The sequence below is a fragment of the Tiliqua scincoides genome, chromosome 1 (assembly GCF_035046505.1).
Source record: "Tiliqua scincoides isolate rTilSci1 chromosome 1, rTilSci1.hap2, whole genome shotgun sequence".
NCBI lineage: Eukaryota > Metazoa > Chordata > Lepidosauria > Squamata > Scincidae > Tiliqua > Tiliqua scincoides.
The window spans coordinates 295,160,597-295,396,407 of NC_089821.1; the positions used below are offsets into that span (position 1 = coordinate 295,160,597).

At 44.2% G+C, this 235,811-nt stretch overlaps 1 protein-coding gene and 1 pseudogene across 3 annotated transcripts; one reads left to right on the forward strand and one right to left on the reverse strand.

Annotated features, from left to right (window-relative positions):
* The first annotated feature begins 48,320 nt into the window (after window positions 1-48,320).
* On the forward strand, window positions 48,321-197,363 carry UNC79 (unc-79 homolog, NALCN channel complex subunit). Of its 3 annotated transcripts, XM_066612201.1 has the most exons (51): window positions 48,321-48,433; window positions 56,165-56,469; window positions 59,721-59,891; window positions 65,869-65,961; window positions 69,570-69,625; window positions 71,218-71,347; window positions 73,105-73,169; window positions 76,129-76,217; window positions 77,925-77,965; window positions 83,835-83,863; window positions 84,937-85,166; window positions 86,706-86,877; window positions 87,728-87,958; window positions 88,209-88,399; window positions 91,209-91,332; window positions 93,059-93,199; window positions 94,913-95,140; window positions 97,491-97,718; window positions 98,365-98,506; window positions 99,485-99,564; window positions 99,868-100,016; window positions 103,977-104,134; window positions 105,601-105,782; window positions 107,179-107,380; window positions 114,439-114,618; window positions 115,769-115,834; window positions 117,408-117,694; window positions 120,804-120,986; window positions 124,193-124,355; window positions 127,433-127,582; window positions 129,117-130,352; window positions 135,274-135,381; window positions 137,208-137,324; window positions 146,752-146,835; window positions 148,417-148,519; window positions 150,876-151,016; window positions 154,358-154,396; window positions 155,954-156,066; window positions 156,162-156,247; window positions 157,967-158,140; window positions 162,199-162,267; window positions 163,716-163,826; window positions 169,618-169,722; window positions 177,535-177,612; window positions 181,072-181,161; window positions 184,753-184,928; window positions 186,147-186,333; window positions 188,531-188,728; window positions 190,986-191,063; window positions 193,998-194,039; window positions 197,163-197,363. In XM_066612201.1, the coding sequence occupies exons 2-51, from the start codon at window positions 56,223-56,225 to the stop codon at window positions 197,361-197,363; spliced, it is 7,944 nt and encodes a 2,647-aa protein (XP_066468298.1). In that variant the 5' UTR covers window positions 48,321-48,433; window positions 56,165-56,222. The 3 variants fall into 3 exon arrangements, with proteins under 3 accessions (XP_066468298.1, XP_066468299.1, XP_066468300.1); XM_066612202.1 differs by lacking the exon at window positions 115,769-115,834; XM_066612203.1 differs by lacking the exons at window positions 48,321-48,433; window positions 56,165-56,469; window positions 115,769-115,834; window positions 127,433-127,582 and having other exon boundaries at window positions 59,804-59,891.
* On the reverse strand, window positions 90,745-90,864 carry LOC136638306 (5S ribosomal RNA; annotated as a pseudogene).
* Window positions 197,364-235,811: the final 38,448 nt, after the last annotated feature.

A 235,811-nucleotide genomic window follows, 5' to 3' on the forward strand; every position in this document is an offset into this window, starting at 1 on the left:
AGAGACCTGCATCCTGGTGCCCTCCCTTGCATCTGGCATTCTCACATACCCCATTTCTAAAATCAGGAGGTTGCACATACACATCATGGCTTGTAACCCATAATGGATTTTTCCTCCAGAAACTTGTCCAATCCCCTTTTAAAGGCATCCAGGCCAGATGCCGTCACCACATCCTGCGGCAAGGAGTTCCACAGACTGACCACACGCTGAGTAAAGAAATATTTTCTTTTGTCTGTCCTAACCCTCCCAACACTCAATTTTAGTGGATGTCTCCTGGTTCTGGTGTTATGTGAGAGTGTAAAGAGCATCTCTCTATCCACTTTATCCTTCCCGTGCATACTTTTGTATGTCTCAATCATGTCCCTCCTCAGGTGTCTCTTTTCTAGGCTGAAGAGGCCCAAACGCCATAGCCTTTCCTCATAAGGAAGGTGCCCCAGTCTTAGTCGCTCTCTTTTGCACCTTTTCCATTTCCACTATGTCTTTTTTGAGATGCGGCGACCAGAACTGGACACAATACTCCAGGTGTGGCCTTACCATCGATTTGTACAATGACATTATAATATTAGCTGTTTAGTTCTCAATACCTTTTCTAATGATCCCAGGCATAGAATTGGCCTTCTTTACTGCAACTGTCTGATTTTTCAGTTGTGGATTTTGGCTTTGTTTGGCTGCTTTTAATTATTATTCTGTTTTGTTTTCTGCTTTATTTTATTGTAAGCTGCCTTGGGCTGCCTCATGGCAGGAAAAGTGGAGAAGCAACATTTTAATACAAACAAGTTACACATATTGGGTCAGCAATCCTAAACCTACTACAAGGAGCAAGCTCCCTTGAACATTGAACAATGAGCAAGCTCCCTTGAACAAAATGAGATTTACTTCTGACTAAACATGCATAAAATTGTGCTGTTATGCTTACAGCTCAGTCCTACTTTCTTGTACCAATGCAACCTTAAGGTAAGGGAACAAAGATTCCTCTACCTTGAGGAGGCCTCTGAGACTGTCCCCTGTACTGCAGGATGCAGTACACCTTATTGGTATGGCTGCATCAGCACTGGAAAGTTAGGGCCCAATCCTATCTAACTTTCCAGCACAGGTGCAGCTGCAATGCAGTCCTGAGATAAGGGTACAAATGTTCCCATACCTTGAGGAGGACTCTGTGACTGCCTTCTTACCATAGGATGCAGTGCATGCCCCATTGGCACAGCTGCACTGGCACTGGAAAATTGTATAGGATTTGGCCTTTAGTTAGGATTGGGTTGTTAGTTACAGTGCTAGCTGTAGCACTATAGCTGCAATCCATCCACACTTACCTGGGAGTTAGCCCGACTGACATCAGTGAGGCTTACTTCTGAGTAGAGATATATAGGATCCTACCAAAGATATATAGGAAGAGCTAGGCTTTGAAGGAAGTGAGAGAGGTGGCATCAGACAGGTACTGGGGGGGGGGAAGTTCTGGTTGACAGGAACAGCAAGAGTGGAGTCGCTTGAGGAAGCAGGAGGCCTTCAAATGATTGAAATGGTGGTTCTGGAGAGTGGAGGTCACAGGCAGGGATTTGTTGGGATATAAGAGTAGACAGATAGAGAGTTTTGATGATAAGAACAAGAAACTTGGACTGGATGGGGAAGCTGACATAAAACCTATCTTCTTCCCTAGGTTCAGATTTGAATCACTGCCTCGTTAGAGGTCAACTAAGCTTACTCAGCAGGTGATTTAGCTGTGGAACTCCTTGCCACAGGATATGGTGATGACATCTGGCTTGTATGCCTTTAAAAGGGGATTAGACAGATTTCTGGAGGAAAAGTCCATTGCAACTCACAAGCTATGACCACTATATGCAACCTCCTGATTTCAGAAGTAGGCTGCCTCTGACTGCCAGATGTAAGAGAGTGGCAACAGGATGCAGGTCTCTTGTTGTCTTGTGGGCCCCCGGAGGCATCTTTTGGGCCACTGTGAGATGCAGGAAGCTGAACTACATGAAGTGTCTCTTCAAACTGGGAAAGGCCATGTTGCACAGCCTGTCTCTAAGCAGGATGCTCAGAGGCCAGGGTTTCCCACTTGTTGAGGTCCACTCCTAAGGTCTTCAGATCCCTCTTGCAGATGTCCTTGTATCGCACTAAAGTACAGTAAAATAAAATTACCCGTTTTACTCTCTGAAATACTGGAGGGTGTGCACGTTTTGACTAGAGCTTAAGCAGGACCTTACTTTGTAGGCTCAGAAAAGCATTTTGAGGATGTGCAGAAATTGTTTCCATGTCCAGAAGTACTTTATAGGTTTGAGCCCATTCCTCAGACACATTTTAGCAGCTTATTTAAGGGACTTCCATTCCATCTTTCCATTTGCAAACTCCACAAAATGATTTAAAGCAGACAATAGATTATAAACAGCAAAAGTTGCATTGGTACTTCCTAAATCAAGAGACCTAGGAAGCAAAAAGGGAAATTATCTAATGGAAGTGCTGCCATTTGGAACTAAGAACTACCAAACTAAACCAGTGATGTGATCTTATCCCTGTTTACTCAGAAATAAATCTGAGTAAACAGATTTTTGCTCTTGCTGTGTTCAGTGGAGCTTCTCCTAGGTTGATATGCATAGAATTGCAACTTAAGGCTGCAATCCTATGCATACTTACTTGGGAATCAACTTCATTGAAGTGGAACTGTTGTGGTCTGGTGAGGATACCATGGCCCATGTGCAGGAACAGTGGAGTTACTTAGGGCGCAATCCTAACCCCTTATGTCAGTGCTTTCCAGCACTGACATAGTGGTGCCAATGGGACATGTGCTGCATCCTGCAGTTGGGTGTCACTCACGGAGGCCTCCTCAAATTAAGGGAATGTTTGTTCCCTTACCTCAGATCTGCATTGTCCTTATGACAGTGCTGGAAATGTAGTGCAGGATTGTACCCTTAGTTGCAGTTCCATTGTTTACCTCCAGCATCTGCAATGCACAGTTAACTCAGTAAAGACTGCAGCTTCTCAGTCCAGCCACCCTTTTCATGGGGTTTTGGAAGCTCAAGAGTCATTGGCTAATCCAACAGCAGGAAACCCCAGCTGAGCCTCCTGTCAGGTTGATGTTCCCTTCAACCATGATCAGGTGGGTAGATTTGACCAATTGACAATTTTCTTCTTTTTCCTCTCCAGATGGATAGAGTGGATAGAGAGATGCTCTTTTCCTTCTCACATAACACCAAAATCAGGGGACAGTCACTAAAATTAAGTGTTGGAAGAATTAGGACAAACACAAGAAAATATTTCTTTACCCAGCATGTGATTAGTCTGTGGAACTCCTTGCCACAGAAAGTGGTGATGGCATCTCACCTAGATGCCTTTAAGGGGGGATTGGACAAATTTCTGGAGGAAAAGTTCATCAAGGGTTACAAGCCATGATAGGTATGTGCAAGTTCCTGATTTTAGAAGTAGGCCACCTCAGAATGCCAGATGCTGGGGAGGGCAGCAGGACACAGGCTGTGGCTTGTTGTCTTGTGTGCTCCCTGAAGGCCACTGTGAGATACAAGAAGCTGGACTAGATGGGCCTGTGGCCTGATCCAGTGGGGCTCTTCCCAAGTTCTTATGTTCAGAGTAGTACATTTTCCTCTTAGCCCATTGTTCTGTTAGGGCTAGGTGTCAGTCAGTGTGACACACTGACAACACACATCCTAGGGCTGCAAGCCTATGTACACTTACCTGGGAGTAAGTCCCACTGAACTCAATAGAACATACTTGTGAGTAGACATTATAATGTAAGTTGAGCTTTTCTGGTGGATACACATTTGGCAGAGGTCATGATGAAGGGGCTGTATAAGATAATTAAACAAAGCCAGCACCATCCTACATATAAGTAATGGCTTCCCATTAGGATAAAAGGGGACCCATTTGTTGGAGGGAAGGAAGCAGAGTCGCAGCAACTGTTACCTTGCACATGCCTGATCTCATCTGATCTCGGAAGCTAAGCAGGGTCAGGCCTGGTTAGGACTTGGATGGGAGACCACCAGGGAATACCGGGTGCTGTAGGCTTATACCATAGTCTTTCAAGACTGAAGGTTGCCAACCGGAAGCTGAGTCATCTGCAAAAGCACTACCTTCCTATGGTAAAATATCCCAGCACTTATAATAATAATAATAATACAGGTATTTCTATACCGCCTTTCTTGGTCCTCAGATTTCTCCTTAGACTTTATTCAAGGCGGTTTACATAGGCAGGCAAATTAAATCCCCGTAGGGATTTTTACAATTTGAAAGAAGGTTTCTATCTTTCAAGAAACCACAACATTCAGATGTTTCTTTCTTGATCTGGTCGCACATTCTGGCCTCCATCCTCCCATGCTCTGAGCAGATGGAATAGCTCGGCTCAGCTTGTCAGCTGCTTCAAGGTTGCACGGTGCTGGTGGCCTCGAACTGGCGACCTTTGGATGTTATCTTCAGGCAAATGGAGGCTCAACCCTCTAGACCAGGGGTGCTCAAACTTTCAACTTTAGGGATGCTGGACCTTTAACAAGTGTATAGAAGCGAGAATTTCAGCAGGTGCAGCTTGTCATCTGTGGGATGACAAGTTGCACCTGCTGCAATTCTCTCTTCTATACACTTGTTAAAGGTCCAGCATCCCTAAAGTTGAAAGTTTGAGCACCCCTGCTCTAGACCAGACCTCCTGCCACTTGGGCTAGTTGTGTATCAAGGATACACAGAAGCAGAGGCTTGGTTAAGGTTTCATAAGAAATACTTTACTCACAGTTCATAGCTGTCTACATAAATCTTCTGATTGTGATCAGAGACCCTACTATTTTGGAGCAGAGAACCCTAAACTAGTTCCCTTTGTGTGGCAGTCTGGTGAGGATGGCCTGGCAGGCATGGAACCTGGCAGAGCACAACCTTCTCCTTGCAATGGTCTGAATGCAAGAAGAGATGTGAGAAGGAGGGGAGGAAGGGAATAGTGTTAAGGACCACACCTCCTGCAAGAACCATAGAGGGGCAGGTGAAGAGGTCTCAGGTGACTGGACATTACACTGCCATTGCATCCAATTCCAACACCATAGAACTGGACTGCACAGCCACTGACATTAGTTTTAGCATTCACAGGCAAAAAAAATCCCCAACCCTGAGGGTATTGGTAGCAGTTTATTAACTGGAAGGACCTTGTGATCTAAATGCATCATTTTGTTTTATATGCCATTGCTTCAAAGAGCACCTGTAGTTCACAGTTGGAAAATTTTATCACTATGCAATACCTGCAGTTTGGACTCAAGGTTAGGTTCCTCTGGCCTGGAAGCTGCGTCTCTGCCTCTCTGCCTCTGCCTCTGTCTCTGTCTCTGTCTCTCTCTCTCACACACACACACACACACAAACACAAAAACACACTTGTGCTTCTTTTTAGACAGTGAGCCCTTTTTGGAAAGATAATTTTTGGAACTGAGAATTTTTTTTTTGCTTTTTCTTTTTTTCTGGAGAAAAGCAGTATATAAATTTGTAAATACGGTGCGCCCTGCTTATCTGGGCTTGGCACAGTTGAGTGCCTACCATAGGGTGAGATGGGGCAAAAGCCCCCCGGCCGCTAGGACCCCATGGAAACCTCTCTAAGTCTCCTGACGGAGGCGGAAACTGTGCTTCTGGTTTGCAGAAAGCACAGTTTATAGCTCCAGGGAACCTCACAGAGGTTTCTCCTGCATGGACTGCAGTTGTGCGAGACTCTATGAGCCTCTGGTGGGGGGGTGGTTATCTGCGCGGGGGCACAGGGCTGCGGAGGTTTGTGGCTGGCTTGGCACCCATGGATTTGAGCATCTGCAGATGCTGAGCCCTTGGAGGGCCTCCCAGATGTGTCTGGAAGCCACTTTTTATTTGCACCTATGATTTCTGGTTGTGTCCAGAGGAGTTCTGAGGCATAGGGAGGTTGTGCGCTGCCTCCTTGTGCTTCAGAATGCCTTCCAGACAAAACTGGAAATCGCTGGCATGAGCCAGAAGTGACTTCTGTGCATTTCCAGGAGGCCTTCTGAGGAGGTTGGGAGGCCGGTGTGATCTCCAGTGTTGGGCATGGCCTCCAGGTGTGCAATTGTAGCACCATGCCAGTCCCCTTGTGAATTCCAGTGGCTGTGGATTTTGGAATTCGCAGTGGGATTCCCCACAGATACTGAGGGCCCACTGTAGTAAGGATAAAATAGACATCCCATGCTCCTAAGAAGCATGTAATCTATGGTCTTGATTCAATATACAATGCAAGCCCTATTCAGTTTCTCTCATGGAGAATTAATGTGGGAGGGGCTTCCCATGGATGTGCTGTGCTAGCCCTGCCCCCACCTATGCCATGAATATGCAAACCTGCCCAGATTGCATTTCCAGGGAGAAACTCTCCCCACCTTCAGTGTTTGTCACTGTGGACAAACACTGTACACCTGGAGGGTGGGGTAGAAACAGGGCTAGCACAACATATTCATGGGAAGCCCTTCTCACATTCACTCTCCATGGAACAGCATCCTTCAGTCTCGGAAGACTATGGTGTCACGCTCTGAATGGTGATTCTGGAACAGAGTGTCCTCTCCAGTGCGCGAAGCCTGGGTAAAGTAGGTATGGAGGATAGGCTGTTACCCATGCAGCAAATCCCCCCTCTCCACGTCACTGAAATGGTCCAATGGAAAGGCAGAGGCCAATACGGTTGGTTCCAGCGGCGTCGCAGGAGTTACCAGAACGTGACTGTATTCAGCCATGAACTGCCTCAGGGACTCCGGCTCTGGATTTTGCCTCGAGGTTGACTCCTGAAGCCTTTTCCATAACTGGATGTAGCCACAAGGCAGTGGAGGTTTGGGATCAGAGTTTTCCTTCTCTCAGATGAGCTGCCTTCCCATGCTGACGAGTCCCATCTACCCGGTGGCTGTTTAGTCGCCTCTTACGACAAGTACCTGAAGAAGCCTACAGTGTAATCATCAGTGCAGAATCCAAGAGTGTAGTTGCATCCATTCTGAAAAATAAAACTGACTGCTTGGAGTCTCTGGCCTTAATGCCACAATCATTCACAGAGCTGTCCTTTAATCCAGTCCTCTCAGATCAGCTCTGTTTTTTCTCAGATGCTTAAGCTATACATTATTGTGCAATAGATCAAAGACTGTTAGTGCAGTATAATTCAGTACTTTTTTTTATCTGGCTAGTCAACAGTTCACTTTTCAACATCACAGGGTAATATATCTAAGAAAGCAAAGTCCCTACAGTACAGTATATTCACTAGGTATTGGGCAGAAAAGAAGGCACTGTAGTGAAACATAGAGATTGAGTTTTACTGATTGAACCATACATGATTAGTGAGGAGAATGACTCATGTCCACCACTGGCAACTTTTCCGCCCCCTTGCTCCCAGTTCCTTACCAGTGGGAATCCCTGTGCTGCTGTGAGTCTGGGCAGGTGGTTCTGCCATTCCATGTGTGGCACATGGCAAATTGGGTGGGAGACTTTGACTTCCAAGCTGAGTTCCGCACAGCCACTTCCAGGAGCTCAGTCACCCGGAAGTTCAGCAATGACATGCTGATGCCATTGCCAAACCTCCAGCCCCCTTTCCTGAAAAGGTTGCTGACCCCTGACCTAGACTGAGTATTGACAAAATCACTCTCTGAGGACATACAACTTTAGGTGGAGAAATGCATTTTTAGGCCCCTGCTAGAGCAGGCTTCTGGGCAGGAGAGGAGAAGGTACTTGTCATTATGGAGGCACCTTTCAGCAAACTCAGCATCAAAACAGGAATCCTATTTTAGGCTTCCTAATTTACTACTGTAAATTCTAAACCAGGTTGGCATCAGTAATTGGCTCCATTACACACACACTTGCAGAAAGTCGTCAAATTCCAGTGCGGTCAAATACAAGGAGCAGCATTAGCAGAAGCAACGACTGAACTCATCCGCTCTCATTCATTATGACAGCTGGAAAGAGCTTATTTTGTCTTGTGCTGCCTCTCCCAGTTGGAAGCTGTATTTGACCACTGAATGATTGATGGATCAGTGGATCAAGTTAGGCATCAAGATAGCTTGGACTCCCAGTCCTGGAGAATGATTCAATTTATAGTCGCAAGGAATTTGCAGATAGGCAGGCATACCTTTTGTATTGCTTGCAATTAGGACAATCTAATTGTTTTCTTCTCCCAACGCCCCCCCCTTCTTCCTTTTCTCCCTCTTTATGTAACATGCTTTAAAAACTGTAATTTACAAGAAGAATGCCAGTGCATGTTTTATGTTTTTTGCCACCTAGTGGCCAAAAATCAGATTATTTTGTTAGCAGATGAACAGTGTAGTCCTATCCATGCAGAAGAAAATTCAGTTGAATTGAATTCAGTGGGACTTACTCTCAGGTAATTGCATATAGGACTAATGGCGCAATCTTAACCAAATTTCCTGCACAGGCATAGCTGTGCCAGTGGGGCATGTGTTGCATCCTGCAGTTGGGGAGAAGTCATGGAGGCTTCCTGAAGGTAAGGCAATGTTTATTCCCTTACCTTGGAGTTGCATTGCCCTTATCTTGGTGCTGGAAAGTTGGTTAAGACTGCGCCCTAAGACTCCAGTCTAAACATATGGTGGAAGACTTTTTTTCAACATAAATGCCAGGTTGAAGCCTGTGTGAGTTTAGAACACACACACACACACACACACACACACACACACACACACACACACACACTGGAATTCACTTGGAATTACACTCTGCACATCCTCAGAGAAACTTTCTTTTATGATTGCTTCCTATAGATTAATAGCCTTAAGAACCCATTCTAAGAAAAGATTTCAAGACAAAACTCCAGTGAATCCTAGTACAAATTACAGCTTTGTTACAAGGGAATACTTAATTACAAGTTTATATGAATTTTATACCACTTAGGCTGTCTTTCTCCCAATCCTATGGGCACATTATGCTGTTTCTGTTGGTGATCCTGTCATAGCATACCCATTTTAATCATTTTATTTAGCTGTATTATTTACTGTAGTTGTTTATGTATATATAAGCTATAAGTTTAGTTTAGTTGAACTGATGTTGAAACATTCCTCTAAAACATCCCCTGAGAACACTGAAAACCTCACTTTCTCACTTCTCAAAAGAAACACTGGGCAAAAGAGATAAGAGCCCTAGAGCTATAGGTGTGCATAACTCAGGGGAAAAGCCCTCCCCTCAGGAATCCATGAGGAGGTTTTCAGACAATGAGGGAGAGACTCTGTTACTTGATTCCATGTCTTTGAATATGCATGGTTTACCCTATTGAATATGTATATGTAGCCCTCTTTACACAGGGAATCAGACTATTGTTTTTTGTTCCAATTGGACCAAGTCTAAAGCTTTACCTTTTTTGTCAGAAAGCCAGATCTTTGTCCTGAATGCACATGTATTACATTAGGTGTGAATCAGGTATATATGCTTTAAAGCCCTCTGTTCCGGCAGTGGCTTTACTCTACACCCCTAGCTTGGAGCACGGTCCTGTGCGTGTATATTCAGAAGTAGGTCCCACTGTAGTCAGTGGGGCTTGCTCCTGTGTAGGTGTGGATAGGGTTGTCGCATTGGTCAGAGGTGCTGAGTTGCCAACGACAAAACAACTGTTTTTAATAAAATAAAAACTTCTGAAATAGATGTTGTCCAGCCTTGAGAGTCTTCACTCAGCTGAAAAAGAATCTTGAGGAAAATTTTTTACCTTCTGTCACATGCGCACAGGGGGGTGACACTACTACTGGTCAAAATTTTTAACATCTTGGTATTTTCAAATAATACCATCATGTTATATATCAATTGATGCATAATTTCATGCAGAATGCAATGAAACAAATTTCAACAAATGTTGAAATATCTCAATTTTATCAAATGGTTGGTTGGCAACCTTCAGTCTCGAAAGACTATGTTATAGCCCCAAATCAGTGGGGGCAATGATATATCACCGCACCCACTGCCCTGGTCTTTGCCCTACCCACTACATAGGAGAAGATTGGGGTAATAGGGGTAATGCACTGGCCTCCCGCACTGGGTGACACAAACCCGAATGACACCACTGCTGTTTCCTAAAATATAGTTGGGGCATTAGGGAAGGGCCTTGCATATATGCCTTGCATACAAAATATATACATACAGTATTTTGTATAAAAGGTATAAATATAGACATATAAAATTTATACATACGTGCTACATGCCTTGCATGCAAAAGGTTCTAGGTTTAATCTTTGACATCTTCAGGTAGAGCAGGGAAAGAGACCCTAGAGAGTCAGTCAGGGTAGGCAACTCTAAGCAATATAGACGGATGGTCTGACTCAGTATAGCACGTTTCTATTGGCAAGTCTAGGTTAGACATTCTTAAAGGAGGAACCACATTTCCAGCTATTCATCTCAGTCATATTTAGCAGATGAACACACAGCTTAACCTCTCTACATTTCATACTTTGCTGGGATGTAATTACAATATTTGTACTTAACCGGGTTTCTCTTGCTTAGTCATAAGATCTCTAACTTTTTATAGGACAAGATCAAAACACTTTTCCCTTCTCCTTCCCTTTTTCCTTCCTTTCTGGTCAGTTGGTAAAGGTGATTTTGTGTTGAACAGTATATAAAAATTCAGCACCATCTGCTGTCAGGATGTGGAAAATGGGTGTGATGCCCAGCTACTAATGGAAAAGCAACCTAAACAGAAGTTCCATTTTAAAAGAACACTGAAAAGAAGAATGGATGATCAGCAGGGGAATCCTGTGCTGAAATTGCACTGATGTTGCAACATCCATCATAACCTAAGCCTATCCAGCACAAAGGGATGGGTGCACTCCTCCCTGGGCAGCCCAGGGAACTCTACACTCCCCCCAGTAATGCCATGAGTGTAAATGGAAATTCTGAACACAGACCAGCAATCATGGAGTGGCAGCCTGAGATCAGCACAATGTTGGCCCGAAGTCAGCATGATGTCAGGTCAACATCAGTCTGACACACAAGGAGCCAATCACCACACCTACCCATCCCAGTGCAGGTCCAATGAGCAATCTCTAGGAATGAGGACAATGAATGCATTAAGTTGGCATCCATAGCACATCCTTCAGTGTAACTGAGAGTACGACTGCAGGGCTGTCATTGCGTCAGCATCCGAGGTCATATGCCTCAACCTATGCTACCCAGGCTGGTGTTCCTTAAGCACAGGACTGCACCCTAACATAGTGTTGCAGATTTCTCAAGGAGTTTCATGAAGTTTCCTGTTGTTTAATAAGCATCACCCTTTTAAATCCCTGTTTCAACAAGGATGAGTATACTCCTGCTTTAGCAGAATTTCTCTTTAATTTTGCTGGTTTGGGTGCTTTTGATTGAGCTAGACTGGTTGCATACTAAGGAAATGGGGAAACTGTTCTATTGTCTGTTTTGCATTCAGTCATTTCTTTTGAGGCATGAATTTCATGATCTGTTGCTATTGTCTCAAGGCCGGATTTCTCTTTACTTCCATTGAGGTGGATATCACAAAGAGTTGCTTGAGCGGTTCTTAGCTACCATTATGCAGGCACTGTCTCTGGAGGACACTTTACATGGAATGAAAACGAGGGTAGGCCCCCCCCAATTTCATTGCTGTCCCCAGTTCTCTGCCCTTTAAACTCAGATTGGTACACGCTTGGCTCAGCTCATGCCAGAATTTATCAAAGCTCAGCCTTAGCATCTGTTTTCAGAAGAGTTGAAGTAGAAAAGTGGATAGTGCCCCTGAGCAGGTGCAGAGGGCATGTTCCTCCTCACCATGGAGTAACCACAGAGAATTCATGCACATCAGGGACTGGCAGTTTCTAGATTAACAACATTTTGTGCACCAGGAACACTCTCCTTTTCTAGTGAGTTGTGAGTGAGAGTTCTAGGAAGATGTTTGCAGTGTTCTACTGTTCTCCCATTTCCCACAGTAAGTTCCTCAGGGCAGAGAACTAACTTTCTTTAGTTTGTTGCTCTGTAAAGCACTATGCATTAATAAAATAACACAAACAAATAAAAATAAGAAAATGGAATCCAGCCTGGGGATATGCAGACAGGAATCAATGTGATTATTAAGTGCTCACAGATGCCCCCACAAGCAGTCTCATGGCAGAGAGTCTCCCCCCCCCCCAAGCTCTTGCTTGACAGGTTATGTGTGAATCTCTCTTTTTAGAGCAGTGCTGCATTCAAGTGATTACCTAGCACAGGGCTGTTTCAATCTCAGCAATGTGCCCTTAATCTTGTATGGTGAGCCATCAGGATGCAAAGGTCCTTGACAAAGAAATAATTCGGATTATTCAGATTGCTCTATCCACTGCTTAAGCAGGAATATTCAACCTTTCTGCATGTACTTTCAAATGTGCTTTGGAATGATCAGTGACTGTATAGGAGGTTGAATGAGAGTTTGTTACAAATCCTTTTTCACTCGTGGTCTTCAGCCTTACAATGGGAGACTGCCCATGATCTCGACAAGGTAGTGCACAGTATGGATAATGCCAATAGGAAGCTAAGGCCACCCACAGCCAGGAATTGATTGAAATTAATTTGGGCCTGGAGGGCTTGATGAATCACACCCCAGGATATAGAAGCTGCTAGCTGGGTAAAATCTTGGCACAGCTGTAGTGTTGCTGAAAATCAGTGGACATCAAGAGAGGTTTTAGATGGAAAGAGGTGAGCAAAATTCTGATAGTGATGGTTTCGGAAGAGTGGAAGGTAAACTTTAAGGAGATGAGTCAGGTAACTTAATATCAGTATATGGGAAATTGTTAGAATAATTGATTTGTAATCACCTAGTTAAAGAAAGGATGTCTGTTCAAATTCTTCTCTGTGCAAACTCTCCCTCCCAGCTCTACAGCAGGGAGAAAGAATCTGTCCAAGCTCCTTATATTCTATACTAAGTCTCCATTTGCAAGAAGCTCTTACTTAAGGGAGCAGTCAGAAGTGTCTTGAGGCAGGACTTGGTGATGTCAGAAGACTGCCACCCCTTGAAAAATGGAGAAGGGGAGAAAGCTGATAAAGAGGTGGAGCCCCGTGACAGTCCCAAATGACCAGAGATTAACCTTTGCCACCTAAGAAGAAAATGAAAAAAGTTAGGAGAAAAAGGATTATTTTGGATAAATTGACAACTCTTGAGCAGTTGTCCTTTCTTTCTTTCTCCATTCCCCGTCCCCAAATTTTGGAAGCCTAAGGGCGCAATCCTAACCAACTTTCCAGCACTGACATAACTGTTCCAATAAGGCATCCACTGCATCCTGCAGTGGGGAGACAGTCAAGGGAGCCTCCTCAAGGTAAGGGCATGTTTGTTACCTTACCGTGGGGCTGCATAGCAGCTAGGCCAGTGCTGGAAAGTTGGTTAGGATTGCGCCCTAAGAAAACAGACAGGGAGGGGAGAATGGGGTGGGGAATGGGGCAGGGATGGGGTTGGCTATCAGTGGTAGCATTTCTGCCAGTATATCCTATCCCCCTTCCTGGCCTTGATCCACTTACCTGGGTCTACACGGACATGCAGCAACAATTGCAGGTGTAGGCCTGAACAATAAATGTTCCCTTACCTTGAAGAGCCCTCCAGGACTTCAAACTTCCCCGCAGAATGCAGCACACATCCCATTGGTGCAACTGCATCAGTAGCAGGGAAGTTACGTTAGAGTGGGCTGTAGATATAATGTAACCTATTTTCTTTCTAGTTGAAGAAATCCCAATAAATGAATCTTCACTTAGAAATAAAACACTAGTGAATTAAAATGGTTCACGGTACTTACAGCTCATTTGCCCTTTGAATGTTTCTTGCAATTATGTAGCTTGTAGTTTCTAATTTCTCCCCCATTTTCACTTGTATATAAATGAGGATTAGGGTCATAAAATGTCTTTAAAGCAGAATAATTCCATGTCTTTAAAAAGTCCATGTCTTTAAAATGTCTTTAAAGCAGAAGTTCCATAAGCGGGCATCCTCAGGGTTCACCAGATGGCGCTGTTTGCAATGCAAGGATATAGTTGACGGTATCTGCATTCTGAGGGTGAATGAAGCTGGAGATGTATAAGGTTGCCAACTTTTTGACTGGCCACAGCAGCTGTGCCTTTAACAGCAGGCTGATGTGCTGACATGAGCAAAGTTTACCTCCATGCTGTGAAAAGTTTAGCTGCTGGTTTCTGCAAATCAAACTATTGGCAAAAGCCAAGGTCAATTTTTTTTTTCTGTACAGTCTCCAACATAAGAGTAAGAAAATATTTTCTCTGTGAGTTGAAGATGATTTGAAAGAATGATTATTGCTTGTGAAATGTACATTCAACCCATGTTGTATAATAGTGTTACTTATGAGGCATTTACTTGTGAGACAATGTCAATCCATCCCACCCCCTTGACCTAGATGGACAGGTTTAGCTGCCCAATTGCTAAGCACATGCCAACTTGGGGGGGTGGGGTAGCCAATCCAGACAGGAAGAGAAGCTGAATCCATAAACAACAATGTTTGGGGAATAATGAAGTTTTCAAACAAAGCTCAAAGGTTGTTTAGAAAAGATGCCCTGTAGCTTTTTAGGTTGCTGAGCTTCTGGGGAGCTTCTGGGGAATTAAAAGTGTCCAAAAACAGAGAAAAATTGGCAAAAGGGGAAGAAACTGGGAATTCATTGCAAATAATTCATTAAATACATTTTCCACTGAAGAATAAACCTGATACAAAGAAACATTTCACTGAAGGTTTTTACTACAGAAATTTCCAAAGCAGATCTTTGATATCAGATCTGGGTAAAGAGCAGGACTATATGTATATGTCCTGCTAACTGGTTAAGAGGTGCTTTTTCAAGTGGGTGCTCCTCTTTTATTTAGCAGGGGGAGAGTAACTGGCCCACCTCAACCCAACAGTATCTTTTCTAGTAGCTGTCTGCTGGTGTTGCATCTTTTTAGATTGTGAGCCCTTTTGGGACAGGGAGCCATTAGATATTTGATTTTCTCTGTAACTGCTTTGTGAACTTTTTGTTGAAAAGCGGTATATAAATACTGTTGTTGTTGTTACCAAAACTGGGATCTCAGGATATAATTCCCAATGGGTAGCATTTCCAAGCGAGGGCATCTCTCTATCAAAACTTCAGCTATGGCTTGCTGGAAAATATTTCAAGGAAAGATCACTTAGTTATTGGTTGCAGAATATCATCAGGATTCCCATTGCTCAGGGACTGCAGAACCAAAGGGACCACCCTTTGGCCTTTGCCACTGGATAGGGGATTAAGTACTGCTGAGTTTAATTCATTCAGCCATTTTTACCCTTTCTTTCTGCCTCCAAAGGGACCTTAAGCCATTTCTGCCCATATATGCAACAGGGTTCAACTGTGTACACATGTGGACTGGGCAGAAATGGGTTAAAGGCAGATTACATCAAGACTAGAAAACATTGGATATAATAATTAATAAAACATCAAAAAAGAAATACAAACATTAATAATGAAAAAAGAAGGTATATCTATGCACAAATATAGAGAAGAAAAAAATTAAGCAGTGGGTTCATGGCTATGAAATCTATGAAGCTTAAATCTTATGAAATCTTATGAAATGGATGATAGTCCACAAACCACTATACTAAAATAAATGTTAGTTTTTGAAAAGCATAATCTTATGCATGTTTGACGTTCAATATTATGCATATTCAGTATTATTCAGAAGTCGGCCCCATTGAGTCCAGGGCTTACTCCCAGATAAGTGTGTATATAGGATTGCAGCCCTAGCAAATGCATTGATATCTCTTTAGCTCCTCAGATAATTATAACCACAACTATAACAGCTTTGGCATTTGTCAAATATAATTCATATGCAATTCACAACATGGAAGTTGTTTACACACTACTTGCTTCAGTCTTCAATATGATTACAAGCTCAAAGGGTTAATCCAAGAATAAAGTGAGATAAAAAGAAGGTGAGGGTAGGGAGGAAGCCTGAATAATGGTGACTGTTTGATGTACTTGTATAATAGCATGACAACAGCCCAGCTGCTGTGATGACCTTGCTTAATGTTGTTTGGGTTTGTGTACAGAGGGATTTACAAGCTGAGCATGAACAAACTGGGATCCATGGAAGATTTTTTAACAATGGAGCAAAGTGTTCCAGCACTAATGCACCATCTGGCTGAGATATTCTGTGCCAACTGAAGACTGAAATGTGGTGAATGTTGATACTTGCACCTGAATGTTGGTTGGTTGGCAACCTTCAGTCTCGAAAGACTATGGTATAAGCCTACAGCACCCGGTATTTCCAGGCAGTCTCCCATCCAAGTACTAACCAGGCCTGACCCTGCTTAGCTTCCGAGATCAGACGAGATTGGGCAGTTGACATGACATACAAGCATGGATCTGACTACCTAATCCTAACCTGACCTTGACCAGAGAGTCTGGCCTGCCCCATATCCAGAGCAGGGTCGGGGCTGAAAGCAGCTCAGCCCGGGGCAAGGGGAATCACTTCCTCTTACCCCAATGGGGCTACTTGGATCTGCCCCACCTAGAGGTGGGGCAGATCAGAGCAGCCTGGAGCTGCCTCAGGCTGTCTAGGACTGGGATTAGGATCTGGCAGAAGTGCCGGATCCTGGCCCTGCCCCCTACTCACCCACCAACCGCCCAAAGGCCCACCCACCGCCTGTCCCTCCTCCGCCCCAAAGCACCTCCTCCCTACCCAACCCCCAGACTTCTACACCGGCCTGACTCTGCCAATGCAGGCTTACCTTTCTGCTGGCCCAGTGGGACTTTACGGTACTTTTGTGACACTCTTTGGCCAGCGGAAGGGGCTTGCGCCAATTGAGGGCACCCTCAGAATTGCACCCTTAGTGTCCAAAAAGTAATGGGAACTCAAATAAACAAGCAGTTCCTAGGTGCACATATATATGTGCTCACCCCAACACAGAGTGAACCTGATTTTGTTGAGACAGGGAAGTTCTGTCTCTTCTTAATGCTACTGTTTTGAAGCTTCGTGTCAGTATGCATCAAAGGCAAGAATGCTGAGCTCTGAGAATAGGTTTCTCAAGTCTCAGTTATGCTAAGAGGTCACCATTTCCCAAATTTCTCATAATAACAGTGGGAGGAAATTGTGCACAAAGCTCCTGTGGGATGTTGGTAATTCAGCCAGGGCTTATATAAACTCGTCCTTTCCTTTGGAGTGCGCTGTACAAATGAACTGAGAGTACATCTGGGGATTCAAAGCTCCAGGCACTGGAAGGCCACAAGTCATGAATGACACATATTTTCACTAAACAGACAAATCGAGCCAGGTTGGAGGATGGGGCTGCTGGGTTACAATGCAACAGAGTATAAACAATTGCTTGACTGGGTAGGCACAGAAGGCAGGAGTGTGATTGCCATCATCCATGCTCTGGTAAGTCTCATTTGGGCTACTGAATGTATAGAATGTGGCACTACCCTTGAAGGTGGTTTAAAGACTCACTTGGTACAAAATTAGGCAGCAAGGTTACGAACAAGGGCTGGGCATAGAAAACACAACTGGCTGTTTTCGAAACAGCACTGCTGGATCCTGGTCTGTTTCTGGGCTTGCTCAAGATGCTGATGTACAACCCAATCCTATTCTTTGGCTGCACCAATGGAATGCATGTTCAGCTGGTGCTCAGTGGTGCAAAATCATTGTAAAGTGCTTCGCAACAGTGCTACTAACCGGCATGCTGGTGGGAAGGCCAGAGCCTTCCCATCTCTGTCAAAGGAATGAAGAATGCCTGATGGACAAGGTAAACCCAGTGCATGGGCAGAGGAAGGGTGGGAGGAGATGGGGCAGGGTAGATGGACTGGGCCTGGGAGGGGAGCAGGATCGGCAGTGCTGGTGCACACCGTCACCTGCACCCCTTCCTGGGCCCGATCTGATGGTGTGTGTCCCCATCATTTGAGCATTCTCATCAGGGAGGCTCACTTTTCCTCACCTCTGCTTTCTTTTTGGCACTAGGTGAAGAACTCTGTCTGGCTTTTGTTTTTGGCTGTTGCTTGTTTACTTTAAATCTTTGCTATATATGACCACTTTGCAGGAATTTTTAAACCTGAAACATGATATAAAAGTAAACTAAAGACACTGAGGGGGAACTTTTGTTTTCCTATTTGCTTTATTTAAGATCTCTGAGGAAACAACCACTCTGGTTGCTATAAGGGTCAGCCCTTAAAAGGGGCTTAAAACACCTTTAAAAGGGGATTGGACAAGTTTCTGGAGAAAAAATCCATTATGGGTTACAAGCATGATGTGTATGTGCAACCTCCTGATTTTAGAAATGGGTTATGTCAGAATGCCAGATGCAAGGGAGGGCACCAGGATGAGGTCTCGTTATCTGGTGTGCTCCCTGGGGCATTTGGTGGGCCGCTGTGAGATACAGGAAGCTGGACTAGATGGGCCTATGGCCTGATCCAGTGGGGCTGTTCTTGTGTTCTTATGTAGCCCATCCATGGGGTAAACTGAGGCAGGGTCCAATCTTATCCAATTTTCCAGTGCCAGTGCAGCCATACCAGTGGGGTGTGTGCTGCATCCTATGGTGGAGGGATAATCACAGGGGCCTCCTCAAAGTAAGGGAACATTTGTCCCTTTCCCTCAGGGTTGCATTGTGGCTACATTGGCACTGAAAAGTGGGATAGGATTGGGCCCACAGTTGCCTCAGGCAGCAGATTGGCGAAGTACCTAGCTCCACTGCCCACTTACCTCTATAGCTCCTTCTTCCATTCCTTGGCTTGGAAGGGGAAGAGGGAGGCGAGGTTGCTCCAACATTTTAGCCTACTGCTCTCCTCTTGTTCCTTTTCTGCTCCATCTCCTCCGTTTTTCAGTTTAGGGAGTCGGAGGAGCAGAGGCTGGCACACTGGCAAGTAGTTGGGGGAAGGGAACACCTGGCATGCTGACTCAGGTGCCAAAAAAGTATAGGGTCAGCCCTGCTTGTTACAAATGGTTCAGTGCTTATACTGTATTGCATCAAGGAGAGAGAAACTAAGTTAGAACAGCCAAACTTTTTTTTTTTTAGCACAATTGTTGTGTTTCCCAAATGATAGGAATTGCTTGGTCTCTGGATCAAATGTGAATTTGTGGTTTGCTGGGGCTAATGATGTTGGGAAGGAGGCCAGGGATTGGGGCAGTGCCTTGCGACATTACAGTGTATCAGATTTGTGAATCAGGTTCATTATTTTTTGGAAATGAAAATGTGTGCAGAGGGACAATTAGTTTATGAGTGGATGGGTGAGTTTATTGTGCTGTCTAGTCTACAGTCTCCCTCATTAGCAGGGACTGACTCCTCCTATCCCTTGGCCGCAGCAGCTTATGTGATTAAGTAAGCCTGTGTGGGAGGTGACTGATCCAGTGGTCCCTCTTCCCTTCAAACAGACAGACAGACAGACATCACACATGCAAACGCATAGAGCCTCAGGTCAGGAGCCTTGATCTCCCTAACTATTAATGTTTTACATAGACGTCGTGCATGCATATTTTTTGAACTCAGAAGAATTTCATGCACATCTTGCTTGCACAGGACAAAACAGCCAGCTAAAGAGCATCCTATTTGGCCTCACAGGAGCTGCAGACTGCACAGGGGCTGCCAATCAAACTCTTCTTGCTTACCTGAGTGATGGCCTTAGTTGCACGCCAAGGGCTCCAGCTCTGTTCTCTGCCGCTTTTCTTCCGGGCTCAGGCTGTAAATAGAAATGGTCGTCTCATCCATAGCAAGCCAGCCAAAGGCAAAGTGGGACCGCTGGTGAGTTTCTCCCTTTTGAAAAATCTTCTCCTTACCTTCATTGTCTCATTGATTTATTGGGAAAACCAAGTCACTTCCTGGGACTGCATTATCTTACTTCTTTCACTTCCTACTGTGGATATGCTTTTTTTTTTTTTTTAAACTAGACAGCAGCCAGAAGTGCCCATGAGAAGGGGGTGCAAGGGGTAAATTGTACCTGAACCCAGATTCAAAAAAAAGGCCCAGAGGCCAAAGGAGGGAGCCCAGAAATTTTCTGGGATCTCAGCTTGTCTCATGAAGAGCAAAAGATGCAGGTAGGGTTGACCAGGAGGCCAGGTCTAAGTGGTAGGTAGACCTGGGCTCTGGAGATTTACTGGCTGTCACCCCTGTCCTCTCCCCATTTTGCCCCACCCTGCCCCCATTTCACCTGCCCCCACAGCCATATTGTGATCCCCTCAGATCATGGCTATAGTGTGGTGGAGGAGGCTTTAAAGTTTCATCTCTGCCACATCCCCATCTAGATTCCTCCATCCCACTGCACACAGCTGCTATTTGCCTCAGAAGGGAAGCTCCCACTGGGAGCCAAGGGGTGTTTTTCTTCCCTGTCCAACAGCAGTGATATAGATCAGGAATGCGGTGGGAGCAAAAGATTAAATCCCTCTTCCCCCAAGTAGTTCCAAGCTGGATTGGAATTCCCACTATTTGTGCTAGTTGACAAAGAAAAAAACAACAAGTACACATCTGCATAGCCTGCGCTTGAAGTAACATGTAGTTTGGCCCTCAGTCTCTCTGCCTGCCCAAGGCCAGGTCTAGAACCAGTTCAGGTTAATATTGCAGCTTCATGACATTTCGAAGCAATTTTAAGGCAAACGGTATTTATTTGTTCTACACTGAGTTCTTAATATACACAAGAACATAACAGCCCCACTGGATCAGGCCATAGGCCCATCTAGTCCAGCTTCCTGTATCTCACAGCGGCCCACCAAATGCCCCAGGGAGCACACCAGATAACAAGAGACCTCATCCTGGTGCCCTCCCTTGCATCTGGCATTCTGACATAACCCTGACATTCTTCCTTCAAGGATCTTGGTGCTGTTTCAGTACAGCTCTCCTGTCTCGGCACTGTTTGGGTCGATACCTCACTCCCAGCTCCCATATACCTTCAGGCCACTCTCTGGTTTAAAGCAGAGAGTTTTTTCCCAACTGAGTCTTTCCCAGCGGTGAGAACACTCCCAAGTGTAAAATGGGTTGTGCATATGGGATTGCCTCTCCATTGAAGTGAATGGGGAAGGTTTTTTAGCCTGGTTCTCTGCCTAAGATTTATTACCGGACAGGAAAAGATGTCAACAAAAGAGTACGTTCCTATGTAAGCTTAACATGCTGTATACTGTATATGGGAACAGCTGCAGTAGTATGCAGTGTACACAGTACAGCCGTTAAGACCTTATGAAGCTTTTAAAGTTCTTTTCCTGCTTTCAGCCTGTAATGACCTCCATCTGCAAATTGCACTTTTGTATTTCAGTGAATGTGAACAACTTCAGCTAGTGAATGACTGTTGCCCAGATTTGCATGACAATCTTTTCTTGCTCCAGGCTTGAACATCTATCACATTACTGGGATTATGGCTTTAAACATTCAGCCGCACTGTATGCTTCTGTAGACACAAAGCTGCTTCTCTGGCAGCCTTCCAATTTTAATTTGCCTTGTTTGACCTCCTTTTCCTTGATTTAGGAAACCGTCATTGGTTTGACTGTGTTTTCATTGGCTATTCTCGGACCAGCCGGATGGGTCCTGTCCCATATTCCAAGCTACAAAATGAGGTAGAAGACATTCTTTCACGTTCAGCATGTGTGGAGCATCAGATTCTGATCAGCTATCAACAGCCCAGGAAAAAAGTCTCCTTGAAGTCCTATCAGCGAAAAGCAGAATGAGGAATTCTAAGTTTTGCATCGCTTACCTTGTTCTGCATGAAGAAAATGTAGCTATTGTCTAAGGATCAATATTAGTCATTAGTTTGAGCAGGCAATTGGGGATAGAAGGCTTGTTTTCTATTCAGTAAATAGCAGCCAGATTACACATGCCCTGTAGATGCAGGCTATAGCATGGGGGGGGGGGGGAAGGGGGGTTTAGCCCTCAGTTTCCATGGTCCAAATCTGTATCTGGTCCTCTTTGTCTGCTATTCGCCTCTCGTCAGCCTAATCTAGATTGAAACTCTTGAAGGAACAGAGGATTAGCCCCCACATGCCATGATCCTAAACTGCAGAGAATCCCCCTTGCCCAATCTGGCAAATAAACCAATATTTATGGAGGGGGGGGGAGAGTATGCTAGCCCCAGTCATGTCTTCAGAGCAATGCCTTGTTTGATCTTAAGGAAAAATGTAACATTTTAAATTCATGCATTCTGGACCTGCACCCTGCTTATCTAAAGAGATTATGATCTGGTTCAGGCATCTCAGAGAAAGTCTATTGGCAGCCAATTGTACTTGCACACATTGGCTCAAAACTACTGCTATGATTTGTTTCCTTGGTAGCTTCTGTTTTTCATCTTAAGTATGAATTTTCATTTCAAGATCAACAGAGGTGAGGACACAGTCTTCATTCATAGTCATAGGAGGAAATAGTCATAGTCATAGTCAAGGAGGAAATAGCTAGCTAGCTTGTGACCACCAGGACGGGCCTCAGGAGCTTCAGGGCTCAATGCAAAACATTTTCATGGGAGGGGCCAACCCTACAGGTGTCCCTACTAACCAGGATGAGCAGCATCACCACCAATTACTTCAGAAGGGGCATTTCAAGGGAGGGCACCATGATGTAGGTCTCTTGTCTTGTTTGCTCCCAAAGGCATTTGGTGGATCTCTGTGAGACACAGAAAGCTGGACCAGATTGGCCTATGGCCTGATCCAGTAAGGCTCTTCTTATGTCCTTATGTTCAAGCCAATCCGACATAGGGGCTGGTGGGAGAGAGGACCATCCAGCAGCAATGCTCCACTCACTCATCATGCTCTCCTCATGACTACAGCAAGATTCCATGCCGGAGTATCAACTACAGCACCAATTGTCAACCACTGTGCTGCAGCATACTGGTGTGCCAAAAATAGTTTGCAATGGTGCCATGGGAGTTCTAGGGAAGGTCATATATTAGTAGAGCTGCTAGGGGATGTGAGCCCCTGGTTGGCAGTGCTGTACGCCTTGTCAATTGTCAAAAAACTGATAATTTGCCTTGACAATTTTAGCACCTGCTCATGAAATGAAAAAAGGTTGAAAAGGTTGCTGGCTACAGAGTGAGGTGCTGGCTGTAGGTGCTCCACTCATTGCCCCAGTACAGGGCCCCTCCATGTGCAGGCCCCAATTTGGCCAAATTAGTCAATTGTTGGCTTGGTGACCACTTCTGGCAATGTCTGAATGATGTATTTACTGAAATTTAAACATTTAGTTCATCATCATTCAGTGCCAATAGCAAGGCTTACATTCAAAGTCATTGGTGGTAGCGAACCAGGTGTCATGTCAAGCTTTTCAGGGGACATGATGTTTTTATGTTTAACAGAAAGCCAATACAATGTAGCTCTCTTGCTGCAAGACACTTTTTAGATTCATGGAATGATCCCTAAAGATTTTCATTGTTTTTAAACCAAAGCATGAACTCCTAAATACCAAGCTAGCATTCATCAGACAAAACTCAAGAGATGTTGATAGGACATAGCAGAAAGACAATACAAAGCTGTAAACTTCCCAGCATATTCATGCAAGTATTGAGACATGTGAATCATTATCCCTTGAAGTCAGAGACAATTCATGCGCTTGAAGTTAATAAACATTTCTGATGATTGAGATGATCAGTGCTTCAGGTATATATTTTTCTTAGTTTTAATCCCTAATGTACAAGAAATCATTTGAAAAGATGCCCCCTATATTTAATGAGGAACAATGCTGTCTATTGCTTAGTAAACAAAGTATGCAAACTAGAACAGTGGTGATGAACATTTGGTAGAAATAAATGTTTCTAAATGTTTAATATAAGGAACAATATTTATTTAACATTGTTTAATATAAGGAACAGTATAGGGATGCTTATCTTGAACTGGGAATTTTGTTGGATGTTGGAGCACATGCTGATGATATGTCTGAAATTTAAGCAGAAATAAAATAATCTGATATGTATTTTTGTCAGTATAGCAGTGATGTTATGAGGTATTTATATCTCATGGGCATGGGAAAGGGAACTCTATTGGTTATCATTAGTGATGTCACAGGGCTGACTTCTGATTTCATAGACTCCAAGGCAAAAAGTTTGCACTAGGACCCCTAGACAAGATACCCAAAATTGTTGCCTCTGCCTTTGACAAGGGACTTTTTCCTCCCTTTGCAAGAGTACTCCATTTACTTCAATTAGCCTTAGTCCACCTTTTCCACTGGTCTCCCAAGCAGTGGAAAAGCAACCCAGATTGAATTAGAGACTGAGATGAGATGGGGATAGGTTTGGTATGACAATTGGTCATCCATAGGTCCCTTCCAGCAGCTGTCCACCCTTGCTTGTCCAACCTTGCCATACAGGAACGATTCCCTAAGTATCTGTAACATGTAGATATCCTTGGAGCATGCATATTCCAAATGGACCTGTTAACTCACTGCATTTTCTAAGAAACATGGTGGCTGGAGTGCTGGAAATGATATCTTGCAAAGCAGCAAGTTCATGGGGACAAGAGCCTGGATTCTTTGCCACCAATAAATAGTAGCAACTATAAATAGTAATAATAAGTAACTAACAACTTATTTGTTAATAATAAAAAACTTAACAATTTAAGTAACTAGCAACTATAATAAGTAACTAGCAACTGTACTTTTCCTGTACCAGAGAGAGAGAGAGAGAGAGAGAGAGAGAGAGAATGATTGCTTGGGGGGGGAAACATATCAATCTGTATTATATGGCTGGCACAGTAAAGCTGCTTGCAACAGTCTCTACAAAGTACAGGTGTGTGCCGCTCAACAATGGACTGCATAACAGACCACATATATGGCAGTGGTCAAAGCACAACAAAGAGGTTCCTAATGAGGCAACCAGGTCTCCCACAGCCTGCAGCAGAGTGTCTGTTTACAGAATAAAGAGGCTCTTAATGCAGAAGCAATGCATCTCTAGTAGCCTGAGCAGCCAGCAAGTGTCTGGCAGGGAGTGTCTGTTTATACAACAAAGGCACGAGATTGGGATGAATGTTTGCTTAATGACCTAATTGCATAACAACAAGGAAACGTAATCAGAGAACATATCTCCATAGTTAAGGGTTGCATGCTTGTAACTACTTTATGTGATAACCCTAACATGTAGTTCAGACCTCAGACAGCAAGAAGGTATGACTATGAAGGTCTGAAGTATGTCATTCCCCCTTTCAGTGTTATAGACTTCCTTGTAGCATCTAAAACTGTTCACTGGCACAAAAAGTCTACTGAGTTAGAAAGACATTAGACTTATCACATAAACTTGCTTTGACACCTTGACAAAAACTAAGTGTCAACCAATGTGACTGTACAATTTTCTAATACGCTTGCTATTGTTCTGGGTGCATAATGTATGCTTAAATACAATTTTAAACAAACACATCTGTACCATATTTTTAAAGATATAATTTATCCTTACCATTTGATAATCTGCAGAGGGATATTTCTTTCAACCCTGAAAAGTCAGTTTGCGAAAACATAATTTTTCCCAAATTAAAAGCCTGCAGTAATCTCATTAGATACCATGGGAGCTAATACTTTAATTTGTTGTCATAGAGATAGATAGAATTATGAGGTATTCTGTGCCAATAATTAGAACAAATCTAATGAACACAATCTTGGTCTGTTGGAAATCACAGCTCTGCGTTGTAAATTGTAAGAAACATAAGCGCCCTGATCCATCAAGGAGCTGTACATGGCTGGAAGCAGTCTTCCATGTGCATATCGCCAGCTGGAGGTGGAGCACTCCCTTGACTACAACATTTATATCCTGCAGGCACCCACAAGGCTGCTCTTAGGAACAAGGAACTGGAACAGAACGAAACGAGAAAACATTCATATCAAGCAATAACAAGAAAACTAATAAATAACATATCAGTGAAGCCCGAGTGCAGCAGAGCAAAAAGCAAGCATGTACATCCAAGGTAGCAACTAATCAATTTAACCCAAAAATTCTCTGAAATTCTCAAAAATTCTCTGAAATGAAATTACATTAATTTACAATCTGATTCCTAATAACAAGGGAAACAGATGAACTTCCTTTGGAAGGAAGTTCTAGAGCTTTAGTTCCACCACTGTCTGCCTTCATTTGGAATATTAAACCCCCCTAGTCTTCAGTCAATGATTTAGAAATGACATCAATTACTCTGTAAAAAAGTGGGTGAACCAGGGATGGTAATCCCAGAGAAAAGGACTTATGTGGAATTATCTTAAATTTCAACAATGGGGAAGACAACAGCAAGAAGATGCAAAGTTAATGGGGTGAATAGACCAAATACTCATATGAACATAAGAACATAAGAAGAGCCCTGCTGCCCATCTAGGCCCAGGGCCTATCTAGTCCAGCTTCCTGTATCTCACAGTGGCCCACCAGATGCCTCAGGGAGCACATACAAGACCACACAATATTTGCATCTCACTGCTTCCTCCCTGCATCTATTAGGGCACAATCCTAACCCCTTATGCCAGTGCTTTCCAGCACTGACATAAGGACAATGCAGCTCCGAGATAAGGGAACAAGCATTCCCTTACTTTGAGGAGGCCTCCGTGAGTGACACCCAACTGCAGGATGCAGCACATGTCCCATTGGCTGGAAAGCACATGTCCCATTGGCTGGAAAGCACTGACATAAGGGGTTAGGACTGCGCTCTTATTAACATTAACAGTATTTATATACCGCTTTTCAACTAAAGTTCACAACGTGGTTTACAGAGAAAAATCAAATAACGGCTCCAGAACTAAAGAAATAACTAAAGAATCTAGCGTTCTATTCATGCTCACAATCCCAGTGAAGGCACAAGATTCCAATTGGATTGAACTTGTGCTGCTTTGGGCACAATCCTAAGCAGGTCTACTCAGAAGTAAGTCCTATTCTGTTCAATGGGACTTACCCCCAGGAAAGTGAGGTTAGAATTGCAGCCTTTATTAAACACAGTGACCAATTTTTAATGCATGAAACCTACTGCATATACCTTCTCTCCCTTGCCAGTCTGGGGCAGGCAAAAAAAAAGTACTTGTACATGTACTTCACCTTCATTGCCAGTGGAGAAGTTTTCACATCTTCAGATTTTCACCCTAATCGAGCATTCAAACAGCGGTATAGGAAGGTCCCTTCTGTATATGCTCTGGAAAATACTGCTGCCTCACTTTCCAAGAGACTGACCCAGATCAGGGTATTAAAGGATTTTGGCTTGGGCTTTTTTTCCTCTTTCAAATAAAGAAATCAAAAGTCACCATGGCCCAGCTAACTCTAAAGCTTCTTCGACCCTCATCGAAACCTGATAGAAAGATGGGAAAATTCAACCTGCTTCCGTCTCTTGAGCCAAGGGAGTGGAAAATTAAGCTGGTAGCACATTTTCTTCCCCGAGGCAGAATGTTCTTACAGATCTGCTAGATACGCTTTGCCAATCCGGAAAGTTTCCCTTATCATTTCAGGCAAGCATGAATCACGGTTTGTTATTTTCCATTTTTTAATGAGCTGTCACAAGCATTTCTTAAAAACATCATATAGGACCAAATTAAGGAAGAGCTTCTTTAATCTCTGCTGCATTTGTAGTCTACAGACTTCAGTAACTTGTTCTTTATTTTGTTGCATATGCGTTCTTTGAATATGCAAGGATTTTGTATAGGCTGCTAGATAAAAGTGCATGTTTAATGGGCTTTGACGGCAACTCCATCCATCACTGACATACCCAACCGGCACAGGTGGTGGCAGAATGAAAAAGAAAAAAATGGCATTGAATTGTACATAGTAGCAAATGAAAGACCACATTTTTGCAGCAATAAAACCCCAATATTTTTGTATTAATTGCTCAGGAGCCTTTTACTCAAATAAAGATTTTGTTCCGTGTTTTATTTGATTGTCTATGGAATGGGAAGATACAGTAAATTTCCAGATGGATTATAAAAGAACTTTAGAAGTTCATTGGAGATTTAATTAAACAAAATGACTGGGGAAGGGACTGGAAAACAATGACCTATAAAACCACATCATTTTTGCATTCATTGCTCAAGATCTTCTACTCAATTAAAGATCTGTTTTCTGCACTACTTGCTTGTCTACAGAAGGGAAAGATACAGTAATTTCCAGATGGATTATAAAGCTGGGGAAGAAACTGGAAAACAGTGACCTCTCCTCAGCTTGGAGGAGAATTAAGAAATCTAATTCCCAGGACTTGGTGTTCCTGTATCTGCTGCATGTTGATGTTAGAACACCCTGGGGAATCTGAGTAACCTGTTTTTTGTTGCTGACATTTCACAAAATGTTATTGCAGCTTTGTGACCTACCTCAGAGTCCTAGTTCTGTCTGCGTGTATGTTCTAAGTGCCGCTGTTTTATTCCCCTTGTGACGCAGTAGCATAGTTACAGGAGGGCACAGCACTAGGTTTGCAATTGGATTGAACTTGTGCTGCTTTGGGCACTAGGCTGACACCATGTCAGCTGCCTCTCTCCCCATGTCAGAGCCATTCCCAGTAGCAAGAGAAAAATCCACTTTGCTGTCAATGCTGGGAACGGCTTCAATGGTGAGGAGCGGTAGTTGACACGGCGCTTTGATGTTCCTTGCAAAACTTAGTGCTGTGCCCCTCTGTAGCTATGCTACTGTTCGGACGTTCCCAAGAACTGCTCTCATATTGCCTTTCCAGTGGGCAAGAATGGAGACTGCAATTGACAGCCCAGTCCTCACAAACATCCCACACTGCAATCCAGCAGGGCCAGTGCAGCCTCTGCCTCATCGAGTGCGGGAGACAAGGCTGCTGGAGGTTGCCTCAGGGTAAGGGGATATTTGTTCCTTTGCCCTGGCAAAAGCCCCAACAGCCACCATGGGGCTACTCATGGGTGGTGCAAATCCAAGTGGCCTCATGTCAGTGGATTGGGGCTGGAGGGGGGATAGGATCCAGCAGAACCTTGGCCAACATCCCTGCCTCTTCTTGGGCCCAATCTGCCCACCCCCCATTGCCACCCTCCCCAGCAGTGAACTGGGTGGGAGGTGGGCAGAATGGGGTGGCAATGGGGGTGGGGGTAGATTGGGCCTAGGAAGGGGGCGGGTTTGTCAGCAGTGCTGTTTATCGAATACTGATTTCCCCGGCCTGATCCTCCTTCATGGGTCAATGCAAACGGGTGCCAATGATCTAGCTGGTGCAGGTCCAAGTTGACCCACTGGGCTTTCAGGGGCTTACCCTGGAACAAAGGAACAAATGTTCCCTTTTTCCAAAGAGGCCACCCAAGGCCCAACCTCTCTTGTGCACTGACATACCTAGGGAAGGGATCAAGGGGGACAAGTGTCCCGGGCAGCAGGCTTGTGAGGGTGCCATCACCATCCACCATCCTGCTGACCGTTTTTCTTCAAAGCAAAAGAAGCCCGAGGTGCTACTGGCTTCTTTTGCAAAAAATAAAAAATAAAAATCCTGCTTTGAGGGCTGCCCCCTTCTTCCCCTCTTTTTTTAAAGGGGAAGAAGGGAGCAGCCCTCAGATCAGTGTGGAATTGTGCCAGTAGTGGCTGTGAGCTTGCCCATCAGTGTCGCTGCATTGCACAGGCTGAATCGCATTGGGCTATGAGGCATGGAAATACTCAACTATATTCTTAAAGCTGCCTCTAAGAGGCTAGTTAGGGTAGGAACACCTGTTTTTTGGGCATAGACAGTTGTTTGCTGTCTCCTCGAAGCCTCTGACTTAAGTGTTTAAGGACATAAGAACATAAGAAGAGCACCACTGGATTAGGCCAAAGCTGTGTCTAGTCCAGCTTCCTGTATCTCACAGTGGCCCAATAAATGCTTCAGGCAGCACACACGACAACAAGACACAGCCTTCTTCCTGGTGCCCTCCCCTGCATCTGGCATTCAGAGGTAGCCTACTTCTAAAATCAGGAGCTTGCACATACGTATCATGACTTGTAACCCATGATGGACTTTTCCTCCAGAAATTTGTCCAATCCATTCTTAAAGGCATCTAGGCAAGATGCCATCACCACTTCCTGTGACAAGGAGTTTCACAGACTAATTACATGCTGGGTAAGGAAATATTTTCTTGTGTTTGTCCTAATTCTTCCAACACTTAATTTAAGGGCTAACATTTTATTTATTTCTCCTAAAATGTTCTGAGGAACAAAAGGATCCACTACTCGCAGTACTGCTTCAGTAACTCAGAAGGGAACGGAGGGTTTGGATGTACTCTACACCAGTGGTTCTCATATATTTGGCACTAGGACCCACTTTTTAGAATGAGAATCTGTCAGGACCCACTGGAAGTGATGTCATGACTGGAAGTGACATCATCAAGCAGGAAATTTTTTAACAATTCAAAGCTTCAATCCTACCCACACTTACCCAGGAGTAAGTTCCATTGACTATCATTGTTAAAAAGAATATACATAGCAGCTTGTTAAAAGTACAGGTCTGTCACATTTCCCCAAATACAGTCACATACCTGGTAGGATCAAGTTTAACCTATTAAAAATAAAAGAATGGGGACCCACCTGAAATTGGCTTGTGACCCACCTAGTGGGTCCCGACCCACTAGTTTGAGAAACACTGCTCTGCACCTTCAAGGCAATTAGCAGCATGGGGTTTTCTCCACTCAAGAGCTCAAACAATGTTCTGTAAGTCTCTGAGGTTGGCTCTGCACACTGGGGGGGGGTGGCGGTTTATTGGGGTGAACGGGCAATTCCTTGGTAGTAAGCCTTATTCAATTCTGTGGGACTCACTTTTGGACTCACATGAAGAAGTGAGTTGCATTTATCAGGTTTCAATGGAGCTTTAACAACATTCTACAAGTTATGCAGAATGAGGTGGCAGAAGAAAATAGACCATGGGTTGTACCAATGGTGGACCAAAGGTGGGGGGACTACATTTTTGAATGCTCACTCACATAGACTGTGTATATTCCTGGCATTTAAAACTAGTATAACAAGGAAAGGGCTCATTTCTGACATGCAGGATGCAACCAACTTTCCAGCACTGAGGTAAGGTCAACAAACACTGCCTTACCTTTCCTTACCTTCACGATAGCCCCTTAACTGCAGGATGCAGCACATGCCCCACTGGCACAACTATACCAGTGCTGGATGAGACGGTGTGTGTGGGTTTTAAACATGAGGGACATTAAAAATATAAGCTTTCCACACCAGCTCTGCTGACATGGTACAACCTCCCATTCTAGGCTACTACTTCATTCAGCACAATGTGTTGAATATCTATAAAGCCTACAGAAATTCATTTAGATGTGCATTTTACCTCCTTGCTGGTTCATAGTCCTTCTCCCTTCTAACCACTACACCCATTGCTGCACTTTCTCTTTTCATTTCCCTAGCTCATTTCATATTCACTTTCATCACTGAATTTTTAATAAGTTTTATTTTAATTTTTTAAAAAATAAATTGTTATCAGAAAGACAAAAAAAATTAGAAATACAAGGCTGCCTCTGCTCTGTGTTGCATGTAAGAATTAAACTAGAATGAGGGCGACCTGAGCAAAGTCTTCATGCAGCCATGAAACTCCCTGGGTGGAGGTGGGTCAGTTACCATCTCTCCATCTAACTTACTTCACTGGGTTGTTGTGAGAGTAAACTGACTTGAGAGGAAGAACCATATCTTGTGCACCGAGCCCTTAGAAGAAGGGCAGAAAAAAATATAATTAATTACAATCTAAGTTGTATTAGAACTTGGAATGCTATAGAACTATTTTTAATTGTACCTATGTGAGCATTTTAATTGTTAGCTGTTTGGGAAGCTAATATTAGCTGAGAAGTAATGTGTGTGTGTGTGTGTGTGTGTGTGTGTGAGAGAGAGATATCTATACATAAGGGGTGTAGTCTAGGGTGGGTATCAGAGGAATTCAGTGCTGGGAGTGGTGATGTCATTAATGGGAGTACTCAGGTGCTGCCTTTGAAACAGCAAAAGATCTGATTTTCCAAAGGATCTGAGTTGAACAGAAGCATCAGGTTCAGAAGGAAGCAAACTAAGAAATTTGCCTAGGGCAGTGGTTCTCAAACACCACTGTTTTGGTTCTCAGTGGCTCTCAAACACCACTAGCACCAGGACCCACTTTTTAGAATGAGAATCTGTCAGGACCCACCAGAAGTGATGTCATGACCAGAAGTGACATCATTGAGCAGGAAAATTTTTAAGAATCCTAGGCTGCAATCCTACCACGATTACCATTTACTATCATTGTTAAAAGCATATATATAGTAGCTTGTTAAAAGTACAGATCTGTAACATTTCCCCAGTGCAGTCACGTGCCATGATAACATCAAGTCTAATATATTTTGAATTTTTTTTGAAATTAATGGGGACCCACCTGAAATTGGCTCGCAACCCACCTAGTGGGTTCTGAACCACAGTTTGAGAAACATTGGCCTAGGGGACATGAATGCTGATGGATGGTGGATAAGGAGGTGCAGAGATGAGTAGAAGGATGGAAGGAGGGGGTAAAATAAGCCTGGCTCAAGTCCTCCAGAAAGGAACATATGGGCTTGTTTATTTCATGTCATTGGGCCAGGTGCCCCAAGAGACATAGGCTCTGGAAGTAAGTGAAACTCATTTCTGAGTATAGATGCACATGACTGCAGTTGAATATATATATATTTTTTGTATTTATTTGAGAAGTTTTTAATTTCATCTCTCAATATTTATACACTTATTTTAAACTATTGCAACCCACTCCATAAGTTTGTGGGGTGGGGCAATGAGATACATCTCTAAATGAAACACAGTACAATAAATTTCAAAGGAGAAATAAGTGGGAGGAGAAGAAAATATGAAGAAATTTACAGTTGATATGTTTTGTTGTATAGTCTTAATGGGGGTATGGTTATGGGTGTGTGCGTGCGCTCTGGTGAGCCCCCAAAGTCACCACTATGCAACTGCATATGCATGCAAACACATCTAATAAAATGACATGAACATAGGACCTAGATCTAGAGATCAATCAGAGAATTCTACCACCATTTGCTGGAGTTAATTTATTTCTGTCTCAGTGCGAAGGAAAACAGACAGCCCAATCCTATCCACACTTTCCTGGGAGTAAGCCCCATTGACTCTAATGGAAATTACTTCTGAGTAGACATGCATACGATTGGGCTGTAAGACTGCAATCCTGAACACACTTACCTGAGAGTAAGCCCCACTGAACACAGTGGAACAGAGTGGAGTTTTAGAGATGTATGTTTCTGGTGAGTAAGATAGAATTACAGCTTAAGTCTTACTGAACACAATGGGCTTACTTCTGAGTACAAACAATAACAGTTTTCAAACACCTCTCTCTATAGCAGTACTTGTGGGTCAGTCCCAAGCCAATTTCAGGTGGATAGTGTAGCACCTAGCCCAGCTGCCATTGAAAATACAGAGTTGAAAATACAGAGTACAGAGCTGCAGTGCTCCTGATGGGAGAGAGGTATGGTACTTTGACCTGAATAGATGGAAAGATGGGGCACTGGAAAGAGGGGAGGGCTGTGAAGTTGGAGAAGGATCCAAGTCTGTGTTCTGCTTTGACTTCTGTTTTAATTCCAAGTTATGCAAAATAACAGCATGAGCACACTGTATAAGGGGGAACTTTGGCTAATCATGGCTTAGTTTTGAAGCATAAATTGATGATGTCACTTCTAGCCATGACATCACTTCCAGGTTAATGACATCACTTCTGGCGGGTCCTGACAGATTCTCATTCTAAAAAGTGGGTTTCAATGCTAAAAAGTTTGAGAACCATTGATCTATAGGATTGCACCATATACAGTTGTTCCCAAATGGTGGACCGGGACCCACTGGTACATTGGGGGGCAGGAGGTCTGGTCTAGAGGGTAGAGCCTCCGTTTGCCTGAAGATAACATCCGAGGGTTGCCAGTTCGAGGCCACTGGCACCGTGAATGGCGAGACCTTGAAGCAGCTGACAAGCCAAGCCGAATTATTCCACCTGCTCTTTGGCTGCCCTTTAAGTGAGGTATGAAGGAGCTGCTTGTCAGCCTGCGTTGGAGGAAACTGGAGGCCAGAATGTGATACCAGATCATAAAAGATCCATCTGAAATGTTGTGGTTCTTGAAAGACAGAACCTTCTTCAATTGTAAAAATCCCTACAGGGATTTAATACAGCCTGCCTATGTAAACCGCCTTGAATTAAAGTCTGAGGAGAAATCTGATGACCAAGAAAGGTGGTATATAAATACCTGTACTATTATTATTATTATTATTATTATTATTATTATTATTATTATTATTATTATTATTATTATTATTATTATTATTCCAACTTGATTTTTGGTGGGTCACCAAAGGATGATGGAAAGATCAGATAAGTAATTGCCTCAAGCCCTGAGGCTATTCAAAAATCAGCTCCTGCTGTTTGCAAACAAGTGTAAATATACAAAGATAAATATTTGAGGGTCTTTTTTTCTGGTTATTATTACATATACATAATTATTATTGCTTTCTAGATATCTCTCTCTTTTTTTAAAGTCTGGTAAACCTAGGTGGGTCCAACAGAGTGCCGTTCTAAAAAGTGGGTCGTGGTGCTAAAATGTTTGGGAACCTCTGATCTATAGGATTGTATGATAAGAATGGACAGCAGAGGAACTGTAGAGTATGCTGCCACCCAGGCCCTAGGAGAGGGGGGGTAAAGGGGGTGATTTGTACTTGGGCCCAGTGTCAGAAAGGGGGCCCAGGAGCCAAAGGATGGGGCCCAGAAATTTCCTGGGATCTTCCATTTTCCAATATCACCCAGACTCACTGTCCACCCAGGATGCTGGGGGCATTACCATGGGTTCATGGTGGCAACTACTACCACAAGCCATACACAGGAATGCATGCATTACTTGTCACATCTGGGAGGAAACTGACCTGCTACAGTAGCTATTTGGCTTGTGGATCTGCTTACCATGAAGGAGTGTAGAGGAGCTCAGCGACACAGCTGTGGGACTCCAGCAGCCGCAGAAGTCAGTTTTGGTGTACACAGGACACTTTCCATTCTAGTGTGAGCCTAAATACAATGATACCAATCTCCTGCAATGATTTTCTATGTTTGAAAGACTTTAGAGAGACTTAGGAATGTGTTTGGTTTTCTGTATTACTGTATCCAGCTACCAAAGCTTGGCGGGCAGGTAGACCTGGGCTCTGTATTGAGAAGACTGGTAGACCTGGTCTCCAGAGATGATTCCAACTGTTACCACTTTCCCCCTGCCAGTTGTGCCCCCATTCTGTCCACCTTCATTGCCACCCCCCAATCTGTTTCACCCCCTCCAACTTTGGGAAGGGGCCCAAAAGAAACTTTGTACCCCCTGATAAAAGCCTTCTCAGAGGCCCTGCTGCCAGCCCAATCTTGGGCATGCTTGCTCAGAAGTCCCTCTGAACTCGGTGGGATTTAAGAGCCCAATCCTAGGCATGTCTCCTCAGAAATGAATCCCATTGTGCTCAGTGGGGCTTACTCCCTGGAAAGTGTGGACGGCTGTAGCCTTACCCCGAGGGAAGCTTGTAGGAGGCTGGCAGCCTGAGCTGGCCACCCCAGTCCTCTTCAGACCCAGAGGCAGATTCTCTGCAAGCACCTTTCAGTTCGGCTTCCCCTTTAAAAGGCTGGCCGCTCCCAGACGCCCATCTTCATGAATGGAGCAGCCTGCCTCTCTCCCCCCCCCCACCTTCCTCTCGGATCTGGTTGAGCTCATCTGCTGCCCCTCCGCGGGGCCCGACGTGTGGTCCCCCCTGCATCGCCCAAGGCCAGCAGAGGCAGCCCGGGCTCTGGACATCAGCGCGCGCCTGCCTCGCCCCCAGCCACCCTTGGCTTGCCTTGCCTTGTCCCCCCCCCCTCGCAGCGCTGGCTTTGCAGGTGCAGCCATGGTAGAGGCAGCGAAGGGGGAGGGCTGCAGCTCGGGCAGGGGGCTCTCTTCTGCGCTGCAGCCACAGGAGGTCGCCGCTCATCGCTAGCCCAGCAGGAGAGCCCCAACGACGACGCCAACATTGGGACCCCACATTTCTCCCCGGATCCCACCATGTCCACCAAAGCGGAGCAGTGTAAGTAGCCAGCGGGGGACAAGGGGGCAGGAGCGCCTGCTGGCCGAGCAAGGGCTGGAGAAGAAGCCACGGGCTGTGTGTGTGGGGGGAAGCTGGCAAGGGAAGGCGCTGGCACTGTCCATGGTGCTGGATGCTGCAGAGATGAGTCCCTTGGCTACCATCCAGGGGAATTGAAGAGGAGTGGAGAGAGATCTCCCTCCCCCCCCGGGGGGGGGGATCTCTCTGAACACTGCAGTTGTAAGGGCTTGATCCCAGGACTTCCCTTGGGCATCCTCGACCATTTCTTTGCAGGGCCAACTGCAGTCTTTATTTTCTACCCAACGTTGCATATACGCAACAGGGACCTGTGGGCTGGGCAAGAATGGGTTAAATTAAAAAGGAGCACTGGCTAGCTATGAAAAAGCCCAGTCACTGTGAGGATTATATAGCCTTCGGATCTCTCTGTTTATTGGTGGAGAGAGAGATGCTGTTGTATCTCCGTGCATGGAGCAATAAAGAGATACAGAGGAAATGGAGGCCTTCGGCTTGATTTTGTGAAAGGGCCTGGCTTCATAGGTTTGATTCTGTTGCTCAGTCATGGAAATCTTCATGCTGGATTAAATTGGTCTCTTGTATTATGCAGGATCTCTCCCCCCCCCTTCCTTCCTTTGGAGGAAGCTTCTTTCTATGGAGGAGGTGGAGGTCTTCCTTCCTCCGGAGGAAGGAAAGCATAGTACACACAGGGCTGAAGCTAGAGGGAGGCCAGGATGTGCATTGCCCACCCTGAGTCAGTAGTTTGCCTACCCTTGTATTTATGGGTTCTTGATGCTTATCCATGCTTAGCCTTTAATTTTGCACACCAGTTTATATACCCAAAGTAATTGCTCACTTGAAAATAATAGTCGCCTGCCCACCTCTAGAATCCTGACTAGGGGCTTCAGTACACAGTGCAGTATATTCAGGAACCTTTTATAACAGCAACCTCTTGCCTCTTGCTCACACCCACTCTGTTGTTGTTGCTTTTTTAGACCACCTTCCCCCCCTATGGCCTTGCAAGTTGCCAGGGAGATAATATTTACATGCTTGGATAAATGGAGATGTGATTGGAGGAGGAAGAGAGGGATTGGCCGAATCAAAGAATACACAAGCCAGCTGCTCATAAGGCAGGCACACTGTCAAGGAGCTAAGTAGCTACTGAACAGAGTGAGCTGAACATTTCTGTAGTTTGACAGAGATTGAATGAGATGGTGTAAAGAAATCATGGCAACACCCAGCTGGATACATTGCTCAAAGGGACAATATCTTGTATCTCAAATACCCATAACTAGTGCCTGCCTGTCTTGCTCTTGAAACCTTCCAAGGAAGGAGACTGCATAGCCCCTCTTGACAGAATATGGTAGATCCCAAGTAAATGAATCACCTTCAAATGCTGAAGTGTTTCATCATTCTAGACTGACCTTCCTAATGTTTTCCATCTTCCTGCAGTATGAAACCAAGTGATCTTGTTTTGGAATGAATATTTTCCCTCCCCCAGTTTCCTGCCCTAATTCATTTAAAGAAAGATGGAATCTCTTATGTTTGATTGAACAGTATAGGAAGCAATGGTATCACAGGACACAGAACTGTGGAATCATAAACTGGGGAGGGGGCTTTATGGCTATTCCAGTATGCAGCCAAAATCAAAGAAAAGATGGCATGCACCAGAAGTTTCTAACAGACACCTGTCTAGTCTTTTCTCAAAATTATAAGAAACAAGATACACAACATCTCCAGGAAGGGTGTGGTAGAGCCGACATAACCAAATCTATTGATCAGATGAAGAATTCCATTGGAAATATGCATTACTAATTGAATTATGGTAGTGAGTTCTATTTACAGGTGACCTACCAAAAATCACAGGAACTGTACTAATGTTCTTGGCTTCCTCTTTAATCCACCTGTCCTTAAAGGAAAGAAAGGAGTTTACTTTCTTGTTTCACCCTAATTGTGCTATCGTTCTCCAGAAACGTTTCCCAGCCTTTCTATGCCAGTAGAACTCAACCGAATGGACATCAGGTAGAGGATCAGTGACATCAATTACTGCATTTATGTGAATTATAAATGTGAATTCATTTATTCAAATTCATTTATGTGAATAAATGATTTGCAACAGCTTCAGGCCACTTCAGTCGAAGATTCTTGTCGTAGGTGGGTGCAGAGAGGGTTGGAGAAGGACAGGGAACCACACAGGAAGCTTTCCACTCCGAACTATGATATAGGAAGAGTGCCAGTTGCATCACATATCAGAGGCTGCTGGTGGAATGGATTGTAGCAGGCCTGAATTATGGTGAGGTCTTTGATAGGACCACTAGTGCCCCAGTTAGCTCAGAAGTACCACCTAAGGAAAATGTAGTAAAGTGGGTAGCCTGGGATAGAAAACTTCTCTTGGATACAGATGCCTCAAAAGCACATAAGAAGAGCCCCACTGGATCAGGCCAAAGGCCCATCTAGTCCAGCTTCCTGTATCTCAGTGGCCTCAATTCCTATTTTGTCATTTTAATGAGAAGAAGCTGATTCCCAAAACTATTTGGCACCTGGTGACTCCCACAGATGTGGGTGGTCAGCACTTCTGAAAATCAGGTCATGACTCAAAATTCACATGACTCTGATTCTGCATTGAAATGGTAGGTGTGTGGCATCCAGTACTTTTAAGTGTGTCGGGGGTGGGTGGGTGGGGGAGATCTCAGTAGCTGGTTCAGCAATATGGTAAGGTGGTAATTAGATACTGCATTGACCCTGAATGCCTGGAATGGAGTTGCTGAGCCTGCAACCACAGCACTGGACTTGGATGCAACCTTGATGTTTTTCTTAGGCCAGGCAGCAAGATTTATAAAAACCATCTATAATGTAGTATTTTTAGATTTGAAGTATTAAATAGGCATGCAACTAAAAGAAACTCTTATTTAGCTTTGACAACTGATCTCATACATCTCTTTCAGAAGATGTTCAGGCCTTGGCTTTGGGTCAATCTCTGAAAGAGTAGAATTCCAAACTTGGGGAAGGGATGTCTGAAAATGTTTTTTGGGGAATCATAATCTAATAACTATATTTATCTTCCTTCATTTTTCTTGGAAAGCAATGTTATTTTAAAAAATTATTCTGCTAAAGCAGAATTTCTAGTAGTTTCCTCATTTCCTGCAGATGAATCTACATTACACTTGGACAGATTTAGAAATCATTCTTTCTTCAGGAAATCCTGGGAATTGTAGTTTTGTCTGTGAGGCTAATGAACAATTGTCAATGCCTTCACCAAATAGCAATTCCCAGAATTCTTTAGGGGAAATAATAACAATTAAATTAGTAGAAAACAGGTATGCATTTATAGTCCATTGTAGATTATGTGCTGTGAAGGATGTTGGCTCTAAAATATGACATGGTTCACCTCAACTCTTTCTCTCTCGAAAGAACTATAACTCCCCCAAATAATGTTCATGTCTGAAACCTGCTTTGTGATTTTCTTATACAATTTTTCAGTCATTTCCATCATTCTGACTATACAACCATGTAATAAATAATACTTGCATGTTTTTTTCTAGTGGGCAGCATCCAGCATTATGCTTTTGCAACTTGTCCAAGCAAAAACCATCTTTTTCATCCCACTTCTCCCTACTGACACTCATATCAGAAGTTCCAATCTTTGGCAGACACCCATCACACCTCAGAAGAAAGGGTTATCCAGATACTGGCCTGCATTGAAGATCTTAATAAGTGGTCAGGCTTGTATGGGAGGAAGAGGTCCTTCAAATACCATGTTCTTAGGCTGTTTAAGTCTTTAAAGGTTTTGTATGGCAAAGTGTGGTGACAGCATTATACAATTCAATCACAAGAGAAACCAAGCAGTGCTTTAGACAAGTGTGTGCGCATATAATGATATACATACAAAATGTATACAATGGAAAAAGCAGCCAAACAGCATGGTAGATGAAATCTATGCCTGTTCTCTGATGTGTTGTGCTGTCCTGTCCTCTAGGGGGTATCCACACACCAGAAGCCCAGAGCGACCAAGAAATGGGAGGGTGATGGATTTATGAGCACAGAGAATTGACTCCTTTTCCGTAATTTACAGACTGTTGCAAAGCCTGGTGTCAGCCCTAATCATTGCACCATAAGAACCAGAACTAACCAGCCCTGTACCTCCCTCATTTTGCACTGGTAGCCTAAAGATCTGTGAGCATTCCCAGTAGACATGCCATAATGGCAGAGACATTGCTACTTAATTTGGGTTTGATAGACTCGTGCAACAGTGCAGTAACAAAGCAGTGTCAAGTGAAAAGGTGTGTTCAAGATCACAAAGTAGGGCATTGTCCATCTCTTGTAATGATCAAGTCACAATCCAGATCACTATTTGCTCTTTTTAATTGTGGTATGCTTCATGATCATATTCTCTTTAAAATCCAAGCTGCACAAGCTAAGATTTCTCAGCAATAAACAACTCATTGGTTCTTATGGAAGAAAGCAGAAGCAGATGAACTGCTTCTGAGTCACCATCTACTTTGCCACTTGCTGGCAGGTGGAAACCGGGAAGACTCTGCAAAAAGAGTGGCTTTCTTCAGAAACTGCCTGTAAACATATTTGACCAAGGAAAGCACCATTTTCTTTACACCGATTCTTGCTTAGACTCCATCCTTGGACTTATTGTTTAAATATCAAGCATTACAATTTTATTTATCTAACAGCCCAATCCTGCTGAACAAGAGTGCTGGTGCTGTGGCTGCAGCACCAGAGATGGGTGTCATAAAAGCACTGTAAAGCACTTTCCAACACCCTGTGAGTAAGTGGTGCTGGTGAGCAGGCTTCTGCCATCCTGCAGGTACTGCATTCCACCTAGGGGTGTTCCTAGGGGGGAGAGGGGGACAAATGACCCAAGGTGCCATGCCTCTGGGGGTGGTGCTACCTTTCTCGCCTTCCCTGCTGCTGCTGCTGCCACCCCCATCCCCGTCCAGGAACCTTTGGAGAGCTGGGGAGGCTATGCGCTGCCTTTCCAACCCTCCAAAGACCTTCTGAGGCTTCTGAAAGGCCAAAAATTGCTACTTCCAGTTTTGGGGGGAGGGCAGGGAGGGTGCAATTCAGGCCCAGGAGGGGGGCAGGGATGGCGGAGCACGCCTCTGTCACATCCTGTCCCTGGGCCTGCTGGCATTACACAGGGCTACTTGGTTCTGCATCAGCTAAATAGCAGGGTGGGGTAGTACACGGGGTAAGGGAACGAATATTCAATTACCCCAAGGAGACCTCCCACGAGTCGACTCTAATCCAATGCTGGGTACAGCTTTGGCCCAGGGGCCCCACTGTGCCAACATTTGATAGGATGGTCTATAAATCTTTTATCCCACTTTTCATGCTAAAATCCCAAAGTGACTTACCAGCTTGGTAACTTAAAAATGAACAAATAAAAATGCAATCACAGTAGCAGCTAAAAACAGCAGTAAAACTGTCAAGAGTCTATTATGAGTCCAGAAAACAGTCTTTGCCGTTACGTTTGGTAACAGGAAAACAGAAAAAAGGGAATGTGTACTATGAATGAGATGCCACTATGAATAAGCCCCAGTCTCTGGTAGTCACTTCTTCCACCTCAGAAGAAAGGGACACCCAGAATTGGGTTCCCTTAACAAGTGGTCAGGTTAGTATGGGAGCAGGTAGTCCTTCAAATATTGTGTCCTAGGCTGTTTAAGGGCCTGATCCTTTTGGGCCACTGGCGGCCCTCCAGCAGCGCTGAGTGTAGCAAACATGCTGGAAGGCACACCTGTGACACTCACTGCTGGGCTGGCTTAGCACAAGCCTGCACTGAGCTAGTGCCAAGTGGAGACTGGTTACAAGCCACCCAGGTCTTCTGGCAAGTGCAGGTTTGTGGAGCAGTAAGTCGGGGTAGGCACTACATGGGATAAGGGAACATAACTTCCCTTACCCCGAGGTGACCTAATGCTGCTTCCCTGCCCCATTGGATGCAGCAGTCACCATTTCAGTGCAGCCCTGAGTGCTAGGAAGCATAGGACTGGGCTCTAAAGCTCTAAAGCAGTGGTTCCCAAACTGGTGAGTCACAACCCACCAGCCAGGGAAAGCCCTCTGGCCCCTTAAGGGATGGGGAGGAGTAAAGGCAGCAACACAACTGCCAGGATTGAGCTGCTGCTGCTGCTGCTGGGGAAGAAAGTTTTTTATTTTTAACTTACTCTCTGCAGTGGTGAGCTCCCCAAGACTCAGAATGCCGAAAAATAGAGATCGCAACCCACTTCCTGGTTGCAATCTCTATTTTTAGGCATTCTGAGGCTCAGGGAGCCCAGCTCTGTGGAGAGTAAGTTTTTAAAAGTTTTTATATTGGATTTTATAATTCCCATTCTCAGACAGAAAAATGCAAGGAGGGAGAAATGTTTGTCTCCTGTAGGTATGTGAATTTCTCATTGCAGGGAAACATTTTGGGAGAACCTCTTCTAAACTATAGGACAAGAGAGCCCTTTTAGCACCGTCCTCACCCCTGGAGAAACACAAGCAAACTTTACACGATGAGGAAGAACTTGCAGAAATAAAGCATGGCACTGCCATAGAAAATATAAGGCAGGAGTGCTCCACAGATGGGCACGTGCCAAGGACTCACACTTGTGCTCGGCCAGCTCCTGAGACAGTGAGGCACTGCTTCTGCCTCTGACCCACAGTAATCCTTACTGAGCAATTGTGGGGCTGCAGTGGCCATCTTTTTCCCCCAATGGCATTTTACAATTCCTGGATGTCCTATTCTCTGACATGGTGTCAGGTTTGGAGGTATCTGGAAACTGGAAAGGGCACCAAGGGAAAAAAGGAGGATGTGCTGCTGTGCCAACCCTTGGTAAGCCTACCCGGAAGACTTACTGGGATGCAGTGAGGAGGAAGAGGAACAGCAGCAACAAACCATCCTCTTCGGGCACAAATCCTCCTGCTGCTTCTTCTCAGTATCTGGTAAGGCAGTCATGTGTTCAGGGCCCAATGGGGAGTCTTACTAGGAAGCAGAGAGGAGCTGGTACTAGCAACGGACGAGAATCCTCCTTCCCACCACCCCCTAACTATAGTGGCAGCAGTAAAGCAGGCCTGTTGCCTGTCCATTCCTGGACATCATGGAGGTGGTAGCTGGTGCACATGCACACATACTTAGAATGTAAGAAAAGCCCTGCTGGATCAGGCCAAAGGTCCATTTAGTCCTGCTGTGTCGTATCCTATCCTCCATTTCAGGCTGCAAAGCCCAACACAGAGGCTCTCAAGTCTGTGCTGGCAAAATAGCTGGTGCAGGCTTGAGAGGCCCTATTGTGGGGTCTGGGGCTTTCCCTGGGGCAAAGGACAAAAGTTCCTCTCCCCCCCCCCCAGAAGACCACCAGCGGCGCTGCTGGATACAACAGTAGACTTTTTGGCATCGCTGCACCCATCTGCCTCTGGGGATAGGACTGGACTGCCATCCCACTGGATGCAATGGGGCTTACTTTTGAATAGACCAGCATAGGACTGAACTCAGTCATCCTCCTTGAGCATATCCACATGTTAAAAAGCACTGGTCCCAAGACAGCTTCTGGAGAGACCCCATTTCTTATTTCCCTCCGCTGTGAAAATTGCCCATTTCTCCCTTTACTCTTTTCTTCCTGTTCTTTAACCATTTTCTCAAGCTATAGAAAGATCTGTCCTCTTATCCTGTGACTGCTTACAGCCTCACTGAAAGTTCCTGAGTAAGCAGTTCAAATATATGCCACCTGAACTGCCTAGATCCACATGCAGGTGACACTGTTAAAAAAAGTTAGGGCACAATCCTAACCCCTTAAGTCAGTGCTTTCCAGCACTGGCATAGCGGTACCAATGGGACATGTGCTGCCACTCAGTTGGGTGTCGCTCACAGAGGCCTCCTCTAAGTAAGGGAATTTTTATTCCCTTACCTTGGAGCTTCATTGCCCTTATGTCAGTGCTGGAAAGCACCGACATCCTTATGGATGTCCTAACCCCTTGGTTAGGATTGCGCCCTTAGTGAGGCAAGACTTAACTTTACAAAAACCATGCTGACTCACCTTCAGCAAGGCCCATTCTTCTGTATGCTTAATAATTTTATCTTTAATTATGCTTTCCCCCTGTTTACTTGGAAAAGACATTAAGCTTCCCTGTAATTTCCCAGATTCCATGGGATACTTTGGTCAAAATAACAGCAATTTCACATTTGAGCTCTTTAAATGGGGTGGATGACATCCAGGCCCAATGATTTGTTGATTCTTAATTTGTCAACACAGGACAGAACCTTATCCCTTGTCACACCTGTTTGACTCAGTTCTGCAGACTGTCTCCCTGGGAAGGTCAGTTCAATCCCAGGTATCTGTCTGCATTACCTACATCTTTTGTAGTAAAGACAGATGCAAAGAATTCATTCAGCTTCTCTGCAATCCCCACATCCTCTTCAAGCTTTCCCTCTTATTATCTCATTATCTGACAGTTCAACTGCCTCCCCTGCAGGCTTCCTGCTTCTGATGTATTTAAAGCTGTTTTTATTGTTTGCGTTAATGTTTTTTAGCCATTCTTTCCCCCCTTCCTTAGCTTGCATTTCTTTTGTCAGAGTTTGTGCTCCTTTTCTGTTCTCCTTATTTGGGCAAGAATCTGCTTTTCTGGAGGAAGGCTTTCCAAGTTTCCCTGCCTCCTTTTGGAGCACTCCACTCCTCAGCCATGCTGGCATCCTCCTAGACTGCTGGTGTCTTGGACCCTCCAAACTGTCTGTTTCACCCCCTCTTTTGAAGTCATGCTTCTAAAGCATTGGGGGAGCACCCACTGTGGGACCCTCACAGGGCTTTTGACTCAGGACCCCTCAAATGCTGGAGATGACACCGACTGAGGGCCCAATTCTATCCAATTTTCCAAGGCTGGTGCAGCCATGTCAATGGGACGTGTGCTGCATCCTTTGGTGGGGAGGCAGTCACAGATGCCTCCTCAATGTTAGGGAACATTTCTTCCCTTACCTCCAGGCTGCAATGCAGCTGCACCGGTGCTGGAAAGTTGGATAGGATTGGGCCCTGAGGTGTCACCCAACACTGAGGGGATGTAAAGAAAAGGGCAGGTATTGTCTGCCTTTTCAACCCGGAGTCTTTCCTCTCCAAGGAGCCCTATAAAAAACTACTGGTTAAGGGCCCAATCCTATCCAATTTTCCAGTGCCGTTTTAAAAACCCTTTCTTCCCCTCCTGGGGATTGCATTGCTGCATTTACTCCTCCCTCACAACTACTTACATGGTTCCCAACTTCCCTGTAGAAGTTTGGGAACCACTTACATCTTGAATTGTGCCCAGAAGCAAGCTGATAGCCAATGGAGTTCTTTAGGCACTGGACATATAGACTATGACTCAATTAGCAGCCTAGGTGAATGATACACAACCCCTGTGGAAGGCTCTGTTCCTTAGGTTCATCCCACAGTGCTGCTGTAACATTTAAAGGCCCACAACCAGTAGCACTTAGAGAGTACCTTACAGTATTTAGAGTATTACAGTATTTAGAAAGGTCAAGCATCCTGACATGATCACGGACACTGAAACTCATTGAAATCAATGGGCTTAAGGACAGCTAGCCCTTTATTGAATTAATACCTTTGCCTCTGGAGGATAAAGTTAATGATAATAATAATATTGCAAGTCTGAAGTGTGCTTGTATTCCCCACCTGCCAAAAAGTATTAGTAAGTCCCCACCTGCCAAAAAGGATTAGTCTGCTTCAAGCTGGGAATAGCAGTTGACTTTGTAGAAGCACTATGTGGATGTCCTAGCTATGCTTCTAACAAGGTTTATTTGTTTGTTACATATATATCCTCCTACATAATGAAAGTCGAGGTAGTATGCATGAAATTCTCAAGGATCTCCCATCCAGGCACCGACTAGCCCCAGAATTGTTTAGCTGCAGCAAAGTTGCTGAATCATGTACTTTCAAACCATTCTCTGGGTTTGTAGTTTGTAGCAGTGGTTCCCAAACTGTGAGCTGTGGCTCGACAGGGAGCCACGGAAACCACCGTGGAGAGGTATGGAATCCTCATGAAAAACCCACTGCCCTGTACAATGTATAGGATTGTAGTCTTAATGGGAAGCTGCGGCCAGTGGCCCAATAGGTCAAGAAAGCCGGTAGTTAAAAATGTTTGGGAAGCACTGCTGTATAGTGTCCATTGTTGGAAGGTGGGTAAATACCACTGGGGGGGGGCAGTCTATTGTCCATGAGGCAGATGACTAAGAAGCTACCTATCTCTGGTCTTTCCTCTTGTTCTCTATGACCTGTGGAGATGTGTCCCTATCTTGCTTCCTTTCTCTCTCTCTCTCCCTCCAATTTTCCAACATGCAAGAGCTCCCTGCATGAGCTCTGCCAGTTGCATTGAGTCCACCATGCCATGAGGCCTCACGCACACGCACAATGGGACTAGCTCTAGGATTCCCTGTTCCAAAGTCTAGGGCCTGTACCACTAATAGAGAAATACATGCATTTAAACCATAAGTAAAGTGTTTTTCTTTGAAACATTTTTACTGACTCTGCTCCTGCTTTACTGGTAATAGCTAACTAGAGGGGTTGATGGGGAACAATCAGAAAAAGCATCTCCCCCACCCCCCACATGACTGCTTAATTTACACCCACAACCCTCTTTTTCCAATGTCCATGACGTCTCTTTCTCCTCTCCAATGACTCACTTCAGTGCATGTTTTCATCATAGATGGCTCACTATCTGCTATTAGCAATTTCTGTGTGTTCTACAGCAGGGGTGTCCAAAGTTTTTGGCAGGAGGGCCACATCATCTCTCTGACACTGTGTCAGGGGCCGGGGTGGTGGTGGAAAGAATTAATTTACATTTAAAATTTGAATAAATTTACATACGTTTACATAAATTAATATACTAGAGGTGGAACTTATAGGAATGAATGAAGGTCTTGCAACAGCTCAAGGCCTATAAAAAGCCTTGCACAAAGCAAGGCTGGCCTTTCCTTTGCTACTGCTACTGCATCACAGATGTGAAACAGCAAGCAGTAGAGGGAGCCCTCATCCCACAGCTAACGCGAGAGGTCAAACAGTGGCCCTTACGCTGAGAACAGTTGCGTTGGGCCAATGTGGGCCCAGCAAGTTTCCAGAGGGCCAGAGGCTCATTGGAGACTGGGGTGTCCCTGAGGGCCGCATTGGGAGTCCTCAAGGGCCGCAAGTGGTCCCAGGGCTGGGGTTTGGGCACCCCTGTTCTACGGTATTTAACTTCTGTAACTGACAAGAGTGTTTCAGACTGGAATATGGCTGTTAGTCAGCAAGTTTAATCCAGACTGGATGCTTAGTTCAGGTACTCGAAGCAAGTTTTGTGCACCAGATTCTCTCTTTCAGCGACTCCGTAAGGTACATTGTTTAGTCACAGACAGCTTCCCAGAATGTTCTGCACATCAAGGATTTTCTGCATAGCTCAAGCAGTCACTGGGGACTGGTAGCATTACTGAAAGTGGAAATCACACAAGAATATGATTTCAGGTTATGCTTACAAAGTTTGCCTTCTTTAAACCTTTTCTTCAAGGCCTATAAACCTGATGTAGCATTGTGGGTCGTCACTACCATTAATTGATTAGGTGGCCGTAGGCAAACTGCCCTCTCCCAATTTCAACCGTCCCATTGGTAATATGTGGATAACAACACTGTCTACTCTATAGGGTTGCTGTCAGGATTGCAAGAAAATGATGTATGTGGAAGCTATGGACTCACTGAAGTGCAATGCGCAGTGCAGGCCTCTATATGTTTACTCGGCAGTACATTCTACACTGTGCTGAATGGAACTTATACCCAAGAGAGTGGGCATACAATGACAGCTTTGAACACTAAGTACCATCAAGCAAGTCTCAAAGATCATTGCATCAGCGCTCTGTCATTTTATTTGGCATTGTGCAAACATTCTTGGAAGAAAATATGGCATCAATAAAATTGTTTCAGATTGGCAATAATCAAAGCAAATCCAGTTGACAAATGCCCTCGTGTTTGTTTTTTTTTTGGTCAGTTATGGTTTCCAACCAGCATAGGGTTACACATATTTATGCCCATTTATTTTAGTGGTCTTAAACCATTTCTGCCCAATGTTGCGTATATGCAACAGGGATCAAATGTGTAGACCTGTGAGCCGGGCAAAAATGGGTTGTTTAATTGAGGATGCAACAAGATAATAGGGGTGCTACCCTATACATATTGGGAAGTAAGTCCCATTGAACTCAGTGGGAGTAAGGCTTGCACAGGATTGTGTTGAAGGAGACCTGTGATCAGAGCAATTCTAATCAGGAAAATGGTGCATGGGGAAATGGTTAATTTCTCCCCCCCCCACTCCATGGTTTCAATCCACTCCTGCTGCTGATCACTTTTTTTAAAAAGGAACTACCTGATCACATGCTTCCTGCAAAATTTTTACTTTGATCCTGTCTTTCTTTGTGGCCATCATGTAGAAAACCTGTATGACTTTTAATACCTTGCATTGAGCTAAAGGATTCTTTTTTTTCCCCCTTCTCTTCCTCAACACAAAATCCAGTTGCTTCCAAGATCCGGTACTTGCAAGAATACCATAACCGTGTTCTTCACAACATTTACCCTGTACCCTCGGGAACTGACATTGCAAACACTCTGAAATATTTTTCTCAGACATTGTTAAGGTAAGCTTTAAATTATGCTCTCAAAGAAAAAAAATTGATAAAATGATGTATATGAATAGCTTATTGAAAAAGAGAACTGTGTTCTGCCAGGAGGGTCAACACTCAATGAAATATAAAATCTGGAATTAATTCTAACTTCAGTCACTGTTACCTGGCTGGGCTTACACATGCAGCAGAATTCGGTGGTTGAATGCCCAAGTGGTCAAATGAACTGAACTGTTTCAGACTACACGTGAGGCACAAGCCTTTTCAACTTTTCCCAGCCTAAACTACTAGTCAATAGAAAGCTAGCACAACAGAGGAAAGGTTCTAACCTAGTGCTTACTGTGCTGGTTTTCTGTTTGCAGTGGCTTAATCTGGACAGCTTTCAGAACTGTCATCACTCACCTGTGGTGTGAAGTGGTCAGTCCACTTTATCACTTAGTTCTGCTGCAGGCATAGACCAGGCCTTAGTTTGATTACCTGAGCTGCTGAGTGATGAGTGGCCATTTATAAAACAAATTTGGCTGGTTGTGCTTGCCCTGAAAATCAGTTAAGAAAAATTTGTTAAGGTTTTAGCTGAAACCACCTGTGCGCCATACTCAAGATTACCTACTGTAAGGCCAACTCAGAATGTCCAACTTAGAATCAAGACTATCCAAATATCTGGTTGGTCTTCAGATCTGATTTTCTGTTGGATCCATTATGCCAATAGAGAATAAGAAATAGTTCTGATAACATAGGAGCAGTCTCTTTGAATTTATGAATTTTGAGGGGCAAAGCTAAAATTTGGACTCCATCTCTGGTCTATTCTAGTCAGGATTTGATTTTGACCCATTTGTAGTATAATATGCAAATAAATAAGCAGTGTTTGATTTCTGAAGATCTATCAGTAAGACTGTCAAGTAAGTATTTGGCTATGAGCACCAAATAACTCTAACCAGCAGATTAGAAGACAATCTAATCTGACAATCTCAAGCACCTATTAATGCAAGAGCAAGTCAGGAAATGCAATGCCTAAATGAGGTCTACAAATAGATATCTAAGCATGTACTATGCTTGTGAAGATAATTTTAGTATAGTACCATTGAGTCTTTCTGAATATGAAGATGAATTGATACAGTATCTTCAGTTGAGGAAGAATCTACTGTCTCAATTGATAATTATCAGGAAATGGAGAGTAGGTGATCAATGAGGGTTGCCAACCAACCAGCAAAACATAACCTTTGAAAGCAGCTTGAAAGAAAGGCTAATTCTTTAGCAATTTAACTCCCCAAGCTAAGAGAAGAACTTCTTCCCCTAGTTCCTTCAGTAAAGCCACACCCAACATTTTCTTAAAACCTCTAAGGAAGGAGAATCCACAGTCTTCCCAGAGACCATTTCACCAAATTCATGCAGTTACCCCTAATTAGGATAACTAGATACAAAGGGGAATAGAGTGCCTATACCTTTAAGAGGTATAGAAGAGGGAAATATAGAAGAGGGAAATTTGGCAGGTGCAGCTCTTTAAACCCTTCCATGTTGAGTGGCACCTGTCAAGATTCCCTCTTCTATGCAATGGTTCCACTGTGTTACCCCTACCCCTAATGTGTAACTAAACCCATAATTTAAACCCATTGCAGTTGTGCATCTGCTCTCCAGAAATGGTTTGATCAACATGATCCCAACATTGCCTCAGAAAAGGTACACTAACTAGAAGTAAATTAGTTTTGTGGAAGTGCAGGCACTAAGTAATACATAAAAATAGCTCCTTTCTCATATTATATTGGTGGAATGCCAGTAAGGCTCTTTCCCAAACTGCCAAGGTTATGTGGGAAGCTTTGAGCTATATGGGAAGAGGTACCACTATGGCTTCTTCCTACTCCAGAATCACCATCCATAATCTGAGGGACTCATGTGTCTGAAGCATCCCACATTACCCCAGCAGCGTGTAAAGGAAATGCTCTTTAGGAGCTCCTATTCCCCCAGCATAATATGAAAAAGGGGGTATCATGTATTTTGATACCTTGTGTTGATGTGCCATTGCTGCTGATAAGCTAGAAATGAGCCTAAATCAAAATCCTGGTTCTCATCATTATCTAGAGATGGAGGTCATGCTCCAGACCTGTACTCAACATTATCTGAAATGAACTAACAGAAATCCTGAATCTGAACATCCTGGAAATTAAGGAGGGTTATGAAACACAGGCTGCAATCCTAATCACACTTTCCTCAGAGTAAGCCCTATTGAACAAAATAGGACTTACTTCTGAGTAGACCTGGTTAGGATTGTGCCCTCAGTGGCTAAGCTCCAGGTCTAGAGTGCAAAAGCAGCCCATTGATGTTGATTCCATATAAGTCCCATTCAGGTGAATAAAGGTAGTACAGCAACCCTACATTGCCATGTTAGTCTAAAGCAGGGGTGTCCAAAGTTTTTGGCTGGAGGGTCACATCATCTCTCTGACACTGTGTCAGGGGCCAGGGGGGAAAAGAATTAATTTACATTTAAAATTTGAATAAATTTGCATAAGTTTACATAAATGAATATATAAAGATGAACTTATATGAATAAATGAAGGTTTTGCAATAGCTCAAGGCCTATAAAAGGCCTTGCACAAAGCAAGGCTGGCCTTTCCTTTGCTGCCTCTGCTGCATCACAGACATGAAACAGCAAGCAGTGGAGGGAGCCCTCATCCCACAGCTCACGCGAGTGGTCAAACAGTTGCCCTCATGCTGAGAGCAGTTGTGTCAGGCCAGTGCGGACTCCAACAAATCTCCAGAGGGTCAGAGGTTCATTGGAGACTGGGGGCTCCCTGAGGGCCGCATTGAGAAACCTCGAGGGCCGCATGCGGCCCCAGGGCTGGGGTTTGGGCACCCCTGGTCTAAAGTGAAGTTGCCAGTGTGTGGGGTTTGGCCCTTCATTTGCAATGAGAACTTGTGCAGGAGATGTGCTCTCTGGACTGCATTTGTACCTAAACCTGGATCTAGACTGGAATGGTTTTCACTCTTACTGAACAGAGACTCCATTAATTTTGGGCAATTTGAATTCTTAACCTTTTCATGGACCTATTCCAAGACTGAAACAGGATAGATTGATGTACAGGAACCTTCAGCCCTACAAACTAAATTGTTCTTACTGGTAACTCAAATGGGCATGACTTCAATTAGCTCCAGATGGTCCACGGCCTGTTGAAATGATATTTCTGAACCATTTGCTGATCTTTCTCTTTCTTCCCTATGCCCTTATTCAACTGTTAGTGCTTCCACATCATCAGCATGGTAACCCCTAGAGATGTGCAGCACAATCCTATGCATATTTACTAGGAAGTGCCCCACTGAGTTTCATGTGGTTTACTCCCTAGTAGGTATACTTAGGATTGAATCCTAGGCAAGGGCTAAGAGAATAGTGATGTTCTGCCTCATTGAAAAGATCATCACTAACGTACAAAATTGGCTCAGACTATCAAACAGCATGATCTTATGTATGTTTACTTGGAAGTAAGTACCCATGAATTTCTGGAGCCTTACTTCCAAATCAGTGTGCACAGGATTGCAGCCTTAGACATTCTAGAGTTGATTAACTTATTTTTTTTAAAAGGCCTGGATTCTCTTTGAAGTTAAGACATTGATAGTAAAATTATTGTGCAGGCACAGTGACACGTTGAATCACAGGATTGGTTAGATGGAGCCCACCCAACTAGTTCTCAAATAATTGAATGGAAATTTGAAACATATTAACACATGGGGGGATGCACTTTTTAGAGTTATAAAAGTAGCTTGATTTGGTTGGCATTTATATTTACACCTCAATTGGCTTCCTGTTAGTCACATCAGGGTTGAAAATGACGCTATGGTTTGCAGACATCTTGAGGGTGTCACAAATTTGGGGATGGGAATTGGGCTGAAGTGGCTTTAGTTGGGGAGAAAATGTAAAGACTTTGCATTTATTTTTTGACAAACAAAACATCACATAAAAATCACCATAAACAGCGCATAACACATTGATTCATTGAGCTCCTCCTTAAGTTGATCTTTGGGCAAAAGCATTTCTTTGCATTAAGCATGAATTTAATTTTCATGCATTGCTCATTTCCAGCTTTCTACCCTTAACTTGAAAAATAATCACAAACATAACCTGTGCCCCAGAATGACTTTATTTTCTTCCTAGAGAAAATGAGATATGTCTTGCTTAGCTGCTGCTCAGGATATAAGCCAGGCTCCAAAGAGTTCTCTAAATGTTTCTTCATGTGCAGTGGAGTTACCCAGTGATTTTTTTCAATGCACTGCATCAATCAAGGGTACTGGAACTTCTGGAGATGCCTTTCAGGTGAGGCAGGGAACTGTGATAGGAAGATGGAGCTCATATAGAGCTCCTCATAATCAGTGGTCTTCATGGTGATCAGATATGGCAGATAGAAGAGGAAATTCTGGCAGGTGCAACTTGTCAAGGGGCTGAATTGATTCAGTTTAAGGCACAAGTATCATTAAAGGTACAGGAGTCCTGTCCTTTTTCCATTTTGTCACCCTTGTGGTGATTGCAGAGGCTTTTTAAATGGGCATGCATCTAGATGGGAAGCCAGACTCCATACTGTCTTCCCTTGAGGCTGTACTTGCAGAGACGAGCACTGGGAGAGTATTGGCAATGCACAATAAGTTTGTATACAGCAGTGGTTCCCAACCTTTAGCAGCCTGCGGACCACTGAGGCAAACACTGGAATTGTCATGGACCACATGGAACCCCCTCCATCCCCACCACACATAAAAAAATACAATTCAATTTGGTAGTCCATGAGGGAGTGCTTGGTGAGACACTGGAAATGTCAGCGGTAGGGGGTCCATTCTGTGCACTCTCTGGTGGTCCATGGGGAAGCATCTCACCAAATGACCACTCCTCCACAGACTACCAGAAAGGGTGGAGAATGGACCTTCATACAGGTGGCACTTCAGCAAGCGCTGGACCACCAGCGGGGGCAGATAATTGACTACCAACAGCCACAGCTTCAGACACTTCAGTGGTCTGTGGGGGAGCACTCAGTTGGTGAGACACTGAAAGTGATCAGAGGTTATCATCTTTTTTCCCTGAGACCTTGTGAACCATTTCTTAGGGTCTCAAGGACCACAGGTTGGGAAGCACTGCTTTAGAGATTTTGATAATGAGTTTATTGCTCTTGCTCAGGGGTCTTGAAACTTTTCGACCCCAGGGCCGCATCATATATCTTAACATAGTTTTGAGGGCCAGATGTGGCCCCCAGGCCAGGGTTTCGAGACCCTTTCTCTTCCTGGAAAGCAGACTAGGTGATAAATGGAACATTACATGCTGGGATGTGTAGTCCTGTGGGCTTTAGTGCCCTATTGAAAAGGACGAGGCCCACAAATCGGCCTTGAGTACCCCACACTTTCTGAAAGCATCAGCTGATTGACATTATACACTGCTGAGGGATGTAATGAAGATGAATAGCAAAGGAAGCTGAAAAGGGAAGAGGGGAGTCAATCAAATAAAAAAGTCAATCAGTACTCTGAACACCTACAATCACAGTCCTGATTTTTGTAGGACCGTAATTGTACACTAACAATTACAGTACTGATTTAGATGAGCATCGTTAGGATTTCTTAGATGTTATCATGGGAATTGCTACTGTTTGATTGAGCAGAATTGAAAGAAACTAAAAAGGAGTTAGAAACTTATAGAAGGCACAATAAACCAAGCAGTCGGCATTTCAAAATTTTTTTGTGTGGAATAATGGATGCAGACCCCCTGGGCACTACTGCTTGCAGCTTCTGTTCCACTGAGAGATTCACTGTGTTGACAGCACCCATTAGGAAAACAACATGAGCAGCACTAATAAGTACTGCCTATACCATCTCTGCTTAGATCTAGGGGTACTATATACAAAGTGGGACAAAGTACCTATGCCTTTAACCATTGCATAGAAGAGGAAATTTTGGCAGGTGCAGCTCAACCTGGAAGGATTTAAAAAGCTGCATCTGCCAAAATTTCCTCTTCTATACAATGGTTAAAGTTATGTCTCCCTTTGAATCTGGCAACCCTACTTAGATCTGCAATTGCTAATTGGGGCACAGTAGTGAACCTTGTCCTGCAACTGTTTAATTCAGTCTGCAATTTTCCCAACATCAACAGCCCCCCTGAATGTCTCTGGGCACATTCCTATAAGTTGTTGTGCTTTTGCTTATTCATTTGCAATGCAGATCACAACATGGTATATGTAAAGAGAACAGATTTTAAATGTTATGTTGATGTGGGCCAATATTCTTCCTAATGAAGTAAATAGGATGCTAATTCCTGCCTTTGGTAGAAGAGTATCAGGAGAAAAGAACAGAGTTGGATTAGAAGTTCAAACTCCATGCAAAACACACACAGAGAAAAATGGGTATATGGTTTGATGCAATGTCAATATATTTCTATAGCCAACTCTCTAGAAAATAATTGTGTGATAAATTAGGAAAAAAGTTATGAACCCAATCCCACCAAAATGTGTTTTCTTTTGATAAAAGTGGAGTTATGCACCTTCTTAAGGATGCAATCTTATGCAGACTTACCTGGGAGTAAGCCTCACTGAATACAGTGGGACTTCTAAGTAAATGTGTGTAGGTCTTTGCTGCACTTTCCCCATTGAAATCAATGGGCCCTGAAAGCACTTAATTACAGCCCTATAATTTTGCTCCAGCAGTAATTTTTAAATCATTGCTTCAGAAAATTGGACTAACTTGCTTGTAAGGATATTCAGAAGGCATAGCAATCTGGTGTACATGTTGCCTTCCTTTTGACTCCCTCTAAACATTTTAATTATTTTAAATTATTTCTCCTTTAGTTTGTAGTGAGTTTGTTCACTAAATAACGTAAGTAGCTTTAGCAATGTGGAATAAGACCCGAACTGATATGCAGTGGTTATCCTGGGTAATGCTTGCTTAGCCCTTAGATTTCCAAAGTAACCACTTTACAAAGTGTTTGTATTCCTAAATTAAAATGTTACCTTCCCCTCCCCCCAATTAAAAAGCACACACAAACTACCATTCTCATTAGCTCACAAACATATGCTGCAGCCCATCCACTATATATTATTTTAAAGCTTTTCTAAACGTAGTTTAGCTAACATTTTAGAAATATTATATTATTTCTAAATCCATGTGCCTGTTAAAATCTCATTATCTCCGATGATACTGACGGAATGTCATGAAACAGTATCATGAAATACATACAGACATTATTTTGATGCAATAAACATGTGATTTTTAAGGCTCTCTTAACAAACGCACATGTTTATTCTTTGCTAAAACATGTTTCTGCAAGTGCCACACCTATTTTTTGCAAGTATTTTCTCCTTGGTTCCCAGTGATGATGTCCAAAATGCTTTCTCAAGATTGTTTTGAAAGAACAAAATTTCAGACATAATTTGATGCTGTTGTGGTCTTTTCTTCCCCTCCTTCCATAGCAAATTACTTCCAATTTTGATGAACTGTGAAACATGGGTGTGCCACTGAAACATGCATTTTTATATTTTTGCTCCTTATGAACCAGATAACACATGAGATGCAATGGAAATTTCCCCACAAGTAGCAATTTTGACTTGTATCTTTCCCAAGCATGGAAGTGAATGGTTGCTAGATTTTGCAAGATGAACTAGGATTGGTAGAGATTGCATCTCATGTGGGATGTATCTGGAGTTTTATTATTTGTTTTATAGTGTCATTTCAATGTAATGTGCTGTTCTTTGTGTCTTTGTTGTCTCTTTTTTTTCTTTGTCCCCCCAACAGCATTTTGTCCCGCACAGGGAAGAAGGAGAATCAAGATGCCTCCAATTTGACAGTGCCCATGACCATGTGTCTTTTTCCTGTGCCATTCCCACTCACCCCATCTCTAAGACCACAGGTCAGTTCCATCAACCCTACTGTTACTCGCTCCCTCCTTTACAGCGTCCTGCGAGATGCTCCCACTGAACGCGGCCAACAAAGTCGTGATGCTCAGTTATCAGACTACCCATCATTGGACTATCAAGGACTATACGTGACATTGGTGACTCTGCTGGATCTAGTTCCTTTGCTACAACATGGTCAACATGGTAAGTGAATTTATGATTGCTTACAGTCAATTCATTACTTGGGGCATTGTATCTATAGCAGCCTGCATGAATGTGAAAATTATCAGCCTACATTGGCATGGATCTAAAATTTGTGTCATGTGTAGATCCACTCCAATTGTAGGAATGTAGATGTTTATATAAACTATAGATTCATTTAAATAAAAATGAAAAACTTAAACATGACTTCAATTGACATGGATATAAATTTTGTGTATTCTGCAAATTTGGGTGATTCAGGTCACAATGTAAATATCCTATAAATTTATTTGAAAATATGTATGTCTGAATGCATATCTACAATTTTTTTGAAGTGTGTAGGAGTGAAACCCTATCAAATGTCTCCCAGATACAATCCACAACAGCTATACTCTGGTGTAAGGGCCTTCCCTGTCACCCCAGAGCACCTTCCTCATCCTCCCATTCTGCTGGGAAGCATTACCTTTTGAAGCTGGTTTACACATGCACAGATATCAACTGATTTTTCTGCACTTAGTGACTGGCTGCTGAATGTGTAAGGGTGCAATCCTAACCCACTTTCCAGCACTGACATAAGGGCAATGCAGCTCCTAGGTAAGGGAACAAACATTCCCTTATTTTGAGGAGGTTGGCACAGCTATGCCAGTGCTGGAAAGTTGGTTAGGATTTGGGCCTAAGAGTTACTGAGGGTGACATGATTGAAAATTTTCTCTGGGATACTTGTTTTACTAAGGCTTACATATGCAAGACATTGATTAGGTGATCAACCTGCCTGTTCTAGCCTTGCATTACAGGGGTGCACTCCAGGGTTATCCCATTTTATCCTCGCAGTATGTTAGGCTGAGAGATAGTGACTTGCTTGACACAGCCCAGTGTTTGACACAACCCTTCTGTCTGAGCTGGGATATGAACCCAGGGCCCAAAGTATAATCAATCCAAATACCTTTGACTGTCATTGCATGACACATGAAAAGGGAAAACAATTGAGTTTTAGATATGCCACTTTTGATAAATAAATGTCTGCGGCATGACACTGCAATGTGAATATCTAAACAGTGAGTAGCTGTTAGTTTTCTGTAAAAATATCAATAACTAAAATGTTTTAAATATAGTGAAATATCCTTTAATAGCTGTGTTGCACCAGTTCACTGTGCTCAAGAGTCACCTTGTTCCCCACGGAAATGTTGTACACTGTGGTTATACTTACCAAAATTTCAGGTCTATGATTTTATACTAAAGGCATCAATAGCTAGCAAAATCACAGTAATAATCAATAAAACTGCTAATATACTTCTGCATTCTGGCCACAATCCTTTGCACACTTACCTTGAAGTAGTGTTATTTAAATCAGTGGGATGTACTTCCAAGTAGATATGCCTAGGTATGTGCTTGGTAAGACAGCCTTTGGGATTGCCAGGATCACCATTTGTTCCTCTTTCAGAAACATAAAAAGGGTTCATAAAGAATGAATGGCGAATCAATTTTCCTGTAAAGTTTGAGTATTATTTACTCCAAGATAAACAATTGTGAGTCCTTCAGTTTTCTTTAGTTAGGTTAGCTACCCCATTAATATCAATGGGATATAGATGCTCTTCATTGAACTTTGGTTGAATTGTGTCTATCTGCAGTGCAAGCATTCAATTTTCCAGCAACAAATAGCATCTAAAATTTTGGACTGGCAACTGGCACTTGCTTGGGTTGCTGAAGAAGGCAGGAAGCTCATTCTCCTCTGCCCACATGAGTAGGACCAGGCTGCTACCACTTCTCACTCTTGTAATTCTTACTCTTTTCCTTTCTCAGCTCAGGGCCCAAACCTATCTAACTTCCCAACTCTGATGCAGCCAAGCCAATGCAGCATGCACTGCAATCCTGTAGAGGTGGTGGGACATCAGAGGTCTCCTCAAGGTGAGGGAACATTTTGTTCCCTTACCTCAGGGCTGTATCACAATGCAGCTGATGAAGCCTGGGCCCTCAGTTAGCTTCCTCCACTGCATCTTCAGTGCAGTTTGGCTTAAAGCACTGAGGTGGAGATGGACTGGGAGTAGTAGAAGGAGACACTTGCCCATCACCTCCCTCCCCACATTCCCCTCTTAACTTTTCCAAGCCCAGCTGGATCCCATCAGGAGCAGGTGCTAGAGATGACCCAGGCAGTGACAGTTGGGTGATGACAGCTTCTGGAGTGACTCTGGTCAGCTGGGAATAGGGTATAGTTCAGCCACAGACTGACTGAATAGTAGGGGCATTATCGTGAAAGCGTTTTTTGTAATATGCTGTGATTTCTGGTTCCCCTCACCTCCTCTTTCATTTCTATCCTCAGACAAGCAAAACAAAACCTCCCCCCAAATTCTTTGGCCATCACTAGTGTAGATGTAGTTTCTTTATTTACTCCATGTCTACTCTGTCTTTATACCTAGGCATTTAAAGTGGTTTACAGTTAATTATACTAAAGCAGAAAGAGCAGAATTACAAAAGGATAAAACAGGGCTGCACTCTTTAGATGCTGGCCTCAGCATCTCTTTCTCTGCCAACCCCTCAGGGCCTACAGGGAGATGTTGGGGGACTGTTCCAACAGAATTATCTCAGGCTAGTCTTTCCAACAGCTGATGCGATGAGCTCTTTGGCCTGCGCAGGGGACATCCACTAAAGTTTAGTATTGGGAGAGTTAGGGCAGACAAAAGACAATATTTATTTACTCAGCGTGTGGTTGGTCTGTGGAACTCCTTGCCACATGATGTGGTGATGGCATCAGACCTAGATGCATTTAAAAGAGGATTAGACAAATTTCTGGAGGAAAAATCCATCACAGGTTATAAGCCATTATGTGTATGTGCAACCTCCTGATTTTAGAAATGGGCTATGTCAGAATGACAGATGCAAGGGAGGCACCGGGATGCAGGTCTCTTGTTGACTTGTGTGTTCCCTGGGGCATTTGGTGGGCCACTGTGAGATACAGGAAGCTGGACTAGATGGGCCTATGGCTTGATCCAGCAGGGCTGTTGTTATGTTCTTATGGGCCTCTAATTTTCAGCTTTCCCGCTCAGGACATGGTTTTTTCTAGTAGCCCTTGGGAAGGTGGGGAAGGAACTTCCCCAACAGTTCTCTTAGTCCATTGCTATTCTCTTCCTATTCTCTTGAGTTCCTTGACCTGGGTTTGAAACTGCATCTACCTCACAAAAATATGAAACGTGAGATGAGCTGTTCGTGTTTTGATTGTAACCAAGCATTCATATTGCTTGTTTTTGTGCCTTTGACAGATCTTGGGCAGTCAATTTTTTACACAACCACGTGTTTGCTACCTTTTCTCAACGATGACATCTTGAGTACTTTGCCATATACAATGATCTCTACACTAGCCACGTTCCCACCATTTCTACATAAAGATATCATAGAGTATCTCAGCACTTCTTTCTTGCCCATGGCTATATGTAAGTAAATTCCCTGTTATGCATTTCCAAAAGAGAAGTGCAGGTTCTCCTGCTTTGTTGAGGTAATTAAAGGTTTTCCTTAATTAAGGGTATGTGTGCATAAATGCATAATGTTAATGAAAAAAACAACGAGAGATTTCTTGTTGTTCTTATCTACATAAGATACAAAGTCCAGATTTTATAGCTATAATATTTCCACAGAATACTTAACTGTGCTTTACTATACTAATGCTAAATTTTGCTGTTTAGTAATACAGTGGGGTTTCCCGAGGCCTTGGAATCTGTGGATTTTAGTATCCACAAATGCTGAACCCATGGCTGGAGGGGCTCAGAAGACCTTCCAGATGTGGCAGGAAGGCACTTGTGGTTTGCACCAGAGACTTCCAGTCACATGTGGAGGCCTTCTGAGGTGTGGGGAGGCTGCATATGGCCTCCCCGTGCATCAGAACACAATCAGATGCGGCCAGAAGGTCCTCTGAGGCCCAACCGTGGATTTAATTACCAGTGGAATTCGGTATCCATGGGGGGTCCTGGAATGGATTCCCCTTGGATCCCAAGGGCCCACTGTTCAAAATAATACTATGATGCTTAAGTAATAGAACACTAAACTTACAGCACAATTCTATATATGTTTACTCAGAAGTAAGTTCCATTAACCTCAATGGGATTTACTCCCAGGGAACTATGTATAAGATTGCTGCCTTATGACCCAATCCCACCTACTCTGCCTGTTTTGGCAGCACCTCTTCCGCTGACTACCGCCAAGCAGTAAGCGCCAGTTGTAAAAGGTGCTCTAACGGCACGCTGTTTAGTGCTTTGCTGGGGATGTTAGCGGTGAAGCTGGAGCCCTTCCTGTGCCAGCGGATCTGGAGCCATCTGCCACCAAAGTGGCAGGGGAGGTGGGAGAGGGTAGAATAGGGTCTGGGGAGGGTGAAATGACTCAGCAATGGGGTTGGGGGAGGGTGGAACGATGTGTCGAAGGGCAGGGTAGGGGTGGATCAGGTCTGGGAAGGGGGTGAGTCCAGTGGCAAGGGTGGTCACCGAATCCTAACCTCCTCCTTGTAAGGGAACAATTGTTTCCTTTCTCAGAGGAGACCTCTGCAACTGGCTCTGCACCCCTCCCTGCCCCTGGGATGCAGTGGTAGCCATTTTGGGTGGGGGGAAATATAGGATTGGGCTTTTAATGACTCACGCGTGCACGCAAGCAGTTACCACTCCTATCCATATTTAGATTGTGAATTCCTTGGGCCTATCCTTTGTTTTAAAATGTATTCTAACCTGTGAAGTGTTATGCATGTTAATGTCGTTGTACATTCTTTTTTTTATGTACAACAAGTATGCATTATTATTCATGAATGTAATAGTGAAGGAGAATGGTAAACACAGTTCATGCTCTGAATAGTCTGATAACTTAAGGCAAACTATCTGGTCTCTGATGATGTAGTTTAGGGGTGGGCAAACTTTCAATATTAGGGATTCTGAACCTTTAACAATTATGTAGAATTTCAGCAGGTGCTGCTTGTCACCTGTGAGATGACAAGCTGCACCTACTGAAATTCCCTCTTCTATACATTTATTAAAAGGTCCAGGATCCCTAAAGTTGAAATTTGCCCATCCCTGATGTAGTTGATGAATGTTCCAGAAATCTTCTTTGCTATGTAGGTATAGAGGTCCTTTGGAGATATTGTCTTGACTTTTTAGCATCTTCAAAGGATAGCATGAATACAAAGTTCTGCTGTCCTAACTACCCATGTTTATATCTTTCATTGGGACAAGAGGGGTCACCACTTTTTGAACCAGAGGTGGTCAACCTTTGAACTTTAGGGCTCCTGGATCTTTAACAATTATGTAGAAGAGGGAATTTCAGCAGGTGCCGCTTGTCTTCTCACAGGTGATGAGCTGCACCTGCTGAAATTCCCTCTACTACACAATTGTTAAGGGTCCAGGAGCCCTGAAGTTGAGAGGTTGGCTAAACTCTGGTCAAAGTAACACCATTTTAACATCAGCTCACTGACTCTGCCTCTGGTCTTAAATGAGTGTTAGCAAAAAGCTGTGTGCCACCCCTCACCCAGTGCCTTTGTTATAGCGGTAACGCAGCCTAAGGAGTCAGCTTACAATCCTTTTGCCTTCCTGCCTTCACTCAGTGCTTTTAGTCCCAGTTCCTTGGTTCTTGAAAACCAGACAGAGCCATGCTGCATTATCTTGCAAGAGCAGCAACCAACAGAGGGAGTAAAGGGAGAGCCAGAGTGAGGCAGAGATGGAAATTTACTGAATTTTTACCTGTTGAACATATCGCTTTGAACTGGGTATAAAAGGCTGGCTGCACCCAGCTGAATTTTGTTCAGGATCTTAGGCAGTTGGTCCCTGTACTGCTTTGCTTTGGTACCAGCAATACACAAGCTGTTTTCTGTTAAACCTTCCCTCGGTGTGTTCAACTGGGGGATCAGGCACGCCGGGCAACAAACTTCGCACTGTCTTTGTGGGTTCAAGGGCAACACTGCTTTGAACCCTTCTCTTGCCCCTGCAGTAGCCATGTTCAGAAGAGAAGTTTCATAACATTTCTTAATTTAGGGAGGCTCTGACTCAGATTCCATGAGAGCGTGGTGGTCATGTTATAAAATCCATTGTTATGAGGAACTGTTCTCAGATAGCAAGGTTTCCAAACAGGCAATTATGGCACTCTCCTATTTGGTTTCATCCCTAGATCTTTTAATAAAATCATTCAGGGCTTTCTGGTGAACAAGCTGACCATGATTTGTCTTAGGGGCACAGAGCTGGTTAGAGCAATGCATTTACTTTGATAAATGCAGGCTTCATAAGTCAGCCCAAGCTGACAGGCGCTTCCCTTACGGTCAGGGATGTATTGAGACCATTGTCCACTCTCTTCTTTACTGATCTTTCTACACTGAGATGTCAAAGACATCTGGACCCCATCTTGAGAACAAGAGGAGAATTTACTGATGTGGCAAAAATACTTTATCTTTAAACAGACTCTTCTACTGAAATAACTGTTGCGGTGGCCACCTTCCTGTATTGGTTTCCAAGCTGTGCAACTGAGAAGTTGAATTGCTTTCTGGCTGACCTAATGTATATAGTTTGCAGATTTGCTTGTTATATATGCCAATAAAAGATTCTGTAACAATAATAATAATAAATGCAGGCTGCAATCTCATACACACTTACCTTGGAGAAAGTCTCATTGAACACAATGCAGTTTGCTTCTGAGTAGATGTTTATAGGCTTGCACTAGCAATCTCCCAGCCTCTTCTAGTATTTTTAATAACCACTGTTACTCCCTTTGATAGGTTTTGATATGTATTGAGTTTGTACGTGTTGCTAGAGTTTACCTGTTAGTTGGACTGATCTGTTGACAATAATACTGTGCATTTTACTTGGGAAAATGAATAAGCATTACATTGACACTGTGAATTTCAAAATGCTGATATTGTTAGTATTTTAGGAGAGAGATTTCTTGCAACCACAAAAATATGTACATTGAACAGCTAAATGTAAAATTTGCCTCTGAGATCTTTGAATAATATACATTTTGAAGACGCATGTATTTCATTAATTTTGATGTGCTTGTTCACTGCTAGTGTATGGATCTTTCATTGTCTTGATTCAAAAACAAGCGTACCTATATTCCTGTGTCCAAAGTTGAGAAAAGTGAACTGAATGGACCTCTTCATGAGATTCTAATTACGTAGTATAAAATATAGTTGCTGCAAAATAGTTGCCTTCCCACTTGGAAGAGACTGGCAGTTTTTAGATCTCTTTTCATCACACTAAAAACATTTTTGAACCTCTCTTGAGAGATGTGTGCACATACGTAAATGTTAAGAATTGCCTTGTTGAATCAAATCATCTAGTTCAACACTGTCTTTCCAAAGGTGGTCAGCAAAATGTCTAGGGAAGCTTACATGGAGGGCTTCATGTCTAATGATGGAGGCTCCATTTGGCTTGTCATAGTTATCTATTGATAGATCTGTCTTGTGGGCTTTTGCTTCAATCACAAAGTTAATATCAAGAATGCTGCCACCAACACCTTATAAGACCACGGCCAAGTTTGTCCTTCTGCATAAATTATATTATTTTCCGTTGCCTTTATCACAATCTCTTTTGACTCCTACTGAATTTTGACTCCTACTCCTCTTTTGACTCTTACTGACTCCTACAGTTGTCAAGAAAAAGCGTGTGCAATATAGTGGCTCAAGTCATTTTGTAAAAACTTGGTTAAAAGTCTGTATAGCCACTGATGACTAGGCTAGAACGTTGCTTCAATTTCATTGCCTCTTGTGTTTTTTTCCTATGTGGGGGCAGTTGCTGCTTCTTCACAGCAAATTGCTGAGTGTATACCAGGGGTGTCAAACATAAGGCTTGCAGGCTGGATATAGCCAGAAGTTCTTTATCTGGCCCCTGTGATAATTGGGCTCTCCCAGCAGCACCACTGGCTCTCAACTGCTGAGCTGGTGGTGGTGCCCTGGCAAAAGAGGCACTGCTGAAAGGGAGATGCTGGGAGAGTCCAGTTATAATGAGGGTCACTTTTTCAGCAGTGCCGCTTCTGCCAAGGTGAGACTGAAGAAGACAAATAATAGTAAGGAATAAGCAGCAGACCAAGAAGGATAAGAAAGGGAGAAACTGCCAAGGTAATGGGAGTGCCCAACTCTTTTAATAGCTCTGTTTCTGCTGATGCATCACTTTGCAGAGCACCTCTCAGCTGCTGAGTTTTGAAATGATGCCTTGGCAGAAGTGCTGCTGAAAGGGCGGCCTGCGTGATAATTGGGATCTTCCATATCTTGGAAATTTGATCAAGGTTTGCATATTTTCTCTCTATCATTTGCAGGAATGAGTCCTTAAGTCAGGAAAACTTGCTTATTTCCAATCGCCTACTTCAGGGATGTCAAACATAAGGCCCAGGGGCCGGTTGTGGCCCCTGGAAGCTTTTTATCTGGCCCTCAGGCTCTCAGCTGCTGAGCAGTGCTGAGGTGTTACCACTGAAACAGCAGCCCACATGAAAATTGGGCTTTCCAGTATCTTGAAATATGATCAAATTTGCATATTTTCTCTTCTGTCATTTGCAGTTAATGAGAAAAAAGTGCTGATTTCTGGCCATCAGCTGCTTAATGATGTCACTTACTGCTTAATGACATCACTTCCAGCCCTCAGCAGGCGCCCTGAATGCTAACTTCGGCCCTCTGTATAAAATGAGTTTGATACCCCTAACCTACTTAATTGTGTCAATTCCTGCTTAATGATATCTGTTTTGGTCCTCAGCATGTGGGACATCAGTTTCAGCCCTTAGTGAATGAATGCTATTCGACCTGTCATATGAAATGAGTTTGACACTCCCGGTGTAAAATGTGGTTTGGTTATATTTACACTTCACTTTGCAGAAGACCTTTTACTGTTATATCTGTGAACATGATAAATCAATAACAAGGATGGGCAGCATGTAGAACAGAGTACAGAAAAGTGGAGAAGGCACATCAGTTAAGTTCTGATGCTTCTCTTGTCAACCAGCTATGACCTGCCTTGTTGCTTCAGGGCATCAGTAGGCAGATTGCACAGCATGCATCAGAGATACATATTTGGCTGCCATTCAGGACAGAATTGGCATTTTGCTTGACAGGGTTTGCCATGGTATGATGGCAAATGAAATGCAGAAAAATTTAGACTTCTGTAGTATTGAAGGGAGATAGCATGGGATGAGCTTCAGGAAGGTGCCATGCAATTCTGGTGTGTGTTGATCAAGGTTGCAATCCTGTACACAGTTTTCTGTGAGTAAGTCCTATTGAAGTCATTGGGGCTTACTTCTGAGTAGACATGCATAGGATTGTACTGTAAGAGTCTTCCAGGAGTGTAGTGCCAGTTTGGCTGCATGGTTATACATTCTATACAGTATTTGAACAAGTTTTTTATGCTGATAGTGGGAAAGCTTATATTGCAAGCTGCTAATTTTTGTTTGTTGTTTTTCAAGTGGGCTCCTCCAGAAGAGAAGGAGTACCTGCTCATGTTAATCTGTCTGCATCTTCAATGCTAATGATTGCAATGCAGTATACATCGAATCCTGGTATGTACCTGCATTTCTTTCTGTTTGTTCATCTGTCATAGGTGTTACTTCTGTTGCTCAAATTATTTATTTGGAGAATTATTTAAAGAGTACAGGTAGTCTTCCAGTGCATTCAGGTAGCTAAGCCTTCTCCAGTCTTAAACTTCCTTATTGGAGCAATCATCATTTGGGCTAGATGCAAAAACCAGCATCAGTAAGAATGAGTTCAAGAAAGATGGAAGCATCTTCAAATTCTGAAGGATTTATTTAGTGAATAGTGGGGAAAAGATACAAGAAAAACAGTTAACCAACCTTAACCAGAGTGTGTTAATGTACCTGCTTCATGGTAGATGGAAATGTACGTGGTATATTTTTTATACTGGAGAAATAGAAAAGACACCAATTCCCAGGGAAGAATTTTAGGGAAGCAGTGTTCTTTTATCCTGCTCCCTAGGCTACAATACAAGAAGGAGAAGGTCAGATAGAGGGAAGGGAAGCCTTGGAAACTTTGGCTTCACCCAACACACATAGGGTTGTTGCAACAGGTAGAGTGACAAATTTGCTCCAATATTTAAGGGGTTGTGGGAAGCTGCCCCCATGGAGCTCTGGGAGCTGGCAGCCCAATCACTAGAGACTTTGAAAGGATCCCAGAGACTTTTGTATTGGTTTATAAAACAGTGACCTGGTGGGTGAATAGGATCTAGGTGGGTGCCAGTGTGACCCATCTTGGCATACAATTAAAATTTTTCTAAGTGAGGAAAACCATAATGCGATTCAGGCATGCCCACTTATCTGCGGGGGTTCCATTCCAGAACCCCCTGTGGATTGCTGAAACTGCAGATATGGGTGAATGCCCATCCCCACAGTCTGGGGACTGCCCCCCCAGGAGAGCTCTGCTCCCCCCGCCTCCAGAGAGACTTCTGAGCCCAGCAGATGCCAAGGAGTTTCCCTGGCCTCTCAATGCCTTATAATGCATTAAAAACATCACTTCTGGTTTCACAAAGAAACCAGAAGTCGTGTGTTCTGAGTTCTGCAGCTCAGTCTGGCAGAGGCTGGGGATGTAAAATAAATAGCTTCCTTGATCTCTGTTGGGCTCAGAAGCTCCTTTGGAGGTGAGGGACGTGCTTGGGGAAGTGTACACTGTTGAGGCCTGGCCTGGCCTGGCCCCAATCCGCGGATAAGTGAATCGGTGAATACAGGATCCACGGGTATGGTCCCCCCCTGTACAAAGATTGTACAAATCCCTTGTGGATTGATCCAAAACGTCTCAGTGGAAACAGCCAAAATGTGGCACCAAAATGAAAATGCACGAGGCACATTTTTCAATGGATACAGGGACACAGGCCAGATACAGGGATAACAAACAGGAGATACTTTGAAAGACTGCATTCAGCGGAGACGCCCAAAATGAAAATGTAAACAGGAGGTTGCATAATGACATTTATTCAATGGAAGCAGGAAGTACATTGAAAGGTTCCATGATACACTGGAATGGGATAATATATTTCCTTCCCCTTCCAAGAGTCATGGCATGTTGTTCACAAATGGAGTTTGAAGCTCAACCTCAAGTTCTGCAGTGCTCATGGTTCATACTGTCCCTTTGAGATATATGGGTTCACAGCAAAATATCCATCATGTAAGGTGGGCGTCAGCTGTAATGTGGGCTGATATGAGCAGGCAGAGTTGGCTTGAATGATGCTGTTTGGCATCGGTGTATATACTGTCCATGATTAAATATGAGGGCACAATACAGTAGGAAGCAAAAGAAAATAATGCAAGATAAACATTCCATATAACCGTGTTTCAGGAAATGTTGCTTAAAAGCAGGTTACGAAATTATTTTTTTATCAGAGCTGTACGAAAACTGACACTGCATGAAACACTTCTCAATGAATTCATTTCCTTCTTACCATGTTCTTATTATGAAAAGGATTTTAAAATAGCCATATTGTAATTTCTGAGTCTGGTGGCTGAAGCAGCTGTTTTGGTGATAATGGATTTCACAGTGTCACAAAGGTACAGACTTTGAACCAGTTCTAGAAATGTTGTTTTAACGCTCAGAAAATGGATCAGTCATTTTTTTTATCACCATTGCTTTAGTGATAATTAACAGGCATGGAAGTTTGTATTTAAATTTAGGTTAGAATGTGTTGATTGCCTCATAACCTGCGGTTCTTTAGGTTCTTAATTAGGCCTCTGTATTACAGAACAAAGTATGCCCTCTACTGTATCATAAGTTATTTGCAATTAGCTAGGTGGGAACTGTCATGCTATACCTGATGAATAGATGTCTGCTCAATTACTATGTGCAGAACAGAAGGGGGAAATGGCTCTTGGATTTCTGCAGCTACCCAAGTGCCTATCATCAGGGGCCTCTTGTGTCCCTGGAATTTTATTGTACTGCCACTTTTTTCAATAGACAAAAGCTCCTTGCTTTCAACAGTTCTCTAACTAGCAAAGTTCAGTGGTGACACTTTCTCCCATGTGACATCACTGTGCTGGTAAAAATGTCACCAGATGATTTCTGCCTGTTATGCAGCTGGCACAGTGGCATCAGTGGCATCACTAGAGGGGTGCAGGCCACCCCAGGTAACGCGCATGGGGGCGGTGACACTACTACTCACCAAACTTTTTGAAGTCTTGGTATTTTCAAATAACACCATAATGTTATATAACAATCAATGCGTACTTTCATGCAGAATGCAATGAAACAAACCACATTGAAATATCTCTATTCTATAAAAAGATATATCCATAAAACCAGCAGGAGTGGGGCAATGGTATATCACCGCCCCTACCACCCAGGGTGTTGACCCACCCACTGCACGGGAGGAGGTTCATCATGGGGGTGATGCGCTGGGCTACTACACAGGGTGACATAAACCGTAGTGATGCCACTGGGTATAATACCTTATTCATTTATTTAGTAGATTTCTATATTGTATTTCTAAATACAATTTACAGAGTGGTCCAAAAATGGCACAAAAATTTGTACAGTGTAACAGGGCAGGAAGGCAGCAACAGGGTGGATTGGGCCCTGGAGGGGGGTGGGATTTGTGATGCTGGCCCGCGCTGTATCCTCTCCTCCTTCCTGGGCAAAATCTGCCAACATGGGTCAACTTGAACTTGCACCATCAAATTAGCAGGCGCAGGTCTGAGCAGACCCATCGCCACGGCTGGGACTTTCTCTGGGGCAAAGGGACCAATGTCCCCTTACCCAAAGAGATCTCCAGGCTGCAGGTTTCCTCCGCAGGATGCAGGACAAGCTATGGTAGCACAGCTGCATCAGTGCAAGGGAATTTCCTTAGGCTTGGGCTATCCATCAGTAAGAAAGAGACACACCAGATAGATTCTGGAAGGTTGGGAAGAGGTCTTCTTAAAGACATACGCACATTTATCACAACTTTGTTTGGTTTTCCTGGATGCCTTAAATGGATGCTGACATAAAGCTTCTTGACTCCACATGGGGGACATTGAGCATCCTAACCAACTTTTAAAAAATATGACTACCTATTTGCCATGTATATTTTGTACTACCAAGTATATATTAATATTTCTGGTGCAAAGCTTTTATTCCCCTTGATTGTGCATTTCAAATATCCTGCTTCCATTTGTCTTTTCTCTCTCAGTGTACCACTGTCAGTTACTGGAATGTCTTATGAAGTACAAACAAGAAGTATGGAAAGTAAGTTTGGGACCTAACTTTTTTGTCATAAAAGTAGAACAACTTGTGAAATTTGTGATCATTTCAAAGCAACTGGAACTATTTGCATCCCTTTCCTGAACTCTGAGAATTGTATATACATGCAGTGTTGTTGTTTTTTAGGCTGTTCACTCTGACTCTAGTTGCTGGAGTGGCTCAGGTTAGAGCAGCGATTTTCAACCTTTTTCATTTCACGGCACAATGAAAAATCTCAAGGCACACCATCCGATTTTTGACAATTGATAAGGCACACCATGCTGCCAGTGAGGGGCTCACATCCCCCATTGGCCCTACTAATAAATTACCTTCCCCCAAATTCCTGTGGCACACCTGTGGACCACTCACGGCACACTAGTGTGCCATGGCACAGTGGTTGAAAATGTCTGGGTTAGAGGAAAAAAACATTGCATCTTTAAAAAAAATCTCACGCATGAGCACATGCATGCAGTATGAAAAATAACAAGGGGATAGACAATGACAGGACTTGGGAATCAGTAAGATTTTTTAGGAAAAAGGGCGAAATGGCTCTTGGACTTCTGCAGCTACCCAAGTGCCTATCATCAGGGGCCTCTTGTGTCCATGGAATTTTATTGTACTGCACTATATAGATTTCTATAATAAAGTTGGAACTTGGCCACAGTCCATGTATTTACAAATAGTTCAGCCCCATTTGGTAACCCCTTTCCCCAAAGCCAGCCACATCCCCTGACTGCAGCAAGATTCCACCCCATTCTCTTACCCAGATTCCACTCCATTCTCTCACCCAATTGCACCATGCATGTGTTTCTATGGCAGCTAGAGCCATTCTTCCCTTTTCGGTCTGTTACGCTCCCTAAACATCTCTCTTTCCAGTGAGCACAGAGCCTGTCTCACTGTAATTGAGAGTTTGAAGAGGACTTTAAAAATTTTTTTCCATATCAAGTCTTTTCCCTTTTTAAAAATCTTAGGAGTTATTCATAACTGTATTTTTATCCCTCCCACTCTCCAAGGAGGAGCTCAAGCCTGTATTTATGGTCATTCTTCTCATTATATCCTCATAGTAGGGGTGGTTCCAAGGGAGGGTCATGGGAACATGCCCCCCCCCCAACTGCCTCTACTTGCCCAGCAAAACTCAGCCATGGAGCCCAGAAATTCAACCGGGAGCTCAGGTCTACCCAGCAGGAGCCCAGATCTACCCACCCAGCATACCTTGGCCACAGTGGCCTTAAGTTCAAACAAGAGCCCGTCTACCCACTTGGTTGACCTGGGCTCTGGAGTTAGATAGTGTTCATGGCCTCTCCCCCCCCCTCCCCAAACACAAACACTGGATCCACTGCTGCCTCATAGCAATGCCAGTGAGGGAATTTGGACTGAGAGACAGTGACTGGCCTAAAGTCAACCGATGAACTTCATAGCTAGCTGGGATTTGAACTCAGGTCTTCCTGATCTAAGCCCAGTGCAGTGCCATATTAGTTCACACTGGTGAGCAAAGGAAATGTTAATCATTTTCTATGGTCTGTGCTATATGTCTTGCTGGTCTTGAGAATGCTGACACCTTCTAAAATTAAAACCTGCTGTCTCTATCTGCCTCTTAGGATTTACTGTATGTTATAGCATATGGCCCTTCTCAAGTAAAACCACCGGCAGTACAAATGCTTTTCCACTACTGGCCCAATTTAAAACCACCTGGGGCAATAAGTGAATACCGAGGATTGCAATATACAGGTAAGTGAGGCAGTCAAGCACTCTGGTAATGCTTCCATACAAATGCCTTATTGCAAATGCTGCATAAATGGATGATTTTATGAGAAATTGTGTGTTCAAACTATTGGGGACAATGTATGCACAGCACAACATAATATGTGCTTATGAGTAATGGTGTGGTTTGCAGCTGATGTGTCCAAATAATTGGAACTCCTTGCCACAGGAAGTGGTGATGGCATTTTCCCTAGTTGCCTTTAACAGGGGATTGGACAAATTTCTGGAGGAAAAGCCCATCACGGGTTAAAAGTCATGTTAGGTATGTGCAAGCTCCTGATTTTATGTCTGAGCCACAAATGTGGTGACAATTTATAAACTATTGAAGGAGCTCAGTGCTGGAAAAGGCAGTCAAGAAAAGGTGTGGAATTTCCTCCTTTGATGTTGGTCTAGTATTTGTTTGAGATGTTTTAGGCACAGGAGTTCTGCTCCGAGGGCAGAGGGTTGGACGAGGTGATCCGTTGGGCGCCTTCTAATTCTATGATTCTATAATGAAACTGCTGAGTTCGGCAGTAGGTCCATCACAGAACTTATCAATCTGCCTCTGTGCTAATTCTTCTCTAATATATGCATACTTAGGGGAAAACATTTTTGCTTTCACTAGCCAAGCGTAAGAGGGGTGTCTTTCTTTTGTTCTCTGTACCATTCCCTCTTTGCTTTCATTTGGGGCTGGTATGCACATGCATATAGAACTTTCAGTTTCTTTTGTTGTGTGATTCTTCCACATTGGATGACCCCTAGCTGAACATGTAAGCTGACATAATTGAAAAGCATTGTATTTGAGGGGATGTAAAGTGGTACAGGAGATCTATAGGTAGCTTTGATCTGTTGGTAAAGATATAACTTTTTCAGAGCAATGGGACAGATTTGGAATTGCCCCTGCTGCATTAAATATAAATGTACCTTTCTTCTCTAGCTTTAAGCTCAGAAAAAAAGGGTTCTGCAAGTTTGCAGCAGAAGTGGACTATGGATGATTGGCTAGTGCAGATATTGTCGTCTGATAACTTCCCTCCAGCCCCTGGAGAAGCTTTCCATTTAAAAAACTTTTCTGTTTTTTTAATCAATAGTGAATAAATGGATAAACATGCAGGTACAGCTTTAATTGGTGGACAGCCTACTCTAAGTATGGGGAGAGAGGAAAAGACTGAACCAGTTTTCAGTTTGCTAGTGTATATGCCTGTTATTCAAATTCTGACGATGTTAGATTCGCATGGTGGTTGAAACACCTGCTGTGAGACCTATTTTTATGTTATGTCTGCATTTTACACTCCAGTTCTTTTTCTTTTTACTCATGAATGTTCATGTGTGAATATACTTACACTGCATTTTAAAATTTATGCAGAATTTTACCACTGGGTAATCAAGACATTCTGTATTTGGAATATAAAGAGATGTTTTAAATTGATACTCTGTCTAACTGATAATATTTAATGACTCTCTAGGTTCCCAGGCAGAATTCTTTCTCAGGTTGTCTGAAATCCTTTAAATAATAATACTGGGCACTGAAACTGGATTCATAATGTACGGAAGGCATATACTTCCTCTGATTGCAGCTCCATCAGAACTAGAGATTAAAACAATTCTGAATTTGGCAGATGTTCTAGAGCAGAACCTGATACCAAATTAACCCAGATAATTGATTCTGCTGGTCATAGTACTATACTAAATCCATATTTAGCTACTCATTTACGTGTGTGTTTATTAGTGGTGGTTTTGTTTTTCAGCATGGAATCCCATACACTGCCAGCACATTGAATGCCATAATGCCATTAACAAGCCAGCAGTGAAGGTAATGGATATGTTTGCACCTCTTAGACTGTGCCCACTGAAGAAGCATTCTGATTATGTTCCAGTTATGGGACTGTCCCTCCTTCAGAGTTGGACACTGAAGAGGAGACCCAGAAACCCTGAGCCTATCACTTGAACCATGACATTGCCACATGTAACAAAATCCATAGTAATCTCTAGTAACCCCATTCCATTCCTGAACTTTGTTAGAAAACTTTCTATAGATTGTCCATGGTACAAGAAATTCTAAGTCCACTCCCTGATCCTGAAAGCTAACGAAGGATCCTATCCTATGCAAATTCCTAGCACTGATGCAGCCTTGCCAACAGGGCATGAGCTACATGCTGCAGTGAGGGGTGGACACAGAGGCCTCCTCAAGATTTTCAACCTATTTCACAGCACACCAACAAGGTGCTCAAATTGTCAAGGAACACCATCAGTTTTTTGGCAACTAACAAGACACACCGTGGTACCTGGTGGGGTACTCACTTCCCCCAATGACCCTCCCCAAAATTCCCGTGGCACACCTGTGGATGATTTGTGGCACACCACACAGTGGTTGAAAATGGCTGATCTAGAGGACCATAGGTCTACCCGAGACACCAAGCATAGCCATGAGATGGAGGTGTTAGATTGGTCTTTGCATGGGATTTTACTTTACACCTGTTCTCAGCGCCAGTGCACATGAATGTGATGGAAAATGCTACCTGTCCTTCAGTGAAAGGATTGTATTACTAGTCGATTGCAAATCTAATTAATACATTACTTTGTAGGTAGAATTCATAAGCCTCCCCATGAGAAGTAAAATGAATTTTTCTGACTTTGGTTTGTGGCGAACACTTTTAGAACTCAGCTCAGAATTATGTGTCAGGTGTCACTGAATGAGCATGTCGAGCTAATATGACCAAGGGCACAATCCTAACAGTATGTTATTCCAGTGCAAGGCCCTTACGCCAACCTCCATGTGTCACAAAAGTGCCATAAAGTACTTCTGCTCCCCTGGGACAGTTGGCTGGCCAGTGCACGGAGGCTGAATCTAGTCTCCGCATCCTGGTCCAAGGTAAGCTTGTGCCAGCGGTAGCCCGCTGGCGTGGGGTTCAGGGGAGGGCATTTCAGGGGTGTTCCAGAGCATGGAGGCAGCAGGCAGTAGGTAGTGGTGGGCTAGGATCTGGCACTTAGGCAGGTTCCTAACCCCCTCTTGAGCGACCTGACCTCATACCGGGCTGCTTGAATCTGTGCCACAGATTTAGGTGGCGCAGATCTGAGTAGCCCCATGGGGGCAACTACTACGTGACATGGGGTAAGGGGAATGAATTCCCTTTACTCCAAGTTGTGCTGCGACCCTGCTCTGAATGCAACGCAGGCCAGTCGGCCTGCCTGCTGCAGGTGAGGTTAAGATTGGGCTGTAAGACATATTACAAATATGCAGGACTGCCATGAGAAATGGCATTCTTGTATCAGTCCCTCTCCTGCATATGAAGCGGACATCTACTGAGTCAGACCTTTGGCTCACCTTCATCAGCATTGTCATCATTGGCTGGAAGTGGCACTCCAGTGTTTCAGATGAGTCTTTCCTATCTTTATCTGGAGATGTTTGGGACTGAACTGGAGGCCTTCTGTATGCAAGGCATATGCTGTACCACTGACCTATGATGCTCTCTGAAAAGTGTAGTAAGACTTACTACTTTATCTTGATATTATGCATCATTTCCTCATCCCTGCTGATACTGAGTGGGCTAGTGAAACCTATAGTGTGATGATGCTATGCCACTAGGGCTGCAATCCTGTACGCACTTTCCAGGGAGTAACCCCGCTGAACACAGCGGAATTTACTTCTATAGGAACATGCATAGGATTGCACTATAGGTAACAGATCTTACAGAATTTGGAAGAGAGAGAACAACTTGATGTAGGTATGCCATTCCGATGTTTCCTATAACGTGGAGTTCAACCTTGAAAATCATTTGTCAGGAATAAGCCTGAATAAACCCTATCTAAATGCTTCTTTTCCACTCAGTCTGTTGTTTCCACAGTTCAGTCACAAGCAGATAATGTTTTCTTTTGATGTATAACTAGGAACATTTTCCATTGCTTGGTTCTGACCTTCCAACTGTTCTGTTTAGAACCCTGTAAAGTTCAATATGTTCTTGCCAGCCACAGCTGATTCATTAGACATTATTATGTTACTTCTTTCCTTGTGATCAGTGCAGTGCCATCAGCTATATTCTAAATCAGGGGTGTCAAACATAAGGCCCACAGGTCGGATACGGCCCCCAAAGGTTTTTATCTGGCCCATGTGATAATTGGCTCTCCCAGCACCACCCTTTCAGCAATGTGCTTCTGCTTGGGTTCTTGGAGGGAGAGTCAGAAGGAGGCCTCACAAGCCAAGAAATGCCATGGAGGAATGGGCAGGCCTAGAGGGCTGAAATGCTGCCAAAGCGCTAAGACAGCTGCTCTTAGTTGCTGAGCTGCAAAGTGATGCCTTGGCAGAAGTGGCCCATGTGATAATTGAGATCTTCATATCCATATCAAAATACGATTCCGATTTGCATATCTTTTCTTCTGACATTTGCAACTGAATTCCTGTTTGAGAACAAAGTGCTTATTTCTGTCCACCATCTGCTCAATGGCATCACTTCCTGCTTAATGAAGTGACATCATTATACTTCCAACCCTCAGCAGGTGTCATGGATACTATTCGGCTTGCTGTGTGTTGATGACCCTCCCCTAAACAAACTTTCAGCTCTTCTCTGTCACTTTGATTGATTACCCTTTCCAATATCCAAATACAAACAAGTAAAAACACCTGGGTAAGGCCAAGGCCCATGAAAGTAAATTCAATTCTATCAGTGGAGGGGATCAGTTGCTAATGAAGTTTTGAGTTTTCAGGTGTAGGGGATTCATTGACCAAGCACTCTTTTGGAGAAAGAAACTGATTCTGTCCTTCCTGTGTGTTTCAGATGTGCATAGATGCTTCCTTGTCTGTGGCTTTGGGTGATAAACCACCCCCTCTCTACCTTTGTGAAGAATGCAGCCAGAGGATTGCAGGGTGGGTAGACTAAGAGAGGCAAAACAAATAATATATAACAGTGAAAAACCTAAGAATTATCTAGATGTTATGAATAGCCATGTCACTAATTAAGTAAAAACAATTCTTTTAAAACTTAGCTGGACAGTTAAATTCAAAGACCCAAGGGGCTCAGATCTAATTATCCTGCTATATCCTCACAACAACTCTATGAGATAAGTCAGGTTGAGAGAAAATGATGTGTCCAAGGCCACGGGATGTGTTTCATGTCTGTGGAGATTTCACACTTGACACTTTAGCCACCACACAACACCGGCTCTATAAAATTAGACTAGAAATGGTGGCTTTGTCACAAAACAATGTTTTTGCACATATCATCAACTGTTAAAGGCAAGAAATGAGTTCTTATATCATGGTGACACCCTGTTTTACCCCCCCCCCCGGCTCAAGATATTTAGGTCATTTTTAATGTGTGATGCCAGGCAGCCTGGCTTTGAATGAAATCTGGCCCATGTTTGCTATTCAAGAAATCATTATATTCTAAAATGCAACTTCAGTTTTTCAATTGCTTTGTCTTAATTTACTTCTGGAATCCAGCAATTGTCAATAGCATTCCCATGGAGGGCAATGAATGCAAATTCACTGAAATGTAGGCAAGAAGGGGCAGAATTTACAGGCCAAACATCTGTGGTTGGCATTGTTGGGCAACTAGCAAGGGCCCAGCGGCTTCGGAAGGGCCCACTGTCAATACCTGGAATCATCTTTGTGCCAGTAGCCTTTGTGTGGCATCAACTGGCATGTGACTACCTCCCCTGAGAGAGACTGCCTCCTCTCTCCCTTCCCATTTTCTAGTGGGAGCTTTCTCCAGAGACCCTTAGGAAGGGGAAAGGCTCCATTTATGTATGGGGTCATGCCTGACATTGTTGCCTCTTCTCTCTAAACTCAAATGCCAAGCTAACCCCACTACAAACTCAAGGAGCCAAGAAGCCAGGAGTCTGTCAAGGGCAACTTGCCAAGGGCCCTCTCAAACCTGGGGCTGGGTTCCTACTTATAACTACCTCCCTCAGCATCACAGTGACACCATTTGCGGGGGGGAAGCTATTTAATTTTGTAGAAATCACGTTGATGTGGAAATCATTTTCAGTATAAACCTGAAGCGAAGAGAATTAAATTGTTAATTCAATTAAAATTAAGCCAGAGTCCTGGCTTTTTAAACAAGTCCAGTGTGTTTGGTATTGGGGCTGTTCATTCCCTTTTTATGTTTGGCGCTCCTGCATTGCCACCTGAGGATTGTCAGGATCCTCTGGACTACCTCAGAATGCCAGATGCAGGGGAGGGCACCAGGATGCAGGTTGTATCTTGCTGTCTTGTATGCTCCCTGAGGCATTTGATGGGCCACTGTGAGATACAGGAAGCTGGACTAGATGTGCCTATGGCCTGATCCAGTGGGGCTCTTATGTTCTCTGTAGTTTTCCCTCTTCTACTAAACTCTTCAGTGTAGGCTGCCAAAGGGTAGGATGTGGCAGACTTAGCATCAGCTGAGTGGCCATTTGCAATAAGTACAAGTTGACAAAAGGAGGCTAATTCGAACAATCCAGGTTTTAAAACTATTATATTAAAGCATAATCATAATGAAAAGTCCCACCTGTAAACTTAGAGCATGGTTGTTTCATTTGGGGAAAAAATAAGCCATCACAAACTACTCTGATTCTTTTCTTTCCTTTTAAGGGATCACAGTGAATGGTTGATTGATGTTCTTTTGCCACAAGGTAAGACTTAATTTAAAGTTGGATAACAAATAATGTGCACAGGGGTTTATAGAATCATAGAATTGTGTGAGATTATAATGGTGCTCAAAGGTCATTCAACCCAACTGCCTACATCAGTAATTCCCAAACTGTTTTTTCATGAGAGTGCTGCAAGCAGATATCGGGAGTGTGCCATGAACAATAAATTAATTTTAAAAATCGAAGTCGGTGAAGTAGGCCTTTGGGGCACTTGCCCCCTGTCGCTTTCCCTGATCTCAAGGAGTTGGCAACTTTAAAGCTGCCTGAGACAGTTGTCTTCTCTCCCCTTCCCCTCCTTCCTTCTTAAGAAAAAAACCAAAAACTTTTTAACACTTAATGTCATGCATTATTGCAGAGCTTTCAGGTTGCCAAGCTCCATGCTGACCAGAGCTAGGCTCAGACCTGAGCGGCTATGCAGTCTTGCAGCTTACAGGGAAAATTGGTTGGGAGGGCTGGACAGGCTATTTCAGAGGGAAAAAGGCAATCGCCACTATTCTTCTTTCTGGTCTCTAACCCCTTAGACCCTCTGGTGGTGACCTTAGCAACAGTCTTTCTAGCTTGAAACTGTTGCTGCCTAACACCAAATTGGTGAATAACAAAATCAGCTTGGTTCAGGATTTCATCCTGGATGGACACTGTTCTGGTATGTACAATGGAGACATGGTTGGATGAGACTGGAGGGGTTGGTCTTTCCTCCATCCTCCATCCTCCAGTTTATAAGGAGGTAGCCAAAGCTCTAGAGGTGGGAGAGCAGATTTGTGATAGTTTATTTCAACCTTCTATCCAGGTCCCTGTCTAGCAGTTCTCAGGGTTCGAGTGTCTACACCCACAGGTGTAGCTGAGGATTTTCCCACCCTGGGTCACACCCCCAGATGCCACCCCCTCACCCAGCTGCCCCGGAAGTAATTGCAGTGACATGATGACATCACCAAAAGTCCGGTCATATACTGCTGCTGGCTGTTCAATGCTCATCTGACAGCATCACTCACCCAACAGCAGCTGCATGGGGCAGAGCTCCACCCAGCGCAGCTGTGTCAGAGCAACTGGCTGAGTGACACTCTGGGTGACCACCCTGAGCTTCACTAAGCTGACAGGGACTGTGGGAGGCAAAGCACTGCCCCACACAGCCACTGTTGGAACTGCTGGCTGAGCGACAGTCTGGAGCGACGCTCTGGACACCCAGAACTTCACTCAGCCAACAGTGGCTGCGAGGGGGGGGGCACTTTGCTGCTGCCCCCCCCCCCACAGGGAGCCACCGAGTGCTGCCCAGTACTGTGTGGTATTGGTGATCCCCTCTTAGCCACACCACTGTCTCCACCTAGTGTTGAAATTGAGGACTGAGATTCTCAATCAGAGAATCAAGATTGCCCTGCTGCTCAGCAGCCTGCCTGCCTGAACTGAGGTGATTTTGGGTGAGGTGATTTTGGCTGAGGTGATTTTGGGTGCAGTATTGGGAGTGTGCCAGACTATTAGTGCTGGGAGACTTCAATGTACAGGCGTCCATCCGGTATCCATGGTTTCACCTGTCCGCAGATTGGTGGGGACATTACCTTCATTTTCCATTAGAAGCGTGAAGCATGGATGGAAACATTCATGTGAAGTATGGATGTGTCCTGGTTAGCTGAAGAACGTGATGTGCGGGCAACCAGCCTGGATGCTAACGGGACCAACCGAATGTTAACAGGGACTGTCCTGTTAATGTTCAGAAAGTCTTCTCTCGGTAGTGTGCAGGTGGCTTGCTTGCACGTTGTGTTCTTTAGTTAACCAATAAACACCTGTGCTTCAATTGCTTCTAATAGAAAATGAAGGTAATGGGGGGGGGGAGGGAGCTGCTATTTATATAGGGTTCTCCCTTATTTGTGGTTTTTGTATTTGCAGGGGTGTGTGTGTATACACCGAGGCCTCTGACTCAGGAGTGGTTTAGGATTTATGGTTGCTGTAAGACTCATAGGCCTGTCTCAAAGGATTACTTCCCTTGATGAATGTCTGGCCATATGTTGAACCTTGAATTCAGTGTTGGGCAAATGGATAGTGAGCTGGATGTGAAGGAGATTAATTTAGCTCCTTTGTCATGCAGACCTATTTGAGTGGTCTGCCCTTGGAGGTTTACAGATCTAGTAGGCTCTGGGGATTTGCTTGCTGCCAGGGCCAGTAATTCAGTTGGTTCTGGTGGACCTCTGGCATGAGGAAGTTGCCTGGGCTGTTCAACAGAATAGTTCCTGAGACTCCTGGACCTTGTTATAGATGTAGAACAAAGGTGACTTCTTGGCTTTTCAAGGAGCTGCATGTAATGAAACACCCAGGTAAATGTCTTGAGTGATGATGCGAGAAGACTTGTGTTGAATGCACCTGTGCACAGGTGAGAGTCAATTTTAGGACATACTCTGTGTCAGTGTTGGTGGCATACTTCTCTGCCACCATTGAATATGTGGAAGGTTGTCCAGTGCAGCTCTTTCACCTTGTTCAGGCCTTTTGCATCTCGGTTCCCAGGGTGGAGTCAAAGACAGCTCAATGGCCTACTATGAATCATTTGCGTTTTGCAGATAAAGTGGCTGGTGTCCATCATGATTTGGACCCTGCCTTGCAAATTTGCATCTGTTTGCCCTGTTGCTATAGCTTATTTTCATCTTGTAAAGCCTGAGGGTGTGGAAATGATCCTCTGGAGCATGAGGCCTTCTGCATGCTGGCTTGCCCCTTGCCCTGCATGGCAGATAATAACTGCCTGGGGGGAGTAAATGGCTGAATGGACAGGTAGAGTTATAAAGAAATATTTTAGTGCCAGGATGGTGCCAACTTGTTTAAGGCTAACAGTGGTACTCCCCCTCCTAAATAATCCCTCCCTGAACTCTGCCATGCTGGAAAATAGGGATCCAAGTTTTAAATAGGGATCCAAGTTTTATTGTTTGTTTTTAAATGTCGAAGGCTGCAATCCTAACCAGCTTTCCAGCACTGACATATGGGCAATGCAACTCCAAGGTTAGAGAACGAACATTGCCTTACCTTGAGGAGGCCTCCATGACTGTCTCCCAACTGCAGGATGCAACACATGCCCCACTGGCACAGCTATGCCAGTGCTGGAAAGTTGGTTAGGATTGTGCCCTTATTTGTGTGTGTGTGTGTGTGTGTGTGTGTGTGTGTGTGTGTACAAAAAGTGCCTTTTGGAGGTTTCCAGAAGGACTTTTGAGACCTAGGGAGCACTGGGTACCTTCTGAGCCCTTGGTACCGCACCTTGAGGGGGTGCCTTAGAGGCCTCCAAAAGGCACTTCTAGTTTTTGTTGATCAGGTCCAAGAGGGGGACAGGATTGTTGGTGCCGGCCCATGCATATCTTATCCCCCTTCCTGGGCCTGTTCAGTCAACACAGATCAATGCAATCGTGCACAAGCTATATAGCTGGCTCAGGTCCAAGTTGACCTGTTGCACTGGCTGGGGCTTACCACAGGGCAGGGGGAGAAATGTAAGGGGCTGAACCTTCAGCTTGCAGAATTCCCTTGTGAGATGCAGCAGAAGCCACTCTGGCACCACTGCATTGGTGTGGGGGAACTTACCAGTATGTAGGATTGGGCTGTTAGAAGAAAATTGAATGCCTGTCAGCTCAATCATATGCATGTCTACTCAGAAGTAAGTCCCATTGTGTTCAATGGGTCTTACTCTCAGTGAAGTGTATTTAGGATTGCAACCTGCCTGTATTTATTACGAAAGGTTGTCTAGCAAGCTCTGGTCATTAATGTTGTTCCAATGTATGCAAACTGTCAAAACTAATATAGGCACTGTGTGTGTGTGTTGCTGACCCTAGCTTGTGTGCACAAACATTGTCTTCTGTGAAAGACTATGCTGTTCAACATTGACTTTTAAGAAATTCATAAGATAGCTTTGGCTATGTTACCAGTTTGTTGTTTTTTTTAAGTTCCAGAGGTATAATTCTGCTATGTTTCAGGATAAGCACATATGCAAAAATAAATTTTGTTAGTCTTTAAGGTGCCATGGGACCCTTTGTGCTTTTTATTTTCATGATGTATGTGCTACTAAATGCGCTGTTCATGTGTTATTTATTGGATTTGTTTGCTATATTTATAAAAGTGCATTGCAGCAAGTGCTTTCAAGATAATTCACAGTTGTTTATTTTTTAAAGCTTATGACGATTTGAGAGGGAGAGTGGGAAGTATACAGATTCACGTTTCATGGCCACTACATGGAACAGTGGTTATTATTAAAAAACTTTATTAGTTGCCTTTCACATGCTCAAGTTGGCTAATGTATACAGAGATAGTCATGGAGAGGCCAAATGGCATGATCCCAGTGAAGCCAGCAGAGAAACCTCATGATCTTGCTCTTCTAATGCAGTCAAATGGAGCATCTGCTGTCAGAGATAGTTCGGGGGGGGGGGATAGCTATTGATTCCAGCCAGTTCATTGGAGCAGGCTTCATTTTCTCACCTTTCCCTTGGCAGCATTATTATTCTTTCCCTGAAGGCTTTTTAAGTTTTAGAATCAGTATTTTTAAATTCAGCTAGTATTCCTTTTGCATGTTTTTTTGATGAAACACAGCTTGAATTTATGAATGCCACATCAGGTGGACTTCCACCAAAGGTGGGCTGCCAGTTTATAGCCAGATTCAACCTAGAAACTGTGTTTGCTGGCACTTTTCCTGAAGCTCTTTGCTCTCTTGCACGTCTTCCAACATTGCATGCCTGTCTACGTCTCCTAGATATATTGTACTCCATATTCCTCTGATGACTTCTCTGACTTCAGCCTCTGTACGTGGATAGATAATAGGCCCATGCTTTCCCTTGTGTTGAACTGACCATCTTCATTTACCATTTGCATACAAATGAGAAATGGAGAACATTCAGCATTTTTTTTTCCACTCTAGGAGGAAGTAACTCAGAACTGTACAGGTTGAGTCCCAGAACCCATGTGGATGCCAAAAATCGCATTAAAGAAATCCATTAAAAAAACAATGTCCCATTGCTCAGCAATTTAAAAACAGCCTTGCTTACCTTTGTAATACAGGGCAGAGGCATCAATCAATCAATCAGTCTCACTGATTATCACCTCCTAGAGTGAGACTGATTGATTGTCTGCCTGATGTCTCTGTCCTGAATTACAAAGGTAAGCAAGGCTAGTCTCACTCTAGATGCTTGGAAAGACTCACTCTCCCTTCCTCTCCCTTCATCAGGAGTGCAGTGTGGGAGAATAATGCAAGGAGGAGGTGATAATCACTTCCACTTGGCATCCTTTCACAGTGCTCAGGGGGAAGGGAAGGGGTCACATGCTTCAGATTGAAACTGTTCTAAGTTCCTGGAGAGAGAATGATTGATTGCCTGCCTGCTGCCTTCTCCCACATTAATGAGGCTATTGTTAAACAATGGTTGGCAACCTTCCATCTCTATGGTATGACTATGGTATAAGCCTACAGCACCCGGTATTCCCAGGGGGTCTCCCATCCAAGTACTAACCAGGCCTGACCCTGCTTAGCTTCCTTTTTCATTTTATTTAAAGGGCCTTTCTCATCATGTTGAGATAAAACCGTGGGTGAAAAATCCATGGATAATTAGGTTATACCTGTTGTACACAGAAAAGATGTCCCTCTCAGGTGCTGGAACCTACTTAGCTTCAAAGATGGAATTACAACACACGCCTTGTTTTCCAATAGCTGTAGTTCTATTTTTAGCATAGGACTGCTATAACTGCTAGCATGTTATGCTGAATAGACAAATACAACCGAGTAGTCAGACACTATCACCACCCTAGTACATATTCTCTAGCTCTTTTAAAAAAAATCCCAGATCATCCAATCCAGTAGAGGAGTGATCTTAACAGTTTTGCTATTCCATTTACCTTCCCCTTACAGCTGAAATTTCTGCTATATGTCAAAAGAAGGTAAGACGCCTCCATCTGTATGGTGGGGCAGCACTCTGCATTTTTGTCTGTAATGTCATCTCATCGTCATGTGCTCTGCAAAATTTTCCATCTGTGTCTCCGTCACTACATTTGTAAAGAAATTGAGTTCTTTAGCAGCAGAACTTGCTGAATGTTGCTGAAACATGTGGACATTGTGGCTTCTGGTTGTTGGGTGTTGATATTCTACACGTTCTTTTGTTGCTACTAATTTCACCTTGTATAATTCAGTGTCAGGTCAATCCATGAAGAATTACTTCTGTGCAAGTCCTGTTGAAATGAATGGATATTACAAGGATAAATTAAGACCCAGCAAAGCATCATCACCTGGAAAAGACATGCATACTGTTTTCCTAATAGCTAGTCCTTCTGAAGAAGAGCAATTGGCTTGAATTTGTGTAAACTGAAATTACTTCATCAAATTTTAGTTAATTTCTAATTTACATTTTTATATTGCACTTTTTGGGCCACTGTGAGATACAGGAAGCTGGACTAAATGGGCCTTTGGCTTGATCCAAAGGGGCTCTTATGTTCTTGCCTTCCTCGGAGTTGCTCAGTGCAACACACATGGCTGTCCCCCTGTATATTTTATCTTCACCACAACCCTGTGACATAATGACATTTAGAGATAGTGACTATTCTGCTATGATATTTGCCTACTTGTTAAGCAACAAACAAAGCAGAGTTGAAATAAAGGTATTTGAGGGAAGGAATAGGGGCAGAATTAGATGGTGGTAGACTTAGATCGAAAGATTGAAAGTATGCCAAGATGAAGCAAGATCCATCTTTTTTTTGCAGTCCCTTCTTATTGTGTAGGGTTGCTGAACATAAGAAAGAGGACACATTGACAAGTATAAATATATAATCTTGAACTGGGGGATAACGACTCAGGATCCTGTAGGTCCAGATCTGAGCTGCGCTTCCATCCCAGCCTCTGCTCCTTCTAGCATCTTCATTCCAAATGAATGAAATAATTGTTACTTATTTAAATGGTAGCTTTTGGAGTCTTGCTTTCAGGCACCGCCAGTGGCTGAAATTACATTTTTTGTTTCCAGAATTGTAGCTCACATGTTAGGAGGGCCGTTGTCACATGTTTCTCTGCTGGCTGCTGTGGTCGTCATGGGAACAGGCCAGTGCGGTACTGCAAACGATGCCATTCGAACCATCATAGCAGTGAAGTTGGGGCAACAGCAGAGACTCATCTCTATCAGACTTCACCTCCCCCTATTAATACGCGGGAATGTGGGGCTGAGGAACTTGTTTGTACGGTGGAAGCTGTCATCAGGTAAACTATCTCAGATGTTTTAAACCTCTGAACCAAATTCTGTTCACTGCACTATCCCATGCATCGGCGGTTTTCAAACACTCAGGAGGGTTTGAGCCACTCTAAGTTCTTCCAGGGGCAGGGGGGAGGCAGCGAAGGCAGAGGGAAGGCAGCTGCATGATCCCCAGGATCGTGCCGCTCAAGGGGGCTGCAGGGGCTTGGGTACACTCACCCCAGTCTCCTGCAGCCTCCCAGGGGTGCGGGGAGCCCTGCGCGGCCCTCTGCAGGACTCCCCGCAGCTTCAGAAGTGAAAGTGGAGTGATTGCGTTCCATTTCCGCTTTAGCTGAGGTGGGGCGCAATTGCTCCGCTTTCGCTTTCAAAGCTGTGGGGAGCCCTGCAGAAGGTCGCAGGCAGCTGCAGTATATACAAACCATAGTTAGTATAGTTAGTATATACATAGTCAGTATATACAAACCATAGTTCGGTATCACAGTCCCTCCAACATAACACATGCTAAAAAGAAACAACTCTTCAACTCAGCTGAAACATTCCAGATCTTTCTGACTGACCCACTGACTAGATAATGCTAATGTAGGTATTGCATTGAAAACAACATTGCACTGCCTTCCTTTGACCTCTCTGCAGGAGGCTTGGGTAAGTGTACCCAAGCCCCTGCAGCCCCCCTGTTCTCCTCACTGCCTCCAGGCTGCCCCCGCCCCTTAAGGTGAAAGTGGTTGGGGCCATAGGCTAGGGCATCACAACACCCCAGTTTGAAAAGTCCTGCTATACATGCATGGAAATTGTAATGACTTAATGGTTGTTTTAATTGATATTATTATTATGAATAATAGTAGCATTAACAGCTTTGTAAACCATTATGGTTGAATGTTTTCAATAAATTAATAAAATGTTCCACCCCTGCTCTAGGACCTGAGAGCTAGTCTAGCAATGACATGAGGTGGTACAAAGAAAACCGACTTGTTCTGAGTCAGTCCATTGGTCCGCCTAGCTCAAATCTCTCAGTGCTGGCTTGCAGTAGTTCTTTAGGGTTTCTGGCTCAAGGGTTTTTCCAGCCCAACCTTGAGTTGATAGGATTGAACCTGGGACCTTCAGCATGCAAAGCATGTGCTCTGCTTTGGACTTCTCATGAGCAGACCTCAAGACTTCATAGATAGCCATTTACGGGTTTATAAACAAAAACAGTGCTTTGAACTGGTCCTAAAATGAAACTAATAACCAGTTCAGGAGATACAATCTAGGTATGATATGCTTCAAGGGCAGTGCCACCCTTGGCTTTGATAGTAGGAGTAAGCAACAGGACATGTAAAGAGCCACCTGGATATAGCATTATCTAGAAGAGTTTAATATAATTATTATATTTTTATAATGAAGTACCTGTCTCATGGATACTCGTGGATAATAACACAAGTGGGTTCCTACAGTTTTCATTCAGATACAAATGGCAGAGGCAAGGAATAGAAATACGAATTGTTGTTCTTGTGGGTGTTGTTATACAAGAGCACAAATTCATAGGCTGTGCTGGTTTTTTGTTTGCTTAGTTTGTTGAAAGAGGCTGAATTCCATGCTGAGCAGAGAGAGTACGAACTCAACCGGAGAAGGCAGCTGGGCCTCTCCTCTTCGCATCACTCTTTGGATAACACGGATTTTGATAACAAAGATGATGACAAGCATGATCAGCGCCTTCTGAGCCAGTTTGGAATCTGGTTCTTGGTGAGTCTGTTGTGCTCTTTTGGTTTTGTTCAGCTTTTATTTAAAACAAAAAAAACTAGTCTTCCTGTTATAGCAGAAATGGGACAATGTCTGTAAGCAACTCCAGTGTTCATTTAGGGCCCAATACAACTTTTCAGCTCCAATGCAGCCACACCAACAGGGCATGCACTACATCCTGCAGTGTGTGTGTGTGTGGGGGGGGGGAACAGTCATGGAGACCTCCTCAAAGTAAGGGGACATTTGTTATTTTACCTCAGGGCTGCATTGCGACTGCATCAGTGCTTTGAAAAGTGCATAGGATAGGGAACTTTTTAAATGGTATGTTCTTATCTTACAATGGCATTGCTGCCAAGATCTGTTTCACTTATCCCTGCCTCCTCCTCCTCCTCCTCCTCCTCCTCCTCCTCTTTCTTCTTCTTCTTCTTCTTCTTCTTCTTCTTCTTCTTCTTATTATTATTATTATTATTATTATTATTATTAACAGTATCTATATACCACTTTTCAACTAAAAGTTCACAAAGCGGTTTACAGAGAAAAATCAAACAACTAATGGCTCCCTGTCCCAAAAGGTCTCACAATCTAAAAAGATGCAAAAAGAACACCAGCAGACAGCCACTAGAAAAGACACTGCTGGGGTGAGGTGGGCCAGTTACTCTCCCCCTGCTCAATAAAAGAGGAGCACCCACTTGAAAAAGTGCCTCTTGCCCAATTAGCAGGAGACCTTATGGTCTCCACTCATGATAATTTCCAAGGTAATTTCAACATAGGTATCGTAACATGCTCCTTTCATCCTATTACTACAATGCAGCTTTCAAAAAAGAAAAAAAAATGTACAAAATGTGTTTTCCAGGTGAGCCTTTGCACTCCTAGTGAGAACACCCCTACAGAGAGCTTGGCCCGGCTTGTCAGCATGGTCTTTCAGTGGTTCCATTCCACAGCATACATGATGGATGATGAAGTTGGCAGCCTGGTGGAGAAACTCAAACCCCAGTTTGTCACCAAGTGGTTGAAGACAGTGTGTGATGTTCGGTTTGATGTCATGGTGATGTGCCTCCTTCCTAAACCGATGGAATTTGCAAGGGTAAGAAAATGCTCAATGTATGTTTCCTCTGGCATTACCCTATGTCCTGATATTATTTTTAAAAAAATTGGACACAGCTTAGTTGAACACTACCAGCTAAGTATAGATTCCAGGATTTAATGTTTTAGTTGTCCTTGAAATATGAGAGAAGAAAATGTTCTGTTGACTGTTATTCAGTACCTTATAATTGCAAGGTGCCAAGTAGGGTTGTATTGAAAGAATGAGTCATTAATTAAGCCTTTCCCCACAGGTGGGTGGATACTGGGACAAGTCCTGTAGTACGGTAACACAATTAAAGGAAGGTCTGAATCGAATCCTGTGCTTGATTCCTTACAATGTCATAAACCAACCTGTGTGGGATTGTATTATGCCAGAGTGGCTGGAAGCCATCAGAACTGAAGTACCAGACAATCAGCTGAAGGAGTTCAGGGAAGTATTAAGGTAATGTACGTGGACACTTTCCAATGTTGCTGAACTTTTGTTAGAGGTTGTTAGATTTCAAGGAGAAACCAGCAGTTGGTATCTGTGCCCCAGCAATAAAAGACAGCTTTCATAATGGAACATTCAAGATTGAATACTGTATATTTCAAAATGACCTGTTCTGAAATTTGGAGAAGTTAATCATTTATCAAACATTGCTGAAGAAATGAGGATGAACTTTACTGAGGAACATAATTGAGGGGAGGGGCTGGAGAGGGGGGAATAGTGGCAATCAAATTCTATCCCCTGCTAGCCCAGACCATGCAGTGCCGCACATGGAGAGGCAACCAGATAGCCCCGGAGAGGTAAGTAAAAATCTTTTTACTTACCTCCCCATAGGCCATCTGATCTCCAATAGGTCTCCTTGGACCTATGCCAGCTATTTAACTGCTGGTAGTCCAAAGAGACTCAAGGGCAGTTCAGGTGGGAAAAGAAGGATATGATCTCAGAGTATGCAGCTGCCATAAAGATCCCCCCCCCCCAGAGCCACCCAGCTGCAGTGCCATCGCTAGCAAGCTACAGAATGGCAGCAAGCCAGGGTGATAAATGTATTGCACTCATAGGGTTGGCTTAACCTGACTTTGCAAGAAGAGCAGAATCCAGGAAAAATAATCCCAAAATGTATGGATGATGGCAGTTAGTTATTTGGAGGAATGAAGGTGATAAACACAAGAAGAGTCCTGCTGGATCAGGCCCAGGGCCCATCAGATACAGTCCAGCTTCCTGTATCTCACAGTGGCCCACTGAATGCTTCCTGGAGCACACAAGACCACAAGATAGTAGCTTCTTGCTGCCACTCCCCTGCACCTGGCATTCTATTTACCCTCACACCCCCAATGAAGACACCACAGTGACCAATTTTTAATGCATGAAACTAACTGAACATACCATCCTTCCCTCGCCAGTCTGGGATAGGCAAAAAAACTGCCATCCATGGCAAATTCAGAGGACAGAAAAATATTCCTACCCAACCCTCATAATGAGCAACCAACTGATCTCGGACTGTACATACCCATCATGGCTTGTAACCTGTGATGGAGTTTTCCTCCAACAATCTGTCCAATCCCCTTTTAAAGGCATCTAGGCCAGATGCAATCACCATATCCTGTGGCAAGGAGTTCCACAGACTAATTACACGCTGGGTAAAGAAATATTTTCTTTAGTCTGTTCTAACTCTCCTGACACTCAATTTTTGTGGATGTTCCCTAGCTTGGATGTTGTGTGAGAGGGAAAAGGGCATCCCTCTATCCATTCTAACCACCCCCTGCATAATTTTGTATGTCTCAATCATGTCCCCCCTGAGGCGCCTCTTTTCTAAACTGATCAGCCTCAAATTTAGCCTTTCCTCATAACGGAGGTGCCCAGTAATCATTTTGGTCACTCTCTTCTGCACCTTTTCTAGTTCCACTATGCCCTTTTTAAGATGTGGTGACCAGAACTGAACACAATACTCCACGTGTTTGCAGATGGCTTGCAGTCCACACGCTTAGATCAACACCACACAGAATGAGGTGGTAGGCTGAGATGACAGAAATCCAAGTTGTTCCACTCCCAGTCCAGGCTGTTCCACTCCCTCCTCTTGCAACCTGAAGGGAATTATCTTTTTTGAATGTGCCTCCATGTGAAAAGAAAGTTCTGGATCTAATAAATGAACTTGCCAGAGAGGGACTTTTGACATAACCCTGCCCATGACAATGCCAGCTTACTACTTGCTAGAGGAGCATTCTCCAGGATGACTCCCCATTTGCATTTAGGAGTGGTATGGTCCAGAATTAATATTTAATTTCTAACTGTTTTATTACCAAGAGCTCAGAATGGTTTAAATCAAATACAGGATCAAGATAACATAAGATCCAATTAAAAAACACTTTGGTGTATAAAGAATATAATTCCTACTGAATTGTAACCCATCGTGTTAACTTGTGGAAAGACAAGCAAAAGAGTGATGTGGCATTAGAAAGACTGTCCAATTCATGGTGGCATGTAGTTTTATAGGCAAGATGTATGTGACGAACATCTCATCGTCTTCAGTGTCTACTTCTTGCATTTGATGAAATCTCATGCCATGATATATTTATTAATCTTTAAGGTGCCACAGAGCTCTGTGTTGTTTTTGCTACAATGTATACAGCTACACTTCTAGACTTTGTCCCTAGGGAAGTAGCTGAATTTAGCCATATGAAGAAGAGATCCATTGGCCCCTTTTGTACATCCAGGGTCCCCACTGTCAGCTTCATACATACAGTGAAGTAAGGTCTTATTTACTTTGTGGTTGGCAACCTTCAGTCTCGAAAGACTATGGTATAAGCCTACAGCACCCGGTATTCCCAGGCGGTCTCCCATCCAAGTACTAACCAGGCCTGACCCTGCTTAGCTTCCGAGATCAGACGAGATCGGGCATGTGCAGGGTAACAGTTGCTGTCAAATGTCATATAACCAAAAATGTAATTAAAATAGAAAATGTGGAAAAAAACACAAATACAATATCATATGAAGAAAAAAGGACATGTGTTTGCTTAACAGCCCAATCCTACTGAAATTCCTTGTGCCAATGCAGCAGGGCCACTGTGAATGTAGAAGCTGCACACAGAGAGTGGTCCCAACCAGAAATCGATTTCTTTTTCTCTTCAACTTTATAAAGAAACAACTTTGAACAAAATGAATTTAAGTGAGGATGTGCTGTGTTGCTGTGACAGACTTTCCGATGGGTGGGTTGTGCACAATGTTCTGTCTTCTGTGTTGGTCAAATTTCTGTATTTGTTCATTGTAGCAAAATGTTTGATATTGAGCTGTGTCCGCTGCCGTTTTCCATGGAAGAGATGTTTGGCTTTATAAGTTGTCGGTTCACAGGGTATCCTTCTTCTGTACAAGAGCAAGCTTTACTCTGGCTTCACGTGAGTGTACTGTTATATCTATGGCACATTCCAATAGAAAGTGAAGTGTTTTAAGCAGTATCTAGGCAGTATCATCTGCATCCACAGGAGGAGAACATTTTCCTAATCCTGCTAATTAACATTTATTCACACCAGTGCAGTTTTTTAAGTATCAATGCTGATTGGTATTTAGGCCCACCTTCATAGGGGTGCAATCCTATCTTGCGCTAGAACAGGTAAGCCAAGAGGCTTGCACTGTATCCAGAGCAGGATAGGTACCCAAAGTGGCTCAGCCAGAGGTAAGGGGAAACTCTTCCCCTTACCTCCAGGTATGCCACTGCTGCCAAATATGGGTCTCCTCAGACCTGCGCCACCTCCTGAGACTTGAAGCTGCTCTGCGCTGCTCAGGAATGGGGTTGGGATCTGGCATAACAGCTGGATCCTAGCCCCACCTGCACCCGGGTCCGCCCTCTGCTTGCCCTCTCCCCACCCCAGAACGCCTCCCCCCCCCCCCCGATCCCTGCATTGGCCGAGCTTGGCTGACCCAACTTACCTGGGGGAAGCTACCATGGATTCAGCCTCCATGTTCCAGCGCACCTCCGTGCACTGGTGCAGCTTCCTCCTGAGGAGGCACAAATGTGCTTTTTGGTACATTTGCGACCCTCCTAGGCTGGCGCAAGGGACTTACGCCAGCCTAACATGCAGTTAGGATTGCGCTGCACTTTGCTTTGTAAATCTGTCAGTGTTCATTTAGGCTTGAGAGATTGTCTAAACAAGCGAACTGTGCAGCAGGAAGACCGTTGATTTCACCTTAGCCATGAATTTTCCAGGCGGTCTTGGTCAAGCATTCTGGTTCCCTTACCCTCAGCCAATCAGTTCTGCAGGGAAAATACAGACTAAGAACATAGCCCGAGGGGGACATGATATAGCAATTTAGTGGTAAGCAGGTCTGGCTCTGCTCTGTTCCTGGATGGATTATCACTTGGAACCCTATGTAGACCGCCTTAAGTTTCTTCATGGAAGAAAGGCAGGATGTAAATGGAATAAATAAATAAGATGGCCTATTTTGTAGAACTGTTGTAAAGGTTACTGAGATAAGCTTGCCAATTATCTTGTACTTAGTCCCTTGCTAACTAGCTAAAGAGGCATGTTTTTAAGTGGTGGTTCTCTTATACTTATATTCATCTTAGTATAGCCTCTCTTCCAGTGGTTTGCTGGCCCATCCATGAAGACAACTGAAGTGGTCGCTTCAGGCAGGAGATTAGTAGGGGGGTCACTCATCTTTGTCCGCCTACTTGCTTCTAGTGTTCCTCCTTCTCCTTCCATTCCCTGGACTGGAAACGAGGGAGGAAGGGAGAGAGGAAGTAAGTGTGGGGGAGAGTTGGAGAATGGGAGGAGCAGAGACTGGCGCATCATTGGATAAGAGGGGGAGAGCATTGCCAAGTTCTGTGTTTTGCTTTGATGGCATACCTAACCAAACCACAGAGTCAGGCTGTTAGTTTTTTGTACTGCACAATTTATTCTGAGATACGTCACCCATTCCAAAAATAAAATAAGTTAAAAATGTGTACTTTACCAACACTAATATAATTAAGTAAAATACATTTGTACACACCGGCTGCACGTTAACTGAGAGTAAGACCCATTGAACTGAATGGAGCTTACTTCTGAGTAGATATGCATAGGATTGTGCTGACAGTATTTTTTAATCTGAATTGAGAACTTATTTTTTTCCGTCTCTTCTCAGGTGTTATCTGAATTAGACATTGTAGTTCCACTTCAGTTGCTAATCAGTATGTTTTCTGATGGTGTCAATTCCGTGAAAGAGCTGACAAATCAGAGGAAATCTAGAGTCAGTGAACTAACTGGGAATCTTGCAGCTCGAAGGGTAATTCCTTATCAGTTACCTTTGTAGGCAAAGAGAAAGAACACCTCCTTTGACAATGTCAGCAGGTGCAATCTATTGAAAAAATGGTGTTCTTAAGCATTGAAATTAGTTCCGTAAAGAATTTAAAACTGTGATACTTAGTTGCCAATCAGATCCCTTTGAATACAAAAAAGACTGGAGTCCTATTCAGATGACAACCCAGGGTAAAAGAATGTGTGATTAGGGTGGGAGGGATAGCACCTGGTGGCTCAATGTACAACCTGCTCTTCTTTCGGTATCTGTTATCCTGAAGAAGTACAGACTGCATAGACAGAACCTGTGCACATGCAGTTTGTAGATCTAGAGGGGAGGGGTTTGTAGATCTGGAGGAGGGGTCAAGCAGGTGTGATCCCAGCCTTCTTGCTTCTATGTGTTCCTGGATTGGCATCGGAAAATGACCTTACTTGTCACAGGTGTTTAGTATTAGTCTTTCTTATTTTGATGAAGTTGAGGTGTACTTAACTTCCTTTGCATTGACATCACAAACTGTTCCGTTTCTTTGAATTTTTTTTTAATCAGAAGTGACTTAGGAGTTTCTAAAGTATTTACTTAGAAATGATGGCTGGGAAACTTCTGTGAAATAGCGTTGCCAATTTTTACTGGTCCTTGCTTGCTTGGCTTAACCCATTTTTGCCCAGCCCACAGGTGTACACATTTGGTATATATATGCAACATTGGGCAGAAATGGCTTATTAATTACAATTTGATCTGTAATTGTGTGCAGATCAATTGTGTGCAGGCACACCTGCGTTGGCATCTGGACACATCTAGAAGCCTCTGCCTTGTTCTCGTTAAGTAGAAGCCGCAGACTCCTGACTCATTGCTTAGTATTGTAAACAAGATAAGAGAATGGAAAACCCCAGCCTGTTGTGCATTGTTTGAGAGGGAATAAAAGCCAGAGAAGGCTGAATCCCAGCAGCCGGCCTTCCTTCTGCATCTCGCTTCTATACATGTCTGTCGTTTTATTCTTTGCTAGGAAGCTAGCCGGGAGGACGGACTTCTCTCTCAATCTCATACCGTCCTACTTCCGGCTCAGCTCTCCCTGCATCAACCCTCTGAATGTCTGCTTGTCTCATTCTTTGCTCTGACTCCTTGCTGCTCGAGTTCTAACTTTCAAACCCTCAGAGTGCTTCTGCTTTTAGCACTCTCCCATCAGGCACCAAGGTTCTAAGCCCTGGGTGCTTCCCAAGTAGCATTGCACTGCTACATTGATCAATAGAAGGGGACAAATTGAACGTGAACTGTGATCAGAGCTCAGTGCATCAGTGGGGGTGTGTGCAGAGGGGGCTGCAACCCTCCAGTACTCACCAGGAGGCTTTGCAACCACCTCAGTTATGTTTAAATGCTCCTGCATCCCCACGGCGCCATGATTGCTGTGGCGCTTTTGGGGTACCCACTTCTATTCTCCTGGTGGGTCACCGCTAGGAACCACTGCTCTGGGAGTTCTGAGGCAAGCAACTTCCTCTTAGCCCCAGATGCAATATGTGGATAACAGCACTTTCCAGGTTCTTGTACAGATTCTGTCAAGATCAGAATCTATGAAGGGCTTCAACACACAAAGGCACTAAAAAAGTCTAAACATGGTTATTTTTCATTGATTTTATAATACTCAGCCTGTAAGGACCGAGACCTGATTTTGTGTGATTTTTTTTTTAATGGTTTATGCTTCTTTAGGCGAGCATTGCCTCTGACCCTGGGCGCAGAGTTCAGCATAATACGCTGAGTCCTTTCCCAAGTCCTTTCCAAAGTCCGTTCCGCAGCCCTGTGCGTAGCCCCTTCCGTAGCCCTTTCAAGAATTTTGGACATCCTGGAGGAGGGGGAAGAGCTATTGACTTTGAATGCGACGAGGAGGAAATGAATTTGAATTGTTTCATTCTGATGTTTGACCTCATCTTGAAGCAGGTGAGAGAGAACAATTCTGATATTTAAACTGGAGCAAAAATACCATGTGTAAAGATCAGTGTATATGGGTTGGACCTTGGCATCCACTGATTTGACTCACCAGTGATACCGGGGTCCACCTTCAAATGTCTTGTAACAAGGATAGAAGCACCAATATCCCATTTCCTACTTTAGGCTGATAAACCACACTTGTTGCAAATTTCTTGGGGCTTAAAGATAGCTTTAAAGATTCACTTCTGGGTTTCTTGCTCCTCCATTATTGCCCCATTATTGCTTCATTGTGATTGCTCCATTATTGGTGTAGATGCTTGTGATCTCCATGGCTGGGGCCTGATCCTCCTCCCCAAGGGGCAGGGCTTCCTCTCACACTTACTGCGCTGAGGAAGAAGATGTCGAGTCTGGAAGAGGGGCTGCGATAGGTGGTTTAATGCAGTCAATGATTTTACATTCATGAGGGTGCCTTGTTACGTCACAAGGACTGCCCCCTCACAGTCTTTACGTAGTCCAATTGCAATGTCGTGGCCGAGGGGTGATGCCTTGCCCCAGAGTGGTCTGCCTACAGCCCCACAGCTGGGAGACCTCAGTGGTTGGCCTGGTGCTGAGAGCAGCCTCTTGGCCCTACTGGAGTTAGGGGCCAGGTGCCCCTGGTTGAGGCTTCTCCAACCTCTTCAGGTCTGAGTAAGGGCAGCAGGACAGGCCAGGGACTGCTTTCGCCTCCCTGAGCCCAAGGAGGAGCAACCTATGCCTGCCAGGCTCCTTATGAAGCCAGCAGCTGGCCTAGCCAGCCCCACCCTTTCCGGTCATGTGACTGGCCTGAGATCTCAGGCCCTACTCCCTGGGAGACCTATTGCCTAGGGGTCAGATCCAGGCCATACTTGTTCCATCCCCCTACTCCTGAAGAGCCCCTTGCTCTCTTTACTCCTGAGGAGGCCCATGTTGCTGAGGCCGGGGCTGGGCCCAGGCGACAGTGCTACACCACAGTGGTTCTCAAACTCTTCAGGAGTCTGAGAATCTGGACTAAGTGCTTGTGGGGGCAAGGACTGGACTGGGGGGGAAGTCCTGACGGCGCCTCAGCAATATTGAAATATTGAAAGGCACATTTAAATATACCTGGGAATGGGACTGTGCAGCCTCCCAGAAGGTCCCGGAGGCTCGCAGTCCCTTCCATAAGCCTGCAGTTGGACCCCACTTCCATTTTCGGAAACTCCGCGCTCCGGAGTTCTAATCACAAACCGAAAGTGGGCAGCAGATCAGAGCCCACTGCAGTGGAGGGAAGGCTTGCAGAGGGGGCTGCGAGCCTCCAGGACCCTCCGGAAAACTGCACAGCCCCCCCCAGGTATGTTTAAATGTGCCTGGGTGCCCTGGCGCCACAATCACTGCGGCACCATCAGGACACCCATTTATGGGCCACTCCCCTTAAGCGAAAGTGACCTGTTTATGTTCCAATGGTAGGTTGCAACCCACCACTTTGAGAACCACTGCTATACCGCATTCAGCTTTGATGGGGTGAATAATGGAATCTAATGGTACTATTCACCTCATCTAGTGGCTGAATGTGGTATAGTGTCTGTACCTTGTTACAAGGCATTTAAAGGTGGACCCCGGTATCCTCTGATTTCAGCATCCACTGAAGGTTCTGGACTGGAACCCCAGTGGATGCTGAGGTCCAATTTGTACTGTGAACATTTTATTAAAGCCCTATCCTAATTCCTCAAATTGCAATGCATCAGCACCAGCATGGCTCCAAGGGAATACAGCGAAGAAGTTTTGACCTCCAGAGGCCTCCTTGGGATAAGTGAACATTTGTTCGTTTGCCCTGGAGTGAGCCTGTGCTGGGCCACTGAATGTACTTGGACCTGCACCAGCTCTAGAGCTGGCACAAGTTTGTGTTGACTTAGGCCAGGGTATTTAAGCCGGAAAGGGGGTTAGGATTTGGCGGACACTGCTGCGGCTGAACCAACCTCTTCCCAGTCCCAGTCTTCCCCCTCCCTGCCAACCCCCAATCTGTTCTGCCCCCACCCTCTCCCATCCCTTAGGCACACTTACTGGTATGCTTCCTTGCTTCCTGATAGTGCACTGGATGCTACCCTACCACCAGTACTGAAGTTGGTGCCAGGCCAACTGGGTGGGCCCTCCAATGGGTATGGATCTTTAGCCAGTGTCTGATCTGTCTGACCCCTGGTGCCACTCCTGGGTGGGTGGGGAATGAAGAAGCAGCACCATAAACTGTGAAATATGCATGGATGGTGCCCGGCAATGAATGCTATACTCAGAGTACCAATGTAAGCAATTTTCCTATGTGTTTGTGTATCACATAATTATCCTATTTAAATTTTTTTTTTTTTTTCAGATGGAATTGCAGGATGATGGCATTACTTTGGGCTTAGAAAACAGCATCTCCAAAGATATCATTTCCATCATAAACAATGTGTTTCAGGCCCCTTGGGGTGGCTCTCATACTTGCCAGAAAGATGAAAAGGCAATTGAATGTAATCTGTGTCAGTCTAGTATCCTGTGCTATCAGTTGGCTTGTGAGCTGCTGGAAAGACTAGCTCCAAAAGAAGAAATCAGGCTAGTGGTAAGCAAGTAAAGAAATGGAAGGGTGTCACTCAGCCCGGAATGTCATGACTTTAGAAACTTTATTTCTTGACTATACTGTAAACTCAGGGCAGTTTTATACATTGCTATTTTGCACTGAAAATGCATTGAAAATTTGCATTAAAATGCAAAATATCCAATTGAAAATATGTGTTTTGCAAATGGATATTACACAACTTTCATGCAACAGGGAATCAGAATTAGCAGTGGCACCTTGTCATGTGTACACGCAGTAGCAAGCATGTAATATACTGGTAGCTTTTGGGCACAATCCTAACCCACGTTCCAGCACCGGCATAAGGGCAATGCAACTCCGAGGTAAAGGCACAAACAGTTCCTTACTTTGAGGAGGCCTCCATGAATGCCACCAACTGCAGGATGCAGCACACGTCCCATTACAGTGCTGGAAAGTTGGTTAGGATTTGGGCCTTTGATTTACATGCTCTTCATATGCACATTTTTGGACTTGAAAGCTTCTGTTGAACTTTGTTTAAATTGTTAATTGCTTTTATTGGCATTTTAGTGCTATGTAATAGGCTGCCTTATGTTGAAAGTTGGTATTAAAAAAGGTGTTTTAATTACATAAATTGTAAATGATTCACTTCACTCCTTTCTGTGTTCTAAAGGAACCTACAGACAATCTTGAGGATGGTCTTCTTTATTCTAGACCTGAATTCATTATAGGACCTGAAGGGGAAGAGGAGAACAAGTCAGCACCAAAGCATGGAGAAAACCCAGGAAATCACACCGAGACAACAGAGAATACAGGTAGGTTCATTCTGGAGGCATTTGTGTTTACATCCACCTAGATTTAATGGTGTTTATTAAAGCAAGTGTGTGTTGAGTATTTTCAGAGAAGGGTATTTCACTCTTAATTTACCTACCTACTTATATATATACACACACCTTCCTTCCTTCCTGCCTGCTTGTCTAAATATATTAATATATATATATGAACTCCATTACTAGTTAGCACATGTCTTTGTGAATTGGGGTTCATCTTCCTGTCTGGAATAGCTACCCCTCCTCCAAGACTGGCAAGGATCTACAAATTGAGTAGCAAACCTGTCTGCCTAGCAGTGGCGTAGCTAAGAGGGGGCAGGGTATCACGCCTTAAGGGGTTGCCAGCCTGCATCCCGGACGGTGGACCTGAAGCAAAAAGAAACAAACTTTCTGAACCTACCTAGAGTCACTGCTGTCTGGTGGTAGGGTGATTTCTCTGATAAAATGGTATTAAAAGTAGATCTCAAACAAACATGGAATTTTGTTGGCTTTTGCTATACAACTGATTCCCACAACCATTCTTGTTTTTACCAGTCTCTTGTTGTTGTGTTGGATTGCATTTTTATATGCATTTTAGTTATACCTAAGCTGCCTTGTGACCTGTCTTGTGAGGTGGGCTATGAAAAGAAATGGATGCACAAATAAGTAATTTTCCTTGTACAGGGTCTTTTGCCACCTTCATGCATACAATGAAAATACTGTTGCATGAAAGTCAAAAAGTTTCAGGTGACCAACTGCAATCCTACGCATGTCTACTGAGAAGTAAGGCTCATTGTGTCCAGTTGGGCTTACTCCCAGGAAAGTGTGCATAGTACTGCAGCCTAAGTTGTAACGGGGTAATTGCAGTTGTCATGACAGTGATGAGATGGTCCACACTGGCCCAGAATGTTTACATTTGAAAGCCACGAGTTTATAGCTTTGCTGCTGTCTAACAAAATGTTTGTAATCCTTTGTTTTCAGCAGCAATCAAAAATGATACTGAGAGGAAATTCTGCTACCAGCAGCTCCCAGTGACACTGAAACTCATATATACTATATTGCAGGTAACGTTTAATCTTTAATCTACTGAGGTCTTTGACTGTGTGGTATAGTGAACACTCAAGAAGGCTGCTGCCTTCAGTTATGGATGGCCTATTTGCTGAGACTTGTGGGACTGATTATATAAAGTGTACGGCACAATTTGTTCAATATTCTTAATTTGCCTTTGAACCTCTTGCAAAATTGTGTTTCATCAATGAAATTTTCCTGAGACTTGTAGTATGAAAGTGTCTTTATACACTTACTGCCACCTTGTGGCATATTGGAGGAACAGCAAGAATTTTCTTTTGTTTCTAAACTTGGCGCAGGAAATGGCACGTTTCGAAGAGCCGGACATTCTTTTTAATATGCTGAACTGCTTGAAGATCCTCTGCCTTCACGGAGAGTGCTTATACATCGCAAGAAAGGACCATCCACAGTTCTTAGGCCACATCCAGGATCACATGCTGATTGCCAGGTATACCCTTTGACCCAGCAGAAGGTTCAATGCCTTATAGAGTTGGTGCCAGCTTATAGGCTACATTCAAGCAATCACTGGTGATAACTAACAATTGAAGACTTCTGTAATGGCCCAGTCCTAACTTCCCTCTGTGCTGGCGGAGTGTGTGATCCCCTGGCACAGGCTGTCACAAGCAGTTTTGCTGGCCATTTAGCAGGTGCAGAGTCTAGTTGCCCCATTGCACTGTCTGGGGCTTACCCAGTGGCATCTCTAGGGTTTATGTCACCCAGTGCAGGAGGCCAGCGTGTCGCCCCAATGATGGACCTCCTCCCATGCAATGGGTGGGACAACACCCTGGGCAGTGGGTGTAGTGATGCACCATCACCCTGACCCTGCTAGTTTTTTTGGCTATAACTTTTGGTAGAATAGAGATATTTCGACGTGGTTTGTTTCATTGCATTCTGTATGAAATTATGCATTGAATGATATATAACATGATGGTATTATTCTCGCTTTGTTCAGTGATGATGCTTGTTCCTAGCAAGGGAAAGGGCAGCAGCATCATGAGCACGTCTACTCAGAAGTAAGTCTGACAGAGATCACTGAGCCTTACTCCCAGATCAGTAAGTGTGTCTAGGATGGCAGCCTCAGACACGAAGGCTGCCATCCTACGCTACACACTCAGCTACTGGGAGTCATGCAACAGAATGGAACTGACTTCTGAGGAGGCTTGCAGGGCACTGTGTTCCTGAGCCCTCAGCCCCTCACTGAAGTGACCCCCATTCTCTGGAGGGAGAGCCTCCCACTGGAAGGCATGGGGACACACACACACAAACCCCTCCCTGTACTCCAGGAGGGTGAGCAGTGTGCCCTGCAGTCCTGCCTGTGACTGCAATTCTATCCACACTTACCTAAGAGTAAGCCCCACTGCCTAGAATGGGGCTTACTTCAGAGTAGACATTCACAGAATTGGACTGTATGTTGCCCAGAGCCACACAGACAGACCCCCTCGCATCCTCCCTCCTCCTCTCCAGCCCCAAACCCTGAGTCTGTCAGGAAGCTACAGCTTCCTCCAGGGAGAGAGGCTGGTGTTACCTGCCTGCCTGCTGCATTGGCGGGGGGATGGGTGTGCGGCTGGTCTGGGGTGGCCTGGCCAGAGATCCCTGGGTGTGCTTGCTCAGACCGGGGAATGTGGCAGGCCAGCATCTGGTTCCAGCCGGAGCGGAGCGGAGTGGAGTGTCCTGTCCTCCCAAAGACTGAAGGTCTGGGATGGGGGCTCCTGCCTCGCTGCTGCCTCGCTGGTCCTTCCCTCCCTCCAGGAGGAAAAATCAGCCCTTTTTCTGACCGAGTGAGGGGTGAGTGGTGGGGTTGGGGGAAGAGGGAGGAAGGGGCTTCCATGTGAAGGAGCAGTGCACCTAAGCATGTGGCAGGCAGGCACTGTGTCACCCCCTCCTAGAGTGGGGCGCGTGTGACGTGCTGTCCGCCCTCCTGCCTGCATAGAAAGCGTGCAACGCTGCAGGAGCCTCCTGCCAAGTTCGGAGGCTCCTGCTCATCCTTACAAAGGGCCAGGGGTTCCTGTGGCGTTGCGCGTGTGCATGAGGGTCGCGCGTGGCGCCTAGAGTTTCCTCCAGCCCTTCATTCAGAAGAGCAGGAGCCTCCAAACTCAACTGGAGGCTCCTGCTCTTCCTTTTGTGTGCTTCCTAAGCAGGCGGGCAGGGGGTTTCTTCCCCCCCTCCCAGGGCTGGCACGCTGCCCGCCCTCGTGCCTGCTTAGGAAGCACACATAAGGAAGGGCAGGAGCCTCCAAACTTGGCTGAAGGCTCCTGTGGAAACATGTGCTTCCTAAGCACACAACAGGTGGAAGGGCGAGTGGCCGGCACATCACCCCCTCCCAGTGTGTTCACCTGGTGGGCCTGCGCCACCTGCCCCACTGTAGCCACGCCACTGGGCTTACTCTAGGGCAAGGAGGCGAATGTCCCTTTATCCTAAGGAGGTCACCAGCATTGCAAAAACCACCATAGATGCAGCATGAGCTATGAGCTGCAATGCTTCTGCATTGGCATGGGAGGGGGGTTCCGATTAGGCTTCCCATCTGTGTCATTCTAACAGCCCAATCCTATAGTAGATTGGGCTGCCCTAGAGAGCCCATTATGACAGCAGAAGTGACCACCACTATCATATAATAGTTGTTGATGGCACACGCTGTGAGCTGTTGGTGTCCATTTTGGTGCCCTGCTGCAAGACGCAGCAACACAACAGCTCCACTGTTGGACCCTGCCACACCTGCTGGACCAGGTAAGGCAGCAGTGGGGGCAGGCGGTGAGCAGGAAGGGGGCAAACTGGGGACAAAACTGGGCAGGGAGGGAGGGGCAGGAGTGGGGTGGGGAGGGAGCAGAAGGGGATAGATCCTCTCCATTGCTCAGCTCCCCACTCCTTTCCTCTCCTCTGATATACAGTACCAAACAATCTGGCATATGTTTGAGGAGACTCATAGTCAGCCCCAGGGCTTTCTGGGAGGCAGTTACTGACTTAGGTTGCCCTGTGACATTCATGGTTGAGTGAAAATTTGAGTTACAACCTCTGCAGTCCCAGTTTGGCATTGTAACCCACCACCCACACTGACTTTGGGTAGAGACAGAAGTTATTGCTTGTTTGTGCGGAGCCCCAGGAGGTTGTGAGGAGCTCCAGAGGGATCTCTCCAAACTGGCAGAATGGCCAGCAAAATGGCAGGTGCGTTTTAGTGTAAGTAAGTGTAAAGTCATGCACATTGGGGCAAAAAATCAAAACTTCACATATAGGTTAACGGGTTCTGAGCTGTCTGTGACAGATCAGGAGAGGGATCTTGAGTGGTGATGGACAGCTCAATGAGAGTTGCGGTGGTGGTGAAGAAGGCTAATTCTATGCTTGGGATCATTAGAAAAGGTATTGAGAATAAAATGGCTAATATTATAGTGCCATTGTACAAATCAATGGTAAGGTCACACCTGGAGTGTTGCGTCCGGTTCTGGTCACCGCATCTCAAAAAGGATATTGTGGAAATGGAAAAGGTGCAGAAGAGAGTAACCAAAATGATTACTGGCCTGGGGTACCTCACATGAGGAAAGGCTATAGCGTTAGGGGCTCTTTAACCTAGAAAAAAGGTACCTTGGGGGGCATGACTGAGACATACAAAATTATGCAGGGAATGGATAGAGTGGATAGAGAGATCCTCCTTTCCCTCTTACACACCACCAGAACCAGGGGAAAGCCACTCAAATTGAGTGTTGGGAGAGCTAAGACAGACAAAAGAAAATATTTATTTACCCAGAGTATGGTTAGTCTGTGGAACCCCTTGCCACAGGATGTGGTGATGGCATCTGGCCTAGATGACTTTAAAAGGGGGTTGGACAAATTTTTGGAGCAAAAATCCATCACCAGTTACAAGCCATGATGGGTATATGCAACCTCCTGATTTTAGAAGTAGGCTACCCCAGAATCCCAGATGCTAGAGAGGGCACCAGGTTGCAAGTCTCTAGTTGTCTTGCGTGCTTCCTGGGATATTTGGTGGGCCACTGTGAGCTACAGGAAGCTGAACTAGATGGGCCTATTGCATGATCTAGTGGGGCTCTCCTTATGCTCATGTTGATCTCAGCCAAAAAAACTGAACTGAGGGCAATGGAGTTAATTGTGGTCCACAGGCAATGGGGTAACTGTGGGGAAAACTGTGTGTTATTTGTCCCCTAAGCCATTGCCTGTTTGCTAAAGAGAATATGTCATGAAGTTGAATATGTACCTATGCCAAAATGGTTGAGCTTCAACTGAGAGCAAGAAGCACTGATCACATTGTACTGGGAACCGGTCTTCATTCCTTCCAGGGAGGAGTTAAAACTGCCTGGAGTTATTGGTTCCATTTATATGACCAGCTTATAACCCTTTTGTAAACCATTTGTGAATCTGGAAGGGAATGTGAGCAGATTTGCTTTTGTTGTCTCTCCCTCAGCGTATGGCGAGTTGTAAAATCTGAGTTCTCCCAACTTTCGTCCCTGGCTGTGCCCCTCCTCCTTCATGCCTTGTCTCTTCCACATGGAGCTGATATTTTCTGGACAATCATCAATAGTAACTTCAACAGCAAAGACTGGAAGATAAGATTTGAAGCAGGTACGTCATCAACATGTGGGTTTTGTTCTGACACATTCCACAGGGGCCGTTTTTAGGGGTCTGGCTGATGCCTGATCATCGTAGCGCACTATAATATGCATCTGTCTGTGCTGGTCCTGTAGTCTCCCTGCCTGTGAATGGAAGCCTGAGATAAGCAGAAAGTGTAGCACATGTGACTGCATTGTGCAGACAACTGTGCAGCTGAGTGTAATCCACTGCTATAAATAAGTGTAGGAGAAAAAGAGGACTTCCCCGCCTTTTAGCTACACGTGAAAGGCACAACAACAACATTTGTGTTGCTATAGCTAGTCTGTATTTATTGTCCACTTGCATGCAGGTAGGTTATGGATATAGAGAAACATGATTTTGATTTTGAGGAGAGTGTTAATACAATTCTCACCCTCTTGTCTTTGATTAAACACTTGTCATTTTGGCTTTGATTCACCTTAAGGCCTTCCTAGAAAAAAAAAATATGTCTAGGAATCACTAGCTAGCAAAACGAGTTTTTTTGCTATCCCATATCTTACTGGGATTCCACAATGTTATGGAGTCAGGAGTAGTAGTGTAGCTGGAGGGGGTACAAAGCCCAAGTTTTGCAGGGCACATCCCATGGCGTACATCCCATGGCGTGCAAGTGGCCCCTTCCTCTCCAGAGACGCCTCTGTTTTACTGTAGCGGCTCAGAGTGGCTCTGAGGGGAGAGGCCACTTGCATGTTGTGGTGAAACACCATGCAAAACTTACAGCCCAATCCTAACTTGCACTGGAACAGACAGGCCAGCAAGCCTGCGCTGTATGCAGCACAAGTTTGGGGCCGAAAGCAGCACACCTCAAGGCAAGGGGAATCCCCTTACTCCATGCTGTGCTGCAGCAGCCCCAATGGGTCTACTTGGATCTGAGCCACTCAGGAGGTGGTGCAGATTCAAGCAGAATGAAGCAGCCAGAGGCTGCTCTGTCCAGCCCGGAAATGGGGGTCAGGATCTGGCATAATTGCTGGGTCCTGGCCCTGCCTCCTCCTCCCTGCCCACCCTGGGAACGTTAGCTCTCCCCCCGCCTCAGAATGCCTTCTTCCCATCTTTCTGCCCTCTCCACACCCACCAGACCCCTGCATCAGCCGAGCTCGGCCGGTGTAACTCACCCATCCTCCAGGGCCCGTGGTGGCGCGGGGAGGCCGGTGCATGTCTGCGCTGATCTAACTCCCTTCTGAGTGGCACAGAAGTATTTTAAGACAGTTTTGTGACACTCTTGGGCTGGCACAGAGGACTTGCGCTGGCCCAAGTCGTGTTAGGATTGCGCCCTTAGTCCTTTGCACCCCCCCTAGCTATGCTACTGGTCAGGAGGAGGAGGTTAACTATTTTTTTTTAGGATTTAAGATTTTTTTCCCCCCTGTAAGTAGTTGCTCACAAAAATCTGAATAGGTGCCCAATTAATGTGCTGCTTTTCTTTTTCTCTTATGACTTTGGAGCAGTGGAGAAAGTAGCTGTTTTGTGTAGGTTTCTAGACATTCACTCAGTGACCAAAAACCACTTGCTGAAATATTCCTTGGCCCATGCCTTTTGCTGTTTCTTGACTTCGGTGGAGGATGTCAACCCAGCTGTGGCCACCAGAGCTGGACTCCTGCTAGATACAATAAAAAGGCCAGCTTTGCAGGTAGGTTGTTGGTGGAAAATGAGAAAAATGTGGCCCAAACTTGACATAGGCCTGATGGGAAGGAGACAGCTGAGACCCAGAATGCCTTTAGCTAGCTTAGGCTGGTACACCAGTGTCATCTTTTCTTGGTTTAGTCAGTCTTGGTTATGTTTACTCATACACTGGTGACATAGAAATCGGACTACCAGTTACACTGTACTTTGGACTGCCTATGAAGGCCATTCAAAAGCTGCAATTTGCAGAGAATGTTGCTGCCAGGCTGCTGAGTGGAGCTAGGGTTGTGACCATGTCACACACCTGGTATGTAATTTCCATTGGCTGCCTGTATGTTTCTGGGCTCAATTCTAGATGCTGGTGATGATCTACAAAGCCCCTAATGGTTTAGGTTCTTTTAAAAGACTGTCCCAGTCTGAATCTGCCAGTCCCATGAAGTCATTAAGGGAGACAGTTGTAGATGCCACCTCTGTTGGAGATATAATTGGAGGTGACTTGTGACAGGGCCTTCTCAGTAGTTGCCCTTTGGAATTCAGTGCCTATTGGGTATAGGACTGTCTTCTCTGTGCTGGCATTTGAAAGGGAGCACTGGGCCTTTTCTGCCAGGGGTTTTGGTTGATTTGGTTTTACCCTTTTAATTTGATGTTGTGAATCATCTTGGGCTTACCTGTTGGGTTGGAAAGGTGGGAAGATAAATAAAATTGTGCCAAAGTTGGTTCTCTAGTTTCGCACCAGCAATATCCTCATCAACATTACTTTTGCCAGCAATAAAAGCAATATCTATATGATTATTTTTCCCCTGGGGGCTGGGGATAAGAATAGGCCCTCAGTTTGGCTGTACTTGTCGTAAGAGGCGACTAAACAGCCACCAGGTCGATGGGACTCGTCAGCCTGGGAAGGTAGCTCATCTGAGAAAAGGAAAACTCTGACCCCAAACCTCCATTGCCTTGTGGCTACATCCAGTTATGGAAAAGGCTTCAGGAGTCAACCTCGAGGCAAAATCAGGAGCCGGAGTCCCTGAGGCAGTTCATGGCTGAACACGGTCACGTTCTGGCAACTCCTGCGACGCTGCTGGAACCAACCGTATTGGCCTCTGCCTTTCCATTGGACCATTCCAGCGACATGGAGAGGGGGGATTTGCTGCATGGGTAACAGCCTATCCTCCATACCTACTTTACCCAGGCTTCGCGCACTGGAGAGGACACTCTGTTCCAGAACCACCATTCAGAGCGCGACACCATAGTCTTCCGAGACTGAAGGATGCCAACAACATATGATTATTTGTCAGTGGTCCTTAGAATTTCTGTTTGATCACTTAGCTTAACCCCTAAAATGCTTGGTGATTTTGTTTTATTAAAAGTAATTCCAACTGTCCTCTCTGTGTGTTCTTCTTTCTTTGTAGGGCCTATGCCTTTGCCTCGATTTCCAGTTTGATACAGTCGTCAAGGACAGGCCCACAATTCTTAGCAAGCTTTTACTACTTCATTTTCTCAGGCAGGACATTCCGGCTTTAAGTTGGGAATTCTTTGTGAATCGGTTTGAGACGCTCTCACTGGAGGCTCAGCTTCACCTGGACTGCAACAAAGAGTTTCCCTTCCCAACAAGTAAGCATCATTTGGTAGCATTTTTTCGATATTGCAAGTTACGTGACTGAAGCAAGATGTTAAAATAAGAAAAAACTTCCTATATTTGGCCAGAGTCATATCTAGTGCAGCTACCTGCTTCCTGCCTGTGGGAAAGCCCACAAGCAGAAGAGAAAGGCCTACTTCTCTCCCACTGTTGCTCCCTTACAACTGATATTCAAAGGCTTAAGGCTGCTGAACCTGGTGGTGTATATCCATCATGACTAGTAGCCACTGAAAGACCCGTCCTCCATGAGTTCTGACAATCCCCTTTTCAAGTCTTTCAAACTAGTGGCCAGTACCATGTCTTTGGCAACAATTTTGCAGACTAGTTGTGTGCAATGTGAAGAAATGCCTCCTTTTGTTCTGTCCTATGTCTCCTGCCAGTCGCAGCCCAATCCTCACCAGCTTTCCAGTGCCAATGCAGCTTCGAGGCAAAGGATCAAATGTGCTCTTATCTTGAGGAGGCCTCCATGACTGTCCTCCCCCACCGTAGAATGCAGTGTGTGCCTCATAGGCATGGTCGCATCAGTGCTGGAAAGTTGGTTAGGACTGGGCTGTCAGTTTCATTAGATGACACCTGGTCATAGTAATGTGAGAAAGGGAGAAAAGCTCTCTCACTCTCTCTCTCTCTCTCTCTCTCTCTCTCTCTCTCTCTCTCTTCTTTCCACACCATGTGTAGTTTTATAAGTTTCAGACTGCAATCCTATATGCACTTTCCTGGGAACACACTTATCCACTGAACACAATGGACTTATTTCTGAGTACACATGCATAGGATTGTGCACTCAAACATGTTCCCCTTTAATCAACTATTTTCGAAGCTAGCAAAAAATCCCAAGTGTTATAGCCGTACTTCATATGGAAGTTATCCAAACTGCTAATCGTCTTGGTCAACCTCTTTTGTGCCTTTTCCAGCTCTGTAACATTCTTTTTTGAGATGTGTGACCAGAATTGTTCATAGTATTCCAAATTTGGTCACATCACAGATTTGAAAAAGGGTGTTGTAACATTAGCAGTTTTATTCTCAGTCCCTTTCCTAATGGTCCCTGATGTGAAATTTGTTGTCTTGTTCTTGCGTTTGCCATGAACAAAATCCTTATGTTTGTAGTCCGAAGATGAAGGCCTGCTAAATCACATGCCTCATTAACAGCGACCAACTCCAGTGGTATTTGTACAAAACTGGTCAACTTACCGGTTTCTTCAGTATCATAGATCCATCCTTGTGAAAACTTCACAGACGAAGGGCGCAATCCTAACCCCTTATCCTAACCCCTAACACTAATCCTAACCCCTGCGTCACTGACCACTCCCTGGTGTGCAGCAGAGTGAAACTGCTAACTAAGTGACTGTATCACACAAAAAAGGAAGGAAGACCTCACAATGACAGCAGCAAGACCCAGGACCAGGGAAAAGTGAACATAAGAACATAAGAACAGCCCCACTGGATCAGGCATAGGCCCATCTAGTGCAGCTTCCTGTATCTCACAGCGGCCCACCAAATGCCCCAGGGAGCACACCAGATAACAAGAGACCTCATCCTGGTGCCCTCCCTTGCATCTGGCATTCTGACATAGCCCATTTCTAAAATCAGGAAGTTGCGCATACACATCATGGCTTGTACCCCATAATGGATTTTTCCTCCAGAAACTTGTCCAATCCCCTTTTAAAGGCGTCCAGGCCAGACGCCAGCACCACATCCTGTGGCAAGGAGTTCCACAGACCGACCACACGCTGAGTAAAGAAATATTTTCTTTTGTCTGTCCTAACCCGCCCAACACTCAATTTTAGTGGATGTCCCCTGGTTCTGGTATTATGTGAGAGTGTAAAGAGCATCTCTCTATCCACTTTATCCTTCCCCTGCATAATTTTGTATGTCTCAATCATGTCCCCCCTCAGGCGTCTCTTTTCTAGGCTGAAGAGGCCCAAACGCCTTAGCCTTTCCTCAAGGAAGGTACCCCAGCCCCGTAATCATCTTAGTCGCTCTCTTTTGCACTTTTTCCATTTCCACTATGTCTTTCTTGAGATGCGGCGACCAGAACTGGACACAATACTCCAGGTGTGGCCTTACCATAGATTTGTACAATGGTATTATAATACTAGCCGTTTTGTTCTCAATACCCTTCCTAATGATCCCAAGCATAGAATTGGCCTTCTTCACTGCCGCCGCACATTGGGTCGACACTTTCATCGACCTGTCCACCACCACCCCAAGATCTCTCTCCTGATCTGTCACAGACAGCTCAGAACCCATCAGCCTATATGTGAAGTTTTGATTTTTTGCCCCAATGTGCATGACTTTACACTTACTGACATTGAAGCGCATCTGCCATTTTGCTGCCCATTCTGCCAGTCTGGAGAGATCCTTCTGGAGCTCCTCACAATCACTTCTGGTCTTCACCACTCGGAAAAGTTTGGTGTCGTCTGCAAACTTAGCCACTTCACTGCTCAACCGTGTCTCCAGGTCATTTATGAAGAGGTTGAAAAGCACCGGTCCCAGGACAGATATTTGGGGCACACCGCTTTTCACCTCTCTCCATTGTGAAAATTGCCCATTGACACCCACTCTCTGCTTCCTGGCCTCCAACCAGTTCTCAATCCATGAGAGGACCTGTCCTCTAATTCCCTGACTGTGGTGTTTTTTTAGTATTCTTTGGTGAGGGACCGTGTCAAACGCCTTCTGAAAGTCCAGATATATAATGTCCACGGGTTCTCCCACATCCACATGCCTGTTGACCTTTTCAAAGAATTCTATAAGGTTCGTGAGGCAAGACTTACCCTTACAGAAGCCATGCTGACTCTCCCTCAGCAGGACCTGTTCGTCTATGTGTTTTGAGATCCTATCTTTGATGAGGCATTCCACCATCTTATCCGGTATGGATGTTAGGCTGACCGGCCTATAGTTTCCCGGGTCCCCCCTCTTTCCCTTTTTAAAAATAGGCGTGACATTTGCTGTCCTCCAGTCCTCTGGCACTGTGGCCGTTTTGAGGGACAAGTTGCATATTTTAGTCAAGAGATCTGCAACTTCATTCAATTCCTTAATAACTCTTGGGTGGATGCCATCAGGGCCCGGTGACTTATTGATCTTTAATTTATCAATGAGGTCTGAAACATCTTCTCTTTTAACCTCTATCTGACTTAACTCCTCGGTCAGGAGGGGCCGTTCAGGCAGCGGTATCTGCCCGAGGTCTTCTGCCGTGAAGACAGATGCAAAGAACTCATTTAATTTCTCTGCCATCTCTAAGTCTCCTTTTATCTCCCCTTTCCCTCCCTCACCATCCAGAGGGCCAACCGCTTCTCTGGTGGGTTTCCTGCTTCTAACATATTTGAAGAAGCTTTTATTATTCCCCTTAATGTTGCTGGCCATGCGTTCCTCATAGTCTCGCTTGGCCTCCCGTATCACCTTCTTACATTTCTTTTGCCACAGTTTATGTTCCTTTTTATTCTCCTCATTAGGGCAAGACTTCCATTTACGGAAGGAAGCTTCCTTGCCCTTCACAGCCTCTCTAACTTGGCTGGTTAGCCATGCGGGCACCCTCCTGGATTTAGTGGAACCCTTCTTTCTTTGCGGTATACACCTCTGCTGGGCCTCTATTACTGTTGTTTTAAGCAGCCTCCATGCACTCTGGAGGAGAAGGAATTTGCATGAGCGCTTAAAGAATCTCTTCCAGGCCCGGCAGATACAGATGCAGCCAACAGATGGGAACATTTAAAAAATGCCGTTTACAACACCGCCTTGTCCATATTCGGCAAGAAGACCAACAAGACGGCAGACTGGTTTGAAGCACACTCTGAGGAGTTGACACCAGTTATTGAGGAAAAGAGGAGAGCTCAAGCAGCATACAAGGTCTGTCCCAGTGAGCGCAACCTGCAGGTCCTCCGAGCTGCTCGCAGCAAAGTCCAGTAGACTGCCAGGAGATGTGCTAACGACTACTGGCTCCAGCTCTGTTCCCAGATACAGATAGCAGCTGACACTGGCAACATCAAGGGGATGTATGATGGTATCAAGCTGGCCCTAGGTCCAACACAGAAGAAAACTGCCCCTCTGAAGTCTGCCGCAGGCGAGGTCATCCAGGACCGGGCGCAGCAGATGGGATGCTGGGTACAGCACTACTCTGAGCTATATTCCAGAGAAAATGTAGTCAGCGAAGAAGCGCTGAACAACATTGAGTGCCTGCCTGTGCTGGAGGAGCTTGACATTGAACCAGCCCTAGCAGAACTTCACGTGGCCCTGGACTCCCTCGCCTCTGGCAAGGCACCTGGGAAAGACAGCATCCCTGCTGAAGTCCTAAAGTGCTGCAAAGAGATCATCACCACCGAGCTGCATGAAATCATCTGCTTCTGCTGGAGAGAAGGTGGAGTACCACAGGACATGAGGGATGCAAACATCGTCATGCTGTACAAGAACAAAGGTGACAGGGGTGACTGCAATAACTACCATGACATCTCTCTCCTTAGCGTTGTAGGAAAGTTGTTTGCCCGAGTTGCACTGAAGAGGCTCCAGGTACTTGCAGAGAGTGTCTATCCAGAATCTTAGTGTGGATTCTGAGCCAACAGGTCCACCACCGATATGGTATTCTACCTTAGACAGCTGCAGGAGAAATGCAGGGAACAATGACAGCCACTCTTTATAGCCTTCATAGATCTCACGAAGGCTTTCGACCTGGTTAGCAGGGACGGCCTCTTCAAGATTTTCCCCAAGATGGATGTCCACCCAGGCTCCTCAGCATCATCAGGTCTTTCCATGAGGACATGAAGGGCACTGTAGTCTTTGATGGCTCCACATCAGACCCTTTTGACATCTGAAGCGGAGTGAAGCAGGGCTGTGTTCTCGCGCTGACCTTGTTTGGGATTTTATTATTATTATTATACAGGTATTTATATACCGCCTTTCTTGGGATTTTCTTCACTGTCCTGCTGAAGCAGGCCTTTGGAACTGCAACAGAAGGCATCTATCTGCAGACCAGATCAGACGGAAAGCTCTTCAACCTCTCCAGACTGAGAGCAAAGACCAAAGTCCAGCTGAAATGCAGCTGTCACTGCCCACTCTGCCAAAGATCTCCAGCAGCTCATGAACTGTTTTAGCAAAGCCTGCCAAGACTTTGGACTGACAATCAGCCTGAAGAAAACACAGGTCATGGTTCAGGATGTGGACTCACCTCCCTGCATTGCAATCTCTGTGCATGAGCTGGAGGTTGTTCATGACTTCGTGTACCTTGGCTCAGTGATCTCGGACATGCTTTCTTTGGATACCCAGCTAAACAAAACACATCAGTAAAGCAGCTACCACATTTTCCAGACTCACAAAGAGAGTCTGGTCCAACAAGAAGCTGATGGAACACACCAAGATCCAGGTCTACAGAGCTTGCATCTTGAGTACATTTCTGTACTGCAGCGAGTCATGGACTCTTTGCTCACAACAGGAGAAGAAGCTGAACGATTTCCACATGCGCTGCCTCTGACTCATCCTTGGTATCACCTGGCAGGACAAAGTTCCAAACAACACAGTCCTGGAACAAGCTGGAATTCCCAGCGTGTGTACACTGCTGAAACAGAGATGCCTGCGTTGGCTTGGTCATGTCGTGAGAATGGATGATGACCGGATCCCAAAGGATCTCCTCTATGGAGAACTCTTGCAGGGAAAGCGCCCTATGGGTAGACCACAGCTACACTACAAGGATATCTGCAAGAGGGATCTGAAAGTCTTAGGAATGAGCCTCAACAGATGGGAAGCCTTGGCCTTTGAGTGTTCTGCTTGGAGGCAGGCTATGCAGCATGGCCTTTCCTAGTTTGAAGAGACACTTTGCCAACAGACTGAGGCAAAGAAGGAAGGCCCATAGCCAGGGAGACAGACCAGGGACACACTATACTTGCTCCCTTTGTGGAAGGGATTGTCACTCCCGAATGGCCTTTTCAGCCACACTAGATGCTGTGCCAGAACCACTATTCAGAGCGTGATACCACAGTCTTTTGAGACTGAAGGTCGCCAACAACATGACAGTGCTTTCCAGCTCTGGCATAGCGGTGCCAATGGAACATGTGCTGCATCCTGCAGTTGGGTGACACTCACGGAGGCCTCCTCAAAATAAGGGAATGTTTGTTTCCTTACCTCAGAGCTGCATTGCCCTTATGTCAGTGCTGGAAAGCACTGACATAAGGGGTTAGGATTGCGCCCGAAGTAGCATTTCCTGCCTTAAAAGATCTTGAACTCAAAAATACATTTTTTGAAAAATGAAAATTGAATAAGCTTGTTACCAGATTGAGGGCCAAAGCCTGTTGAGCCCAGTGCCGGCGGTACACTTGTACCATTGGGTGTTGTAAAAGTGCTGTAAGGCTCTTTACTACCAACACTATAGACACAACGCTGGTGCTGAGGCGGTGCGAGTTGGCACTGAGCCTCAACACCAATAAGACATGCTTCAGGAGCAGCCGACAGTAAGTATCTCTGCTGGGTGGTGGAGCAGCTTTCCTGGGGAGAGAGTGGGCAGGGGAAAGGTGGGGAGAGGGCAGAACTGGGCAGGGGAGGGCGACCCAAGGGGAGGTTCAGGTCCGGGAGTGGGGTGAGGATGGCATCAGATTCTGTGGCCATATCCTATGCCCCCTCCCAATCCTTGGTTCTGTGCCAGCAAAATAGCTTTATCTGTGGAAAAGAGCCATTGGAGTTTTCCCTGTGGTAATGGAGACTCCAGCAGCTGCCCCAGGCCCACAGGATACAGTGGTAGCCATTTCAGCGCCACAGCTCCTCTGGAGACCAGGGCAGCATAGGACTGAGTTGTAAATGATTTGTGCTGAGGTTGTATGCGGCATACTTAGGGCTCCAGATCTGTCTGTTCTTATCTAACGTAGAACTGGGGCTATCAATTTGAATTCCATGTTTTGCAATTAATTCCGTGTTTTGCCCATGGGAGTAGAGTAGCATGTGTTTGAAATGGCACTTAACTGTGCTGTTAGGTGTGGGTTCCCCTTGTGAGTGACAAGCTGGTAGGGTTTGGTTTGAAACATGCTATGCACTGAAGCCTGTCTTAATCCTCTTTGAAAAGCTATCACAGCTGTCCGGACAAATGTTGCCAACTTAAGCGATACAGCAATGTGGAAGATCAAGAGGGCTCGTTTTGCCCGGAACCGACAGAAGAGTGTGCGCTCTTTGAGGGACAGTGTGAAGGGTCCAGTGGAGTCCAAGAGGGCGCTTTCTCTTCCAGAAACATTAACAACCAAAATCCGTTGAGTAGTTTTTGTTTTATTTTTTTTAATTTGTACTCTGTTTTACAACTGCTTTAAGAGTGTAGATTATTCACCTCTTAAATATACAGTATTTGAATAGGTTTTAGTTTTTTAACACTGGTACAAATATTAACCCAGACTGATTTAAGACACTGATTTTCTCCCAAGCAAAGTAGTGATAGATTAATTCTATATACTTGTTTTAATGTTAGATCAACATGCTCTGCAGCATTTTTCTAACTGTTTTATAGCAACCTATGCATATTGTAGTAAACATAATTGTAGCTTATGTACAATATATTCTTATTACACTATATTTTGTTTACACTATATACATTTATTACACTATATACATTTTGTTACTTTATGTTCCTGTAGTCCTGGAGGTTATCTGAGAGTGCATTACTCCTCCCACTTGGCTTGGAGGAGGGGCTATGTTAATGACTTTGCGCTTGGTCCCTTTCAATGGAACTTCTGCCAGTCCAGTTCTTCCTGCTTAAAACAGCTTAAAACTCTCTTTTTTGCTCTGCTGGCAGCAGGAATCAGCATCAGTCTACCTGACAGTTTATCTGAGTGTGATGAACTATTATTTATTTATTTATTTGTTACATTTATATGCTGCCCTTCTCAATAGACTTATGTATTCTACGCTTCAATTTGCTAGCATAATTTGATTCTCTGCCATAATTACTAGACAACCGCAAATGATGGATCAATAAGCTACAACCATATGTGTATTGAACTGCTCAGGCTTTCCTCATAATAATAAGACAATAATTAAAACTCTTGAGGCAGTGGAGGCTGATGAATCCCAAAAGTGAGGGTGCTTCAAGTCTCCTGACGTGATGCTAAGCTCCCACCAGAACTTCTCTCAGCACCATCTACCCAAAGTTTCTCCTACCAGCTCCATCCTAAGCCCCTCCTATCCAACATGAGAGCTATGTTCAGAGGCAGTGTGCATCTAAATAGCAGGTGCTGTGGACAAAGAACAGGAGAGCTCTTTATTTATTGATTTGGTCTGTATTCTGCCTTTCTTCACAAAGAGCACTCAAGGCGGCTTACAATAACATTACAAAATATACAATTGGACACTAGTATCTGCAGTTCGGCATCCACGGATTTACATTAACAGGCCTTTTCATTTTCTAGCTGCAAGACTGACCAGGCAGGAACAGTCTGCTCCATCACTTGGTGGAACACCAGAACAAATGCAAGGTAATTTATGCGGTGAGATGCCGGTTGCAAGACATGATGGAAAGATTTTTGCAAGTATTCAGGCATTAAGAGTGTGAGAAGAAAGTTCCCTTGATTCCTTATAACAGCAGGACTTAAGTTACAATGTTTTAGTGTACAAAATACCTTTTGTTACTTAAGCATAGAACCCTTTCTGTTCTATGCCCCCATGGGAAACATAGTTCCCAGCATGTATAGATGCTTCTGGGAGTGTGTGTGGTAGTCCTCTGGAATACTGGGAATCAAGGGAACACATTTCCCATGGTTTCTAATGCATGAACTAGCAGAGGCCCTACTAGGATGACTATGGTAAGTCCACCATATGGTAAGTCAACTGCTGCCACATCCAGATAAATTTGGGAAAGTGAGGAGTGGGAGCTTGGAACTCCTAAAACAGTTCTGTTTTGGGTCACATCCCTTCTTCTGTTGTCTCTTTTCTGAAGTAAATTCCAAATTTTCTAATTTTCTAAAGTAAAATCTAAATTCCTAATACTCCCTAGCATGGAATTTGTCTTTTTTAAGAGCTACAAAGGGAGTACAGAGCAGAGCATAACAGAACAGGCACCCGGGGCTTTTGAGGAAGGCATTTTCAGAATACTGCACAGCGCAGCGATTGTTCAACCTTTTCCATCATGTGGCACACTGACTAGGCACTGAAATTGTGAAGACACACCATCAGTTTTTTGACAATTGACAAGGCACACCATGCTGTTGGTAGGGGGCTCACATCCTCCAATGGCTCTCCTAATAAATGACCCTCCCCCAAACTCCCATAGAAGACCTTTTTAAGACCATTTGCAGCACACCAGTGTGCCATGGCACAGTAGTTGGCATAGTGGCAAATGAATGTAATAAAAATTTGGTTTTAAGCGACCTTCCCATATGCTTATGTTGATTGTTATGCTATGGCTTTTAGATAAAAGGATTATGGGAATAATCATTGTGTGAATCAGTTCAGGAATTACCATTCATGATACTCCTGTTTGATATAGTGATCCACAAGAGCCTCTGATGGTTGGACTTTAATTATGCAGCAAATCATTCCATTAATATTTACACATAACACAATGGCATTATAATCTTTGCAGGCACATATTTCACACATCCCTCATCAGCACCAAATCTTATTTATAGAGGTAACAGCTAGATTTTGTTTTACTGAAACAAACGTGTAGTCCAAATAAAGAAACAGATGGATCAGCTTATAAAACAAGAGTGCATGATCAGATTTTCAGCTTTTAAGAGTTTATACAACCTCGCTGGATGAAAACTCCTTTTTATGCTGCTTTGGTTGTCCTGCAAGTATGTTAAATGAGAGTTCAAGGTTTGGCTATCTGTATTTGGAGAGAATCAAGTACTGCTGGGCTTGGTCTCATAAGATGTGTGTATCTGTCCACTGTGAATATAAGCTGTCTTTGCATTTCTGTGCAGCTGCTTTGGATATAAACATCTTGGGAAACTGGCCAAGCCTTTAAAAAGGATCCATGCGCCTTCCTCTTGGCTGTCCCATTTGTCACCTGTGGATTACGCAATCAGTTCTTTTCTGTGCCTCTAGGACAACCTTCACCGGAGAATGATAACACTATAAAGGACCTCCTTCCAGAGGATGCTGGCATTGATCACCAGACTGTCCACCAACTTATTACCGTGCTGATGAAGTTTATGGCAAAGGATGAGAGTAGTGCGGAGTCAGACATCAGCAGCGCGAAAGCTTTCAACACAGTCAAGCGCCACTTATATGTCTTGCTGGGTTATGATCAGCAGGAAGGATGTTTCATGATTGCTCCTCAAAAGATGCGTATTTCAACATGTTTTAATGCCTTTATTGCAGGAATTGCCCAAGTAAGTTGGCTTCATATTCTCTTGAATCCAATGCTGTCTCTGTTTGGTGCATGCTCTCCAATTATCCAGCCTAGCAATATAGGAAGCCTCTCTTTTCTATGAGGAAAATCATTACTAAGTGCATTCAGTGTTTTTGCAGATGGTAATATCCTCAATTCAAGCAACAAGGATAGAAATTCTTATAGAGTGCTATCTGTTGTCTATTCATTTCACTGCAAATCCCATTGAAATGAATTGAAGCCATGCAGTGCTAGCGCTTGGTTGGTTGTATGCCTAACCTCAGGGGCCATCTAGATGAGACTGCAGGAGATATGAGGTCAGGGCTACAATCCTATTCATACTTTCCTGGGAGTAAGCCCCATTGAACACAATGGGACTTACTTTTGTGAAGACTCACTTAGGATTGGGCTGTGAATTTCCAAACCTCATTTCTCGGCATGGGTCCATGTGAAGCTGCACCAGCAATTCTGCTCACGCAGGTCTGAGTTGACCCATCTGTGCTATGGAGGGATGTTCCCAAATAAGGGAACATTTTTTCTGCCTCCCCCCTCCCAGGTGCAGCATGAGCCATTTGGGCACAGTTGCATGGGTGGGAGGGGGAAACCATAAGATTAGGCTGTAAGAGTATTCATGTGGAAATACTCCATATTAGAGTAGGGGTGGGGAATCTGAGTGGGCACATATTGCTGAGTCAGTGGGTGGTAAATAGCTGGGAATGGTATGTAAGCTGTTTTGAAGTCAGACATTCAGGTATGATATTAGACTTCTCTACATTTGAGATCACGTTACCCTGGGGAACTACTAGGTAAATGTGTGAACTGACTCCCTTGAAAAGCATTATATTTAAGAGGAAGTGACTGTCTGACTTGTATTTTAATGGGCAGTTCACATACACAAGTCATCACGTGTCCTTGCAGTCATCAAGCAATATACAGTAGTTGCATATGTGGGCCACCAAAAGCTGTTGGCCGAAGAGCAGAGTAGAAAAGAAATATTTACTTTCCTTTGGCAGAGTTAGCCAGGATTGCTGCAATATCTACAGAAAGTTAGCCCTGGCTCATTTCCACCAAAATTAATGGCGCAATTTAGTTACAACTAACCTGTTTCATGGACTTCAGTGATGCTTAGTTGTGGCAACTTTCTTCGGCTACAACCCACACGCTTTCAACTTTTCATGGTTGATGTTGTTACATTTATTTTTAGTTTAATTCTTAATATTTTATTAATAACATTTTAACTTTAAATTTAAGGTGAAATGCTGGGGGGTGGGAGTCACTTGATTGTGCCTGTCATAAGGTGGATGACAATTTCCTAAAAGCACTGCTCTCTGGGTGCCAGAGAGCTGCCAAGAGGGGAGGTCAGAGAGTGGCAGAGAGGGTGCCTACATGCAAAGCAGAACATGCGGGAGAGGGGCCAGAGACTGGATCAGTCTCTTAGTGTTCAATTGGCATTTCTTCAGGAAACTCTAGTTTCTGAAAGAAGTCCCTTTTGCATGTCAATTTTCCTACTGCATTTGCAAGGACATTTCCTAGCAGCAAAAACTGGAATACTGTGTATGTTGAATATCCTTGGGATGCTAGCCCACCAGAGGGTGGTATTGGACAGCTCTGCTTGAAAGAGACTGAAACCGTGATTTGCTTAGATAGCGTTTGACACACTGTACTGTGTTAGACTCTACCAAAACGGATTAACCATTAGGCTGTGTAAATCCATCGGGGAGCAGCTTAATCTGTCAGCTTGTTTCCTAAAAGAGTCTCCCATCTTGTCCCAGGCACTGGTTTCCTTTTAAATTTTCTTCTCTGATTAAGGTGGTGGTACTTCTTTAAAAATTAGGGAGCAGAAGCTTTGTTCCAAGCAACATACCAATAGTATGGTATTCTAGTTTAAGAATACTAATAGCTGGACTATCATGCAGGAGCATATATTTGTGTGTACCAGTGGTGGGCAAATGTTTTGGCAGGAGGGCCACATCATCTCCCTGACACTGTTTCGGGGGCAGGAAAAAAGAATTAATTCACATTTCAAATTTGAATAAATTTACATAAATGAATACATGAGAGATGAAAATTATACGAATGAATGATTTTTACTGAACTTATTTATAATTCACAAGAGAACTATAATACAGGCATGTAGAACAACATGAGAACTACGAACTGTTTGCCTCACATCTCTTGCACAATGAAAAAATACAGACCAAGCCAGACCAAGTCAGAAGCACATGGAGGCATAAGTTTAAGTTGTTCAGAGGCAGTGGGGGAGGGGAAAGGTTAAAATAATGCCCAGGGAAAAGCAGAAAACACATGGAGACTATAAAAGGCCTTGCTCTAACTTGGCCTGCAGCTCGTGTCTGACGGTTGTGACTGGCAGTCATGGGCCAGTGTGGGCTCCAACAGTCTCCAATGGGCCAGAGGCTCATTGGAGACTGGGGGCTCCCTGCATGGTGAATTGGAGGACCCTGAGGGCTGCAAATGGCCCCTGGGCTGCGGTTTGCCCACCCCTGGTGTGTACTATGGAAGAATGCAAACATTTGATGGAGTGGAGAGAGCTAAGAAAACAGGTTTCGCATGGATTTGATTACATTTGTGCGCAGATGCTGAGATGGGGTAGAAGACCATGTGATTTTCTAAACTTTCTGGTACCAGCATTTAGGATATCTTATTTAAAGTGGACTGGGCTTATACATTTAAGCTGTGATGTGCACATTGTTCTTGAGATTGGAGCAATGGGTCCCTTAGGTTGGAGCATTTCCATCCATCCATCCATCCATCCATCCATTCATTCATTCATTCATTCACTTACTTACTTACTACATTTGTATCCCGCCTTTCTCCCAGAAGGGACCCAAGGCAGCTTACAACAATAAATAAAAGAATACAAAAAAATAAACACAATTAAAACAAGTTAAAAACACTTCATCAAAAATGTTACATGTTTCCTTTGTGTTCTGCATCCTCTGGGTTTGCCTCTTTTGCTCTGTTCCTTTGTGATTTCCAAGATGTCCTGTCATTAGCAAATCGATGTGTTATATCTCATGAAATATAAATGCTAAAAGACCCAATTTTTTTTTTTGCAAGTGTTCTAAATCCCAGTGTAATGTTCATTTCAGGTGATGGACTATAATATTAACCTGGGGAAACACCTCCTTCCTTTAGTGGTCCAAGTGCTGAAGTACTGCACATGCCCTCAGCTCAGGCACTACTTCCAGCAGCCTCCCCGCTGCTCTCTCTGGTCCTTGAAGCCTCATATTCGACAGATGTGGCTGAAAGCCTTGCTTGTCATCCTTTATAAGGTAAGTATAAGGCCTTGCTCATGTGAGCCTTTCCCACAGCAACTGGCATTAATTCAAGAGAGTACGGTGGAAAACAACCACCGCAGAGTAATCCAGAGTACAGTTGATGTCACATGATTGCAGTCCAGAGCAATTTTTCCTTGGGTTGTCAAATCGTTGAAGGATTTTGGCCTATTCATGAGCTCCCTCTATCATCAGAACCTCAATATAGGTACTTTTCAGTGATAGATTATCACTTAACATACACAAGATACCAGTTATTATTAAAAGGAACATGTTCTCTATTCCAGTAGCTTAACACATTTAAAATGCCCTCAACCATGGCTATATTAACCCATTGTCGGGCCCCTAGGCTTTCAGGTGTTTCAGGCCCCTTCTGGCACTTCAGTCTTTCTCCCCACTACAGCTAACAGCTTTACCCTGCTACAGTAGGTTCTAGACCACAATACATAGCCCTATATCCATTTTGAGGGTCTCCTGATGAATTCTGTTCATAATTTTTAAAAAAATATATACACATATTACTACGGTGCAAAGTGCCTTTAACCACTGGAACCCTAGAGTGCAGGTAACAGTGCCTCAGCAATTAAAAAAAAATGATGGGCCCCTACAGGGAACCCTAGGCTTCAGCCTAGTCAGCTTTATGAATAATACAGCCCTGCCCTGAACTAATGACACAAATCCCCGTAACAGTCTACCCCACTGATAATGTAGCAGTTTGAACCAATTCATGCCTGTAACTCTAGCACAGGAGTGGGTAAACTTTCAATTTTAGGGATCCTGGACCTTTAACAATTGTGTAGGAGAGAGAATTTCAGCAGCCTGTCACCTGTGAGATGACAAACTGCAGCTGCTGAAATTCCCTCTTCTGTACAATTGTTAAAGGTCCAGGAACCCTAAAGTTGAAAGTTTGCCCACCTCCGCTCTAGCACATCATCTTTCCTCAGCTCCTAATGCATTCCACCCATGGGCAAGCCTAGGATTCAGTAGAACTACAGGCATGTGTCACTTAACAACGGACCACATATACAATAATAATAATATCCATGTTGGCAACCTTCAGTCTCAAAAGACTATGGTATCGCGCTCTGAAAGGTGGTTCTGGAACAGCGTCTAGTGTGGCTGAAAAGGCCAATTCGGGAGTGACAATCCCTTCCACACTGGGAGCAAGTGCAGTCTGTCCCTGATCTGTCTCCCTGGCTATGGGCCTTCCTTCTTTGCCTCTTAGCCTCAGACTGTTGGCCAAGTGTCTCTTCAAACTGGGAAAGGCCATGCTGCACAGCCTGCCTCCAAGCGGGCCGCTCAGAGGCCAGGGTTTCCCACCTGTTGAGGTCCACTCCTAAGGCCTACAGATCCCTCTTGCAGATGTCCTTGTATCGCAGCTGTGGTCTACCTGTAGGGCGCTTTCCTTGCACGAGTTCTCCATAGAGGAGATCCTTTGGGATCCGGCCATCATCCATTCTCACGACATGACTGAGCCAACGCAGGAGTCTCTGTTTCAGCTGCATGCTACATGCTACTTGTTTCAGCAAGTGCATACATGCTAGGGATTCCAGCTCATTCCAGGACTGTGTTGTTTGGAACTTTGTCCTGCCAGGTGATGCCGAGAATGCGTCGGAGACAGCGAATAATAATAATAATAATAATAATAATAATAATAATAATAATAATGGTATTTATATACCACCTTTCTAGTCATCAGATTACTCCTCTGACTTTATTCAAGGCAGTTCACATAGGCAGGCTATCTCTAAACCCCCGAAGGGATTTTTACAGCAACAGAAAGGTTCTATCTTTCAAGAACCGCACAACATTTCAGATGGATCTTTCATAGACTGGTATCACTTCTGGTCTCCAGTTGCCTCCCACGCTGGCTGACAAGCAGCTCCTTCATGTCTCACTTGAAGGGCAATCAAGACACTTCTTCGCTCACACCAAAGAGCAGATGGAATAACTCAGCTCAGCTTGTCAGCTGATTCAAGGTCTCGCCATTCAAGGAGCTGCCTCAAACTGGCAACCTTCAGATGATCTTCAGGCTGATGGAGGCTCTACCCCCTAGACCATACATCCTGCCCCATATACAATGGTGGTCAAAGCACAACAAAGAGGCTCTTAATGAGGCAGTCAGGTTTCTCGTAGCCTACAGCAGAGTGTCTGTTCACACACTAAAGGGCGCAATCCTAACCAACTTTCTAGTGTTGATAGCTGTCTCAATGTGGCATGCACTGCAAGCTGCAGTGGGGAGGCAGTCAAGGGGGCCTCTTCAAGGTAAGGGCATGTTTGTTACTTTATTGTATTGCAGCTGTATTGCGGCTAGGTCAGTGCTGAAAATTTGGTTAGGATTGCACCCAAAGAGGCAATCAGTCTCCAGTAGCCTGTGCAGTCAGCGAGAGTCTGGCAGGGAGTGTCTGTTTACACAACAAAGGCACTAGATTTGGCTGAATGTTTGCTTAATGACCTGATCGCATAACAACAGGGATAGGAGAAAGTTAAGTGACGCATACCTGTATTTATTTATTACTGTATTTATATACCACCATTCTCATGCCGCCTTTCACATAGATTCAAGGCGGTTTACAAAGGCAGGCTGTCATAAACCCCATTTTTCATTGGGATTTTTTACAAGTATTGTTCCATGAGAGAGACTCATAGAACCTTCCATTTCTCCTAGAACCCTTCATTTTTTGTCCTCTACAACTGGCTGGTGCATGCTAAAGCCTCAGAAATTCCTGTGCTGGGCCCCAGGGTGGAGAGGGAAAGCTGGGATTTACGGCATAAATGTACCTTCCACTGAAGTAATGACTTGTACATTTTCGTCATGTGTAGCTGAGGAGGGAGGAAAGAGCGCTGCACTGTTGGATCTCTTCCATACCTATACCATACCATGCACTGTTGGATCTCTTCCATACCATACCATACCATGCAGGTATGGTGCATACCTGCAGAAGGATAAATTGTGCCTTAAGTTTTTAATTAACAGTATTTAGAACTGCTTTTAGTTGATAAACTCCTGGGAACATCTTCATTTATTACTGTTAACATCAGGCACAAAAATGAATAAGGGAGCAGGAATAAGGAATGTAGGTCTACTTGTGAATATAAGTCTTAAGGGAATACAGCCATAAAGTACAAAAAATAGAATGAAATGGTTCAGGTCTGTTCTGGATTTTTAAAATATGAACTCTCTTTCCTTTTTCTTTTGACAGTATCCTTATAGAGACTGTGATACCAGCAAAGTCATGTTGCATCTCATTCATATTACAGTCAATACACTAAATGCACAGTATCACAGCTGCAAGCCTCATGCCTCGGCTGGCCCGTTATACAGCGACAACAGCAACATAAGCAGATACAGTGAAAAAGAAAAAGGTACTAGATGTGAACACAAACTTGTTGAGACACTGTGGATGGCATTGATTAGGAAAGAATGCATTCTGGAATGTTTGATCTGATTTGGAGTGACCACCTGGTATCTCCTGGGTTAATTCACTGAGCAATTCTCTCCTGACCCCCAACATCTCTATCAAATTTTAATCGGAGCGTGATGAAAGATTTTGCCCATAGCTTCGTTTGCAAGGAGAATGAACTTTGTTTTCAGAAGTTTTCAAAGGTAGAGAGATTCCGCACTGTAATGTTGTAATTTTTATTACAACATTTTTATACATCTTTTAGTTTTTTACAAGCTTGATTCCTTGGTGACTTGCTCTTTTATTCTGTCTTTTAATCTGACTACTGTTTTTATGGCCTCTGTAATGTGTTTTTAAATGTTTTTATCTGCTATGTATTAATGTTTTTAAAATCTGTTTTTTTTAATATGTTGTTAGCCGCCCTGGGTCCCGTTAGGGAGAAGGGCGGGATAAAAATAAAGTTTTTTTATTATTATTATTATTATTATTATTATTATTATTATTATTATTATTATTATTATTATTATAGGTGGGGAATAATAATAATAATAATAATAATAATAATAATAATAATAATAATAATAATAATAATAATCCTCTTTTGATTTTGCGTGGAATACTTTGGCCTGACCATTTGTGATGGAGCCATGTTATAACTTACCCTTCTGCTGCCCTCTCTTCCCACCTGAGAGAATGGAGTCTAGGATGGCCACTGAGAATAAAGAAGTTGGAGTGGCTTCTTGGCATAGAACAAAGTTTTTTTGTCATTCTGAAAAATTTTTGTATGGAGCAGAAACTGCTTATCCGTGCTGCTAAAGAGCTATTCTTTCTTCAGTGTGAAACCAGTGTAGTTAAGTCCAGAGGAAAGACTCGTTTTGGAGACCTCAAGTGTTTTGCAGTCATTTTTGTTTTTTACAGTAATGCATCTGCAAGATCCAGAAACGTCTCCCTTTCAGGTGAGAAAACAGCCTGCAGGGCAAGTTTTAAATGCTGCTTCCTCCATCATTTTTGAGATCTCTGTGGCTGCGTTAAGGAAAAAAACCCAATAAATTTCAGAAGACATTCCACATGCCTCCTGTATCACATTCATATCTGTCAAATGTTGGAGGGTATGGTTTTCTTGGAAAGGATTTGCCCTCTTCTGCAGTTGCTCAGAGAACACTATTTTCAAACAGCCAGAATGTTTTATGTCCTGTGATTTCTTAGAACGAATGGATGATTAACAAGGTCATGACTATAGTCATGGCATTGCATACTACAACTTCTTGGATGAAGGCCATGGTGGAACTCCCTGTGGTATATTAGGCTTCATTTCCATACTTTCTCAGGAGTAGGCCCCATTGAACGCAATAGAGCTTATTTATGCATAGGATTGAGCTATTAAAGTATTGGCTCCCTTTTCACATTAGCATTTGACTTTTTCATTATTCATTTATATTCAGAGGTCACTTTCTTCCAATTTTTTTTCCAGTTAACTTGTGGGATAGTGGAACAGAATAGTTTTCCAAAACAGGAAATGGGGCCATGAGAACTGGATGAAACAGAAGGTTTATTTTATTTTATGTGGAAGTGACCTCTAAATAAGACATTATGTGGGGGTGGCCACCTGTTAGGGAAGTTGTATTAGTTGCCTGCCTAGGGAACATAAGAGCATAAGAACAGCCCCACTGGATCAGGCCATAGGCCCATCTAGTTCCGCTTCCTGTATCTCACAGTGGACCACCAAGGAGCAGGCACTAAATAATCTTTAATGTTCCTTTTAATCCAAGCACACTATGATTTTACTACCTTAAGTCAAGAGACATAAAACAAAAATGTTTTCAGTTGTTCATTAAGGCTGCAATCCTAACCACATTTTCCTGAGAGTAAGCCCCATTGGACAAAATAGGACTTACTTCTGAGTAGACCTGGTTAGGATTGTGCCTTAAATGTATAAATGTTTACTGCCAATGAGAAGCTGAACTATTTTTGATGCTCCGAGTCATTACCCGTATTGTATTTTTATTGGGAGGTTTGCTCTATATTTTTAATAAACCACCTGAGATGTTCATTAGAATGTCTGAAAGGGCTAAAGAAACAAATAAATGCCATTGGGCTTTGTGTTAAAAAAGAAAATTGTCTTATACAGCCATTTTATGTATTAAGAACATAAGAAAATAAGAAAAGCCCTGATGGATCTGGTCAAAGACCCATCTTGTCCAGTATCCATGAAAATTTCAGTGATGAGAATGGGGACAATAGGTCCATATGGTTTTTGAGTGCTTAATAAGCATGAGTTTAAAGCAAGATAAATAACAAATAAGTCTTAGTATTTTATTGTATAAAGTTGAATTTGACCATTGTTTCACTCTTCACCCTACAAACTGAAGTGAATTTAATTCATCATTAGTTCACAATATTTTCTGAAGAGTTTTGGAGACTTGCCTTTTACAGAATACCTCAAGCTGGTCTGGTGTCACTTTTAATCAAATCTACAGAAGACTTGCCTGAGAGGCTGTCCTAGGAGGATGAAGAAGAAAATGAGTAAAAATAGGTTCAGCTTTTTTTCTTGTCTCATCTGTCTTTTGCCTGCATTGATACCTTTTCTGCTTTGCTGCTTTTGTGATGGCCTTGAAGAAAAGTAGAATAAAAGATGGACAGTCACCAGCTGAATTCCTGCATCCTAGACAAATCATTTTTAGATGATTTTTAGAACTGGGTTTTCAGATATCAAGTGTCCCCTACCCTGAGGAGACCTCCAGCAGCCAAAACACCCCTGCGGGATGTAACGAAAGCCATGCTAGCACTATTGCATCACCAAGTGGGGAGTAGGATAGGATTGGGCCATATGAAAAAGACATTATTTCTTATACTTCAGCATACTGATCTGGGAGACATATTTTTGTGTATTACTCCTCAGATACAGGTTTTGCCAACCTTGTGTGAATATTTGACATTTATGAAAAAATTGAAGATGAATACTTTTGGGCTTAGAATTGTGGATCAATCTGTGTATTGCATTTGCTGAGTAATAACACTGAAATTTTCTCTTTTAAGCAGAGGAAGACAGTGTCTTTGATGAATCTGATATTCACGATACACCCACTGGAACAGGCAATAAAGAATCTCAGACCTTTTTTGCAAGGCTGAAAAGAATTGGGGGCAGCAAAATAGTGAAATACCAGCCAGTTGAGATGAATGCTCAGAGAAGTAAGACATTTTAAAATCGGAGAATTCTTAAATGTGCTCAGATGTTTTTATGCTAGATAATCCCCCCCTTTGGTTACAATGAAAACATTTAATGAACCAGATTTGTATGTCAAGTACTGCATCATACCTGCAGGACATTGTTACTTTGATCCAAGGAACTACACACCTGGCACAATGAGGGCTGCAGCATATTCCAGTGTTGTTTGGATGTGGTTGTGTACATTTGAATTTTTGGATAATTTCTCATTTTGAGAAAATGGCCTCAGTGGGGCTGACTTTTAGGCTGGCCTTGTGACAGTAATTAAGTAAACAGGTCCCAGGGCATGGTCTGAAGGCATATGATGCAGCCGTCTTGCTGAATCTATGTGGGACAAGAGCAGTGGTTCTCAGACATTTCTGCCCCATGACCCACCTTCAGCATGGAACTTGGCAACCTGGATGTTTTGGTGAGGATGTAATAACACAAAGAGCCTACCACCAGAGTTTCTGCATGGTGGTCTTTGGTTCATTCCCGGTCTTGACTCATTGTGTTCTCACTGACAAGTGTGTTTTCAACAGTAAGAACATGACACAACAAGGCCTGGAGCAAACCAAAGATCACCACACACAGGCTATAAATGTAATAAAGAAATCCAGTAAATATAAACTTGATGAACCAGACTCACTGAGGGCCCAATCCTGAACAGTGCGCGCTCGCTTACTGTTGCAAACGTACCATAAGGCATGTTTGTGGGCCCTACTGCCGGGCGAACTCCAGTGGTAGCCCAGCGCTGACTGGCACTGGGCTACCACTGGGTGGCCGCTGGAGCTCTGCTGCTTATCAGTTGTGCGGACTGCTGAGCAGCGGAGAGGTAAGTGGAGGTGTGGGGAGAGGAGGGGGAGGCTGGCGGAGGGTGGGGAGAGGGCGCGGAGGAGGCATTCCGGGGAGGGGGGAGGCGGGGAAAGGGTGGGGAGGAGACATGCCTGGGGAGGGAGTGGGGAGGGAGCAGGCGGGACCAGTAGAGCTTTGTTTTGCTTCACCAGGTCCAGAGCCTCCATGTTGGGCTCACTGTTCGACACAAAGGTTCTTGATTCACCGCCGAGCTTTGGGTTGGCAGTGAATCGAGTAGCCCCATTGCGGGGCTACCCTCTTTACCCGGGGAAGGGGACAAAACTCCCCTTCTCCTGAGGAGCCGGTGGCGGCTGCCTGGAGTGTGCAGGATGTGGCTGCAGCCATTTTCGGCACCGCTGCAGCCCCTGGCAGCTCAGAATTGGGCTGTAAGCCACGAACTTAGTTGCCTTGTTGTTCTTAGTTTCATCACTTCATATACAGTATCATGAAATTGACCCAAAGATGTTTTTTGTCGGGCCATTTGAGACATTTTTGTGTCACGCAGTGCTACCATATTCTTTCAATGTAACGATGAAATTAAAAGCAGTATTATTTATGTCTAAAATGCAAGTAGTTTTTTTTGGTGACAATGCAAAAACTATTATTATGCAAGAAATTATGTACAGATTGAAATGGTACTAGCTTTTTTTTTGCTTCAACCAGGTGAAATAGAACTGGCTGAATATAGAGAAACGGGCATATTGCAAGACAGCATCCTGCACTGTGTGAGAGAAGAAAGCATTCGGAAAAAGAAACTGCGCTCTCTAAAACAAAAGTCTCTTGACATAGGAAATGCAGACTCCCTGTTGTTTACATTAGATGAGCACCGTCGGAAGTCGTGCATAGACCGCTGCGACTTAGAGAAGCCTCCCGCCACTTCTGCTTACGCGACACCAAGGCAGAATGATTATGGACGCCCTAGACAAAATTCTTCTACCAGGACTGAAGATGCAGACACAGGGGGAAAGGAGAATCCATCTGCCATCCCAGAAAAAATCCCAACAAGAAGGAAACCTGTTATCCCCGAAGTCAGGTTAAATTGCATGGAGCCGTTTGAACTAAAAGTGGATTCCCCAGTTAAATGTTCCCCTCCAAAGGAAGACTTAGATCTTATTGACCTGTCCTCAGATTCAACATCAGGGCCTGAAAAGCAGTCAGTTGTTTCCAATTCAGATAGCGACTCATTGGTTTTTGAGCCTCTCCCTCCTCTCAGGATAGTGGAAAGCGATGAAGAGGAAACCTACATCACGAGCCAGCTGAATGATAGTGTCTCTGGCAAGATGGCTCCCTCATCTCCTTCAAGTCCCACCAGTGTTTCTATGATCAGCCTCAGCATAACTCCTCTTGTGCAGTTCAGCATTGAAGATTGCTCCAAAGACTTAACCCCTTCTGAAGCAAGCCATATTGTATCATTTGCACAAGAGGACACTGTTTTGGTGGCTCCCAAAGGTAAAAAAGATACTGATGAGTTGGCGAAGCCAAAAGAAGTTCAAGAAGTCTCCTGTGGCAGCCCACTGACACTCAAGCAAAAGCGAGATCTGCTACAGAAATCATTTGCTCTTCTGGAGATGTCCATTGATGATAACTCTGAGTTATGCATAGAGGAAATTAAGCCTGTTGGGCCCCTTCCCAGTTCAAGTGGGAAAACCGTTCTCATTAAGGTCCCTGAAGACTCTGAGAACCTGTCTGAAAGTGAGAAGCCTGACGCAAGCGCAGAATCTGACACGGAACAAAGTTTGGAGCAAAAACTGGAAGAAGAAGCTGAAGAGTCAGAATTTAAGATCCAAATTGTCCCTAGGCAGAGAAAGCAGAGAAAGATTGCTGTGAGTGCCATCCAGAGGGAATACCTTGATATTTCCTTCAACATCTTAGACAAGTTGGGAGAGCAGAAGGAAACAGGTGAGCTTCTGAGGCCAAAATCTTAACCAACTTCCCAGCACTGACATAGCTGTGCCAATGGGGCATGTGTTGCATTCTGCAGTTGAGAGGCAGTCATGGAGCCCTCTTCAAGGTAAGGGAATGTTTGTTCCCTTACCTCAGAGCTGCATTACCCTTACCTCTGTGCTGGATAGATGGCTAGGATTGCACCATGAAAGTGATGGTCTGTGTGGTGTGTTTTCTGTGCATCTGTGTGGTGGTTTTAGCAGAATTTCTTACATTGTTTTCCTACTTGTTGTCTTAAATTGTTCTCCCAAGTTTAAATGGTGATTGGGGCAAACTTGCAGTTGGAGGGGTTTGAAATATGAATGTTGCTGGTTCAAAAAACTTTATCCCATTTTGGGCCAGACCCATGTCCCTTTGAACTTAGGTCTGGCTCAAATTGGGTTTTGCTTCTGTTATTATAGTGGTGTCTTCCTCTTCCACCACGTGGGGTAACTCCTTGTCCAAAGGGATGATGTAAACCATCTCTCTCTCCCATAAGAGCCAGGGGCACTGGGCTTGAGCTACTATAGTTTGTTTATTTAACAATTTATTTAACCTAAAGAAGGTAGGAACAAGGGCAGGTAAATATGATTAAATGGAAATAGTGGGCTTTCTTTTTTCATCCTCTGTTATGGTCCAGGGTCTCTCTGATCTTTCACACTCTTGGTTCATTGGTAAAACACACACAGTGAGTCAGAAATGCATGTTCCCAGTTTATTCTTTTGTATCCTACTATCTCAAGGGTCTTCAGGCTCCAGGAGAGAGCAGGGTACAGTTGCTTGGTAAAACAGCCAAATGTTTGAGTACAAGTTCTTGCACATGTTCACCTGACTGGCCAAACACACCAAGCAAATGAGTCCCTAAGGCAAACTTCCCTCCAGTAGGTGTCATCACCCCTTCTAACAGCCAGTCCTCCAGCCAAAGGAAAGTTGAAATCCTTTGGGCTAACTCCCCAGCCCTTGCAATCCACATAGACATCCTGATGGGGTTACTGGCAATTGAAACAGGCAATTGCAAGCTCTGAGCTTCCCCCAAACTCCAGGGACTCAGGCCTCAAGGCACTGGTTTGCTTCACAACAGTAGATGGCCTAGGCTGAACTTAAATGAATCAGTTTTGTTGTACTCACACAGACACAGATCTGTAATAATAGGTTTATTAAAGAATAGAATTAAGGTTACCTATTACTGTGAGAAGCATTTAGGAATTTAAGAGAATAAATACAAAACACGTGTAATGCTAACACAATAAAGCTAAACTCCTAAGCTTACTTATCCCTAACGATCACCTCCTGAGCATAAGCAAAGGGTAGTTCTTCTACCTGTTGTACCATGGCTGACACAAACGGATGTCCATGATGGAATGGCAAAGAGCAACTCACTCCTCCCAACTGAAGATTCACAGCTACAAAGCATTCCCAATTAACAAGAGCTTGATGGCCAGTCTGTTATCATACCTCTCACCTGGCTCACCTCCAAGATAAGGTTCAAGATAAGGCCTTTTAGGCCTTCTAACTAGCTCTGTTCCCACCGCTGCTGCAAAATGGCTGTCATCTACAAGACTTAAGCCAGTGATTTTAACTTGTTCTTCACACTCATGTTCCTTCACCTCTAAGATGGGACCTGGGAATTACATCCCTTGCCTGTTGCAATTGCCAGTAATCCCATCAGGATCTCTATGTGGATGCCCTCTGGCCTACCTTTGGAAGTGGGCGGTGGGGTACTACAGTACCAGCCCACCTGGCAACTCAACAGGAAACCTGAATGGCTGAAACCAGATCCTCCCCAAAATTGACTTTTGAGGTAATCTGAGAGAAGTTTGCCCATCACTATGTTTAATAAATGGAATATAAATGTCATTTCTTGTCATAACCAAGACCTGATCATAACCGAGTGGTTTCTTTACTCAGTGTGTGGTTGGTCTGTGGAACTCCTTGCCACAGGATGTGGTGATGGCGTCTAGCCTGGACGCCATTAAAAGGGGATTGGACAAGTTTCTGGAGGAAAAATCCATTACGGGGTACAAGCCATGATGTACCTCCTGATTTTAGAAATTGGTTATGTCAGAATGCCAGATGCCAGGGAGGGCACCAGGATGAGGTCTCTTGTTATCTGGTGTGCTCCCTGGGGCATTTGGTGGGCCGCTGTGAGATACAGGAAGCTGGACTAGATGGGCCTATGGCCTGATCCAGTGGGGCTGTTCTTATGTTCTTATGAGTAATAACAGAGACCTGTCCTCTTGCTCTGGAAAACTCCCATCATGACTCTGTAGCCTGCTCTAGTTTTCCCTTGCTACAGACATATTTTACCTGTACTGTTACAGAAATATCTATGTCAGAAGTTGAACTGTCTTCTTTAGTGCCTATTACTGTGATGAGTAATAGAGAGTGGACAGAGAAATGCTCTTTTCCCTCTCACACAACACTAGAACCAGGGGGCATCCACTAAAATTGAGTTTTGGGAGAGTTAGGACACACAAAAGAAAATATTTTTTCACTCAGCATGTAGTTAATCTATGGAACTCCTTGCCACATGATGTGGTGATGACATCTGACCTAGATGCCTTTAAAAGGGGATTGGAGGAAATTTCTGGAGGAAAAATTCATTACGGGTTACAAGCCATGATGTGTATGTGCAACCTCCTGATTTTAGAAATGGCCTATGTCAGATGCAAGGGAGGGCACCAGGGTGCAGATCACTTGTTATCTGGTGTGCTCCCTGGGGCATTTGGTGGGCTGCTGTGAGATACAGGAAGCTGGACTAGATGGACTATGACCTGATCCAGTGGGGCTGTTCTTATGTTCTTAGTAATAGAGTTCCCACTGTAATACCCTCTCAGATGGCAAGTTGGGTTACCTACAGTGCCAGTACAAGAGTTTTAGAAATCACATTCAGGATTCTCATTTGCCTTTCTAGGGTTTAGACCCACCATAATCTTGGCCCACATCTCAGCATATCTCCTTAGCATCTTATCCCCCCCCCCCCATCTAGTGCATGGGGTTGTTCCATTATACAGGCTATGCTTTGTCTCATTCTCAACCTTCCATGATCAACTCTCTTCCAGCCAACTCTCACTCATCCAATCAACTGTCTCAACACTGGCCTAATCTGTAGGATCTTTGGGGTTCCCCTTCTGGCACCAGAAGAGGGTTCTGTTTTGCAGAGTACCGGCCAGCTTTTAATACTTTGACTTCTGCTGCCTGTTGTTGCATCATAAAACTCTCTCCTCCCTGAACTGCCCTGAAAACTTAGTTCTGTGTCAGCAGCAGGTAGAGAGAGAAAAGCAGAATCACGCCCTTGAGAACTAAGCAGTTTGTTGACTCCAAAGCAAAACGCATTAAACCCTCAGTGCAGAAAACCCATTTCCTTGGTTGAAAGGTGCCTGCTAGGTAGAGTGTGTGCTGAAGAAGTTGCCTTAATATACACTTTGCAAGTGTTTGTGTGTGTGTGAGAGGAAGGGGACACCCTTGGTGGGCAAAGCCTAGCTTGCCCCATGTCCTCTTTGACTAACCATTGAGAATCAAGGCTGCCCCTCACTGAATAGCCCCACCTCTGTATCTGCATGCACCCATTGGTTGCACTGAAATGTGAGAATATGTATATAGAGTACGATGGAAGGTTGGGAACTGACATATATAGAGTAGGTTCCCATGTTACGATGGGCTCACAACGTGATCAAATCACTTTACGATGGACTCTCCATGGCAAAACAAGCCTCACTGTACAATAGGTGATTCGCTGTATGATGAGCTTATGAATGCCTTCAGCAGAACTTCATGGGTGATAGATAAGCCAGCCAGCGACCACAAGCATTTTGTAGCGTGTCAGCCAATACCAGCGTGTCTGACATCATGGTTCTGTGTGGTTTGAGGAGAGGACTCAAAGAGAAATGCAAATATAGGAGCATTTCAGCTCTTGTGTGTGTTGAGGGAAGGATCAAAAGGGAGGGAAATGGAAACCTTTTAAGCAGCTCCTGCATGTTTAGCATGCAAGTTCAGCATCATGGCTCTGTGTGTTCGAGGGAGAGAGAAAGGTGAAGTAGCATTTTGGCTCCAGTACGAACATTTTTAAAACATAATAATGGCCCTTAAGGAGCACGGTAGATTCCTTAGCAGCATCTTGGCTCTGTGTGTATTAAGGGAAGGGTTTAGCTGAAGTGAAAGTCTTCGAGCTCTCAGTTTGTAGGACTGTTTTTAACATAACAGTGGCTCTCTAAGGAGCACAGAAGGCATCTTTTAAATCACTTTTTAGAAAGGGACATAGCTTTGTTCTGTGGCAGGCATTGAAGCCTTGGAGCAAATTGGAGCAAATTACCCCAAAACAATGCACTGTTGAATTCATATTATAATATTTTTGCAATACAATAGTGTTCCTGCAACAGATTACCATTATAAAGTGAGGGTCCACTGTATCAACATTGTAACAGATGATATCTGTGGAGGGAGGTTTTATATATTATCAGGGATTCCTGAGCAGGTGCATTATGCATCCCTTGCAACCCTTATGGGCTAAGAAAGGGATCAAGTAAATGGGTGCAGGCAGGTTTTGCACACAACACTGTGGCTTCTCTACGGGTGGTATTTTTGTTTTGTTTTCCTGGGAGTAGATGGCAATCATTCACTTTTATGGAAGGGAGTTGGAGGGGCACTCCTGAAGATTTTCCAGCAGGTGCATCCACAAATCTAATTTCAAAGTGATCTCAAAAATGCTTTTCTTCTCATGTGATCTTGCAAAGTGCTTCATTTTTTTCAGTACTGTCAATTGTGGCACCAGATGGCTAAGTGGCATATTGGGGAGAAAGGTTGAAAATATTAGAGAAAGAGAAAGGCTCATTGATTAACAGTTGTTTTCTGATTTCTGAAATAGAGAGCTTGAGTTAAAACATGGTTTCTCTTTGCAGATGCTTCAACAAAAGTACTTTCAACTCTGGAAATGCCAAGAGAATCATCTTCTGCTCCAACCCTTGAAGCAGGTGTACCAGAGACAAGTAGTCACTCTTCCATATCTGGTAAGTTTCCTCTAACTTGGAGAAGGGGAACTTGGCTACTGCATTTGTGCTTCATAGTAAGTTATTCACCAAAAAGCTAAGTGTGGAAGCACCAAAAACACATACTTCTTGTATCTTGCCATTTGACTCTAAGTTTTGGGGTTTATATACATTCACCTGGCACTATGGCCACGTTTAGGTATAGCACTTGACCCTAGTTCGGGTCAGCTAGAACTGGAAGTCTAAAAACAGAGAAGCTGAAACGATTGAAGTTTTCATAGCCACCAAAAACAATGTCTCATTGGAAACAAAGTTATTGACTAATTTTAAAAGTCATTGATGGAGGAAAAAAAAAAGAACATATTTAATCAGAAACATATGTGCAGTTCACATTTGAACTGGGCCTCGAATACTAGAGATTCCTTTCAACAAACCCCATAAAAACTCCAATATTTAAAATCAAAGTTGTCCTTGAGAAATCAGATACATAAATCTCAAGACCAAAACCAGTGCTGTGAGAAGGAGCAATAACCCTGAGGGAGGCTTCAATTTCCATTACAAAAGCCAACAAAGGAGTTCAAACCAGCCTATTTCCTGTATTTTGACAGTCATCGACACCCCAAGCAATATTGTCTGTTCTGAAATTTTAATTGCCTTTCTTTCATAGGGAAATTGTGTGTCTGATAAACTGATAAGACCTGCATTTTAAACTGTTGTACTGGAGAAAATGGAAATTATGTTCTTTCCTCATCCCAATTTGATGTGAAAGGCTGCCTCCATACAATACTTTTAAAAAGAACAGACAAGGACCCTACATCAAATGGAGCTGGAATTTGCATCTATTCCAGCAGCTCAGTCAAGCTGGATAATTGTGTTGTCAATGGATCAAACTAGCATTCTAAAAGTGCTCTGGAGTTTTGAAAGAAGAGATATGTCTTCTGTGCAGCAGAGGGCAACACTTTGTATTAAAACATCTGAAAATTGCTTCAGTGCGACATTCACCAACTGATAAAATTAAAAACATTGAACTGGTACTCCCACTTGCGTTGCTGAAATGCTCTCTCTTTCACTCAGGGAACAAACTCTTCCTAACTTAGGGAGCATTTTATATCTCTGCACTGTAATTTGGACCATGCTGCAGCAGGGAATAAATGCAGAGGGTTTTCAAAACCTGCAGTTGTTCTGAAGAATATTTAAATTCGACTTTGCACTCTAGAGAATCTTCTCAAGAACTTCACTTCCACCTTTTAATTATTTTGACAAATTTGATGGTCTCCTCACCAATACTTTGAAAAGTGGATCAATCAACATTGGTTCTTCATTTGGAAATTTAGGGCATATCAACATGGAAGCCCCTGTCCTTCCAAAAGTAGTATTAAATTAGTAATCCTATTGAGCTTCATGGCTGAGTAGGTGGAACCATGGCTAAACCAACTCTTCCCAGTCTTGACCTAACACTTCAGCCACTACATTGCGATGGCTGTCTTGTAGACCAAAGGCTTGGTAGTAGACCTTCTCTTACAGGTTGACTGTGCCTTATATGGCATCAGACCTTGTAGCCCAATATTGTCAATCCTGACTGGTGACATCTCTCCACCTTCCACTGTGGTTCTTTTGCTGGAAATACTTATGTTCTTATATACCATGGACTGATCTTAAGGACTTGCATATGCAGAGCATTCATTGCTAAGCTGCAGTCCAACCTCATGAATAGAGTCAGTTATGTTGATTAAAAAGTTGTGGGCTAGTAGCTAGTCTTTAATATGAGAAACGGTTGATGCCTGGACATTACAATATTATACGATCGCATGATTGTCTGAAGTTTCTCTTTAATTTCTAACTTACAGCTCAGTTCCGGCAGATGAAAAGGGGCTCTCTGGGTGCTTTGACCATGAACCAGCTAATGAAGAGGCAACTGGAACACCAATCTAGCGCTCCCCATAATATCAGCACTTGGGACACTGGTAAATACCTATATTTTACTCTTCTGTAGTTCTTATCCCATAGAGTCTTCAGTGGCTGGGTGCTGTGTTGTACTGGTGTTGTAAAATCTTCCACTGGAGTGGCTTCATAGGAGTTGGCATCCTTCAGTCTCGGAAGACTATGGTGTCATGCTCTGAATGGTGGTTCTGGAACAGAGTGTCCTCTCCAGTGCGCGAAGCCTGGGTAAAGTAGGTATGGAGGATAGGCTGTTACCCTTGCAGCAAATCCCCCCTCTCCACGTTGCTGAAATGGTCCAATGGAAAGGCAGAGGCCAATACGGTTGGTTCCAGCGGCGTCGCAGGAGTTGCCAGAACGTGACTGTGTTCAGCCATGAACTGCCTCAGGGACTCCAGCTCCGGATTTTGCCTCGAGGTTGACTCCTGAAGCCTTTTCCATAACTGGATGTAGCCACAAGGCAGTGGAGGTTTGGGGTCAGAGTTTTCCTTCTCTCAGATGAGCTGCCTTCCCAGGCTGACGAGTCCCATCGACCCGGTGGCTGTTTAGTCGCCTCTTACGACAAGTACAGCCAAACTGAGGGCCTATTCTTATCCCCAGCCCCCAGGGGAAAGTGGCTTCATACTAGTAGTGAAAAGATAATAATTTTGGTAAAAGCAGCCATTTTTGTTTTTAGTGGATGGCTTGGTTACATGTATCATTTACTTCAGATAGGAGTGCCATAGATGTCTTTGTGGCATGTAGCTTTCAACAGATGATGAACACGCTGTTGTAGCTTGGCAGAAGCATGATTCTCTAAAGTGGGGCCCTCTATGTGCATTCTTTGACTTAATGTCAAATGAAGCACTTGACGTGATGAATGAGATTGGCGAATAAGCTCTCCTTCGGGTTGCACAAAAACGGAATCACAACCATGCGTGGGAGGATTGATTCAGATCAGAGGAGGTTTTCTTTTTTCTTGCTTTTAAATATTTTCCCCTCATGCTGTTTCCCCAATGAAGATCAAAGGCAAGAGCAAAAGCTATGAGTACGCATGGAGAAAACATCAGCTTCTAAGGATCTTTGTAAGAAAAATGACACAGGGAAAGTACAAAATTTGCATTACCAGGTACAGTGGTCCTGATGCAAATTACCCCCTCTGCAACTCAATTTTTTTAAAAAACTTGCAAGAGATTTGTGGAGGTCCTGTGTCACATCTAGTTTGCCTTGTAGAACTTTGTCCTTGGAACTCAGCTAGGTGTGTCTGAAGGATTTTATTTTTCCAATTGTTACTATCTTGGAGAGGAAATTATTTTCACACCTCCTTCCTCATCTGGTTAAGCTTTATCATTGCCTTTAACTCCCCCCCCCCCCAACAGCAGAGGGTTACAAGCTGGGGAGGTTTGAGTAGAACTTGACACAATACAGCAGTGATTCCCAAACTTAACTCGGTCAGCCTCTTCTTCCCGGCTCAGCCAGGCACCGCCATTTTTAATCTCATGAGATCCAAGATGGTGGTGCTCAAATCTTGTGAGGTTTGGGCATTGCCATCTTGGATCTCACAAGATTTAATGAGATCCAAACTAGTTATGCCTGGGGGACCAGGTAGGAGGGTCCACTGGAAACAGTCCATGGCACCCCTGAGAATGTGCCACAATGCCCTCAGGCAGGGGTGTCCAAACATTTTGGCAGGAGGGCCACATCATCTCTCTGACATTGTGTTGGAGCCAGGAAAAGAAAGAATTAGTTTACATTTAAAATTTGAATAAATTTACATAAATGAATATATTCGAGATGGAACTTATATGAATGAATGAGGGTTTTGCAGTAGTTCAAGGCCTTTAAAAGGTTCACAGACGTGAAACAGCAAGTAGTGGAGGGAGCCCTCGTCCCACAGCTCAGGTGAGAAGTCAAACAGTCGTCCTCACACTGAGAGCAGTTGCATTGGGCCAGCATGGGCTCCGGCAAGTCTCTGAAGGGCCAGAGGCTCATTGGAGACTGGGGGCTTCCTGCAGGCCAGATTGGGAGCCCCCGAGGGCCACAAGTGGCTCCCGGGCTGGGGCTTGGGCACCCCTGCCCTAAGGCATTGAGATGCAAACTTTGGGAACCCCTGCTCTACAGAATGGGGCAGGATAGTTTGCTAGCTTAGGAAGAAGCTGTACACGTTTTTCAAGCCCTTCATCCTTGGCATTGCCTTGCCTCTGTAAAAAACAAAACATTCTGATATACAGTTTTTCAAGCAAATGAATAACAAATGTAGTGTGCCTCTGCTAACCAGTGCTTAAATGCCTGGCTCTGTGTGTCATTTCCCCTCCTCCCCTCTTGTGTAAAATTGTCAAGTATGTCGCACTCTGCTGATGATTCTACACTATAATAGATTCTGGCACATTACAGACACCAGATGTTTCATTGCAGTTATCTTCCAAAATCATGCATTATGGGGTTTCAGCAATGAAGCAGGAAGCGGTAGGAGAATTTCAGAGATGGGAAGCAAGGAGAAATTTCGTTCATCCGATTAGTTGATACACAAGGCTCAGAAATAGGTGTTTAATAAATCAGAAGCAGTTTGGTTTACTGTTGCTCTTGGCCACCCATGAATTTAAGGTCTGCATTGTTTTGCATAACTCCTCTTTAGGGATATGCAAGCCTTGGCAGCTCCCATTTGCAAATAATTCAGGTTTCCTGGGTTGTATTTTTTTCAAGTTCCTGCTGGTTACCTGGTTTGTTATGCTAGAGTCAAATACTTTTCTGCCACACCCTGATGCAAGCCGATTATGTCAACGGCATGTGCTAGGTTTCTACACTTGCTTCGCTTCCCAGTTTGGACCCTCAATATTTTTCCCTACAAACTCTACAGTTATTCTGGCATAATGGGCACTATAATAGATGAGCGCGTGGGGACATGGGAAAGGCGCAGTGCTCCCATGCATGCTGCAGGAGGTACATAGGTCTCATGGCCCTAGTGCACCTAAATGACCTCAATGGAGCATGGCAAATCAATCCTCTGTGCAGGCATGGTAAGCATAACAAAACGGGAAGGACAACAACATTCCCGTGTTGTCAGAATGCAATGGTGGACGAAGCAGGTGGCTGGGGGAGGGGCTTGGGCCCCAGGTGCCAGGCTGCAAGGTGTGTGTGCAAGAGGCAGGGAGCATATGGGGGGGGGACTGGAGTGGTTCCCCCCCTCTGCAATGCTCTAGGTATTTCCCAGGATCATTTCTGGGGGGGGGGTAGCTCTAATTGTTTAGAGGCTCTTTGGACTTGCACAAGATAAATAGTTGCCTTAGATCAAGGAGACCCATTTGTGGCTTATGGGAAGGTAAATAAAAAAGATTTGCTTACTCCCAGGCCAACTGGTCACCCCCCCCCCCCCCCACAGTTCAGTGATGGGGGAAAGGATTGGGGCATCAGCAGAATAACATTGAAACCTTTTTCTTCAGGTGGCTTTGCAGTTTCTGTTGCTGAATTTATTGTTAGAACCAGTTTGGACCAACTGTTGGAGTTGGTGCAACTCTGTCTGCTGTCCAGAGGGGGCAGGATGCTGTCCAGAAGGGGTCAAGCTATGGCCCAGTGACTCTGACCTTTCTACCTGCTCTCTCTGTGATCCTTGTGGGGTGTGGCTCTAACCCTTCATCCTTCCCTTCTCCTCTGAGCACTTCCTCTTGTCCTCTGACCACCGACCTGTTAAGATGTGCACCCCAGGGGTCTGATGCCCAGGCCATCTTGAGCACAAGGCATGCAGGGCGAGGCAGCTCTAGGGCCTTGCTATCTCTAAGTAATAGCTGAACCTCTGATCCTAATCAGATGCAGTAAATATACACTCAATGGAACTGTAAGTAAATAACTTTTTTTTTTTTGCAACTTTAACAAGCCATTGCTTCTTTGTCTTTTTTATTGAATAGCAGTCAACCGGGTGAGGGAGATTCCCTGGAGTGATACCCAAAGGTGGGGGTCTGCTGCTTAAGCTACTCTGCTTCCCCCCAAAGAGGAAACTATTTTTAATTTCCTCCAATAGGTTATGGGCCCAGGGACCATGCACTAAGAAACCCAGGGACTATGTACTAAGAAGTCCAGATACCTTGAAAGAATTTTTATTTTTTGCTTTTTGATTTTTGGGATCTCTCCCCACTCACTTTTGTAAGGCTGAACTTGCTTGCTAAGTAAAAGATGGCAGAAGGATCCGATGTGGAAGCCTTAGCCATCCAACCAATGTTCAGGCTGAACCCCAAAACTTTCCACAACTAGTATTGTAGAATAAAGGCAGAAATACTAATGTATGGAGGCTTACCTGCTCTAAACAAAGAGCGCCCAACTAATGAAGAGGCTGTAATTGAAAATTGGGATCCTGCAGATGGGAAGGCTAAGTGCCTCATTCTCAGATCACTAACTGAGCTTCTGTTGCCTTTTGTGCTAATACAGCAAAAGAAATAATAAAAATCCTAACTGAAACCTATTCAAAAACAGGAATGAAAGACCAGTTCAGTTTGATTAATGATTTGTGTTGCCTCAGATTGGAAAGGAAAGAGGACTGTGATAAGTACTGTAGCTAGATGATCCAGCTTTTCCATGATCTTGCACTCACTGGCATGGTTCTTTCAGAGGATCAACGTGTGGCATATCTTGTTGGATGCCTCAGTGAATCAGTTTTTTGGAGTTTTAAGTCAGCGATAAGTGGAAGAGAGAAAAAGGTGTATAAAGACATATTGGCAGAGCTGAGGACAGAATGCACACCCTATATGCAAAGAGACCTTGCTTTGAGTGGATCAAATTACAGGGCAGAGAGTAAGCTAAACAAAGAACCCCTGAAATGCTACCAATGTGGTAAACAAGGCCATTTAGCTTTCTATTGTTGTTCAAAACAGCCAGGTGTAAAGGAGCACCTAGGCTCAGCCCAAGGCAGAGGAAAGAGTCAGAGAGAGAATCAGAAGAAGGGGGTTGGCAAACCCACTCACAGCTTTACAAGCAACAGCTCAAACCAAAGACAGAAACATGGTTGTTGCATGAAGGAGCAAAAATTAGAGAAACAAGCATGGATTGTTGAATCAAGATGCTCCTCCCACACATGTTCAAGCCAGAGTTTTTGTCCAAGAATTGGACACCAGCATAGGAAGTCAGATTACTATAGCTGATGGAAAGAAAATTGAAATTCATGGAAAAGTAAAAGTAAAGCTGAATTGTGTGGCAAATGATCTGATAAATGAAGTCACAGCACATGAAGTTATATATACTCCTGATATAAGTGGCAACATGCTTAGTGTATCAACATTAACCAAACGTGGATACACAGTTAACTTCATGCAGGACAGCTGTACCATAACAAGAAAGAGTGATGGTTCTTTAATGGCTCAAGGCTTTGAGCAAGATGGAGTTTATTTTCTAGATTTGCACCAGGAAGAACAGCTGATGTATGCCAATCAAACTTGTACCAATGATTGTCTGAACTTGTGGCACTGCAGGCTGGGACACAGGGACACAACCGCAGTCCTAGACTTGCAAAACAAGGACCTTGCAAAGGGAATAAAGGTAAAACACTGTGAAAACCATCCAGACAGATGTGTATGCTGCATCAAAGCCAAGGCAGTTCAGTCCATCCAAAGAGGACTGAACAGCACAGCGCCAACGTTTTGGAAATTATATACAGTGATTTAATTAGTCCAATGCCCAGTCCCTCACTAGGGAACTATAGATATGTGCTAACATTTGTGGATGATTTTTGGAGATTTACAGTGCTTTATCTACTAAGAAAGAAGAGTGAAGTTCCTGAGATGCTCAGAAAATACCTAGCTATGGTGAAGATCCTGGCGCATTACAATGGTGGTGAGTACACCTCACAGCACACAAAGTCACTTTTAGAAAGCCAAGGAATCAAACATAAATTGACTGTCCCATACACTCCACAACAAAATGACATTGCAGAACGCAAAAACAGAAGCCTCTTGGAAATGGCTAGATGCATGCTAACTGATACAGAGCCACCCACAAATTTTTGGAGTGAAGCAACAGTCACAGCCAACTATTTGCAGAACAGACTACCCACCAAAGGTGTTTTAGACAGCAAAACTCCTTTTGAGCTATGGCATGGCAGAGCACCAGACATGAAGCATCTTTGTGTGTTCGGCTGCAAAGTCTATACTTATGTTCCAAAGGAGAAAAGGTCCAAGCTAGACCTCAGAGCTGAAGAAGGGCTCTTCATAGGATATGCTCCAGGCACAAAAGGTTACAAAGTTATGGACATGCACACCGGAAAGGTGACCACTAGGCATGGTCTATACTTTGCTGAGAATGAGAGAGATGACAAAGGTAAAAGGTTCATTGATGGTCTATCATGGACAGATGGGGAACTCATGTATGTACCAGTTTACTGTAACAGCATACTAGGACCACCATCGCCAGAGTCTGAGACCAGTGCAGCAGCAGAAGGGGAGACTGATGGGGAAGAGGAATTATCGGAGCCAGAAGTTGCCACAGGAGCAGACTAGGTTCCAGCAGAACCCAGACATTCATCCCAGCAGAACAAAGGCATACCACCTTCACAATTTGAACTGACCTACCTCGCAAGGTTGTTGCCAGAACTTGAACCAGAATCCTGGGAAGAAGTGGAAGCAATGTCTGCAGATGAATCAAGTAAGTGGAAAAGAGCGGCACAAGAAGAGATAGATGCACTACACAAAAACAAAACATGGAAATTAACCAGTTACCACCAAGTAAAAAAGCAATAGAATGCAAATGGGTCTTTAAGGCCAAAACAAATGCATAAGGGCAAATGGAGCGCTGAGCATAGCTGCTTCAAGGAAAACGTGTGCACACCATTTGGATGTTAAAACTGCATTTCTCCATGGAGAAATTAAAAAGGAGCTTTATATGAAACAACCACCAGTTTTCACAGACAGCAAGAAAGCTCACCTAGTATGCAAGCTTCAGAAGGGGCTGTATGGCTTAAGGCAATCACCCAAAGCTTGGAATGAAAAACTGGACCAGATGTTAATACAACAACGCAGCAGACCAGTGTCTGTACACAAAACAAAAGGACAGAAAATGGACATATCTTTTGGTTTATGTAGATCTTGTGTTTTTATAAGAGAGAAGAAGACTAGAGAGACATAGTAAATCACCTGAACAAAGAGGTGGAAATTAAGGAGCTAGGAGATGTCACTTATTACTTGGGCATGCAAGTGGACAGAGAGGAAGATGGAAGTTTTCTTCTCAGCCAGAAAACAAGGATTTGGACTTGTTGGAGTCACTAGGACTCAAAGATGCACACCCAACAACTACATCAATGGAGACCAACTTTCTTAAACAAAAAGATGAAAGTGAACCACTCCCAAACTATACACAATACAGAGAAGCAGTAGGCCGGTTATTTTACCTGTCCAACACAACCAGGCCAGACATTGCTACTGCTGTAGGGATTTTGAGTAGGAAAACTAATTCTCCCACAAAATGGGACTGGCTTGGAGTTAAAAGGGTTGCAAGATACCTGAAAGGCACCCAAGACTTCAGACTGAAGTTGCCAGCCAGTGAAAAGCCTCAATTAGTAGTCTACACTGACTCAGACTGGGGAGAAGACAGAGCAGACCGAAAGTCAACCAGTGGACATTTGGCTCTGTATGGGGGTGGAGCAATAAGATGGGCAAGCAGGAAACAAACCTCTGTTGCTCTTTCTGCCACAGAGGCTGAGTATATATCTGCATTAGGAACATGCAGAGAAGTAATGTGGCTTTTTCAGTTAGGTGATTTGGGCATAGATGAACAAAAGCCAATCCAAGTGTTTGAAGACAACCAGATTTGTATCAGATTGGCACAGTCAGAAAGCCAAAATGCATGCACTAAGCACATAGATATCAGAAATCACTTTGTGCGTGACATGATTAAGAAAGGACTTGTCAGGATGGACTACTGTCCAACCCAAGAAATGATAGCAGACATCCTGACTAAGCCACTAGCAAGAGATAAATTCCAGAGTCTACGAGAAAATATGAATCTGCTAGACTTGTGCATCCAGAGTTGAGAAGGGGTGTTGGAGTTGGTGCAACTCTGTCTGCTGTCCAGAGGGGGCAGGATGCTGTCCAGAAGGGGTCAAGCTATGGCCCAGTGACTCTGACCTTTCTACCTGTTCTCTCTGTGATCCTTGTGGGGTGTGGCCCTAACCCTTTATCCTTCCCTTCTCCTCTGACCACTTCCTCTTGTCCTCTGACCACCGACCTGTTAAGATGTGCACCCCAGGGGTCTGATGCCCAGGCCATCTTGAGCACAAGGCATGCAGGGCGAGGCAGCTCTAGGGCCTTGCTATTTCTAAACCTCTGATCCTAATCAGATGCAGTAAATATACACTCAATGGAACTGTAAGTAAATAACTTTTTTTTTTTTGCAACTCTTTGCCATTGCTTCTTGTCTTTTCTATTGAATAGCAGTCAACCGGGTGAGGGAGGTTCCCTGGAGTGATACCCAAAGGCGGGGGGTCTACTGCTTAAGCTACTCTGCTTCCCCCAAAGAGGAAACTATTTTTAATTTCCTCAAACAGAAGCAATGGGTGGAACACTGACCTTGAATGTGAATACTACCATTCATGCCTACTCAGACGTGAACTCACTGGGTAGGGCTGGAAAAATAATTATTCTTCAGGCTGTGTTCCCCATCTGGAAAATGGGTATAAAAGCACCTTACCTCACAAGGAGTGAGGTGAAGATAAGCTTGATAAGAGTAAAACATTCAAAACCGATATATAGAAATGTAAAAAGTAACTTTCTTCTTATCTAACCTACCTATCTCTGGAGAAACCTGTTCTTTTGTTCACTGTATCTTTGTGGTGCTGTCATCTTGCTTTCATCTTTGCTATGTCCATCACCTTTTTTTTTCTAACTGACCTAACTTCAGTTAAATTGTGACATTGTGTTGAAATGATTTAGAAGCACCAGGCCTTCCTTTTCTCATCTCAGACTGTTTACTCTTGAACTCTTTTTCTGCAAATTCATTGTGTATGTATCAATATCCTGCCATTGTGGTGAGCATCTTAGCTCTTTTTTTATTGTGTGCTTGACATTGCCTCCTACCACAGCTCTTTACATTTTCCATCTTTTGATCCGTAATTCCCTAAACATCAAATTTGATATGCATTTTTAAAAAAAAATATAATCTGTTGTCCATTTCAGCTCTTCTAGAGTTTGGTGTGAACACCATGCTACCAAAACCTAGGTATAAGAAGTTTTAGATCCAAGATAATTGCAGGTCCTTATGTTTGACCAGAATTGTTGATATTTCAGACCTGCCTCCATCTTTTAAAGATATATAGAAGAATATACTAGTAAGAAAGTGGACTCATCTTACAAACTTCTTTTTCTAGCTGCTTTGTATTTATTATCTGTATGTTTTTGGCTCTTATGTACGTGTGTGGTGTCTTTTGAGTTGAACCTATGATACTGACGGCAAACTCTCCGTGGACATTGGAAGAGACTGAAGTTCTCTGTTTATTCACAGAACACATACAGCATGGGAAGAGGCCTTGCAATGTCTCAGTTTGCCTAAACCCTGACCTGGAGGGACCACCACTAAGAACACGAGGTTAGTTCAGTGTGCATTCTGCCATGGTTGGAAGCTTATCAACCAAGGTTCTCAGGTTGTACTGACCATGATAGCAGTTTTGATCATCTTTCAGCTGACCTTCTCAACCCATTTTACATATTGATTTGGATCACAATAGCTCACAATCGGAATTTCTTCAAATAGTTGAACTGGGGAACTTGGAAGTTAAAGGCTCAATGTACTTCATGTCTGCTCACAACATTCTTCTGTAGTTATTGGATTTTTCTCCATTATGACTCTGTTGATGTTTAATGTTTCTTTACAAAAGAGGTGCAAACTAGTTCTTAAATCACTTTCATTCTAAGTCAAATATCGATTTCAACTCTTGTAAGGAATTTTGAGCAATATGTATATTTTTTATTTTACAGCATAATATATACATTCTTATTACAGTGTACTAGTAGAAATGACTTTCTAGTTATATAAGCCATCAGTTTCATGTATCTGACAGCTTCCAACACAGATCAGTCTCCACCATATAGCCTACTGTTAAGGAAAGCACAAAGTATCTGGTGTGATACCAGAAAGAAACAGTTCAACTGGGCACATAAATGGCTTTCCGTCTACATGGTAATCATTCTTAAATAATTTTGAAGACCAATAATCAATCAAATGAAGTTAAAAAGCACCATTGAAGGCATCTGTTCAAGCAACCCAACAGTTCCTTGATATTCTCCTCTTCTCTATTATAGCATCACAGCATAAATTTACAATTCCATGTTATTTGATGTGCAATAGGCCAAGTACTATGGGAAGAATTATCAGTCTTGTTTAGGTAATATCAACTATTGAAACCACTCCAACAGAATCATCGTTCTCAACATGATAAATCTTTTTTTCTCTTCAAGAAATCTCCAGCACTTCACTATCACTCTGCACTTTCCAGATAACTGTAGCTCTTTATCTCACTCTCCTTAGTCTTTGCATAAAAAAAGGATGAGTGGCTTTTCCTTGTTTAGATGGCTTTCCTTTGTTTTTGGTGTCTTGAGCATAAAACAGCCATTGCACCAGTCCAATAGAAGCCCAGCTGTGGTTGCAGTCTTTCTATACCCACTATGATCAATTTATTCTCATGATTAGTTTAATCTTTGACATACTTAACTAGGAGATACTACTTCAGCACTATCCAATCCAAAACTTTTGCCAGTCTTGATGAATGAAACTTTTCAGCCCTTGATGCATCCTCTCACTTCATGGAGAAGGAACTAGTAAAAGCAAAGACGTCCTTGTTTCTTCTTTCAGTGCCCTGAGTTTTGTAGAGAATATTGTAGAACAACAAAGCACAGGTGCACTCAAAAGGCTTTCTCCAACTTTTCATTTATTCAACTCTTCATTTAGTCTATATGCTTCTTCAGTATTCTTGCTGGAGAAGGATCTTCTTGCAGATCTCTGAGTGTTTTTATGAAACATCTTGTCCCTTTAAATATAATTACATAAAAATTTGTTGGAATTATCCATATGAGCCACCAAATGTTGTTTAGAAGGCAAATAGTTGACAGAAGAGTTATTGTTCAAGAAACTATTCTATCCAAAGTTCTGAACCTCTTTTTGTCTCTCCAGGCGCTACAAAATCCAGTTTGCTGTCAGCACCCAGTATAGTCAGTATGTTTGTACCAGCACCAGAAGATTTTGCTGATGATCAGCCGACTATGATGACGGACAAGTAAGCATATTTAAATTTCTCTGAATAATTTGCAATTTGAGACAGGAAGAAACACAAGGATTGATGTGAAAGCAACTGCAGCAGCATTTTGTAGCAGAAGTGCAACTAGAATCATTTTCAGAAGACTTCAAACTCAATCCTATCCAACTTTCCATCCCCGGTTTAGCCCAATGAAGTGTCCACTGCTCCTTGCAGTGGGGGTGGGGGGAGGGAAGTCATGGAGTCCTTCTCAGGATGAGGGAACTCCCCAGAGACCATTGGCTTGATGCCCTTAATTTACACAGGCAAAATACAATTCTTACATAAGAGAACGAATGGCCATAATCTGAGCCTATGAAGTTGGGATTCAGAGTGGTGAGTCAGTTTGTCCTACACAGACATCTCATTCCCCACTCCTACAGAATTTCCCTTTCAAAAATTGTCCTGCAGAACTCCAAATCTTTTCTTTAGATAAGATCAAAAATTTAGATTAATGAACAGTTTAATTGGGATTAAAAACTCTTTGGAGATTAGGTACAAGAGTTGCTTCTTGAGTTGGGGAGAGTATAAAAGAGCAGTGTGTTTTAGCTTGAAGAAATGTCTGAAAAGAAATGAGAAGTGCCCTTTGGATTCCATTCTGAATTAAGGAGGAGCAAACCTAGATGAGGAACATTCCAGTGTTCTTACCCAGTTTGTCTTTGACTTTATGGCTATTGTTTGTGAGATTAAAGGCAAACAAAACAGGAGTAAGAGTGTATAGAATTGGAATTTATGAGGAAATTCATCAATATTTTTCAGATTTTTGAATAAGAATTCTGAAACAATCATTTGTTCCAAAGCTAACCCACCCATAAGGCTGGGTGCAGTGGCTACTTTGAGTAACAGCCTGGGAGAGGTGGTAAATGGGGAGGGGAGGGGAAATGGCAGCTTGCATTTCATGCCTCCTTGTTATCTGCCTGACCACTCCACCCTGCCTCTGCCCATCAGAATTGAGGAGGAGGTGAGAGGCTTGGCACCCCTTCCAGCACCGATATGGAAAATTGCAACGGTGGAGCTGGAAGAGGCTGCTGTGATCCTGGTCTCATTCCCTCCTCTTCCAAGAGAGCAATCGGGGAAAGGGTTCCTGTCATTGCCACGTCCTCTCCCCTTCCTGCCATCTCTTCTCCTCCAATGCTCCCCACTTCTTCAGAAAGGCAGAGCATGGCGGATTGTGGTAGAGATTCCACTCCCAGGATCCTTAAACCCAGCCAGTTTTAAAGAAGCAGCAGGTGCCCATAGAGGTGGTGGAGTTGATGTTGATATTTTCGTATTGGGTGCATGTGCGCGGTGCCCCAAAAAAGGGTGGAATTTGGCCACTGCTTCAGGTGCCAGTTTGGTTTAGACCAGGTTTGACTGGCTCTCAGTTGGTTGCCTCTACAAATAAATATCCATGCTTCATACCACAACAAATGCTTAAGTTATGTATTATATTCATAGTTGACATCCCGACAATCAGAAAATGTCTTTTAATTCACTGTTCAAACTATCCTACAAACAAATATACATTTTTAGAACTATATTTCTTAGGGACACTGAAGTTATATGCTTTATTTCTAGCTTTACAGCGAAATGGCATGGTAACTAGATTATGGGCAGACATTCATTCAGGCAGAGATGTAACCCTAAAATTTTATCTTGTGCTCTAACCAATAGACAGCACCCCCAGAAGGATCAAATAATATACTTAACCAGTGAAATGTGGGCTTTTATATGATCCTTTGGTAAAACGGAAAGCAGCGTTTTTTGTTTTTTTGGTTTTTGTGTGTGTAAATGATAAATATCCTGGGAGATTAATTTATTTCAGTCAGTTGTTCTGGTTGTTTTCTAAAAGCTTTGGCAGCAGGTAGTAAAACTGGGCTAAATGAGATTGACTTTCATGACCTTGTTGGCATTTTCTCCTGCTGTTATGGAGAGGGAAGAGGAAAATTGCCTGTACAATTCCATTAAGTTCACATATCACAATCTGTTGGAGACATTAGCAAGTGGTTGATCAAATTAACTGAGCTTCCCCATTGGGCAGGATGTGCTGCTTCCCCCAGTGTTTGTCTCTTGTTAGGTCCTGCAATATTCTGCCTCATCTCTCCAGCATCTGACATGTCCCTTAAGATCAGATATTACGGAATCTTGGCACAGCTTTCAAAGTGATCTCTTGGCATTGCAGTAGCAGGCTGTCATTCATCAGCCGAAGAAACTTGTTAAGAGTTGAAACAAAACTTCTAAATGCAGGAAATCAGACTTAGCTTCTTTCTTGCCACCCATCATTCCATCACTCATGGTGGTACAGGAATATAATGTGATCTTTAACGCCAAGGTCTGTTTTTTCATAATGTTCTTAAAGGTGCCATGATTGTGGAGCCATCCTGGAAGAGTATGATGAAGAAACATTAGGTCTAGCCATAGTGGTTCTCTCCACATTTATTCACCTCAGCCCTGATCTGGCCGCTCCTTTGTTGTTGGATATCATGCAGTCTGTAGGAAGGTAACTCATTTTCTCTCCTTCTTGGGAAGCATGCTCACTTGGGTCCAAGAATTCTACACTGTGGAAAATGGTTTACAGTACAATTTACTGTGAGTTCATTCATTGCACTGACAATTGCAGCTACCCCTTGACAAACCTGAGGTACAGATAGAAGTATACGATAAGCAGCATGGAGGCGCTTGGAACTGGCTAGAGAAGCTGGAGAATTCTGTACGGGAACAGCTGTGAATGTTCGATTACCAATGTCCTTAGCCTCAAGGCTACAGCACAGGAAGAATAATTATCTGAGCCAAACGAAAAACAAGAGGAAAGTGGTGTGCTTATACCAATATTAAATTGAAGCTTTTTAGACTGACATGATTGATACATGACTTCATTTGGATTTTGTATAGCTTCATGCCTCTGGTAGTGATCCACTTCCATATGGTTAGTCTCTTCTGTTTTGGAGGAGGCTCTGTATACAATTCATTCAACTGCTGTGGCATCTCTGTGGTTAGAATGTTGAGCTTAGACCAGAAAGACTTGGGTTCAAACAGCCTGCACCTTCCTCACAAGTTTGTTGTGAAGATTAAAAGAAGGACAAAGGAGCCATCCATATTGCCCTCATCCCTTTGGAGGAGCAATGGAATATAAATGTGAAAAATAAATAATGGGGCCCATGGGAACCGTTAAGCTCTAGAATAGCAATTTTCAATCTTTTTCATGTCATGGCACACTGACAAGGCACTAAAATTGTCAAGGCACACCATCAAGTTTTGACAATTGTCAGGGCACGCCATGCTGGCAGTGAGGGGCTCACATCCCCCATTGGCCCTACTAATAAGTGACCTTCCCCAAAATTCCTGTGGCACATCTGTGGACCACTCATGGCACACTAATAAGTCACAGCACAGTGGTTGAAAGTGGCTGCTCTAGAATGCCAGCTTTCAGCACTGGTGATCCTGACCCCTGTGCCGCCCACCATCAGGACTACAGGATGCCACCCCCCTACTGAGTGCCACTCCCGCACCATCTGTGGGCCTTCAGAGAGTCAAAGATGCCATGTGCCACCTCCCAGGCCCTCCAAATGCTATCCAAGGCCTCCAGAAGGTCAAAAATGGCTTCTTTCAGTTTTTGACCGAAAACCGGTAGTAGTAATTTTTGGCCTTTGAAGGACTGCCGGCTCTTCAAAGGCCCCCAAACGGGGACGGGAGTGGGGGGAGGGGGTGGGAGAGGCAGGTGGCGCCGCTCCTGGAGGCATAGTGCCCTGGGGTATTTCCCCCCTTCCCCCCCAGGAATGCCACTGGCTTCCAGAGCAAGAGTAGGATGCATGTCTTTTCTCTGAACATGAGAAATACTGCAGCCACCTTTTCCATGTTTCGAGGGCATTAAAACTGGCCAATGTGCTTTGTCCGGTAGCACAATATAACCATGACTACTGTGACTTTTTGTATATTTAAACATATAAAACAATGTTTCTCGGGTTGTGGGTTGGGACCCACTAGGTGGGTTGCAAGCCCATTTTAGGTGGGTCCCCATTCATTTCAATATTTTATTTTTAATATCTTAGACTTGATACTACCATGGTATGTGACTGCATTTGGGGAAATGTTACAGATGTGTACTCTTAACAAGTTACTATGTATATCAGTGGTTCTCAAACTGGTGGGTCGTGACCCACCAGTTCGTGTGACGATGCCCTGTTCCCTTTAAGGGGCGGGGCCAGAGGCAGCAAAGCGATCCCCAGGATTGCACCCCTGCGAGGGAAGGGGGGGGGTCTATTTTCAACTAACCTTACATGCTCCCAGAATCCAGGGGGTGTGGGGAGCCCTATGGAGTGCTTTCAGGGTTCCCTGCGGCTTCTAAACAGTGAAAGTTCCAAGTGTGATGAAACCAGAAATTCCACTTCTGGTTTAGTCACGCTTGGAACTTCCACTGCTTAGAAGCTGCATAGAACCCTGAAAGTGCTCCATAGGGCTCCCCACATCCCCTGGAAGCACGTAAGGTTAGTTGAAAAATAACCCCCCTTCCCTCGCAGGGGTGCAATCCTGAGGATCGCTTTGCTGCCTCTGCCCCTGAAAAGTCTTATCCCGGGATTAAATCTCCCAGGAGGTTTGAGAAACACTGATGTATATTCTTTTAACAATGTTAGTAAATGGCACTTATTCCTGGGTATGTGTGGGTAGGATTGCAGCCTAGGATTGTTAAAATTTTTCTTGCTTGAGGATGTCTCTTGACATCATGATGATATTCATGACATCATTTCCGGTGGGTCAGGACAGATTCTCATTCTATAAAGTGGGTCCCGATGCTAAATGTGTGAGAACCACCGATATAAAAGAATAAGACATTACGAAATACGCCACAGAACTCACTCCGAAATAAATGCTCTTACAGCACAATTTTATACATGTTTACTTGGAAGGGGATATATTTCACCTGTGTTCAGTTGGACTTACTGTCTGATAAGTGTGTATAGAATGCAGCCCCAGAAGCATATAACCTTAATATGCATGCAGTTTTGCCGGAGGCACAGATCAAAAATTAGTTTCTTCAATTTCAGTTATCATTATAAGGAAAGCAAATAGAATTTCTGATAGTTTTGCCAGGCTGACTTAGAGCCCAATCTTGAGCTCGGCATGCCATGCACACTGTCGCAAACTTGCCTTTTTGCGGGCCCTAGCATGGGTGCTCTGCCGGTGGTAGCCCAGCGCTGGTTGGCACTGGGCTACTGCCAGGTGAGCACTGGAGCTCTGCCACTCGGCGGTCATATGGACCACCAAGGGGTGGTGAGGTAGGTGGAGGCGTGGGGAGGCAGGGAGGAGGGGTTCTGGCTGGGGGGAGGAAGAAGGAGGGAGGGCGGGGAGGCGGCGTTCCAGGGGAGGGAGAGGGGCGGGAGAGAGGTGGGACCGGTAGAGCTTTGCTGCACCAGATCCAGAGCCTGTATGTTGGGCTCACCTCCCAAAACAGAGGCTCTTTATTCCCCACCGGCCTTTGGGTCAGTGGAGAATTGAGTAAACCCATTGCAGGGTTATTCGCTTTACCTGGGGGAAGGGGATGAAAGGCCCCTTCTCCTGAGGAGCTGCCGGCAGCTGCCTGGAGCATGCTGGATGTGGCGGCAGCCATTTTCGGCGCTGCTGCAGCCCCGCACCCTGGGCAGCTCAGGATTGGGCTGTTAAACCTTTTACAAAAATACGTTCTTGTTAATAAAAGACAGATTTTTCTCCACTAGATGAGAGACTCTTCATTATTATGAAGTCATTTTCTCTGGGTTTTCAACTTTGTTAGCATCGTTCAGTTTGATAAATTCATTTTCTTTTTAAATAAAGTCTTTGACTGGTTGTTTGGCTTTTTTCTACCAGGTTGGCTTCAAGCACCAATTTTTCTAATCAAGCAGAAAGGTACAGTACAATCAGTAAAATGCCCCTCCAGCACAATTTCCCGTTTTGATGTAGTTATAAATATCTGTTGTTTACTAGAAGAAACTTTGAGTTGGAAAAATTACACATAGAAAACATTCTGCTCTCTAGAAAATCTTGGATGTGTACATGAGTCACAACATAAATTCAGTTCTCAAATCAGGTATTTTCCCATGGCTGACCATTGTCTAGTCGAGGAAGGAACTAAGGAGTTGTGAACCTGTGGATGTTCCCCGAAGAAGGCTTTGTGACTCATCTATTTAATTAAGGATGTGTTTTCACCATATCTTTAAGGCATTTGACCTGCTGCAGCATGGTGCCTTCCCACACTGTTCAGGCGACATCTGAAGTCTCAGACCACATGGAAAATATCTCTGATACAGCTCTTCAGTCTAGAAAAGAGACGCCTGAGGGGGGACATGATTGCGACGTACAAAATTATGCATGGGAAGGATAAAGTGGATAGGGAGATGCTCTTTACACTCTCACATAACACCGGAACCAGGGGACATCCACTAAAATTGAGTGTTGGGAGGGTTAGGACAGACAAAGAAAATATTTCTTTACTCAGCATGTGGTCAGTCTGTGGAACTGCTTGCCGCAGGATGTGGTGACAGCATCTGCCCTGGATGCCTTTAAAAGGGGATTGGACAAGTTTCTGGAGGAAAAATCCATCATGGGTTACAAGCCATGATGTGTATGTGCAACCTCCTGATTTTAGAAATGGGCTATATCAGGATGCCAGTGCAAGGGAGGGCACCAGGATGCAGGTCTCTTGTTATCTGGTGTGCTCCCTGGGACATTTGGTGGGCCGCTGTGAGATAAAGGAAGCTGGACTAGATGGGCCTATGGCCTGATCCAGTTCTTATGTTCTTATGTGTAGATTGTAGCCTCAGTTGGTTTCAGCTTCCAGTTTCCCTTCTTTATGAAGTGATGTGGCTGAGATGTGTGTCTGCGAGTTTCATCATTTGTTAGCAGTGATGTCACAGGCACCTGTCAATAGGTGCCTGTGCTGCTTATGAAATCTCATTCTAGAGAAGCACTTCAGACAAAAATAAAAGCAGGAGAAAAAAAAAAGCACAACATTTTTAACAACTATAAATTGCAGTCTTCATGCTGAGAAAATGGAATACTTCCATTTTAGGGAAGTACAATCATATTTACCCATTTTCCCAGTGTTTTGATCCCATGCAATAAATGAGCAACATCTCTGTGTTTGTTGTGCCATGAACTGTTTATCCAGGAAGACCTTCGAAAAGAAAAATTCTGGCCACCCACAAAGTACTTATTTGAGTTGTTGTTTTTTTTCTTTGCCTCCAAAGCATTGTGTCTGATACTTTATTTTGTTTTAATCTTATTTTTAATCTTAGAATTAAAGAACAATTTTTATTTTTGTTTTCTCTTTTAGTTAATGGTTTTTTTAAAAATGCCACAACAAATTTATTATGGAACTTTGTCTGCATAGATGGAATTTAGTGACATTTAGTTATTTCACTGTAGACTCTCTCTTTCTCTCTCCTTTTTTGTTTTGCTCCCCAGCATGATGATCCCAGGGAATGCTGCAGGTGTGGCCAAGCAGTTTCTCCGTTGCATTTTCCATCAGCTGGCTCCCAATGGTATATTTCCCCAGCTGTTCCAGAGCAACATCAAAGGTAATGTGCAATGCTTAAGTTTTATTCCTGCCACCCTCCATCACCTCCGTACCACTGAAGCCAAGTTAAAAAAACAAAGTTGTCTTTGTTTGCAGATGGAAGTTTTTTACGGACCCTGGCCGCATCTCTTATAGATTTCAGTGAACTGAGCTCCATAGCTGCACTGAGCCAGCTGCTAGAGGTTAGTCTGAGTAGCTTCCACAATGTGTGTTGTTTTTCACTGGGTATATCTGACATACTCCCATCTCTGAATTTGCTCTCAGCAAATCTTCACTAGGATGGTGATAACTACTCATAAAATTTTTTATGTGGAATGAATCTCTCTCTCTCTCTCTCTCTCTCTCTCTCTCTCTCTCTCTCTCTCTCTCTCTCTCTCTCTCTGTTTTTACTGCATCCTTGAAGGTTGTCAGTAATTTTACTCTGCATTACCTCTAGAGGAAGGTACTACTCCAAGACAGTTTACATGGGGATTTTACAGCTCCCACTCCCAAGGGCTGAAAAGTTTCTTGAGCATTTCCTTTTTGAATTATGACAGACTAAAGAGAGTCCTTCATATGTAATTATTTAATTTCAATGGTATTCACTGCCATAGGAGGTTGTCTTCATGCCCTCCTTCTAGGTGTCCTGGAAGTATCCAGGAAGTTAAAAACAGGATGCTGAACTAGATGGACCTTCAGTCCTACCTAGCAGGGCTCTGTGCGTTCTTGTAATGGGATCTTTCAGCCAAGGCTGCTGAGATTTAGTTTTCCTGGGGTCTTCCTGTCTCCAAGTCTGGCAAACTGCAGTGCTTACCATATACCCTAAGCCTTTTTACTGCATCCTTGAAAATTGTAGCTAATATTACTCTGCATAACCTCTAGAGGAAGATATAAAGCCTTTAAAACATTGATATCATTACATTGATAACATTGATATATAGATTGCTGGCTATGTGATTTAAGGGCAATCCACAAGGCTGATGTGAAAATCAAAAGCCATGAAATTAATCTCAGCCTGACTTGTTACTGTACCACAAAAGCAACTCTCTTCCCGTGGATGGCTTAATTTTAGTGAGAGGTTAATCTTTAGAATGTAAGATGTGTCCTATGTGAAAATCCTGCCATGTGAATCATTCTCAGTTGCAGATCTGTAGGGCAGTGGTTCTCACTCCTTTAGCACTGGGACCCACTTTTTAGAATGAAAATCTGTCAGGAACCACCAGAAGTGATGTCATGACTGGAAGTGACATCATCAAGCAGGAAAATTTTTTAAATAATCCTAGGCTTCCCCTGGGTGAACAATCCCCTTCCCTTGGGTAAAGGGAGTAGCCCTGCAGTGGGGCTACTCAATTGGGTGAGGTAAGAGCCTTCGTGTCAGGTGCCGAGCCTGACGTGAAGGCTCTGGATCCGGTGAAGCATCACTCCACCGGTCCTGCCTCCTTCCTTCCCCACTCCGTCCCCCGGCACACCTCTCCCCGTCATGCCTCCCCTGCCCTCCACACGCCTCCCACCTGGAACACCTCCTCCCTGGCTCCCCCCGCCCCCGCTTTCCTCTCCTTTGCTCAGCGGTCGCGACTGTGTTAGGACTCAGGATTTGTGACAGTTTGTGACATTTGTGACAGTGACTGTGTTAGGACTGTATTAGGACTCACACACTGGCACTAAGCCGGCGCATCAAGCTCAGGATTGGGCTCCTAATCTACTCTATAAGCTAATGTACACAGACACCCTTTTTCCCCTTCTCTTTATTTCTGCTGTTGCATATTTTCTATGATCAATGGAACAAAAGAATCATTTGTTTTGTAATTTATTTGTTGGAGAGAGAATTTCATTCTTGGTATAGTCTTCACTGTTTGTCATTTTCTATACCAATCCTCACTGTCCGCTTTCTTGGTTGAATTGTTTATGCCTTAATTTTCTAGGGTCTGAACACCAAAAAGAATTTGCCAACAGGGGGTGCAATGCTACGTTGTTTGGAAAACGTTGCTTCCTTCATGGAAGCTTTACCGATGGATTCACCAAGCAACCTCTGGACCACAATCAGTAACCAGTTCCAGACCTTCTTTACAAAACTGCCTTGTGTTTTACCACTTAAGGTACAGTACGTGTAAGGTACAGTACATGTTTTTTTTTTAAATTCCATGTGTATTTTGAACAAATGCTCACAGACAAAGGTAATGTACAGACTCATCTTGTGTAAAGTAATAGCAGTTGGGGCTGTGGATTTTGAACTGTGGTTGGGAATCCAAAGGCTGGGGATTGGCATGAAGCAGGCTAAATTAGCCCCTTTTTGCCTGGCCCACACGTGTATACATTTGGTTCCTGCAACGTTGGGCAGAAATGGCTTAAGCCATACATCCTAATTAAGATAGGGATTCTATATTTTGTAGATTGTCAAATTGGGGCAGAAGGTTGTTGAATGTGGTTGCCAATTCTGGCCTCACTGTGATTTTTACTTTTTGTGCAGCACTGTGAGCTCTTAAGGTTTTAAACAACTCAAGGACCATATGCTTGAACTTTATAAGTACATTGTCTGAGGGTAAATGCAGAAGAGTCTATGCAGTCTGGGCCTGGGTAGGGTTTATATTGGAGACCACCTGGGAACACTTTGCATTCCACCTTTGGAAGAACAGCAGGCTATAAATGGTGGAAGAATGGCAGAATATAAATAAAATTAACAATGACACTATATTACATTGATTTAGGGTTGGAGCTAGTAGTCATTTTAGTCCAGCTGTTTGAACTGAGGCAGACTCTACCTTCCATTTTCCAATGGCATTTATCCTGATTTTAAAGGAGGCAAACATTATCACGCTGTACAAGAACAAAGGCGACAGGGGTGACTGCAACAACTACCGTGGCATCTCTCTCCTTAGCGTTGTAGGAAAGTTGTTTGCCCGAGTTGCACTAAAGAGGCTCCAGGTACTTGCAGAAAGCGTTTATCCAGAATCACAGTGCGGATTCCGAGCCAGCAGGTCCACCACTGATATGGTATTCTCCCTTAGACAACTGCAGGAGAAATGCAGGGAACAACGACAGCCACTCTTTATAGCCTTCATAGATCTCACGAAGGCCTTCGACCTGGTAAGCAGGGATGGCCTCTTCAAGATTCTCCCCAAGATTGGATGTCCACCCAGGCTTCTCAGCATCATCAGATCCCTCCACAAGGACATGAAGGGCACTGTTGTCTTCGATGGCTCCACATCAGACCCCTTTGACATCCAAAGCGGCGTGAAGCAGGGCTGTGTTCTTGCACCAACCTTGTTTGGGATTTTCTTCGCTGTTCTGCTGAAGAATGCCTTTGGAACTGCAACAGAAGGCATCTATCTCCGGACCAGATCAGATGGAAAGCTCTTCAACCTCTCTAGACTGAGAGCAAAGTCCAAAGTCCAGCTGAAATGTCTGCGTGACTTCCTCTTTGCCGACGATGCAGCTATCACTACCCACTCTGCCAAAGATCTCCAGCAGCTCATGGATCGTTTTAGCAAGGCCTGCCAAGATTTTGGACTGACTATCAGCCTGAAGAAAACACAGGTCATGGTTCAGGATGTGGACTCACCTCCCTGCATTACAATCTCTGCACATGAACTGGAGGTTGTCCATGACTTTGTGTACCTTGGCTCAACGATCTCCGACACTCTTTCTCTCGATACCGAGCTAAACAAACGCATTGGTAAAGCAGCTACCACGTTTTCCAGACTCACAAAGAGAGTCTGGTCCAACAAGAAGCTGACAGAACATACCAAGATCCAGGTCTACAGAGCTTGCGTCCTGAGTACACTTCTGTACTGCAGCGAGTCATGGACTCTTCACTCACAACAGGAGAGGAAACTGAACGCTTTCCACATGCGCTGCCTCCGACACATTCTCGGGATCACCTGGCAGGACAAAGTTCCAAACAACACAGTCCTGGAACGTGCTGGAATCCCTAGCATGTATGCACTGCTGAAACAGAGACGCCTGCGTTGGCTCGGTCATGTTGTGAGAATGGATGATGGCCGGATCCCAAAGGATCTCCTCTATGGAGAACTCGTGCAAGGAAAGCACCCTACAGATAGACCACAGCTGCGATACAAGGACATCTGCAAGAAGGATTTGAAGGCCTTAGGAGTGGACCTCAACAGGTGGGAAACCCTGGCCTCTGAGCAGCCCGCTTGGAGGCAGGCTGTGCAGCATGGCCTTTCCCAGTTTGAAGAGACACTTGGCCAACAGTCTGAGGCTAAGAGGCAAAGAAGGAAGGCCCATAGCCAGGGAGACAGACCAGGGACAGACTGCACTTGCTCCCAGTGTGGAAGGGATTGTCACTCCCGAATTGGCCTTTTCAGCCACACTAGATGCTGTTCCAGAACCACCTTTCAGAATGCGATACCATAGTCTTTCGAGACTGAAGGTTGCCAACAACTAAAGGAGGCAACTTCTTGTTTTATATCCACACACTGTAGAAATGCACTTCCATGCATTTCCATGAGATCCCATGTTTCAGGTCCTTTTGAAATGCAGTATGGGAAGAGTTAAGGCACATTGCTTTCTCTTCAGAAGGAATACATACCATTGTCACAGTAAGTCAGTTTGTTTTTTGACCCTGCCCACATCCAGTTTTAGGATGATCTTGACCAGTGCAGGAAACATATAGGGAGAAGACAGGCTGACTGAGGGGATTAATGCCTAATGGTTAGTACTCAGCTTCCCCACTTTCCCTTTTTTCCTGATCAGCAGCTGAATGGGGGGGACTACGACTAGTAGTTTTATCCACTGCCACTCTCCTAGCTAAAGAGACCAGGCAGAGGGAGCTTTCTAGGGGAGACACCCCCAGGACAGAACAAAACCCGGGTGGTTCTTATTAAAAATCAAAACTGTAGTAGCACCCAGGAATGATAAAGTGTTACAGCCCACTGAATTACCTGAGAATGTGGACTAGGCAGGCAAAGAGTCAAAATATAATGATTAAAAATCCAAAAGAAAAGGAGTTAAAATGGGAGGGGGTTTGAAAAAGTACAAGCAGGCTGATGGAAAATGCCTGAACTTAACTGGATGGGCACAAAGAAAATGTTTGATCAAATTGGATATGCAGTTGTAACTTGTAATGCTCAGCAGCGGGAGTTGGGACGCTACTCAAGAGCAAAGCACACAAATGCCCAGTGCATAGCTAAGGGGAAGTTTATAGGTTGGCTTGGAGTGACAGAGCAAACAAAGCACAATTGAGACCCTAGCTGGGTGTACAGTCCCTGTTGATAGCTACTTACATTGTCCCAGGAATCCCATCCCTGTTTACTGAAGAATAAGAGGGTATGCCTTCTGCAAACCAACTCTAGATTTCATGGCAAACCTGGGAGAAAATCGCATGAGCATCCCTGTGCTTGAACTCAAGTAACCTAGGGTGTTGATGACCTGATTGGAGGAGTAGATTAGAGGAGGAGTAGAATCTAGTTGTCCATTCCATCCCACCCCTTTACCAAGACCAATAGTTTTGGCTGCCCATCAGCCAGTCCTCTCTCCGACTCCTGAGGTTTCATCGGGCATTGTCTACATATTTTCAAATGTTGGGATCTAGGCTGTCTTAAGGACCGCCTGTTTCCTCAGATTCTCCCTGCCCGTTATGACCTTCTCCACATCCCAGTGCCTGCTGAGGCTTGGAAGGCATGCACATGGGACAGGGTCCTCAGGCTGTAGAATTTTCTCTCACGAGAAGTGTGGGGTGCCCGCTTGCTCCCTGCTTTTGAGGTTGTCTTGAAGACTCCTTCATTCCATCTCACGTTTTGGAAAGCGTTCTACTGTATCGCTCCTCCTAATAGCTTGTTCCCCTGTGTTTTGTGCTTATCGTGTTGTTTTGTTTTTTTAAACTGTGTTTTTAATATATTGCTTTGTTCTGTTTTTGCTGCCTTGGGACCAAGTGGTGAAGTGGGAAAAATAAAATAAATCTTCACATCCATAAGGTTTTGCTTTCGCTGAACTTGCTTTCTTAAAAAATAATAAATAAAAAATTCTCAGGAAGTGGAGATCTATCCCCACCACCATCAATTCTGCGCTCCTGCTTCCCACAGGAGTGCTGTATGCACACAACCTTGTCTTTAGTGTGTTAGATAAAAAGTCTTGCTGAATGAACATTTAAGGAGAGGCTCTAACAGTTTTTTAAATCCTCTCCATATATTTTCAGTGTTCTTTAGATTCCAGTTTAAGGATAATGATCTGTTTGCTGAAGATACCAACCAGCAGTGCTGCCAGGGTAAGCCCCCCCCCCATGCGTGCATGTGTGTATGTTCTTATTTCGCAGTACTGATTCTTTCTTATCCCTTAGCAGGAAGAATATTATGATTGAGTGAAATTGTGCTGTGTCTACAAAGACAAGAGCTTCAGTGTCTAGGTTACATTATTAATGTGTCGGAGGGATTACTTTTCTATATGGATGAAAAATTAAATCTTAAGGATCTTTTTTTTAAGTGATTCGGTAGTAGACTTACAGCCCAATCCTGCTGGGCAATTCCACTGACGGAACAAGCTTTCCACCAGTGGAGATTGCCTTATGGCAATCGTAAATGCATCTCCAGCATGGAGGCCGCTGTGGTCCCACATGTAGCAGCTGACATCAAGTGTCATCAAGCGCTGACATAGGTAGATTGGGCCCTGGTCAAGGGTCCACATGCTCATGAAAGCCAACAGCTGACCCCATGACTCCACGTCCAAAAATCTCCTACACTTGAACCCCACACCAGGCCCCAAGGTACAGATCGAAGGGGGAGGGCCCTTGCCCCCGTAACTCCCCAAAGGAACAAATCAAAGCGATGAATGCTTTGGTGTTGCCCTTTCATTGGCAAGTCACCAGTGGCAACCCACTCTCATGGGCCGGCCCGGGGGAAAAATCCAAACCCCAGAAGTTGTGAAGTTGAAGGGTGAGTGCCTAGTTGTTGCTACTCTGTCATAGGTGCTCTCAGTAAAAGCTGTTACTGCTGCTCTTCTCATATAGAGAATATACATTTACTTCATATAGAGTTACAAGAATGTAACAGTCAAAACTCAACCCTTTATTTTCAGAAGGGGTTGATCCCAAAAACCTTCTGTAGAGGACTCCTGAGTACATATCTGATTGGTCTCAGGGACAGAGAGGGCAAAGGAAGTGCCTACTTGGCCACTTCCTCCTCCTTTCGTCCCCAGAAGTCATCATAAACAGGTGGAAGGCTTAGGCCTGGCAAAAAGGGTAGGATGGGAGGAAGAATGGCAGCAAGTCAGATTGCCACCATGGCATCATTGCTGATGCCCCGCTTTCACCATGGCCCAGGTAAATGGGGAGGGGGAGGGAGAAGTTGGAGGCAACAATCTGGCAGGGAGATGCTCAGGTGAGGAAGCCTTTGTCCCTTTCCCCTCCTTCCACCCTTCTCCCCCACTGCTCCACACTTGCCCCAGTCCCAGCCCAGTAAGTGGTGGAGGGGTAGAATGAAGGCAGGGTGGACAATGAATTGGATGCAGAGGTGGCCCCAAACTAGCCATTGGTTTAGAGTCCAGGAGAAAATGTTCTGCTTTTTCCTGGAATGGTTCACTCAAGCTACTTGCTGGGAAATCCCTAAGTGTCAGTACAGGCATTGAGATGACTCACTGTGGACAGCTGCAGCCTTCTATCTTCCCTGCAGAAAAACGTGAAGGATGTAGTGTATTAATGTTTCCTTCTTTTTATTGCAGAGTCTGCTGGAGCCATTTTCAAAATTGCTCTGTTTCGTCATTCAGAACGCCGTCTTCACCCTGGCTTACTTGGTCGAACTGTGTGGCTTATGCCAACGAGCTTTCACTAAGGTAATGGACTAGTGCAGTGGTTCTCAAATCTTTTAGTACTGGGACCCACTTTTTAGAATGACAATCTGTCGAGACCCACCAGAAATGATGTCATTAACCTGGAAGTGATGACATGGCTAGAAGTGACATAATCAAGCAGGAAATTTTTTAACACCCCATATGACAAAATCTAATTAAGTAAATAAATTAAATTTATCATAAGTATGAGTTTAAAAATTTATTTAAAATAAAGAAGAACCCTCCTAAGCCTCCCAAGCAGGTGCTAATCTGTTTTTAAAAAATCCTCAAACATTCCAAAGGTTGCAATCTGATCTACACTTACTTAGGAGTAAACCCTATTGACCACCATTGTTAAGAGCATATACATAGTAGCCTGTTAAAAGTACAGACCTGTAACCTTTCCCCAAGTGCAGTCACATATCATGGCAACAACAACAACAGTATTTATATACCGCTTTTCAACAAAAAGTTCACAGCATTAAGTCTAATAGATTTAAAATAAAATACACACTGAAATGAATGGGGACCCACCTAAAATTGTCTCGCAACTCACCTAGTGGGTCCTGACCCACAGTTTGAGAAACACTGGACTAGTGTCTTTTTAAAGTCCATTAGAGACAGGTGGAAATATCCCCTCCTGTGATACTGTTCTTAAGCAGAACTGTAGTTGAGGCAAACTCTGACATTTTTTTTTAAATTAGGAATGCTGTAATCTGTTTGAGTTGAATTTTACAGAGCAAAGCTTGCCTGATGAAACTTTGACAAAACTCCTCTGAGAGGTTGTGCAAATATTATGCATTGCTTCTTTTTTTGCTGGACCTGAAGATAATTCACTGATGAAAACCAAGACTCTACTAGGGACATTTGCAGCCTACTAAATAAATCTTACACAGCAGAAGCTTAATATGGGGACAGGCAGGACTTACTAACATGGGATAAAAGTTACATGCCCCAGAGTGTCACAAGTAATAGATTGCATAGAATAACAGTTTTGCAATCTTGCTGCTCCAGAGGTTTTGTGGTTCTTGTGGATATATATCAATGCACTCCTACTCTTGATTCATACAAATCATTAAAAACTTGCTGCTAAGCAATAGGATGTGGATCATTAATCTTTGCCTTTTCATAGCAAATCACAGGGGTTCAAAGTGCTTCATTACAGTAGTGGTTTACATTACAGTAGTGGTTACATTACGGTAGTATTGTGCTGGGGTTGGGGAAATTCAGTCCTGCATTACAAAATCCATGGAAAAACCATGAATATGTCATTGTGTTCCTGTTGCGCATCGGTGTCTTTCAGTGAGTGAAGCTCCATTGCAGAATAGCACTGCTTCACGGCCTTCCAGCAAGCCATGCATCTTCATCATCATGACACATTTTAGAGGTCAACTTTTTATAGAACCAGTGAACTATTTTTATCTAGTCCCTGGTGGCAGAAATATCTTGAGCTTTTCATGTCTCTGCAGGACTAGGGACCCACTTTCATCTGATAGTTCCTTATGTGAGGCTGGGGTTTTTTTTCAGGTCACTAGTTTGATTTTTCAATACCTGTGTCACTCTCAACTGAGTGAGCAGCTTTTTTTCCATGCCACAGATATCTGCAGGCAAGTTATATCCGAGTGCCTTTTGATTTCTTATCTATTGCAACCACTGCAGTCAGACTCTTCCGCATATAGTCTGACAACTATAGGTACAGATGAAGCCTCTACTATGGCCATTACAGTACTGCAACAGATATTTCATCATTTTGATACTGGGGCTTAATAAGCAAAATAGAATGGGCTGCATCCTGGGATAATGTAACAGGCTTTCCATAGACATGCTTGTATTACATCTTATGTGAGTTGCACTAATTTACAATGGTAAAGTGTAATTCAATCATTGGCATCCCAGGTGGGGGCTCAGAAAAACTTGTCAGAAACCTTGGGGAGCTGTTGCCAGTCTGCTGAGCTAGATGGACCAATAGTCTGTATGCGGAAGCTTCTTACACTTGTTCCTATAGTATCAGCCCTATTTTAGCCGGGGTTTATACTGGCGGGTCTTGCAGTTCGCCAACATAAATTCTGGCCTGGCAGCACAAAAGCTGTGCTGCTGTCATGTACTCTGGGGCTGCCAGAGCAAATGGCCAAAGGCCCCACACATGCAACAGCAGCTCACAGGTGCCCTACCAGAGTAGGTAACTTAGTGGTGGGGGTGGTTTGGAATGGGGAGGAGGCTGGGCAGAGGGCAGTTCAGGGGAGAATCTTGGTGGCACCCTTTCACCACCCCAAACCTTCCTGAGTCTCCTCAGACTTACACCAGCTAAATAACTGGCATAGGTCCCTGGAGACCCATTGGAGGCCTGGCAGCCTGTGAGAAGGAAAACAAAAAAGGTTTTTACTTACCTCCCTTGAACCATCTGGTCGCCCTCCCATAGCATGAAGCATTAGCCCAGTCAGTGGCTCTGTGTACTATGGGGTGGCAGGGGATAAGATTGGGCCCTATATTCCTACACTTTCTAAGTGAAGCACTTTTTAATCCCATTGATTTGATGGGTTTAACATTTAACTTTCTCTCTTATAGAAATATATGGAACTTATGGCCAAACTCCATGTGACTCAAACAGTGTATTTGAATCCCAGTCTTAGGATTTTCCTCTACATTTTCTTAGTAGCTGGAGGGACCTGATCAGTTCAGAAAAGGAGGTTTAACCCTCCTCCCCCATTTTTCCTGCTGAAAATTGCCCTCCTTGAAGTTTCAGTTTACCCCTAAGAAGCAATTTGTTTGCAAATCACAGCTTTTGATGGCAGGGAGCAGCTTCAAGAGATGATTTTCTGTGGGAATACAGCATGGGGAAAAGGTTTAACCCCTGCATTACTATCTCGATCCAGATTACACCCACCCACAGAAAAAGACATCAGAAATCCCAAGCACAGGATACAGGCATGAAAATAACAAAATATCTAGTTTGGTATTTAAAGGGGTGGAGGTGGGGACTTTAAACAACAGCCTTGCTCCAGATGCTGTGGTGAGACTGGCATCTGCTGAGTCTGTGAGCAGGACATTTTGGGTAGTGCTGCTCAGTCTCTGGAGGAGCCCATGGCCTTTAGAAAGCAAGTTAGTGATTTTTTCCTCTCCTCTTCATCAGGCCGTAGGAGACTGATATTAAACACTTGTTTCCCTCTCCCTGCTGCACCGTGCTAATTTTAGCAACCTGATGTTTTAGCTTGTTATATTGATTGTTTCAGATGTTTATCATCAGAAGGCACCTTGTTGGGCCAATGGGGAAAAAGACAGAATATGCATACCCAAAATAAATCAAAATGAGCGTGTTTCCTGCCTCTCCCCCCATAAGCCAGTAGGCATTTGAGTGCAAATATTGGATGTCTGCAGCAACTTGTTCTCATATATTTGGTCTGATCACGTATTTAGTCTCTAAAAATTCCTGTTGCTTTCCCCCCTCCTAATCTCTGCATCCTACTTCCTTCCTGTATTTTTTTTAACATAGGCAACTCAAACCTCCTACCGTCTTTGTTGCCTATCAGTGTACTTTAAATGAGGTGCCCAAAATTGGATAGAGTGTGGTTTGACTAGTGCAGAATAGAGTGGAACTATTACTTCTTGTGATCTGTGCCTTTGTCAGTGCAGCCCACCATGACATTAGCTCTTTTGGCTGCCCCATCACATTGCTGGCTCATGTTCAGTAACGGCCTAGTCCTAAGTGGTGGTGGTTGGGGGGCTTATGGTGGCAGATCTCACAATTCACCACCATAATGGCCAGGATGTGCAAACGGTTACGTGTAAGCCACACTACCCTTGTTCAATTAAGGGCTGCTCGCACAAATAGCTGGAGGCCCTGTACGCATGGCAGTGGCTCCCAGGCACCATGCCAGAGCAGTTAGGTTGGCAGTGGGGGTGGTGTGGGGTAGGGAGCAGGCTGTACAGGGGGTTGGTTCAGGGGGAGAACCTTAGTGGCAGTGGATCATACTGAGATCCTATCCCCCTTTTCCCCCAACCTGAAAATGCCCCCTGAGTCTCCTTGGACTTACGTCAGTAAAGCAGCTGGTGTAGGTTCAAAGAGACCTATTGACAGCCAAGTTGCCTATAGGGGGTAAGTAAGAAAAAGTCTTTTTTACCTCTCTCAGGCAACTGGTCACTCCCCATAGCATGCAGTGTGCACTCTGGCTGTGGTGCTGCATGCTATGGCTGCTGCAGGATAGGACTGGGCTTGATACCTAAATCCTTTTAATATTTATTTATTTTATTTATTTACTGTATTTCTATCCCGCCTTTTTCCCAAGCTGGCTATAGATGCTACTGCCAAGTCAGATCCCCCCCATCTTGTACTTGTGCCTCTGATTTTTCTAATCTATGTGTAGGACTTGACATTTGTCTCTGTTGATCTTCTTCTTGTTTGGTCTAGGTCTAGTGATCAAGCCTGTCAGGATAGCTTTGATTTTATCTGGTGTTAGCCTCTCCTCCTAAAAGATCTTACAGGATGGACAAACTCATGTAGGGGAAACTATGTACAATACTTTTATTCAAAAATACAGGTATGCGTCACTTAATGTCAGGGGTACACTCTCTCATTCAGCCCAATCTAGTGCCTTTGTTGCGTCAACAGACACTCCCTGCCAGCCACTAGCTGGTTGCACAGGCTACTGGAGACTGATTGTCTCTTCTTTGCATTAAGAGCCTCTTAGTTGTGTAAACAGACACTCTGCTGCAGGCTATGGGAGATCAGACTGCTTCATTAAGAGCCTCTTTGTTGTGCTTTGACTACCTTCCTTTATGCAATCTGTCCTTAAGCATAAGGTCTTTGAGCAGCACATACCTGTATAGGATATTCCACTCCCATCAATTCTAGTTTCTTAATTCAGGTTTTGAAAGGAGGGTTAGTTTTTGTTGTTGTTTTTTTTTTACTTTTTGGTTCATTTATAACTATAGAAGGAATATTATTATTATTATTATTATTATTATTATTATTATTATTATTATTATTATTATTATTAACAGTATTTATATACCGCTTTTCAACTAAAAGTTCACAAAGCGGTTTACAGAGAAAAATCAAATAACTAAATGGCTCCCTGTCCCAAAAGGGCTCACAATCTAAAAAGATGCCAAGGAATACCAGCAGACAGCCACTAGAACAGACAGTGCTGGGGTGAAAACAATATTTCATGAAAACAATGGGGTATGTGCCTTCCTTATTTCTGCTTTGTTAAGGGAGTTTTTATATTCGTGGTTTGCCTTTTATATTGCTGTTAATATATCTGTATTCTCATTGAGCATGCATAGAATTGTCATCTCTCTCAGGAAACACTAAGAGAGGAATTTTCTTTCATCTTAGACAAAGCCAGATCAATAAAGTGTGGGGACATCTGGAGTCTCTTTTATTACTCACAGGAGAACAAATTAATTTGGGGATGCAGGGAGATGCCTCTCCCCATCTCTACATTTGTCCATGTGCCAAGACAAAATGTTCAATGGAATGGAGCAGCAGATGTCATTGCCACATCCCCGTACAATATAACTTGTTCCCTTAGAAATCCTCTGTCACACAGGGGACCGGAGCTGCAGAATTCGGACAGATGCATAAAACATATGCAGAAGAGAGTGAGCCCCTGTAGGTCGTGCTTCTCCTTAGGGAACTGAAACGTGTTCTCTGTCTCTCTTCTTTTTTATTTATCTTCCAGCTCTGTTTCGGTTAATTTTTTTCCAGTCAAATCCAAAAATATATATATTTAATTTGGTATTGGGGAAGATTAAAAGCACTGCTCTATCATCAATACATTTACTTTGCTTTTAGGAAAGAGATAAGTTCTACTTATCGCGCAGTGTCATCTTAGAATTACTGCAGGCTCTGAAGTTAAAGTCACCCTTGCCAGACACGAACCTGCTGCTCTTGGTTCAGGTACGGTATAAAAGTTTGGTTTTCCAATTTGTGTTCTACTGCTTTTGTTTCTCAGTGTTTAAAAGGCCCCCTGTACTGTCAAGCATCTCCGGAAAGTGTTGTACATATACAAGTAGGCCTATTGCACAGAAACCTCTGCCGCCCTTGCTCTAGCTCTAGATTGTGTGTGTGTGTTTTCTCTGTTTCTCTATTTATTACATTTCCAGTTATTATATATACTAAGAGCAGACAGGCAGTGAAGTCCCTATCAATTTGGAAGCAAACCACTCCAAAATCTGATTGTGTTTCCTACATCTTTGGGGGACTCCCTGGGGATATAGAAGTAAATAAGCTTGTAAACTGAAATAAAATATAAAAGGCTTCCTCTCCCAAAAAAATAGTCTGATGAAGGCTGCTTAGTGGCCTCCCAGGTCCCACTCAGAATGTTGAAAACATCTGCTTTAAAAAAAAAAAAAAAAAAAAAAGGCAGGAGAGCATCCAGGGCCCCAAATGAATAGGGTTGATGTTTGCCAGTACAGGGGGCCCACGGCTTCTGCAGGACTCAAAATGGCCATTTGGGGGGGGGGGAATCCCTGCGACTTCTGGTTGCTGGAGGGAAAACAGAAATGACGTTTTTATGCCTTATAAGGCATTCTGAGGCCTAGGGCAGCCCCTGGAGGGGAGTGTCACCAGGTATCTGAGGGGTAGGGTTCTGGAATGGAACCCCCGTGGATACCAGGGCATGCCTGTACTTCTAGAAACTGCAGGAAAACATTGCCATCATTGAAGAGGCATTCTCTGTATGGGAGGACGGGGGAGAACTTCTGAGAGGATGCCCGACACATGCTTGTTGGCAACCTTCAGTCTCGAAAGACTCTGGTATCGCGCTCTGAAAGGTGGTTCTGGAACAGCGTCTAGTGTGGCTGAAAAGGCCGATTCGGGAGTGACAATCCCTTTCACACTGGGAGCAAGTGCAGTCTGTCCCTGGTCTGTCTCCCTGGCTATGGGCCTTCCTTCTTTGCCTCTTAGACTGTTGGCCAAGTGTCTCTTCAAACTGGGAAAGGCCATGCTGCACAGCCTGCCTCCAAGCGGGCCGCTCAGAGGCCAGGGTTTCCCACCTGTTGAGGTCCACTCCTAAGGCCTTCAGATCCCTCTTGCAGATATCCTTGTAGCGCAGCTGTGGTCTACCCGTAGGGCGCTTTCCCTGCACAAGTTCTCCATCGAGGAGATCCTTTGGGAACCAACCATCGCCCATTCTCATGACATGACCAAGCCAATGCAGGCGTCTCTGTTTCAGCACTGTACACACGCTGGGGATTCCAGCTTGTTCCAGGACTGTGTTGTTTGGAACTTTGTCCTGCCAAGTAATACTGAGGACATGAAGGGCACTGTAGTCTTTGATGGCTCCACATCAGACCCCTTTGACATCCGAAGTGGAGTGATGCAGGGCTGTGTTCTCGCGCCGACTTTGTTTGACACATAGGTATAACCTAAAACCGAAGGATGATTTTTTTTGTCATGTTATGCAGATTTTTTAATAAATCTTTTAAAACGTATACTAAGAACTTTTAAATCAGTTGACAGCTCTTTCCTAACAAGCTTCTTGCCCACTCCTACTGATCCGCATTAATACACAGCTTGGCTATGTTCTAGCCTGCCTTCTGAGCTTGTGGGGATGCCTGTGAAGTCCTGTAAGGTCTGAGTGTAAGCCCTAGAACACCTCCCAGAATCCTTTGCAATGTTCTTGGAGCTCTAGGGCAGACCTGAAGCTGCTCCTCAACAGAGAAGCCAATGTAAAAAGTGTTTCCTAAACACGGAAACATTGAAAATCCCTGCAGGAACCCCCAAAACTAAATTGGTGGAGGGTCTCCATGTTCTTTAATCTGGTCCTGTTCATAGCCTACCCCTCACTTAGTTTATGCTGCTCAAAACTCAAATGGAAGCACACAGCAGATGTAGCCCATTAAGGAGACACAGTTTTAGGTACAGCAGTCTGGCAATAGCTGTCCTCCACTGCAGAGAGACTGGACTGGCAATCACTGGCACTTAATCACTTTGAAGTGACAAGCAGCTGAAATGGAAGTGACCGGGATGGCCCAAGGCATGGTGCAGAACTCCACAGACTTGCTCCGTGGGTCACGCACAGTTCCACAGGATTGACAGCCTCTCTTCCCTCTCCTTCCTCTGATGTGCCCAGTGCTGCGATTAGGCATATGTTTCAGCAAGTCTCTGTTTCTCATAAGCAGTGGTACATTAGTCAGAGAAAATAAGCACTTGCCAGGAGAGCGGAAAGCACATTGACATTTTAAATTACACAGGGCTTAGAATTTCCCTAAAAACAACTATTATAATATCAGCATTTAGAGGAGAGGTGGGGAGGGAACCAAGAACTGTATAAAAGCAGGGTTGATGTTTGCCAGTATGGGGGCCCCCCATATCCACAGGTCCCATATCCATGGATTCACTTATCTGTGAATTGGGTTCACCCCCATGCCCCCCCCCACGCAACCCCTCTAAGTTTTCACTGAGCACGGCAGTGAAAAAAGTCACTTTGGTTTCTCCATGAAGTGACGTTTTTAATACCTTTTAATGCCTTATAAGGCATTAGGACGCCCAGGGAAGTGACTTTTTTTCACTGTCAGGCTCAGAGGATTCTCTGGAGGCGAGATGAGTAGAGAGCCTCTCAGCTCCAGAGGGTGGGGGAAGGAGTTGTTCACCTGCATCTGTGATTTCACTTAACCGTGGGGGGTGGGTGGGTTCTGGAACTGAACCCCCATGGATACAGGGACATGCCTCTACATGTAAGGGGATGGACAGAGTGGATAGGGAGATGCTCTTTACACTCTCACATAATACCAGAACCAGGGGACAGCCACTAAAATTGAGTGTTGGGAGAGTTAGAACAGACAAAAGAAAATATTTCTTTACTCAGCGTGTGGTTGGTCTGTGGAACTCCTTGCCACAGGATGTGGTGATGTAATCTGGCCTGGACGCCTTTAAAAGCGGATTGGACAAGTTTCTGGAGGAAAAATCCATTACGGGTTACAAGCCATGATGTGTATGTGCAACCTCCTGATTTTAGAAATGGGCTATGTCAGAAGTCCAGATGTAAGGGAGGGCACCAGGATGAGGTCTCTTGTTATCTGGTGTGCTCCCTGGGGCATTTGGTGGGCCGCTGTGAGATACAGGAAGCTGAACTAGATGGGCCTATGGCCTGATCCAGTGGGGCTGTTCTTATGTTCTTAATTCAGGTCCAGCCTCATGAATTAAAGCATAAAAAAAAAAAAAAGGTATATTTCTGAAAGGGAGGGGACAAAGTTTCTCTCTTCAGGGCTTGTGGCCAGAATGGCAAAGTTCCACAAAATGAGAGAGTACTGTAATCATTCAGGGCCCCAACTCTCAGTTCTTGCCAGCAAGTGCTGTGTCTGGCTTGCTCTTGAATGCAGCCCCATAATGAACATACTTTGCTGCCTGACTTATACCTTTGCAACATCTGGTGTGAACAGCCCCGTGGGCCCCAAGTTGGAATGGGAGAAGTACAGAGAAATGCTAATGCATCCTGCTGTGTGTGGTAGGGGCCTGCACCCCCATGGTAGGCTCAGCATTCTCAGGGCATCTAGAGAAAGATCTTGACAAGAGGTGGGCCTTTTTGACTGAGAGATATTTGACTGAGGCACACACTGAGATTGTAGCCCAGGGTGGCATGGTCAATAACAAAAAGCAGAGGAGGCCTGGGCAGACACAGAAGCAAGTGGTAAGGTTGCTGGAAACAGAGGAACCAGGAGACATCTGGCAGGCATACAGAGAGGCATGCATGTTGGCATCCTTCAGTCTCGGAAGATCATGGTGTCACGCTCTGAATGGTGGTTCTGGAACAGAGTGTCCTCTCCAGTGCGCGAAACCTGGGTAAAGTAGGTATGGAGGATAGGCTATTACCCATGCAGCAAATCCCCCCTCTCCACGTCACTGAAATGGTCCAATGGAAAGGCAGAAGCCAATACGGTTGGTTCCAGCGGCATCGCAGGAGTTGCCAGAACGTGACTGTGTTCAGCCATGAACTGCCTCAGGGACTCCGGCTCCGGATTTTGCCTCGAGGTTGACTCCTGAAGCCTTTTCCATAACTGGATGTAGCCACAAGGCAGTGGAGGTTTGGAATCAGAGTTTTCCTTCTCTCAGATGAGCTGCCTTCCCAGGCTGATGAGTCCCATCTACCCGGTGGCTGTTCAGTCGCCTCTTACGACAAGTACAGCCAAACTGAGGGCCTATTCTTATCCCCAGCCCCCAGGGGGGTGAGAGAGGCATAGCAAGCACAAAAGCTAACATGCTGTATGCAGTGTGCCTTTTGTTTCATAGATTGTCCATTAAGCAGAGGGGAAGATCACATAGGGTCAGGAAGTGGAAGTATATATAAGCACAAGAAGTGTCCTGTCGCAGTGGAAAGGGGTGTGCAAAGCGGGGTGTGGAAATATCACTGTCATTATTGAGTAAGTCTGTACCTGTTACGAGCGGGTATAGTTTCCGCAGCAAGTAGCTGTCCGGCTGCACTCTCTACCTATCTCTCAAGGCCGGAGCGTAGGCAAAGACGACACACGGGCAGAAGTCCTCCACCAAACGTCTCTTTACTATGTACAATATATACAGCAACAGTCCAGATAGCACACAGTTCATGGATCACACTGACTTAGCCTTTGGCACAAACTCCACTCTGCATCTCCCACAACCCAGCTTGCCCTGGCTGGAGTATATACTTGCCACAGCCAATCAGAGTGAACCAGAAAGTGCTTAGTCACTCTGATGGCACATGGGGTGACATACCAGGTGACAGTCACCTGGTATGCATCACCAGATGTTGCATCATCTCTTCCCATGATGCTGTGCGCAGTCAGGCCAAGGCTTCAGGGCCTGATGCTATCCTGATACAAATTACCTGCAGGCCCGGGGATGATCCCTTAACAGTACCTCATGCTGTAAAACTGTAGCTGTGTGAGAGATTATAGTGGCACCTGAGGTGATGAAGGCAATCGTACGGGGGCTAAGAATGTTTTGTTTTAATGAGAGACACAATGTGGGCTGAGAAGCAAAGGTATTCTGACATGTACATGTGATACCCACATTATCTCCATATTACTCATCGCTGTCAGTATTGATAGTGGCAGAGAAGATAGTGACACCATCCCCAAGAGACATGAGTGCGACTTCAGTGGAAGAGGAAAAGGGTTGAGATTGTGAAAAACCCTGCATGAAGGACAGGGAGCATTTGTGTTCTTCTCTGTTATTGATTCACAGCGTAGGAATCTCCTGCAAGCCACCAAATGTGCCTTGTGCAAGCAAAGCAAAGTCTATAGAAGCAAATACTTGTTTGGCCTTGAGCTGCCCACTTTGAACTTTGCTAAATTTAAAAGAAAAAGAAAAAGAAAAAAACTTCACCGTATGGAGCATTATCGTGATTGGGACAAGGTGGCTCTCCCAGAGAACTAGTCACATGAACATATGTAGCCCAATGGCATGTGTGCCATCTGGCACCTGCTCTTTAGAATCTCAGGTAGGGTTCTTCCTCAGCCCTGTTGCAGATCCTTTGGCTGACCAAGAGATACCAGGGATTGAACCTGGGACCTTCTGCATGTAAGGCACGTACTCTTTCACTGAGGTATGCTCCCACCAGCTGTATTTGTAACTGTTTTCTCTAGGGCACTGGTTCCCAAACCATGGTCCATGGACCACAGGTAGTCCGTGAGACCCTGAGAAGTGGTCTGTAAGGTCTCAGGAAAAAAAGATCACCATTGATAACTTCCAGCATCTTGCAGAGGAAGCGCTCCCCCATGGACCCCTAGAAAGGGCAGAGAATGGACCTCCACAGCTGGCAACAAAAGCAGCAACTCACTAATAAATTAATAAATATTTAATCATTTTTCTCTATTACAAAGTTCATTGTAGTTTTTGAGTGCAGGGGAGGGTGAGGGGTTGCATGTGGCCCACGACATGCATGTGAGGGGTTGCATGTGGCCCATGAGCTCCTGATGGTTGGGAACCATTGCTCTAGGGCAGGGGTGTCCAAATTTTTTGGCAGGAGGGCCACATCATCTCTTTGACACTGTATCAAGGGCCGGGGAAAAAAAGAATTAATTTACATTTCAAATTTAAATAAATTTACATAAATTAATATATTAGAGATGGAACTTATACGAATGAATGAAGGTCTTGCAATAGCTCAAGGCCTATAAAACTCCTTGCGCAAAGCAAGGCCAGCCTTTTCTTCACTGCCACTGCTGCATCGCTGACGTGAAACAGCAAGCAGTGGAGGGAGCCCTCATCCCACAGCTCATATGACAGGTCAAACAGTTGCCGTCATGCTGAGAGCAGTTGCATTGGGCCAGCACGGGCTCCAGAAAGTCTTTGGAGGGCCAGAGGCTCATTGGAGACTGGGAGCTCCCTGCAGGCCGGATTGGGAGTCCCCAAGGGCTGCAAGTGGCCCCAGGGCCAGGGTTTGGGCACCCCTGTTCTAGGGGAACGTTCTGCCACATGAATACTAGGGAGGTTTTACCGCCAAGGCCATACAGAACCTCCCTCCTCATTCTCTTTACAGCAGAGTTTAGTACCGAGACAGTGGCATAAGGCAGACTGCCATGTGGTCATAAATAATTCACCCTGAAATTCTGATCAAGGTCTTTCCAGGCCTACTGCTGTGGCTTAGGCCTTTCTCTCCTGACTACAACCTCGCTGCCAGAACACTTTTTCTCCATTCCCAAATCTGCACAGGTTGGCCCCCTGGATCTCTGCCTACCTGCCTATCCCTGAAGTCTTTCCCTGCACTTTATCACAGACAGCAGATTGTGCTAGAGAGAGGAGCAGCAGACATTTGTCCTCATCCAGTTGTGTGGCTTCGTTTTACACAAATGCCATCAAATCTGTTGTCCGTGAACCTCTTGATGTCTTGCTAGAAACTGATAGGAGTGAAAATGAATCACGCTGGAAATGAGCATGGGCCTTTGTCTAGTTTGCTTGGTCTTTTCCTTGTGATAAGTCTGGCAAGAACCCACTCCACTTCCTTTGCAGGCACAGATAGTGTTGTTTCAAAATAATAAGATAAAAAAGGTAACTGATGTTCACAAATATATGGCTCTTATCACTACATTGTAATGACCTTAAAACACATTCAGCTTCATTATCTGCATGTAGTAGATTGGCAGAATTCAAAAAAAGAGCATGTTAGCCTCTCCACATCCACACCCATGAAGATATTCAGTGACAGTAATGCTTTGTTCCCAGTTTCTGCACTTACTGTACCAAAGCTAGTCTATCCCCATGACTGAAATATGTCAAAAAACAGATGGTTGTAGTGGAAGTACAGGTTGAGCCTACTTATCTGTGGATTTTGGATCCACGAATTTGGTTCAGTGGGGGTCCTCTGGATGGCCTCCAGAGACCCTAGAAGGGCACTTACAGTTCTCAGGCTTTGTCACTTGACTTGAGTTCCCATCCCTGGGTAGTACGGTCAGAAGGACTCAAACTCGGTAAGGAAAAGAAAGGAGGAGATGTAGCTCAGTGATTGAGCAATTGTAATTGGCATAATGACATCAGGACTTCATGCTGTGTAATAAGGTTGATTGCTAATCCTCATTCATTTTTTTCTTACCTCTGCATCAATGTGGATATGCATGCTTTTTAAACAGAGTCTAATTAATTAATGTGTTAGTAATGTAAGATACCCTGTTTGTATCCAGCAAAACTACCACAAATACACATAAGAAAAAAATTAATTTTATAAAATATTAAATTCCAGGTTATGACATACTGCCTCCTTACAAAACTGGTTAATCTTTTATTTCTTTTTAGTTTGTTTGTGCAGACGCTGGAACAAAATTAGCTGAATCAACCATCTTGCACAAGCAAATGATTGCTTCAATGCCAGGAGTAAGTAGAAAAACAAATCTTGCCTCCTTTGCTCTCCGGTTTTCTTTAACAGTTTCTCTCTCTCTCTCTCCCACCTACCTACAGTGGTACAGATGCCACCAGTATCTGTACCACTCTCTCAACCAGTGGCATGGATACCACTAGTGGTACTTGAGGTGGTGTCTGGTGGTACTCGCAGGACCCCTAGAAACCCACTGTCCAGCAGCAAGACCAGGAACGTGATGCAACAAACAGTGGTAGGAGGCTCAGTTTGGCGGGCAGAGCTCCAGAGCATGCTTTTCTATGCTTGAGAAAGCTCTCCCATCCACCCTGAACCTCTTACTAGTGTTTGGCATGTCATATCTGGTCTCCCAACCCAGAAGTAATTGGCAATGATGTCATAGGTGGACCATGTGAAGTAGTACAGCGAAGGACAAATGTTGAGAAACACTGATCTAAAATAATCATTTTTAAGTGAGACTTTTTTTATTTCCAGTTCTAGTCACTCTGGGTCAGGAACTACCCCACCGAAAGCAGCCATGCCCTTCTTCTTCTTGTCTCTCCCCAGTAGTGCTTCCTGAATCATCACATTGCAGATGTCTCCATTGGCTGCTCCTTACTGGGTTGGGGGAAACATTTAGCTTTATTAGTGGAGGACAAAATAGGAGAGGATTCAGAGCTAATAGTTTTGGCAGCAGCCATGCATTGGCCATTGAAGCTACTTCTGACCTGAAGAAGGTCCTAGGATGCAAATCTAAACGCTTTACTGGTTGATCATATCTGACTGCATGCCATAAACATCTGACAAAGAAGTGGATAACTAATGGTCCAATCCTATCCAGCTCCCCATATGGTGATGCAGTGATGTCAGCAGGACTTTCACTACACCTGCAGGGGGGCTTGGGCTGTTGGAGGTCTCCTTGGGATAAGGGGACATTTTTCCCCTTGCCTGGTAACTCCCAGCAGCCTCCATGGGTTGACTCGTACCTGTGCCAGCTCAGGGCCCAATCCTATCCAATTTTCTAGTGCCGGTGCTGCTGTGCCAATAAGGTATGCACTGCTTCCTGTGCTGGGGAAGCAGTCACCAAGGCCTCCTCAAGGTATAGGAACATTTGTTCCCTTACCTTGGGGCTCCGTTGTGGCTGCTCCGGTGCTGGAATGTTGGATAGGATTGGGCCCTCAGTTGCTGGCACAAGTCCAAGTTGATCCATGCAGGTGGATCAGGCCTAGAAAGGGGGTTGGGATTCTGTTGTACTGCCGTTGCCGATCCTGCTCCCCTCTCTGGCCCAATCCTCCCTGCTTGCCACCCCATCTCTACCCTATTCTGCCCACCCTTCCCCCATTCCTCCCATTCCTTGTCCTATTCAGCCTCCTCCACACCTCCCTCCAACCCCCTGCATGGGCTTGCCTGCTCTGGCTCTGTAGATCTGTTGACCTTCCCACTGGCACTTCAGCAGTGCGCACTGCCAAAGCGCTCTTTATGGCTGTTTTACAGCAGCCATTGTGGACTTGGTGGAACACAAGCTCAGCCAGCATAGCAGCCCAATTGTAAGTAAACTTACAGATGCACCTGTGGAATTTGGAGTCTGACATGCCACAATATAACAATTAGGTGCTTTAAGATGTTATGAGATTCTTCTTTAGAGGAGGAGAAGGCCAGAGAATTGTCATCATCATTCTGTCCTCATCACTACAGAATGAATATTACAGAATGTAATATTTTATGAAATGTTATTAATAATCCACATTGAAACTTCATATTTCTCTGCTACTCTTTTTCATACTCCATAGTAAGTGGTTTCATGAAAAAGAAACCCAAACATAGACTAATGATAATTATTTTTCAGTTGAATTGTTTTCTTGTTCTTTGAGTTAAGTTGAAATGGCACCGAATCTGGTATCTTCGGAGGAAAAAAAAAATCCCATAGCAGGGGGATTTTCCTGTTTGCAACCAACATATTTAGTGCAATGGGGCAAAGCTGATCAAAAGATGGAAAGAATCCTCTGGCTCCAGATCAAAGCATTATTATTCAAGAGGCTGGTATACAATACCCTTTATCATTCCATCACTCAGTTTGAAAGAAGCAATGTGTGGAATCCTCCATCCAAGAACATGCTGGAAGATGGAGGACACTCTGACAGAGCTCTCTGTGACCTTATTTCTAGTGTTTGTTTTCCTGTCAAGTAAACTGACAGGCATAGCACTGGAGAAGACAGAAGGTGGTGTAGTTCACCTCCACACAGATTTTATATTAACATAGAGAAATGAGAAACACTTGGGTCAACCTCTAAAGCACAAAATTTTAGCATCTTTTTTTTTTCCTCTTTCAAGTTTCAGCAACTAAAACTCAATTAAAATGGCCTGGATTTATGGATTCAAACCATTGCTTGTCAAAAGGGGCTAATCTGCTATCAGGTTGCAGAGTTCATAAGCTGATGACCTTGGGTTGGAGCCAAGACTTAATATTTTGTTGGAAAATTGACCATTCTAATGTCTTCGCTTTAATATGCTGCTGATGTGAAGGTTTCAGGAAGAAAATTCCATACACTCACAGTGCTATCAGTCCAATTGCAGTCCATAGAATTACGCTTGTATAACTGATTGTGGATTTCCCCTTTGAGATGTAATATCTGTATATCAGAGTATCCAGAGTATGTGGTATTTCTTATGCTTTGCAAGCCTCAATTATTATTAATGGCTGTTAAATCAGTTTAAGGTTTGTAGGTTTTAGGGTTTAAGGTTTTTATAGGGTAGATATGCATTTAAAGGCTTTAACCCTACAATTCTCAAAAACTGTCTTCTTCCATACATCGGTAGTCATTTCTATTCAAGGCCTGACCAAAGCCGGCCGTGTTCCATGAAGGGGACTAAAGCAGTCATGCTAACCAGCAAGTTGGAGGGGGTAACAACTGGCAAGCATCCCGTCGCCCCTCCCACCTGCCTGCCTGCATGGTGCCACCTCCACTGATAAAGCCACTCTAGTCAGTGCTCTGAATTGGGGTTATGGCAGCCTCCTTTATCCTCCAGTGGTGCTGGAGAAAGAAGGAGCACCATCTCACTCTCCCAGCCCACTTACAAAAGCAGCCAAGTGGGCAGGGAGAGGCAGAGCTCATGTCCTTACCTCCCCTTCCAACACTGCCTCTGTCTTTTGTATGTATCCTGTTTTAAATGCTCTGTTTCAAATTAGAGTGTGCCAGGAGCACTCCAATCTTCCTGTGTATTAGAAATAGGAATAGGCAAGGTGGCACTCTTCCCCCACCTCAGGCACCAGTTGACCTTCAGCATTGCCTGCCACTGACTTTGCAAACTGATGGTGCATACCGTGCCACTGGAATCCAGAAGTGTTGTACGAAGTTATGGAGTCTGGCAGGCCTTCATTGGGTGGCAATCAGCTGGTATTATTAGCCAAGGAGACAAACACCAGCATTTTATTACTGTGATTTGGAGAGTAAGTTGACGGTCATTCTTCTGTGTTTTAGTGTGGAACGGCAGCAATGGAGTGCATGCGGCAGTATATTGGAGAAGTGTTGGATTTTATTGCTGATATGCATACCTTGACTAAATTAAAGGTGAGTATAAGGTTCTTCAGTCATGAACTCAAGTTAGTGTTGCATTGTTATGGAGTTTGGCATTCTGGAAATCAATATGATTGGGAGAACTACTGGGAGAGATGGCCAGTGTGAGTATAATAATGCAAGCATGTACTCATGCTGTTCTTCCCATCTGACAAATAAAAGTTCTAAAACTGCTATGACAGCCTCCCTTGATTGTCTGTTTAATGAGCCTTGCAGATAATAATAATAATTTGACCCTTTATTTTTTTCTTCAAGTGAACCTTCTCTATTACTAATTCATGTTCATTTCTAATTTAAAGAGCAATACACTGCCTTGAGCCTAGGAAAGGCAGTATATAAATCTTTTAAATAAATGAATAGTTTTATCCTAGATTGCTTTCCAACACAGTTCTAGCTACAAGCACTGAAGTGGGGCAGACTGTAGTATTTGACCACCATCTCTGATCAGTGATCAGGGGAAGGAGATTCCTTATTAGTGGATGTTGTGTGGAGGCAACAGAGGCAGGGAAGTGATTGAGGCTGTAATCTGTGCACACTTTCTCAGGAGTAAGTTTCACTGAAGTCAGTTGGTTTTACTTCTGAGTAGACACACCCTTCCCCTGGGGGCTGGGGATAAGAATAGGCCCTCAGTTTGGCTGCACTTGTCGTAAGAGGCGACTAAACAGCCACCGGGTAGATGGGACTCGTCAGCCTGGGAAGGCAGCTCATCTGAGAGAAGGAAAACTCTGATCCCAAACCTCCACTGCCTTGTGGCTACATCCAGTTATGGAAAAGGCTTCAGGAGTCATCTTCGAGGCAAAATCCGGAGCCGGAGTCCCTGAGGCAGTTCATGGCTGAACACAGTCATGTTCTGGCAACTCCTGCGATGCCGCTGGAACCAACCGTATTGGCCTCTGCCTTTCCATTGGACAATTTCAGCGACGTGGAGAGGGGGGATTTGCTGCATGGGTAACAGCCTATCCTCCATACCTACTTTACCCATGCTTCGCGCACTGGAGAGGACACTCTGTTCCAGAACCACCATTCAGAGCGTGACGCCATGGTCTTCCGAGACTGAAGGATGCCAACTAGACACACCTAGGGTTGTGCTATGAGTCAGCAGGCATGTAGCTACAGACTCACCACAGCATGGATTGTAGACATCAGCCTGTACTAGGTGCTACTGGCCAATCATCAGCCATGCTCTTGGACAGAGCCATAACGATGATGGAGCCTGAGGGGAGAAGGAGCAGGGTGTGCAGAGCGACCATAACCATTGCTCTCGCCTCCGGAGAGAACCTAGAAGTGACATCACAATGTCACATGACATCGCTGAGTGCCGGGGCAGTGTATTGCGGCTCTGCTCCTGAATTATGCTGCTTTAGCTACCACTCTGCTGCCACCATATTATGCCTCTAAGTGCATGGGGATGCCCTCTGGCCAGCTATTCTTTTCCATTCCTCCTCTTCATGCTCTACAGGTCATTTTCTGAGTGTCAGTGAAGACCTCAAAATCAAACACTTTCTGTAGAGATGCTTATCAAACGAACTATGAGTGGCGTTTTGCCACCCAGCTATAAGACTCGCCCATATACCTGGAAATCTTCACCTCTGTTGTTCTTTTTCACGTTGCTTACTTTAGGAAGTGACACACAACCACATAAGTTACATAATCAGAGGTGAAAGCTTGTATCTGAGGTAAGGGAAGTAGGTTATGAAAAGTAGGGAGAAAAGGTCATGGTTGGGTGAAGGATAAGTTACTCTGAGGCATTGAGATGGCAGGAAAGGTGAGGTTTTCTATGGCTGATGACTTCAAGTAGCTCAGATAGTGCAATAAATGCAAAATGCTTTAGCAATGAAGGCATTCCTACCCAAGTTATTCCAAGAAACGGAATTATTCCAAGAAAGGGAATTATTAATTGGCTATCTGACTACAGATAGCAAATTTGGGCAACAAAATGGCAGATGCGCTTCAATGTCAGTAAGTGTAAAGTCATGCACATTGGGGCAAAAAATCAAAACTTTAGATATAGGCTGATGGGTTCTGAGCTGTCTGCGACAGATCAGGAGAGAGATCTTGGGGTGGTGGTGGACAGGTCGATGAAAGTGTCGACCCAATGTGCGGTGGCAGTGAAGAAGGCCAATTCTATGCTTGGGATCATTAGGAAGGGTATTGAGAACAAAACGGCTAGTATTATAATGCCGTTGTACAAATCTATGGTAAGGTATGGTAATATATGGTTGTACTCCACACCTGGAGTATTTTGTCCAGTTCTGGTCACCGCATCTCAAAAAAGACATAGTGGAAATGGAAAAGGTGCAAAAGAGAGCGACTAAGCTGATTACGGGGCTGGGGCACCTTCCTTATGAGGAAAGGCTACGGCGTTTGGGCCTCTTCAGCCTAGAAAAGAGACGCCTGAGGGGGGACATGATTGAGACATACAAAATTATGCAGGGAATGGACAGAGTGGATAGGGAGATGCTCTTTACACTCTCACATAACACCAGAACCAGGGGACATCCACTAAAATTGAGTGTTGGGAGAGTTAGAACAGACAAAAGAAAATATTTCTTTACTCAGCGTGTGGTTGGTCTGTGGAACTCTTTGCCACAGGATGTGGTGACGTAATCTGGCCTGGACGCCTTTAAAAGGGGATTGGACAAGTTTCTGGAGGAAAAATCCATTACGGGTTACAAGCCATGATGTGTATGCGCAACCTCCTGATTTTAGAAATGGGTTATGTCAGAATGCCAGATGCAAGGGAGGGCACCAGGATGAGGTCTCTTGTTATCTGGTGTGTTCCCTGGGACATTTGGTGGGCCGCTGTGAGATACAGGAAGCTGCACTAGATGGGCCTATGGCCTGATCCAGTGGGGCTGTTCTTATGTTCTTATGACTGTGTATTTTGGGAAGATGGAAGTTTCCCATGAATAATGTGGGGTAGAAATCCTATAAACCTGTGTTTCTCAAACTGTGGGTCGAGACCCACTAGGTGGGTCCCCATTCATTTCAATATTTTATTTTCAATATATTAGATTTGATGCTACCATGGTATGTGACTGCATTTGGGGAAATGTTACAGGGCTGTACTTATAACAGGCTACTATGTATATGCTTTTAACAATGATAGTCAATGGGACTTATTCCTGGGAAAGTGTGGGTAGGATTGTAGCCTAGGATTGTTAAAAAATTTTTCCTGCTTGAGGATGTTACTTCTGGTTATGACATCACTCCTGGTGGTTCCTGAGAGATTCTCATTCTAAAAAGTGGGTCCTGGTGCTAAAAGTTTGAGAACCACTGCTACAAACAAACAAACAAACAAACAAACAAACAAACAAACAAACAAACAAACAAACAAACAAACAAACAAACAAACAAACAAACAAACAAACAAACAAACAAACAAACAAACAAAGGCTTCCCTGTGTCTAAAATTTGTCATAGCTATCCTAGAATTGATTCTTCGCTATGGAGTGCACTAGAGATTTGGTCTTTAGTGCAAATGAGCAAAGCATTTTCAGCTGAATTGACACCTTTAAAATGCCTTTCAGATCCATGTGTACTCCTTTTAATCCCTTCAGTATTCTGAATATCCTTGTACCACAGAGTCACATGAAGACATGTTCCCAGCCACTGCATGAGGACACTTTTGGTGGGCATCTCAAAGTTGGTCTAGCTCAGATTGCTGCGATAGAAATCTCACGTGGCAATCACAGGGATAACAAGGCTGTGGTACGTTACTTACCTTGGCTATACCATCCTCCATCTGCAATGCAACAAGGGTAAGCAACGATTGGTCATAAATATGTATTTATTTTAAAAACCTTATCCCTACTTTCCATATTGTCATCATCTTTTGAACTATACTTTGAGTACAAATGGGGTGAGGGATTAATAAGATAGTATCCAATAGGAATTCTTAACATATGCATGCACTTGTGTTCCAGACAGAGCTCACATTGTGTATATTGGGGAGGGTGTATGGGATGTAAATTTCATGTTCATTCCAGTGATAAAATATTGTAGTGTGCTAGGAAAATATGATATACAAGACCTTCATTCATTCATATAAGTTTATCTTTAATATATTCATTTATGTATACTTATGTAAATGTATTCAAATTTTAAATGTAAATTAATTCTTTTTTCCCCCGGCCCCTGACACAGTGTCAGAGAGATGATGTGGCCCTTCTACCAAAGACTTTGGACACCTCTGATCTATACTATACTTTGCACATATTTTGCATCAGTTTCATTGTTGTCACTTCTGTAGTGCATTTCTTGAATTCTAAGCCCTATATAATTTCATGTATTATGGGCAAATGGGCTTAAGTAATTTCCCAACAGCCACAAGTCTCTGAAAGACCTTGGTCTTAAAGACCAATGAGTCCCTAGACCAATCTCAATGAATCCACAAATTTCTGAATTCTGTTCTTGCTGTTATTAGCAAAGCTGAATTCTGTTATTAGGCTAAGCTGAAACACCATACATTTTAGACATTTGTACATATATATTTTAAATGGCTGTCTGCTACGTTTGAGGAAGTTGTGAATTTTCTCTCTTAGACAATAGTTATAGAGAAAGACAATAGTTTTTATTCATATTGCCGAAAGTGGTTTGAAAGTGGAGTTGTGGTATGTATATGTTTCTCCAACTTTTGCCTCTCGTAAATAGGTTTTTCTATTGTTTCAAGAACCTACAGATTCTTGAATAGTGGGAATGGGATGAAAGAAATGCAAGTGTGCACCATCAGAAGCCATGACTCTCCAACTACGTTCAGCTCCCTCAAATCTAGCATCTTTCTAGCCTTAACTTTATTCATTTCAATCTAGGAAGGTACTAGCCTGTACATTATATACAAGAATATGTAGTACCTGCATTTTTGTTAATTGGTGCAAAAAAAAAAAAAAATACATATTATAGATAGTAGCAAAAATTTTGGCAGAGTTGGGTAGGTTTTTGAGCAAATAAACAACTTAACATGTTTGTCTTTCCACCAGGCCCAAAGAATTCATAGAATGCGTTTCTCATATCCGGTTGCTCTCATGGCTCCTTTTGGGCTCACTGACACATAATGTTGTCTGCCCAAATTCCCCTTCAGCTTGTATGCCCATTCCACTGGATGCAGGTTCTCATGTTGCTGATCACCTTATTGTGATCTTGATTGGATTTCCAGAACAGTCCAAGGTAGGAATCTTTTGCATAATTATTATGACTAGATGACATTCAGTTAAGCATACTATATGAACTGGGGTCTTAATGTCATTGTACTATAGCAGTGGCCCCAAACTGTGAGCCATGGCTTCCTGGGAACCCATGGAAACCAGCCAGGGGAGCCACGGAATCCTCGTGCAAAACCTACCACCCTATACAATGTATAGGATTGTAACCCTAATAAGGAGCCGTGACCAATGGCCCAGTAGATCAAGGGAGCTACGCGTTGAAAACCTTTGCACTATAGGTTGAACAGAAATCATGTCAACTCTTGTTTTCAGTACAGTGTATGCTAGTTAATTTCCACAGAACTGAATGTCAATGCTGTTGAATGTTAAACATGTATTTAAATATGTAAGTATGCATTAAATGCTGCTCCATTTACCTACTGAGATTGGTAGGTAACAACAGAAATTTGGAAGCCTGAAAAAGAAACAGTGGAAAGAAAATGCAAGATTGAAAAAGCAAGAGCACTGATAATCCCCCCCCCCCCAAAAAAAAAATTAGATGAGGCAAAGATTGCAAGGATGTTAAAATGCAAGTTGAAAATAAATCAAACTTTGATGTGACTTCTCTGGATGTTGTCTGTACTTTGCTGTACCTCGTGTCCTTTCAAGTTCTTGGTCTTTGCACCCATTCTTCAGCACAATGGGCAGACAAGCTCCTACCAAGACCTGGGTTGGCAAATACATAAGGCTGCAATTTTCAAACTCTCCAGGAGTTTGAAATCCACAATAAGTCCTTGTGGTTGTGGGGGGGGGGGGAGGCAGCGGGGACGGGGGAAGGTAGCAACACAATCCCCAGGATTGCGCTGCTCAGCGGGGCTGCAGGGACTGGGGTGCACTCTCCAGTCGCTTCAGCAGCCTTCCTGGGGTGCGGGGAGCCCTGCACGAGCCTCTGCAGGGCTCCCCAGGTCAGCAGCAGTGAAAGTGAGTGATTGTGCTCTGCCTCCGCAAAACCGGAAGTGGAGCATGATCGCTCACTTACACTGCTGCTGACCTGGGGAGCCCTGCAGAGCCTCGTGCAGGGCTCCCCGCACCCCAGGAAGGCTGCTTCAGGGACTGGAGGGTGCACCCTAGTCCCTGCAGTCCCGTCAGAAGTGAAAGTGGAGTGATTGCGCTCCGCTTTTGGTTTAGCGAAGACAGGGCACGATTGCCCCACTTTCACTTTGGAAGCCTTGGCGAGCCCTGCAGACAGCTGTGCAGGGCTCCCCACACCCCCAGGAGGCTGTTGGAGGCTGTGGTGAGTGCAGCCAAGCCCCTGCAGTCCCCTGAGCGGTGTGATCCTGGGGATCGCGCTGCTGCCTCCTCCCTGCCTCCTGGCTGCCCCCGCCCCTTAAGGGCAAAGCGGCCAGGGCCCTCAAGCTGAGGTGTCGCAATGCCCCAGTCTGAACACCTCTGACATAGGGTACATGTCCCCCTCTTTTTCTAACCTGTGGGTATCAACCACATTTCATTTGTGCAAATGGGTAACCAGGGATCATAAGCCCCTGAATTTTCCCTTGTTGAAAATCGGGCAGTCTTCATAGTCCAAAAGCCAGGTCCTTTGTTTACTGGTCCATTGGGGAGGAAAGAGAAAGTCAACAACAGCAGAACAGTGGCTGCTGCATCTGGATAACCCAGTAGCCCCTGCAAGATGCTTGAGGCATCTTCCCAAAAATCTGTGAAGTGATAGGAAGGTCCAAAACAGATGAAAGAGGCAGAAAATGGGGGAGAATCAGGGGTTTTCACCACACTTGTGGGAGAAACCATGACTCCAAGGACCTGAGCAACTCTGGCAATGGTAAATCAGACTGCAGTTGTCTACTGTCTATAGTCAGTTGTTTACAGTCAGAGCTGTTTCATCCTTCCATTCCCTCCCCATTCCAAACAACTCTGTGGTTTTTCATGGGTTTCAACCTATCTCTTCCTTTGCCTACCTTTAGGTCTGTTGTCTGTGAATATAAACTAGATATTTTAATATGAATGGGTTGTCATATCACTCACCGTATGCTGACAGGAAAGAAAATCTGAGGGAATACTTGACAGAGTCATATTTTATTAGATTTACTTTGATGGGTGTGCGCACGTGTGCTATTCAAATAGGGGATTTTTATGCTCTCTAAGTCTGAAAATGGATGCATCCCATAATATGCTGTTTCAGAGGCACCCTTTTCTTTTTCTCCCTTCAGACCTCAGTGTTGCACATGTGTTCCCTCTTCCATGCTTTCATATTTGCCCAGCTATGGACAGTATATTGCGAACAAGCAGCTGTTGCTCCTACAGTCCAAAACCAGAATGAATTTAGCTTCACGGCGGTCCTCACGGCTTTGGAATTTTGGAGCCGAGTGACACCGAGTATTCTCCAGCTGATGGCACATAACAAGGTGGTGAGTCAGATGCCAGCATCAGAGACAGCAGCAATCTAAGCAATACACAACCTGTCCCCCAAGCCTTCCAAACTAGCAGGTGTGAGACCTGAAGCACCAGGCTTTTCCTGGCAGGAGAGGCTAGTGAGCAGGCGCAAGCACTAGTTTTGCTGGCAGGGGTTAAATAAGTGGCTGGGAGAAGCCAGCCCACCCAGAAAGGCCTTCTGCTGCTGCTACAGTCTTGCACGGGCCAGGATTTTTCCAGGGCCATTTAAACAGTAAAGGAGATCCTCTGTGGATCCTACCAAAAGAGAAAGTCGTTCTGAGAGTGCCCCGCTTAGTTTTGTGAGAAGAATGGCCTCTGGGGGGAAGCAAGGTGAGGGAAGGAAAGGGCGAATGTTGGAGAAGAATCTGTCCTTCTTCCTGACCTTTTTTCCTCGCTGCAAATTCTCACACAATTCCCCATATGCACTTTATATTTTTGTACTGGTTATGTGTGTCCAAGATCAGCAACTGATCATTCCTATTGCAGTTTGTCATCACAGTGAGAGGTAGGATAGGTAGATTAGGTAGAGGTAGGTAGATGGGTGCCTTCTAAATGGGTACAAACCTGAGTGAAGAGTGGGGCATGCAAGTCAGGAAGAGGGGCCGGCCCACCCATGAGGCCAACTGAAGTGGCCGCCTCAGGCAGCAGATTGGGTGGGGGAGCCCACCTCTGCCCACTTACATGCCTCTACCACTCCTCCTTCTCCTTCCATTCTCTGGATTGGAAAAGCAAGTGGGACAGAAATGAGGAGGGGAGAGAGTGCTGAGCTGGAACAGTGCTGTAGAGAGTGCTGAGTGGAAGGAGCAGAGCTTGGCACATCATCAGGTAAGAAGAGGCAGTATTAGGCATGCCGCCTCAGGCGTCGAGAAGTCTTGGGCTGGCGATGCCAGGAATAAAAGGGATAGGTGGTCACAGATATGGAAGCAGGCAGTCCCCATCCCATTAAGGTTTTGAGGTGAATGTGTTGCTTCTGCCCCCATTTCAGTGCATTCTTGTACATAGTACCCCTTTTCTTTTATTCCATGAAAAACTATTCATCTAGAAGAGTTATCATGACTCCAGCAAAGGCGTTGGATGTAAAATGTCTGAATTTTAATCCCCGTTTTGGCAGTAAATTTTTATGTGGCTCTGAGCACGAGCCATTAAACTCTCTGCATTGGCAATACCCTCTATGAAATGCATAGTAATGCCATCCCATCTCACCAGGATGTTTTAAAATTTAATTAACTGGTCCTTGCAAAGCCAAGATCTAGCATTTTACAAAAAGGGCTAATTTTATTGATGGTATGACAGGTACTCTTAGCTGAAGCAACCATGGAACATGCTTTCTCTGTCTCAATATATTTGCATTCATTTATATGTATATTTATACAGCATAAAATTCAAATGATATTTACAACTCAAAGACTCACTAGGGAATATTTTTGTACACCATTTTTCACACTTTGTATTCATGACTCACCGCTGATTCAGTACAATAAATCGCTTCCGTTGAGTAGAGAATTAACATGAACTTGGTAGCAAGTTAATTTTCAGCGAGAATCCAGTAAACAGTAATTAACAAAAACAGTTTCTGGCTCCATAATTAATAGTGGCCAGTCAGGATGTGAGGTTAAGAAAGATTTGCAAAATCTGAACTTCTTGTTGAACTTGTGGAAGCTAAAACTCCATAAAGTATCTTAAGCGATATCGAAGGGAAATATAGTAGACTTCCATCTTATGTGCATTCTATTTATGCAAATTCAACTATATACACTTGGTGAGAGAGAGAGAGAGAGAGAGAGAGCAAGAACAATTTGCATAGTACTGGCGATTCTACCTGCCATCCCACTCAATGTGTGCATGCCCCATAGTGAGCATGAACCTGGAGATGTGAATCCACTCTTTCCTGTTGGTATCGGTTCCCGGGGTGCTTCTCATAGTGTGATTCTTGTTTTTAAAGAGACAGTATGTATTTTTCAGATTTAAGGGCTTTTCAAGGGCAATTTTGAGTATATACCATGTTTACCTCATGCACCAATTTTGGAAGCTAACTGCCACATAAGATGTGGGTCTGCTGTAGCTGTTGTTTCTTTATTGAAAATTTAACGTGAAATGTCAAGGGGTTTGTTTGCTCCAACATAATAGCTGTACAAATGAATTGAGCTTAATCATTTGAGATTAATCATTTGATTACTGTTTCATGAAAATGTTGTGTGGGGGCATTCATTCATTCATTCATTCATCCTACAGATGGTCGAAATGGTGTGTCTTCATGTGATCAGCTTAATGGAAGCTTTGCAGGAATGTAATTCCACTATTTTTGTAAAGGTACGTCAAACTACACTGTACTGAGAGATGTATCTGATGTTCCACACGTTGTGAGAGACTTTTCCTGTCTTTCCTTTCCAATACTCTCTCCAAAACAACTCCAGAGAACTGGAATGTTATTTATGGCAGTATAGCAGGCTGTATGTGGAGGTAGTACCTTGGGTCAATACAAGTGGAATTTTTGCTGTCCTTGAGCTAGCTGAAGATGCTGAAACTTCTCTTTTTTTCCTCATGACCAAGCAATAAAAAAGAATAGCACTGGTAATGGAAGGCAGCTGGTAAATAGCTTTCAGTGAAACTTTTATATAACTTGGCTATATCTGTTTCCAAAAAGGATGTAGTTATTAGTATTATTAGTAGGGACAAAGAGTCAAGAAGAAAACAAACATCTTTGTATGGTTCATTCAAGCCATTCCCCCTCCAAGATATTTCTGTATCATTTCTATAAACAAAGTATCAACTATTTACTGCCAATTGAGGAAATCTTGCAGTACTACATGGAGAGAGTCCTCACAACAGAGGCAGAAAATTCAGCCAACAGAGCATGTAAAAAAACTGGAGATAAAACAAGTGCTGTTTAGTTGCTGCGTAGTTTCTAAATTGTACTGTTGGTCTGATTTTCCCTTTGGAAGAATAATATTGCCACAGTCTGGTTCCTATTTAGTGGGGAAGACTTAAGAGCCTTTTCTCAGTGGAACTATGGGAGGGGGTGTCTGAAAAAGAGTGCCTTTTGCTTCCTGCTTGGTCCTATAGTGTCAAACTGGAAGCACAGGAAAGTGCTTGCCACACTGACTTCCTTGGAAGAAAAGAGTGCCGACACTCTGGGATGTCACAAGGCAAAGGTACTGCACCACACATGGTGGGTGCAGGCACGTCTACATTGTTGACGCACTACAGGTGTGCACCACTTAACGGCGGGGATATGTTCTGCAAACCCCGTTGTTGGGCACATCTGTTGTTGTCTGAACTGCTAATGGCAGCAGGGATATATCTTGCTTGATATAGAATGCCTTGCAGCAGCCATATATCATCCCAGCATGCCTTGTGGGGGCTGGGAAACCAAGAAGAAGGCAGCTAGCTGACAAAAGCACGACCAGAAACTGTGCAAAGCGCCAGTTGGCCAGGAAGAAAGCTATCCTGGTAAGCAGCGATAACCTACCTTCAAATTGGCAAGAGAACCATTCAGGCCCTAGCATTAATGGATATGATCCGTTAACGTTTTACGTGATCCCATGAACAAACGATCCACGTGGAATCATTGAATGGTACATGTCATAGATACATCTGTGAAGCAGATCCTAGATCTCTGATGGATTCCGTTCACAAATGCAGCTCTGGAAAACTTGCACGAATGACTAATCTTTATCTAGCATTTCCACATGAAAGCGCTAATGGGATGGCTTTCAAAAGTCTATATGTCTGTTCTGAGCACTACATTATCAGAAGTAGGCCTAAAATCATGCTCACAGGGACAGTCTGTGAGTGTGAGAACTGGCTTGCTGGTCAGGCTAGGATCCATCTAGCATTTTGTTTGGCTCAAGAAGACGCCTCTGGGCACTCAAGGAAGGCATGGTGGTGATGGCCTTTCCATGTTCCTTGTCCCAAACACCTGGGATTCAGAGATATACTGCCTCTGTACATGACATTTTCCTGTAGCTATCATGGCTACTAGTTATCTACAGTGGACTTAACCTCCATTAATTTATGGAATCCTTTTAGCCCTTATGGAGTAGCTGGATGTCACAATGCTTTTTAAAAAGCAGCATCTGAAATGTTTGTGTTCCCAGCAAGGGCTCTTCTGGCAATCGTATTTTATATAGAAATTGTTTTGCTGCCTCTTCCAGAAGAATACTGTTGGCAGCTAAGAGTCCAGTCTTAAACCCTGCAGCCCCCAGGGCTTCAGCAGCACCGAAATTGATCCTATGGGTGCTGGGAGTCTCCTTGGGGTACCACCTCCCAGCCCAATCCTCCCCTCCCTCCACCCCAATCCACCCATTCCTTCCTCCCCCCCCCCCAGAGGTCTTACCACCAGCTGGTGCTAGAGGAGCGTCAGCTGGCCATCCACCCAGCGCTGTGACCCAGGGTTGATGGCCCCTCCTTCCCGAGTGCTGCAGACATGCCCTATGGTACGTTTGTGACACCCAGCACTGGTGCTAGGGCTAGTTAGGATTGGGCCCTAATTCACTTTAGGACAAGGAGAATCTGTAGGGTTACCTGCATCTCTTTCGCACATGTTCCTGCAGCATCCCAGCTGCTTGGGTTTCTTTCTGCTTGTAGGGGATCAAGACATGTTCTGCTGTACCTCTGTGGGTCACTGGCCAATCTTCCTACGTCTTTGGAACCCTCTTCCACTCTGTAGTGTGGTTGCATGATCTACAGTGCCACAAAGTGCTTATTACTTTTTTGGGTTTCCCTAAACAGTGGTATCGGGGAATTAGGGTACATAAGGTGAGCTTTGCATCAGACCCACCGATAAAACACAGCCCCTGTTAACATCCTCAAGCCTGGCTGATACAATAGCACTTTCTGAGTTGTGTGTGTTTTTTCCGTAAGGCTGCCAATACTGATTAGGTTTTGCATGTAGCTCTTGGGACCATAATTGGAAAATTGCAAATCTTGATGCCATTTGGAGGAACATTTTAGAACAATATGTTTCAATAATGCTGTTGAGCATGGATAACATGCTGAACAGTCTTCAGGCTCCAGCTCTGTGAAGTGAACCTGGCCTGCAAATCAAATGTGGAACTCCCAGCTCTCTTTGATTCTTCCACAGTATGAATTAAAAGAATTTGAGCTGGCAAATGCCAGAAAGATCTGCAGTGAGCAGGTGTGGCAGAGTGTGTATGTATGAATTGATGAAATAATATTGCAACTGTAATAAATTCATTATGGCCATGCCTGGTGGAATCACACAGAGTTTCTCTGTTCCTACAGCTGATTCCGATGTGGCTGCCAATGATTCAGTCAAATCTAAAGGTAGGTTCTCCCTTCCACCTGCCATTCAATACATCCCTGATCTTTTAACATTTGTTTTCACTGGAGAAATTAAGAACTGGGTTTATTTTTGTAATTTAAAATCCAGCTAAGAGGAAAATGCAAAACAATAGGTGTGAAGAAGAGGGAATTTCAGAAGGTGCGAGTTCTGTCCTTTCTAAAGCTGATCATGCAGTATCTTATGAACTGATCCTGTAAGTCCACCAGCGCAATGAGACTTCCACCTCTCTGCTGGTCTGTGCAGTAGTGCTGCCAATGCATAGCAGCTGGAAAGCCACACACTGCAAACATCATGGTGCAGACCAGCTGCTGGAAGGGTTCTGCTGGCAGAGGGGTGGAAAATAGGGTCAGATGGGGCAGATCACAGCAGCAGCAATAGTGTCCACTGCATCGTGAACCCCTGTCCCATCTTAGTCATGCCCCTGGCAGGCTTCTCAGAGCTATGCCAGCAAAAGAGCTGGCACAGGTCTATCAGGGACCCCCACAAGGAGCCTCATCCTTGGTCAGCACGTAGGATATAGCGGCCACTGCACTGGCAGCTTTGCATTGCTCATGCTGGCCCAGGATAGGGTTGGACCTGGTTCACACATGCAGGTACACACATAAGGCTTCATTCACACATGCAGGGACATCAGTTGATGGATGATTGGCAATTGAACTGTAAACTGAACCCATTCAAAAGTGTTGTGTTTCTGCATTGCACCCTCTCTCTGTTCATGGTACTCTGTGGTCTTAATTGTGTGGGTTGGTTTCTGGTGCTGATGGGTTGCTAGGTAGATAGTCCTGCCTCCCAGCAAGGGGTTGGACTAGATCACCTGTGGTCCCTCCCAGCTGCATGATTCTATAAACAGAATATTCTTGCAGAGAAATTCCCGAAAACTTATCAGCCCACAACTTTCTTTTTTTACTAACCTTTCTGCCCACATGCATGTGGATTGAAAATATACACAAAATAATTAGGATGATTGAAACTCATACCATTAAAGTCATTCTTGAGGGGGGAGAAAACCATGCAGCTAATGTAGGAATAGGGGAGAAAGAAATATTTGGCATTTCTGCCTTCAAAAAATAATTCTTTATTCTTCCCAAAAAGCCAATGGCAAAAAAGTCCTCCCCCCGCCCCAAACTGAAACATACAGCCTCATTTTAAGCATGTTTCCTTGAAATAAGTCCAGTGAGGCTTACTCCCAGGTGAGAGTGTGTACTGGGATTTCTTTCAGAGCCAACATCCATAGAATCATGGTTTTAAATCAGCAGCTCCCCACTCACCGGAAGGTAGGAAACTGCTGTTTTAGATGCTTAATGCACTTGTAAATAAGTCCCATTGAATTTAATGAGACAAACCTTCAAGGAAGCATATTTAGGATGAAGCTGCAAATTTAAATTTTATTGCAAATGACTTTTCACAAGACGACTGTGCAATCGAATGTTGGATCTCTTTGTTCTTCCACTCACATTTGTTTGGGCTCACTCTGAAACAATTTCCCGCAATGCCAGGACTAACTCTGCTTGTGCCAAGTCCCTTCACACAAAGGAATAGGGAGCCCCCCTCCCCCGAAAAGCCCCTTTCCACCCTGTTTCTTCTAAGAGAGAAATAGCTGCATGTCTTTCAAAATCAAAGAGCAAATCACAGAGCTTTCAAATGACTCAGCCCGAGGGCATGCAGGAGAAAGAAAACAGAAGCTCACAGAACTAAACTATCACAGTTCATCAAGTGACTCAAGCAATTCCAGGTAGAGTCTCAGTCAGGCACAGCAAACAGTGCAAAGGCAGCCCTGCTTTTGGAACAAGGAAGGGGAGACTGCAGGTGCAGAAAGTAGTGGCTCAGTGATTCATACATGGCTGCAGAAAGCTCACATTACAGTGGGCTGGATGGAGCATGTGCAGTGCGTTTACATCCTTTTTAAAAGCCCAGATTCACCCTGGAAATGAACCACAACAAAAGGCCAGCACCTCACTAGGTGGCACTGGGCCCTTCATGGTGCCCCCCCCACCTGACAGCTCATTTCGTGCTGTCACTGGTACTGAGGATTCAGGTAGGCTCTCTTGTGAGCAAGGGCTCTGGCTGACCCCTGGGCAGTGGCGTAGCTAAGGGGGTGCAGGGGGTAGCAGTTGCACCGGGCATGCCAAAATTGTGAAAATCTTGGTATATATTATTAATACCATCATGTTATATATCATTGGAAAGGTAATTTAATGTAGAATGCAACGAAACAAACCCCATTGGAATATCTGTATTCTATCAAAAGTTATGGCTAATTAACCAGAAAATGAAAACACCATTGCCTTATAGAACAAAAAGTGGATTTTCTTAACTCAAAACTGACCTATGAGACTGATTGTTCAAGAGGTGCCCCTCTTATATTTAGCAAGAGAAGAATAACCATCCCTCTTCACCCTAATACAGTGTCTCAAACCTATCAGGGACACACTTTTTATTTATGTACTTAAATAATTTGATTTTGTCTGGGGGGGGGTGTAAAAATCTTCTTTGACCACAGATAGCAGATAGATGCCTTTTCACTTTTGAAAAAGCCCATATGTGACGTCACTTCTGGTTGTGACATCACTTCCGGGGCAACATTTTGAGCTTGGCACAGGGCTCCACGATCATTAGCTACGCCACTACCCCTGGGCCTCCAGATACCACTTGGTTGCCTGGAGATAATTTATGTTCATCCCAGGCAACCAAGCAAGTGGTTATTTACAGATCTGTAACAATAATAATTATTCTGATCTCAAGTAGGTATTGAATCAAGTAGGTACCTTTAAGTTCAGGCAGGTGGTTCCTAGGGACAGGACCTTTCCTGTGGTGGCACCTTGTTTGTGAAAGTTTCTTTCCTAACCTGCCCACTTCATACCCATTTGGGGGGCTTTTAGGGACCCAGTAAAAACTATTCTGTTTACCCTGGGCATTTAGTGGGCTGTCATTAATTGAATTCTGCTGCTAGGTGCTTGTTATAGATTTCTATATGAGCTTTATGCCTGTTACTTTATTGAACATTGCTTGTTTCATTTTAGGGTGATTGTCTAATTGTTGCACATTGCCTTGAGATAGGGAAAATAAATTGCAGATTAACAGTGCGCTTTTGTGTGTTTTGGCAGCATTTATCCGCTGGGCTCCAGCTTCGCCTGCAGGCAATTCAGAACAATGTGAACCACCATAGCCTTAGGATGTTACAAGGGTCAGGTCAAATGAATACCAGCTCCTCTGTCCTCCGCAAGTGGCTGCAGTGTACCCAATTTAAAATGGCTCAAGTGGAAATCCAGTCATCCGAAGCAGCATCTCAGTTTTATCCTTTATGAGTTCGGTGGAATGTTCCAAATGTTTCAGTGTCGTCTAGCAATAATAGGGCTAAAGCTATAAGACAAAAGGCCATTTAAGAAAAACAAAAAGTATCTCACAGTACTGTAGCTACACTTTTTAGTGTCAAAGATGAATAGAAATAGGCAAAATAGCTAACACTAGTGGTTTGACTGGGCCCACTCATAATCATGAGTATATCTTTGCTCATGTGATGAATTGTCTTTAATATCTATGGGGCATGATCTGAAGAAAGGGTTTGACCAGTCTGGCCTGAGCTACTCTGCTACATGCATAGTGCGGTGTTAAAATATATTCATTTCCAAAATGTTTCCTTATTTTTGGAAGATGGTGACTCTTTTTCCCTTGTGTGTTTTTTTATATTTTTCAATACCGCAAAAGTGTGTGTTTGCGGACACTTAAAAGTGTCCTGTGCTGCTATTTTTAAATTATAACAAAATAAGCAGGGTTTTTAGGAACCTTCCTAAAGCTTACTTTTTTGTCTTAAAACTCACAAGCTGGCAATGCAATAAATCTGGTCACTGTATAATAGTGACCCCTGTAATGAGGACTTTTGCCATGTTCTTTTTCTTCTCCAAATGATAGTGTTGACTTACAAGCAGGGCTAGTACCAGCAAGTGGACTATTTGGGTCCTGGAACTTGGCCAACAGATGCAGGAAGGGGCATGCAGAGTGCCTGGAGAGAGAACCTTCAGAGTTGAATTATCTCCTTTTCCCTCCCTGGCATCTCAGCTGACAAGTGTCCCTTGCAAGGTGAGGCAGGGAGAAGGCAACTGATGGTTGTGAAGACAATGGTGGTCTTTTGTTTGGGGAATTAGAGAACGCAGAAGCTAGTCTTGTTTGTGAGTGACATCCTTACAAAGTGCACTTAGAAATTAGGTGGTTGAACTTGACTTTTTGGTTTAAGAACTGTTGAGTAACCTACTTTTAAGTTTATTTCATTGCTGCATATTCTCATCCTTAAGCTATGAATTATTCCTCTGTATACTATCTGTATAAATATCCTGTATTTTATTCCTTCTTAAATACTTGTACACAGTAAGTTTTAAATTAAGTCCCATTCCTGTAATATCCCTAGGGAGGATGTGAGCATAAGGCTTCCCTAGGGAAAGGTTTGGGGTTGTAGATTTGCATATAGTACATAGAAATTCTAGAAATGTTGCATAGAAAGCAATGTGAAAATATTTTTTAAAAGTGAATTTTAATAGCATTGAGGGGGACTGGTCCATTGAGATGTACAGAAAAGCCCCCTGTTGCTTTGCAGCAGGCTTTGGATCAGAGCCCAAGAACAACAGAACTTATAAAAATTTAACTTTTTTGTGTATACACAACTGAGATATTCTGTATTTATTGATGTAATCTGCTGAATCAAAGAGTAAAAATTTCAGCTTTATATTAAAATGCTATAAAATGTATAACTCTTTAATACCATTCTCAATATTTATTTTCCTTCAAATAAACTCACTAGTATATTACATTGGGTTTGTCATAGTGGTTACTTCTGCATTATTATAGAATTTTATTATAACAGATCCCAGGGTAGAAAAATTCCCTAAGATGGAGGTCATACGGGGACTAGATTTCCTATTGCTATCAGTTTGTTGGAGGCCTTGCTCAGTGGCTTAAATGCATTTGAGGGCACATATTAAATCACCTTGGAAATCTGGAATTGCTGCTGAGAAGCTGCATATTTTTAAAAGATTAATACTATAAGGAGGATCCTTCCTATAACCTCTACCCTGGCCGGGGGTGGGGTGGGATGTGGAGATTCCTAGATGTAAGGAAATTTTGGATTAAACTCTTAGGTGTTGTTCACTTGCAGCTCAGTGAACAGAGAATGGGATTGATTTGCTTGCATTCATATTGCCTGCTCAGGAGAGAGAGAGAGTGTGTGTACACACAACACAGCAGGCAGTAGTGCAGCAATATGTTTTTAAAGACCTCTATGCTCTCTCTCCTCTTGGACATCTTCTACTTCTCCAGGGATGGCACCCTTACCTGTTTGTTAGGCTTTCAGATATTGGCTGCCCAGTGGAAGATATTTCTCTGTTCTCCTCTGAGCCAGAAGGAGAGTAGGGGAATCTCCCTTGCTGGAACTCAGGTTCAAACAGTTGCAGAAGTGCAAAAGTTCTCACTAACTATTGTCAGGGGCTCTTGCTTTTTTACCCAACACAGCTGGGAAACTTTACTGTTCTGTCTGAAGGTCATTGCCTGGTGACTGGAGGGAGAAGAACTCAAGATTTGTGTGTGTATTTATTACAAATTACCCCACCACTCAAGGCAGTTTACAATATGATAAAACTGCCAACACAAATCATCATTAAAACCAACAACAGTAATAAAAGCAAAACCAGAATCAAAAACGAACAAGAGCATCCAAGAGAGTAAACAAGTTACACCAATTTGAAAAACACCTGCAAGAATGAGGTCTTCAATCTCATATCCTTCTCTAGTGATAAATGGGGGATTAAGCTGATGGCAATCATGGTGCAGCTGCATCCAGTTCAGAACATGTTCGGTGAGTAGAGTGTGGATGTTCCCTGCTATCCTTTTTGGGGAAAAATAACAGTCCATGGGGGTATTATTAAAAGCTATCTTATCCTCCTAACTTTGGGTTTCCTCTGGGTATTTAGTAACCTCCATTATATTTGTAGGCAGCCTGTTTTAGTATCAAAGTGATCGGCCCTATTGTAAACTACAGTCATGGCTTAATAGTGGTGCACAGGCTTTACATGCAGAAGGTTTGGGTTCAGTCCCTGGCACCTTGAAGTAGGACTCAGAAAAGAAGCCTATATGAAACCCTGGTGAGCAGCTTAGACAATACTTAGATGTACCAGTGGCCTGACTTGGTATAAGGCAGCTTCACTAGCTTTGCTATCAGAGTGAACAAGGGAGGTCCTACAACAAAATACATTCAGGGTAATAATGTGTTTACTGCAGTAACATTCTTCTGTACCCCATAGGACTTGGCATCACTAGGGGGTGCAGGCTGCACTGGGTGATGCACACGGGGGGGGTGACATGCTAAAATTGCAGTGGTTAGGAGTAACCCCATCATGTTATATGCCGTTGGATGTGGAATTTTGAGTGGAATGTAATGCAAAAAACCAGAGTGACATATCTCCTTTCTATCAAAAGTTATGGCCAAAAAACTGGAGAACAAAAAATGCATGGATCCCTATGGAAAGCAAAACTAAGCCTCACGGTCACCTTTACTCGCAAGTAAGCAAATGTGCCTTGGCTGGTGGTCAGGCCAGGCAAAGGGGAATGTGAAGCCACCAGAATGGTCCTGATGTGATGGAACTGGAGATCAACAAATGCTCTAGAAGGCAACCTCCCCCACCCCACTAAAAAGGATCAAAATAGAGGCTTCAGCTGATAAGGTGAACTTTTTTGAGACTTGCAAAGCCAGGTGGATCCTGACAGTGATCTGGTTTAAACAGAAGTTCTTCAATTGAACTGGGCACTGGGTAGGGCTGAAAACCTTACTAGTTTTGGAGGGGGGTGTTATTGCAGGCAGGCTACAGAGGAAATTCACTTGGTGCAACAGGGCTGGCTTCTGCTTATTTAATTATTTGTTTTACTTTAATTATTTATAATTATTTATTTTAATTTGCCTGATGATGTCTCTTCCACCATGACATCACTTTTGGTGGGTCTTGGACAGACTGTCATTCTAAAAAGTGGGTCCCAGTGCTAAAAGTTTGAGAACTGCTGCAATAAGGTGTTAGTAAGTTGACACTGGGGGAGCGCGGTGTGTGTGACACCACTAGTGACCAAAATCACTAAAATCACAATTTGGAAGAATAATACATTCATGTTATATATCAATCAATGCATAATTTCATGCAGAATGTGCTCTGTCTTTGTTCTATCAAAAGGTACAGCCAAAAGCCAGTGGGGGCGCAGTGATGGTACATCACCATGCCCACCACCTGGGGTGTTGCCCCACCCACTGCATGGGGGTGATGCATTGGCATCCCACACCGGGTGATGCGAACCCTAGTGACACCACTGTTTCAGAGTAAATGTGGATCACATTCTTAGGCTGTAACATTCACTCACTCTGTTTCCTCTCTTTCTAGTTCTCGCTCTTCTCTTCTTGTTTTTCTTTTTTCCAATCTCCTTCCCTCAGCACCACCCCACTTCATACAAAGTCTGCTTTACAGTATACTTCAAATCAATTGTGCTATTTGTAGTGAAAGAAAAATCATCCTGCCTGGTCTCAACCCATTTCTGCACAGGATGTGACTGTTCCAAGTATTGTAAGCCTCTCTAGGCATCCGGATTCTCTCTTTTTAACCCAGAGACTTCCCAAGAATCAAAGTATTTGGGGGCTTGTTTTTGTTCCCCTTGAGGTTGCTTTTTTTCCCTTTTTTAAATTTCCAAACTTCTCCAAACCTCTGCAGTTCCATAAGTAACCAGAAACCCCCATCTTCTCTTTAGGTGGTCCTATTTTGACTATAGTCTGATCAGCACTCAAGACTTAAGTTTGTATCGTATATAAAAATGTTATGGGCATGGTCCAGTCATCCTTCACACCCCTCCCCTTTGTACTTCTATGTATGCTGGAGTTTCCTGCAGTTGATCCCCTTCACCCTGTCTTTGTCCTGCAAAGAGTCTCACCCACAGAAAAATGTACGTACTGAATGCCTCCTGTAATGGCCCAATGAGAGCCCAAATTCTTTAGTGTTCCAGCAAGAAATCTGGGCAGCTGACAAACACACACACAAAATGAACCTGTTGAAAGCAAAAGATTTCCTATAAAATTTTTATTGCATTTTAAAAAAACATTGCAGATGTCCTATTGTACCTCTTTGAAAGTTACTAAAATATTTAAAAGGTATAACTGGTTGTTTGCCCAGCTGCTGAATTATACATGGAAAGAACTGACCTAGCATTCCATTACATCTATCAAATTTGCCGTCATGTTTTGTCAGCTTCGATGGGGAGCTGGTTAAATACAGTTTCCAACTGTTGCCTGTATAGCAGTACTCCTAGAGATTTTTAGTGCAATCCTATGTGTGCCACCTGATCGTGGTGCACTTCCTGCGCTGGTGCTGACTGCCACAAAAGGCACTCTGACAGCGCACCATTCAGCATACTGCTGGTAAAACCAGCAAGAAGGCGTGCACCTTGCTGCATGCTCCAGCACTTCTTTCACCACTAATAAAGGTTTCAGCTGGAGCACAGCAACGGGGGTGATATCCGATCCCCCCTCCCAGATCTAATCCCATGATCCACAAAGACCTGTACCGGGTATTTAGCTACCACAAGTCCGAATGGACCTCTTCATGCCACAGAGGCTTAACCCCTCTTAGGAGACTTCAGAGGAGAACTACAGGACTGCACCTCCACCTTAGAACATAAGAAGAGCCCTGCTGGATCAGGCCAAAGGTCCATCTAGTCCAGCTTCCTGTATCTCACAGTGGCCCATCAGATGCCTCAGGGAGCACACAAAACAACAAGAGACCTGCATCCTGGTGCCCTCCCTTGCATCTGGCATTCTGAGGTAGCCTACTTCTAAAACCAGGATGCAGCAGTCACCATTTTGGCACTGCTGCATCGACAGGGGGTGGGGGATAATGGATAGGACTGGGCTGTTTGTTTATACAGTAATTTGATCCAATTGCCTTTCTAACTGTCAAGCAAAATGTGAGACAAATCATAAGTAACTGACCCATACTAGTGGTTTCTGAAGTAAAGCTGGCCTAAATGCTCTCCAGGTTTGCTTTTCAGCTCAAAAATGGTGATTTTTGTTGACCTTAATTCCCCTAAAAAAATCATGTTGTCTTACTTTTTTAAGCTGTCCACAATCATTTTTTTCCTCCTTTGCTGCTGCTTTAGTTTTTATTGTTTTGTGTGTTTAATTTCTCATCAAGTAATTCCAGTCAATTGGGACATACTTGACACAATGAGGTCATGATGCTATGTAGCCAATCAGATCTGGCTTCCTGATATCACTAAGGGCAAATGAAGTCTATTGAGAGCACTGTTCTTCAACTTAGAGGTCGCAACCCCATTGGGGATGCAAAAACTTACGGCATGAAAAAGACTGGTCCACTGGACTAAAACACCAACAGGTAAAAGAGGAGGCATCTGGTGTACCAGATACCAAGAGATTGTGACCTAGTCCTGACCAGATTCTTAGCAATTTCCTCACTATGCCAACTGAATTTTCTAATGATGTTGAAAGACATTATGATGATGACTCTTCCTTCTCTTAATGAAACTAAATGGTTGGCAACCTTCAGTCTGGAAAGACTATGGTATAAGCCTACACCACCCGGTATTCCCAGGCGGTCTCCCATCCAAGTACTAACCAGGCCTGACCCTGCTTAGCTTCCATGATCAGACGAGATCAGGCATGTGCAGGTAAAGAAAGATCAAAAATTGCAACCTGAGAGAGTGAGAGTGAGAGAGAGTAAAAGAAAACACACCATCTTTACTGCACAGTGTCTCAGTATTTCCAGTATTCACTTATAAAATAAGGTGCTTTCTTTATAAGAACAGCCCCACTGGATCAAGCCAAAGGCCCATCTATACCAGCTTCCGGTATCTCATAGTGGCCCACCAAATGCCTCAGGGAGCACACAAGACAGAGACCTGCATGCTGATGCCCACCCTCGCATCTGGCATTCTCAGGCAACCTACTTTTGAAATCAGGAGGGTGCACATACCCTTAACAGCTTGTAACCTGTGATCAACTTTTCCTCCAGAAATTTGTCCAATCCCCAGATATCCAGGCCAGATGCCATCACCACATCATCACATCCTGTGGCAAGGCGTTTCAGAGGCTAATGACACACTAGGCAAAGAAATATTTTTTTGTCTGTCCGAGCTCTCCCAGCACTCAGGTTTAGTGGATGACCCCTGATTCTGGTCTTGTGTGAGAGGGAAAAGAGCATCTCTCTATCCACTTTATCCATCCCCTGCATAAGTTTGTATGTCTCAATCATGACCCTCCACAGGCACCTTTTTTCTAGATTGAAGAGCCCCAAACGCTGTAGCCTTTCCTCATAAGGGAAGTGCTCCAGCCCAGTAATCATTTTGGTCACTCTCTTCTGCACCGTTTCCATTTCCACTATATCCTTTTTGGGACATGGCGACCAGAACTGGATGCAATACTCCAGGTGTGGCCTTACCATTGATTTGTACAACAGCATTATAACATTAGCAGTTTTATTCTCAATATGTTTTCTAATTATCCCAAGCATGGAATTAGCCTTCTTCACCACCACCACACACTGGGGCAACACTCTCATTGAGCTTCCACCAGCACCTCAAGATCCCTCTCCTGATCAGTCACTGATGGCTCAGAAACTATTAGCCTATATGTGAAGCTTTGATTTTTTTTTGCCCCAACATGCATTACTTTACACTTTCTTACATTGAAATGCATCTGCTATTTTGCTTCCCATTTTGGAGAGATGCTTCTGGAGCTCTTCACAATCTCTTCAGGTCTTCACCACTCGAAAAAGTTTGGCGTCATCTGCAAACTTGGCCACCTCGCTGCTTAACCCTGACTCCAGGTCATTTATGAACAGGTTGAAAAGCACCAGTCCCAGAACAGATCCTTGAGGCACTCTGCTTTTCACCTCTCTCCAGTGTGAGAATTGCCCATTGACACCCACTCTCTGTTTCCTGGATTAGGAACTAGTTGAGGACCAAGAAACAGAAAGTGGGTGTAGCACCAAGTACACACCCATAATTTATGCCCAAGAGACATGCAGTCACACATGTCATACATGTGCAAAATGCTGGATGGCCTCCACCCTATCATTGACTTTCTAGTTGCATAGGTTTGTGTGCTTAACAAAAAAGCTGAACATAGTTGAACACCTCCTCTTTACAAGGAAAACAAAAGGCAGTGTTTGTGGTGTGGTTTCCTCACCTCACTGCTAACTTGAATACTCACTGTGTCTTCTGAAATTCCCTCCCCTACACTTTTTTGAAAGGTCCAGGAGCCCTAAAGTTGAAAGGTTGACCACCCGTGATCTAGGTTCTGGCTCTCTTAATTTAAAATGGACCTTAATTTAAAACTGACATATTTAAACCAAGGCTGGTCTTTACTTAAAATATAAACTGAACTCGCTTTAGAATCTTAATTTACAGTTTAAGGCAGAACTTAAACACTAAAGTTTAAACCCTGTTTAGAGTTTAAACCCTAAAGTTTGCTTTTCCTCTTTTTTTATCCTTCTCTGTTTTGTTTGTTTTCCAAGTGCCTCTGCCTTAAGCTCGTACTCTCAAGTAGGCTCTGATCCTACTCAGAATGGACCTGTTTACTCTTGAGCTGTAATTCTCTTCAGAAGTGGTTCCCTGGCTTCATCTGTCCAATTTCTGTCTTGCTGCTTTTGAGTAGATATGCCCTTATTTATTTATATCTATTTGCCCCATCTAGCTCCTGTGCTCTGTGTCCCAGTTACTAGATCTTCAAATTCCCCTCCTCAGGTTAGATTAAATTTGAACTTTAAGGTAAAACTAGAATATAGATTTAAATAAAGATTTAAATAGGTTTAGAAAAGGGAAAGTACATATATCTTCTCCTCATACAGACTGCATAACTCACTGTGTCTTCTCTTACTTGCGTGGGAGGAAACTGGAGGCCAGAATGCGATACCAGATCATAAAAAGATCCATCTGAAATGTTGTAGTTCTTGAAAGACAGAACCTCCTGCAATTGTAAAAATCCCTATAGGAATTTAGTATAGCCTGCCTGTGTAAACCGCCTTGAAATAAAGTTGGAGGAGAAATCTGAAGACCATGAAAGGCGGTATATAAATACCTGTATTATTATTATTATTATTATTATTATTATTACTACTTTGGCACTTCTTCCCAATAAGACATTTGGTCCCAGGAGGCACACTCAATGCTCGTGGTAATTATCACCTCCAGAGCCACCCATACATGAATTCTCCCAAGCTTCTTTCTGAATATTCTAGTTGAGTTCATTAGGAAAATCTTAATACTCTGTAACATTTACTGAAGCTGAATTGGGTTTGCCTAATACCATCAGCAAATTAATTGTATTAACCAAGTCACATTTAGTTAAACTGCAGTTCCCTGTTCATCATCTGGTTCATCTAACTCAAAGAGGCACAGTGAGTAATTAAATGCTTCTTTTTCTCTGGTGCAAGCCAACTGCTGGTGTTTTCCCCAGATAGAATATAGTGCTGAGATAAAATACAGAAATATTGAGGAGGATCCCAAAGGATCTCCTCTATGGAGAACTCGTGCAAGGAAAGCGCCCTACAGGTAGACCACAGCTGCGATACAAGGACATCTGCAAGAGGGATCTGAAGGCCTTAGGAGTGGACCTCAACAGGTGGGAAACCCTGGCCTCTGAGCGGCCCGCTTGGAGGCAGGCTGTGCAACATGGCCTTTCCCAGTTTGAAGAGACACTTGGCCAACAGACTGAGGCAAAGAGGCAAAGAAGGTAGGCCCATAGCCAGGGAGACAGACCAGGGACAGACTGCACTTGCTCCCGGTGTGGAAGGGATTGTCACTCCCGAATTGGCCTTTTCAGCCACACTAGGCGCTGTTCCAGAACCACCTCTCAGAGTCTTTCCAGACTGAAGGTTGCCAACAACTGCTTCCAAAATGAGAGAGAGAGAGAGATTTAAAGGAACAAAGAATGCTGTCATAGGCAGCCCTCCATCACCATGTGGAGGCGTGCTCTGGCCCAGTGCCAGCAGAAAGGTGGAGCCTTCATGCATATCACCAGCAAATCCTCCTGGGTCCACTGAGGCAGGTAAGTTAGTGGGAAAGGCTAGATGGGGTAGGGAGAGAACAGAACAGGATGATGATGGGATCCGGAAGTGGCTGGGTTCAGTAGCAGCAGCTGCCAAATCCTAGCCCCCTTCCCATGCAACCATCAGCACTGTCAAGAGTGTGAGCGCTACCACTGCTAGCACTCCCATGTTTCCACTCCAGTGTACCACTGGAAACACTCCCATGTTTCATGCTAGGGCTGTAGCCAAGGTGCAGGCAGTGGATGCCCCACTTAGAGCACTGCTTCACCCCACTGAGGATTTTCTTCTAATTGATGTCAGTTTGGGACAGAACAACCTCCAGTTAGAAAATGAGGTTGTTTTAAGAACACCCTCCAAATTAACAAAATAACCCCCATGGTGCTAGCAACTTATTAGGGGCCCTGAGGCAGACAACCTCTGCACTGGACCTCCTTTACACCCAGCACCTGTCTCCTAAAGACATGCTGGTCTCTACCAACGTCACTGGTACCATGGAGTCAAGGGTCATTCTGGCCAGATGAGCCCTTGATGAAAGTGGTCTATCAGCGAGCCTGACTCCTCACACCACCCCTGACCTCCAGTAGTGGGTGAGGTGGTGCTGATCCAGAAAGAGAACAGGAGGAAAGAGTGTCTTTGACCCTACTGTGGTTCTCCCCTCAATCAGCCTGTCCCTAAGCTAGTAGCCACACAAGGAGTTTTCTTCCTAAAGCTAATATGAAACATGGCAATGATGAGAGAATCCAAACTTGTGCTGTAGCAGGGAAAGGGATTAAAGTCCTCCCCTCACGCCATGGTCCAATCTGAATCAGCCCCCCCACCCCCATTACTGTTGACTAAAGAAAACTAAGCCCCTCAGGGCTACTGATATACTAAATGTCACCTGTAGTTTCAACCCCCCCCCCTTTTCTCACAGAACCAAGGGTGGCAGCAAAGTTTCATTTTTAATTACATGAAGGCAGCACGGCCTCCTTGCCCCCCCCAGCACTAAGTAACCTCCCTGGGCTTTCTGAAGAGCGATGGCAATTTTGGTGACTGCAGGAATCCTTGTTATAGGTAAGAATCGGGGAGTAATCAAGCCCGAAGCACCACAACAAAACAAGGTAGAAAGCATTAGAAATTTTTTTTAATACAATCAACGCTTTGTTAGGCTGCAGGGAAGCTCCCATTTATCTGCTTCTCGCTGGAGAACATGGGAAAGAACCGCTGAGTCAGAACGTTCACTTGAATTTTGTTTTGCACTATTAAACATTCTGGAAGGGGGATACTGTCGCTTTTGCCATTACTGGCTTGAGATGGATGTGCCTGTCAAAACCCCAGCAAAACCTTATATTGCTTCTCTCATTTTTTGTTTTTTGCTTTGTCCCTCCCCCCTTCCCACCCTTCTCACTCCTTCCCCCTTCTAAATGAAATTAGAAAGAATTTAATTTTTGAAGCATGGCTATGGCTAGAAAATTATTCAGGGAAGCTCTGGCCACCTTCAGAAAGATCTTTCCTCCTGCCCCAGCTTGTTGTCTCTGTCATTAATTAGGTTTCACAAGTTAAACTTGATTTGCAGATGATGGATTTTAAAAAATATTGTACAAGACAGGACATCAAGGTCAATCTTCTGTGCTGGGAGTGGAATAACTTTCTGCAAGCCTGTATTGGAAACAGCCTGCGAAGAATGAAGGGTGACTTGTCTGCTGAGTGGGCAGTCTTGTTGCAATTATTTATTTTTGCCTTCTAGACCCCAGAGCCAAAAATGTAACTAGCAGTGGTGGTGACATCTGGAATGTTGGAAGTATTCTCACTTGTTTCAAAACATGCTGAGAAGAGGGAACTCACAGTTCAGACTTGATAGAAGGTCAACGAGAAAAGAAGCCAGGGATTGAAGGAGAGGGGGGCAACTCTTGACTGTTGAACTACTACTGCAAACATATCCTTTCCATAGGCCAACTAATAGCCAAGGATGTTTGCCTAATGAGCATTGATAGGTTTTGATGGCTGGTGGCTACTAACTAATGATCCAGAGCACCTGTTTGGTTGGAGACTTAAAGTGAAAGTTTGGCAGTTGGGATGTCCTATTTGCAGTTGGTTGGTGAGGAAAAGTGTTGAAGGTTGGAAAGACCCATGCCATTTTCTCAGGGTTTTTGGGATTGCCCCACAGTGAAGCAGCTCTTATGTCATTATAGTTTTCTGTGGCTACATGTGAAAGAGGTCCTTGCAAAAGATGTGCTAGAAGACGGGTTGAATGGCACTTTGGAGAGGCAGGATAACATTTTATGCTTGACACAGAGCTGTCATCAGAAATGGCAACTCTGGATGGAAATTCCACATAGAAATCAATCTGTCTCCCTTTCCTTTGTTTTGCTTGAGGTCGTGGGGGTTTTAACCCTGCATTGTGATGTCAGTTTGTGAATTTCCCCACTCCTGCTCCACTTCAGATAGGAGCACTTCAGATTGCCACAGATAGGAGAACTTGAAAGATGATGACATCACAGCAGGAGGATGCACAATCCTATATGTTTACAGGGAGAAGAGAGAACTCAAAATTGGGCTGTCATGTCAACTGTTTGGGCAGTCCTGCCCTGAAACAAAAGAATGAATGTCATCATTAATACCAGCATTTATTTTTTCAAGTTTCCAGATGTTACTTTCCATCCCATATGAAATGGTGCATGCATGACAGACGTGTGTGCTTTTGATCCAGTTTTATAAAATGAATAGCACAAGGGGGGGGGCACAAATTGGCACAAGACTGTATTGTTGGGCTGGAGCACTACTGGTGGAGAAGATAAATGTTAATCAAGAATAGAATGTGTGGATGTGTGATTCCTTATGCAAAAGCTCTTCTTCCATCATCTAACATGTGTTCAGTGGATTGGAGTTCTGAAAAAACATCAAATTTTGGCATGGTCCAACATGAACCTTCCTGACATCCAGTAGTGTCGTATACTTGGTTTTACTCTCCCAGGGTTTTGGGGGCTCAGAGTTGTTGGTTCTGAACCCTAGAGCCCTCAAAGATCCCTGTTCGGTAGTACTGCCACCACCCTGTAAGAGCCAGTGCCTCAGTCCAGGGAAACTGAGACCCTCTAGGCTTAACTATATCCCTTGTAGGTACTGAGCACTTTCTTTACTTAAAGTCTCAGCCCTCAAGTTACTAGTCCACAATGGGGATTTTTGGTAGCTTGCTGAATGGCTAGGCAGGATTCTGAACCTTTGTCCCCAACAGACAATGAACCAACATGGTAAAAGGATTTTTACTTTATTAGGTACATAGGGTTACAAAAAGTTACAAAAGGCAGCAAATGCTAGAGGCATAAAAACTTCTAGGCAACATATCAGCATAAAACAACAAAGCTAACTGGCTAACTCTATTATTCTCTGACTCTCACCTGGGCCAGCTTCTTTTGTAGATCCTCAGGTCAGTTACCTAAGGCCACATGGTCCTGGCGGGGCAGGATGTGCACCCACCACCTATCTCACCAAGAGACAAAAACCAAAGGACCCTGTCCTATGGAAGTGGGGCTGGAAGCTCACCCTCTCAGCTCTTCCCTCCCCCCTGGAGATCTACAGCTGCATTCCATCCTTAATGGGCGTCTTTCTGGCTGCCTAGGTGCTACTTTATCACCTTCCATTGAGTTGTAAATTCCTAGCAGCTAGGAAATGCAAGCCACTTCTGTGTTACTGTTTTAGCTTGGTTCAGGCTTTGCAATGCTACTAGGCCTAAACTGTACATATTCATGACAGGTAGCACAGACAAAGAGAAGGGCAGGTGTTAGGTACTGCTGACAACAGATGTTAGCAGTAGTGTAGTCAGAGGAGGGGTGGCATATGGTAGGTACCACAGGAACCGTAGTACACCATGTAAGCAGCCCCTCCAACTTGCCATCAGCACCATTCAGGGCTGTGGTGACAATGTGCAGGCAATGCGTGCGCATCGCTGTTGCTGCCCCGAATGGCAAGTGGGAGGGGCCACTTATATCATATATTGCTGTTCCTTTACAGCACTGCCCCTCCTCTGGCTACAGGACTGCTGACATCTGTTGTCAAAGCAGTGTACAGAATCAGATAACAGGCTTCTATTTTCAAGGGCTGTTTCTGTTAGAGGCATCCATCTGGAAGAGAGATGGTCACAAACTGCAAAGGTCATATGCTCTTGAAAACTTCACCAGGATTTGGGAACATCTGAACCGCTGAGTCTTAGTTCAGGGCATCCACTGTGAAGGGAGAGGAATATAATTGCCATAACTATTTCATGTGTGAAGCAATCGCATCTCGAAATAGACACCCGCCCACCGCCAGCTCCAAGTTTGATTTGATTTACTAAATGTTTTATTAATCCCTCCAATATGGTCAGTGCAGCTCCATCTATCTCAGGCAATTATTCCTCTTTGGCTCCTTGAAGATTGTTTGATTTGTAAGTATGCAAAGTCACATTTTTTTTCCACACTGGGATCAAGAGTTAAGACCCACTAATTTCAATCAGTCTCACATTTGTAACCATTTAGCTCACGACAGCAGGTTGATTAGATTCATTGGATAAGACAGCTGCAGAATGTCCTGTAGCAGAAAAAAAAAATTGTCAGGGTAAAAGCACTCATGTCGATGGAAGAGATTCTGATAGGGAAAAGCAGCAGTGGGTAACAAGGAAAGGCTTTTTCTCAAGGTTGCAAGATGATGGTCAATGAACCAGACGGACTATTTTGAAATAAATGTTTAAAAAAAGAATTTGAGTGTCATGAAAATGCAAGATTTGTAGTAGGATGGTAAATGCTATTCTTTGATCAATGGAGATTGGTGCTATTTTTTAAATCAATTTTGGCCACACATTTTTCTTTGCCTTGGTCTTGGAGTTGCCAACCAGCCTGCGGCACAGACAAAGCACCCACTGATTCATCTGAGCTTTTTCTTTGGCATTCAGGCTAGTTGCCAGAAATTGATGTCCCAAAGCCAGAAATTTGCACTGGTTGCCAGGACATCTTGCATGAAGTTGATGTTGGGGGGTGTTGCTTCATTTGGTAAGCATGTTTTATCTGGATCTCCCACTCCAGGGGAAAGAGGGGCTGCCACACAGGAGTGGACATGCTTTTTCATGCAGAAACTCCCAGGTTCAATCCCGGCATCTCCAGGTAGTGCTGGGAAAGACCCCCATCTGAAACCTTGGAGAGCCATTGCCAGTCATTGCTGGCAAGAGTGGATTGGTGAACCAACCATCTGACTCAAACTGTTTCATATGAGCTTGCACCTGCTGTAGAACACACATACTGTACTAATAAGCTATTCTCCCCCAGACACATGTGAAGGATGTTTAACCATTGGCTAATGATGCACCATCACATCTTAAGGGGTCAAAAGAAGAAGCAGGAGTTGAGAATAACTGACTGCCCAATCCTATGCAGTTGCCTTGCTGGTGGAACACATGTGCTGCCTGCTGAAAAGCAGCTATAAAGTGCTCTTTGGCAGTGTGCTGTGTTATGCGCTACCAGAACACTGGCAAGAAGGCTGCAGCCTTCCCACATGGGTAACCAAACCCTGGCTGCGCATCAGAGCAAGAAAGCCAGCAGAGGAGGTGAGTGAAAATGAGTGGAGAGCAGAATGTGCGTAGGGAGGGGGCAAAACCTGGTGGTTAAGGGGGACTGGTGGATGGGGCAGCTGTAGGAGAGGGTGGATACAGTGGCAATGAGGATGGAGCTGAGTCCCGTTTTGGTGAAGGGATCCTGGGGTCAGGATCTTTTTGTTCTTTGCTTGACCTACAGCCTATTCCTATGCATGTCTACTCAGAAATAAGTCCTACTGAGCTCAGTAGGACCTACTTCCAGGTGAGTGTGTATAGGATTGCAGGCTTATTTTAGCTTGGATGGCAAGATGTCAGCATGTTGTCCACTGGGTCCAGATAGGGCTTCAGCAAAAGGTACAGTCACCTTTGGAAAATCCCATTCTCCATTGACCTTTCATGGAGAAGAGGGGAGGGGAAGAGGATAAAAAGACGAATGGCTCTTTGATTTTGCTGGGACTTCATGCTCTCCTGGCATTAACTGTGGGGTAAATGACAGTGCCCAGTATGAGAAAAGGAGAGCAGAGGTGTCACTGGGGTTGGTGTCACCCGGTGGGAGAGCCCATTGTGTCACCCCCATTATGGACCTCCTCCAGTACCAGGCATTCAGAATAAATGACAATATCATATGCACAGCCTAAATGCAGTGGCATCACTAGGGTTGGTATAATCCTTCTTAACTTTAATACATAATAGTACAGGTCTCTCAACCTATTGATAACCAACAAAAAAACCAGTGGCCAACTTATGACGCTCACACAACTTAATAGGAGTTCAAATATTAGCTCTGATATATGGAAATAAGAGCTGATTCATACTAGCACCTTATTTGTTCCCTGCTGTGTCATAACATCACCTCATTGGCTCTTGGAACGATGAGTCTCATTGGTTAGTTTTGAGTTAAGAAAATCCTTTTTGTTACATAAGGCAGTTGTGTTGTCCTTTTTCTAGTTATTTGGCCATACTTTTTGGCAGAATACAGACAAGTCACCACAGTTTGTTTCATTGCACAGACAAAGGAGTTCCTTCATATGCACGATCCCTTCCATTTAACTAGAAGTCCTGTGTTTCTGGGTTTGTGACTGGTAAGGGGCTGCATGACTGGTAAGGGGCTTTTTTCCCAGTGCAAGGCAGCAGCAGCAGACCAGAGACTGTGTTGGGTGCCATCACAATGCTCCGGAGCACATCCCTTGCTTGCAGAAAATCATTGGTTCAATAAGTGGCATCCCCAGGTAAATCAGGGAAGACCCTTTTCTGAAATCCTGACTCGGTTAAGGTAGTTTCAAACAGTCACATCCCACCAGTAGAATATTGGAAATACCAGTTTCAGATATTCCACGAGTTCCAGATATTCACATCACACCAGTAAGAGCAATAGCACTGGGCTAGATGGAAGACTTGGCAGAGTCATATGGGTAATTATTGAGAACTTTAGGAAAGAACTGCTGGTGCAGACATCCCTACCTCAGTCAGTCAGTCAATCTGTCTTCTGTCTGTAAAGCACTTATGTCCTACTCCTCCAACAAGACTCTCAGAGTGGCTTACAAATTATACAGTGCATTCTGAGTGTGTGTAATGCTTCATGTGTATTATTTTGATGCTGTTCTTACAACCCTGTAAGGAACATAAGTATTATTATCCCCATATTGGGGAAGACTGAAGTTGAGAGGGGGTGCTGTGCCTAGGACCTCCCAGTGAATTCACCGCAGAAGCAAGATTCAAACCAGGGCAGTCCTGATCTGCCTCTCAGATCTTAGCCACAGAATACCACAGATATAGCGCCTTCATGGGTCAACATGGACTTGTGCCAACAATTGAGGGGTCACAGGTCCACATTGACCCATAGCAGCTCCCTTACCTTGAGAAGGCCTCCATGACTGCTCCTCCATCACAGGATGCAGCATGCACCCCTGGAAAGTTGGATAGGATTGGGCCCTTAGTTAGGATTGGGCTGCCTGTTTGCTGTGCCAGGTGGTTTCTATTTCCAGGGTGGTGTGGTTGTTTGGTTGGTTTTCGAATAGAGGAGAGCATTCAAAAATAGGATTTCTGTCCCGTCCCCCCCCACACGACTGCCATTGAAATGGTTTAGTTTAGTCCATTCCACCATATCAGCACATCAACATGCCACCACTTCATGTTACTGCATGTGTAGATGTACCTTGAACAAATGAGGATGGATGGCAATGAGCTGAATATGGGCTGCCTGTCTCCCTACTAGCTATTAGGAGCCGGGCGGCTGCATTCTGCTGAGTCAGTGATGGATGTCACATGTAGAATATGTCAAGCCTGGTCGCCAGGGGGAAAAATGGTTTAAGGCTTCCTTACTGGGGAGATTTACACATTCTTACAGTGGTGCAGTGAGAGCCTTTTTGTCTCAAGCTTAAGAGTCTCAACCTGACTCTGTCCTCCGAGGCTTTTTATTACACAAACAACAGAAGCGCTCTCCTCTAGACAGGTTCCAGGGCGCCAGTTTATCAGCACTTACATAATCACAACACTTTATCCATAGAGGATCTTGCTTCTCCTTAAAATCAATCACTTACTGAGCCCTTTAAAGAATGGAATTTACATAAGGCAGCACTAGACGGGCTGTCCTCGAGCAATCTCGTTCGCTTGTGTTCCACTGCTTTGTTTAGTCCCTTTTTTTTCCCTTTCCCCTTGAAATCATCTTACAGTTTTAATTTAAAATGCCTGCTGTGAGGAACAAGGCAAGACTAGCCTCAGCTTGTAAAATAGGGCTGGGGAGGGAATGTCATTGTACTTGATTCAAAGTCTAATGTTTGTTTTCACATCTCTGGGGGAGCCAGGACTCCTGGTTTCAAACAGCCCAATCCTATCTAGGATTAGGCCACTACACCACTGGTGGCCAGATGGTGGTAGGAGCTAGGTGGAACAGGGAGGTGTTGGGGGTGGGGAGGCAGTGAATTGAGGCCGGGGCAGGGGGGGCAGTATTAGCAGCAGTGGCCAATATCCTGCCCCCCTTTCTAGCCTTGAGCCGCCTTGGCATACATCAGCAAAGTAACTGGCTCAGATCTGAGTTCACCCAAGCAGGTGGCAAAGGCTTACTCCTGGGTGAGGGAACAAATGTTCTCTTACCCAGGGGAGATCTCTGGGACCAGAAACTCCACCATGGGAGTGTGCATCCTATTGGCATGGCTGCATTGCCTCATGGAAAGTTAAGTAGGATTGGGCTGAAAGTTTAGCAGCTGAGTTGCAGGACTGGTCCTGAGATATATCTTGCAAAGTAGATTAAAAGGGTAGGGCCAAGAAGTAGGGAGAATGTAGAGCATAATGCTGTAGCCAGCACTTTCTTATCATCACAAGCAAGTCCGGCCCATTCATGAAGCCAACTGAAACATTTGCCTCAGGCAGCAGATTGATGGGGAGGGTGACCATCCCGCCTACTTTTCTCCATTGCACCTCCTTCTCTTTCCACTCCCTGGCTTGGAAAAAGAAGGGGGCAGAAAGGAAAAGGGGAAATGTGGAGGGGAGGTAAGTGCTGAGCTAGAACATTGGAAAGGGGGAGAATCAGAGGTTGGCACATCATCGGGTATGAAGGGCAGCATTTAACATGCTGCCTCAGGTGCTAGGAAGTCACGGTTTTCAGGGGAGATGAGTGCAAGCCTTCAAGGCCTGTTTCAAGGGCAGGAGGTCTGGTCTAGAGGGTAGAGCCTCCATTTGCCTGAAGATTAACATCCACAAGGTCGCCAGTTCGAGGCCACCGGCACCGTGCGACCTTGAAGCAGCTGGCAAGCTGCAGCTGAGCTGTTCCATCTGCTCGGAGCGTGGGAGGATGGAGGCCAGAATGTTAAACCAGATCGGAGCGTAACATCTTGTATGTAGTGGTTCTTGAAAGAAAGAACCTTCTTTCAATTTGTAAAAATCCCTGCGTGGATTTAATAAGCCTGCCTATGTAAACCGCCTTGAATAAAGTCTTGAATAAAGACCAAGAAAGGCGGTATATAAATACTGTATATTATATTATTATTATTTCTCCTCTCACTTGACTGTAGTTCTGGGCAGTAAAGAACATCATTTTGTCACGCATTTCCATTTTCTGAAAAACACTTTCCGTTCATTTGTTGATGTTTTTGTTTAATTATTCAATTGTGCAGGGTTTTTTTCTTTATTTTTTAACTTGCGTTTCTTTTTCACCGTTCTGTTTTCATTCTTTTTACAGTGGGCCATGGAGGATCTCTAAGCAGCTGCCTCCTGGCTCTTAACATGTTGTTTTTCCCAAGTTCCCCCAATGCAGTGCGATAGTGGGGGGGGGGGGAATGGTGGCCATGAGTGGGGGCCACCACGTTTTGTGATGGCTGCCACTTCATTTTTCCATCATGTCCCGTGACAATGGGCATTATGGGAAATAAAATGGCAACTTCCTGGACGTGGGTGCTCCATGATCCTGTGCTGCTGTCAGCAGGAGGGTTGTCAGGGGTTAGACAGGCAGGGCACTGCTCAAAAGCCCACACTCATCAGACGACCCTTTAATCTGTGCCTACCCCTGAACCCTCAGTGCCAGAGGTAGTGGTAGTGCCACAGCACCAAGAAGGGGGCATGTCGGCATGTGCCATAGAGGACCCAGTGAAGATCTGTGCACCAGGGCCCTCAGCAACCTGACACCAAGTGTTGTCAAGATAGCAACTCTTCTCTCTTTCGCTGCGTTAAGCATGTAATGTATGTTATGTAATATGGTAAGGCTGCAATCCTATACACACTTTCCCTGAAGAAAGCCTTATTGAACACAATGGGACTTACTTCTGAGTAGCCACACATAGGATTATGTTGTAAGAAAGTCACAATTATCTTCCTTCTGCCAACAAATTTCATAGTTTTTATTTGGCCAGCTTCATGTATTGTATTTGTCAGACTGATTTTGCTTCAACCTGATGTCAGGAATACCCAGCCTGGGCTACACAGGCCCATAAATCCAGCTGTTCAGCTGCTATGGGGATTCTGAGTTCAAAGCAATGTGGCAGCTTTTCTCTCCAGTGAATTGATAATGCTGTGTCTTTCCTTGTGGCTGATAACACATTGCACATGCTGCTGTGAGTCAGAGCTGGAATGCTAACTGTGAGAACGGCTCCATTCTTTAGCTCTGCTGAGTCAAAATTTCAGTTTGGAAAAAAAGGGGTTTCTGCTGAGAAAATCCTTTAATTACTAGAGAATCAAATGAATGTGTTGAATATGTGACACAGGAAATGCTGCAAAATAGGGACATGGATTAATCTATCTGGGAATTCTTCTATAAATAATGGTGATTATTAGATGTGTTTAGCGCTGAATGGGCCGAATGCATGATTTCCACTGAATAAACAATTGTGGAACATAAAAAGGGCATCCTTCCATTGATGTCAATGGGAGAGTGGAATACTATGCTCCAATATAAGTCCCTCTGCAACCAATGAGACTTTCTCCCATGCAAGTGTACATAGGATTGCAGACATACACTGAGTCAGACCACTGGTTCACCTAGCACAGGACTGTATACACTGACTGACAGTGGTTTTCTAAGGTTTTGGGCAGGGGTCTTTTCTAGTCTTACAGAGATTGATCCTGGGATCTTCTGCACGGAAAGCATGTGCTCTATGGCAAGGGTCATGAAAGCTCAGTGCTAACTAGGGCTGTACGACACACAGTTCCACTGTCATAAATGGTTATATGCGGGCTGCCAGCAGCCGTTTCAGAATCGCTGGCACAAACAGCAGTGATGTTGGCAACCCACTGCAACCGCCAGCTTCTGGTGGGAGCGAAGGTAAGCCAGTGTGGGGGTCAGGATGGATTAGGGCAAGGAGGGGGAGGAATGGAGAGTATTTGGGTGGGGAGGGGGCAGGCAGGAGGTGAAACAGGAGATTGAGGGTGAATCCAGCATGCACCAGGATCCTATCCCCATTCCCTTACTCTTCTTGGTTCTGCGCCAGCAAATGGCTGACACAGATTTTAAGACGCTTGTTCAAGCAACAGAGAAGGCCTAGGGTAAGGGAATGAAAGTTCCCTTCGGAAGACCATTGCACCCATGCAGGATGCAATACACACTCTGTTGGCATGGCTGAATGGGGAGGGGCCTTAGTTAGGATTGGGCTGTTACTCTCATAACCAGTTGTTCTACCATCAGATGTTCAATTTTCTGTTCCCATTGTCACTGAGGTTGTCACTGCAAAGAGATGGTGCTTAAGGAGGTACTTAATTTCTACCCCTTCAGAAGATGCCTGCAATCTCCCCTCTGTCAATGTAGTATGGAGGGAATGATGCTATTGCAATTTCAAAGGGCTGCTATAGCACTTAGAATTACTGTGAGTGTCAGTATATATATGTACCCAGAGGAGTAACTTGGGCAAAGCCTGAGAGGCACCTGCCCTGGGTACTAATGCTGGGGAGAGGGGTGCATCACCACCCCCAGACTCTGCCCTATTTATGGAGGAGGTGCTGACAGCTTTGCATGCCCCATTTTGTCTCCTGTGGCAACACAGGAGAAGGAATGGGTCACACAAAGCTGCAGCAGCAAATGCTCCTCCTCCAGGGAGAACCAGAAGTGACATCATGGGACACGATGTCAAGTATTGTTGCGATGTCATTGCTCCAGGTGCTGGAGAAGTGCATTACACCTCCGACTCCTCCTGGCCAGTTTTTTTAAGTCCAGAAAGACACCAATCTATGCTATATGTGGTGGCTTCATGGATCCAAATAGCTGGGCAAAATCCTCTAAGAAAATCAAGCTGAGATGACATCCAAGTCAACGTGACCAGTGACAGCCTTTGACATCTCTGCCTTCGTCTCCAGATCATGAGGTGATCTAGAGTAGCAATGCTTAGGATTGTGGTCAAAGGTCTTTTCTTTTTCACAGAGAGTTTAGGGCTGCAGGGCTGTTGCAAATCATGTCAGTCAGAACTCTTTCCGGTTTCGGAGGCTACGTCCAGACTAATACCTTGGAAGGCTGCTCCAGCACTTAAGGGAGAGATGTACTAAGAATGCCAATTAGTTCTGTTTAGATACAAGTCAAAGAAAACATAACCTGCTCAGAAGATAATGACAATGCTAAATGCCCTGAGATGTTCCAAATTCCACAGGAAGTCCTGCTGCTTCCATCAGCTTGGTCCTTTGATTAGATAAAAATTCATTTGTTTCCAGCGCATACTGTAGGACTGCAACCACCCAAACAGATGAGTCAGATTTTTGTAGGCATCCCAGATTTGTCTTCTCCGTGGCACGGGGCCAGGCAGCTTGAACAAATGATATACTCTGTCACATTTGAGGCAAATATCGCCACTCAGGCTATTGGAAAGTCTGCAGCCTAAGGCACTGTCTATACATTTAGCAGAATCAAAGAGCAAAGATTTTCCTGGAAAAGGGTTAAAATCCTTCCTTTGGGCTTGTGAAGTGCTGGAGGGGTGCCTCCAGCAATGCTTCTCTGGCACCTTACCTCCTGTGCCCCTAGCAATTCAGAGTCCTCAGCAAATCAGGAAGATTAACTGGTGGGTGAAATGAGCCTGTTTAGCTGCAGTACTAATCTGAATACTTTCAGCTGACTCCAGGACCCTGCAAGGTAGCTCCAGGCCGTGGCATCACTAAGGGGGTGTTGACCGAACCGGGTGACAAACTTGGAGGGAGGGAATGGGGTTACACCACTATTGGCCAAAATAGTGAATATAATCGTGAATAGTGAGTATTTTTGAATAATGCCATCATGTTATATATCATTCAATGCATAATTTAATGCAGAATGCAATGAAACAAACCACATTAAAATATCTATTTTCTATCAAAAGGTATAGCCAAATAACAAGAAATGGAAAATACAACTGTTTTATGTAACAAAAAGTGGATTTCTTTAACTCAAAACTGACCAATGAGACTGATTGTTCTGAAAGCCAATGATGTGTCCCTACAGAGCATGGAACCCACAAGGTGTTAGTATGAGTCAGCGCTCATTGCCATGTCTCAGAGTTCAGGCAGCCCAATCTTATCTTGCGCTGGATCAGGCAGACCAGCAGATCTGTGCTGTATCCAGTGCAAGTTTCAGGCGGTTTGTGGGTCAGCCTGAGGCAAGGGGAAACTTTCCCCTTACCCCGTAGGGAGCCACAGCAGCCCCAATGAGGCTACTTGGATCTGCACCACCTGATGAGGTGGCACAAATTTGAGCAGCCTGGGTCTGCTTTGGGTAGCCCGGGAACGGGGTCAGGATCTGTCATACGTGCCAGATCCTGGCCCCGCCTTTTGCTCCCCCCCGCCCATGGTCTCACCCACCCTCCCCTGGCCCTGAAATGCCTCCCTCCTGCCTCCTCCCTACCCTCTCCATGTCCCCTCCAGCCATCTTTGCCAGATGAGCTCAGCTGGTGCAAACTCACCCTAACTGTTTTTTTGGTTAGTAACTGATTTGATTGGTCAACCGTACTGTTATATAGAAAAATAAAGTTAATATGGGTTGTACCAACCTTGGTAGTGCCGCTATATTTAGGTTGTGCATGTGATCATTTATTTTATTCTGCGTAGTATGAAACAGGAGAAAGTCCATCATGGGGGTAAAACAATGAGCTCTTGCCCTGGGTGATGCCAACTCTAGTGACACCTAGGGCTCCAGGTCTTATAAGGCTTCTGCCTCCAGGCCAAATTTTCAGTCAAAACAACCTATCATGAGATACCAGGCTGGGTGGGTGGGCCGCGACCACTGACTGGAATGCTGTTCCTGTTGCTGGCCCACTGAGAATGAAAGAAATTCACATCTGTTGCCACTGTAAGGGGGGGCCTAAAGGGGAGAGGGTTCCCCCCCCCCAAACTATTGTTATAGATGGAATGCCAGGTGTGTGCTGGTTTTAAATTTTCTTAAAACTGGATATACCTGACTATGAAATACTTGATTCAATGGAAACACTCATAAGCAAGGGAGATGCAAGGGAGGGCACCAGGATGAGGTCTCTTGTTATCTGGTGTGCTCCCTGGGGCATTTGGTGGGGCCGCTGTGAGATACAGGAAGCTGGACTAGATGGGCCTATGGCCTGATCCAGTGGGGCTGTTCTTATGTTCTTTATGTTCTTAAGCAAGAGTCTGGTAATGCCTTCGGGGTTAGCCAGTTTATTTTAGGATAAACTTTCATGACTGCTCATTGAGGATTTCATTTCATACACCTGAAGAAGTGAACCATAGTCCACAAGCAGGGCTGGACCTGCACCTGAGGTGGCAGGCCAAATGCTGCCCCCTTGCCTGACGATGTGCCAGTCTCTCCTTCTGCTCTCTGGGTTGGAAAGTGAGGATGGCCCAGGAGATGTGGAGGAGAAAAGAGTGGTGGGCTAGAGCGTCCTCTCCCTCAACCTGTTCTGCTCCATCCCCCTTTTTCCATTGAGTGGGAGGGGGAGCAGTGGAGGTGAGTGGGTGGATGGAGATGAGCACCCCAACCAGTCTGCTGCCTGAGTTGGCCTCATGGATGAGTTGACCCTGCCCATGAAAGCTGATGCTGAAATAAATTGGTTAATCTTGAATGTGCTACAACACTCTTGGGTGTTTTTATTTATTTGTTTATTTTTTATTAACACACACAGACATACAAACATATAACATACATTTAGGAGTGTTAAATACCATATACCAGGGGTGTCCAAAGACACTGTGTCGGGGGCCGGGGGGGGGGGAGAATTAATTGACATTTAAAATTTGAATAAATTTACATAAGTTTACATAAATGAATATATTAAAGATGTACTTATATGACTGAATGAAGGTCTTGCAATAGCTCAAGGCCTATATAAGGCCTTGCAAAAAGCAAGGCTGGCCTTTGCTACTACTGCATCACAGACGTGAAACAACAAGCAGTGGAGGGAGCCCTCATCCCACAGCTCACGCGAGAGGTCATACAGTCTCCCTCAAGCTGAGAGCAGTTGCATCGGGTGTGCTCCAACAAATCTCCGGAGGGCCAGAGGCTCATTGGAGACTGGGGGCTCCCTGAGGGCCGCATTGAGAGACCTTGAGGGCTGCAAGTGGCCCCAGGGCTAGAGTTTGGGCACCCCTGCCATATACCATTACTAATTAATCATACTATATCTCCTAATCTACTTACTCATCTATTTCTACCTCTTATTGATTTATCCATTTATTTATATAATATACAATAAATTTTCCCTAATGCCCTATATTTTCTAAATATTCGGTTTCTACCAAGCATAAACTAACTTCAATTGCTCATTAATATTAAAACAAAATTAATTACCAAAATTAGCACCAAAATTATCAGCTATATCAACTCCAATCTAATTACACTTTTTTTCTTTGACATAATAACCACATATAAAACAATTCTTCCACACGTTTACATTTCCAGCTATATTTTTTTAATACATTCTAATTCATAATTATCAATTTCATACGTATTCTTTCCCCCCCCCCTTCAAATAAATTTGGGCGATTGTTATTAGCTGAATAAATCCTCCAATTTTCTTTAACCCTCAGATTACCCCTCAGGCTTCTTTTTCTTTCTTACTTTCAATTTTTTTCTCCTGTAATATCTTTAATAATTCATCACTATAACAGAATCTGATAGATCCACACTTTCTTATATAGGGTGTGTTCATTCTTCCAGTTAACTGGGATATATTTTCTCCTTCTTGTTCCAACAAATTTTGTGATTTGTGCACTCCTGTTACTCTGTCCATCTTATCTTTCTTGATCTCCATCAGCGCCTCTGTTGATTTTCAAATCAAATCAAATCAAATCAAATCAAATCAAATCCTGTTGATTTTCCTCCTTGTCCACTTTTTCACTCCCTTGTTTATCTTCTGCTTGTTTCTTCATATCTTCCAATTGTTCCTTACACACATCTATCTGTTGGGAAAGAGTCTCCAGACTGGCTTGAATCTGCGAGGACCAACTCAGCTGTTGTCGCTCCATAACAAGCAATCTCTCCGTATTAATCAAGATTTTGTGCATCCACATTTCTGGAACAGAATCCATTTTGCAATTTCTCTCTAGTCCACTAGATGTCCACAACATATTATTCTCCTTACTACCACCACCATTACTACTCTGCCATCCACATTCCTTACATACCTCTTGCAGATAACAGTCCAGTGCGGTTAATGGAGAGAGAAACAAAACGAAAGAAAACAGTCTCACCGTCTCTAGTGCAGAGAAAACAAAGCTCTTTCAAATCTAATGAGAATTATATTTATATCCAATTATGTCCAAGAATAATTCTGGATTTTAGTTCACACCCAAGTTATAGTTGTAATTATAATCCACCACCAATTTATGCCACGACAGAGAAAAAGAGCACTTTCAACCTCCTTAAAAAGTCTCTCGTTAACGCCTCCATTATATCCAGGGCTTTTAGCCAAGTCAGTCAATCAGAGCCAGGGACAATATTAACACTTGCTTATCTTAAATTTCCAGCTTAAAATTTACACTTCACACTTTTTTTTTCTTTCATATGGCATCTCAGCATGGAGCCAGCAGCTTGACTGCAGATTACTGAGAAGGTTCTAAGACTTCTAAGAAGGAAGTCTTGCCTCACGAACCTTTTAGAATTCTTTGAAAAGGTCAACAGGCATGTGGATGCAGGAGAACCCATGGACATTATATATCTGGACTTTCAGAAGGTGTTTGATACGTTCCCTCACCAAATGCTGCTTAGAAAACTCCAGAGTCAGGGAATTAGATGGCAGGTCCTCTCCTAGATTAGGAACTGGTTGAGGTTCAGGAAGCAGAGAGTGGGTGTCAATGGGAAATTTTCACAATGGATAGAGGAGGAAAGTGGAGTGCCTCAAGGATCTGTCCTGGGACCTGTACTTTTCAACCTGTTCATAAATGCCCTGGAGACAGGGTTGAGCAGTGAGGTGGCCAAGTTTGCAGATGACACCAAACTTTTCCAAGTGGTGAAGACCAGAAGTGATTGTGAAGAGCTCCAGAAGGATCTCTCCAAACTGGGAGACTGGGCAGCAAAATGGCAGATGCGTTTTAATGTAAGTAAGTATAAAGTCATGCACATTGGGGCGAAGAGTCAAAACTTTACATATAGACTAATAGATTCTGAGCTGTCTGAGACAGATCAGGAGAGAGATCTTGGGGTGCTGGTGGAAGCTCAATGAGAGTGTCGCCCCAATGTGCGGTGGCAGCAAAAAGGGCTAATTCCATGCTTGGGATCATTAGGAAAGGCACTGAGAATAAGACAGCTAATATTGTAATGCTGCTGTACAAATCGATGGTTAGGCCACACCTGGAGTATTGTGTCCTGGTCACTGCATCTCAAAAAGGATATAGTGGAAATGGAAAAGAGGCAAAAGAGAGCAACCAAAAAGATTACTGGGCTGGGGCACCTTCCCTATGAGGAAGGCTACAATGTTTGGGCCTCTTCAGTCTAGAAAAGAGGCGCATGAGGGGGACTTGATTGAGACATACAAAATCATGCAGGGGATGGACAGACTGGATTGAGAGACGCTGTTTTCCCTCTCACATAACACCAGAACCAGGGGACATCCATTAAAGTTGAGTGTTGGGAGAGTTAGGACAGACAGAAGAAAATATTTCTTTACCCAGTGTGTAATTAGTTTGTGGAACTACTTGCCACAGGATGTAGTGATGGCATCTTGCCTGGATGCCTTTAAGAGGGGATTGGACAAATTTCTGGAGGAGAAGTTCATTATGGGTTACAAGTCATTGTAGGTATGTGTAAGTTCTTGGCTTTAGAGGCAAGCTGCCTCTGATTGCCAGATGCAGAGGAGGACAGCAGGACGCAGGTTGTGTCTGTTTTCTTGTGTGTTCCTTCGGGCATTTGATGTGCCACTGTGAGATACAGGAAGCTGGACTAGATGGGCCCTTGGCCTGATCCAGCGGGGCTCTTCTTATGTTCTTTTGTTCCTTGGCTACACTCCCTGGACCTTCCTGTCAGTAGCTAGGTCATTTGACACCCAAGGCTGATACATTTTTGACACCCCCATGTGACAAAATTATTTATTTAATTTATATATTTCACATTTTTATACCATTCTTCCTTTAAGGAGCTTAGGGTGGAGTGCATGGTTCCTTTCCTTCCTTTGTCCTCACAATGACCTTGTGAGGCTGAGAGATAGTAATAGTCACGGCATGAAATGAATAATAATAATGGCCGGAAAATAAATGCAGTGAATATTTTCCCACAAGCAATAGATGAATGTCAACGCCCTCCCTTGCTATTGCTCTCGTGCACATGGTACTCAGTGACATGCAGTGTGCGCCTGGGGGTTCAATGTAACCATCATGGTTAATTACCACTGATAGACTATCAGTCCACCATGGATGTTTAGAATTCACTTTAAAATTCATCTAAGCAGGTGTACAACGACACCAAACTGTCCCACCAATGGCAGCACTAGGGTTGGTGTCACTCGGTCTGATAACTCATGGTGTTACCACCATTAAGTTTATTTCTTTTAGTGTGTACAGGTCACTCAATCAAGCAGTAATCAACAAAAGTGGCCAGCTTGATGACACTCTCACAACTGAATAGGAGTTCAAGTATTAGCTTTGATACAGGGAGAAGGGCGTTAACTCACAATATCTTATTGGTTCCATGCTGTGTCATAATAACACCTCATTAGCTCTCAGAACACTCACACTCATTGGTCAGTTTTGAGTTAAGGCAATCCACTTTGTTACATAAGTCAGTTGTATTTTCTTTTTCTGGTTATTTGACTATAGCTTTTGAAATAGTTCAGTGCAGTTTGGTTCATTGCATTCTGCATTAAAGTTCACATCAAATGATATATAACATGATGGCATTATGCCTAAAAAAACCACAATTTCCCCCATTATGGTCACTAGTGGTGTCACCCCCCTGAGGGTGGCACCAAGGGCGGCCTGCCCCCCCTTTGGCTCCCTGTGTTCAGTGCAAAAGAGAAACATTGGCCAAGAGGTGAGCTCTTCTTGTGGTGAAGAATGCTGGGTGCCCTTACGCTCTTTTCCATGCAGTCTGGTGTTGGGTTCTTTTGACATGGATGCCACTTGCTCTGCACCTCTGCCTTGAGCTTGGCAGCGAAGGAGACTAGCAGGCAGTTCACATTCCCTGAGGTCTGTCCAGTTGCTAATCGGTACTGCAGAGCTAGGGAGACAGAAGAGTCTAAGGAATCATCACTTGTAGCCTGTGACAGACAGGGAGGGGACAGTGGGACCAACCCTATTCAATTTTCCACCTCCGGTGCACATACAATGCAGCCCCGAGGAAAGGGAACAAGCATTCCCTTAGCTGGAGGAAGCCTCCATGAAAGCCCCCTGACCAGGGCCTCTGAGAGGAATTTTATCAGGGGGCACAAAGTTTCTTTTGGCCCCCTTTGCAAAGGGGAATGGGTGACACAGAGCAGGGGAGAGTGGTGATGGGAGAGCAGAATAGGGGCAGGGAGGGGTGAACCAGGGTGGGGGGAAGTAGAGACAGCTGGAAAAGCCTTTGGAGCCCAGGTCTACCCACCCATGTGGCATCAGTAGTGCCCCAGCATCCCATGCGGGCAACGTCTGATAGGAAAACGTAAAATCTCGGGAAATTTCTGGGCCCCCTCCTTTGGCTGCTGGGCTCCCCTTTGGACCCTGGGCCTGGGTACAAATTACCCCCTTTACCCCCCTCTCCTTGGTCCTGTTCCTGACTACAGAATGCAGCATGTGCCCTGTTGGTATGGCTGCACCAGCCCTGAAAAATTGAATAGGATTTGGCCCTCCTGAATCGACACTTCAGCACTGCGGGGGTGTGATGGGTAGGGTGCTGGACTTGGACAAAGGTGACACAGCTAAGTTGCTCACCAGGGAGTGCAGAGGGTAGTACTAGGTGAGATGTAATTTTTAAGTGACCACACCATTTGGTTCAGCCTGACAGCGGGTGAACTCTCCCCCTTTGTTTTCTAACATCAGTCCCCTTTCTCAAAGGTGTATTTGCTTTGCTTTCCTTTGCAGAGTAAATGTTGGTGTCCTCTCCATCATGGAACAAGGATTGGTGAACTGGAGCAAGGGGATATCCACATTGGCTTGGTTCAAGCATAACATGAAATCGTTTTGGTATTATATAAATTAGCTCTGGAGAGGTGCAGGTTTGCCCTTCTTTCTTGTCTTGCACACAAGAGGGGGATAGCAAACAATCCCACTTTAAAACTCCAATTATGTAGGAACGTGGATAATGGTGGTTGTTGGTTATCAAAACAAATCCAAAGCAAACTGTAGTCTGATATCCTGGCTTTTGAATGAGAGTTAGGGCACAATCCTATCCTGTGCTGGAACAGGCGAACCAAGGGGCTTGTGCTCTATCCAGGCCAGGATAGGGGTCATAAGCGGCTCAGCCAGAGGCAAGGGGAAACATTTCCCCTTACCTCCGAGTAAGGGCCGCTGGTCCCTATGGGTCTCCGCAAACTTGTGCCACCTCTTGAGGTGGCGCAAGTCCAAGGAGAGCAGAGTGGTTTGAAGCCGCTCTGTTCTCCCTGGGAATGGGGGGGGCAACTGCTGGATCCCAGCCCTGCCTCCTGCTCCCTGCCTGCCCCTGGGGCCACCCACCACCCTCCCACCCCCACCCAGGAACACCTCCCTCCTGCCTATCTGTGCTCCTTGCGTTGGCCCAGCTGGGCTGACACAACCTGCACAGAGGAAGCTGGTGTGGAGGCTTGCATTGGCCTCTGCGGGCCAGCACTTCTCTGAGCATTGGCCCAGCTTCCTCCTGAGGAGGCTTAAATGTCAAGGGCTGGATTGCGCCCTAAGTACGGTGGTGGCTCAGTACTATGGGTCCCTGCACTGCTGCAACTAGTGGGGACCAGGCCAACTGGGTGAAAAAAACTTTTATTTTCTTCTCTGGTCACTCTGTGGTCCCTTATTGGCCTACTCAGATCTACACCAGTTATTTTGCTGGTGTTAATCTGTTAGGCTGAATGGGGCATGTCAGGCCTGGGATTGAGGATTAGGATTAGATAGCTGCTTGTGCCATCAAGATCTGCCCTGTCCCACCCCAAATCCATCCCTGGCCCAGCCTGATCCTACCCTCAAACCACCCCCACAACTGTGCCAGAGGCCAGTCTGTGTAGCGCAGCTGCCAGCATGCAGCCTTTGCATTCTACAGACCGACAGAGGCTGTTGCGCCAGCAGACCTCACGGCCTGCCAGTGTGCCACAAGGATAAGATTGGGTCCTCAGTACTGAAGTTCTGTGCAGTGTTAGGAATAATAAAGCTTTAGCATTTTATCTTTGTAACATACTGCAACCAAAAGGTTTTTAGGTCTACAAATAACCAAACAGATAAGATACTTTTTATAAGTACATTTTTATTTAAAATAAAAATTATGGTGCCTTTTAAGATAGGGTACTGCACAATCTGTATATGCAACACAAGTTTTTTTTGTTTTTTTTTTTGGTACAGAAGATAAGTATTGAGCAATATCCTTAAATGTTAGATATACATTAATGGCTTGTCTTAGAAACATGACAACATTGATTTTTGAAATTGTATTTTGGCCATGATCCAATGAGCACCATGCATGCAGGAAGGTGTTGCAAACTTGCCTTCCGAACACAGCCACCTTGGTGCACGAATGAGGCATTTGTCTATGAATCTAAAAGGAACTCTTTGAATCATGGCCATCTGCTTTAATCATTTAACCACGGGTACAGATTTTTCTATGAACAATAGCTGCTTGAATCTGCACATCTGGCCCACAGTCAAGAAGGCAGATCTTAAGAGTATTTACATTCATGCATTAGTTTTTTTTTAAACAACACTATCTTTGCGGTTTAAAAATCATATATTTTGTTTGTAGAGATGCAGGGAGGGGTTGTAAAGATTTATAAAAATATATTTATAACAGTCACGATTCTCCATTGCCTTGGACTAGGATTTATTGTATACATCTGTGCAAAGCAAGTACAAAATGGGGATAAGGACTCCGTGCCTAAAGAGGAGTTTTACACCCATTTTGTATGGTACAAACCAGTATGCAATGTGCGAGGCAATGGAAATTCAGGTCCATATGTATATAATATATGGCCATGATTCTGCCAAAGGTAAGTGCCTGTAAGCCCCATTCCAGTGTGAGAATATCTGAAACCATGCTTTGCTCTACTCCCCCATTGAAATCAGTGAGATTCCAAAGTGCTTACCTTTGCCTGGATCATGCCCTCTATGTATACCTACGCCATAAATTTCTTATCATGGCAGAGAAATTCCAAACTCAGGGGAAAAAAAAAGTCATAGCTCTTCGGGCCTAATCATGGTGCACATTCAGCTAGATTAGTGGAGCACTGTTAGCATATACCCAGCTGAAAAGCTTGCTCACTACATGCCCCTAGGTATGTGGAGCCTTTCAGCATCTAATTTTAGAGAATAAAAATAAACTTTAAATCCCTGTAAATTGTTATCTTGAATCACCAATTTTCAATGCAATGAGTTCCCATTGTGAAGCTGTTTCTATCTGTCAAGATGTGTATATTTCATTAGTATTTATTTTAACGTGTTAAAGAGCACATAAGGTCCTTTTATGGATTGGAGGCTTTGCAAGTAATCTATGCAATGCCAAACAAAACCTTGGGGTACACCACATGGTTCTAAGAGTCATCTCTTAAAAGACATCCCCCATTCTGAAAACTAGGGGCTGAATTACATGTCTAACAACCCAATCCTACTGAGCTACCCCGCTGGCAGAACATGTAAAATTGCTGGGGCAGATCCAGAGTGAACCCATTGTGGAGCCAAGAGGCTTTCCCCTTTGAAGCCTCCCTTTGCCAGATACAGTGCACACCTTTTCGGTGCAGCAGCATCAGCTGGGGCGGGGGGGCGGGAAGGATAGTAGTGGGCTGTAGAAGAATCACATGGTCCTGCCCTCCTGGGATTGTACCAGTTCAGAGTACTGGTAGGGGCATTTGCATGATTGAAGCTAGCTAATAAAGGAAAGAACAAAATTTTTTATCACATATAGAAATGTCAGGTAGTAGACTGGGTTAGAAACCTGACTCACTTTCCATTGTTATTTCCATCTTTGATGAAAGCTGTTCTAGAAGAACAAGAACAAAGGAGGGCTTGTTTTTCTAGAGCAGGGGCGTCCAAAGTTTTTGGCAGGAGGGCCACATCATCTCTCTGACACTGTGTCGGGGGCCGGGGGAAAAAAGAATTAATTTACATTTAAAATTTGAATACATTTACATAAGTTTACATAAGTGAATATATTAAAGATGAACTTATATGAATGAATGAAGGTCTTGTAATAGCTCAAGGCCTATAAAAGGCCTTGCACAAAGAAAGGCTGGCCTTTCCCTTGCTGCCACTACTGCATCACAGACATGAAACAACAAGCGGTGGAGGGAGCCCTCATCCCACAGCTCATGCGAGAGGTCAAACAGTCGCCCTCACACTGACAGCAGTTGCGTCGGGCCAGTGTGGGCTCCAACAAAAGTACTCCGGAGGCTCATTGAAGACTGGGGGCTCCCTGAGGGTCGCACTGAGAGGCCTCAAGGGCCGCAAGTGGCCCCAGGGCCGGGGTTTGGGCACCCCTGTTCTAGAGGAATCTAGAAGAGGTAAGATCTGCCTAACCTTCTAGAGTTCAAGGGCAGGGTCAATGAGCATATGGATAGTGGCAATGCAGTTGATACTGTATACCTGCATTTTCAAAAAGCTTCAATAAAGTTCTTCACCAAAGGCTCTTGAGTAAACTTAGCAACTCATGGAATAAGAGGGATGGTCCTTTATATAAATTGATAGCTGTTTTAAAAACAAGTGGCCAAGAGTTGGAATTAACATGCAATTTGCATAATGCAAGGAATTAACAAGTAGGGTGTTCCAAGGAGCTATACTGAGGTCAGTACTTTTGATCAAGACTTAGTGGTAAACAGCGAGATGGTCAAGTTTGAAGATGACACCAAATTATTCGTGGTAGTAAAAACCAAAGCAAACTGTGAAGTTCTCCTAAAGGCCTCCCCAAACTGGATGAATGGGCAATCAAATGACAATGTGGTTAATGTGTGCTTTGGGGAGAAAGGCAGGATAAAAATACTGTAAATAAATAGATAAATGAAAAATGATGCACATGGGGCAAATGGTCTCAATTTCACTTATACACTGATGGGGTCTTAGTTTGGGGGGAAGAACCAAGGAAGAGAACTTGGGTTATGGTGAATAGCTCAGTGAAAACATCAACCCAGTGTGTGGCAGCTGTATACTGTAAAGCAAATTTCATGCTAGGAGTAATTAGGAAAGGGACTTAGAATAAGACTGATATTATAATTCCCCTATACAAAAAGACAGAGCAGTCACATTTGGAGAAATGTGTGAATTGCCACACTCAAGCAGGTAACTGTAGAGTTGGGAAAGGTGCAAAAGAGGGCAACTAAAATGATCAGAGGGCTGGGGCACCTTCCTAGCAAGGAAAGGCTACAAAATTTGGGCATTTTGCTCGGAAAAGAAGTGACTGAGAAAAATTGTGAGACCATCTTCTGGAGAGTAAAGAGCAAATTTTTCTCCCTCTCACACAATACTAAAACCAGGGACCATCCAGTGACAGATTTAAGAAGGACAGAAGGAGGTACTTCATACAGTGCATAATTACTCTGTGGACTTCATTGCCACAAGATGACGACCACTAGCTTGGGATTCGACAACGGGAATTGTACAAATTCACAAGGACAGTTGTATGAATGACTATTAGACATGATGACTATGCCCTACCTCCAGGCTTGGTGGCAGTCAGAAAACAGTGGAAGGGCAGTAAAGAGGGAAGTACGCCTTTCTTTACTGCTTGTTGACTTCCCAGAGGTGAGCCACTGTAGGAATGATGTCGTACTAGGTGACACTTTGGACTGGTCCAGCAGGGCTTGTCTTTCTCTGACGCAGTAGACTGGTCCTGAGCCATGAAGTTCTCCTGCCTCCTTTTACCATCAAATTTCTCTTAAGAGTTACATAAGAGTTACATCGTTAGATTGATGCTGGGTAGGACTTGTGCTGGCAGAATCCATTTCTGATGTTACTGTTCTACTAGATGGGACTCTGACCATGAGGAGAACCAACTGTTCACTGGCATCCTCATCATAAGCTATTTTGTCCATGCGGCCACACACATCATAAAGATAGATTTGTTGTGTTACAGCTTGAGGGGTAGGCAAAATGCAATCAGAAACATCTATATATTTCAGTAGGAACACAGTCTTCTAGACTCCTGGCAAAGCATGGCCAAGATCCATCTTTTGCCTGTTCAGTTTTGATGAGATTTGGGTTGAGAAGCAAAATAAAAATTGAAGTATGATTTTTATAAAATAGTATTATGTGCAGAAAATAAGTTCAGGCATTTTTAATAAACACTCCAATAATAATGCTAATAAGAATGTGTCTGTGTGCACAATATTTGGGTGGCAATATTAGCAATAACAATTAAAAATAACAATAAACTCTCTGTAGTTAATATTTTTTTCTGGAAACCAAGGTGCTTTCGTGGTGAGGTCCAGCTCACAAAAACGTCAATAGAGATGCGGCTAGAATGGAAATGATTTGCCTAAAATGTTGCCATTAAGAGAGATGTGGCATATCTCAATCCACTGTCAATGCACCAGGCACAGCTACTCTGTTAAGCTCAATGGAAATTGTGCAGAAACCTTGAAAAACAAGCTTTTTAACAAATGATGATTGCACAGCCACAGTGCCATCTCTGAAGATGAATCTCATGTTTCTGGTCTCCCATCTCATCTCAGCAGGCAGAGATTTGGGTGGGAATGAATAATAACTTCTGTTCATTGGCACTGGGTTGTGCCCTAAGCTCCCAAGGAGTGTTTCCCTCATTCATAAAAAAAACACCCTTAGGATAAAATCCACGAAGACCAAAGTGAGTTTTGCCACTGGCATTGTGATGAGGGCTACCACGGCCCAGTGATAGAAAAAGATCCCAGGTGAACAATCCCTAGGGTCTCCAGTTAAAAGAACCACAGGTGGCACCTCTGAGAAGCCCCACATCAGCCACAAAGCTAAACCATGACATTGGCTAGTTTGAAAAGACCAGCTATATGGGAGCTTGATCTGGAGCTATGTTGGGGAGGTTCCTCCTGTGCCATTTTCCAATTGAAAGTCACACCCTCAGCTGCTAGGGCTCCTAAAGGTACCATTTGCAGCAGCGCCACCTTGGGGGGGGGGGTACAGCAGCAGGGGAGAAATTGTGAGGCCCTGTTCAGTTGCTATTTTAGAACAACGCCACCCAAATGAGATATGTTTAACATCATATCTAATTTTGGACCTTAGAGCCATGGCCAGCTGAAAAAAAGACAGTACTGGGTTTGGTAGACCAACAGTCTGACTTTGGTACAAGGCCACCTTAACGGTTCATATAACAGCATCACAGCAGTGAAAGCAGATGCAGTTACACTCTTAACTCCACCCTCTACCCAGCCTCCCCTTCTGACAGATATGAAGCAAATCATTACTGTCCAGGGACAACTAAAGCTGTATTGTCTTCTGCCGTCATGGACTTGTTAAACAGCCATGACCTCCAAGCTGGGATCCAGCAACCTTAATGCTGTCAGAGTTAAGCATCACCAGATCCCTTTCAAATGACAGACTGGGTATAAAGAAGATAGTATTTCTGAGCCTGCACCATGTTAGGTCCATAGACCAATATAACAGAAAGGACTTGGGGAAAATGACTATGAAAGAATATCATCTTAATATAGTAAAGAAAAACCAAGGCAGAAAACATTCATTGCAGCATTGAGGGGAAAGTGCAATTATAACTATACATGATGGTGGATTTTATTTCATATATGTTGCTTGATTGAACCCTGTTCCAAAACCAGCAATCTGTTGTGTGCCAGTCAGTTTCAAACTAAGTGGAAGGAACAGATTTGTGTTCCTGGAGCAAAGTGTTGCCGATTTCTCACTCCACTCCACCTTCGGCAAGCCTTGACATTTAAATAGTCACAATATTTTACAGCTAAATTCCACGGAAAAAAGGTTACACAAATAACTCCATGGATTACTCCATAAGCAGAAATAGCAGCTTTTTCTCTTTTCCCTGTTCATGAACACAAATCTACACACACCCTGCCATTCAGCAACTTAAAATGAGTTTTTAAAATCTTAAATCTGAATGCCACAAATTTTTCCATGGAGGATGAGATTGAAGGCCTGGTCAGGAAATGAAAGGATTGGCTAGGCTTTCAAGACTCCAAATTTCATAGATGTCTCCTATTTTATTTGGGTTTTCAATGCAAAATATTGGTCAATCAATTTTGATCCTGTGATCCTGTGAGAGAGAGAGAGAGAGAGAGAGAGAGAGAGAGAGAGAGAGAGTGTGTGTGCGTGTGTGTGTAGAGGAGTGGTATAAAGTGTGCACAAGTTTTCAAGAGTTTCCCTCTTTCTCCTTCTTGATATGAATTCAACATATCAATTGTACAATGGTGTACAGAGGAATTCTTGAGGTACACTAGTGCAGATGTGGAGCTCTGGACTACAGTGTAGCTGTTTGAAGTCTTCACACCGACCATGTAGACTGGGACCATTCTGAATCAATGGAACCAGAATTCCAGCTTGACAAGATGCAGTGATTCTAATGCAACAGGGTTTGCCACAGCTTATTTGGATTGCTTGAATACACTGAGACAGGATATCGCTGAAGCCTGACAATGAGATAAGAAGCGCGGCACATTTTTGTTCTCGCTGGTGCTGTTCTTGCAACAGTGATAGATGAAGGCATACAAAAGGAATGACAGAAATACATGTTTCCAACATCTTAATCCAGGTGTGGGCTAAGCCAGTAACTGAACCATGGCTTTAAGAAATTAAAGTGACAGAGCCTACTATGTTGTTACATTTAAATGGATTTTGTAGATTCGTCTTTGTTGGCAGTCCTATCACATATAATTTGGCACAGGTGGCAGTCCCTTGTCAGGTCTGAGCTTTCTCCCTTAGTGGAGTGTCCTTTAGTCAGAAGAAGTCCTTTTGAGGAGCTACTCAGGAAATGGAAAACTTTCAGGAAATCGGAGCTTGCAAATAGGCTCAGAAGAACTTCAGTTTGAACTGTAGCTAGTCTTCCTCCATGTTCCAAATATTTTAAAGCCATTCTAGAGAGATCCTGCCTAGGGATCTGTGTGGTATGTCAATATATGTGCAAAATTGTGCAGAATTGCAATTGAGGAACAGAAACGTAGAACTTTTTCCAACCTAGAACCAAAAAGCTACGTGGGAATGAA

Bases quoted from the DNA above. Each gene is read 5' to 3' on its own strand.
- UNC79 (XM_066612201.1), top strand. From the start codon at position 56,223: ATGACCATGTGTCTTTTTCCTGTGCCATTCCCACTCACCCCATCTCTA. The intron at 73,170-76,128 runs GTAATGGATATG...TGTGTGTTTCAG, and splicing joins TTAACAAGCCAGCAGTGAAG to ATGTGCATAGATGCTTCCTT. The intron at 148,520-150,875 runs GTAAGCATATTT...ATGTTCTTAAAG, and splicing joins CCGACTATGATGACGGACAA to GTGCCATGATTGTGGAGCCA.